Source organism: Fringilla coelebs (genome assembly GCF_963513975.1).
Source record: "Fringilla coelebs genome assembly, chromosome: 1".
Lineage (NCBI taxonomy): Eukaryota > Metazoa > Chordata > Aves > Passeriformes > Fringillidae > Fringilla > Fringilla coelebs.
Genome location: NC_140028.1, coordinates 105,701,128 through 105,989,485, shown reverse-complemented (window position 1 = coordinate 105,989,485; position 288,358 = coordinate 105,701,128). Strand labels below are relative to the sequence as shown.

The window sequence follows — 288,358 nt, the reverse complement described above, 5'->3', positions numbered from 1 at the left end:
AAGGGAAAGGAACGACTTCAGTTTACCATCAGCCTGTCAACTCCTTTAATGAAAACTTTACATGTTTAATGTGTGCAGCAGGTAATTTGAGACATTTTTTAGACTGTTCCAAAGGAGAAATTGTTACAACTAGATCAATGGTTATGTTTTCAGAGTACTCAGCAGAGTCATCCTGAGAGGCTTCAAGGTCCTTGGAAGATAATTTAATGGTAATTCCCCCCACCCCCCACCCCAAACTCCACATATTGCTGTCTGTGAATTCACTACACCAGTCTCTCAGTCACAGCCTGTACCAAACATTCATTCCACATTACTTTAGAATATTAATCTAAACATGCCCTCCTACACAAGCAAATTTAAACTCAGCGCTGGCACAATCTAACCATTGACAAGAGACTCCAAAATTCCAGACCATTACTTCTATTACAGTCTGTGTACTCTGGAATTACAAAAACCCCCCAGTTTTCAATCTTCTTAGCTATTCCAGAACACAAGGACAGTTTCTGTAGCCAGCGATAAAGAGGCAACTCTAAGCTGTCTGGATGTACGTAGCCACAGGAATAATTAAGTTGATTCATTTTCAGGAAGCAGGATGAGAAAGCAGCTGTCAGAGGATTTAGCAGATATAAGCTCTGATACATTTTATCTCTTCATTTTTCTGCTGAATTGAAACCCGTTGCAAAAAAAGTTTGCGTTGCTGCGGTTTTGGCTTGCTTTTCGTTCTTTCTTCCCTTCCTTCTTTCCTTTTTGCTTGTGATTGTAATTTCCAGTATGAACCAAGATATTTTTCAGTCTGCAGGAAAGAGACTTGAAACAATGCAATGGTTTTGATCGAGCTGAGCAGTCTGTTTCCACGCAGGATCAGTATCAGTATCCAGTTCAGCAGTGACTATCATTTAGCAGAACAAATGAGCACACCTAGCAGATGTGAGGAGGGTGCTGAGAGATAGGAGATATGACAGCAGTTCACACAAGGTGTTTAACAGGTCTGTAGCAGGAGTCAGAAAACCTGATGCTGGAGCAATACATCAAAGTGAAATCTTGTTCAGAGCCTCAGGACCCAAATAATTGCCTGCCCTCTGGTGAGGAAAAGAGGGAAGAGAACTTGAAGAGCCTGACCTTGCATTGGATTCCAAGATACAGAAGTGTCTTGAAAGTGGATTGGCAAGTAGTAAAGAAAGGAAAGGCTGAAGATTGAGTGGTCACAACTGTTTTACATTTCAGAGAACTTGATGTTTCTGATTTTTTATTTTCCCTTGACTAATGAATTCCAGGTGTGGGAAAACAGACTGAAACCACACAGTTCCTGGGAACTGATGGGCTGAGACTACTCTAATTCACGGCTATGGAAGAGGAGATAGAGGATTCTTTACATTCTCGTGAGAAAGATGGAATAAGAGCAACGGGGTCGTGAGCACAAGACTCATGAGCACCGTGAAACAGGGTGTGAAAGGGAGGCTGAGAAAAAACAAGGAAAGGGTCTGAGGAGTGCCTCCATCTGAAGAAGGTGATGTATAAAAGTTGAGTTCCCTGCAAGAGATTCCCAGCTTTTTTTGTGCTATTGCATGTGAGCACCTTGTAAATCATGTTCAGAGGAAATGGACCACTTATTGCTGAATTTCATCATATTACATCCCTGGGCCACTCCACCTCTACAGGAAGGGTCTGTGGCCACAGCTTGACTTGGCACTTTCCAAAAGCTCTCAGAGTTCTGTTAGCTGTACTGATGATTTTTCCCTTGGATACACAGATCCTGATGGAGAACCACTGGATACCCATGGAGGCCTCCAGTTCTCTTTTATTTTGTTTATTTTCTCAATTAAACCCAGTAACAGTGGCAGAAGCTTTCGCTGGGAGCAAGAACCATCTTGAACTTAACTGAGAAAAAGACAAAGAGCTGTCACAAAATTCCACTGAAGGGTAGTATGGCTAAAGGAATGGGCAAGAAGATGATTTTTACAAGGAATGGGAGCAGACTGGAGTATACAAAGGAAAATGAAAGCAAGCTAGTAGGATGGGTGTCATAAACATAGAAAACTGACCAGATCAGGAACAAAGCTTCCAGGAAGAAATATCAGCATGAGGAGGAAGGTATCTGGAGGATGGCTTGAAACAAAATAAATAAAAATGGGGTCAAGTCTGAAGAAGAAAAATAGAGGGCATGATAGATCTTGTATTTCAACAGAAAATGAAGGCTAAAGGAAAAGAAGAAATGAGATTTTATTAGAAGTTCAGTTAAATGGAAATAGGAAAACAGAGGGTAAAATATGGGGGAAATTGTATATTTCTAAAAATATGGCTCAGGAAGCAGCTGACTGAAAGGAAATCTTCCTTAAGGACTGGCTTGAGGAAATTGAGGATAAAATTAATAGCAACAGAAAGGGAAGCGAACAGCAGTCCTTTACGAACTGGAAATGCAAGTGGGTTTAGAATCACCATCAAAATACATGCAGTCTCCATAATTTCTTCATTTTGATAAAAGACAAAGTGGAACAAGTTCACTGTCTTCTTTCAGGACTAAAATCGGAGGACACACACAAATGCAAGAGTTCCATTCAAAGCAATCCTAATCCAAACGCACAGGTCAAATATCATTTGCTTGGGTAATACTGGGCTGAAACAGGAATGACTGATAGACAGGAAACCTCTTCCTCACATTAAGTATTTGCAGAAAACTATTTGCATCCGATAAAAGGATTAAAATTCTTTTCCTGTTTGTGCTTTGTGCCTTGAGGTAGACACAGCAAGAAATAAGTGCTGTGTGACAATGTTTCTGCCCCAGTAAAATGATACACAAAGTTAATATGACAGTTTTTGTAAACTTTCTTGTTAGTTAATTGAAGTCTTAGGTCAGACAATATTACATTATTTTCCCCAATGTCTGACAACCTCCTTTGGCAAAATAAAACATGCACAAAATCATTTGTGGGTGGCGTTTCATCCAGGGCTTTGCGCAGACAAAATGTACTGATCTTCTCAAACAAAATGTTAAATGAGTGGAGGGGGGAAATGTGGAGATATTTGTATCCTTAGTCATATACTAACATAATAAATAACATGTCAAATAATATGCTTGTAAATTCTAATGAAAAACAATATGAGAGTTACCCATGATTAGGAACATACATTTGGGTGCTGCTTCCCTTAATTACATTAAATGGCATATACTAAATGAAAATTAACTCAATATATTGGCAAACTGCTGGTTCTACAGGAGGAAAACAAGGACAGGATTCTATCAGACAGCTTTTTTCCCCTAGGAAAACATAAAAATCAAAGAACTCAAGTCCTACATATTAATGATGAATGAAAAAAGATTCTTTAAATGGGTAGAAAAACAGGAAAAGTGGCAGAGCAAATTTTTGAAAAAAGTCAAACAGAAGGGTCTGGAGTCATTGCTCAGTACATCTGATAAATGGATAAAACTGTGAAAACAACATTACAGCTTCATATCATATCATAGGAATCTCCTTTAGCTGGGACAAAGCCAAACAAAGGTGTGTGGCCAGGGGCAGTGGAAAGACCTGCGGGCTCCTTCACCAGCTGAAATCCCTGTGCTGAGGTCCCTCCTGTCCGAGGTGTGAGTGGCCACATGGGAAGCTTGCCACTGTCCCTGCTGGTGGTGTCCCTCTCCTTGCCTCTAGTCAACTCCAATGTCCGGGCTGGCTGTTGTCTGTCTCTGCCCAGACACGCGTGAGATGGGTTTGCTCTGATCGGGCTTCAAAGGACGAGGCTGGACTCTCAGGTTCGGTCTTCAAGGTTGTTTACTATTTCTTATCTACAAAGTTTTCTCTCTGCCCAGCTGGGGTCTGACCAGCAAGACAGCCAAAGGCACTCTGACTGCCTACAGAGCGGTCGCTTCCTTTTATGACAAAAACTACATAAATCTTATTTACCTTTTGTCCCCAATACTTATCATTTTTATTACCAAGTGTACCTTCACTAAGAACCTATCAAAAATATGTGAGTCACACAGAAAATGGAAGACATGAAGAAGGAAGAAGAACCACGAGGCAGGCCCAAATTTCTCCATCTTGTCTCCATAACCAAAATCTTGTCTCCTGTACCAAAATCTTAAAACCTGTGTTTTGCCCTGTAATTATACTATTTCCATACCATTTAAACTTCAGTGATTCTCATATCTTCATATACAGGTAGCACGTCTCTAGAAGGGTCAAAGTCAAGCCACCAGGCACTTTTGGCAACATTCCAAGACCTCCAAGCCCCCCAAGGGTTCTCTCGGTAGCTTTGGACATCCAGAGTGATGTTGCTGAGTTCCCACACTCCAAGGACCCTCCAGCCTAATTTCTAAAAGGAAGGGAAGCCAGTGTACCAGATTCATGTATTTTTAATACCAAAAGAAATGGAGTTCCTCAGTCACATAAGTGACCAACAAATAAACCAGCTAGCACAAAGCACCAGGCAATATGAGTACAGCTTCTCTACCTTTCAACTGCATACCTCTCCTCCTTGCTAACCTTGTCCCAAACCTGATAGACCTGGAAAATCCACCCAGTGTGTCCATGAATTCCACTTGTTTTTAGTAGCAGATTCAGCCAAATTTCCCCATGAACATTTTTCACAGAGAAGGAGATTTGTCTGTGAAAAATGTTCAATGAATAAACACTTTATATGCAAAAGCTCTGCAATTTTGCCAAGCTTTGCTAATACCTATGTAGTACTTATGTAATACTTGCTGTTCCTTCAGCAAGTCCAAAAGTTGGCTCACCACTCAAACAGTAAAATTTCTTGTTTAGTTAAAAGTATCCCCTCACATTTATAAGGAAAATAAAATATCAATAGGAGCTGGAAGTTTCAGCTTTTGTTTTCTGGACCTGACATATAAAAAACAGTGAGGTATTCTGGACCTCACTTTCCCATATTTATAACACCCTTCCTACTAGCTTGCTTTCTTTTTTTTTTGTGTACTGACATAAGTGACTTTCACCATTTCATTGCTACTTTCTTATTTTCTTTTTTGCTTGTTTGCTTTTGGGCATTGTATTTTATTAGAGAAGTGAAACTTCCAAAATTTCTACCTAACAAAACCATGAAAGACTGAAAATGTGGTTTTGGACTCAGTTCTTTGAATTAGAAAGCTAAATTGCATATTTAGATTTTTCTGATGAATGCATAAACCCAATGTTTGGTATGCTCATGTTAGACTGTTTCATTCAGTTCCATTATTTGCATGCCCTTACAGTTAAGGTAAATGATCAGGCTGAGCATCTAGGAATTATGAAAAAGCCAGTTGTTCAGATGTGCCATGCCTCTGAATGAGCCTACATGTTATTTTACTTCATAATTTATAACAAAAGTAAGCTGTAATCATTTTTAGTGAAGCCTTGTCTTCATATTCATGTCCCTGAAGGAAAGTGAGCTGACAAACGTGCCTAAAGAACACCAATTTTTTAGCACATCTCATATTAATAACTGTTTCTAGTGATAATTGCATCGTTATCAAAGATTCCAGTGTGTACCACAATAATAAAAATAGCTGCATGAAATAGCTGCGTGATTCACAGAAATACACAAAGCAATGAAGGGGTTAAACACATTGCAACTTGTGAGATGCTAGCTAGAGACACTATTCTGTAAATCTGCTGCTCACAAATTACTGACTTGACAGATCATAATAAGTGCTGTCAGGACTATTACAAACCAAGATTTGCTTGGAACTGCCAAACATGCACAAAATGTGTATGTCCAAGAGAAAGGAAAAAAAGTGTTTTCACTGCCATTTTAAAATGTTCTGAAATAACTGACTAGTACCTTCACTAAATTCTGAATTTTGCAGTCCAGTCCAATGAGATTTCTGCCTCAGGTAGTTATAGCATTACTGTGTTAGTCATATAAATAAGAACAACACATATTATTTTTCCTCCTGAGCTGTGGCAGGTAACCAAGAATATAAGGAATTCAACCAGACTATTCTTAGAAGAAGAAAATGCACAGATGACTTGTTTTGCCATACTTCATTTTAAGAACTGCAGTGGAATGGTTTATGGCTTCAGAAACCTGTATTTTTCATTGCTGCAAAGGAACAATCTTTTCTCCCCACAGATCAAAGGGAAGATTTTTTGGGATCTACATGCAGTACTAGAAAATAAACTACTCCCCAGGACAGAGAGCAGTGATTTATATGACACCTAATACTAACACCAACAATTCAAAAGCATTCAGTCACCTCCCTGTGATTACAAAACCAATCTGCTAGCCAGGGAAGTTGGGAATGGAACAAACTACTTAGGTTACCCAGTGCTTTGGGAATATGATAGACTTCCAAAAGCACAGGGAAAGGCATCCACAGTTACCTGAAATCTTAACTAAAGCCATATACCAGTAACCATCAGGACTGGTCCCATTGCTCCATCCCCTTCACTACATGCATAGGAAGCATCTGAAAAAAATCACACATTTTTCTCCTCCAGTGAATACTATGTCCTTAGTTTATACCACATCCTCAGTTTATTTTTTCCCTCTCTCCCTTTCACTTATATTAAATCAGAGCCAAGGGATTTTTTTCTCACAAAAGGATTAAAACAAGATTGGCTTCAAGTTTACTTCCCACTATTGATTTGAAACTACCAATGACATACAGAGAAACACATCGATCCTGCCTAGGAAGCTAAATAATGTCTTAAAATAGTGCTATTTCTAGTAACCAACTAGTGACTTATGGGTGAATAAAGGCTTACAATCTTCCAGTAATGAAAGATCCTTCCTCTGATAACTTGAATGCTATCCCTGCACTTTTTTCCACACTGTCACAAATCACTGCACCTCTTTCCATATTGTCATTAATCCACATTTCCAATCAGCCAGCAGACTCCTTCTTTCCTACAACTCTATAACTATTTACTTTATGTTTTTAGGCGGGAGATAAATTTAGAATTAAATGCAAGATATTTGTTTTCCCTTGAAAGGTTAGATTCAGATTCTGTGCACTCCAGACTGCAGCAGTCACCAACAAAAAAAAAACAAACAAAAAAACCATCACACTCATCCTGCAACCCTACTGCCTCATATGTGAATACACAAAGGATTTGCTTTGGTAAGTTTGCTCAGGTCCAGAAAGAAGACAAATGGGAGATGTCATGCTGGAGTGAACACGGTCCAGGGGCACAGACATGGTGTGTCCAGACATTGTTTCACGTGTTGGTGACAAGGAGACTAGAACTGAGGTTACAGATATAAGGAGGTTAATCCCCCTGCTGATTCTTTGCCTCTGTGGAGTAATTAGAGTGCAGAATGGCACTCCAATTACTCCACAGAGGCAAAAGTTTTTGTAAAACTTTGCTACTATTTTATCCCAGTGGAAGTCAGGCAAGAAGGGGGAGGAAACTCCTGTAAGGGAAAGATTGGTGGGAATGATGGACCCTGTGTTTCTGTTCTCTGTGAATGGTTCTCTCTCTCACATTGTCCCTGTGAATAGTTCACAGGGACAATATGCTAGAGGCAAGATGAAACCACTGTGTAGAGGTAAGGCACATGAGGTGGGAGAGGGCTGGTGTTATTGGGGCTGTAAAGTCAGAGGAAGGAAATATTCAGGGAGGGAAAGGTGAAGATGCCTAACTTGGAAACAACTAGTTGAAACACATCTGGAATAAAATTCTGCCTGATTTTTAGGATAAAGGATGTAAGCATGGATGAAGCTGGCATCAACACAAAATTTTTTGTTTTCTGTAAAACAAGATACACCCAATATTTAAACACCTGATTCTTTTGGAGACTCCCACACCCTCTGTCACAAGTCCAAAGCTGTTGAGAACAGTCAGCTGTCTCTGGCATTTTCTCTAAACAGACTACCCTTATCACTGACTTCCCACTGAAAAATTGGGATTGGCCATTATTTTCTGAGCAACCCCAAGTCTGCCCAGCAGAAGGCAAATGACTACAGTGTCATTGCCCCACACGGCCACACAGCCAGTTCAGCAAGAGCAATATTCCTGTACAAAACCACTTTGTGTTTTTATCTTCAACTGCCTGCTACAGGCTAGGATTTCCCTGACCTTCCTGGCTTTTTTCCTTGCTTTCTTTTTTTTTTTTTTCCTTTTTTGAGTTCAGAGGCACTCCCAGGAGCATACTAAAACAACCCAAATATCACCGCGCCAGCCGCACACAGAAACATGCAACCTCCTATTAGTGAGACGGGCTGGGGGAAACCTCATAAGGATGCTATTATAGTGGGAGAGAGGAAAACAGCAGCTCCCCACGGCAGCTGTGAAGCAGGCAGAGTGCCCAGGGGCCCCGTGGCAAGGGGCAGGGAGTGCAGGGTGGCTGGTTTCCATGGAGGAGTGAGCCAGCGAGGCAGGAGAGGCTGGCGAGAGGCGCTGCTGCTGCTGGCAGGAGCAGGAGCAGGAGCAATACCTGCTGGTATTTCACCTACCATCAGCGCCCACGGCTTCAGGGGGCTCGGTTCAGATCTGCTTACAGCTTCTGCTTCCTCGGTCTGGTCTCCTCTGGGGGAGGACCATGACTCAGAACACATCGTGCTGTGCCTGGTCTGGTGGGTTGCAGTGATTTAAAGGAACACCAACGGCCAGGCCTGAGCTTTAAATAAATAAATAACCTAGCAAAGCAACACAAGCCCAAAGCTGACTGACTGGTGGCTTTTGGTACCCTCTGTTCTGCATGAAGGCCCTGCAAGTGCCTTTTGCACATCATAACTCTGCCAAACTAAACATCATCTTAGCAAAGCTTGTGTTGCAACTCACAGGCCATTACCTACCAAGCAACAGATGTGATGGCTACTGGAGAGATAGTTCACAGCAGTTTTCTCCCAATTACCAGTATTTTTCTTGAAGATAAAAATAAGAATCTTGAATGCTGATCCAGTACTGATCAGCATCCCTGAATCCGAGCCCTGAATCAACATTTAACTGGGACACGTAGTTTCTACACATTGGAATATTACTGAATTAAAGTGATAGTAAAACTGACTCCTCACAATGTTCCCTTGCACCATATAAACCATTTGTTCTTGTGAAAGCAGCATGCACCTGCCTTGTGTCAGGTTTTCTCTGCTGTAGAATGGGTAGAAAAGAATTTATTGCATTTAGTTCATGATAAGACCACAAGATCCTTCCAACATCTATAACACACATCTAAGTTCATTAGATAGAAGAACTATGTATGTGAAAAGCCCTATTCCAGCTTTGTTCCCATTTTTGTCAGAAGAAAATAAGGGGGAAAATGCTTCCTCGCTTAGAGCTTTTTGGAAAGGCAGTAAACCATTCCAAAATGGAATCAGGAATCTCAGCTAAGTAGCATCCTCTTTAAGACAAAAGAGCTCTGAAGTGAAAGCACAGAAGTTTTAAGAACAGCAAATGTCTTGTTGCCACATACATAAACCCGACTCCTCAAAATTACTCTGTGACGCAGCCACCTCCACAACCAGCAGGACAGGATCCAAGACAGGTAAATATTTCATAGGGAACACAAAATTCTAGTTTTCTTATAGAGCGTTCCCAGCAAACACTGCTCTTGATATAAGTTCAGGCCTGCACTGCAACAAGGGCAATGGGTAGGGGATCCTTGAGCTGCGGAGTACAATGCCAAGGTCCTTCCCATGGCAGTGACAGCCTCCTGCCCTCCCTAAAGCCATGCCCTTCTGAAGAAGAGCTCATAAAACTCACCAATTCTCAGTCTATGATACCCTTGTAAAGAACACATGTGGCAACAGAGTGTCTCCCCCAACTATCTGCTGGCATTACTGCCAGAGATAACACAGCAAGTTTGGATGTGAGAGCTTCCTAATAGTCAAAAATGTTAAAAATGCAACCAATGCAGTGGAGCTACAGCATCTATAAACCAAGATACAGTGCTTTCTGTTGAGGAAGGTACCAAGGGAAAAACAAGCCAGCAAATTTCCTGATAGCCACTGCCCCCAGAGCTCCTGGGCACTTGGATGTTGGAGGGATCCTGGTCCTGGGTGCCCTGCACCTGAAGCAGAGTTGGTGGCCATGGGAGGCCAAAGCAGTAGAGAAAAGAGCTTGCCCAAATCAGTGCAGCCTTTTAAAACATGCATGATTGGCTCCAATGGCTGCAAAGAAGAAAGATTTAAGAGAGCTTGAGTGAAGACCAAGGAAGTGCTGCTACTCTAACAGATTTTGCTCAGGCAGCAATGCAAGCCTAACAACCAAGAGAGAGAAAAGTGCAGTTGTCTGTGGATGTGGAGTCCTCACCTGGGCACAAGTTCACAACAAAAAAAAAATCCCTGATTTACACTGGTTTCCAGGGCTTTCCACTGCCATGACTGCCTATCAAAATGAGATAACAAGAAGAGAAATCAGCAGGCGAGACTGACCCTTGGAGATACTTTAATCAACGTAATGACTGGGAAACCATTCAGGTTCCTTTAGATTTACGTTCTTTGTGCTTCCTCCATAAAGTAATATAAAAACTTGAGGAGAGAGAAACAAACCAAAAGACAGAAAAGAAATATTTATGTCTGACAGAAACATCTGAGAAGTCCCACTAACACTGGACTTAAGAACCTGGTGACTGCTCTGCTCAAAAGTCAACATATTTGAAGAGACAGCAGGCAGTGGCCAAAACCCCACCAATCAGCACTCTATTGTATACAACCCTTTCTATGTGTATGCATAACCCTAGCATACAACAGACTTCAATCTAGATGACTATTGCAATACCACAGTTAATTTGGATGGGTTTTTTCATTATCTCAAATTCTTGTCCACAAAAACAGTCTAGTAAATCTATTTTGAAGGGCTTTAGTTATCATAAGTTAGTTTTTAGGGCACTTCATCTAAAGAAGTAGGATACTTCACTGAAAAAATACAGATATAAAATGATAATCAACATCCTCCTCCAAACACTTTAAAAGAAACCTTATTAATTCTTGGGTTTTTGGAAGACTGAAGCCTACATATTATTTGTCATTTTAATCTCTTTGGCCGATTTGATAATTTTTATCTTTTTTCTTTTCCTGCTTGTGCCTCCAGAATGACTTAAAATAAGGGAAGCCACAAACCAGGAATCATCAGTAAAAGAAGGCATCAGGAATATTTCCTCATTTTAAGACTAGAGCCACTTAGAGAATCAGTAACAAATCAGTGAAAGAACATCAGATCTAGGATGGCTAGAAAAAATTAATAATTCAAATAATCACCTTCTAATAGGTTTTTATATGCCATTCAGGAGTGAGCTCCAGTGACAACACTTCCGTGCATATCAAATTTGATATTTATTACAGCAAGTAGTTAACTGAGAACAAAAGTCTGTGTGTGGGTAAGACACTTCCTTTGGTAGGAGATGTCTCCAGAATGGTGGGTGATACCAACCAAACACATCTGCGATATACAAACCTGTGAAGTTAAAATGCTTTCAGCTCCCAAAAGATTTTAGGGAACAGGAAGCATTCAGGTGCCTTTTCAGACTAGATGAGCATAGGATGACCAGCCAAGGACAATCTGTCAGGAAAATGGATGTGATTCCTGGGACAGGGGGCAGAAACCACTGAAAGGGCAAACTTCTGAACCCACTGAGAAGCTCCTGCCTTCAGCTTCCCTCTGTGTTTAGGTATCACTTGCTGCCCCAAACTAGGACTTGGGTGTTGAGCAGGCAGCACAAATCACAGACAAATACAACTAAGCGAAAGGAGGAAAAAAATCCTGTCTCAACAGAGAGCTTAAAACCAGCTCCCCAGGCCCAGCAACCAGAACAGGCTGCACATGGAAGCAGCACCAGCAGCTGAAACTCTGGCGAGGAGACTGGTGTAGGAGTTGTGCTCGCGCTCGCCGCAGGGCTGTGGGCAGGTGGGAGGAACCTCGCTCTGCTCGGGGAAAGGAAGGCGACGAGAAGGAACAGGAGCCCTATTGTGATGTGCCTGTGCTGGGGAACATAGAGGATGTAAATTAGCATACTTTTCCCTCTGCATCCTTCAGGACTGATTTAAGAAGCCTGACGATGGGTAGTAAGTATTACTGGGGCAGGCTCTGAGGACATGTTGCTGAGGAACAGTAATATCAGGACATGGTGTCTCTTCAGGTCAGGAAAACAGTCTGCAAGGGTTGGGTTGTCACAGCTGTAGCATCTCTAACCATGCCTTGCCAGCCCCTGGATCTTTTACATCCAAACAGAGCAGGCAGCAGCAGAGCCACCAGGAGCCCCCCATACATTTCTTCCCAGCACTGTGACTGTCAGCACGCCTAAGGGGCACCTGGCAAGCACTCCCCCTTAGAGATAAAACTTAGGATTGACTCCTCCTGCCTCAACTCTCAGCCTGACCAATCAAACTGCCACTACTCACTGCTTCTCTTGCAGTCCCAATTCCTCCTCCCACTCCAAGGATTTCAGGTATTACAGGAAGCACCTCCAGCACCTCTGACAACCCCACTCTTCCGAGACTGCTGCTGTTGTTACTGCAACTGCCTAATAAATTCCCCCAACACATTCCCCTGCCTGGGAAAAGAGGCAGAAGGATTCTCCACAAGGATGCTGAGGACTTGCAGGTTGGAAGAAATGAATGGCAGCTGGAGCAAAAAGACCGTGCATGTTCCCTATTGCAATGGAGGCTCTGGCTCCAAGGAATGGAAAAGCACCCATGCACTTGCAGACAGCACGTGCTTCTTGCAGAGCAGCAGATTTTTGGGTCAGCCTCTGCTACTGCGCCAAGGCAGAGCCTTTGAATTATGGGCTCCCACAAGCAGCCCTCCCTTACTAAGGCCAAACTAACAGGAGCTGTTATCTAAAGCTAGGTGTGTTCCTTGACCCTTTTACTTGCCTTGTTCACCTCTGGCACTATGCTTCTCAGAGATAGTTTGCTTATCTTTGAGCAAGAGCCACAGTTGGAACATGGCACACATGCATAATGGCACTCCTGTAATTCTCTTTCCTGGTGTTCTTTTCTCCTCTGATATCAGAAGAGGCTAGCTCTGTTTCTGAATAACTGTAGCATAAATCAGTGTAAGAAAGATGTGTATTTTTTTTCCCTTCTAAACCACCAGGAATCACATTTTCAAATGCAAGCCCCAGTGTTTAGTGCTGACATCAGTTAGACAGAACAAATGTGGCTTCAGCACTAAGACCTCTGATGAACACGCTCCCCTGCTGGGGAAGCCCTGTCTGAAAAGGAGGTCTTCCTTGGTATACAGCAAAAATTTAATTCTCAAGAACTGTCTAATGTCTTATCTTACCAAATGAGCTCAGCAGAGTGTACTGCAGAATTTTCCTCTTAATTTTACATTTTCTGCATGGAGTAAAGCAAGTTTTAGGCTCCACTGGACAGAAAATAGTGTGCTAGACAGGACAGACAGCTCTTTATTTCAAAGAGTTGATAAACCTGCATATCTAAAGGCACGTCCTTCAAACTTACTAGATTCACTCATTGAAAGGAGCAGATGTTAACTTTCCAGTTTCCATCTAATCAAAAGTGAGAAAGAGAGAAAGCTTTTCCATGCCTGAGATGCTAAAAAATTTGGCCAGCTGAGACAACTTCTTTAAACTTTAGAGTACAATGCAAATGTGTCTGAGTACAGTCGAGAGGGAAATCTGTTCTGAGGGAGCACATTTCTCTCTGTATTTGCAGCTGTGCCACACAGAAGCCAAGACGGCACCTATGCGAGAGGCACAAGGAGAACCAGCTTTGATGGGATCATTTGTCCCTACTCACTGATCTCTGTGACTTTATCCATCCCTTGCAATGCCACAGGCACTGTAGCAAGCAACTCCTTACAAGGAGCTTATCCTCCTTTATCTTACAAGGACAACTGATTAAGCAATATTCCCAGTATCTTTACTGAAACAATGAACAACAGGGTTTTACTTCATTTCCACTACAAAGGAGTGAAACCCACAAACAAACAAAACTGGACATCAAGCCATCTCAAGAGAGGCAAAGACTCAGTCTCAGGCTTGTAACAGGTTTCCCACACAACAGAAGATGAGAGCTTTAAGGTCCCCTCTCATCTCATAGCTCCACAGGCCTACAAACGAGGAGGTCAAGGACACTGCAAGAGTGAGATTCCTACCTTTAAGGGCTGACTACTTACTTCAAGTCATGCAGAGTCAAAAGGTGTTAAAACTACACAATTTTCACCAATGGGAATGTTAAATCATTCTTGTAGCTGTTTTACATCAGTTAGAATTAATCTATCTTTCCCTACGAGCCCTGGATTTTTTGACTAAAGGTTAATCAGGCAGACTGCATTTTAGTTGCAGGAATGTATTTTTATGCTTCCTAATTCACTGCAGAAATAAGATTTTTATAATACTACTGACCTTCACAGAGTGGTATTAAGATTTTATAATCACTCCCATGAGTGGCCTGCATAATTAAACTGTGCCTTCATCCCTCCTGGACAGTGGGGCCATTGCAAGCTCATGCAGCCACTTTTATACCCACAACACACAAAGAGTAGATGTAGGAGGTAGATCTACAATGAATATGTGAGACAAGAAGAGATGAAAGGACAAGGTTGAAGTGAATTGAGCTAACTTAGGCGCTGATGGCAAACATGTGAAACAGAGACTTCCTTACCTACATAAATTACTGGTTACCCAGTTCCCACCTTGCTCATGCCCACACACCGTGCACTATTCTTAAACCTATTCTTCTCTGCCTCTTGGGGCCTTCTGGTCCTGTTTATACATGGCAGCACCAGCAATGAAATAACTTCCCCACTCATTCCCCAGCCTAAGCTCTTCCAGCACCATTTAGTTCTGCAGGAAAGCAGTCCCAAGGGTCATCCACTCCTTTTTGCCTTCTCCCTTGTAGTTAGCAGGACTCCATAACAAATTTAACCATGGTGGTACATCGTTATTTGTGAGCATTGTTTAATCCACCCAGGTCCATCAACACTAAACTGCCATCCTTAGGGAAGCTGGTGGCATTACTTTGGGCACTTGGAAAATCTGGCTGCTCCCGGGAAACTGAGAAAAAAATTCTCCATCAAGAGTGTCACCAAGCCAGCTCTGATCATCGCAGCCGACAAATTGCCTCCTGATTTATTCTGTCCCAACAAATGTCTGCAAGGGCTGCCAGGAAGCAGAAACATTTGTTTAATCAGAGCCTCTGGAAAATTAAACACTTTTGATGCCTGTGATAGGTATCACCTTCCTCCCCCTCTCTTGCTCCCCAACCACGGTGCTAGAGATGCTCTCCTCCTCTGCAGCACAGTGAAGAACGGAATACAGATGAACAATTCAGAGCCGATAAATCCATCTTGTTTTACTTATTCTTGCTTCCTCCTCAGCTTTCCTCCCACTGCTGTCCCTTGCCACACAAATACACATACATATAAGTACTGTCTCAGCTAGGTCAGCAGGATTTTTTCCCCTCCTTTTGTCCCACAGTACATAACAAATTACCCTCATCAATATCAAGACTCCCACCATGCGTACTGCACCCAGGCTGTGGCTACATCATCTGGGCTCATGCTGGCCTCTTGTGAACTGCACTCCCACTGCAAGGATGCAAAGGACAGTTATGAATTCTAAAGCATATTCTTGCCCCTTTCTAAACAGTTTTTTCTTTCTAAAACATGATGTTCAGATAGGATTAATCAAGGAGGACCTACTCAGGGAAGAGCTAATTTAAAGGTTTTCCCCACACTCTTTGGCAAGAGACCTGGGGAGGGACAACTGGCTAATTTGGTTGCAGAATACTCCCTGCATGGTGCTGGTACACAAAACCATCACAGTCAGACTGGTTATGAATTCTGCTTGACTTCTAGCTGAAGACTAAGTAGTTACTTGCTGTTAAATACTCTTTTGATCTTCCCTGGGTGTTAAGAAAGTATTAGGAAAAAGAAGTATCCCTTTAAATCCTCCCAGAAAGGATCTGGGTCTGGGCAAAGAGGTTCACAGTACACACACAGATCAGAAAGGAAAGGTTTTTGCTGCTTTTTTGCTCTTTGAAGTGAGGAAGACGAGATTGATCAGGATTCACAACTTGCTACAGAGCTGCTCAGAGCTGCTGATGGGAATAGAGATGCTTTTTTCTGTCAACACAGAACCCATCCCGTGGGGTTTCACAATATTCATCTGCTGTTTTGCTGTGCCTCTGTCTTCTCTTTTTTAAAAAAGGGCATACTTAAATTGCTATTATCTTCCACACAATGATAATTTAAATGAAAATGAGGTCGTTTTCAGACATGTCCAGATCACTCTAATTCGAAAAGGATTTTACAGGCATTTTTTACTGTGAGAAAGCTGTTAAGAGTTCCTCAGAAAGGAAAGGAATGCATGGATCTGTTCTTTCTGTGCAACCTCAAATGTGTCAGAGCAGTGAAATAAATGATGCTATTTCAGGCATAACATGTTGTGTTATTTTTGGTAGTTCCCAGCAGTTTGGTAAAATGGGAAAAGAAAACAACCACCATGAAGGGTTCTGTTACGCTTTCTTTAACTAGTAGCACACATGGATTTTTGGCCAGTGATGACAGTATTTAACATCTCAGGTGTTTGGTAGCCATGCTGATTTTATTGTGGTCACCAGAAATACCTGCAGTAGCAAAATACTTCCATTCAAAGATGGCCCAATGTGGAACTTGTGAATGTGACTTTTAAAATATGACAGAGAGCACAGAAGTCTGTATATCTGTGGTTGTAAAAGTCAGATTAACAAACACATCAGTAGGCATGGTTAGGGCCCTTAACTCTGGTTGTTTCCTTTGCTTTCATGTTCTGGAGTCTCCAGAAGCTCCAAAACCTGATTCTCACTAGCAGTTATACACTTTATAAATGAATCAGAATTATGCAGTATTCCCAGCCATAAGCACAGAAGCAGGAGTAAAGAGTAAAGGAAAATCATATTAGTGAGAAGTACAAACAGCACAGACAGATATTCACAGGGTAATACAATGCAATCTTAATGGAAATTTTAGAGCAAGACTGCCCTATTTGCTAATGTTTTCTGCTGCAACTGCTATAGTTCATCTGACAAAACTCCCTTTTGGGGTAAATAACCTTAGTTCCATTGAGTACAAACAATAGCATAAATTTATTACAGCAAAGTTTCGTCCAGCTTATATTAGGATGAGCTGGAAGTTACATGTGATCCACTTTGTAGAGGCTTTGTTACATTATGAGCAACCATGCTGAAGGATAACTCTAGGGAACAGGCCTCAAAACGATGTTTGATCTTTATGCTTTTAACAGGAATGCTGCATCAAATATAGCTTGTCATAAGAGTTCTTTTTTTCCCTGTCCTTGTCTGAACTGAGACTGTTCCTGACAGATGAATGAGGTGAGCATCTCTTTCTGAAGATACTATTACTGTCCAGCTATGGCCAATATTGCAGACTGCTGTGGCCAAAAGGCCATATCTATTATAGGACAGTGTCCAAATTTTGCTCTCTAGATTGAGAAAAAACAGAATGCAGTGCCTAATAAACCTTTTTACTTCATTTTTTTTTATGTATTGTAGCAGCTGCAATGACCTCATTTCACTTTTCTTCAGTCTTGGTAATCTGACGTGCAAGGTTCAGAGCCTTTCCACTCAGACAGAACCATCAGACCACCTAGTCTGAACACCTCAGACTGCCATCCAGCTTCAACAGGAAGACACTCAGAGGTGTCAGGGAGACTATTTTATCAGTGTTTATATCTCCATTAATTTGATTTTAGAAATAACGTGTAACAACCTATAATGGGCCTTCTGCAGCTGTATTCAACAGACACGAAATTGGCAAAGATGCACAAAAATTGGGGAAATTACGACAGAATAGAACAAACTTCACGTTCTTCCTAATGGACTGGGAAGATAGCTAATGCTCTTAAAATTTCCCTCTTTCTCTCTTTGAGATCCATCTCTCATCCATATGTATCTATAAATGAATACATATATCTTCTACTGAACATGGTCAAGTCAACAGCTATTGTAGCTTACAGCTGGCTCCATGTCCTAAGCTGTACATGCATCATTTTGTGGTTACATTTTTGAAATAGACCATACTTATAATATGACCTTCCCATGTACAATACTATAACTAACCTGAAATCAACTTAAAAGTGATTATTGTGCTGACATTTTTGTTTTTTTTTTTTAAAGACAATTATATGCTAGGTTGTACTGTTGGTTACTGAAGGTCATTTTCATTGTAAATGCAGGAAATATGTCCAGATATTTACCCATAGTATAAATTATAGAAATTATAATCAGAAAGGAAGTAATGCATACCTAAACAAATGCACATATAATATACAGGGCCCAATTTAGATGCTTTTAAGTCTTAGCCATAGGTGGGAGTGCATTCATGCTGAAAGCGTGGTATTACTGTGGGAACATATTGAAGATGCAGATGCTGCCTTAGGCAGCCCTTCTTCCCACGCAAATCCTCCTTTGCCAACACTTGGATCAGTCTGCGTGGATGTAAGGTGCTGGGAGAGAGTAATGCAGGCTCACACATGCCTCTTATGTCTGCTTCAAGCCTGCCCTGCAACACTCTTCTCCCTGCTTTTTGCCGCCAAAGTGGGAAGGTATGTTTTCTCAGGTTGGCTAGTTACTGGGGTTTTGAAGGATTGCAAAATGAACTTCAAAATCCAAAACTGAGCCAGCTGCAATTTTTTTCTACCCATCTGCAAATGCATTAAGTAGTGGGGAAAGCCAAGACAGAGAATATTAATAACATGAGTGGCAGAGCACATTTGAAATTGCACATGGAAGAATTTAGGTCCTGAGCTTGGTGGCATAATGATGTGTTGCAACTGTGGTGCTGTGACAAGAGCAAGACAACAAAACAGCAAATGCTCTGGCAAATTCCCAGCCATAACTTGTCAAATGCTTAAAATGACCAGAAACAAGAAAAGTGCATACATATTTCCTGATGTAGGCATGATGTCCAATCTACCACATTAAAATAGGGTATCTCTGCATCTATCCTTGTCATTTTTTTTGGTGCTGCCTTTTTTTTGGTCTTTTCTTCTAATACTAGTTTTGCAATGTGAGTTTCACTCTTCAGATATCAAACCTACTGTTTATAATCTTACCCCTTCTTTCTCAACTGAGCTTTTCAAGACCATTTCTGCAGCTGATGGAATCCTAAAAAGAATGCTGTACTGCACTGCCAAGTAACTGACTCCCTGAATTTTTAACCCATGTATTGTATCTAACACGTCAAAGCCTATTCCATCAGTTTTCCAGAAACCTCTCTTCCTACCCCACCATCCCACAGTTCTGTTTCTGCCAACCACACAGAATTCTCCAAGGCATCATCTTGTTTTTTAATGCATGTGCTGATCACCCTGTAAGCAAGAAAGATACTTCCACACTGCAGGAACTTGTAGTTTAGATCAGGCAAATAATACAATGCAACACACTCATGAGGAAAGAGAAATCACAAGGCTGTGCAGCAGCTCTCTTTGCCCCCAAGACAGAGTTCTTGGTCCTCACTTATTAATTCATATGAATCTCCCTCTATGTATGGGGTATTCTAGAAGCTGCTGGGTTTTTGTAGAGAAAGTGGAGCCCAGCAAATGTTGAACCTCTCAGAAGGCTGAATTGCATGGAATTATCCTTGTTCTGACCATAAACTCATTACAAATATTAAAGAGAATAGGTCTCAGTTTATGAAAATATAGAAACTACAGAATACCAGCTATTAAAAAGTGTGCATTTGGGAAAACACATGAGGCGAACCCTTGAACCACTGTTCTTTCTTGCTCACATTCAGTGTAGCACACACTGTCACCACCAGCCACCACAGTACAGCTTTACCTCCATTGAATCACCTCTCAAAGCCAACAACTAGCCTTTCAAATGGTTAACTTCCCAAATGGCAATGAAGCCTTAAAGTTCAATATGAGCAGAAGATGAAATGCTAATAAATCTTTCTTATTTCTTTATCTTTAAGAATACTTGCTCACTAAACTTGCATTTCATTCAGTTTCACTAGGGAAGATACCTACTGACACATTCCAGAAGTCAACTAAACGTCACTATGGTTCTCACAACTCTTGAAAAGATTTTGTGGATTGAGTTTACAATTGACATGGATTGCATACAGTGGCTTTCTATTGTGTTCTAGGATCCCTGGGAATAATTGTTTGACTCCAGACAGCATGAATGGAAGGCACGTGCTGGTTCTGTAGCTGATAGCTGTTTTTTTCTTAGTGATTATAGAGTACAAGTGGCTTGAAAACTTTTACCTTTCCTCACAGACAGTGAATCTCTTATTGAGAGTCCTTTATGTAGCCTGATACCCACTGTAGTGCTCCACACTGCTCCATATGAAGCAGATTAGCAAACACTCCTTATTTGCCATTTTCGGGAGTTGTGTCCTGCAGCTCTCTGGTCCCTAAGTCCCATGTACTGACTTTGTGCAGCTTCCCACGGCTGCAGAGCCTGAAGTCAAACATGGGAGCACATTTTGAAGCTGTTAGCTAACAAAACCACATCAAGAGAACTTTGGGGAAACTAAACCTCTGCCTCTAAATGCATCATCATTACAATTCACACCGTTAGTACAGGAATTATATCCGAGATTGGCCTGCTGGGAAACTGAGTGTTTTTCATGTCCAGGTTAGTTGATGTATTTTAAATGTCAGTGACCACTAAGAACATCCTGCTGAAGGGCAGCTTTCCCCATGGTGAAGCATCTTCTGCTTTCTTTTTCTTCTCCCAGAGAGTGCTCTCATACCTGAAATAAGAGTAGGGGTTGCTGCCATAGAACACAGAACAGAAGGAGCTTATGACCTGGAACAAGCAACTATAGTCTGTAATGAGGAAAAGGGCAGATTTTGCAATCTAATTCACCCACATATTCTTGTTTTTAAGATGACCAAGAAAATTAAAGGAGTAAGACTATCCAGAAAATTAAAGGCGTTTTTTGGAATGGATTGGTGCCTAAATGCTTTTGGCACATAAACAGCCTGTGAGAAGAATAATTAGGAAGATATAAATGAACACAGGACCAAGTAACATTTTAGCTAAATATTAGAAAAATAGTGCCAGGCTGTGGAATTACCTTCCAATATAAATAGAAGAAATAGCCTAGGCTATTTAAAAGTTAGCTGGACAAATCACTTGCTAATAAGTTCCATGCTCACTGAGAACCCAAAAAGTCTTTTGTTATCCACAGTGGACCTAATTCTATCCCGATTACAGATGTAAAACATATTCAGATTAAGTAAAAATGTAATTTGTTATATTCTACTTTGGGCGCGTCACTTATCTAATGGAATGTCTCCTAGGAAAGCAATTTAATAGCGCAGCCAATAACAGTGTCTGCAGTTTAAATGGGACAGAATTAGCATAAATTCAACTTAATGGGGACACATTCAGCTAAGACCAATTGTGCTACATCACAGCAAAATTCTACAACCCTGAAGTTTTATAACCACTACACGACACTATAGGAAAAGCGCATATATGAAATACTTGGCTAACAGAATGGGTGGTTTTAAGGGCAGTGGCGCATTTTTTCATTGCTGTCACATTCTGTTGCTGTTTGAGGTCTTTTAAAATCTTTTTATAAATGGCCTCTTCATTTAGTTGGTATGGGCACTTATCAGAATGAGCAACTCTTCAAGTACTTGTACACACTGTTCTACTACAATACGGAAACCCATGCCTTGTTATCCTTGTTTCAGAAAATCTCCCAAAAGCATTTAGATTCTGAAACAATTGCTTCTAGTAATCCTCACTACATTGCAGAAAACGACCTTTTCACATATTCCAGATTTTCCTCCTCCTCAGCAAGATGAAAGAGTCAAGCAAAAATTAATCTGCCAGCCTGGAGATCCAGACAAATGCTATTGGTTTTTGTAGGTGAAAGAAGAGGTCCTGGTTTTGTTAAAAGGTATGAGCAATCTGTTAAGAATAGACGATCTAGAACCCATAGAAATATATTACTGCAAGAATGACTCAGGCAGTAATCATCACAACAAACTTATAAATAGCAGACAAAAGTACTAATTCAAAATGACTTCTCATCTCATAAAATCATGGTACAGAGCAAGCCATGTTACCAGGGAGTTTGTTTAGTCTGTTACCTGTCTCCTATGCTGATTCTTGATGGAAAACTCCTCCTGCTCTAGGTAATTATAGGAAATTTTTCTTCTAATGTTAGCTGTGGACAGCCTGCTGGTGGCAGATTCCCTACAGTTAACTTTCAGTTGTCAGACTGTCAGTTTAATTCTTGTTCCTGTTCCTCAAGAATATGACAGCCATCAGGTTACTCTATGAATACCTATAGGAGACAACAATCTATTATCTCTTGGGTTTACTACTGAATGAACCCATCTGTCCCCCAGATAAATACCTGATATCCACCAGACAGAATGACATTTGAAGCACCTTCTTGCTCTGAGGTGATAGGAAAGACATTTCATCATCTACCCTGGTTACCCATAGACTGGATGGCTGGCTGCCATATTCCCGAAGAAGAGGAGGTATAATAAGTAGGTTAAATGAGTGAGGGGGAAGGTATGCAGTTAAAAAAAGGGATCTGTGGCAGCAACTTAATACCTTCCCACATGGAACAAGAAATTGTAGCATCAGTGCATAACATTGAAAAGCTCAGAGTAGTAACCGGAACCATTTAACTGAATCACTAGAAAAATCACAGCAACTAAACAATCAGTTATTCAAAAGTGTGTACAGGCTCCACCCCAGCCAGTTTCCCCTGGTTGTAACGAGCTTTTGTAAAGTACTGTGCTTTGTATTCACCTGTTTCTTTCCATGAATGAAAATTATAACTCAAAGCACACAGGAATAGGTCAGAGGAAACAGGTGTCAAATGCCAAACACCCTGTTCCCCAATCAGGAATATACAGGAATATATAAACTACCCACCAAGTCTACATTTTTACCTCTAAAATTCTGATGGGTTTCTATCTGCTGAGTTTCTATTATCACTTCAGCATTTGGGTTTTCATAATTATTTTCCAAAGTAAGGTCATCAATCTTTAATAGCATATTTGTATAAAAATTTAATCAGCTCATGATACTTAGATTATGCAGTTTAGGACATAATATATGGTGGGGATTTAATTCTTTAAAATCTCTAAAACCTAATTAAATTTTAATTAAAACTTTTGTCTGAAAAATCAGGGGTTCAGCTAGATGTGATTAGAAATACCCTGAATGCAGCTGCTCTTAAAATTGTAATACTGAAGTGCTCTCACAATTACTTGGTAGGGAGGAAGAAAACAAAGTGTGTGCATGTGTACATCTGTATGTGTGGTCATACTTGTGTGAAATCAGAGAATATTTAAGCCCCCTGCCATGAGAATTCTGATCATATTATTTACTCATCCCTAAAAAAAAAAAAAAAAAAAAAAAAATCACATATCCTGGTAAATAGGAAGTTAGACAAAGAAACATGAAGTACCATACTGTGAACTGTATTTAAAATGAAATATTTTCAACTATTTCTATTATAAACCTCTTTCCATTATGGTCCTGTCAGTACCTTTGGTAAAAGTAATTTAACTAGGTGAAGCAGAACTGGAAACAGTACTTAGAATTATTGTTTGAAATACATTAATTTAACCTGCCTGCGGGCTTTATTCATGACTGCAACTGCAATCTGAACTTTGAGTAAAGCTGAAGATCTTTTTTTTCCCTCTCAAAAGTGTTATGAAGAGTTACCTCCACCCAGGTTTCTCTCAGGCATCAACCAATTACAGGGAGCACAGAAGTTATGTCCTTGTGAAAATTCCACACCCCTTTGCCTTGAAATTTCAGGCATGCCAAGTTCCACCATGAAAATTAAGAAGATTATTTTTCCATTTCCAATTAATTCTTCAAAAAGAAGTAGTGTGAAAAATAGAAGGGAAGGGGGATGATCTCTGTTCTCAAAGATGTAAGGTCTTGCTGACTGCTGCAGGGAGAACTGACTGCTAAAGCTGAGCTCCATTCATTTGGCTCCTCATAGAAGCTGGTACACAAGAATCAGCTGAATTGTCTCAGATCGTTATTTAAATAAAGCTTCACCTATCTGAAATCCTGGTCCTGGTAGTTAAAGCCCTCCAGAAGTTAGGACCTGGCTTCTGACAACAGACAAATCTAAAAGACCACCCCCATGCCTCAGAAAGAATACCATCAAGAGATGAAGTGAGACCAGAGGACACTGATTGCAGTCATCCATCTGGAGAGGTTATTGAAAACAGCAGGTTTTTCAGGATGTCCTAAAAATTCGTGCGCTAGCACCTCAATGCTTTGAAAAAAAAGCTGTACTCAAAACAAAGAGGAAAAGAAAAGCTGAAATAAATGCCTGGTCACCTGTTGACCTTTCCATGCAGTAGCACAGAAGAAAGCCTTTGTGACTTATGTACGGCTATATAATTTACTGTTTGAGGAGTTCTGCAATTATTATACTTGGAATGGAAAGAAAAAAAAACCTGAGTTGTACATTTTCCTGTGAACAAAGGGACAAAATTTTTCTTCACCTTGGTGATAGCTTACATTGGTTACCAGCCACACTAAAATTCCTATTAGATGCTTCTCACCTGAATTTTTTATTAATAACATTTCCTGAGGCCCCATATTGCTGTCCAAATAAATTTTTCCCACTGCCTTTCCTAATGTTTTCAGTCTTTAATTTAAGGCCTTCAAGTCACTGTCTTGTAGAAAAAAAAAGCTTCCCTGTAAACCTTCAAATGCTATACCCAGGATAAAAATAAGTAGAGCAGCTGAACATACCTATCAAATCCATGACATGCAAATTTAAACAAACCTAAACTTAAGCAGACAAACAAATGCATGCCAATCTGTGTGAAACACTCACTGGATTGTTCAGATGGTGCCTTTACACTGCAGAACATTGCCCCCCTGACTTCAGGCAGAAAAAGAAAAGCTATTAAAAATTCAAAGGAAAGCTAGGTTTGTTTTTCCCAGCTGATGAATTTGTTGAAAAAGTGACCTTTTAGCTCAGTTTCCCAGAGCTGTGAACATTTTTTTCATGCTGTTGATATATGTGCCAATTTAAAATAAGCTATACACAGTAGGTGTTTCTAGAAATATTAAAATCTCAGAGCTTGCTTGGACAGCCATTTGAAAACAAGCTGGTGAAGGAGAAGGAGAAGGAGATATTACTAGTTTCTCTCCTACAAAGGCACTCTCCTTAACTTTTTCCTTAATTATATATCACTATCAATATCAGACTTTCTAAGAGATAATGACATTAAACTCTCATATTGGTTTCAATATTAAATATCTTCAATAATTCCTCTCTTTCATGTTATGCTTCCAGTACAAGTGCCTAGACAAACTGTGTAACAAGCTACTTTGAAACAAGCAGAAGACATTTGTCTTAGTTTAGATAAGCTTTCTCAAAAACCTCTTTACCTTGGCAGTAATTTTCAGTGAGACAAACTATCACACTGAGTCCTACAGGCTTATATTCACCTATTGAACTGCAAAGAGTGTTAGTATTAATAGAGGCCACACATGTACATTTCCCTCAATATATCACAACTGCACTGCTATCAGGGACAGAAAGAAAGGCCATCATGAAGAAATCTTTTTTTGGAGACATTTCTTGCTGGTCAGAATCTTCAGAACACTAAGAAAGAGTCTGAAGATAGACACATAAAGACTTTGTTTGACTTTCTGGAGCATCCAGAGAAAGCCAGCTTCTGAGCATGATTTGTTAACTGCCCAAATTTGATAGGGAAAAAACCCATTTTGAAACAGAAAGAGACTGTAGGATGCAGGTTCTAGTTGCATAATCTTGTCCATGAGCATCTACATCGAATAACCAGAAGACTTAACAGCAGCCATCATATTTGCCCTTTGCTTTGGCACTGTATTTGTACTTTCTAAATAACTTGATGTAGGCATTGTGCCTAAATATTTTCTTTTTTTTTTTTTTTTTCTGTTGAAAGAAGTGTTTTTCTTCTTTGGGATTTTGCTAGGATTCAACTGAAGATCCGTATCTCAGTGTTTTCCTTATGTATATAAAAAAAGGCCAAAAAATATGAAAAAGAGGTCAACCCACATCATGTGGGGTTTCTGTCACTCATGATCCAGATTTAGGGCAAGAGCACACTACACACAAGAAATGTAGGTCAAAAGCTCATCACTGCTCATGCTAACAAAATAAACCATAATCATGTTCCATTTACATAGCTTAATCTTCTTTCTTTCAGAAAAAAAATGCCACAAATAGGGGACAAGAGTCAGTCTGGGATTTTAATCTGCACAACTAAATAACTTATTATGCAGCATTGTGGCAGCATGGAGTACTTTAGGGAAGGAATTAAGTTTTAAATAATGGGACTCAGCAATATCCAAAATGGGTGTTTTTTATGTTGGCATGAAAAAGGGAGAAGATTTCTCCTTGCTGATGATGTGTAGGATACTATGCTCTGTAAAACAATCTGGTGAATATGAAGCACAACAAAAAAAGAGCTTTGTTGAAGTAATCAAGATATAGTAAATATTACCTGCATATTGCAAAGTATATATGAAAAATGTTTCTGTAATTAAATTTTAAGAAGGCAGTGAAACATGCTTCTTTATTCTCTTATTCTCATTTGTGATTGAGCAAATGGATATAAAAAGTAAAAATAGCCATTTTTCATCTCCAACCAGGCGAAAGCTCATCTCTCTGCTCTGCTGTTGCTGTGCCCATGGCAACATTTACCAATACATAGGCAGATTAGCAATTAACCTAGGAAAAAATTAGTTTACTGTAATGCATGACATGTTTTGGCAGAGAGGTGAATACTTATTGGCCCAAGAAAATACTACAGAGGATGTACAGGTCTGTTGTTAATGTATATTCATGTACAATATTGTACATATATGTAGACTCAGTACACACTGCAATTAAAACATTAATTCATGCAATATGTTTGCTTCAATTAACAACGGATGATATTTGCATATTTTTCAATTGGCAATTTAGAAATTCCCTTTAATTGTGAGAGTTTGAGTGGAACTCATACACAATGAATATTATCCCTTCTTTTTTTCTCTTAGTTATTCTGGTCTCACAGCCATAAGCTAGGAGCAACTTTCGTGACTTGAAAAAGGAACATAATGCTGACTAAAAATGAAATTAATTTAAAATCTAATAACTTCTCTGCACTAGCATAGGCATATATATTGTGGACAGACTTTTAAAATTCTTTAGGTAACTACATTGAGCATAGAGGTTCATTTCTACCTTTTAATTTTATTCAGTGTTTTTATCCAGCTTTTGGGGGGCTCCTATCAACCTTAGTGTCGTAATTCCAAACAATCTCAATAACAATTACAATAACATTGCATCAAATACTGCTGGCTATGTATTGTCAACTAAGATCTATTAGAAAACACAAATTCATCTACTAAAAAAACAAAAACCACCAAAAAATAAAACAAAAAAAACCCCAACAACAAACCAAAAAACACCTCAGAGAAAGCTGCAAGTATCAGACAGGTGGTTACCCATGTAAACAGTCCACATCACCAGCAACAGAGTTATTAGAATTAGTACCAAATTAAGCTTTGACTGGCTGCTGGGAATACTTTGATGTTGCTTTCTTTGAACACATAACTCTTCCCTCTCTTCCCCCAGGTGAGGTTTAAGAAAAAAGACAGCAGTAACAGCACAGTGGAAATGTCACAAACTGTACTTCAAAAGAGAGAGCAAGGAAATGGTAGCTCACGGGTCACCAATGTACAAGGTCACAAGTGTAAGGCGGAGACAACTGGCATCACTTTGCATTATGCTCATAGAGGATGCCCTTCCTCCCCTCCCCCCATCCCTTCTCTAAGCAGACACATATAGGTATTTTGTTCCTCTGTCAAATCTCTGACATGAGAAATGGTATTTCAAAACAGAGAACGGACTCTGTTTTCAGAGACAGCTTGGAATTAGGTATTTATAGTAAAACAACATATTTATATAAGGAGAGAGAAAAATCTAACAAAAAGCCTGAAATGTATTCAGCACTGGAACCTTTAGCACATCATATTCAGCTCAGTTGGTAGTTTGCATACCTCATCACATGCAGAGAGCTGCCAAAGATAAAGAATTCAGCATCTAAACTCACAAAGCTCTGGAGAAGCTGGTGGCAGTGGGGGCAGGATGTGGGTACCTCGCCGTCAGTGTGAGTTGTGTGGGGCTCAGCTGTAACCACAATGGGCAGCAGCCACACACACACAGGCACAAAGCAAGCTTGTTGACCTGGAATCATAGAACCTCCTGAGTTGAAAAGGACCCTCAAAGGTCACTGAGTCCAGCTCCTGGCCTTGCACAGGACAGGCCTAAAGGTCACACCATATGCCTGAGAACGTTGTCCAAACACTTCTTGATCTCTGCTTGCATTTGTCAAATTATTGACCTACAAGTCAGAAAGCAAGATTCTTTCTGTCTGTTATTTCAGCATGTCAAGGCAGAATTTTAGTATGGGGAAATAACAGCTTTGGATGGAACAATGATACTTCTTCTGCAAGATACATGAGACACCTTACTCAATACTTAAACAAGCTTTACAAAAGGCAATAGATACACAGACTATCTAGAAAGGCTGGTATCTAGGGTCTTCAGCCCAGCAACACTGTAACTCTGACAGAAGAAACTTCTTGACAACTTGTGCCCTACTACTTATAAACTACCCAGTCTACATAGAATTTGCGTGTTTGTACTTTGTATAATAGTTAAAGTAATGCCAATTGTCTAACAAATTCTATGGTCTGTTGCACAGCCCTGCTTTTTCATGTTCTCCTATGAAAGATTCTTGATCTATCTTGGGAAAAAATCCCTTCTCATTTGGCAACTCTAATTTTTTTCCAAAATCAAGACATAATCATGTCAAGTGTGAAATTTATGTAAGCATATAACTCTTGATTTATAATTTTTGTTAACCAAATTTTCTTCTCCTGTAATAATTAAAAACTCAGGCAGAAGCAGGACTAATGAACAGACCTAGGCCTCCATCCAAGTAAGCACTCAAAGGCCCTGCAAGAAGGAACTCTGCTGAAAATCATGGGCCAGCTCTCTTGCTCTGGACCTCATAGCCAGTTCATGGGAACTGAAACACAGCCTCAAAGTCTACAAAATAAACAAAAAAAATTTAAAAAAACCCAGGATTATCCATCTATTTCAACTGGTCTGGATACCTGCTTATTAATTTTATTGCCATTTTAGTTATGTAGTTGTAATTAGAGGTCGCTTCCTAAAACTATTCTGTGATTCTGTGCAAATGTAAAAAAAACCCAAAACAAGAAAAACCCCAAACCCGAAAAAACCACAAAATTGAACAGATCAAACAAAAAACTCCAAAGCTACCAAATGGGACAAAATTACAACCAAAAGCTGCACCCAGTAATTCTGTACAAAATCCCTGATGCAGATGTAGGACAGAGGCACTTTCATTGTCTGAGTTGATTGTGTAACTACACAGAAATTACACAGAAAAGCAGCAGAAATTGCCCTCAAATGGCATACGCTGTATCTGCCCCAGGAGATGCACAGTTCTGTCACTGATGAGCCCTTGGAGCAAACCTGCACCACAGGCAAACATTTTTATGGAACTGAGGTTATGAAGTCTTTCTAAGCTGTTCCTTTAAAAAGCAATTCTAGATATTATGCCTGTAAATCAACATTTTTGTTAATGAGACAGTGGTTGCACTGGCTGACTCTATTGCCTGAAAATCATAATCCTGAGATTTAGACTGCACTCAAATGGGTCATACAAACCCAAAACCTAATCACAATAATTTTAAGTGTTTGCCTCTTTGGCTGGTATTTATTTATAAGTCACCTCCAGCTGCTGGGGATTTTTGGCAGAGCCACCATTTGCACATAAGGCCAGTTCTAGTCCTAGCACCAATTTCTGCTCCTCAGTTCTAATCTCAGCCTGCTACTACTCAGCATGTACAAAATCTATCTTGTCTCCTCATAAGCTTTTCCTGCCCTTCAAGCTCCCACTATGGTTTCTGGGATCACTCTCTATAAACCACTACCGTGAGTTCTCATAAGTTACCTGATACAGACTAAGACAGGTTCTTGCTGGTGTTTCAAATACATATACACAGCGTTCTTTATTGTCACTCTTGTTTGGTTATTTCTTGTTGTTTTGGCAGGTTTTTCTTTCAGATCGTTTCTTTTGGGCTCTTCATCTTCCTCTCCACTTGCCAAAGAAAAATGGTGAACAAGGCATGCAGCTCTCAGCAGGAGCAGCAGCAACACTCAGAAGGAGAAGAACAGCAAAACTGACAGCTGTGCTTTTCTGCACTGAGCACAGTGGGTAAATCAATACCCCGGCAGCCCTGCTGCCATCTGTGGAGTTTCTGGAGCAGACTGGTTATTTATAGAAACTTGTTTGCACAAAGCCAATATTTACCTGTCGGGGCTGTCAAAATTTGCAATCCATCTTTGCTGTTACCCTGCTGTTTTTCATGTCAATAGCAGAATTTTCCAAAAGAAAATACTGTAATGTTTCCCCCCTCATAAACGTTCCCTTCCTGCAAGGGTTGGTTACGTTAATTGTTGCAGCAGGAATGCATCTGGTTTCCATAGGGCCTTGGGGATCCTCCAGAATGCAGGAAAACTATAGGGATGTCAAACCTAAAGAGCCTGTTTTTCTGTCTTGTTCCAGCAGCAGCAGCATGGCATTTCCCTGCCAAGGCCAAGCGGAGATTTAATGTTACAAAAAAACCAATCATTCCCACTCTGCAAACTGAAAAGGTTTTCTTTTGGAATGCTTGGCTGCTGCTGTTGCTGTTGTAACCATAACCATTATTTTCAAGCAGACAAGAAGTTTTAACATGAAATTTCAGTGTATTTGCTTTTAAAAGTGAACTCAGATTCTAAGGCAAGAATGAAATGCATGGGTCATCTCAATCCTGACTCCTTGCAGATTGACGTTTGTATCACCAACCTACAGGCATGTCCGAAGGAGATGAGAAGGAGGAACAGACTTCTGGTTTCTGTACCAGTTTCTTCAGGTCAGAGACTGGACTGCAGTGCCAGGGCAGAGTGAAGTACTGGGGGTGGCTTCTGTCAGGACCTTTGGGTGGCTTTTAAAGGCTGTCACTAACTAGGTCTGTCCTCACAGAGCTTTCAGTTGTCAGTTTTCTGAAAATAAAGGGTTCTTCGTAATCAAAGACCTATTGAAAATGGCAGTCGAACCCAGCATCATAAATCTTTATCATTTACTGTTTCATTGAAAGAATGTATCTGCTGCTGTAAATCACAGAGAGGCTCAGGGTGCAAAGCCAGCTCTTGAGAGCACCGGGAGTTTAAGTGAGTTACCATCGCCCAATGGGTCAGCACTCAGCCACATCACTGGCCAGCAACGTGTGCATCCTTGCAGGACAGGGCTAGAGAAAGCAGGGCAGGACTTAAAGTAGAACAGGGCTTAAAGTAGGGCCAGTAGAGGCATTCTTCAATAAATGGTTTAAAGAATTAAGGATTAAATGATTCTGTCAGATGAGGAATGGATTCTGTGATCTGTACAGCAAATAGCAGTGGAGATAAAACAGTGCTTAAATACATGCCAGGCTGGAAGCCATCTGAAAGATACGGGGAACAGGTGAATTAGGACACTAAGGAGAAGCAGAAAATCTTTCTGGTTTGCTTCTGTTTGTTGTAATATTAATTACTGAGTCCTATGACAAACAGCTTCCTAGCCTTTGGGTAAGAAACGGCATAGAGCCAGAAAATGGAACGGGGAAATTTCTCATTCTTGTTTTCTCCACTGAGACTCACAAAAAGGTTCCTCTTTTATATAATACGCTTTCAGATGGTTTTTGAATATTATTTAAAGAGCATGTCAAAGCCACAACAAAGTGATTCTTCTTCTCAGATAAGGTCCACGAACTCCCCCCAGGACAAATATTAGAGAGCCTGCAGGAAAACTGCTTGTTAGACAAATGGAGCCACAGATGTTACTTTTATCTGGTGTACAAAGCAAGGATGTTACATACAAGGCACAGATACCCAATTATGAAAACTACTATTTTTAACACAGACTTTTCTCCAAAACAAGAGTCTCCTAGATTTTTGTATTTATTTTTGGGTGGGGGGAGGGTGAGAGTCTTTTAGTCTTGTCTCCTGCACTAGTAATTGGCATTAAAATTTTTGAGAGCTGATAATGCTCAGGACCTCACAAATTCAATCTGCTGGTGACAAATGCTCTTGTCATATGTTTACTATCTCCACAACTGCATAATTCTTTTCCTTAGAATAATCATTTGAAGCATAGTATGGAACCTCCAGGGCTCAGAGTTTTCCTGCACTCAGATTTATCCATAGCCAGAACATGGTACTTTTCATTGCACTTCATTATTAACCAAGTTTTATGTTTGAATTATCAATGCTTCTATTGTGCTTTGCCAGATGTAGTGTAGCGGCCACTGTGCTATTGCTCCATGTTGATTAGATAAATGTTTGTTCTATCTTGTCAGAAAGCAAACAGTGCCCCTATCCCAAGTCTTTGCTGGTGAAGCCATGCTTCCTTTGCTAAGTTTTGAGAAGATCTCACAGCAATAAGAGCACTCCATCAAAAGAAGAGCAGTCTCAAGGAAAGGGTAATGGGAAAACAGTGGATGAATCTAAGTACTAGACTGGAGCTCACAATGTCCATGAATACCCAGAAATTCTCATTAACTACAGATAGCACAACATTAGCAATTTGCACTACTTGACTGAATGTTAGTTAAAAACTTGACAAGCACCACAGTCTGAAGGTTCATTTCCCACTTTAAACACAAAAAAAAACCCCAAACTGAAAGACGGCCATCCCTCTAATTTATGCACTGTACTAACATTTAGGTAGCATATATCTAATTGCTGACTGCTGCAGATGCCTTTATATTACCTTGGACACATAATTTAATCCTTCCATGTGTTCATTCCCCTTTTGTCTTACTCCCCAGCACTGAAGACTGGCAACTACCACATCTAAGAGAATAAACAGAGGAAACAAATGCTACAGGTAGTATTAGCATCTCTCCTGCATATGGGTTTAAATTGCTGCCACTTTGGGCTACAAGACCCAGGAGGGGAACTAAAAATGTTGGGTGCTTTTGCTTTCTCCTGAATTACCTAAGAGCTTAATGTAAGGAATGCAATTTTCAGATACTATTTCATTTAAGAAATGAAATCCTGAGATAAGCAATTGCTTTGATTTATACACATAATACAGGCAACTCAGCTCTCCAAGAGGATCCACGTGGCTTAGAGGGCATTGGGAAATGTTGTGTCCTGAAGCATGCAGCAAGGCAGATGGCAGAGAAGTTTAATGGTGTCCTCTGCTCCAATGTCTATTACTGAATTCCAGAAATGGGACCAGGATGACCCAAGGGTCTTTTTAGTTCAGTGGTCATTAGTCTTTCCCTCCTGAGTCTGATTAAAAACAAAAAAAGGAAAAAAACCCATGATTTCAGCCCTCAGCATACTTGTGTGATTAGGGTAATGAGGAAGAGACCATTTTACAAAGCAGTTCATGGATTCTTTCTCTCTTTCAGATTTCAGAATGCAGCTGGTTTCAAACTCCCAGCTGGCAAAGAGGGGACTTCTCACCATAAGTAGTCTGCTTAATCTGGGGACTACTCAATCAGGCACAGATGAAGTAGTGACATGATTACAGGCCTTGATCAAGTGTTGCAATGCAAGATGATTTATACTAATCAGTATTCTCTAGAATCAGTGCAAAACAAATCCAACACAACTACAGACCTTGAAAGAAGCCTTAGCCACCACTCTTCTGTCTGAAAATACCATCTTGACAGATCTTAGCCAAGTAATCAAACACTTTCATTTAGCACCCAACACATCCTGGCCATCAGAAACATCAGTGGCATCTGTTAAACACCACCTGTAAATTCCCTTTTGGTGTTCACAGGTTGGTTATGACCATAAGGAAGACTTAACACTTCTCAGATTTCAGTGCAGTGGCGCTCCCTATACCTCTAGAGATTTCCAAGTTGTCAGAAGCTATCCACTGCTACCCATGACCAAAACACCCTTTTTGTCTCTGCTCTACTGAACACTGAACTGAAATGCTTATGCTAAGACAGATGTGCAAGTCTCCTGTATAGTGAAGGTATCAACTACTATTTTAAAACAAGCTTATACAGCAATTTACAGACAATTTAGAGGACTAAAGAAAAGAAAAAAAGATGGGAGAGGTGAAATTGGCTGGTCCCACTAAGCTTTTGGGGCACTGTGGCATGGAAATCATATACTTTCTTGCTGTCATCTCATGATGGCAACTTCTCTTTCTCCCTCAAGTCTATTTTGATGTCTCAGAGCAAAGCACCAGCCTTCCCTTTGCCACTATGTGTTATCTGCACATTGGCATGTAAGAATGAAGGATGAGAAGGGGAAGAGAAGGGGAAGAGAAGGGGAAGAGAAGGGGAAGAGAAGGGGAAGAGAAGGGGAAGAGAAGGGGAAGAGAAGGGGAAGAGAAGGGGAAGAGAAGGGGAAGAGAAGGGGAAGAGAAGGGGAAGAGAAGGGGAAGAGAAGGGGAAGAGAAGGGGAAGAGAAGGGGAAGAGAAGGGGAAGAGAAGGGGAAGAGAAGGGGAAGAGAAGGGGAAGAGAAGGGGAAGAGAAGGGGAAGAGAAGGGGAAGAGAAGGGGAAGAGAAGGGGAAGAGAAGGGGAAGAGAAGGGGAAGAGAAGGGAAAGAGAAGGGAAAGAGAAGGGAAAGAGAAGGGAAAGAGAAGGGAAAGAGAAGGGAAAGAGAAGGGAAAGAGAAGGGAAAGAGAAGGGAAAGAGAAGGGAAAGAGAAGGGAAAGAGAAGGGAAAGAGAAGGGAAAGAGAAGGGAAAGAGAAGGGAAAGAGAAGGGAAAGAGAAGGGAAAGAGAAGGGAAAGAGAAGGGAAAGAGAAGGGAAAGAGAAGGGAAAGAGAAGGGAAAGAGAAGGGAAAGAGAAGGGAAAGAGAAGGGAAAGAGAAGGGAAAGAGAAGGGAAAGAGAAGGGAAAGAGAAGGGAAAGAGAAGGGAAAGAGAAGGGAAAGAGAAGGGAAAGAGAAGGGAAAGAGAAGGGAAAGAGAAGGGAAAGAGAAGGGAAAGAGAAGGGAAAGAGAAGGGAAAGAGAAGGGAAAGAGAAGGGGAGGGAAAAGAGAGGAGGAAGAGAGAGAGGAAGAGAGAGAGGAAGAGAGAGAGGAAGAGAGAGAGGAAGAGAGAGATAGAGAGAGAGATAGAGAGAGAGATAGAGAGAGAGATAGAGAGAGAGATAGAGAGAGAGATAGAGAGAGAGATAGAGAGAGAGATAGAGAGAGAAAGAGAGAGAGAAAGAGAGAGAGAAAGAGAGAGAGAAAGAGAGAGAGAAAGAGAGAGAGAAAGAGAGAGAGAAAGAGAGAGAGAAAGAGAGAGAGAAAGAGAGAGAGAAAGAGAGAGAGAAAAGAGAGAGAGAGAAGAGAGAGAGAAAGAGAGAGAGAAAGAGAGAGAGATAGCAGTCAAAATTCTCAGAATAATGGGGTGACTTTGGACCAGATTTCAGTCTGTCTCTCTCACTGGATTACAAAGCCAGGTTTTAGACCCCAAACTGGTACTATTTGTGGACACTGATGTATTTAGAATATTAAAGATAAATAACTTGTTTTGAGACCTTAAAAATATGATACCTAGGAACTAGAACAGGCATTTATTTCAGTCTGCCTGCCCTGTATCAAATTCCAGATGACCATATGGTTTAATGCTTCACATTCACCTACAGCAAAAAAGGCTCTGCCTTTTTGGCCAAATGTGAGCCATGCCTATGTCTCCAAAAAGGAATCCAAAGTGTTCCTCACATCATAAACCATGCCCATGCCAGTTCTATCAGAACATGAGCCTTTTTGCTCACAAACTTGATCAGGGTCATTAAGATCCCCTCATTAGCAGTTTTCTGTCTCTGTATCAGCATGGATGGGCTGAGAGAGGCCAGACACTGGAACCTCCTTCATTCCGCACAGGAGAGCATATAAGCCTGGGGAATGTAGAGGGTGTTTTTAATTAATCCAACATAAATAAAACTGCCTGAAAACATAGTGAGGAACAGAGGCTCAGCCTTCTGTAGGTCAAACCCAAAGGCTACATTTGTACCCTAGGACAACTTCATTATCCTCATCTGAGCTGCACAAGGGATTAATTTAACCCTCAGAACAGGGTCAAGAGAAACTGGGAGAGAAACAGAACAACCCATTATAAGAGCTATAAGAATACACGTTCGTAGAGTTTAGTTCAAATTCCACCCTACAGCTGCTGTTTTTAGTGTAAGCAGGTACATATAGTAATATCACAATTTCTATTCTGCTCCATCTGCTGTTGTCAGAGCCCTTTCTTCTATTATAAATTCTCAATAGCTTTTAATTTAAATCATTTATATTCCCCAAACCCTAAGATTCTGAAAACCCTAAGAGAAACCTGAAGTACTGAGGCTTGTTCACCTGTCTACTTGAAATTTTTTCTTTTGCTTCCTTTTAACTAATGCTAAAAATGTATCTGTAAGCCAGAGAACATTTTTTTTTTCCTTAATGAAGCTAATTGTTTCAGCTGTGGGCTGCAAGCAGTGTTCCTATTCCAGAAGGAGAACACTGTCAGATTCTAAATGTGACTGTGTACCTTAGGTGTAAAATTGTGCAGAAGCTCATAATTGTATGGGCTGCCACTACCAAGCTAGAAAAAGAAAAAAAGGGTGGAAAGAGAAAGTGTTAACAGCAGAAACATCCTAGGACTCAGCATTTTTTAAGATCAGGGACATATTTTTGGTAGCTATTTATATTTCTGAACTTTTCTTCATTTAAGATGATTGGTTTTTGGTCAGCATGGCGAAGATGCCACATTGTATTTTTATCTGTTTTGATGAACTAAAGCATCCCAATGTAAATGGAAGCACTGGGAAATGTAAATGATACAGAAGTTACTCAAATGCTTTTTCCAATCCCAGTACTTGTAGAAACAAGGTGGAAAATGCCTTTTTAAAAGATTGAAGGCAACCTACCTACCTACCTACAGTCTCCAAAACAATATGGCCTGTTCTCTCTCCATCCCTTGCTCTCCTTTCCTGGAGGGTTCCCTCATTCCTACCTCACCAATAAGCCAACTTGCACTTCTTCCCATCACACAGCAGGCCTGCATCTTGCTCCAAGAAAGGAGGTGTGCACAGCGGGAGGAGACACTGGGGACACTCCAACCATGCAACAGGCAAGCAGCCCATGACCTGGAGCTTTTATTTGATCCAACACCTCTCAACAAACAACTGGATCACTGGGCTAGCTTAAACCTCGATGGTGCCAAGCTATGGACATTTATATTCACACACGTGATATAGTATGCTTACCCAAATTTGAGCCCTTTCAGACCCAAATTTGGCTCTAACAGTGGTAAAATTGAGTTTTGAAGAGAGACAGCCCCCATTTGGATGCAGTGAGCCAGAAATAAGTTGACAGAACACAAGAAACAATTTCAGGGTTAGCAGACAGTGTTTCAGGGTTAGCATATAGTGTTGGCTACTCCTGCTTCTCTACAAAACCACTTGTGTTAAAGGAAATTTCACATCTCCTGTAAGAAACTAGACTCGTGGTATTTTAACTACAAAAGCATCCGTGGCTAATAAAATAGGTTTACATCTATAAACTTTATTGCAGCTTGTTTGCAGGGAAATCTTAGCCCTAAGGGCTCAAGCCTATTTTTTTGCCTGCTCTGAAGAACAGCATTGAATCATCAGTATACTTTGTACCTGCAATATCCCACGAAGTAAGGACAGTGCTACTGCTCAAGGGTTCAAGGGGCAAGTTCCCTTGCTTGGTTCAAAGGGGTACACCAAATCTGTGGTGGATGGAAGGACTGAAGCAGATTGTGTCAGTTTGATGTAGTCATCAACCACACCATGAGACAGGGCTTTCTCCTTTCCTACTTCTCAGAGATAGGATGCCTGCCAAATACAAATAATAATTTCTTGCTCAAGGTTGGTCTTAGTGTTTCCACTCTGGATACGGCATCAATGTTCCCTCCTCCCTTCACAACACACACTGCCAACTTGAACAAATCTTGGCTTACTGCTCTGCCTTTCCCCAGTGTTCACTCTTTGCCCCCAAAGGCTGCAAGGACCTTCATCCTGCTTTCCTCCCTTGGATTTTGTTGAGTACTTTCTGGCTGTTATTCTGCTCTGGTAAAACTCAGAGCAACTTGACTTCACTTTTCCAGAGTTTTAGAGACAAGTGTTTTTACTAGCTTTCCTAGTTTTAAGTAAGGATACTAAAGATTTCCAGAAGAGATGTATCAAATTAGCGGGACGGAATAGGAAACTTGCCCTCTAGTGTCAGGTATGTCTGCAGATTGCTCCTGCTTGGAGTGTAGCTTCTAAGTGAGTTTGGCCAACAGAGGATTTATTGCCTCTCCAGCTGCAAGTTGAAGCAAATCTGAGTGTCTCCTGATGTCAATGGAAGGCTACTAGATGTCATCTATAAACATCTCCGCCTGAATCCTGATACTTGCACTTCTGAAAACAGGACCACAGGCTTTATAGCATCATCCTGGTACTTTAACTTCTAAAGTCCTTTATCTTAGGACTGATTTTCTAAAATAAACTAGGAATGAAAATAAGGTGCTATGATTTAGTGTTTTAAAAGACAGCCACCTAATTCTGAAGGCTCATTAGCAGCTTCTGGATGAGAAAGAGGCAGCAGAGACACATGCCTGAGAATTGGCTCCCCTTCTTGTTCTCCTAATAGCAATTTAGAACATTTGGTGTAGGATATCTGCACTGGAGGTGCTGTAGCCAGATCAAGCTGATATTTGCATGAAATTTTGGTGGTTACCATGAGATGTCCTCTCCTATTTACCCTGTGGCAAGACAAGCCATATTAAAGTAAAGCCCTGGGGGAGACAGTGGACTGCCAGATGAGTGAGAAAAAGTGAACAGCCTGTACAGGAAAGCTCTTTTTCATTATGCTAACTGAAACTTTGCCAGAGGTGAGGTTCCTAAGCAGGGATGATTTTCATCATCACTGAAGTAAGGCCACCCTCAAAAGACCCAAATAAAAGAATGACATCTAAGCATTACACAGAAACCAACTAATAGACTAGCCAAACTCTTTTAAAAGAAAATTCAACAAAATCTAACCACCTGCTAGGTTAAGCCAGTTTCTATTGAAAGACGAGTAACTCCAGCGTGGCTCTTGATGAGAGGAAAACAACTGACTGCAGGGGGTTGGATTATCATCTTTAGAATTTGGTGGTTAAAGATCCTGAAATACCACAGGATTAAAAGCAGAGCAGACAGAATCTCAGCTGATCAAATGCTGCTGTCAAACACACAAAGCTTAATATTCCATTCTATCAAACCCAAAAATATGCATAAAATAGTGGAAATCTGCTCTTTTTCTTTATTTTCAAATTCATACTTCTCTACGGTATTTTCAGAATTCTCAAGACTGATAACAGCAGGAAAATAACTTGATTAGTAGCTAATACCTTTATGTTGTTTTACAGCCTTGCTTGATTTAAACATTTGTCAGTATGGCATATGTATTAAACTACTCTATCTTGTGGTACCTTTTAAATCTGCCTAGAATCACATGAAAAATTAAAACTAACCTGGAAATACAGAGATCTTCATCTTCTGCAGAAATTTACATTTCCAGTGAAGGTCCTATGAGTTGTATTATTAAAAAGACTTGTAGGACTACAGGGCTAACTAAAAGGTGATGTATTCCCCAATTATTTACAACACCTATACACACAGAGACAACCATTTTTCTTTTTGCATCAGTAATGATAAGTATCCTCGTTATCTCCTCCTACTGCATAAATCTGTATTTCCCATTAATTTCTAATTGAATACATGCATTCCAATTTCTAATTGGAAACCTCAAACTTTTCAAAGTAGCTCAAATCACGCTTGGATAGCACTTGCATATTGGAGTAATACCACTGAAGTCCATATAATGGCTCCTGTGACTAATTCTGCTCAGCACAACAGAGAGCTGAAAAATTTCTTATTAAGCAACCCATTCTTAGACATAAATTAAATGTGCTTTGGTTAATTATGTCATCTCTTTCTCATGTACACGGGGGAAAATCAAAGAAACAGAGACCTGAATTGTAAAAACTGTAAATAAAACATTTCTTTTTAAATATGTAGAGTAACTAAGCAGTATCCTTTCTGGCCATAATATCAAGACTTGTGCCAATACACTGCAGAGTTAAAATAAATGTAAAACATTACAGCCAGAATTGAAGAGCTAAGCATTCACAGCAGGGCTTGATTGTCAACCTATCATGATCTAAAACACACACATCTACTTCTGCTGAGTCAATGTAGTTTTAAAAATAATGGATTCTTTTTCTAAAAAAAGGTTCCCTACATCTTCAAGACTGTTAAGGTTAGCATGGACTATTCATAGGCATCAATGAAAAGGAGGAAATCTTACTTTGCTCTCCTACTGTTTGCCTACTGCTTGGTAACAGTAGCTTGCAGGTTTTTTGCAAAATCTCTGTCATCTCTTGACAAAACTGGAATTATCAACAGGGGACAATTGCATGGCAGCAAGATAAATCAGTGACATTACAGAATGACTTGGAAGGAAGAAACAACTTGATTGACTGTGCTGCTGGACTGTAGCAGCCAACTTGGCTACAAGTATGCACTTTCTCTTCCTTTCTCCCTTGCATCCCAAGAGCAAAGCAAGTAACAAGCTGTTATCCCTGGTGGAACAGCCTTTTTTGTATATCAGCAATCAAAATTGTTACTCGTTTTGTGACTGACTCACACAGAGCTCTCTGACATCTTTCATTTTCTTTAGGAGGAGATGCCTTTTGACTGACTTCATGGTGCAATTTGACCACTTCAGCCCAGGAGGAATTCAACCCCCTAATTCTGGGGACCAGCCTAACAATGATACGAGTTCTAGCAGTTGTTTCAACATGACCAAGGTTTTGCTTTCTGGACTGGTGTGCTTTTTAAGCAGCTTCTGATTTTGCACCCTGACCGCGATCACGTAAGCGATGGAGAATGCTGAGGTGACCGGAATTGTGAAGCAGGACCCAAAAGTGACCCACAAGCTGCTGTGTTCACTTTTTACAGGTGCTCTGTGGCACTGGCAACAGGTAGGAGCTCCAAGTGGGCTGTAGCATCAGGGATGCACAATACCCTTGCTAGGTTAAATGGTTTGCCAGCAGCAATGATACAGAGGCAGTGATGAGAACACCAGATTGAGGGCATGATCTGAAAGGATCTAGATTCAGGCTCAGGTCCCTGTGCAGGAGATCATGATGAAATGTGCACATTTCTTCACAATCACAAGAACCACACACTGCGATTATCTGCTGCAAACTGCAATAACCTCTGGGATTTAGGTGCAATAAAATCTTTAAATCATAGTTCAGGCAAACTTCTGGGACAATCAGCAACTGAGCTCTGGTGTTTAAGCTGAAAGTCACAGAATTAGCTGGGGCGCTTTCCTATACTTTTTACATCATGAATCTGTCATTCATCTCTCCAGCTGAAAAAACCCTCACATTTCATTCAATTACTAGTACCCAATAACATCTAACAAAATGAGAAAGGTGTCTCTTTTAACCTTTGGTGAAGCCTGACAGAAAGTCCTTTAAAACAAACAAACATAAAAAAAGGAACACAATCCAGCAATTGTTTATCTTACCAGGTCAATGATAAATGTTTATGGTCAGAACCGTATGCCTGAAATGCTTGATATTTACTCCACCAGAGACATTTTTAGTCAAAGCTTCTTGCTTATACCTTAAATTTGTAATACAAATTCAAAGCCTTGAAAGTCACTGGGCTAGAACCTTTAGCAACAAAACTTGTTATAGGCATTGGTGCAAAGTTCATTCTGGAGTAGATGCCCATGACTGTACAATGATGGAAATCCTGCATGCAGAGGTGAATTGATACATAATTTCATGCATGAAAAACCAGAACTTATTTTAAGACTCACTTGTACCTTTTCCATACCAATGAAAATGAGCATAATTTCACTTTCCATTGAAAATGGAACTTATAACATTCAAAGCATAATGGCAAAACACTGATTTGCTGTTTGAGATACGGTGGTAATTTGAATAGGGGATTTTAAAAGGTAAGTTGGGAAGTGGGAACAAAGGAATTTACTTGTGAAACTGCTGTGAATAGACTTTCCACTCTTCTACTAAATATTTAACTGGGTTATAGTAGCATTTAAAGGCAGAAGAATTCAAGACCAACTATTAAAATATAAATATAAGCCAGCTCCTCAGTGCAGGTACAGAACATCAGAGGTGTTCCTAACTCAAGCCTTTGCTTATTTACTACTCTATGCACCAAAGCAACTGGTCCTGTAAAAGTGAGAGGCTTCACAGACATTCTCTATCTCTTTGCAGCTGTAGCTATTCCTAAGCATGACCCTGAGAGCTTGAACAGACAACAAGGAGTCTCACATCAGGGAGGCTCCCCTTTCTAAAAGCTGAGAGGAACTTCTGTTGGCCAACTGGCTTAGTTCCAGCATCCAAAGGTGAGTCTGGGGAGGGAGACAGCAGAAGGTCCCTTGTGAGGGCACAGTGGGGATCAGGAGAGAAGCCTGCTTGATCCACAGTCCTTCCCTCCCCAGTGGCTAGGGCCACAGATACATTCTAACCCCTTGTGCTGAACGCAGGAACTGCGAGGTACTTCCTCGTAGGACAAGCATCTTCCACACACAACATTCCTCAGCACCATGCTGAATTACCTGATGCGGAGGTGGTAACTTTGTGGTGCTGCCAAAAACTGGGACACACTTCCCTTGTAGGGCACTCAAAGCTTTTGCTCCAGCCCGTTCTGGCCCATCCCAGCTGGCTGAAAGCCAAGGGCTCTGCTAAGGCTGGTTGTGCTGAGGCGAGGCAGCAACGCAGCAAAAGGCACACCTTGACTCTGCTGCGCCTTTTGCCGATGATCCATCCACATGGAGGAAGGACAAGCTCTGCAAAGCCTTTCTGGGGCTTTCATGTAGGACAGCAGGAAATACAAGGAGACAAACAGAGCTGCATTTCTCAATCTGCAGATACCTTCTCACCAGTCCCTTCAGGAAGTCTACCGGAGCTGGGATAAATCGATGACAACTTACACCTTTGCCAGGAAAAGGGTGGAAACTGGGGAACACACCACACCTGGAAGAGGGGAGCTCTCTGGCCTCAGAGAGCAGCAGGCACAACTTTCCCAGGCGTTGTCCTGGGGAAGGCGGTGAGAAGACCAGCGAAAAGAATGATAAACAATTCTTTAACTTGCTGCACCTATTGTTGTGAACATGTGGAATGTGTTATGGAGATTTGTTTACCAAAGGGTGGTTCCTTAATCAGCCAGTGGTGATGGTGTTAGGATGGAAGGACCAGTTGGGTCCACCTGTATCGTGTCTGTAAGGGCGATGGGTTAATTAATAAGTATAGAATAATGAAGAGGTTGATCAGCCTTCTGAGAAGCATGGAGCCAATGCTAATTATTACCCAGCTGGGGGCCTGGGATGACAAGGGGCTACAAAGGGAGAATGGAATAACACCATCCTTTGCAGTGGCTTCTATTAGGCACCAGACAGAAACCCCGGTCTAAAGTTAATAAGGTTAACTTTCATGGCAAAGCACTTGCAGAGCTATATTTGTAGGGATCTAGAAAACCTATTTTTGTTTATGTTGTCAAATCTGTTTAATTAACTTGGTGAAGCTAACAAATAAAGAAACATTCTGCAGCTAACCTGAAAGTCTTCCTTTCACTTCCAAGATCCGTAGGTTCATGTCTTTCAAAAATGTGAACTCATTCAAATCTTTTCACAATTTCCCCCACTTTTTTTTTAATATTTCCATTTCTTTCTCACAGGTGTCGGAATACAATGACATCTTTGATCTTACTGGAGATAACTGTATGTGGGTAGATTCTTTTTCTTGAAATGCAGACTGGGAGTGGATCCAGAGGTCAAGCCAGAAGGTTACCTATATCTGAAAACCACACTTACAGAAAATCCCTTTGTGTGGCTTCTAATATGCCTCTGGATGTGAGTCTTGAAATACCTAGCTTTGAATGCTGCTCTCTGTATCATGACGTTCCAAGTCTTAAGAAAACTGAAGTTCAAAGAGAAGGGAAGACTTAGAGAGTTTGGTTTGTAACTATGGAACAAGCACTTTCTTTGCCACATCAAAAGCTCTGATAAAAGCAGTCCAGTGATTCAGGATAAGAGCATATTATTTGATGTATTAATTTGACAGTGGACTCTTCTTTTTCACCCCATTACAAGATTGCTTTTGTGCATTACAGAGGAGTTTAAAACACCCAAGATAGAGCTAATCAAAGTTCTAGTTTAAATGAAGGTCATGCATGTCCTCTGAGGTTTGATTTTCACATGCTTTTTTGAAACCACTTAATTCCTAGGTAGCAAAACCTGCTAGAATTTTGTGAAGTCCACAAAAACCAGATCTGTGCTCTGCAGACTTTGGAAAATGCTGACAGTTTATTGCAACATGTACGGATTCTGCAAGTTACCAAAACCAAGGATGCATAACCAAATGAATATTTTCATATTCAGAGCGAATGTCATGACCCTTACTGTACTGAAACTTTATTTAATTTGAGTGAGGTATGTATGCAAGTGATGCTACACTGGAAAGTGTAAGTATGGAAGACAAAACACTTTCAAGTTACATGGCCTCTGATAAAGAACTTGAAATTGAATCTCTCTGACACAAAGTCAATGTTTCTTCCCTTCATTTTGCTTCTCCTCACAGAGGCATGTGTCTAAGGGGGACTGTAGTTCTTAATGATGGGGAATGTGGGGTGTGTGAGCATTTTCTCAGCAGATCCTCCAAGAGAAGGAAGTACCAGCAATACGATCTCAAGAAAAAGGGAGTTAATAAAAACTTGTGCTTGTGGCCATCAGTGCTGCTCTCCCCACTTTTCGTTTCTGAAGAAGCAGCAGGTGGAGGGGAGGGATATGATTTCATTAAAGTATTCTAGTTTTCTGGAAGATATCAAGTCAAAATTTAGAGAGAATGTACAGTTCTTTTCTTTTACATTTCTGCATCTGAGAACAGTAATAAGCGGTGATTTTTAGTTGGTTTTTGAAGAGACAAAATAAGTGAGATCCATAATAGCAGCACACTCGGATGGGGAAAGACGTGCTTGCAGGAGCCTGTGCTGGGCTGAACTCTAGCTTCAAATGAGAATATCCTTGAGGTAGTGGCACACGATTCCTCTTTACGAGAGTAGTCCTGAACTCCTGCCAAAACTCCCTCTATATGCCACTTAGTGCTTCAAGACAAGGAGGATAATGACAGGTCTGTAAAATCTGCTGGAATTGACAGTTCTTATTGTTCTGAAAAGTTTTCGTGACGCACAGGAATTTTCAGATTAGCACTGTACAATGTTGAACAAAATGGGTGTCAAGCAAATCAATGGGCTTTTCACAATTCACAAGTCTATGTTTTACTGCTGTTCCATTTTTATTTTGTGCTTGGTCTTGCTTTGTTCTGTGCATGTGCCACTGGAGATGTGAGTGTGTATGCACTGAACAGGGAGCGAGAGTTTTCCATGGCATGATGTTCCGTGGTAAACCAAGGCTTAGCATGGAGAAGGTTTTTCTCCTAAAAAATGTTGAGTTTTTCAGACACAAAAATAAGGAACTGTTTATATTTGTGCGGTTAGTCTTACTTGGAGCTACAACTCTCTTCAATTAATTTGGAGGTGAACATATTGAGCCACCTTTTATACACCTGTGTGTAAAGATTTGTGCCAACTCACTTAAATAGTGGGATGAAAACCATATACAACTGAGGCAAAACTGAAGACTGGTGACTCTAGCATCTGTTTCCCTAGAACATGAATGACCACCTTCATTCATGATCTTAACCCTCCTTCAGTTTTTGTAACTGAAGGAGGGTTAAGATCCAGGGAAATAATGAAATATTCAAATTTAATATCTCTCAACACGTACAAAGCTCAGATCAGAATTTCTGTTCTACGCTTCCAGTATAGATTGACATATGGGTATAAAGCTCTACAAGCAGATAAAAGATAACCCATTAAGCTTAAAGCCCATAGAAACAAAACAAAACCTCTGGAATGCCTATTCCATTTCAGTTTTCAATTTACCATCATTGAGGCAAATAGAAAGAAAAAAAATAACCTGCTGCCTTTGTGAAAATCCCACTCTTCCAAGAAAAATATAAGCATAAGACTGAAGATCAGATCAATGCCTGGTGGCATCTCGTGTAAGTCAATGGACCTGTGCCAATTTGGTCTGGCACCAAGCATTTTAGAAGACATATGAGCCCATCAAACCAAGTGTTTTCCAATGCAACCAATTAAAGCTACCCCAAGATAGCATTTTTTTTCAGCTTCTGCATCCTCCCAACTGCTGCCAGCATGCCACAGCTCTCACTGAAGCCTACTCACTCCTCTGTTGCTGGAACTCTTATAGCCTGAGAATCTGAAATGCCTCTCCCACATAGATCATCCCCAAGCACTGACGACGAGCAACAGTTCTCTGCACCATCAGGTCAAAAATCCAAGGCAAGCACGGCTTCGACTGCAACACGAGTTTTTCCACCTCAGGCACCACTGGGGTTGGAACCCCTCAGACAGACTGATCCAGTGCTTAGCAGTTATAGGCTGTCTCTCTCCCTCCCTCCCTCCCTCCCTCCCCAGCCCCCTCCTTTTATCTGCTAATGCACAGGGATAGACAAGCAAAAAAATCCCTTCAAACAAGGTTATGGGAGAGAGAGGAACTCCATCACAGACAGTGTTTGCCTAACACTGGTGACTAAATTTGAGAGGTTTATGTTGTTTGAACTGTATCCCTGGGGTGCTAACAAGAATTGAAGTATCATCTTAAGAGTTAGAGTCACCTTAAAAGACAATGTTCTCCTATGCTTTCACATCAGCAATCATTAAATAAAGCAGAAGGCAGTAGGTATGGAATTAAAAACCCTCAAAGGTGCAATTAAGCCTCATTTTGATGCATCCCAAAGGTGTTCAAAATGACCAGCCTAGAGCCAGGAACAACCCATGCCCAGGTGTGCAAGGGTCCAAGCTTTCTCACAGATGTTTATGGAATATCTTAGCCTAGATCAAAGCATCCACCTTCAAGATGGGGAGTGGGCACATCTCTCTGCCTAGACTGCCATACGCAATGGGATTTTCAGCTACACCAGTGCTAAGTAAATACAAATGAATGATACAAGACCCTGGGGAAGGTGGCATAGCAACAAAATACCTTCCTCATTGAAGAAAAAATTATTCATTCTTGTCACTTTCATCACTGCTGAACAAAAATAAGAATTGCAATAATAGCTAACAGTTATCTCTTCTTTGCATACCTTAGAAAACTGCATTTTTTTTCTAAGCCCAGAGCCATAGAATGCCTGGGGCCATCATTTCAATAAAAGGTGACCCAAACACCCCTGGGAAATACAGGGAAGAGTGACTTATATCTGTGTCATCAGAAAAAGCAATAAGTCAAGCTTAATAAGGGGTCCCTCCTGCATTTGTTATACATCAGGTTAAACACTCAAAACTACACAGAGGAGTAGTATTACACACACCAATATACACTCTCCCTGTATTGATGCACTGAATTCTATATTCTGTATTTTTTTTATTTATATTGATCCAACAGCTCTTCAAAACACTGACTTTTTTTTTTTTTTGGCATCCACTCTGAGGCAATGCTGATTCCTTTAACTGGAGGGATAACCTCCATGTACACACCTTCCTGCCACAACTTGCAAGGCAAAAGCAAAGCTGACCAGTTAAACCAAATCTAAAGAAATTTACACCCTCAGCCTGAGATTCCCAGGCAGCAATGTGACATCTAAGCAGTTCCTAATGCTGGGAAATGAAGCTGTGTGTTAAGTTCTAAAACGAACACAAGATACCAAAAATGGATCCCTAAAATTCAGCCAGCTTTATACGATGTTTGTTCCGAGTTTGGTTACTATAAAATACCCGATACACTTGACAAGTTCAGGAACAGGGTGAAAAAAAAAAAAGTTTTTTTCTAAATCTTTTTTTTCCAATTTTCTGCCATTTCTCCTATGTATTTTCACAAACCAGATAAGATGACTACAGTCCCTGAGAGGGTTAAGCAGAGACAACCATGAGCTCCATGCAGCAAAGCTCCCTGTCACGATAAAACATGAACAACGCTGAGCCAAATCATGGCTGGTGTAAGTAACCCCAGAGGGTTGCAGAGGGACAGATTTGCACACACACTTCCCTCCTCTTTCTAAATATACTGCTTCTGCTTTACAGAATCAAAAGCAGAGTCCCAAGAGGCAAAGAAATCAACTTCTAACACATGCCCCACAATGGCGAAAAAGGAAACTCTTCACACTTTTCATGTACTCACAGCTTTCATAAACAAATAGGAAAGCTTTTGAATTGAATGTAGTTTCAACAAGCCTTCGAAGAAGAATAAACCAATTTGAGAAAAAGAGAAAAGGTACAGGAGGGGTAGGAAAAGCAATGACTTTTTTGTGCTGAACAGTGATGAATGATGAGCAACTCGTGTTTTCTCGGCTCAGGGTCTGAACTGGCATTTGACAAATCACTATAATAACACACCTGCTATTATTATACTGACACCAGAAATACTGGTGACTTCATACTGGGCACCTCAGACTTTTGCGCCTGCAACATTCTGCTCCATGTGGTTTGCTTTCCTTTTCAAACACAGGGGTGATCTGAAATACCCCGAAGAACACAGCATCCTTCCACAGACTGACCTCAATTAGGCTAAAAAAACCACGCAAGGCAATGCAAACAGCTAACTAGTTTTGTCCGATGCCCGAGACCATTCGGAAGAACACATCTCGCCGCACAAGACACGAATCCGAGGAATCCTTCGGGCTATCTACAGTCGCTACCAATTTGCTTTTCGCCGATCCTCGACACCACCACCAATCGCTCCATGCCCAGCCTGAAACAGCAGGACAAAGTACACGGCTTTACTTACAGAGATCTCGTAGCTCCATCGTTCCCGATGAAAAATTCACCTCCCACACGGCAGCGAGCGAATGACTTAATGCTGCCTTCGGCGGGCGGCACCGTGCGCACGGCGGGCAGCGGCGGATGCTCGGCGGCGGGGCTCTCGGCGGGGCCGCGCTGCCGGCGCGGCCATGGGAGGCGGAGGGAGAGGCGCTGCCCCCGGCCGCGCACCTTTGCCCGCCGCGCTGCCCGCGCCCAGCTCCGCTTATGTGCCGGGCGCCCGGCGGGCTCCCATTGGCACGGGCGGGCGGCGGCAGCCAATGGCAGCCCACTCCCGCGGCAGGGAAACTCCTGCCCGCTTATTTAGCATCTCGGGAGACCGTATTTCCGAGGAAGAGCGCCGCTTCCCTCGCATCCTGCCATCGCACGGCGGGGATGGGCAGAGCAGAGATCCCCGTCTCTGGGGCTCCCCCCGCGCCGCCCGCTCGTTTTGTCTCAGAGCCCGGCGCTCACCCGGAGAAAGCGCTGATGGGGACCCCGGCATCCGCGTCCACCTTGGCGGGGGCCGCGGGGGAGCGCGCCGGAGCTCCACAATTACTCGCTCCATCGCCATGGAAACAGCCTGGATGCAGCGGGCTGGATTTGTGTAGCACATCTGCTGCCAGGCTCATAATCAACTGCAATATCATCTTTTCTCCCTCTGCTCTCGCTGCTTATTTGATTGTGAGTTTGCTCTCTCTTTTCATACATGCTGGGAAAGTACACGCAGACAGAGCTGTGTACACAGTGACTTTCTCCCTGTGCAAACACGTCAGGACACACGTATGTGTGTGCACACACCCCAGGAGTACTCACTTGTATGCATGCTAAGGAGGTAGGTACACTCTCTGCGTTCCCAAATCACACAATCATAGTATAGTTAGAGATCCATTACCTAGTTCCAAGCCCTCTGCCATGGGCACGGGTAGCTTTTATGAGTGCTGGTTTCTTGAAGTTCCATCCAGCCTGGCCTTGAACACTGCCAGAGATGGGGCATCCATCTGTCCGTGTGTCCCAGAGCCTCACTACCCTCACAGTAAAGAATTTCTTCCTAATATCTAATCTAAATAAATCCCCTTACACTTTAAGGACATTATGCCACTCCATGCCCTTGTAAAAAGTCCCTCTCCAGCTAAAGAAAGTGCTCTAAGGTCTCCCTGGAGTCATCCCTTCTCCTGGCTGAACAACCACAACTCTCTCAAGCCTGTTGTCATAGGAGAGGTGCTCCAGCCTTCTGATACTCTTCCCTCTTTTGGACTTGCTCCAACACATAGTACACCTTAGTCACATTTCAAGTTTAAGTAACTGACCAACAGAAGACAGGACTACTGTAAAAATACTGTATTTTGCTTTCCAGTTCCATATATTGTATCTCTCCAAAACAAGGGGAAAATCTGAGACAGCTTTTAGGAAACCTCTAAAAATGCATCTGGCACCCACAGACAGTGACCTGAGTCTTCATGCAGCTAACTCTACCCTGGGTATTTCCTGTCCTGTTCAGGGCCTGATGAAACACACCACTAAGAAGTCTTTATGCCCAAAGGGTTGACAAAAACTCTGTCCTGACCTCTGACAATATAAGGAAGGAGAGATCATTGGAAGAAAGGAAGCAACACTGGAGAGAAAGAAAAGATTCCCAAGCTACCAATGCAGTAAGCAAAGGGACAGTTCGGCAGTTAGAGGAATTTTCTGGCTAATCCTCAGACTTTCTCTGGGACAACTGAAAAAAAATAAATTCATCCTTTCCATGTTTCTGTTTCTGAAACTGCAAAATTAGGAGAAAAAACAAGTTCACGCATTTATATTAAAAAGACAGCTTAAGACAAACCACGAGACACTGACATACTATTATTATGGTGTTAAGAATTTTAGATGGAAAAAAATGACAATCCATTCTTTTTTCAGGAACCCTTACCTACATTTGTTTGACCAAAAGAAGATTAAAATAATTAAAGCCCTTCTTTAAAAACCCTCAATATTTCTATATTGCACTAATAACAGCATTCCACTCCATTTCCCATGGCAAATAGAGGTAGATCCATCTCCTTGAACAATAAATGACACTTCCTGTTAAATGGCTTTTACCTGAGCTTTTATCCAGAGTCCAGGAAGGTCTTCCAAGCCTCAAGAGCAAGACCGTAAGAGAAAGCTACTCCAGAGATTTGGCTTTCCAGGGCATCTGTGACTCAGTCATAACTCTTGACATAGAAAAGGGCTTCTGAGAGAACTGTATTTGTACTGGCTGAGGATGCCATAAGGGTTCACTTCTGGCAATGCTGCACCTCCGGCTTTTCATTTGTCTTTGGAGCAACACCATCACCATAAGGATTACCCTGAGCTTGCCAGCTTTTGTGGTCATTCTTTCAGTTCTGAAATATTCAACTGTGGAAAGATATTCAGTGTGCATTTTAAGGGAATGAGGGCTAATTAAAAAGCCTAGATTGACTTACAGAACTTGCTGTGAAAAAAAGCAGTCTGTCCCATTCCATCCCTCTCCCACCCAAATCATACAGGGGAGAGGGTGGTCTGGGAGGGTGGAGCACTCTCTGTCATTTGTTCATGAAGGGTGAAACACTTCAGCAGTTTCAAGGTTAGTTTTGCTAGCTGTTATTGTCATGTCATGGACCGGAAACATTGTCAGCATGTAGAGCTTAAAATAGTCATGCAAACCAACAAGTTTAAATTCTTTTGGACAACAAAAACCAAATAGCACATTCCTAGGAGGTCTCTGCAATTAATATTTTTTTAAGCCAATATTAAATTGAAGAGGTTCCTAATGAAATAAATTGTTCCTTCCTGCCATGTGATACACAGAGTTCAAAACTCTTCAAGAGGCTGTCCTTTGTTAAACAAAGCCCCACTGCAATCAAAAAGAATGATTATCAGTGCAACTTTGATGTATCTGGAGAAATTTTCCCTTGGCCCAGTTTCCAAAACTCCCATCTGCATTTCACATGCTGACAGGGAGAAGACTGTGTCCCAGATTAGGGCAACCAGTCAAGAACTCAGAAGACCCATTTTTAAGGTCTTTTATTTCACAGGAAAGGAGTAAAGTGACAGAGATCTCTACTTCTGATGACAGCAAGCCACTAGATTTAAGGTTATGAAATCTCACCTTTGTCTCTTTATTTTCTTAGCAATCTCCCCTGCAAATTGCATTTCTTTTCCTCACAAGGTTGTGTTGTGAGAATAAACACACTAAGAATTTCATTGCAATCTAAAGCAGGACAGGACACAGATACCTAAGAAAGCTTTTAAGGGAGATCAAAAATTCAAGGCTAGAGAAATCCAGGCATTTCAAAGCAGCATAATAAATAAGATTTGTGAAAAAATCTTCTAAGATAGCAGGATAAAATGATGCTGTTCAACTAAAAGGATAAAAGATTTCCAGGAAGGCTTCACACCAAAGCTGCTACTTGTCAATCCGACAGCAGCTCCTGCCAGTATTCTGTCATGGGCTAAGACCTGTTTGTGTGTGGGAGCTGAGGAACAATCAGTGATGATATAATGCTTACTCATCCTTCCAGATCGTGGGTTTTTCTTTTTTTAGCCTAGATACCTAAAGGGGAAGATGGTTAACCTGCTAAGAGTTCCCCAGTCTTAGACTCGATGGTTGGCTGCCAGTGCCATTAATTACCTGTTAATTCTGAGTAAACTCTCAAGCCCTTTCAAAAGTCCATTTGTAGAAGCAGCTGATTTGCACCAGGAACAGCTAGTTCTATTGATTTATTCCAGGGAGACCTACACATTTCCCTTTCACAGCTGTATTCTTGAAGTGTCAATTAGGACCTATCTGTAGATAATACAATCACGTATTTCAGAGACTTCCAAGGCCATTTTTCACATTTAGTTTGGTTTTTCCCAAACCTTAGTATCAGAAAACCTCATAACTCTTATCAGGAGATCCCTACACTTTATTTCAAATGAACAGCTTTGAGGGTTTGGTTTGGTTTTTTTTTCCTACTACTACTGCATCAGAAAGAAATTTTTGCATAATAACAAATTAAAATAAAAATGCTGGGCCAGAGCATAAAGAGACATCTATCTTGTCTGCCATTTAAGACAGCTTGACTACAAACCGCAAAGCTTATCTGACTAGGTACACACAAGTGATATATAAGCTGCTGAAAACAGTCAGTAACACAGCTTTGTAAATCAGATTAGACATGACCTTCAGAGGTGATCTGCCACCATAGCACCCAGAAGGTCTCTGTGAATTACAGAACCACAGAACCTTTCATTCTGCAAAGCATTTCCACCATCCAAGCACCAAGGAGTGCGTTCAGTGTTCACTACCTTCCCCTCTGCTTTGACCACAGGGAGCATCCAAGTCTCCTCCTGCACCACCAGGAAGGTTGCCCTCATTCTGAGGATGCATTCACATGTTAAAAGACTTCAAAGACGTGCATTAAATAAAATCTCCACTTGTCTTATATAAATGAAATCAGAGCTTTGTAGAATTTCATACAACAGTCCTGGACATACACAACACTTGTCTGGATGATGACTGTCTAGGGGTGTTGAATTTGCAATTCTTCTTTATCTTCCCTGACAACTGAAGCTCTTCAGCTAAGCCAAAGACAGCCTACAAACAATCCTGAAATTGGCTACAGGAACTGACATGAATATTTCTCAGTTTTCCTATTGCTAAATGATTACATGTAGTCTGAGTAGTGAAAGGAGACTTCCTAGTCTAGACAACATGACTGTAGGCTCCATTTGCACCTCCAATGTTAACTCCAAGAAGATCTGAAATGCCTTGTATTTGATACAGGTCCAAAATATCCACATCTTAGAAAAACAAAACCCAAAGAACCAACTAAACAAAAAGAAGAAAAGCACCACAACTGCATATAAGAAACCTAGTCTGAAAAAGGAAGAAACAGAAACTGGGTTGCTTAGAGAAAGACTATTCTGTCACAGTGAACAAATTCGGAGTTGCATAGTTTTTGATACACGCACAAAGAAAAAAAAAGAAAATTATTTCTAACCTTGACAGTGGGTACAGCAGACAAACAGCCTCAAGTGATGTTTAGGTTTGGCGGCAGTGTCGTATACAATCATAGTTTGTCTTTGGATAGCTATCATATTAAAAAAGCCCTTAAAATACACAAGCCCCCGCAGCTGTCTGCAACCTTTAAGTCTTGCCATTTCAAACACACATTGCAATCATATAACATGAGAGGGCACTGAAAAATTTCAAATCAATTATAATAAATCCAGACAGTAGACAGCAGAAGGTTTCACAGTACATATCATCAGCTTCAGGATTCCTCACATTGCACTCTTAAATACAAAACTGCAAGAGGCTCAGAAATCACCTTGTGAGTTTTAAAATTTTCAGTACAGTCAGACCATATAAGCACTATCTGCCAAATCTATCACATATTCTTCATCCACTGTCAGGGTTAGGATTTTCCCTGCTCCCTCCTTTGCCCACATTGTTCAAATGCATATCAACATTTTGTATCAAAACCCGTTGGAACGTACTGAGAGCATTTTCGGTCATGTCATTGTAATCTCAGTTCTCTCATTCAATCACTCTGTCTGGAGCATGCATGGCCAGGACAGAACAATTTCACATCACTGCAGCATTTTGCCTTCCGTCTTTAGCTACTTCTCCAGCTCATGCTTTGCACAGGCTGCCAAACAAGCAACAGCAGCCAGGTTTATCTTCAATCCAAGCAGTCTGAGACTTCCATTTAATGCTTGGTTCTCCGTAGGAAGGGCACTGTGGAATGTACATCGTACTAACACTGTTGAAACAAATTATGCCCCTTAGGTGCTCAGTCTTGCCTCTCTTACAGGCATGCATGCTCCCCCTCCATCTTATTCATTAGTGCACTGTGGTTTTCTTCTTCTGGAAGATGGTAGTTAAATCTCTACTCAATCATGTCAAATGGCATCAGAACGATTTCTTTAGCTTTTCTTATTTTAACAAAACCAAAGTGCAATAGGATGGACAAAATAAAGGAAAAAGTCATCTGTCTCAGTTCTCTGAACTCAGTCTGACACTGTCATGGCTCACTGTTTAAATAATGATGCATGAGTTTTTAATATGTTAATTACACAAATAGGTACTTAGGAACTACTTAAACAGAAGATTATTTACCCCATTGACTAGAGAAACCCATGTGTCAGCACATCTGCTGCACAGGAAGATTAAATCTGTTCACACAAAACTCATGCTCTCCCTTGCTAATGGAGAAGAGATTAGTAGTGTGAGACCTGAAGCAGGGGCTTTGGGTTTTATCCAGCAGACCCTTAAGACTGTCACAATGGATGATGCCAGCAAACATCTCTGGATTTACTTGTCTAGGCATTCTGGAAAAAGAAATGAGAATTTTATTGAAAAGAGTTTTCCATGTGTGTGTTTTAATTTTAAAAGCTTCTGCTGTATGTTATTTAAGAGTAACAATCAGACACCCAGCAGATTTCAGAGAGAACTGTACTGCTGTGAGTGTGCACCTTTAAGGCCAGACTGACAATGCTAGTTGATGATGTTTAGAAAGAGTACACTGAAAACAACTCAATTACAGAGCTATCTTTGCCTTGGTTCACCTTCCCAGCTGCTGCTGAAGGATCTTCAGACTATTATTTTGATAGCTGCTGATGAGAGCCAATCCATGTTTTTCCCATCCCCTTAGCACTTCTTTTGCATTCCAGGCTTGCATGGAAGAGTAAGTGTCAGAAGGCTCTGGTGGTGCAGAAAGGGATTGCCAAGACTACGGCTAATGTGAAGAACAGAAAACACGAGTCCAGTTTCCAGGTCCAGCAAGCACACAACAAATTTTCCTGAGAAGAATGTGTTCTGTCTGCTTCCACCTCCTGCAGGAATGCTCACATAAGCTGAATGAACAGTTAGGGCTGTTTACCATGGAGCTATTGCAAGCGTGCACTTAGCTTCAGCTAGGAAGGGCAATGTCCTCCATCCACACCCTCATAAGGTAATTCGGAGCACACAAAATGAGCTACTGATGCTTCTATTCTGTGTCAGCCTCTGGCAGCAGGCATCTGTTCCTGAGGATTTCAACGTCTCCCTGAGCTGGGCTTTGCAAACATCCCCTTCTCAGAGACACTAGCAGCCACTTTTTCAATCCCTGTACATGGAAATGTGCAGCCAAATATACATACCCCAAACACGTGTCGCATGCACAACAGAAGCGTGCCCACACACGCCCATTCACAGCCAAATGCAGTATAAATAACCTCACTATATAAATAGCCTTGCTTAAATGAAGTCTCTTGCTTAAATAAAGCTAGCATAAATACTCTTTCTTTATGCTGCCTGTTTCATCTCATGTTTAAGTCTGGAAAGTGGCAACTCTGTTGGAATGACTGGAGAAACTCCACTCAAAGTCAATAGATAAAAAGGACAGGTGAGCTCAGCATCATGATATCACTGGTGAAGATTTCGTGAAAAGAATAAAAGGCAGGCAACTTCCTTTTTCACATGTCTCTGATGTCAAGATAGATAAATATTAGTAACACAGGCAGTAAGGTATTGCAAACAATCAGAGGAGATCCTCAAGCACGGAAGCAGCAGCCTCCACAAAACTAAAGTAATAAAAATTAACCTTTCATTCTCTGTTTAAAAAAAGTGAGAAAAAAAAATATTAGAAAACGAAAAGTAACTTTTTCCTCTTTCTCGGCATCTTTAGAAGGACACCAGATGACTGTCCATACTCCTCACTATGCTCATGTCTGTATTCATCAATATGGTTTTATGGACATTTTCTGTCTTATCCTTTTCAAAACATTTCAAGAAGCTGTTAAGACTGCTTTCTCTGAAGATGGGTGGGAAGGACCGGCTGTCAGAAAGGACTCTCTGAACCTCCCTGCAGCAACCCTGCTTCACATTCAGCCCACACACCAGGCCCAGCTCTATCAGCATTCTGGCTCACTTTGTCAGGGCTGTTGCATCTGCTCAGAACTTCCTTCCCGCTAATGAGCCTCCCTCTAATTGATCTTCAGAGTACACAGTTCTTCAGGCTCGGCCATCCCCGAGCTGGAGATGCTGACAATGCTGCCACATGGCAATTGCCATCGCAGAGACAAGCCCCACCTTGTACTGTCTTTGCTCAACCCTCTGCTCTTTGCACATGGTAGGTGGAATGATTACTTCACCTTCCATGTAAAGAGACAAATTCATAAAGGTCAAGCAACGCAGGGGCAGTTGCAACAGTGGGTACAAACTCCAAGTTTTCCTTGCTCTTCATTACCCAGCCTCTGAAACACAAACATTTCTACAGTGCAAAGCCAGTAGTATTTCTACCTGTTACATTACTGCTTTGTTCAGGGTTGGACCATTTTCATTCCATTAATGCTTTCCTTTAAAAACATTTCAGAATTGGTTTTAAAATAAATAAAAATAGACGTTTAAAAATATTTCAGTCTTCCTTAATCATGCAGGGATATATTTTCAAAGCCGTATGCCAGGAGTATTCCACGTGACTCCCATTCATGTTAAAATTAGAGTCACCAGAATAAACCCCATATGCTGCTTTGAAAAGGTACTGCAATGTGTCCAAGGAAAATTTTTGCAGCTTAATGCTGCTTGTACAATTTTTTGCCTGCTTTTCTTCTTTTGATTTATAAATAGATTTTTAACATCCTTTTTTTTTTTTAAATAACACTTTGTACTATCTGGAAAAACAGAGAGAAGGGATTTGCTGGTTTTCTTGGTTTCTCTGAAGCTGTTTTATTTTAAAATTATAAGTTTAATCAGAACAGCTTTGCTTTGTAGGTTGCAACTCTTTTGGAAGCTTTTTTATAACTCTTTTTTTAATACTGTCACTGTGGACAACCTTTCTACCCAAGCCACAGCCTGCAGTGAGGTCTGGCTGCATTCCACACCTGAGCTATGTTCCTTTCAAGTGGCACTCAACATTTCTGTGTTAGCCAGAAACTAATTTTCACATCTGGACAGCGGGGAACTTTTTTCCAGAAAGGCCAAGGCACAGTCTCTCCTTGGCAATAAGAGCACTGCTGCTTCGTGCTGGAGCCAGGCACCATGAACATACAGGTTTCTATATGCAAGGTCCTGTCTTACTTTCTGCCCAAACAGAGCATCTCTAACACCTGTGGCAGCCACAGAAGCCCACCCCCACAAAACCAGCTGCAGTGCTGGGCTAACTGTGGGCACAGTGTGCCCTGGTTTGCCTTGGCAAGCATTGCTAACTCTGGGCTCACGTGTGCTCATACTGGTAAACACTGGTGGATTATTAAATTTGTCATTTATGACTGCGTTCTTTCTGGTCATTTCAAGAGAGAGGGAAAGAAACTATTTCTGGCAGCTCTGGTTCTCTCATAACTGCTCTCAAATTTTGACTGCTTCTAACTGTTCATGAGAGATTGTGCATAAAAAGACTGTGAATGCCATCTCTTCAGTTTATCCTCATCCTTCTTGCTACTGTCTCAAATTGCCAAACACTTTCATTTCAGCCATTGACACCAAAGGTGCAGCAAACACTGCATCTAACCACTTAATTACTTTAACCTTTAAAAGATGTAAGCAAAGGGTAAATATTTTGCTTTAATGTGGAAGATGCTTTCACCAGAGAGGGGAAAAAAAAAGTAAAAGTCTCCTTGCTAACAAAATTGTGTATCATACAAGAAAAGAAATCATTATATAATTGTCCTGTCATCAAAGCACTGACAAATGACATGTGGGCTAAGTTCCCATCTCTACCACTAACTTTTCAGGCAACATGCAGAAAGATATCATTTATACATCCTTGTTATCCTGCTAAAAATCACCTAACATCACCTTTCTGCTCTCCTTTTTTACCCACTGTATATTCTGTCAATTTAAATGGTGTTATTCTTTTGGTCATAAACCTGTGCTTAAAAGAATTACCTGAAACTTCCTGGGATGGTGAAATGACAGCTTGCACCTGAAGCTAGAACCTGTAAACAATGGAGCTTTAGCAAAAGCAAGGTTTTGGTATAAGATAAGCACTTAAAAAAACCCCAAAGCCTAAACAGGCAGCCACAAACAGCAAGCATCCCCAAAACCAATCCACTAGCAGCCAAACATGGCTCTGCAACTTCTACACACATTGCCTGCTTTAAGTATTAGGGTTCAAATGAGCTTAGAAGTTACTGTGGTTAGAGAAGTTACCATGTCAGCTATGCTCTCATATAGCCAGTGGTAACCATTTAGTAAAACATACTTTTGTAAGTGTTGGCAAGAAAATTTTGAAGAAATGCTTTCAACATCACGTTTCTGAAGGGGCTTGAATGCCCCCGAGTAGTAGCAGCTCAGCTGTCAGAGCTAAGACAAGTGAAAACCGCTTTAAAGGGATCACTGCAGTTGATGGGGAAAGCCTGACTTCTTAAAGGGGCCACAGAATCCATCACAATTATCTTTTATGCTTTATTTAACATTAGGAAAAATTTATGAGCTTGGCTGATGCTCCATCTGAATTTGTTTCAATGATGATTAATGACATGAATTACCACTTCTTCCTATTTGGATAAGATATCCTACTGCATGAGAAAGTGTTTTTTACCCATAAAACTACAAAATAATTTAGGTTGCTAGACAGTTCTAGGCATTGAGTTCTGCAGACACAGCAAAGCTAATTTCATACCTAAGTCAGGTTCCTCAGGGCAGTTCTGGGCAAGTTTTGTTTTTCTCCAGGGATAAAGATTTTATAATCTCTCTATGCAACCGGTGTAAGAGCTGCACCAGTTTCGGTAGTCAGGAGTGTTTCATCCTTACAGACTAACGGTTTTCTTCATTGTGACTTCTATTCTCATCTATCTCTGTGTACTTCTCAGAAGGGTGTGCATCTTCTCCTCATCCTTCTTGTTCTAACAATGGCAGAAGGTACAACCGGATCCACCCTCGATCCAGCCTTTTCCAGGATCAACAAACCTGGTTCCTTCACATTCCCTTTGAACACCACATGCTCCATCCTCCTTAATCATCTTGGTAGACTTTCATCAGTTTCTCCCCATTTCTAGGGGAGAAAACTGGACAGTCTTCCAGTTGCAGCCTCATGAAGGCCAAGCTGGGGGAAATAATCCCTTCCTCTGCCATGCTGGCTGTGCTTTAGCTAATGCAACCCAGTGTGCAGTTAGTCCACACCACACAAGGGTGCACTGGTGATTCATGGTACTCATCAGCCCAGAGACCATCCTACAAGCAAGCACCTACAACGATATTTGTACAACATGAAATTAGCCTTTCTGAATCCTCAATTTCCTTTGCCAGTCACCCATCCTCAGCTTTTAGTATCAAAGAAAATATCCTCAGAAATTAATATCAAAACCCTGGCCATCATAAAAATCAATACAAGATACTGAAGTGTTACTCTAGTACTAAAATCAAGAAGCGTAGAGAAGGAAATTTGAATCATCAAACTCTTTCAAATTATAATAACTAAAGCAAATTGAGCAGCTATGAAACATCCTGTTCTCTGGAGCTTAAAAGCATCAAGCAATAAAACACCTTTAACCCATGCAAAGGTAAATTCGTTTTATGGAGATATTTTCTTTCTTTTCTCCTAAAGCAGAGCCACCAGTTTAAAGATTTTGCCTGGTACTTTAAAGATTTTACACAGCAAAGGGCCATTCAGGCCGTGTATATAACTGAATCCATTTTCAGGACGCACACATAAAATATCTTTTACCTGAAGTCCATCTCCCAGATTGGTGGAGACAGTTCTTTTCTCTAAGTAAATTAAACTTTGAAGCCCACTTAGGCTAGATAAAAGAGTATCTTGCTCTCTGCCATCATTATTAAAATGCTGTAATTTATACCACTGCTTCTGAGGTAAGACTTTTTTGTCCATATGGATCAATTTTTAGGAAGAAGAAATGCATGTGCGTATGTAATTCTGACTTTACAATTTTAACAGCAGCCTTCAGCTTTCTACCACTGCTGGAAATACATAGCTGCCAATAACACCCATCCTGGCTCCAAAAACCAGCTTCCAATATTCTGTGACCTGAAAGGGTCTTCTCTGATGTCTTGACAATCGTGGCTGCCCAAAGCAGTCATTGGGTGTCCCCAGCTAGGACGTGAGAAAAGCCATTAACACCCTCCTTAAGGCAGGTGGATGCACTATGAGGCATGCCATTGTTCCAAGGAAAGAGGACAGGTGGAAAGTAAGTCTGGGGGAATCAGTACTCCAACCTTCAACAGCATTGTTAAAGATTGGAGAACTGATCATGGAGAGAAGGTAAAGAAATAGAGACAGAAATTCAGTAAGATTGCTACATAAGGTAAAGGAACAGAGAGAAATTCAGTAAGATTGCTACCTCCAGTCCTAGCTTTCAAAAAAAAAAAAAATCACATACAGGCCTTAAAATGAAGAAGAAGTATCAGTTATATGACAATGAGATCAAAAGAGAAAATCACTGGAAAGAAAGCAGCCTTTAACAACTTCCAGATCCCCAGGGAAGGTAACAGTCCTTTAACAATTTCCAGAAACCTAGCTTACATAAAAATGAGTTTTTGGAAGGAATCTCAGAATCTTGACAGCTATGAGATCACATTCTTTATCTCACACATCTGATTTTACAAAAACAAAGATGCTTCATTTTTCCACTTGGTGACTTTAGAGATGTTATTTTCACTATGAAGGGCTGGTAAATTGCTTCTGAAGAGGCTGACAATGTAACAATGATATGGTGAGGTCTGTGGTTTCCTTTGGGCTCTTGGTTAAGTACAACAAAAGTTCTAGGCAGCATGTACTAGTCAAGCAAAATGGATAGAACTGCAATTTTTGAGCTCTTGCTGTTGAGATTCTGATCAGTCAGTTTCCCTGAGATGGAAAACTGATGCTTGAAATCTGAAGACAAGTCTTCAGAGAAAAAAATTGCCATAAAATTCAAAGCATGCATGAAAGCTATTTTTCCAGATACTTTCAAAGAAATCTTTTAGAAGCAGACTTGACATTCTTGATGCAAGGATTGGTTCTTGAGCATTTCCGTTTCATGGCCATGGCACGAACATCTTCAGCTGACACAGCAAGACCTTCAATCATCTACACAAATGTCTTTTTCAAGGATCCTGATACTTGTTCCCTCACCTCTCCTCATTGTTTGGGTTGATATACTTTCATGGGATCAAATCTGTCTCCATTCCTGTGCGCAGCTTTCAAGGTGATATTCCTCAGCTTTCATATGTGTTACTGAGGGCCTTGCTTCTCTGCTTACTATGACCAACATATAAAGGCAACTTGAGGAACTGGGATGGAACCTCCCAATAAATCGCATTTTAGTCATCAATAAATCCGCAAGATTTTTTGCATACAATTCAAATCCACAGTGAAGAGGGGAAAGGGCAAAGCAAAAAGAGCCTTACCACCTTCAGAGCGCACACAACACCTTCCATCCCCCAGTAAGCTATTTAGCTCTCAGTGGAAACGCGGCAGAGCCCAAGTTCACGTGTCTAAGCTTCACTGCCATCCCAAATAACAGCCGCCTCTCCTGTGGCCTCAAGGCCAAATACTCTGTGGGGCAAAACCTAACACTGCCTCCAGAAAGGAGGCGCTAAACCCCTCACCCCCTCCATTTTCCCTCTCATCCAGCATCTGGGAACTTGACAGCAGCTCCCATTAGCACACCAGGGCCAGTTTAACCGGTGACCACCTGATAAAGGTAACCCACAGAGGGCCAGCAGAGGCAGGTACCTGTGTTGGCCCAGTGTGCACGGTGTGGATGTGGACTGAGGTGGCTGATGTGGGTAAAGGAGAGGAGGGCAGAGCCCATCTGCACCTGCACACCATCCTCTCCTTCCCTCTCACGCTGCCTCCCAGCAGCCCTCCCTCCCATCTGCCTCTATCACAGCCAACCTCAATTTGCACTGGTGCATGGGTAGCAGGATCAGCTTGTCAGCTGCTGGCCAGTTACCTCATGTGCTAAAAATAGAGACAGGCAGCAGCACCACTGATGGGCAAACGCCTCTTTAATGGTGACTGACACATTCAATCAAGACAATACGTGCGATGTAAGGTGCAAACAATGAAGGGCATGAGTGTAAGGACAGATGAGACAAAAACAAATAAGCACCCTGGCTTTGCTTACGAGACATATATGAAAGATTTCTGCTGCTCTTTTCAACCACGGTGCTATTTACATTACAATTACTTAAAGCAAACCAACAATAATACAAGCTCTTCTGCTACTCCAAGAGAGGCTATAAAAATCTCATTGTCAGCTGCATCATTCATCACGATAACCTCATTTCAACTGAAACAAAATATCTGAGACATCACCTCTCCCCCCTTCCTTCCCTTTTTTATTTGCCTATAATAAGGTCTATAGTCTGGGGAGCTCTCGGGCTGAATTCCATGCATTGTGATTCACAAAATGAAAATCTGGTATTATATGCCCACTGACATTCACATCGGCAGCAATTCATGCAGCAAAAAGCCATATGCCATGCACCTCTGATTTAACTGTACTACAAAAACACATCCTAGAAAGAATAAATAAAAATACAGAGACAAGAGTGGTTCCTGGGATCTGATTATTATCCACACTTTTGGACAGGAATGACAGGGGCAATATCACAAAATATGCTGTTTTGGTGACAGTTCCAGTTAGGTTATATCATTTCCCTTCATGACTAACACACTCGACATGCAACTGAGGCATTTTTTTCCAGTGCAAAATGTTTCTGTGGAGTAGAAAAAGAGTGGTTAGCACAGATAACCTACACTCAGTGTTTCTCCTCTGGTTATCGGGCTTTCCTCTCAGTCATCTTTTTGAAGGCTGAGAAAGTTTATTGGTTTGATCAGCACCCACTGAGATGAAAATGAAGAGTGCTTTGAAAGTATGAAGTACCAGCAGCTTTAAAAATTATCATCTCCAGGGTGTTACTCAGACCTGCATGTATTTACAGAAACACACAGACTTCAATAGGAATCTGGGGGATAAAATCTCCTCTGCCAACAATGGCTAGGCTTTCCACAAGTAGGAGATTCCAGTGCTGAAACCAACACAGTCTTTCATCACTGGGGAAAGGACAAGACAAGCTGCTGGCCAAGGAATCAATTACATTAACATACTATTTTCTTGTTTTAAATAACAGATGTTTTGTTGAGATGTCGTTCCCTTTCCTTGATTTTTGGCTTGAAGAATCTGTCTCTTTGTTGGTGCACCCATCCAGGCATATAAATGGACCAAAATCAAGCTTGAAAATTATTTTCCTTTTAAGGCTATGCCCTTCATGAAATCATTGCACGTGTGACCACTGGAGAAGGACTGTTCATCTGTAACTGGATATGACCCTACTACTAAAGACTTCCAAAGCCTTGTGGCAAAGACAAAAAATAGTAAAGACACTGTTTCAAATGAAAAATGTCTTTGAACTAGAAAAATAGTTCATAAGCTACAAAGTGCAGAGAAAGGGCAAGTTAGACTGCTTCATTATGCAGTCTAAGTGCTTAATTTTCACAAATTAGTTTTTTAAATGTATTTGCATTCTTGACAATGCTAGTTCAGACTGAAAATTTTTCAGGAAGCAACCATCTAGATTTAAAAATGTGATACTGTTGTTCAATTCTTTTGAGCTTGACAGCCCTGTTTTTTTGGGGTATGAATACTTAAATCTGATTTTTACAGACTGATGCCTCAGTAAATGGAAAGATGCCTCTTCAGCATCTTAAACACCCCTTCTCAGGTTCCTGCAGCCAGGAGCAGCAGATGAGTGCTGTGGGACACATTTGGAGATCTGACAGGTGGAGATAAATGCACAGAGAGGGAGAAGACTAAGCAGAGCCATTCCTAAGTGAGCAGCTGATGAAGGCATACATTTGGAATATCTAGGCCACAAAAAGCATAGAGGGAACACTGACCAAACGCTAGGGAAAGGTCATAAACAGGCTCTCTCTGCACCACATTCAATTGCACTGTTTGAAAAAGACCATTCTGAAGGAAGAGGTTATTGATGGAATAGACCTGACTATTTTTCTGCACCCAAATTATGCTTTCTAAAAGACTTCTACTATATGCGAAGGGGATAATTTCTTCAATTAAAAAGTCTCATTTTCTCTGTAATCTATACAGCAGACTTGCAAAATATTAATTGCCACAAATTTTTTTATAAATTCATGCATTTCACAATTAATGATACAACATATTTATAGCAATTATCTGTTTCCAATAAAAGTTAATAAAGTGCTATTGGCCTCAGGTGTGAAAATGTGGGATTTAATTTGTGCTAATCTGCCCCAGCCTGGGGAATACTGAATTCATTCTATGTGAGAATAATTTATTTGCAATATCCCTGAGTGATATAAACAAAGCATTCTCAAGGGAAGGTGCAATAAAGCTAACAGAGAGGTGCAATCATTCCACTAGCCTGGTATTTCCCAACAGTAAAATCCAAACAGAACAGCCTTCCAAAGCTTCTCCCAAAAGAAGTTAAATTCATCTGCTTCAGATCCATAAGAAAACAATAACGCTTTGGAGACCATCTCTGAAGAGCTATTTACCATCCCTTTCCTTTCTTCTTTCATTGCATTGAAAAGGAGGTGACAAACATGTTTAAAGACTGACCAAGGGATTTTACTTTCAAGTTTGTCTGAATTACTTTTCCTCTTGTTTGAGGTAATGCTTCTTTCATTTTCTGAAGCCACCATTTGCAATCCTTCTCCAAGCCTCCCTGTGCAGCTGGGTGGGGGGAAGAGAGGCAGAGAGAGAGAGCACCCCTTTGGGCTGGAGCTGCTGCTGCATCTGTGGCAGGGTGATGGAGGAGGCTGGAGCAAGTGGCCAGACATCCTGGTTGTGATTTTGACCCTGCAGCTGCTTCACTGCCAAGGCACTTCAGCTGCGGGTACCTTTGCCTCCTTTCTGTGAAGTGTGGTTTATCAAGACTCGGCCAAGCTGGCAAGGAGCAGAGAAGTGCAGAATGTTAGTGCCCCTAGAGGAGATCACTTCAGCACGGTGGGGACCTGCTGCTCCCACAGAGTGAGGCAAAGCCCTATCACTTCCAGGCCAGGCACAGAGCTGCCATGGCAAGGACTAGCATTAGGACCACAAGGCTGCAGCCGAGGGGGCATTTTGGACAGGAGCTATGCAGAGTCTGCTCCTCCAGTCTCCCCAGTTTGCAGTGGACCCAGCAAAGCTGGTGACAACTCCTCTGCCACTGTTCCTCTGACCCTTTCAAAATGACCCCCTAGACCTTTGCTTCCTCATGGGTAACTCACATTACCTGATAGTGGGTTTGGCCCACCACGCATTTTCACACAAACCACAGCTCACACAAGTTTGCTCCTTAAGAGCTTGTCCTTGAACACTTAGTCATATTTTTAACCCAGCCTTCCCCAGTTATTCATCCCTACAGCTGCCAAAAACACAACAGCACCAGAGAAGCTGAGAAACCTGTGGCATAATTTCCAAACCTCCACTGAGGAAGGAAATGGCATTTTTCATTTTTATGTTACGCCTGGTTACCTTTTCTGTTATCTTGTCAGTGAGCAAGGAAAAATGTTCGTAGAGCCTGAGCATGAGCCATAAACATCTTTTGTGGTTATCAAATGCCTCTGTGTTTGCCTTGCTATTTAATTACAGGACTCACGTAGGGCATTTATTGTTTGCATCTGTTGCTGCTGTGAACAATGTCTACTCTTCTGATCACCACAAAGGCAGTTTGTTATGTGCATGCCTGTCAGTGACATGTTTTATCAGCTTGCTGAGCGGACCCCCCTGCTGCAGGGGGATCCAGTGCTGCAGCTTGGTGCGTCCCTGAAATAGCCAGATACCACAAGGGCAGTTCCTCAGCAGGTTGCCACTGTGAAATGGATACTAGCTGAATGCTGAAACCAGGGTTTTTTTGAGGTTTCTGAGAAGATTTTTCTTATTACAAAGTATTTTCTTCTTCTTCTATATTATGCAATATTATTACATATTCTCATTACAAAATACGTTTCCACAAAACATTTAAAAGCTCATGTTTTATACCATGATGATTTCAAACACATGTCCAGAGGGCAAATTAACTAAATCTCTAAGTAAGAAGAAAAATGCATTGGCAGCATCATTAGCCAACCTTATCCCACTTTCCTATTCCTCAAACCTGTAGTTTTAGTGAATGCAGTAGATTTTGTTTTCAAGCACCTTTTATCACAGTACTTACAATTTTTTCAGTTTCGGTTCCTCCAATTTAACTTTAGCCACATTGGAATGATAATCTGCATATTGGTATGAGTAGTCATTTTTAATCATCTAAAACCCAACAACTATGCAAATACTAATAAAAGTAGCCATATTGTGCCCATTCTCTATAATGCTGCTTCAACAACCTGCTAGCCAAGTCAAAAAAAATTTGTCTTTTTCCTTCCACACTGGGACTGGAAGCAGTTATTTTTACTCTTAATCTGTTTTTTTTAAGATGGTACAACACTAGGTACAGAATTAGCAAATTGCTCATTCTGTTCTGCAGGTTTAATAAGACAAGTTATGGCTGCAATTAAAATAATCCATTTGCTCACCCTTCCTCCTATTAGCATATGAACTTCAAACCTATGAAAAGCAGCTGACTGAAATCTCTGGAAAACAGAGTTAAGGGCATAATCTTGTCCCCTATAAAATGTCCTACTTGCTGTCTCCTTGTATCCCAAGAAACAATACGTGTACTTTACAAGATGACCGCTGAAGAGATAGCAATCACAGTGTAAATCCACATTAGAGCAATCCAGGTACATTTACTAAAGTACATCTAGTGGGAATCAACAAAAACTTTTCCTTCGGGAGTATGCTTTCATTTGGCCCCATGGGAGGAATTTTACTGTCCAGCAGGTACTTTGAATTCCACCTACTGTTTTGTTTAAAAAAACAATAAACCCCAAACCAATTTAAGTACTTCTCAGTCTGTGTGGCAGTAGAGTCTGAATTCTCTGAGCAGAGTGTAGGGTGGTCCCTGAGAGATGGAAATCTGACTTATGGGCATCTACTTAAATAGGCAGGCTGCTGATGAAGGTTTCTAGATGCTGGATGTGAGATAACTCAGGCCAGCTTTCTTACAGTCAGCATTGACTCCAAAAATCAATACACAACACTCTTCTGCTTTAATAAAACATGTAGAAGTATGCAAAGCTTGGAGATTATATTTTCAAAGCCATAAACCATGCTGCCTGCTCACAAATTACTTTGGAGAAACTTGTAAAGTGTCCTTTGATCATCTGTAGGCTCAAATAAAAACAAAAAGGTTTCAAATGGAATTGTTGCCACTTGCATGTCTATCTATACAACTGCGTCTTAATTTCTCTAGGAAACTCACAAAACATGAATTATGCATGTCTTAAAATGTTACAAAGGCATAATATAAGCTTAGCTGTCTGTCTGAATTATTCTATTCAGACATCTACTAGTAGATAGAGAGACTGAAAAAAAGGTTTTAGGTCTGACATTGTCATACTATCACCATAGACATCGAAGGACTTTTTCTCATGCAAGAGTTGACAAAACATGTGTCTTTTAATGAATAAAAATTGGGTAAAGCATGAGATCATAAATAGCTCACTAAAATACCATAAAATTCTTCCAACTGTGAGCAAAGTGTGGTTTAATTATTTTTGAAACTTTAAAAATGAACAAACCTATGTGGAATCTCCACACCATAAACTGAAGAAACATGATGGCACGGTATGCCATTTTGTCATCGAAAGGAAGTCTTAATATGTGCCTTAAAGAACCCTGGAGAGTAGGCACTAAAACCTAAGGGGAAATTCAATCACCTCTCCTCTTTTAGTGCCTGTCATTCCCCAATCCAAAGAAGAGGAAATAATTCTCTGTATGTTCACACAGACCTCCTACAGACCCTCAATGTACAAGTTAATGTGATTAATCAAAAGTTTGAAATTAAACTAAAAAGCTCCTTTTCTTCAATTATGATTAAATATCAAAGCTAGCAGTCTAGATGTTTTAGCAGAATGCCCAGGTCTCAAGAGTAACCAATCAATATACTGAGAGTGTCTAATTTTGTGTTGGAAGTTTTAAGGAACGAAGGGACAGAGAAATGAATAAAACAAATGATCCCATCAGGCAGGGGGATAGTAAACCATAACAAAGTGGTGTTTCATACACTACCATGACAATCAAGTTATTGAACTGAAAAATAGTAACACAAAGAGAAGATGGAAGTTTTGGTTTTTTTTTTTCACACAAGGAAATTACTGCATCTTGTGAGGTCTGGTCTCTTCCTGCTCACCTCTGAAAGGACAGGCTGCCAAGTTTTCAAAAGGGACTGCACAGAAATGGTACCCTAGCATGCAGGGAAGATGCACACAGAACACTAACATGCTGTGATCACCAAAGCCTCTTGCCAGGTAAGGATGACAAATGGAGGTGTTTAGTTTGGTAAAGCCACAGGCTGCACTGGCTGCTGTCTCCCACCAAGCAGATGGGTAAACCTTGGGTACCACCATGTAATGTGTCAGCCCCCACAAGCCCACACAAGAACACAGTTTGCTTCACTCACAGATCCCTTCAGATGTTTATCAGCTGAGTAATTCACATCATCACCACATGTCATTTGAAGTGGATAAGAGCACAAAAATTTCCTTATGACTCTAAGAAAGGATTTAGATAAGCAAAACATAATTAGAGAAGTGTTAGAAATGAGAGACTCGAGAGCTTAGCATTCCCTCCCCTTTCCAGAAATGCTTAAAAAATCAAGAGTGATTTTGCAGGCAGAGATCCTGGGTTCAGGATCATGCAGCACAGTGCCACCACCAGACACAAACCCTGGTAAGCACAATGGCAAATGTTTCAGATTTGCCCCACAGAGTTAAGAATTGCCCATGTCTTCGATGACACAATGCCAATGTTACTGACCCTGGCAAAACTGACAGGTGAAGTCACAGGACTATCAGCAAGAGAAAACACAAGTAGCAAACTAGTCATATCAGACAAAAAAATTCCCTGATCTCCTATGAACCTCCACAACAATGCCTAACACTGCAAAGTAAATTTCTTTGTTTTCCTTTTAGGGTGACCTGGGCTGGTGCCAGAAATGGAACCATTCTTTATCTGAATTCCCTAGGACTTCTAATAATTTTTCAACTCAAGTTGTGGGAAATTATGTAGACAAATCCTTCTTCTACTGAGATAGAAGGCCTGTAAGTAATAGGCAGCTGTTAATGCATTTATTTAAAAAACCCACATATTATGAATTACTCTTTATAAAGTTGCTTTTTAAGCTCTTGATTTTAGCAACTCTATATGGTTCAGTGAATTATCTTGCTACTGCTCCTTCTGTGTTCCTGGATCATTAGGGAGGAGAAAGCATGTCAGAAATTCCATGTAAGAACAAGGCTCTAGGTCATCTGGCTACAACAGCGTGGATATTGGACTTCTTTTCTCTCTTTAGCCAGGGTGCTGCCAACTAACTTGCCTGAAAGAGCTCAACAAAGGTTATTGCTCACTATGACCTAAAAATTCACCTTCACTCTGAAGTAGAAAATGGACATTGGGACCACTTCAATACTAGACAGTTCCAATTAAAAGTCAGGTATGATCATTCCTGCTGACTCTAACATAACATTTGAGTCTGGTGACTTCAGAGCACTCGTAAGGCACGTGCTGACAGAGCACGTCCTAGTCAACTTTTTCATTCCCAACCAACAGTTCTAAAACCAACAGCTCCCAGGGAGAGGCTCAAGATCCAGCCAGAGGATCCCCATAAAAATAAGGATGACAGCTGGCCATAAAAGCATGAGATTGCCATTCTTAGAAAATGCCAGAGATACTATTCAGCCTCATGGTAAATTGGGTAAAAATTGGATGTCTATGGACCACTAAGATATACCTGTTCTTTATTGCTTTTTTGAGTGTCAGAAGATTGACTGAAGCTTCCAGAATTCTTACTGAGGAGCTTTTTTGTTACATTTTTTTTTCACTGGTTTTGAAAGGGGTTTTTTGTTTGTTTGGTTTGGTTTGTTTTGGGTGGGTTTTTTTTGTGTGTGTGTTTTTTTGTGGTTTTGGGGTTTTTTTTGTGGGTTTGGTTTGTTTTGGGTGGTTTTTTTTTGTGTGTGTGTGTTTTTTTGTGGTTTTGGGGTTTTTTTGTGGGTTTTTTTGTGGTTTGTTTGTGGTTTTTTATTTTTTCTGTTTGTTGATCAGTTGGGTTGGGGTTTTTTGTGGTTTGATCGGTTGGTGTTTTTGTTTGTTTGTTTTTTTGTTTTTGTTTTATCAGCCTAAGCTGCACAGCACTCTGTCATGATTGTGTCCATTCTTGAATATTTTATCACTTTAGTGCTCACATGAAATGAAAGGGATGCACAGAATTATCACTGCAGTACTCTTTCTGCATTATTTACAACCTTGGAGGCTGCAGCACTTCAGCATAATATTGCTAACATAAAAAGGCAGAAATTTCCCCTCAAGCCAGGATTTTAGTCTCGTAGTCTGCAGTGCAACATGACTGAAAAAGGTCTATGAACCTCCTTACATCTCCCATCCTCTATCCATAACTTTCTAAATGCTGGCATCCCAAAGTGTAAAGCATCCAAAAAGATAAATCTCTAGGCTTTCACCAGAATGGGAATTAGTAAATCCCTGTGCCCCTAGGGAAGAATATATGGCATTGTTTCACCATTCTGCCCAGTTATTCCCACCCTGCCCTTTTTCTTGCCTTGTTAAAGTCCTCTGAAGTTGCCCTCATTTCCTTCCATGTCTTGTTCAAAAGCTGAATGCAGATACAGAAGAACTCCTCAAAGGATCTGTCATGGGTGAAGAACATGGGGTGGAAATCGTTGCAGGTCTCACTGGCTAAAAACAGAAAAACAAGGCGTGGTGGAATAAAACATGCACAGGCAGTAGCTTCAAAAAATAAATGTAAAATACAATCAACCATGAAATTTAGAAAGTAGTGTATTTGAGTGAAATCCCAGATCTTGGAGCTAAGGATGTCAAAACACTTGGTCTACAGTCTTAAAGACAACAAAACACAATACAGACCCTTGTCTTTAGGAGACTGGCAGCAAGAAGAGGGAGCAACTACCTGTTTGCCTGAATATCCTCTCAATGTTTCTTGTTTGTGCCAAGTTTTGTAGCTCAGTCTGGGACAGAGAGACAAAGGGAAGAAGCTCATCAAAAGAAGAGCCTTCCCCACTGCTATAACAGCATGGTCCATCTTGCCTGCTGAGAACCAGACACCAGGGCCCATCACTCACAAAACAAGATTAGATCAATGTACACACTGAAATGTGAAGCTCTGCTGACACAGCAGATGATCTACCATATTGCACAGAGGTAACAAGAAAAATGTTGACAGATATAGAGATGAGACTATAACTGATTAAATTTGTTCTTTGAAAATAACCAGAATCAAAAGCAATGGATTTTCTATAACCTATTCCTTACCTGAGACAAACATAATAAAAACCAACGAAACAAAATCAAAAACCAATCCCCAAACATCCTTATTTTTAATCAAATACTGTCTTTAAGGAAGAAAAAAAATCAAGGAGCACTGTAGGGATGATCCCAAAATGGAAAAGCAGGAGTGTGCTGTGATTCTCCTTGAGCAAAAAAAGATTATTCAAAAACTAAGGACTGAAGCAATGCTGACCTCTGGACACATCTGAGCAACCTGAATAGAGAAGGGCCTTTCTTTAGCCAAGGACTGAACAGAATCCCTAAACTCTGCCATGACTTGCAGGGCCCCTTCAGTAGGTTGCACATATGTTCTTAAAAAGGCAAAGAAAAAAGTCAAGCTGAATAAACTTTCTCCATATACCTAGTCCCCAAATCTCTCAGCTTCACCTTTCCCCCCTTCATGAGTGCTCCTTTGAACTTTTCCAGCAGGCACTCATATGCATAAACAGCATCATCTTTCCTTACTTCCGGATCAAACAGCCACTACTTAGGAAAACTTCCTCCTGTGCAAGAACAGCAGAATTATCAAGCGCTGGGATAAATCACATTTTCCCAGGGCTGAATCACTGACATCCGCTTTCTCTCACTGGAACTGGACAAATTAGAATTAAGACTCTGTCCAGCAGGATGTGAATGGCTCAGGCTGGCTGACTGACTGCACCAGCTGCAGACACTTGGTCATGGTACCTCTTCTAGCCACAGAAGTCCCCTTTCAGTGTGTTCAGTTACCTCTGCTGTAGGAACATGAATTGTGTGCAGAATCACCTGAACTCTCAAAATAAAAAAAAGTTTCTGATCTTTCCCAGCATGCAGTATTCCAATTAGAAAGCAAAACTGAAGCTTAATTTTAACATCAGATTTACTAAGATGTAATCAATTCTTCAGCTACATGGCAAAGACGGGAGTTAAATTTGGCGCACAGGTTTAATTCTAATCAAGTAAACTCCATTTACTTCAAAGGACTTGCAGCCAAGGGGAAATCAGTCAAAGCAGGGGCCTATATTTATGAGGAACAACTCAATCCCTTCAGAAGAACAAAATGCCTCAGGCGTGCTTTTCAGAGCACCTTCAGCTTCCATTCATTCCACTGGAGCTGCAAGGGCTCAGCACTTCCAATAATCAGACCTTCAGCCTGTAATAATGCCAGAGACACAACAGAACAGATTCTCAGAGGGCACTTGTCTTTAAGTCATGAAATACTATAATGATGAGTAGAAATAAAATAACACCAAGCAGAAGAATGCAGCCAGTACCTTCACTGTATAAATCACAGCACGAAACAAGGCAATAACCTCGACACGCACTGGCCTCTCTGATCCTCCTCAAAGCCTGAGCTTCTCACTGCTCCTGCTCATAAAAATCAATAAATCAAAATTAATGGAAAGGCTAGGGATTCTCACAAAATTGATCATCGGTTCTAACTCATGCTTCTTATGATAACCAGCCTCTAACTGTATCTACTATGCTGACTGTTCTGCATGCAGAATTAAAGATGTCACCTCTCCCCACCTTATTTTAGGCAATGGATGGTGTTTATGCCTTTCGGTTTCAAAATGAAAGAGTAAAAATCACTGTTACTGATATAAACTGAGAAAGCTGGGGCTTTCAGAAGGCAGGCTGAATATCTTAACCCACAAACAAACCCTAGGAATAATTCAAAACCAAATGATAAACAGCTTCTTCAAAATTCCAACCATCATCCAGATAGTAAAGAAAGGAATCCAGTCTGCTTCAGCAATAGCCTTTTGTGTGCCTTGAAAATTCTATCCACACTAATACAAAATCATGGAATTCAATGGAAAAATCTTCAGGCTGAAAGATAACCTTTGTCCCAATGCTTTCCTTCTCCTTTTGACAGGTGAGTTGAGGATGAAGGAAAAGGTGTTGCTAATGTGTAGAGACCAAAGTAAGACTAATTTACAAACTGCTGTCTTTGCCCACTCTCTCCAGCCCCAAGTCTGCATCTCCAATATCAGAGCACTGCCTCTCTCTGCAGAGTGAGCAAATTTAGAGGCTGCTCAGTTTTACTAATAAAAAACTTCTTGAATTTATTTTTTCACTGACTTGCAACTTGACTAGTTCTAAACTGAAACAAAGGTCTAGTCTTGGAAAAATTTGGAGACCTTCTGCACAAGAGCTGAGTGCAAAATTCTAGCCCTCAAGCCCAGTGCTTTCTAACCATCCTTTTCACAAGCAGGGACAAACCACATTTACAACCACATAAAAACAGCCACAGGGCTACAATGTGGGAACACAAATCATCATGATTATTCACCATCAAGTTTTAATTACGCCTCTGAGAGATCACCTTCGAAAGGCATGCCACAGATGTCTAGCCTACATAAATCAGGTGAAGATCTTGTTGATTTCCCATTCTTGGCACAATTCTTGGAGTTGTAGATCAATATGCCACCTCTCAGGAAAAAAGTAGTCCCTCAAGTTTCTAGCTGATCTATAGCTGGAGCTTTGTGAAAGAAGCTTAGTTCTTTTCTCATTAAAAATTGCGCTGGCAAAAAAGAGAGGAAAAAAAAAGAACTAACTTGTACCTGGGAGTTTATGTGGTTCCTACAGTGTGTATTTTTAGTGTCTACCCAACACAATTTTGTCTGTCAGTTGCTTCCTAAATTACAATAAAGACATTCAAGCATCCCAGATTGTTTGAGGAGTAAACAGGTTTGACATGTTATGTTGTTCCTCTGTGGATTAGTAGAAAACATCAGGGGAAAAAAAAGTGAGAAAGAAGAAAAGAGTTGTACCTGCATTTTGTACCCCACCTCTAAACACCTTTTCCCAGGATACAGAATATCATCAGGGTTGAATTTCTTTTAGCTGTGTCAAGAACATCTAGGTATTTGCATATTTTCATAAGCCTGTCTTGAAAGGCCACAGATTATGTGATGGTGTTTCAATAAGTGTTTTGCTTGAAGTACGGCAGAGATTTAAATTTCAAAGCTGCTGTGGAGAACTGAATATGGAGAACAGGGATTTCTCCATGCAAGACAGACTCCAGGAAAGGACCAGTGCACCAGACCAGACAGCAGGCTGCTGTGTCACCTCACTGTTCAAAACACTATGAATAGAAGGCCACTAGCTGAACAGACACTGGCTGATTGCTGTAAGGGCTCATTATATTTTCCCCCCATGTTAAAAATTTTACTACAGGTAAGTATCTTCTACATCTGGTTTCCACTTGGAAAGGAAGGAAAAGATTAATACAATTTCTTATCATAGACTGTTTTGTGGAACACCAGTGAGCAACACAGCGATAAGATCATCGTGACCCCAAAAATAGAACAGCAGGCAGAGATACAATGATCCACCTCTGTAGGCAAGGTACTGCCCTTGATCTTGAGAAAACTGCTTTCTCTCTGGCTCTGCTAAACTGCTGTGTTGATACTACTCATCCCCCACTGTGTCTTTAAAATGGCATGTGGTCATTCGGACCTCTCTTGTGAAGTTCTTGAACTCAAGAGATGAAAAAGAGATGATTGTACTGGCATGAAAGCCTTATCTATCATGAAGGGAATGTTTGAAATTAGGAACCACCCAATCCATTATTTACAAAATCCATTCACGATGCTATGGGGGATCAAGATGAGGTGAGCTAAACAGTCATTTTTCTGTAAATTTGAGGCTTGGATCCATGAAATTGGCAATGCGTGTGAAAGACAATCACAAATGAGACACTTCATTCAAGGATGTCAGCTATGTACAATCATTCTACAAAATAGAACTTCAACAGACCTGATTAAGTAGACAATAAATAAAAGTGATAAGGTTGCTGTGTATTCTCAAATATCTCAAAAGCAGGGAGTCAGCTTAAATCAATCATATTATTCAGTCAGCCTTCTAAACACAGTCACCTGGCAAAAATGCTGTCACGCAGAGAGGCAGGCAGGCAGCTGTGGTGAGGAGCCAGCCTCTGTGCCAGGGGTGGTACTAACAGATCCTGTGCACCCTGAAACTCATCATCAAGAAAAGCATCCTGAAGTTGCATCAGAACAATTTTGAGGTGAGGGAAGCAGTGATGCAGAATCCTGAGGGGCAGGTTTGTAAAGTCCCAGGGAGAGAGGGGTTCAAACACATCTCCCTGTGTTAAAGGTACCTGGGAGTCATGTGATTCAATCTTCAGAGAGAGCTGTGCTTTCTCTTCCCGAGCTGCTGCTTAATTCAGTGTGAGTCATTTATCCCTTCAGTTGTTTTCCCGAATTTCACAGAATGGAGATGATAACGTCTCATCAGAGAGGAGGCGGGTGGAAAGAACCATTGCACTTTCAGAAGTGCAGCAAGATCCACAAATGAAGGGTGCCATACGGACCTTGGAAATATCATCTCCACTTGGCATGGCCTCCTCTGGGATTATTATTTGCCAGTAAGAGGAGAATCAAAGAGCAACTAATTCTCACTAGCTCTCAGGAGGAGAAGCACTGTAATTTCTGCTTCTTCCTGAAGATGCAGTACAGTAAAAATAACTACTGCCATGACCATTTTTATATCCACAATCAAAAATTCTCTCAGTAATACAAGAACATATAAGAAGAAGAGCACCTAATACTGCAGAAATACAGAGATTGCCAGGTTTTCTATATGGCTGATCCCTGTGGTCTGCCAGCAGTAATTTGACTTTGGCTACCCTTCTGGCACATGATAAGGAAACAGTGTAATTTAAAGCAAGGAAGGCCACTGGCAGTGCCAGTGCAGTAATGAAGTAGTAATATTGCTGCCAATCGTGTAATTTTCTTTCCTAGGGAACAGTTCTTTTTAGAAGGCTCAACTGGTATTAGAACAAAAGCCACCAAAATTGCCTAGCAACACAGGGCTACAAGACAGCTTCAACATTTTACCTTACCTGATCACATATTTAGTCAGAATGGAAACTATATAAGAAATTGCTAAGCATGCAGCAAAACCCATCAACTCAAGCTCCTGAGAACATACCATGTCTCTGAACCTGTGAGATCCATAATGGTGCTATGGAGGGAAACTGGAAATAAAAGGACACATAAAAGGCATCCTACTTCTGCAAGTTTCTCAAGGCTGAGAATAAATTTTTATATGCAGTGGAAAACAACGATTCCATGAAACTTCAGGACTAGAATGTTCCTAGCATATGCAGCCCCAAGCTCTTCAGTAACTTCCCCAGATTTGCTTTAAAGGTGACTGCAGCTTTGACAGAAAAGCATATCCTCTCCCCAATATATCATTAAACAAAGGAGCCACTCTAAAAATCCACGTCTTCCACTGTCCCAAAAAAAGTGGTGAAAGAAGAACCCTGACTACTGCAGCACAACTCATTAAAGCCCTGCACTCATCACTGCCAACAGGTCCAGCAGCCCAGAGGTGGCAATAAGTAGGCATCAGATTCACTCTGCCACATCCAGTGGTGATGCTGAACTGAAAGAAACCAGTAGAGACAGTGGTGTCCACACAGGCAGGCTGACTTGGTAAAGACAACTCCCTTTGCAGCTCTCAGTAAATAGAGATTTCACTGCACCGCTCCTGCTTAGACCAGACCTGAAGGCTGAATACTGTAGTTTGGAAATGCAAACAGAAAGCCAAAATACAAAGAGAGTTAAAAAGAAAGGGCTCTTATATGCAACTAGGAAATGAGAACTATTACAAAGATCTGATAAGAGTTCCCCATGCTGATAAGAGCTCCCCATCTCGTTCAAGAGTAGCCTATTTTTGTTTGGGACAAAACAGGTGCCAATTATAACTAGATCTGAACTGCCTCTGCAATCTGTCACAGTACACTGCTGGGCAACAGGAAAGTTCTCTGCTTCCCTCTTGATTTCTCCTGTACTTCCAGTACTAAAAAAAGCAGTAATCAATAACAATAAGAAAATGTAGTTTTAAAGCCTGATGGATAAATTGGAATATCATTTTCACAAGTGAGGGAGCACTTCATAGGAATTAGTCATGCACTTCAAGGAGAAAACTCCTTGAGAGTGGAAATTGCATGAAAAAAACAAGGGCTTAAATTCATCATACCAAAAAAACCGAAATGATTCCTTCAGGAAGAAAAGGACATAGGTCCACAAGCACATATCTCTAATTATGCTCTGGCATATTTATAGTATCCCTGAACAACAATATAGAATCATAGAATTATATACATTGGAAAAGACCTTCAAGAATATCAGAATGCTAGTTTATTAATGCGAGAAATTTGCTTGGGGCCTATGAAGTCTTTATGGTCACTTCCAGCAAACATATAGAAAAAAGAGGGAAGTAGACATATTAAGAAAAATCTGTAGAAGTTTGGTTACCAAATAAACATATTACAGAAAATTTTCTTACTGCTTCTCTGTCGGGTTCCTGACATCCTGCAAAGCACAGAGGGTAATGATGGCCACATGAAAGCTTAAAAAATACCAATCAAACCACCATATAAAAAAGCATTTCTCACAATTTCTACTTGAAGTCCAGCAGACACAGGTAGTGGCACTGACAGAAGGCCAGCTAAGCTCAGACCTATGAAGGCAAGCACCTTCTCACATCTGTTCCATGTTGATACCCTTCTCCTTTACCTGTTGCACCCTTTCTCATTTAAGCCCTTAAAGAGACTAGACTTAATCTCATCTCCAGACAAATCAGGAAGAATGCCAGTGGCAATGGGGGAGGTAGATAGGCAGCATTTATAAAGAGCAGTGTAAAAACAATCACTCTGTGCAACCACCCTTTTTAGGCCTAAAGTACCCATCGGCAAGGTTTATTGCTAAATGCTACATTTTGGCACATTTTCTAATAACTGTTGCAGTACCTCAGGCACCAAACTCTGAGGGCTGGGGTCAGAAGCTCCCGGGTGCAGAAGAAGCAGACATTTGCTCTGCCCCTGCTTGTGCGTCTCCTTGATGTCACCTCCCACAAGCACTGCAATGAGAAACTGCCTTTCATGGCAGAATTGCTGACTTTTCATGTCTTACTCTGACTGGTTTAGAGAGCACCAGCCTATTGCTTCTCCTCCTGAAGGGATTCTTGCTAAAAAGCAAACGCTTACCTCTAATTACTCATTGTCTTTATTAGGAAGCTACACAGACTGTTTTACAGGTTATAACTCCTGCCTCTTCAAAGACCTCCTGTGAGATACTTCATCCAGAATATACTCTAGTTACCATTTGAAATACAGACCATGCTGTTTTGATTCACAAGAGAGGAGGAACTGTCAGTGAAAATTAATTCTGCTTTAAGTAGGCTGGCTAAGGCTCCATCTGTAAGCAAAACTTAAAGGAAAACCTGCATGAAAACCACAAACCATAACCTGGGAAGTCTTGGATATTTAAGGTTACTCCTTACTACCTAAGCAGCTCCCATTCCCTACTCCTGGATATGGACCTCCTCATTAAAATCAGATCTTTAAAACCATACTGCAAAGAATCTATAGTCCTTGTGCAAGACCACTAGAGTAAAGAACATATTTTGGGGAGGTATTTGGTCTCCCAAGTGTGCAAAAGCAGGACAATTACAAAGAGAAAAAAACAAATGAAAAAATGGAGAAGCCAACAAACTGACAGTCAAGCCAGGAAGGAAAATAATCCTTTTTCCTGGTACCAAGGCATTCCTCTATTAGGAAAAAAGGTTACAACTGAATTACTCATGCAGACCTGGCACAAACCATCTGTATTTACCATCAGAGGTGTCTGTGTGTGAGATGCCTGCTCTGCTGCATTTTTATGACAGGCTGCCTCCAGTGCCCCCATGGTGGGGTATCAGTTGGCTGCCTGACACCTCTGCCTAGTTAGTCAGGCCAGCTTTGAAAATGTAAAAGCTGGGAGGACAAAAGTCCAGTTACCTATAAAGGGAACTAAACTCATCCAGCTCCTCTGCCATGACAGAAAATGGAACAGGACAAAAGCACTCTAAGTTCAACCACTTGCTTTGAATCAATCCCAGATACACTCAAAATAGCAAACAAGATAGCAGACTGAGACAAAGAAGGAAATTACATCAATATCAACAATAAAATAAAATATATGTGATTAGGGTGAAGGAGTTCACTATATCACACATCCTAGAGCAATGGCACTTCATCTTTCATGCCAGATCTGTTCTGAGCCATGCTGAAACTACATTGCTTGCTCAAGAATCAAGAGATGTACACCTAGTATCTTGAAAATATGAGTGGTGCCACCACTACTACAGCCCCAAAAAGGACAATCCACCTTAGCAGTAACACCTCTCCTCCCTCCCCTTCTGCATCTCTACAAACTGTACCTCCTTTACTCAATTACTAAAACTCCTTTAAAACATGCATATTTATCCATGCATGCACTAAATTGCCAAATAATGTCTTTCCCCTGCCTCTTTGGGAAAATAAAAGGTGAAGAAGAAGAAACTGGCCACTGGATTCAACTCTGCACAGACAAAATCCTATGCAGTAAGCCCCAGGCTGGGAACACTCCTTGGCATGTCTACAGCCCACTCTCTGTTCCATTCTTGGTCTGCCATGGGCAATCAGCAGCTCTAAGCTTGGCAGTGACAACACGGTGATCTGTGGGGAAATCTGTGGGCAAATCTTCCCACTCCCAATCCCTCCTGGAGCCCAGATGGACTTGTTGAGGCAAAGGTCTTTAACTCATGGTGAAAACTGCACCTTACTTATCTAACTGCAACCACCTACATTATTTTCTTCCCCTACAAATAGTCTTAATCTGTAAATTATGTTTTTAACTCTCTGGGCTAGAGTCCCAAAGTCAGACTGATAGAACAAAAATAAAACTGCTGAAGCATACTCTTTTTAACACAGACCAAACTGAGTAATTGCTACTCACAAAATGGGAAAACAGTGATGTGGCAGGGTGCAAGCTGCTCAGGAGACACAGAACCTCAGTGCTTGCTAATGTTTTTATCCAAGATCATCACCATAACACACCAACTGCCACGCATCTTCAAATGGCTTTGTGAGCATTAATCAGCCTCTAGAAGGACAGTAGTTAACACTCACTCCTCAAATGTCAAGCTTGACCTCATGAAAGGCAAAGGGAAAAATCAAGTTAATTAGGCCACAGTCTTAACAAGAGAGGCTATTTAAATAATACATTTCCAAGTGGCACATTCAGCTCATAAGTTACTCCACTGGAGTTTTTCACTTCATGGACCAATACGAACCAAGCTGTACAACCCTACAGAGCAGTTTTGGATAGGTAGAACTACTACCATCAAAAGTTATGTTTTAGAAATGTTTAATGAGGCTGTAATATTGCCCTACTTTATGTTATTGCTCTTCTTTATAGGCTAAAAGATTAAACCAGCATTTCAGTGATATCACTTTAAAAAAAATAGTACGTTCAAACATTGTATCTGGAAAAACACGTCTCCTGCTTAAACGTATTCTAAAGAATCCAAATATTTTCAAATTAATTCCTACCCTATGTCCTATGGCATTTGCATTGTATACTAAACAGATATAATTCATTATAACTCCAAATTTTATCATTTCTGAAGAAGCTTAGAGAATCACCTATTCAGGTTAAGTGAAGTAGTGCAGGTTGTCTCCTCATGATGCTGGGAGATAAGAAGTCCTTGAGTATAAATCAAGTGAATACATGGAGAAGGAAAGAGGCCCAGACAACACATTGCTGATGTCACATCTTTGTAAAATATCAGAATAAGGACAACAAGAAATCTAATTGACAATATAATGTCTCAGGTATTAATTTTAGCACAGTTTTCCCTGGGAGCTTGTTCCATTACTTGTATAGTCTCTAGTTTTACTGTTGTCCTTGTTATTTGAGCTATATTTTCTCTTTTGTATAGTAAATCCATTATTTGTTTTGCCCTTGTTGACTACAAGAATTGAATAAAATAATTTTTTCATCATGCCTTGAGGTTCCTGAATACATTTACATCTTTTCAATCACTTATTCCACCCTGACCATGAGTAATTGCCTAATTTTTCCTTGAGGATCTTATTTGATCAAGTGTACTATCACTCACTCCAGAAATAAGTCTGCATGCATGAGAATCACAGAACAGAGACATAGAAAGATTAAAATAATAATTTCTCAGAACAAACAACCTAACAAAAAAGAGGTAAGCAAAACCCTTCACCTGAAATTTCTCTGTTGGACTATGGCTGAACTTGAAAAAGGATCTAAGTTAACATTCTTAGAAATTCTATCCTATTACTCCCACTGTAGACACTTAGCAGTTTCAGACAGGAACATGAAAGTAATCTTGTATATATAGGACCACTCAGTTTCTGCATTTCAATTTAAAATTAGTTCTCAGAATTTAGGATTATTGCTCGGCTGTTTCTTTACAAAGCATTATCCCACTCATGTCTCAAGAAATATTGCATGTGAGGCAAGTGAACTATCCTCACTTTTATTAAAATAAACTCATTCATAACAGAAGCTAAACAATATACATTCATCTGGAAAAAATACCATCATGCCCAAAGAAAGCATTTTCCAAATTTTCTTGGCTGAATCTGACCATCCGTGACATCATACACAGGTTATTAGCATCAATTCAAAAGCTGTGAAGGAATACATCTAGAAAAGAAAAGTGTTTCCCAGCCTTCTGTGAGAAGGTAGAGAAATAACATTTCCAAACCAACCAACAAGAAATAATTGAGATTTCAAATGGTTTTTTGAAGAAATATCTAAATTTCTCCATTGCCAATAGGACATGTTGGATATGTTGCTCTCAAAACTACTAAGGCAAAAGAAGGACCAGCCTGATGCTTTTAGAAAATAAGTGTCAACTCCTTCCCATTTAAACTTGTAAAAAGTACTGGAAACTTTTCCTATGTTAGATTAAAATTCAGCAGCCAGGAGTTTTTCCAGCAAGGAATTACAGAGAGTATGAACTGAATTGAATTCTAAGGTTCTGTGGTTGTGGTTTAGGGATTGCATTTGGATTATTTTTAAACTGAAACCCAACCTGGTTCAATATCTGGAAGTGTCTCCTGAGCAGGAACTGGCACAAACTTAGGAAGTTCATTGCTCTTGGCAGCTCAGCAAATTGGCTCAATTGAAAGTAGAAACCCTCTATCCCCAGTTGCAAGTTGTTGAGCCTGGGCAACTATAAGCTGCTCATTGCAAATATTTCTGCTCCTGCTGGAGAAAACTTGCAGTCAAACTGCTCCTCGTATCTGTGTGTGTTTGGCTGTCACAGGGTCAGAGACCTTCCCTTCCCTTCCCAACATAGCATTAGTGCCAATCCCACTCCCACAGCAAAGCAGATGAGCTCCACCTTAAACTGGAACAATTACAGAGTAAACTCAGCTGATTTCTTCTTGTTACCCATTTATATTTCAGAGGTCAACACCTCCTCAAACAATGAGATGCAAGACGTTCCACTTTTCCCTAGAAGATTTAACAGGAAGCTTAAACTTACAGCCTTCTTTTTCTTCTCATTTCTGAATGACATGAGGGAAAGTAAAACCAGCACAGTTAAGGTTTTTAAGATATGAGCCCAAGCTATCAGTTGGTTTTGACAGCACAAGTGTCATTCCAGCTGAAGCTGTGCTCCAGTGGACACCCACACCAGCAGAGGAGGGATTTCTGCCACCTCCCAAAAGGAGCAACTTGGACACACAGTTAGGAACATAAAGCCACTCGGGGGTGCCACATTTCTGTGCCACAGCCCTGATGTGGTGCCTGGCCTGGTCTCCCCTGTGCCCAGAGAATGGGCAGCACAGAACCTCGCTCCTGTCACACTGAGACTCAGTTCCCCAGTTTGGTGATCACACTGGTAAATAGCCACAGTTCCCTGATGACCTCATGAAGGCTTCAGGTCTCACAGAAACTCCACTTTTCACAGCTACCAGCATGAAGGTACCCCAATTATGTGCCAAACTTACTGTTATGTAATTTGCAAGACAATCTGATTAACATCAAACATCTTCTTTCTTAAAATTATGCCACTTCCTTCACCATAAACCACCCTTTCTCTCTTGAAGTCCATTCTCTCTGACCTACAGGAGGCCTTGCAAGCAAGGCAGATTTTTAATAACTTTGTCATGCAAGAGGAATACAAAAGCAAACACAAGGCTTATACTTAACAAAGAGAGGAGGGAAAGGTGAAATTTGTTATTGTCATGGCTGATCTCAATAGCAGGCACAGCTTCAGAACAAATTGTGAAAGTAAGTAAGAATATATTGAGGTGAATAGAGACTGGAATAAGTATTGCACAGGCTTACCAGGAAGGGATCAAGTCTGATTCATCTAATCTTTGACAAAATAACTCTTGTTTCTCATGGGTGAAATGTGGTAGGCTTTATCAGCGCAGCAGACAATTTAGTTCTCCTGCATCTGACTTAAGAAAAGTATTTTGATATAACTCTGTGTGCCAGGCAGAAAATCAGTAATTCATCTGGACAAAATAGGATTTGAGACAAGAATCAGTGTGGTGGGTGAGGTGCAGACCACGTACAAAAATGACAGAAAGGAAAGGAGAGGTATCAAACCAAGGGCAGTGCTTCTAGAATGTCTCAGAAGTCAGTCTCAGACTCCAGATTTTTGTTAATCACTTTGGCACAAAAATCTAATAGTTACTCTACAAAATTTGCTGGAGACCAAAACTGGTGGCATTGCTGGTGGTATCATAAGAAAAGACCAGACTGCCATAAAGGAAGGACTTTGAGGCCTGGAGATATCAGAATGGTATGGCACTGAAAAGATTTTGAGTAAAAAAAAGGATTTCTGCTCTAATCTGAGACTCATCAGTTGTAAAAATAAAGAGTAGAAAAAAGGACAATTTGTAGACAGAGCCATCATTATGACAAAAGCAACTGCAATCCTAAAACACAATCAGTGAGAAATTTCTAGCATGGTAGTGAAGTATAAAACTAATGTGATACAGGCCACTGGTAATACACAAACTGAAATAACCTGCAATTCTGGGCACCCATACACAAGACATGGGGACTTTAATGAGAACACAGAAGGAAGGGCTCCTAAAATGGTCAGCAGGTGGAGAATGTTATTGAAATGATCCGAAATGTCTATGTTGGTTTAGTTTGGCACAGTGAAGGTTGAAATGAAATAATACAAATACAAGGGGGAGAAGAGAGAAATAGAAAGAGAATACCTGTTAAATAAAGAACAAATCTGGCACAAAGATTTACAGATTTAAACTATTTTTGAATATATTTAGACTGGAAATGAAAAGGTTTTGAGCACTCTCCTGCATGAAAAGAACAGTGATTAGTATTGGAAGGAAGTAGTTCAATAAATCTGTGAATGGGAATATATGCTGTGTCTACCTGCAGTGATCCAGTTCTAACCCCTCATTTTCACTTCTGTGCTAGTGCTATTTTCTGCATGTATCATTAAATTCAGACCAGCTACCCTTTACTGCCTGGCTACCGTGGAACTGCTGTCTTCATTTGCTCTACCTTAATTTGACTAATGTTGATTTACTGAATCTACAGTAAGAAAATGTACTGACCATAAAAGGCATACACAAAAAACCCTTCTGTTTTAATAAAAAGAAGTTACTCATCCTGCACAGTGCCATATTTAAACCTTTGTGATGCTTTAGTGGAAACTAAAGTGCACTAGGGAGGGTGTTACATCACCAGTCACAGCAAGCATTAGGGAACTCAGGGACAATTCAGAACATTTAAACAATCATTATGACATTGCTGTCTTAACCAACAGTAATTGTGTGCACTATTAAATGTACAAAAATGGAAAGTAAAGTAAGGAATCTGCCCTGCACTCACACACTGTTTCTGACAGTTTTATAACTATTACAAATATTGCATTGTTTCTTTTTCTCCTTTCCCAGTTTCAACTGCTTTTCTCACGTGACCACCTTTGAAAGTGCCAGTATGTTAAGACTTTCTAACTTTGTGCTTTCAGTTGAAGTGGCTGGAATTTCAGTCAAACATTATCATACCCTCTAAGCTTTAGCAACAAAGCTCACTCCTCCTCTGCAGTGTAGAAGTGGACCAAAACCAGCATCATCTACAGTAGGTTTTGCTTATCAGCTGCAGACCAGAATATACCAACTGAGACTGAAATGATTTGACTTTTTCTCTCTAAGATAAGAATCAAACACCACAACTCCATTTCTCTTAGTATAGAATAGGGTTAATGTTTCCTTTCTTCCTCTGAGAGTGATTGTTCAGATGGTCTAATCCATATCACTTGCCATGGTATCTCTACCAGTATCTACCAGAAAAAAAAACTGTCCTGGGCACTAATCATTCAATTCAGTCTTGGCTTGATGGGAGGCAGAACACTCAGCTATTCTAACAAATCAGCTCTCCAACACTCCAGAAAGATGGTGTAAAAGTCAACTCCAACCTAGACTCCCACTGATAGAAAAAAGAACAGGAAGAAAGAAATGAGGCCCAATTGTTCTTATTAAATAGATTACGTACTGAATAGTTTACTGATATTTTCCTGTTAAAGAGTTTATCTGCCTGATAAATCATCACAGAGAGTCTTAATACTCACCTCTCATTTAAACACCAGTATTTGAAAGCTGGCGCATTATTTTTTAGTAAATCTCTAAATTACATAAATGCAGGGAAATGTTAACCCCAGCCATGCACCCCACAATGATGGTGCTGCCACATCTAGTACTGAATCTGACACACAAAAAAAAGATTCTTTAATTGTGCTCTGAATATATTGTTCACTGCCTACAAACCTTCACTTTTCCCATGCTGAGCAACATTGCTACTGAGGGTCACTACAGGTCTCCAGCTGCCTTAAAACTCTTGCTAAACTAAGCTAGAAGTTACTCCAAATTTCATATTTGGGGAAAAAAAAGCTGGAAATAGAGAAATTATTCTTTACAGAGTGCAAAAGAACACCTGCTTAATATGAACATGTCCTAGAAGAGCCATGAGGTAAGCAAACTAACTCTGATCCAATGACAGAACTAAGCAGAGTAGTCCAATGCACGTTTATGTCATAAATCTCCTTATTTTATGTCATAATTCTCCTTATTTTATTATATACCTCAATGTCTTAATGAGAAGTAGTTTAGCTGTGATAGGTATAGCAGTGAAAAAAAAGGGACTATTTATATCATAAGAGAAGTTTATTTTTTGAAGCACCTTCTAAGTCTTTTTTTTTTTTTAACGAATGGTTTTGATTCCCATTTTGCTTGACTCATGGCAGAGAAGTTGCCTGCAATTTGGTAGACTTTGCTGATAATAATGAGTTGGACATTAAAGATTCAAGATTCATCAAAATAATCCTAGCATATAATGGTTTGGTTTGGAAGGGACCTTAGAGGTCATCTAGTTCCAGCCTCCTGATATGGGCAGGGATATATTTCACTAGACCAGGCTGCTTTGAGCCCCAACAAACTTGGTCTTGAACACTTTCAGGGATGAGGCATCCACAACTTCTCTGGGCAACCTGTGCCAGTGCCTCATCACCTTCACAGTAAAGAATTTCTTCCTAATATCTAATCTAAACCTTCCCTCTTTCAGTTTGAATCCATTCCCACTTGTAAATATTTCTTCTTCATTTTTCTTGTAGGTTCCCTTCAGGTGCTGGAAGGCTACAATTAGGTCATCCTGAAGCCTTCTCTTTTCCAGGATGAACAATCCAAATTCCCTCAGCCTTTCCTCACAGAAGAGCTGCTCCATTCCTCAAATTGTCTTGGTGGCCTCCTCTGGACTCGCTCCCACAGGTCCATGTCCTTCCTGTGCTGGGACCCCAGAGCTGATGCAGCCCTGCAAGTGGGTGTGTGTATGTGCTTGTGCCTTTCTCTCTCATTATTGATCTCTCCAAGTGGTATCTTCCAACCTGCACTGACAGAGCTGTCAGATGTCTGACATGCAAACAGAGGAAGAGCAGTGGGACAATTGTACTAGACCAGCTGGTGTTTGTCAAAGATAAACAACCAACTTCCAGGCTTAAGGAAGAGCTTGCACACTTGGGAGCATTTCTTTTGTTTCTGACAAAAGTCAGAGAAATGCAGCAAGCTTTTTGCAAAAAGCTTGTCATATTATTTTGTAAAAAACTTTTTTTTATCCATTAGCCTAAAAAAATTTACTTCTCTTAACAAATTTTGCTTGTTTCAGAATAACACAAAAAATAGCATTTTACCTGTGCATAATACTATAAAAGCAAATGGCTGGCACTGTCTTGGAGCCCTTCCTTAGCTTGACTGGGAAGACCTAGAATTCCTTCAGAGAGAGATGGAAATATAGCTGTGCGTGATCTTTCTTCCATTTTTCCTATTTTCAAATAAAGCCACATTACTAAATATTGTTCAAATAGATGATAAATATTCAAATGTTCAAAGATAAATATTTACTTTAGTAATCCTATCAGGATGTCTAGAAATGGACACTAAGCTCTCAAAGGACTTACAAAGTTCACAGGTGGAAAGAAATCTCCCAAAAAAAAGATATGCAGGTAACACAATTTAAAAGAAACTGCAAAGACTCCACAGAACACAAACTTCCTGCCAGATAATGACAGCTTCCTTTCAACGAGATGTAATGAAATTGAAGAAGGAATGCAAAATGTCATGATAATATCTACTCCTCTAGAACTGCAGTATTAATCTATTCACAATACCAAAGACATAGGTAAAACCACGAAAATTTGTAGTGACTTATTTTCACAACAGATCAGGCCTCACCATCAGTACCTTGAGACATTGGATCTCCACTGCACTGCGCCTATTTCCACAGCAGGAACCTCCTGACACTAATCCCAAGCCTCAGGGCTTGGGCTGGAATCTCTTCCTCTCCCAAGAGATTAAAACAATTATATTTCAGCATGAGTATCATCCAAAGCCAAGTGCAGAAGGACCCACAGGCTCCTGAATCACATGAGCACTGGTAGCAGCATTTTGCTAGTTCCCTGAAGGCAGCAATGGGGAGCAGGTAATGTTTGTAACAGTCAGCTGCTATCACACCCAAAAGAGAAAGTCTCAGTTATCTGCAGGTCAAACTCCATTTGATCCTCCACACACAGAGGAGGTGTAGGGCTGGTTCAGAAGTGCAGCAGCACTGGCACAGAGGAGGGGTGGTTTTTTAATAAAGTAGCCCAAGCACTGTCTAAGTCATGTGAAAGAGTACTTGGCTTAGCCCACTACAAATAAACACAAGACTAAACAGGAACAAAAAGAAACCCAGAGAATCCTGAGCACAGATTTTGTGGTGGGAATTCAGCAGGGGCGGATAAAGGAAGCAGTCAGAGGGAGGTGGTATGTGTGTGTGAGTGTGTGTTTGGTTGCTTTTTCTTCTTAAACTTTCTTCCTCCACTTTAGAAAATAATTATTTGTATATTTGCTGGATACAAGCCATTCTTATGACTCAAACACTCCTGCCTAAGAGATTGAAAAATAATTAAAAAAATGATAGTGCTCTACTAGCAGGCACAACAGAATTATTCACAGAAAAAGGTAGAGCATTGCTTGACACAGATAAATAGGAGAAACACCACATGGCACTTGTGATCAGGGACCTGAAACATCAAAACAAACGATTTTAAAGATAGAAGAAGGAAAAGAGAATGTGAGAAATCCTTCTGTTCTACTAGCATTAATCTATCTCAAGACAGAGTATATCCTGCAAACATTTCCATAGGAATGTCTTCTAATTAATTTGAAGAGCAAGTATCTAAAGTCAAAGAGACTATTCACAAAAAAACTTTGTTACTTTACATATATTGAAACAGACAAGTGTCAGGAAGTCTTTGGCAACACTGTTTGAAGAACAGCATTAATACATTTCTTTATGGGTTGGATTTTTTCCCTCTGCATATTCAGTTTTGATTAAGTCTGTTATAAAGTCAAAAGAAGATGAAGCACTCTTGCACAGACAACAGCTGAATATATTTTGAGCCCTGCATTTATTATAGTACTTTTGGAGGTCTTTCTTAAGTGTGTAGGACTAATTGGTAGCAATCCAAGCGAAATTATACAGGCTTGTATTCAGTTATTCTTATGCAGGAAAAACTTTTGCTAAAACTGATATATGGGAAGTTCTATGATCTGGTCTGCAGGAAAAGGATGAAATTACATACAGACTCAGTAAGTAGTATCTTAGTTAGCACATGAAAGAAGGTTAAAGAATAACTTCTGAGAACATCCCAGGCTGTGATCTCAGTAAAACTGGTAATTTACTTTTTAATTTTCTGTGATTTTTTTCTATTTTATATAAAAGAATATTGATCTAATTTTTCTTTTCTCAAACCTTCTCATGACTTTTTGGGACATTTTGGGGGTGGAAGTGAAGCAGGTTTCCCTGAGCATAAATCACTTCACACTTTTTATTGATCCATGTAACATAGATATTATATGCTTTAGACTACTCATGTTAGTGTTGCTAAACTGGGGCTTTTGCTTGTTGACTGTTTTTCTCCAGGTTTTTCTTTTTAGTAGTGTCGGGGTTTTTAACAACCCAGGAGGGAGGAGCATTAGATAGAGCCCAACAGGCTCAGTGATGGAAGAAAGGATGGGAGAGTCTCTGACCTCTGTGAGTGACTGGCCCAGCCTGTGTCTGAGAAAAAGATAACAATACAAAAGCTGATGAAGGCAATCTGCCAATAGGGAGCCATATGATTGAGTTGTGTGATCTTCTTTATCACAGGTTGACTTGGCCTATAAGCCTTCCCAAAGTATCCCTACCATATAATAAACAAACAAACAACCCCTGCATACTAAGCAAACAAACAAACAAAAGAAACCCCACAATGCACCCCCTGCCCCAAATCTCTGTATATTCAGAATCTGTCATAAATATCTAAGTTGGAGACCTGCTCTCTAGATGTCATTTCCAGAAGGTGTTCTTCTCACAGAAAAAGGACTGTTGAACTTCACATCTCCTAAAAAGCCCATCAATCTCCTGGTGAACTCAGGAGGGCACGTCTTTGAAATCTAAATAGTGTCCAACTTGTACCTCACCTTCCAAGGAGAGTGGCGGACAGGTCAGTTCTTCCAGACTTTATCCAATGTTGCTCAGGCTTACTGTTGTATTTGCAAGAGTTCTCATCAATCATTCTGGCAGTTCAGATTTACTATGGTGCTGGACTCCCATGACCCTATGTCAAAAATTTTCTATGGATTCAACTTAGGCTGGACTCTGCTGTTCCTAAGGGAATCCACACTTTCCTCTGTGCTGCACCAAACACAAGGGTAAAATTTCATCTTTTATGTCCCTCTGTGCAGAAAAAGAAGCAAATATGAGGAAGTTCTAAAGGCACAAGTGTTTCCTGTCATAAAGTGTTCAGATAGGTATTTTTTCCCTATAATTATTAATATTAATAAAATAAAAATTGCATATTTTGTAAGGGTTGTCTATGACCTAGAGGAAGTATTAACCAACTGAAGTGATCAGTGTTATATCAAGCAACTCAATAATGTTATAGCAACCAACCATCCCTCTACTGCATCAACATCCATCAGATAAAATAATTGATAGTGCTCCAATCAATTGGTGTAAGGGAAATAGAGTCATTATATGCTGGTACTGTGCCAGGGGATCAATATCCCCTTCAAACACAAACATCTCTGCCTGGCTTTGACATTAACTACCCACAAATATCTCCACATTGATATGCCAGTGGGAGACCATTACCCTATGTCAGCATTTAATAACTTTGGTATTCCCCTTTAATCGTCACTGTGCTGACCTTACCTCTCTTGACAGCCACCACTTCAGGATATCTCAACTCCTTCACTTCCCCCACAAAGGATTTGTAGTCACATTTGTGTCTCATGCAATTTCCTATTCATCTTCTCTTTTGCTGAAAACTTGCACCCATCAGACCTGGAGGTTCATGAAATTGACCTCATAGACATGGTGCATGGTAGATGCCAGGAATTCCACTGGGACATCAATGGAATTTCCAGCCTTCATGTGCACTTTCTATCTACTGTGGAGTCATTTGTGTCACCTACTATCAATATTTACATTATAAATGTCAGCAGTGATTTTTGGTCTGTGATGGCAGCCACATTAAACTGTCACCTGAAGCCCAAAATAAAAAAAAAAGAAATCAATAACATAATGGAAATAAACATTATGGAAAATTTTATTTTGGTTTTCAGAAGGATCAATGACAATTGTCTTTTTGTGGATTTAGACCTCCATTTAAATCCCCAAGATCCCGTCCCGCAAGAATCTGTTAGTGTTGAAGTAAGAGTCACATCACTACAAAGATGTTCCTCACACTGAAGGAAAAAAACCTGCTCTTTTCAGACAGCTATTTTCTCTATATTTTTATAACTTCATACTTTGTTATTTTGGGTTGAAATTGACTAATGCACCCAAATTATTAGGAAGGACAGGCACAGATAGACAATAGGTGACATCTGGCTCATTTTCTTAATAAAACAAGATAAAAAAGCTTTGCCTTTTAAAGTGTGGAATTAAAATGAAGTCAAAAAACTGAAATATGCAGAGGCAAAAAACCTAAAGAAAAAGCAGGCCCTAATGACAAGATAAAGAATTATTTTCAAGAGTCATGGTGTTCAAATAACCTCACATCTTAAAGCAAACACAACAAGTAGCATGAGACTTGAGTTTGTGTTGTGTCAAATATCTGAAGCAGCACCACATGGAGGGAAGTTCATTATGGTATGCCAATGAAGCAGACTCAGATGATGAAAATCATCAATCTTGGAGCTGTTTCTGTGGGTTGTCAAAGAGAAGCTGGTAAATGCAACAACACCAGCAAATTCTCACAATGAGAAACAGTAGAAGTGTGTTTTCACTGAAGAAAACAACTGCCCCATATGGCGGTTGCTTTTTTTATCTACAAGAGACCTACTCTTCTGCATGCTATACTCCCACACTTCTTGCCACCTCCTATCCTATATCTTTAGTAAAGCTGTGTCTCTTTCTTCTGAAAAGGTTGTTTGTTTTTTTTTTTAATTTGGAGATGGCAGAGAAAGCTACCAGTCTGACAGGTAAAACCAGAGATGATTTGAAAGACATCCTCAATGAGCCATTAAAATACACCCCGAGTATTAGGGATGCCCAGACTACCCAAATTATTTTGAAGTTTCATTAGCAAACCCAAGGTATAATAACATGAGATAAAAACTGTTTTAAACCTCATATTGGTTTGTAAGTAAATTCTTAAGAGACTAGTGGAAGAAAGCAACTCAGTGTATTGCAGGCTCTTCCTTGATTTTTTTTATCAGCTGGCCATAGTTTAGATAAACAAGAAAGAAGAGTAATTCTTGTTTCTCCTTCTGACATCAGGCACATCCAGAAACATAAGCACAATCAGATTGCAGGCTCCATTGAGACAACAGAAGAACTTTATGAAGAGATTTAAATGGGGAAAGTGCGTTTTACAGTATTAAATCGGGCTGTCTTATGCATAATTCATATACTCTATCCTAGACATCTCAGAGACAAACACTAAATGAAACCCTAAACCATAAAGAAAGTCCTTGAGTTTTCCAGGACTGCAAGAGCTGAAATTCAGCATAGTACCTCTTGTCCCAGTCCTGCAAAATAAACCCCAGCAGTTTCTACAACATTTGTTTTCCTCCTGCAATGTAAGGAGCAACACAAAACAGACCCCAAGGCATATTTCATATACAATTGTTTTAAAAGACAGCTCATATGCTGTAATCTTCAGCCAAGTTTCTTTTAAAGTATTCATTTTATTTTTCCAAAATCTTGGGATGTAGCTTGAATCTCATTTTATTGCTATCTGCTGCAAAATCGTTACTCACACATTTGGTCTTTGATTTTTTCAGACCCTTATATCAAAAAAGAAAAGGTTAAATTCATTAAAACACACAGAAATTGCACACAAATTAAAATAAATTACTAACACCCCACTCAAGACTTCTATATTTGTATCCCCTAAAAATTTAAGCAATTAAATTTCTGGCTTACTTTTACCTACTCATAAGCGGACAATTGAAATTATGTGGGAGCAGATATAAAATGCCTGAGCTGACTTATTTGAACAAGCCTGAAAAAGACATGATGTACTTTTAAATAAATATTTTAAAATAGTAGTAGTTATTTGACAAAAATTAATACACAAAAACACTTAGCAAAAGTAGGCTGCATACATCCACACCTCCTTGTCAGAAGTGTAAGTAATGAAATAAAAATTTAATGAAGATAGAAGTTCAGTGAACTAATATGCCTGTCTAGTACAGTGATTATGTTAATGTCTGTTGCTATTTCAAATCTTCCTTACGTACAGTATTCAGAGCCTGGCACCCAGGTTCTGCATTACTCACCCAACGCAAATCCCTCAGCAACTGTAGGAAACACAGGTTGTGCCTTCACACTGTGTCTGCATTCAAACACCTCTCCCTTCCCTTCTGTTTGTGTGCAAATGATGATAGCCTCTGACACAGGACATATTATGCATTTTATAGAGAATGTACTCATTCTGTGGGGAAGATGCTGAATTTTGATAGCTCCAAGGTATATGGGGGAGTAACAAAGGCTGATATTCCAACGCCATATGTGTAAAAATAAAGTATGTTCCTTTGAACCCCAGTTTTCTTCTAAGTCTGCCTTTGGGGCACCCCAGTGCCATTCTGACTGCTGGAGAGGCACTGACTCCCAGAGCTGATCTGTTGCTGCTCCACAGAGAAGTATTGCAGACCCAACACGTGTTTCCCTGCGGTGGGCAGAGAGCAGTGCTCCTGACTTTGCATTTGGGAAGAGGCTGTACAGGGCAGCCTTAAGCTCTGTATCACCTTTCCTGCACATGATGTGCATGCTTCATTGATTCCTTTGCCATTAAGTGTAATAATGAGCATCCTTTTCTGTCCATGTCACTAGTAAATGTAGGCCATGATGGAGATAGCACCCATTGGGTCTGCTGTGCATCAGTTGTCAGGTAACAAGTGAAAGAACTTGCCCTGTATGGATTTATGCTGGCTTTTAGTTTAAGACAGTTTCTTTTTGTTCACTTCCTTTTGTCCCCTTGAAATATAAGATTTAACACAAGACAATGGAAGGGCATTTATTGCTGCTAATAGTGAGCTCTAAAGATCAAAGCAAACCAGCCAGCTTCACTTGAGGTATCTTGATGCTTGTACTAAATGAATATTAGCAAAACAGGTGATTAAATACTATGTGTAATATATGAACCTGATACAAAGTACACTGAGGAGTAATAGGCAGACACAAGACTAAAATAATAAATTATTATTTTTCTTATTATTATGTTTTGTCAAGCTCTCCTACAAAACATAAGATGAAGTTAAATAATAACCGAAGTCAAATTTAAAAATGCGGCCCATGGGACTATCTTACAAGTGTTCTGAGTACAGAATACTCACGAGTTCACGGTCTGTTGTTGCAGCTTAGCCTTTTCTGAACAATGACAAGCAATTATCACTGATGTAATGCTCCCTCTTAAAAGTACTCCTCATAAGAAGATGTGAGAGCAATCTCAAGTGGACTGTGATTTCACTGAACTGAGAGTTAGATTTGTCTATATTTTACAAATCATCTGGAGAACCACTAGATTTGTAACCATTTCCCCTCTGATTATGAATTCATGGACAATTTTGCCCATGCCAAACTATCAGCATTGCTCAACTTCACAACAGTTAATCAGATTCATATTCTCCTAAAATAATTGTGTATATTTCTGCTATATTTAAAATAAAGGGAACTGATGTTTTTGTCTCCTGAAGGTGTGTGTGTGTGCTCAGCTAAGAGCCTGAGTTAAAAGTTCTCCCAGGAGGCTTTTCAAAGCCTCTAAGAGCCTGTGTGAACTATTTAGGTTATAAATGCTTCATTCAGGTTAATGAAGCAATTGAAGAGGTATAAGGTTTCAGTGTGAAGCCAGTACCTAACTTTGGCATGCTACAGGTAACTGTGTTACAACCCCTACAGCTTTCACAATGTAAGTTAGCATTACACTCAGACTTTTCAGGCAGCTTTTAGTCAGGTAAAATGGACTCCAGTCCTGCTTTTGCTTTAGATACAGTTAGACAGTGAGGTAAACTGCCTTTGCTGAATAAGTACTCTCAACTTTTTTATTGGCATAGCAAATTAAAAGAGATGTTTTTCACATTCGTACTGGAAAGGAAACAGAGCAGCTTCAGGGAATTTTCCTTCTCTGTCTAGTTAGGATAGTTGTTGCATCAGAAAAAACAACCCCTATAAAAAAAGAGGATGAAATTAAGCATGAACCAGATAATTTTTGTAAATATATAGGATTTAAAAATGCAGCGCATTTGCAATTGTTTCTCCTCATTTTAGCTGCAGACTCAAGCGAATATTCAGGGTAGTATCACCAGACAAAAAGTGTAAGTCAGTACTCAGATCTTTTCCTTGCAAGATGTCTCCAAAAAAAAAAATATTTCAAACATAATTGCAGAGTGCAGCCAAACAAATAATTTCCATAACAATTCATGGATTTATTTCCAAATCCTCCTTTTATTTTACCTCTAAATTGATTAGCCCAAGGGAAAGGAAAAAAAACCAAAAACAGCCACAAGCAAAATATGCCCCTTTATGCTTCACCAGCCCTTCCTCACAGCTGTGAATTGTGCTGGGCCCTAAAAAGAAACCGAGCTTCAAAATCTAGCTTAAGATTCTTATGATCTTTCAACAACCTGTGCCATAGCTCATTCACACAATTATTTAGTCTCAATAAATGACCCTATCTTAAAATAATTACTGATTAGACTCCATCTTGTAGGTTTTTGCTTAGTGTTTTCCCCAAATTGTTTACTTGCATGCTTTTTTTCATTTTTGTCTTTTGTTACTGAAGGAAGAGGGAGGGAAGGGAAAGAAGCCACATGTAATTCAAGGCAAAAATCCAACACAAGATCCCCAAGAGATCCCTGTAATCTTTTGCACAGAGCCTCCATTCTCAGAGGAGAATGCCTTGGCTCCCCAGGCAGCTGCATGTACTGAGACCTAACTCTAGCTATCAAAGAGACATCTCCTCTGCTCAACACCACCTCCACTCTCTACACGAGTGTTCTTCTACTTCCCCAGCCCTGCTGTGCCATTAAACCCTGATCCAACGGTGGCAGAGCCTGACAAAAGTTGCCTGGAACAATCGAGGCACTTCCACAGACACCCCACTCAGCACCCCACTCCAGGGGCTGCTAAGCTTGGTTAAAGTGATTCTGGCCAGCTTTGTACCCATACCTGGCCTCATCTCCCCTGGCACTAACAATCCACAAAATACTGGGAGAATTACTGCCCTGGCCCTGAGTTACTCTGGAGTAGCTGGGTTATGGTATTCAGGTATGCCTTACTAAAAGCCCTAAGAAAAAAAGACAAACCCCCACTGAAATAACCTGAAATGTTTCATATCAAACATTAAAGGTTTCCAAGAAGGCAGAAATGTTAGCAGTCATTACAAGAATATTTAGGCAACCATAACCTTCATTGCACCTCACATAAATGTGCCTCAATTCAGTGAAAGCTGGACTAGAAACAGGTCCCTAACTACCAGGATTTGATTTAGAGAATCTTTTGTGACACCTGCCTCAGCAACATCTGGCTCCTGCCCTGAGTGCCAATACCATGCAGGCCATAAACCTGCCAATTAGAAGTCATACTCTGAGAAATGAAATTTCATTAGTGGAAGTGAAGTTGTGAGCTCAAGCTGGCAAATCTACATCATTTAATAAATCAGCATGAGCCTACGAGCATTCAACATTATGAAGACTCAACACAGTTTTACACAAAATAGCTCTTCCCCTTTGCCATTTTAGCCACATTTGTATCAGTTACTGGTCCAGCTGTGCCACTGTCACACCTGCTCCTCTCTGTTCTTCTGAGAGGCACAGATCAATTTGATTTCTGCTCCTACCATCACAAAATCCATAATTTCTTCCCTTTTCTAGCCATATGCATGTATCTACTGGAATTTATTTTCATTCAACAGAAAAGTTAAACTGGTTTGCCAGAAATCAGTTATCTCAAAGCCAAATGATCAATGCACACCATGAAACAGAATTACTTTAAAAGTAGGAGGCGGGAAGGAAACACCAAAAAACCCTTAAAATTTATGGAAAACTAACTTCTTTTTATTGTTACGTGCAGTCAACATCCATTTGCATCATATACTTAACACCCCCTTCTGTTTCTGCTCTCCTGTAATCTTTCTTCCTCATAACACTGCACTCCTGCAGTTCCTTGGGATTTTCCCATCTCTCCCATCTGTGGAGGTTGTACTTCCCCCCAGACAAGGTGAAATGAGATACTGATAGGCTCGTGCATTTTCCTTGAAGGGGATCTCTTAGCACAAAGATTTCAATTTGGTACAACAGTGAAATTTCATTTCCATTAGTAATGACTTAATCATATGTAATACTGCCACTGTTACATATTTCCTAGAGGAAAAAATTGCACTCAAATCTAATGGGTTTCAAAGAGACTGTCAGTCTCTCCAGAGCAGAAAAATATCTCCACCAAATCTCTACTGAGTGCATGAATTTTGCTTTTTAAGAGTTAATTTCTGGTGCTCTACCTGGGTGGTAAAAAGCAGCAAAGGCCCTGCTTTCTGACAAGGTGATTCAACACTCTGAAAAGTGAGCTCCTGGACTTAGGGCCCAAAGTCCTCCAGAACTGAAGCATTCAAAGCCACTAGTCACTGCTGGACAAAGCTTCAGCCACTGCCTAATTCCTAGCTATTTTTACTGTGATGTATCCATGTCTACTGCACTTAAAAGACATCCCCTAAACATAAATTTTACAGCTTCTATTTAAAAAAAAATAATTATAGCTTCCAGCACATGCGACTGCAGATAAAATCTTCTCAAGAAAGTTGACTGTAACCCACTGCAGAGCTGCTGGAAACAGGATTACACAATATGAACATGTATTAGGTAGAACAGAACTGACAGCCTTCATTTTCATTTCAGACATAAAGGAGACACAGAAGAGATCTTCATTTTTTATAGAAGTAGGTCCCATGTATCTCCTACTTTTTTCTTCCTCTTCCAAGCAGAGTAATATCAATGAACATCCTTTATCTGACCTTAGAAATTCAAAGTTTAATGTATGAGAGAGCAAAGGGGTTTTAATAAAAAAGATAACACATCTGTGAGAAATGGGAGTAGGCTGTTTATCATTATTAAAGGTTTCTCATTAAATAGATTCATTTGCATCTTAATTACATGATCAGCTTTTTATAATATGCACCAAAATGAGACCGGTTATACTTTCTTAAGGCCAGAGGATTGAAAACACCATCAATCTGTTCTGGGTGAATGGCACTCCTGAGATTTCCAATAGGGCTGTAATAAAAGTCTGTGGGACTTTGAGAAATGCAGGTGGTAAAGGGGAAAAAGCTGCAGTCGTGCTCCTGGGAATTCTCAAATCATAGCTCACATCAACTCTGAAATGTCTAAGTAATAAAACAGAAGTCAGAAAACAGAAGTCCTATTGCTGTATCATTCTTTCTGTTTCTCAGAAAGAAGTGGGAAGAATGAGAAATGAACACATTCTCCGTCAGATCTCAGAAGGATCTTTCCACTGCAATAAAAGAGACACTGCTGCAACAGGTCCTGTAATAAGACTTTTCTGGATGGAAATACTGCAAGACTCAAGACAGCAGAACAAATAGCACTCTGAAACACTCTATGGAGGGTGTCACTCCATACTAAACAGGGCACAGTCTGAAAATAGGATGAAAACCTGTGATATATAAGCACATGACAAACAAATCTTGCTTTGCTTCGCATCAGGGCTCAGGTACAATCAATAAGAACCATCATTACTGCAACTTAAATGAGCAAAGTTCTCATTATTCATTGATAGCTGGTATGTGAGGGGAAGAAGTTAGACCAGAAAAGTTTTTGAGTGCATGCAACTTACTTTTCTCTTCCTGAAGCATTACTTTTTTTCCTCCTGCCTAAGTCTAATGGGAATTAACACAAGACTGAAACTGAAATCCTTTGTGCATATACACAACACACACAAATCAGACTACCTTGCAAGAAATGGGAGCAGATGGGCTCCCACTAATGAGATGACTTACCCTTCAAAATGAATGCTTGATAAAAAGGAAATAAACCAAGCTTGCTCTCTCTACACATTATTTTTTCCTGCAGTACAACTATACCAGGAGGAATTTTTATTTTAAATTTTTTAAAAAAAGATTAACTGTCTTAGACATGATAAGTCATAGGGTTCCCTCAAACTGTCAGTGGGATGCAGTTTTGGCCTCCTCTTCTGCCTTCTGAGGCATTTTGGGGCTCTTGAAAGGCACATAATGCTCACAGAATTCCATGAATCAGACCTAGAGGGTGATATAGGGAACACAGACTCATACTGGAAGCTTGGAAATGACCTCAGATCATGTTTTAGCTCAGTTAAGGACAATGACAAATCCTCATAAGTGTATTGGGAACACACCTCTTCTCAGGTAGCATCTGTGTTTTAAACCTCACTGCTTATGTTGCCTTTGCTTAATCTTTAAGCAAAGATTAAAGACTAAAGATTAATGACTTAATCTTTAGTTCAGCTGGAAGAAAAGCAGTTTCATCACCTCATTTTTAACCTGTTTGCTGACCCAAAGGGTCAGCAAACCCCAGGGTCTTTCCTGTGGAACTGATACTGCAAAGGCATTCAGGACAGCAAATCTTCACAGTTGGTTACTATCTACTGCAAATTATTAAAATTGATAGAATTAAGGTACAAACTTTTCGTTTAACTACAAAACCTTACAACATCATAGCAACACCTGTAAAAAGCTTTCTGTGCTGTGTGAGGTCAAGAAAATTTGGACACAAAGGGTGTAGAAACAGACTCTAACCCACATTCTCTTGTATCCTGGCACAATAATGGTATATAAATTCATCATACAAAATGTAAATGTTTCCTCCACTGGGGCAGCTTAGCCTAATGAGAATGAGCTGGAATGGTAATTTCTTTTCCCCTGCCTTCTCATGGGAACAAGATGCCCTTTATTTTTGCTTAGATTTTCTCTTTCGTCAAAAATAATACATAGGTTTTGCTTAACTATTTTGGGTTCAGAAATTCTTCAAGAAATGCACACTGCAATTCAATTCAATTCCTTGTGAAACTCATACAGCACTGCATCTCCCTTGTGAATGAATAAACATTAGCTCAATAAATCAGGAAAAAATCCTGGGGAAGTTTACTGCAACTTTGAATTTTATAGGGAAGTGACAATTAGTATCCCAGTAAATTGGTTGTTAGGTGTGTGTGTGCTCTGAGGGGTGACATCTGATCCTTTCTCCAGCCTCTACAGCTGCTTCCCTGCCAATGCTCTGGCAAGGCTCTTTGTGGATATTGTCCCCTGCTGTACTAAGTGAAATCCAATCTCCAATAAAACCCACCACTTGCGGTGTGGCTGTCCATGCATGGGAAGATTTGTTTTCCATTGATACTTGTACAGTAATCCTGCAGAAGTTCATTTAATGAGGAAACAAAAGGAACACACACACTCGCTGCAGAGGAAGTTTTAAACTGGAGTGAATAATATAAGTAAATAACTGTGGCAGCTTTACCAAAGCATCTACAGAAACACTTAAAAAATTCATAATTTAGTAGTGGCACGGAAAAAAAACCCTTTTTTTTTTTTATAATTCTAAATGAATAGATATCTGAAAATATATCTAATCACTTCAAGCTGTCACCACCCACCCCTGGAATCTGAGGGTGGAAAAGAGAAGGAAGGGAACTGTTGATGATGGAAATGCTGTTATTTGTTCATTGTCAGTGAGCAGGGACAGAAATAGCCATTCCAGTGCAATTTTTTCTGTCTGAGGGTCAACTTATCTTTTTCAAAACTAAGTAGTGCAAGATGCTGCTGCTACCACAGCTAACTGGGAAGTTTAAAGGATATAAAATCCATGAGATTTTAAATTCTGTCATGAAGATCCCTGAAAATTCCAGCCTAACACATCCATAATTACCTAAGGCTCCACCTACCTAATGCAGAAGTTCCAACAATGGAATTTTTCTAATGTTGCACCACATTTAGCATCATCTTGAAACTCCAGGTACTGTGATCAGAAAAATTGCACTTTTATGGCTTTTTTCCTCAGCTCACTTTGATAAATGCAGAGAAAACAATCTCAGATTTTGACCCTCAAAAAGGGTCAAATGAGAGAGATCTTAAGATTTTTAAATCAGTCGTGGGATGTCCATTCCTAATTTAAAAATGGAAAGACAACACCTCTTCTCCTTGCTCTCAACTGCCTGGTAAAGAGAACCCTTTCTACATAACACAAAACGTTGATATAGGGGCAGCTTTATGTCCTCACTTGAGCAAACAAAACAGACCATCAAGGTGTCAATTATTCTCTGTGCTACCCCACGTGCCTCTCTATGAATGACCACCACAGGAGCCTGCTGCAGACCAGCACACCTGGCATGCCAGCGACTTGCAGCTTCAATAACACCAAAGGAGGTGGCTCCAGAACATTCACAGGGAACATTCCTTAGCCAGAGCTGTCCTCAGGGAATTTTTTAGTTTTATTTCTAATCCCATAATTCCAAACCAGAGAGCTAATCCAGCAGAAATACCAAACCAACAGAAACTCCTCCCACCAAAGACCAGAAATACCAGACAACACCAAACAAAGGAACCCCAGCGCTAAAACAAAAAAGAACAAACAAGCAAACAAACCACCAAACAAAATAAACAACCCAACCAAAGCAACTCCTCCAAAAGCCCAAGAAGGTATGCCTCCTCTCCACCACTTCAGTGGCATTTCTGAAATTCCTATATGGAAAATGGAAAAGTTAACTGTAAGCAAATTTCATCTCCCTAGCTGGTGGTAGCTTTCTACAGTTACCCTTAAAGGCCATTTCATTAGATAATAAATTCATCATGATATCAAATTTACATAATGTTTTTCAATGACTTATTAATATGCAAATATTAAAAAAAAATTGAAAACCCAAATGTTCCTAAAACATAAAGATATGCTATTTAACAGTGGGGGTGGGGGTGAATCAAATGGAACCTCACCATTGCACAAACAAAGCACAGTCAGAGAACACAAGAGACTGAGCTCTAGACCACCTGCATTGAAAATCCTGTAGCTGTCCTAGGTATTCATGAAACCAAAAATGTATAATTTTGAAACACAAGGAAACAATTATTAGAAAATATTACCACTGCCTGTCACTATTTAGAAGAGGTAGAAAAACAAAGGGGTGGATGATGGCCCCACTGTTGGAAGCTGAAGGAAGAGAAGAATTCCAGGACAGGTTTCCAAGCACCTGCCTGTAAAGCTCAAGAATACTTCGCAAATAATCCTCAAGAGTTTTAATGCCTTTAAATATAGCACATGATCAAAATACTCTTGTAGATCAGTGGTCCTCTGGACTTTCCAGATTACATCCTTATAACAAGCCAGATAATTAATTACTGTATGAAAATGCAGCAAACTTTCCCAACTGGAAATACATTGGACTCTGGGACATGAATTTAGGCAAAGACTACAACATCTAAGCCTTTAGCTGCTATCAGGGCCATGAGTTCCAACAGAACCTTGCAGCTGGTCATGGTAGGAATTGCACAAGTCTTACCACAAGTCCCTCACATAACATATCTGGGAAAAAGTGATATAAGAAAAGCTGGCAATAAAAGTAAAAAAGAGGGGGCTGCACTGTCCTTACAGTCTGAAAACTTTTTATAATAGATGATTCACTGTTTTTCATGGCAATGGTCAGCTTGCACTGTGGCTCCACACAGAGTGTCTTTGATACCTGCAAAACTGTTACTTCTGAAATCACAAGGCTTAATGCTTAAAAAAAAAGGGAAAGAGATTGGACATTTTCCATTTTTACCTATTAGGTCTCACCAAAGATTTATTAAGAATCCAAAAGGAGACATTTCTTGTTTGTTGGTTGATTTTTTTTTCCAAGCTAAGAATCTTATTTTTGTACTGCAAAGCATAAAAATTAAAGCCTAATTTAAAAGTAATTGCATCCAGATGAACTAATAAATATGGAACCTAGAGAGACATACTCAAAAAACTGTTTCCTGTGGAAAACCATTCACTTCCTCATAGTCTCTTTTCATTTGCACTGGCTCTGATAACTTTTTCCTCTAAAAAAATGTTTCCATTTGTTTTGATAACAGCATCTGCCTTAAGCAAAACTAGCAATGACGCTCCTGTGTTATGGCTCAATCCGTTTTTTGCCTATTTAAGACTTCGGGAGACTTTTCCTGCTTAGGTATATCTCCTGAAGTGTCTTTAATCTCTCAGGTAAGCCTTGCTAGCACTCTAAAAACCTCAAATGACTAACAACTGAGCTATTCACTGAGATACTGTGCAGTCTACCTGGAAAATGAGAATTTGGGTTCTACAAGCTCTGCTGTACCCTGTGACAAACCTGAATTCCATAGTGTTCAGTCCAATTTTGTACAGCTAAACAATGTCCTGTTACTGATTGGGATGAACATATTGTATTCCATGCCAGATGCCAAAAACTATGGAGGCCGAAACACATGAAGGAGAAAATATATTATCAATATCATGATGAACACAAGTGAAATTTGTGGTTATAAAGCCATTGGCTGTGCTTTCTGTTTTGGTAAGTTTGGTGCTTAATCGTCATTCAGAGCTTGGAAAGGCCCAAGGAATTAACTGTCAGAGATTTTCCCTCAGATTTTTACTATGCAAATATTTGTGCTAAAAAGCAACAAACATAAAAAATGAAGCACAGCCGGTCAAAGCACAATCAAACAGGACTTCATATCCACCAGAAGAAAATTTATTGCAAAAAGCTTGAGAGACTCAGCTTTACACCAACAACCTCTTTCCCACTCAAGTGTACACAAACAAGCAATGATTTTCTGTGTCTCGAGAACTTACTTCAGATGAACAAAGAGTCCAACACTTTTCCTTAGCTCCTTATCAATCACTTCATACATGCCTGTAGCTAACATCATTATGCTGTGGTTTTTCAAGTGTCTGTCAGCAAGTGGGTCTTTGATGTGAAGAGACAACAAATCTGGATAGAGCTGATGGATGTTTTAAGTCCTTTCTTAAAGGCTTGATAGAATAATTAAACTGATGCTCTGTAGTGGTAATTAGGGGAGAAAATAGAGCCACCAGCTAGTTTGGGGAATTATTAGCAAGTAACTTAGCAAGCTGTGCACATATAAAACCCAAGTGCTCAGGAAAAATAAGCAGAGTGCTTAGTACTGTAGAGTGGGAACCTGGAAGTGCTGGAGGCCTTAAGTCTGTTAAAGCACAGCATTTGAAACTGCAAGAGAAAGAATAAATTGTATGTACACACTTCAGTAACAAATAAAGCATAAGGGAAAAACAAGATATATCTAACTGGAGCCACATTTTTTTCCTTTATAAAATACTTGGAAAGATCCAGAAAAGAGTCTCAGCACTCCGTGCCACCAGGACATACACGGTACATTAAAAGGTGTTCAGTGGCAGCTAGCAGCTCTTCTGTCAGAAAGCATTTACCTATCTAATATTTCTTCAAAGAGAGCTCAATTTTGGTACAATGTCCTCAACAGAGGAAATACAAATCACAGGAGCCTAGATTAGTATGACAACCTAGCTTCAAAGACAAAGACCAAGCATCTGCATGGGTGCTTGCACTTGTATCTCCCTATTAACAAAGCACACAGTGTAATAAGATCCTGGAGTAAGCATGCAATCATATTCCTCTAATGACTTATCAGTGTGTACAAAGAATGCAGCTCCAAGTTGTCTCAAAACTTGTGGAATTACAGGAGATTGCTGTTTCTGAGAGGTGTCCTGAGAGCCTGTGTGGTCCTCCTGACAAACTAAGGAAAGAAAATGTGAGAGGAATTGTAAGCCCTTGAGAAGAACTAGGGCCATCATTTTTCAAAACTCTCAGGAAATAACAAACCAGAAAGTGCAGCTAGGTTAGCTGAAAACGTGCCAGTTGTGCCATTACTTACATTTCCAGTGCCCTACAGGAGTGATGGGATCCTTATCAAAGTTTTCCTGCAGGTCATGGCTTCACCTCCTGTCTCTACCCAACAACACTACATCACAATTACAGTTGTTATAATACCATAAACCAGGTGGTTTTTTTTGGCTACATGGAATTCCTCTTCCAAAATCAAAAGCACTCTTCCCTCTCCACTTCTTTCAGGTTGATATTTAAAAATTACATGGAAGCTATTTTTCATTTTACAAAAGATAGCCATGACAGAATTTCAGCACAAAGAGACCAGAAATGTTGTGAAACAAGAAATTAAATTCCTTCCCACACATAAAGAAAAATGCCATGAAAATTCATTCATGACATTTAAACATTTATACAAAGTTTCTGCCAATCAAGGAATATGGACTAGAACTTGTGAAGTAAAGAAGCAGAGCTGAAAGGGCAGTTTCAAGAGTGGATGTACTCTCTTTTAAAATCTCCCCTCATGGAACTGAACAAAATACAACCCCACAGACTCCTGTTTTCATTTGACTTAGCCAGTGCTATTTAAAGCTGTTGCTGAATGTGAACATCTCTAAGGCCTGTGAGAGGTCTGAGGGTCTGTAGCTTTCTCCTGCCCCAGTTCCACCAATCTATGCTTCTTCAAGAAAGGCAAGTTTAATTGTAAGAAGCTAATTTTCTTAAGCTTTTCATTAGGAAGTATTTCAACAGAAACGAAGGTGGCAGATGGTATTTCAACACATACATAACATCAGTAACTCAATGTTAAAAACCTGTGTCACCTTCACAGCATTGCTCCAGCCATTCAGGTTACTCACCATTACTGTTATTTTTACTTTCAAAGAAGAGTTTGACTGTAGGAGATTTGCAACAAAATACATTAAGGGCAGTTTGACAGAATTAAATATTTATAGTGTATGGTAAATCATTTACAGAAAACATATCATACTTTACAGAGAATAGATATAATTTACAGAAAATATATAAAGAGCTTAGGCCCTAATTACTTTGTTTTCATTGTTTTGATTACCTGTGAGAAAACACTCTTGCAAAGAAAAAAAACCAAGCACGTGCCCTTTTAAAGAGATTAGGAATGATTGATGGCTAAGAATAACCTTTCCATGAAAACAATTCTCTCGCCACTTTCAAGTGGGTATATGTTCAATAAGTTTAAAATAGCATTCCACAGTAGTGTGTGGTATCAAAACATTATCACAATTATATGATAAACCCTAACTAGTCTCTAGTTTAGTGTTTGGTTGGTTTTTTTTCCCCTGAGAACACTTGCATTCACCAGAACCAAGGTTTGTATACATTGCTCTATTCTGTATAAAATTCATTAAGCAACTTCACTCTTCAAAAAGGAGCAGCTGCAAAATTTCCAGTCTTATGCACAGCAGTGCTGTGAAACCATAAAGGCTAACTTTAGATTTGAAGCATAGCTTGCTACAAAATACAAGAGATTATGGCTACTCTTAGTAAATCTATATTTAAAAAATATTACCTTAAAAAGAAATTAGGAGGTAGAAAAATGGATTCAAAGATTATTTTTCTCTTAACTTCAACCTGCTCAGAATTAAAACACCTGTGAACAATGAGTAGCCCTTAAAATGTACAGAAATTGCTCCAGAAAAGTAGCAAACATCTCAGTTCTCTTTCCTCTGCATTTCAAGTGAACTTTAAACCCCTGAATTTTATTACAAGGTTTTGTCTAACTCTTCCTTCTTCAAAGCATGATTAGAATCACAGAATCCTTTAGGCCAGAAACACCTCTCAGGTAATCAAGTCCAACTGTTAATCTAACTACTAAGTCCATACTTAAACCATGTCCCAAAGTGCCACACCTACCCATTTTTTAAATACCTCCAGAAATGGTGACTCAACCACTTCCTGGACAGCCAAGGTTTGGCATTGCAGGAAAGAAGTTTGCTGTATTTTTATGTTCTTGGGAAACCAAGAAGTGCTGTGAAGCACACCAAATGAACGGCTAACAAAGCTCTACAGGCCCAGAAGAGATGCAGAGTTTTTGAAATGGGAGAAATTTTGGAGATTTTATTTTTATATTTTTTCCTATGGAAATAAAAATATTTTAACCTATGGAAACTTATTCCTATGCCGATAATGCAAATTACTTTAACATTTCTCGTTTATTGTTACATCTGCCCAGACTTTTAAGCTGCTACTTTAAGCACTATAGGCTATTTTAAAAAATTTAAAAATCCTGGAATTGGGTTACAATAATCACATTGAAAGAAATTACAGCTGTTATTCTATCATGCTATCAAATTTGCCCAAGCTACAACTTCCAGTAACTGCAACATCATGACTTCTTTTTTCTCCTCTCATAATTCTTCAGCTTTCTGTTCCACTAGCTCCCTAGTTCAGCACCCTTACAGCTAATGCCTACATGTTACTCCCAGTTTGAATTTATTAGTTTTTTACTCTCAGGTCTTGATTCCTGCTACCCATTTCAATACCAGATGGAAGAGTTCTTCAGTCTTAAACTACCATTGTTGTCTTATGGATACATTAATCAGTAAAAAAAAAAAAAAACAAACAAAAAAACCCCAAAAAACAAACACACCCACACCTCTTTCTTGCCCAAGTGTATTTTGAGTTGCTTTCCCTGCACCATGTTCTTTAGTATTAATAAGAATATTTAAAACTGAGTAAATGCAGTTTAAAAGAAGCTAAAGAATCATGCACCAAAACCTCAATAAGATGAACCACCTCACACCTACAAAACAAGTTATGATCCCTGCTCCAAAGAGATCAAAGACTAGCCAGGGGGCAGACAGTAGGTAAAAACACTAGAGGATCACTAGAGGATAGTGGGCAGGCCAGCATTTCCAGCTAAGTGACCCAGCAGTCAATGCTGTACCAGCTTTGAAGCCATCATTACCGTGTGTAGAAAATAATATTCCTAAATCTTTCTCACTGTCACTCAGATGTAAAAGTCAAACATCTAGCTTAGAAGGTGTCTGCAGCTCCATTGCTCATATTCTCACAGATTACAGTAGAAATTTTCTAGAGACTTTACAGTTTGCTATAACCATGAAGAGACAGTCTTTTTAGAGTAAGAAGAGGTTAATTGCATAGAAATTATTATCTCCCTAGAAAAAGCTTCATTTTGTCTTGCCTGTAGGATTGTGCTAGCAAACAGAGAGGACTGTTCAATAAAATAAGAGTCTGCTTTCATACAAAAGAAAAGTGCAGTTTAGACTACTCAGCAAGTTACTAGTTTGCACCAAGAAGGACAAGCATATTTAATATCCATAAAGTCAGGAATGGCTAATTTGCAAGCAACACTTCCAAAGGAAATATTCCCCCAACCCCCTTCCCTGCTATGAACCATTTTTCCAGTGTTGCTTATCTTCTAGCCTTCAGTCACAATCTGTTTAATTTTTGCTGTGAGCAGGAGTTATATCTGTTGTGGTGATGGTTTGGGCAAAATGACAAAAAGGTGGATAGGTAAGAATGAATGCAGCAAAAAGCTACAACAAAGGAAGTTAGAATATCTTTTTAATTCTTTTTTTTTTTTTTTGCATTCATAATGAAAGCTCATGATGAAATAAAAAAATTGCTACCTTTCACTAAATAACTCTTTGACCAAAAAAGTTTTTCAACTTCCTAACAAACATTTCTTGACTCATAAAATTCTTTGTTCTCCAGAAAATGAAATTAGAAGAAGAAACGCCAGAACAATGCCAGTAAAAGAAAATCTCTTATTTACTATTTTTAGGGCTTTATTCTATTCAAGCTTAAGGAGATGGAAGAAGAGCATAAAAAGGCAATTAGCTTTCAAGCAAGGGGAAAATAATTTCAAATATGACATTCAGTCATAAAAATATTGCATTTGCTGTAGCAAAAGGAAAATCAAACCACATGAGCCCTCAGGTCTGGAATGCTGATCCTGAAATGACCAATGTGCTTCCAGGGAAAGGCCAATAGAAACAAACTACACTGCACACTATGGATTGTGCAATGCAAAGGAAAAATTGTGCAAAGAGAAAAAGTGCTTCCTGACCCTTGCAGCAATCAGCCTATTCCTCGAAGCATGAGATTTGATTACCTTCATCTCAGTGGGCACAACCATGAATATCACTGAATACCTTCTAATGCCCAGTGCATTCTAGCTGAGAAAGGGACACCAATGTAAGAATTTCTAGAGCATTTTGATTGTGGAACTTGGGCAATAACTGCAGCAAGAAAGCTCTAGCAAAAGCATGCACAAAGCATCAAGCACAATACAATTGCATTTAGATCTTCTCTTTTGAGGAAAAAAATACTGTAAGTTAATTTCACTCTAACAAATCCCATGATAATTAAATTCCCCATGCCAGAAAAGCAAAAAATCTCAAACCCAAAACCAAAAGCCCCAGCGAAGATGTTTGTCTGACAGAAGCTTTAGGATAATCCATACATAGATATCTGACATGTGGCATAGACCCCCCTGTCTAAACTAGAGTGCAGATTTTTGCAAAAGCCCCAAAAAGCACTGTCCCCCATTGTCGTCTTAGCACGACTTCTAGCGTCCTTATAGCGCAAGGGATTTTATATCTCCAGGGCCTCATACCTCCTTGAAGTTCTTTCACAACGCAGCTCCTCTATGCACTGCCTGTCCCTGGTCCTTGCAGCAGTCATCTGACTCCTCTTCCTCACAGCCAACACATCCACACTCTTCACAGTGTGGCCAACAAATGCCATCTCTCTTCTCAGCACAGCCAACAAACTGCAGCTCTCCTCACAGCTAGCTAGCAAACTGCAGCTCTCTCCTCATCCGGCTAGTAAACTCACAGCTAGCCAACCTGCTCTTTTGTAGCACTTGCTCTTATTGGATACAGGTATGGCTCGTTAAGAGCTGTGCCTGTTTCTAATCTTTACTAATTGGTTCTGCAGCAACTCCTCAGCTGTGAGATTACCTGCTGCACTATTGTCTTACATCCCGTCTCCCCACACCCCATCAAAACAATCAAATAGGAACACTCGCAGTTGAACATTTGTGTCCTGCTCAAAAATGCACTGAAAAATACATGAAATCTGACATGCCTTAACTACAGAAGAACTTGAGGCATGCAGTGATAATGGATATATATAATCATAATAATGTTAAGATGATATATGTTAAGCAACATCATAATTTTATGAACATCTTTAGACTACTGCTCTGTTGGTAGTACTGTCTTTCCTCAATGCACATAGTATTAATTTAGCATTTCTCTGCCAGCTACAAGCCTCTTCACCTGCTTCAATACTAAACAATGTCATTGGAACCTATATGGAAAGAAGGTAACAAGTCCAAGAAGTTTTACTAGTTCTGTGTAAATCAGGTACATGTTCCACTACCATTTCCCACCAGGAATGAGAGTTTCAAGGGATGCTCAGGGTAGAAAGAGTGTCACATGCTGAGCAGAGGTGCAGGGAGCTGGACACTGCAGGCTCAGATCAGAGAACATTGGGGTTACTTAAGCAAAATGGTGAGCTTCTCACTCATGACAAACACTAGGTTTAATGAACTCCTAATCTCCCACTGAATATACTAACTCCAGTTCTGGAATGTCAAGGGTTTTCTGGATCTCATTTTTAATCCCACATTTATCTGCAGTGTTACTCTTTCACTGCAAAGCTAAGTTTGTTCATAGGTATTCCTTCTCCTCTGAGCATATATGACTTGTACTGAAACTTGAATAAGAGGGAAGGTGGAGGTTACCTCAGTTTTCATAGCTACTTAGGAAGAGCTACAAATGACCTCCCCTTTTCTCCTCTTTGTAAACCTGTCAGTGTACTAGGAACAAGGAGTGGCTAAGTACCTAACTGAAGGAAGAGGAAGACTGACCACTGGGTCACAGTGTTCCTGTCTGATGTCATCTCCAAATCACAGAGGACAAAAAGAAAATCCTCTTGCTCAACAAGATATACAAAGGAAGCTATTAGTGCAGAAATCGGAATTACTACAGTGTTTGCTAAGATGAGTGCCTGGCCAAGTACTCATTGAAGACATTCTGTTCAATGCCTTTTTAACAGCAACAGTAGCACAAGATTAAAAGATTTATGGTTAAATATCCCACTCTTTCCTGAATCAGAAGTTTTAGTGAAGAGGCTTATGGATATGTTGCATTCTAGCTCCCATGTTACCAAAACACTACACCAACCTTCCTCTTAAGTTTTACCTCCTCTACTCTGCAAGTCCACCTCTGTAAAGCAGTTACCATATGCTCAACTCACAGCTTGCACTTGAGCTTTCTCTATTTACACAGGATCTAAACATACACTTAAATGCTTTGCTGAAAAAGAGATGAACATGGACATTTTGGAATCAAAGAATTAAGAAGTCCAGAACCTGGATTTGTGGATATACAAAAGTAGAGTAGCATGCCTTTAACACAGTCTTGTGAGTCCTTTCTGGGATGAATGCGTGCTTGAGAGGACCAAAAAGAAATAGCAAAATATCTTCTTGTTGCCCAAAGGTATTTAATATGGTAGAGCAAGGGGAATATAATCAGCATTAAAGTGCTCTTCATAAATAATGGACAATCTAGCAGCTTTTATCTACTCTGCACTTTAAAATAAAGTTTCTACTGCTGAATATTTCACAAGCAAAAGGTCATTTATTGTGGCTTTTAAATTATACAATTCAGAAACTGTTAGGAAAGGAGGTTCTAAGTTGCAATGCAACTTAGAGTTTTGAGTATCTGGAGAAACATGAGCCACCTTAAATACATATTTTGAAATCTACCACATACAAACTCATGGGGACATCTTTGCCCTGAACTATAACTACTGGTTTTGAAGATGTCCAATCCTATTCAGCAATACAGTATTTAATATCACACGAAGCATAAACCTTAATGAACATACTCCTGAGCTGTCAGTTCTAGTTTGCATTTCTTATCAAAATATACTGCTGATCACAGGTCATTTAGATGTGCAGCCATGACAGCCATTTTCAGGAAATCTATTTTCTGCACATTATTTTAAAGGTGTATTTTATTACAGCCTTTTCAAATAACAATTATAGTTTCACATAAACAAAACCATTAAGGAGGCACACTGGTGAGCAGGTGAATTGTCAAGATGAGTTAGAAGTAACCTTAGCTCTGTCCTCTGTGAATATAAGGCCATGACACAGACCTACTGCTGCATCCAGAGACAGATGTTCTGTGGCTGTAGATCAGCACGACTTTACAGAAGCCAGTCGTGCTACACCTGGTTTCCATCAACAGAAGCACCAGAATGCTTCTCCTTAGCACCATAATGTTTACAGCATCCCACACCTATAGATGACCGCCACGGGAGCCTGCTGCACTTCAGCACAGGTAACATCCCTCAGCCAGAGCTATTCTCAGGGAACCTTTTAGTTTTCTTTTTAAGCCCACAGTTCCAAACCACAGAACTACTCTAACAAAAAAAAAACCAAAAAAAAAAAACCAAACAAAAACAACCAAAACCCACAAAAACCCCTTGTCCAAAACAACAAAAAAACCAAACAAGCAACCCACAATCTAAACAAATAAACATTAAAAAATATCACATTTCCTTTTGTTTTTAAAACAAAAGTATTTTCTAAATATGGTAACTGAGCTCCTACCCCAATTTCTCTTAGTTTATTCGCAGTCCCCACTTAAAAAAAAAAAAGATAAGGAAAAAATTAAAACATGAAAGGATCTATCTGCAGAAGTTAGAAGCAACCACGGCAAACAGTACCATACAAAGCAAATCATCAACATACAGCCCCCTGCATATATAGATGACAATGAAAAACCTGTCTATGGCAAAAAATAAGTTTTTTGAATGATTTATCACACTGCAAGGAGGAAATCTGAGACACCTGGCTAACCTCAAGATCAATCATCTTTTTTAGCAACAAATTCCAGTGAAAGTCCCATGTAGTGGTGGGACATGCATTAAAACACCATGTACAAAGCTATTCTTTAGATTTTAGATATTCTTCTGTGCATTTGTAAAAATAAAATTGATCTTTAGCACTTATTTCAAGTAGGCTTACAGCTTTATTGAGATCATATGTCCCTCCTACATTTACCAGCAGAAAAAAATCAGACAGAACTGTCATGCGTGATTTGGCATTAGACACCTCAACTGCAGCAGTAAGGTTATTTTAAAGAGTCGTGTCTGCTTCAGTCTGAACCTTATACAACATACTGTCATTGCCAAACATCTAAAATAGTTGCTAAACTCTTTATTTATAGACATAGTGAATGTGGTCCTTAATAACTCCTTAGGATGAAATTCAAAAGCCAATATTGCCTCATTTGTCTGGGTCTGTCAAACACAAATATCAATTTGGAAGCTGCAAGAAATGCACAGGTTTAATCCTGGCCCATTGCACAGAGGCAGTTGTGGGGTTTTTTTGGTCAATAAATTCTCTCAAGACATTACATTTAAAAGCTGCAAGTGTATCAGCCAAATCATACTTTTAAAACAACTTTTGATGCCTGTTGGCAACAGGGCTAGTAAGAACGACGATACCTATGGGCTCTCTTGCTGCCTTTTACATTGCTCTTCTCTCATTACATTTCATGTACATGGGTGTAAAGATAAAAACAAAAGATCTTTAGTAGGGAAAAAAATTTGAAAGGAAGATGCCTCTGAGGGAAGCAAAGCGCCTCAGTTTTGCCCCCTGCTTCTGCAACGTGAAAATGAAACTTGTTGGTAGAGCTTTCCAAAACTGACTGCAGCTGGATCCAAAATATTATTGATGGGCAACTGAAATTTATACATAGCAATAAGCACCAACACTCTAGACTAATGAAGATAGAGACACGCTCTTCTCTTTGATAGTATCAAACAACTTGGCAAGGGACTGTAATTGAAGCCAAAGACAGCTTGTTTACTCTGCCTTAAAGTACAGTATTTCATATCACACTTTCAGAGTAAATTTTAAGCCTATCATCTGATATTTAGATAGACCTTCAGATATCTAAGAGAAAATGAGATATGTCAGTTTAGGTTAGAAATCCCACAAAGAATGATCATACTTATATGAAACCAACCTATGGACAAGGTTGGTACTTATATGAAACCAACCTATGGACAAGGAATGTAACAACCACGAAGTCTCCTACACCAAATCACCCAATGGGAAATTAACTGACTCCTCTAGAAATTATGCAACTGTCCTGCTTCTTACAGAAGAGAAACAAAGAATAGGTGCCCATTTCCCCTATTCTGCCTCATACCTGTGATGCCACAAACTAGTAAGAGAGAGAAAACAGATGTAGTCCTTCCAAGTGCCAGTGTTCTATGCGTAACTATACCAAGAAACACTTCCTGGAAGAAAATCCTTGCATTGAAGAAACTCAGGTATCACTGAACTCACTCCAGAGTTCTTAGAGGTCAAACAGATCAACTTACGTAGCTCTCCTACTTTCAGAATTTCACACAGCATCTTTGTCAGCTCAATGCTGCTTCGGCCAAATGGGCACTCATGCTTGTCTTCTCGACTGCTGTTCTCCAGGACAATCTGAAGGTGGAATCAAAATGGAAAACAATCAGTTTGAAGAACCCATGAGCTGCAACACTGTTCTCCACATCCAACATTTACAGGACATATCAGGCTTAGTCTAGGAAACTGTATGGGGAATTCAGGAAAACGTATTTTCATAAACCTTAGTCTTCCCCACAGCCAAATCACGTATGCCATTTATGTCATGGCTTCAAACTGAAAGACAGGTTTAGATGAGATATTAGGAAGAATTTTTTTACTGTGAGGGCGTTGAGGCACTGGAACAAGTTGCTTGGAAAAGTTGTGGATGCTCCATATCTAGAAGTGTGCAAGGCCGGGCTGGATGGGGCTTTGTGTAACCTTGTCAGGTGGGAGGTTTCCCTGCTCTGAGGTTGGAACTAGGTGATTTCTGAGGTCCCTTCCAAACCATTCTATGATCTGTCTGAGGCAGTAAGCAACATATAAACAGTGCTTCTCCATGTCCAACTGGGAAGTTTTGCCATTGCTATGCAATGTTGCTGTTCTGCACCACCCTGACTTGGAGAAACTGAAGTAGAAGCCAAAGAGAAAGAAGTTTCATTTTAAATGTGCTGGTTAAAGTAAATTAGGTAAATTATTGATAGGCATGAACACACCTAGAAGGATCTATAAAACCAAATTGGGACAGAATTTCATCATTGTATTCAGTCTTCAAAGTAGTCTCAAGTGATAAAATCAAACAGCACACAAAGGAAGAAAATGTCTGCATTCTCTTTATTATGAAAAGAATTTTTTGCTTATGTGCAAAACATTTCAGAGAACAATCACTCTTGTATCAAGCCCATGAATGGTGCAAAAATGACTGATGGAGAGTCTTTGCATTCTCTATTAAGCGACACTGTAAAATAAATGGAAGAAAATAACTCCTTCTACATTTATATACCCATTAAGTTCTGCCATATCTGATACAGTGGAGATAAAGTTTTCCTTGGCACTACAACTAAATAAGAAATGAAAAGTTATAAAAATACTATAGATTTCACTGAAGCAGTGAGCCTGAAAAAAAAGAGCACAATAGGGTCTGGGAAAAAAAATGAAATTGTCAAAACAAATTTGAAGTAAAAATGTCTTTGCAGAACAAACTTTGGCACTTTACAAAAAGAAAAACCTCATCCTAAACAGCTGCTGCATAGCTTAGGGATGAGGGACAGAAGAAGAAAATTAATTTCAAAGGTAAGATATTTTGCCAAGCAGCAGAGAATCCCAGAAGATCTCACCATTTTTCTCACAAACAGGTGTTTAGACATTGCTCTCTGCCTTGCATTCCTCCTGTCTTGTTAGCCCCCATCTCCATCATGGTTTTTTGTTTGTTTGACTTTTTGTTCTGTTTGTGGTTTTTTACTTGTTTGTTTTAAACCTTTCCATTTTTACAGCAAAGAAAGGTTTTCAAAGGGCTTCAAGGCTGGAATTCCACCCAAAACCAGGAGGGAAGGTGGAGGGGAGAAGCAGTTCAATGCTGGATGGCACTAAAACCTTTCCCTCACTCCTCAGATCTTGGTTTTGACTGTTTAGGTCTAGATGGAGACCTGCTTTTAGTCCTTCCTTCCTGTGAAGCAGTTACATGTGGGAAAAAAGTGAACACCCTAAAGCAAGTAGGAAAGCTATGTGCTTCACAGAGTATGCCAAGGTCTCTTCAAAAAGCATCTATTTTAGTCCTACAGTATAAAGGGCAGCCTCTAGCTGCTCCCAACCCATCACCCAGGGGTGTAAAAAGATGGATGCTCTCTGTGTTATGAGAAAACGTGATCTCTCAGGTTTGTTTTTCAGTGCTGCTGGTATTTCCTTTGATTGCTTACACTTCCCACAGAAGCTTAAAGTCATTAGGGATATGATATATACTTTATCACCACAAATTTTTATTGGCCTTTTCCAATAGTACTGTGTCATGTTCCAGGGTCTGCCAAGAGGAATTTTCCTTCTAGAAGTTTTGGTTTAAATGCCATGTAATTGCTCCATATCATCTCTGGGTAACAGTAAATCAGAGAAACACCCTTGCTATTTTTGTTTTACGTTGCTGCAGCCACTGTTCAAGAAACATGTGAATATGACTTTATATTCTGGATGAGTCATCCTGCTTCACTCTCTCTCATGGAGGATAGAGCTACAGTTGTACATCCAAAAGAAGAAGCAAGGATAGAGTAGCACCAGCACAATGGAAAGCTGTGTGTCTCAATACCTCCCTAAGATCACTTCCCTCATTTTTTTTATTACCTTGTTTTATCTCTCACATAATAAAACATAAAATCTGCATACTGGAGCAGGGGGTTGCTTCGACACAGATTTAGATACAGCAGAGAAACACTGGTAACAAAATCAATGGAGAGGCAAATTGAAAGGGCAAGGGGGAGGGAGAGGGAAGCATGGGGCTGTATTTCTGCTCGCTTCTGGCAAATGCGCTTTGTTGAGTCTCACATTAACCCGACATATTAACATTTCATGAGCACATAAATATTTAATGGAGACACCATATATGCATATAATGCAAGACAGAATTACAGCAATCAATAAGAATGCCAGAGAAATAGTTAAGGCACTGTGTATTGCTATACAGCAAATTAAATGGCAATTTGAGTAATCAATATGTAAAGCAGTCTTAAAATGATCCTCAGACACACTCTCTGCAAGCATAAGTTTTTTTAGCATTTGCTGTACAAAATAAAGCAGCACTGCCATGCCACATTTAAGAAAGTAAGATGGACGGCCCTTTACTGCATCTAAATATCTGTAGGCAAATTTGACAGATATGGATCTTCTGCAGGAAACAGCAACAGTAAAAAGGGAAAGAAAAAAAATAGGTTCTTATAAATATCCAAAGAGAAATCATTCCTAGTCTTGGCAACAGATTTACAACATTCATTATTATATTTGTAATACTCTTTTCACGACTTCACGACTCATATCCTGTTCCAAAGTAAAGTGCTATAAATAGAGCTGATAAGGACATGGTTTTAATGTTATTTCCTTTATCACTGTGGTTACGGAGGAGAAATAAGCAGGGAATGGACATGTTTCCTTCATAAACTGGTGAAAACAATACCAGGGAAAGAAATATAACACACAGCTCAAGACAGAAAATACTTTGTTCTATCTATAGAGCATAGTCCTGGCTTGAGTCACGTTTTTATCACAGCAGTTATTTTACCACTGGAAGGAAAGTAGTGAGGAAGCTGCAAGCCCACACAACCTTCCTTTAAACGGAGGTCTATCATTAATGCTCATTAAGTGCTCCACCCGGTTATCTTCCTCTGCCTTCCCATCAAAAATCCACAGTGAGTTGCAGATCCACCAGACATTGACAATTAGCAGCTACAGTGGTTAAATTTTGCTTGGAGAAAACAAATATTCAAAAGCAGAGACATTCTACTGTGGACATTGCAGTAGAATTCCTGGCACCGCAGAACTGCAGAATCATTTAGGTTGGAAAAGATATTTAAGATCATCCAGTCCAACCATTAACCCAACATTGCTGAGTCCAGCACTAACTAAGCCATGTCTCCAAGTGCCTACATCTTCATGTCCTTTAAATACCACCAGGGATGGTGACTCAATCACTCCCCACTCCCCAGAGCAGGCTGTTCCAGTCATTGACAACCTTTCCCATGAAGAAATTTTTCCTGGTATCCAACCTAAACCTCCACTAGCACAACTTAAGGCCCTTTCCTCTTGTTTTTTCCTTGGGAGAGAACAATTCCTACCTTGCTACAACCTCCGTTCAGGGAGTTGTAGAGAGCGATAAGGTCCCTCCTGAGCCTCCTTTTCTCCAGGTTGAACACCCCCAGCTCCCTCAGCTGCTCCTTATTGTGCTCCAAACCCTTCCCCAGGTCCATGGCCCCTTCTTGACAAACTCCAGCACCTCAATGTCCTTCTTGCAGTGAAGGGCTCAAAACTGAACAAAGGATTCAGGGTGTGGCCTCAGCAGGGCTCAGTGCAGGGGGACAATCACTGTCCTGGCCACAGTATTGCTGATCCAAGCCAGGATTTTATGGGCCTTTTTGGCCACCTGGGCACACTGCTGGCTCACATCCCATCTTACTTCAGTACTATCTTGACACTGGTTTGCCCTTTACTGCAATACTACAAATCTATTTGGCTACCCTTTATTCTGATACTACAAATCTACTTCTGCCAGTTCTTCCTGTCTTCAGTCCTTGTGAAGTTACAGGATTGGGTAGGTCAAACGTGGAAATGCATCTTATAATACACTAGAGGTTATACAGTTAAAAACCAAAATGAGCTCACAGTACAGGAGTATTAAATTCTGCAGATCCTCTTCTCTTCCTCTTGTGTCTTTGATCAATACTGCCCATTACCATGAGGCAGAAAAAAATCCACCATAATGTGCAGTATTCAACAACAATGTATATTTTTTCTTTAGGGAAAAGCAAAAAAGTCCAGACAAAAATCTCTATAGAAAAACAAAATAAAATTACCAAGAGATGGCAGACAGGAAATGCCTTAGTGGTGTTCTTTGTCAAAACAAACAAAACAATAAACAAAACAATAGCAGCTCAGAAAATGGAAGGGAAAAAAAATAAACTGAGAGAATCATAAAATGAGAAGAAAATGAATGAGATTAATTGACTAGCAGAGAGGGGAGAGGAAGAGGTTGAAAAATGTTTTTTAAAATTGCAAGGAGGTGAAATCTTTAGGAAATCAGTGTTATCCATATTCTCGAGAGTTCCACAGATGCAAGTCTGTAGGCTGTTAAGGCATGAGAATTTGACAGTATTAGCAGTAGAATATAGTTCAGTACAGTTATTATTATTATTTTAAATTATCTACTATATAGTTCCATCTATCTATGGAACTAAATCCAGCTGGTGTCCGGTCACAAGTGGTGTAACCCCAGGGATCAGTATTGAGCCTAGTCCTGTTTAACACCTCTGTCAATGACTTGGGTGAGGGGACCAAGTGCCCCTTCAGCCAGTTCACAGATGATGCCAAGGTGGATTGGAGTGCTGATCTACTGGAGGGTAAGAAGAATGACATGACATGATATGACCATGACAGACTGGATGGACCAGATGAGGAGAACTGTCTGACATTTAACAAGATGCCTACCAGGGGCCTGGCCATAAAATAAATATTTGGTTTTAAATCTGATTAAAAACCCCCAAATTTATAATAAAGGAAATTTTTATATAAAATGTAAATATGCAAAATTAGTAAATAAAAATATTGAAAGTAACTTTTTATTTTAAAATAAAATAAATGTAAGTATCATGCCAAGATCACAGGGAAATAATGCAAATTTCCCAGTAGCAAAAACCTCCTTATAAGACACCAACCTCAAAATCAAAAAGATTTTCTAAATTTATGGCTGTGTGCCTTTATGATTTTCCATTGAATTATTCATTGAGTCTGTCACTACCTCAGGATCCCAAAATAGACCCTCAGAAGGCAGTGGACTACGTGAAGGATTTTCCACACTTGGCTACTATGGGTTTTAAGTCTGCATCAGCTTCAATAGTGAAGCTTATACCTGCATCTAAGAGTTAATGACTGACAAAAGGCAAAATTTTGAAGACAGGTATCTTCAAAAGCTTCCTCATCAAAATCCAGGAGGCTGAAACCACCAGACAGAAACATTGCTCCTTCACTGGGAAGAAATATCGACTTAGCCAGTCCCTTAATCCTTCACATTAAAGATGAAATTGTCTCAAAGCATATTGCCCATGGCAACTGCAGATGTAATTCTCAGATTCCCGAGCCAAAATCAGAGCTTGGCAATGAAATAGAGATTCATTGTGATTAGGAAATAAATACAGAACTGAAAGAAAGGCAAGATCCACTGTAGCTGCATTAATACTTCTAATAAGTCCCAGAGCAGGCAATTCAATGAATATTGCTGCACTATTAAAAAGGAGCATTTCTACAGACCAATTTTGTAAAATGATCCTGTCTCAATAGAGAACAAGCTTTTTAGCAGTCTGCTGCAGGTTAATATCAAGAGGTTCAGAGAGCTATTTAGTAGAGATCATAAAAACCTCCTTAGACCCAAAATGAAAGGTCAAGCAGCGCTTAAATATCCAGAAATTGCAGGGATTCTCTTCCTTTTCTTGACACTGCTTTTTTTTCCCTAAGCCTCCTTATCATATATGGTAGGCTTCACCATTCCCTCTTCATTTAGGTGCTTTAGGTAAGTCTAAGAAGCAAATCTTTAGGATATGCTTCCTGAGAAGGGTAAGAGAATACTGCAGACAGACTCAGTTTCCATTCATCCTCATCACCAACTTTGCTTTCTTCCTAAGGTAGCTTGTCATTTGCTTCAGCATCAGTCTTCTTCCAACATCCTTCACCCTGCATTGTCCCCTCTGACACTGTATTTTCAATTCCCAATGCTTCCTCTCTCTCTTATCTCTCTCTTCCTTGACATTCCTGAATCATTATAGAAATTTCTCATGGAAAAGCTAAAATAAACAGTTATTTCTGTCTGTCTCTGGAAGACACTAGAATTGCAATTTCAACAAAGATCTGGAAGAAAAGTTGAGACCTTCTACAAATATTGAAAAATAAGAAAGAAGCCACTGATATGAGATGGTTTAACATTTCCAAAAGTTGGGTTTTTTTTCTGGAAAATTATGATGAAGTTATACTTTTCATATAACAAATGTAGCGCCAAACTATCTCAAGCTAAATATGCATGGTTCTGCAGGTGCTGACCTAGCAATAAATTTTTGTTCTCATACAAACACCTTAGCTTATGAACCATGACTGCAATTTTTATTTTCCATCTAAAGATAAATATGCGGTGGTTTGTCTCATATCTTCCTCCCTTCTTTGCAGAAGAACCCTCTTCTCTCCTTGAAGAACTAACCAAATAATCATAAAGCCTGGTGGTAAGGCCCAAGATGAGCAGCCTCCATTGCCCTGTCATCCTCAGAAGCAGCACCAGAATGTGCTCTTCACTTGGCAAGTCACAGGTATGCGAGAGGGCACTGAACTGGTCCAGTTTGGAAACTACCAGTCAGGTGTTCCTCTCCCTCCATGTCCCCCACAAATGTAAGAAGGCAATTTTCCTGAAGGCTTTTCCTGAAGTTCTCTCCTGGCTCACCAATGGCAGAGATGGAAGGCAGAAGCCTGCAGTATCTGCAGAATATAGCAAGTTTTTGAAATTTTTTTTTCTTTCATAATGTAAAACAGGCCCTATGCATGCCATAATGTTATTGTGGTAGGGCTATATCTGAGAAAAACATCAATGAGCCTGGCAGCCAGAGTTACATCACAAATGCTCTGGACATGGAGTAAATGAGAAAACCCATGACAATCAAGAGTCAGTTTTCCCTCCTCATGCATGCACAGCTCAGCTTTGCAGGTGGAGGGACTGTGGCTGCACAAAAACCAGCCCAATCTTTGTATGCTACTGCTGCAACCTTGGTGTGATTCACAACCTTTTGAGGACAGTTGCTAGGCTTGCAACAATTTCTGGGCCCTTTGGGTCAGGACATCATTTAGACGACAGCTGCCATAAACCTGGGAAAGTTTAGGAGTGCTATGAATGGTGGAAAGTAATCTGAATTCATGCCATAGTTATCCCACTGCACATTCCACGCAGGGCTGTGCAGAGAGTGCCACGACTCCTGCATGATCCCCTTCCTCAGTGCTAATTTTGTGTCTATGCTGCAATCAGCCACTCCAGGATTTTGCATCTTTAACTGCAGAGGGACCCATCTCAATGCCCCTCAGCGATGGAGGCCCTCAGAGCTGTCATGTAAAGGGGAAACATTGTCTGATGTTTGGGAAGAAACAAAACACAGGCAGAAAGACACTTAGTGGAATGGAAAGCTTGGCTGAGAAAAGACAAGAACACATTAATAATCTGGGAACCTGGCTTCGGCAATTAGGTCTCTTTGCATTCATTCACGAGACTCACCAGGAAGACTCATGTGAAAAACCTCACTTTTCTCTCTACCTTCTACAGAAAAAAAAAAAAAGTTCCATCTCTTTTCCGACCATTTCTGGGAGGGGAGAAAAGCATGGTAGAAATCAAGCTCAATTTTATTTCAGAAAAGCGCTGAAATTATATGTTGGACTCCTCATATCTGATCAGGAGAGAGTGAGTAGGCACGAGGAGACTTTGTGAATTGACGGAAGGATGTGTAGGCAGCCTCCTATACAACAACTGCATGGGCTAGAGAGTATACGGCAGACAGTCTGACTGTGACTCAACCCATTTGGGCTCTGAAAGGTCCCTCCTGCAGGATGCCAGCAATCTTCCTGCCTGCATCACTGGCACTTGCAAACAGCACCTGCTCCTCCTTTCTGACTTCTGAAAGCTTCAAATGCAAAAGAGCTCCCTCCTCAGCCTCCCCAAATGTAGCTGCTGGGGAAGAAGTGTCCCTGCATTACAACTGTGTGAGTAACCAAGCTACCAGCTCAGCAAACTCAGGGGAAGGGGGATTTTCTAGTGCTGACCATAAACCGAGTCAGCTTCTAATTTTCAGGTAATCAAAGTAATCCTTGGCGCAACCAAAGTCCACGTGTTGGGGTTTTTTACCTGGAAAATTGTAATAACTTTTAAAACTTGTTTTTAATGCAAGAACAGAAAATCTAAGAGCATACCACTAAATATCTTACACACCACTCTCAAAAATTTAGAAGTGCTGGATCCATTAGAAAATGGATCCAATTTTCAGCATGGATTTCAACATTGCCTGCCCACCCCAGCAATGATTTTTTATATGCAAAATCTTAGATGCAATATCAAATAAATATTTGAACAAAATAGATAAAATCAGTAGGAAAAGGGATAAACTTTTTCTTCTGCAGATGAGACTTGAATTTCAGGCTAGAGTAAAATGATATTTTTCTGACAGATGAGGAGCCTACTAATCTAATAAAGGGCAAAGAACTGGGCATAAACTTAGGCAGCCACCTGGACACAACCCAAAATAGGTGGGCAGCCAGCGTTCAGACCCAAAACTGCTAATTTTATTTGTATTTTCTGCCTGAAGCACCAATCCCTTGTGCTTAAACAAAATGATGAGACACAGTGTGAGTCCTCTCAAGGCAGAATCTGACCCCAAAGCAGCAGTGAGTCCTGCTAGAATACAGCTGTCAGAAACACAGAAGAAAAATACAGACAAGTCACCAATTTGTCAGTCATCAAATTCATTAGAATGAGAAAGGTTTTTTTCACAGACTCTTTACACTCAGAAAAATTAAAAGGCACAATGCTAAAAGTTACCAGTAAGAAAAATTTCAATATGTCTGTATTGAATAAAGTCTGCCTTCAATGGTAACTTATAATTTTATTTTTAAAATTAGTAGAATGTGAAGCTGAAGTGGTTTTGGAAAGGAATAAATTGAAAGTGGGGGAACACATGACTTGTCTGCTACAAAAGAACAAAAAAATTATCTGTCACAAAGCTTTATTCCAATCATTTTCTTCTCTGTTAAATTTAATTATACACTCTAGCCATCCTATAATTATGGATCTTGGGAAGCTGCCAATTATTTCCTGTGGAAAATTTTAAAATTTCTTGCAGAAATTCAACATTACTTCCATCAATGCATTCCATATACTATGTCATCACCTTTTAAAAGCCAAACCTCTATAGTGATTGATTATTTAAGTGCAACATGAAGAAAATCCAGAGTATATCAGTCACTGATAGCACCAGACAATTATTTAAAGAGAAAGAAAAGATATCTCAACACGAAACTAATTCAATAGGACACTTTTTAAAAAAAACAAATGATAGCTAATGATACCACACATTTAAAGAGAATGTGTTTGGTTTTTTCCCATTCACTAAACAATCTTTCTACTGGAGGCTACAGTCATCTTGTAGGGCAAACTAAGCCCTGAGGTTCAAAATCTGTTAACTCAAAGTTTGTATAAACACTGTGTTTATCTGAAAGATAACAGCAAGTGAAGAAAACATATTACTGCAATAGCAGGAAAAAGTATACAACAGGGAAAAGGTGAATGAAAAAAGTGGATTGTGGGGAAGTAGTTAAAAAAGAATAAAACAGGGGGGAAAGTGTGGTTATTTTTGTTTCCTCCTTCACTGTGTGACACCCATATTTTCACCCTCAAATGCCTTTTGCTTTTAAGATGCAGAGTTACCCATCTGCTGCAGTGCCTTCACACCCATGTTCTTTAAAGAATTGCAATTGTATTTATTCTTCCTACTTTAGTGTGCTAAAGTACATTAGTTTTCTACTGGTTTTTAAAGCCCCACTGCCAGAACCCAAGAGGGCACCTCAGTTTCAGACATCCTTCCCACCTAACTAATCTATTTATTATGCAAAATACTCCTAAGCAGAATCTCTTATGAGAGGCAGAACAAGGACTGAAAAGGGAAGAGATTACTTATTGACTGTATTCTCTTCTAACTTCTGCTTATCTATTGTTTTCATTAATACAAGAACTAAGGGTCATGGAGCAGGAGCATCCTAAGAGTCACAGGTCAGACTGCAGGGAATTATGCTGCCCATTAAAATGCAACACTGTCAATACACTCACTGAAACCATTATGACTTCCTGATAGCATCTCTGCTTAATACATCACATTCTATCAGGGAAAACTTCAGCTATTCCCAGTTTGTTTCAAACCAGCTCTGATTTTCAGCCTCAATTTCTAATTACTGCATAGCAGAGATAGTATCTGGGGCTTAGGAATTAACCCATGGCACAGGAATCGATTGAATTGCTAAGAGGCAAGTTGAAAATAATCTCTCCTCCTAGGAACCAAACTATTTCCTAGTGTCAGCAATGAAAAGAGAAGAGTTCCTGTCAAACAAGTTTTTCAGGATGCAAGTATATAGTTGACTGTATAGCTAACAATTTCTTGTGGAAAATTCAGCTTGACCACAGGAGGAATTTTATTAGGGTACAGGAGTAGAAATACTGAAAAAATAAGCAGGAGTAGAAAATCTGAAAAAATAAGCAAGGTCAACAGGCTGTACAAGTAGAGCAAACTGGCATTTTGGGAGGTTTGGGAGCCAAAGGCCATGAAGGAAAGGTAATGTTAGGTGTGAAATAAGGAAAGTGAAAAAGGAACAGGCATGTCAGAGCCCACAGAAACTACTGTACACCAGCTAGCCAGTCAAGGAGATGAAGAGAGAGAAAGTAGGTATCTTTTGCAATCAAAGACTATCAACGCTGTAGGAGTTGCACAACACCATCATCTCAGAGGTGCTCCTACTGCGCCAGCAATGCTGTATAAACACTAAGTAGAACTCCTCAGAGTGGTGGATAGACTAACATACTCCCAAAGCACATTTTACAGTCCCCAAAGCAGCTTTAGGCAAGCAATTGAATCTGAGAGTGCCTCTGCAAGGCACTTCTAGTGGATGTGTACTCTTTCTCAGGAGGGAAATACATGAGGCAGTCAGGCACTCTCCTAACAGGAACCATGCAGGAATAAAAACAGGCAGCTCAAAACAACAAAAATTCTCAGTAATGCAGCAGCAAAAATACTGCATTATAGAAACAGGGCTGAGCCGGCAGCAAAATCCTTTCCAAAAAGTGGCTAATTACATGCTTCACTGAATCCAATTTTTAAGACAGCATTTGCAACATGAACATGAAAAAATAAGAAAAACTTGAGAGATGTCAATGAAAGCTCTATTTCAACAGAATTTTTGTCCTCTTTCAAACATTTCAGACTTCTTTAAAACATGACTGACCCATTTGGAAGCACTGGCTACCTCTAATTCTCTAAACAGAATTTTCATAAGTATGAAGTAGCACAGTCCAGATCTTATCAAATTTTAATGAGAAACAGTAAGCAATTTTCTTTTTATAAGCATAGTTTTTCCAGAAAACATGCTCTTTGTTCATTACCTGAGATAGTCCTTGATTTCAGGGATTTATAGGGGTTGATAAATACTATTGTATTGCATACTACCACAGTGTCTTTTTAAAGAGTTATTGCTAGATTCAGACAGAAGAGAAAGATCCATTTAAAGAGCAAATCCTACAATCTCATCATCTGGTATTATGTCCATAATATACATCAGGCCCTTTGTAAACCTATTGGAGCTTTGACACCAATTTACTTCAAACAGAAAACAGATGATAACATATATTAAAAGATCACTCTTGACTTTTAGTGGAAATTATTGGTGTGTCTATTGTTTTCTTGCTATACACAAACTTCTTTCACCAGATTTGCATGAGCATTTTTGTTGGGGAATTAAACCATCCCTATGAACTCCAGACACTGACTTGCATGACTATCCTCCCTATCTGTGCTTGCTTGGTTTATGCTTGGCAAGCACTTGATTTCAATAAAGTTCAGGAAAAGTTGTTCTCTTCAAAGGCAGGAATTATTCAGCTGTATGCCTCTTCTTGTAGGGATGCAACACATAACCTCCTCTAGCTACCTTTGAAATAACCTTGAAATAATGTAGGAAGTGGAGTGGGCAGGGGGCAGGAATGGGTTACACAAGAAAATCATGATGCTTTGTACAGGTTTTACTCCCAGCATGACCTCTCCTACAGCAGTAGTTTTAGTGGAAGCATCTTAACTCTCGGTACCCTGCCAACTTGGTCACCTCTCAAAGCACTTGATCTTCAAATCCTCCTTTCCAGAAAAAAATACTGTCAGTTTTTGGTAGACTTGGAGCAGGTCAGAGATTTCTGCATAATTACTCCTTTCTGAGTTTATGGTCATCCATTATGCATCTGACAAAAGCACAGGCTCATTTCTCTTCTCTTTGCAGGCCTAAGCAAAAAGGAGTACTTGCAAAAAGTAATATCTGAATATATGACTCAGCAATGACAGACAAGACACTGTACAGCTTTCTCCCAGAGCTTTTACAGACTTACATCATGTTTTAGTGTCACATGGTTTGTCTTCCTAGCATTTGCTATTAATGATAACAGGATTTTGAACCTGCCCTCCAAAGTCAACTACAAACAGGACATAATTATTGTGAACAGGCAACTGCAAAGATCTCCATGACAAGAGGAAGCCTTACCCGAATATAAGCATCCTGGTGATGTTTAGCAAAGTACAGCATGTTGTCGAGGGCCAGCATTCCAGGAGGGGTCTGAGTGAAATCCATTGCTGGGTTTACATGATTCTGCAAAAAAAGAGCAAGATCACTCAATGAGCACCTGTACAAAAGCTATCAGTTTCCCAGTGTTGGTGAGCACCATGTTTGTGTGCTGCGTCAAAAAATGTCCAGCAACAGAGCTCTTTTTGCTGAGCAGAAAACTCTTGGTAAGGAAATGGCCCTTGCCTGGAAAAACTCTACAACCAAATGCAGCCACTATGAGGTTGGCATGTCAGTAGTTCACTTCTGCAGCTGTGGAATGGAATTTCCCAAAGGCTGAACTCTTTAGAAGCACAGACACTCATGTCTCTCATGGAGATGGACTCCTTGGTGGTACTACAGACTACTACAGATTTTCTGCATGAAAATCCAGATAATTGAGCCAACAGACACCAACACACCTATTTATACAACTGTTATGGAACTATTTCAAATAAACCACAAAAAAAGAGAAAAAAACCCCTACCCGGCTAAATAGCTGTATTAAGTCTATTGGATCTTGTGGATTCCTTAACACAAAGGGACTCAGATAAAATTTTATATGAAAATAAACAGATTCATCTTGTGGAATTCAGGTGCATTTTTTGTTACATTCTGAACCTATTAGTTCCATCTATGGAATTAATGAATAAACATGCCATATATAACTAGAACTCATTAGCTTCCACCTGCACATACATATTGCAGATGTTCAGTTTCACACACTACATGTGTGAAAAACTACGGGTGCCCAAAATATTCATTAACTCAGCTGATTTTTTGACTAGATGGAATCAAATGTACATTTGAATAAGTTTCTTGTAGTTCATGGTTTAGACATGAAAATTTGCCTGGCTGCACTAAAGAAGCTGCTCAGAAGTCCCAAGAATATGTCAATACGTCTCCATCGAAAAATGCCTCCCTTCTGCTAAGTTCTTTTTATCACCTTTGCGATGTCTCCTTCTCTACTCACCATTCTGACACAGAAAGATATCCCTAGCTCCTTTGCAATAGCATTTCTATTCTGTAAGACCCAGCTGACAGGGACTTTAAAAGTGCATTTACTACCAGAAAACTGGCAAAGCTCAGCACAGGTTTCTTCCATTACTCCGTTTCTGCAGTGTGCTCAGGGTCTGATCCACTCCCTTCACTGATAAAAGCATGGGTTTTACTACTTTTCCTTCTGTTGAGTCTGTCAGGCCATAAGGTGGTAGAAGAGAGTGATTCTACTTTTTTGCCAATTTTAGCTTCTGATGTATTATACGTTGGTTTTAGCCAGTCAATTATTCACAGTCACATAAAAGATTAAAAATACTAGAAAGCAAAATTTATACATTAAGATGCCTGCTGCCACTTCAAAAGTAGACAAATATATTATTCTGAAGATGGCATGCAGAACCTGTTGGTTGTACATTTCTAGATTAGGGCTACCGGTGTACAACCAAAACAATCACAGGCTAATTAGGGAATTAAGAGGATGCCTGGAACCCCGGATTTTATACAGCAAGATCAATGTAATAAATATTTAAGAAGGGCAGTTTTAGTTTAGGAAGGGAACACAATGTCTTACTGAGTTTAAGTTTCAAAAACTCTCCTTTAAACTTTTTTTTTTCCACTTTCATCTGCTCATCTAAATGACAGGCAATAGCCTTTCATGACTATTTCCCCAACTCACCCTTTCATTTTCCACATTGATGCATTTATCATTCAGAACATTTAAAATCACTACAAAACTGCTTCACACACATCACAAGCCCTACAGACTTCAGCTTCTGGAAGGAAAAAACTTCACTTCCTACAATTTTCAAGCATTTCAAAAAGGGCATTTTTAGAGAAGCTGAGTCTCACAGACACACAAGTGGCCCCCTCAACTCAGCATGAATATCTTACAGATCCTTCTCTGCATTTGAAACTACCTCCATTTTGGCCACAAAGTACAAGTCCTTAGGAGCACCTCTTGATACTTTACTGCATCATGAGGTCCATGAGGTCCATTATCTTGGGAAAGCCACTGGGAACCACAGGAAGCACCAGTCAGCAGGGAATCCTACAGCACCAGTTTCACAAAAACTTATGGAAGTAGAACTACAGCATAGGGCTGAGTGTGCACTCTTGGCTCCCATGCTACAGCACAGGTAGGGTACACTTGGATAAACACCTGACAAGCACAGAGAGTTTCAAGACCCAGCTACATTTCTCTAGCTATTAAAATACTACTACTTATTTCACTGGCATTTACAGTGGTAAAATAAATGCAGGACACAAAAAGCCTGACCTACTGTTGCTTGAATAGTTTTTTGCTTCATCCCATTCTAAATCCACAAACAAACAGCAAGGACATGAGGAATCTCATGACATTTAGTAATGATGACTCATTTTGTCTCTTACCATCCCTACCAGTTCTATGTTCAAACCATCTCTCCATCATTTTTACTTTATCTCCAAGTCAAGCCTGTAAGCCCAGCTATTTTTAGCTATTTTCAGTTTGTTTCTGTTTTTCAAAAGTTTCTGTCTTGTGGGATCCCAGTATAACTAGAGCTTGATCTTCAGCTCTGTTGATTTAAATAACTAGAAATACAGAAGCAGATAATAGCTGAGGATCCACAAGACAGTTCTGGCATGTGTGAGACAATACATTACCTTCAATTATTCCTCAAATTCAAAAGGAATGTCAGACACTTTGTTCCCTTCCTTCTTTCTCCCGCCCCCTAAAATCATCCTTTTCTTAACATGATGAATATTTGTGGTTGAAATATTAAGTTATTGAGAGTGGGTTCAGAAACGAGATACAAAGCTACAGTATCTAAAATGCTGTAGTGAATAATTCAGAAGTAGGCAAACACCCCACCTACAATACAATTTATTAAATATATGGAATGCAGCACTTCAGGCGTATTTATTGCATCCATTTAGTACAAAATCTATGGCGTTTTTTTGCTTTATGAAAAGCTAGGAATAAGAAATACAAATGAAACAGACTTGTTATTTCCAATTTTTCAGATAATTTTTGATTTTTTTTCCACTAGGCTGAGTAATATCTTTGCATTTTTCAGCTTCAGCATCTATATGGTATTTAACAGCTTATGCTCTTAAGCCATACATGTTAACATGCCAGAACATTTAAGAATTTGTTAGCCCACTCAATAGGATACTGGGGGAAAAAAAAAGTTCATTGCTTTTGATAAAATGAAAACTCAAAATCACATCTGCTTATGCTATTAAAAAAAATAAATAGAAAAATATCACGTGGCATGTTTCACAATATGAGAGCTATTTTGGCTAAATCCCAGTGCAGTAATTACAGACAACCTAGCATTCTAATGCAGTTCTGGCTGTGTAAAGCTTTCTTCTGGACCCTGAATGGCTTCACTGTCTTACTACTGGCAGCAGTCTCTGAGGGATGTATGGATTTCACTGCTAGGTACGTGTCCTCACACCGAGGTGCCTATTCACAGCAAGGGTGTACTGTCTGTAACTGCTAATGGAATAAGGACCACTTATTCCTGGCATTATTCCTAACAACGGTAGCTTCCACGTGAACACGCTGAAGTACAGAAACTATTTATTTCCCTGCATTTCTAGGTGATTGACACACAAATTTATTTCTGTCTTGACAGGTATTGACAGCTTATCACAGATTTTGCACCGGTGCTCTGTGCAGCAGCCATGTAAATCAGTTGCCAAATGATGCTAGTCTGTCCTGAAAGCAGTATGGAGCAGGTGTTAGACACAGTAATAGTTTTCCCAATCCCAAAGCAGCTCATATGAATCCCTGTTCTGCATGCCTCACTTCTGTAAGTGGCATGACAAAAATCAGAAGTTTCCAGGGTAGAGTCAGGACTGTAAAAGAACTGATGATAGAACACCTTCCAAATGTCACAAGAGTCCAATTTTAATGGTGTCTTTCTAAAATGAACCCTCTCAAAACTGGTCTTTTTTTTTTTTTTTACAGAAAAAGGAACAATCTGTCTACCAAGGTAACACCGGGGACACCAATTTCTTTCTTTCATCTTCAATTACTCACTTACTCATTTTCTTTGTCCTTTTAAATCTAACCCACTGTTCTGTGGGCTGGGAAGGAAAGCAATTACCTACCTGATTCTACAGCTCCTCTTCAAAACCTTCCCCAGATCAAATTGGGAAATCATAGTAGTAAATACGTGGATGTTTGTTCCTCAGAACTCAGGACAAGAAGAGCGGGAACTTTTTAAGTGAGATTTAATGTGAATTATGAATTGACAAACTTATGCTAAAAGTATCAACGAGCACAGAGACTAACCATTTACCCCTTCCCTAAATAAACCTGAAGTTTTACAGACAAAATGTTCCCATCTGTTCATTTACACGAGAATTACAAATAAGGAAAAATACTACATTAAACCAACATTTGTGAAGAGGTAGTCAGCTAAAATTCTTCATGAGGAAATATTTTTGTCTTTTTATTCTACACCACTGTATCCAAAGAGATGATGATGTTGTACACCACTTCCATCGTCACACTTAATGAGATATAACAGTGACTTGGGAATTTTCAGCCTCTGTGTAATCAATGAAAGCAACAACTAGCAGATTTGTTTTTCTCTTGATAACTACTTAAATATGCAAATGTGATTTTTTTTTTTCTTCCAAAGCCTATTTTTTAAATTTACAACAGAACTAAGTGCTAGAATGAAAATGTATCAGGAGGATTCCTGAATTAAAAAAAAAAAATCTACAAACAAAACCACAAAAACCCACACTTACTTAATATAAGTAAGAAGTATCCAAAGCTCAGTAACTGCGATATATTTGAAAGAATATGAAGAAAATAATTTAAGATACTCTCAGCGCAAGTCATTTAAATCACATTCCCATTATTTCACCGCATATAAAGAACTCCAATATATTTCTACTGGATATAATATTCATGAAGATTTAAAAATTATATCTGCATACAATGATGGTGGTTTTCCTTAAACTAATTTCTAGGCCTTTTTAGCTTTGTGTTTTGGCAAATATTTGTCCATTTCTACTAGCAGGTAGAAATTTTGAGGTTTGGTTTTCTTTTTTGTTGTTATCGGTGTGACAGCTTTGGGATACGTATTAGTAGACTACAAATGTTATTCTCCAAAAATGAAACACGTTCCTATCTAGTAACATCTTAAGCAACAGACATGCTGGGTCAAGTTTGACCTCAGCAATGTAAATCCAATCCTTTCAGTAGCAAAGAAATTTCAAATACAATCTGCACTACAAAAAATAAAAAAAGAAGTAATTTGAGTACTGCATATACTTAACTCATTGAGCTACTATGTAATCTAATGCAAAGAACAACAGAGTTCTATGCAAGTCACCACCAGAAATCTGTCCCAGTCATGTAAAGATGCTATACTGGTAAAACTTATAAAAATCTGAATGTTAAGGAGGTGCAATTAAATCACCTAAAAATCACTAAATAGACCATAACAGGTATGTCTAAAGCACTACATATTTTCAATCATGAATAAATTATGCATTATAAAGCAAGACAAAAGTTTTTGCATAATTCTTTGAATTTTACACATGCCTATATTACAAGGAGCAAATGGTTTGGATTCCAAAATCTTAAACCCTACAGGCTGCCAATAATTTGAAAGCCTAGAAGAATCCAAAATGACTGCTTTAACTCAGATGGTCACATTTTGTCCAATGCATAAAAACGGTGACCCACCTTTCAGGTTTCATTTCAGTTACTAAGGACAGATTTTAAAGTTAGATGCGTGTTTAGCACTTCACAGATTATCGACTTCTTACTACTGAAGTAATGTTTACTGGGCAAATGTGGTTATCAAGCAGTAACACATCATGTGCTCTTTCAGGGATATATAGAATAAATCAATGGGATGTGGTCATTTCAATTAAATCTTTTCAGCATGGAAAATTACTTTCAGATATCTCATCATATCCACTAAGCTTACAGAAAAATGGAATAAGCAGTCAAACATCCAGTTGCAGATATAGTTGGGACTGGGTCAAAAAACTAAAAGCCATACTAGTTTATTTACTGAGATTACCAGACCATTTTACAGCCAGGCCCTGCCAGATTCCCTGTCTACTCTGACTTTTTGGGCAAAGTTAGTCCACTTTAGATTAAACGGCTGCCAGGTGAGATGTGAGCTAATCCAGATGGCTTTCACTGCAGGGAATTAGGGACCCTTCCCATGAGACCTTCTAGAGGCTCAGCTGCAAGAGTGTGAAGCAGGTGTCCCTCCAGCCAGGACTGCTGGAGAGCAACCAAGAGCTACAGCTTTTCAGAAAGCTCCAGCTCTTACAAAATCACAATGGAACATATTACCCACGTTCTGGCCAGCAAGCCACTTTTGTATTGTTTAAACTACAACACTCAGGAAGTACACTGGGAAGAGCTGGCACACAGTACCCCCAACCTCAAAAGAATTACTGTTATAAATACGGGCTTTTTTATGACTTTGGAATGTGTTGGGAGATGATTGCTTTAATTTTACCAATGTCATTCAAGCAGTTTGCCCTCCCCATACAGATAGACACTAAGGCATGAATTCTCATCCTGCCCAGCAGGAGAAATAGCAAGCTAGCAAGAAGATGGTTATGTGAGAAAACAGTGTGAACAGGCTAGCAGGAACAGCAAGCCAAAGAAATTAATCCATCTACACTTGAATACTGCAAATAAACACGGATTAAATGTTTGTGATGAGACAGAAGTCATACCCACAAGACCCAAAACCTACCTCAGCAATTTCATCTCTGTGCCTCCTATCAAATGTGTCAATTAGTTAGACTCAGTGTTCCTAAGTCAGATTTTGTCAAGAAAAGCTTTTTTTGAGTTTGGGAAAATTTAATGTCTGTTCAGTAAGGTAGATTGTGACTTCCACTCATTATTTAAGCATAATAGCTCCATAATTCAGGAGAAATTCAGAGCTCTTCAACAGACGTTTTTTACAAAACTTAAGGAAAAGATACAAAATAATTAATGAGTGTACATATATATTTTAGCATAAGCTCCAAACAAATGTGTTACATTGCCTATCAGTAAGGAAAAAAGAAGAATCTCTATACCTTTTTATTAAGTAAAATGATATGTTCAAAACCAAATTGTGCCAAATCTTGGGCTACTTGAATTGGAGTTTTAGACTACTAGGAGAGCATATATTTGATTGTTTTAGTTACACTCCGGGCAGTTTTATCTAAACTTTTTGACATAACATTTGCTTCTGAAATTTAAGGTGCATTAATTGAAACAACTTTCAGGTGCATTTGCTTTTAAAGAAAAATTGCTTAAATTATAAGCAATAAAGTAAAATCAAAGTCACCCAAGTAAAAATAATCATTAGAGGAAGATTATTTCCTGAGGATGTGCATCTACAGTGGGGCCACTTTTGTGAAGCAGCCACTTCTGTGCTGCAGTGGCTTCTTTCCTATGTCATCACTGAAGAGTGAAATTCTGAATTCCTTCCTGCTGCAGCACCTATCATCTCCAGGAAAGGATATGATGCTTGTGTACTATGGTAGGCACAACCACAGAACAAGAAGATTGCCACTCCATTTGAGCAGTGAATTATGGTTGCCTAGGAATTTCATGACTAGCAATGGCAGCGGTGGCTGGGGACATCCCTGCATCTCTACAATCTGTGCTGCTTTGAGCCCACTGAGCTTGGAAAGGAGTCTGCACTCAATGCCAAGCATCAAGAGGTAAGCTGGGATAGATCCTGCTCCCCCTTTAGATATTTCTGTAGAAAGGTTTTGTGATTTTCCTTTTTCAAGCAAGCTGGCTCAAACCTCTGTCATGTGCAAAAGGAAAGGCCCAGGCTGTGTTGAGTTCAAATACAGTGGAGAGAAGTTAGCCCTATGTCTGAGAAAACCCCAGTTCAAAATGAATCATCCCTGTGAATCTACTGGCTGCTTGGCAGCCAGATACAACAGCTGTCCAAATTTAAAATGGAAAATTCTGTCCCAGAGCTCTGGAAAACATAATGGGAATGGCATTTGCAGTCAGACCTGCAGAGCTGGGTGAAAAAGCAATGGGAATGGCATTTGCAGTCAGACCTGCAGAGCTGGGTGAAAAAGCCAGCTACCATTTAGGAGCTCTGTGGTTCACCCACTGATGCTTCTTTTATTACCTGTGACCAAGTCAAGCTTCTAATAATTGCAGAGGATAAGATGAAAATTAATCTACAGCCAAAGAGCTGTCAACATACGTGATATTTTAGCTATTTTATCCATTGGATGGATATTCCCAAGTACAAAATTACCAGCTCTACAGTCAAATCTTTCCCCAGCTGGAGGAAAGCAGCCAGGCTCTGTAGACGTCAGGGACAGGTTTGGAATACAAGACCAATCCTTCCTAAAACCTTTGAGTCCATATTCTGCCTTAGATCAGCAATAGCCTATGCCCATCCTATAGGATACCCTCATCAGTCCTCAATGGCAAGGTAATAAAAAAAAATTATACAACCAAAAAAAAATCCCCAAAACAAATCACAAAGGTTAAAAAATGACTGGATCCATTAAGTGGAGAATTTCAGTTCCCTTGAACTTCAGTTCCATTTTTCTTTGCCTCCCTCTCCAGGAATGTGAAGCTCTTCTGACTAAGCTGGGCTCTGCAAAACACTGATATGTGTTGCATGCCTGGGTACTGTTCTGCACTGCCTTCATTCTCCTCCAGACAAATGTCAAAGAGGATGCAGCTGCACCAAAATGTAGGGAGATTTCTCTTTAAAAATAAGTAATTTTTAAAAGAAGACATATCTCTACTAGTCTATGATTTTATGTGGGGGCTGTGTAACAAGTGGACTACATTTAACTACCAAAATATTCAGACTTCAGATATGAAAGTGTTTTTAATTTGGGGAAATAGATTGGTTATTTCAAAATAACCTATTTATTTATTTACTTTAAAATAAGGTGCATTTCTCCCTTGTCTTTGAATTTATTCTCAGGCCTCAGTTAATGATATCTCATATTGAAAAAAAATGTTTGTAACTCTTTGTAACTGAAGAAAATCAAAATATTTTGTGCGCTATGCTATTTACCATCATTTAAATATTACAACATGCAAAAACTCCATGAGGAATGAGACAAGGAGGAAAAAAGCAATATGCACATGTAAGTAACACACATATGTGTTTGCATGCATACATACAGTGAAAAACTTCATAAACCTAAATAAATTATTTGCTGTAATTAACATTAAATTGAATTTACAGTTTCACAAAACTACCATAATTTAATACTGAGCAAGGATTTGTCTAGAATCATCTTTCTAAGCCAAGTCTTGTGAAACAGATGAAGCCCACACAACAAAAGGATTGAGATGTCATTAATGTCTGACTGGTTTTGTGGGGGATGGTTCTCTGTGGGTTTTTGGTGCGCAAATTCTGAGACATGTGGTACATAATATCCAGAGAAAGACATGCAAGGTCCATCCACCTCCCAGCGAAGGAGTCAGAAAATAATTCTTCTGTTAAGAAACAAACTATTCAGCCCAACTACATTCAAATGCATGGAGCTTGCCTGCCCCCACGAGTTCACAACTGGGATGCACATGGCAAAGAAAACTATTCATAAAACTATTCAACTATAAATAGTATATATTTAAAAGAAAAAAAACAAAAAAATAACAACAATCAGAAATTTAGTACTCCATACCTTTAAATTAGCACATTTGCATTTGTTAGTGGGTTTTCTTCAAGCAAAGCATGCTTTTTCAAATCACAAAGATTTCAGTAATTTTATTTTACAAGTTTGCAATTGAAAATACTGGAAAAGGTATAAATACTAAAATATTAACCTTTTATCTCCCCTTCTCAAAACAACTATCTTAATTAAGAAACTGATTTAAAGGATAATTCCTTCAACTAATACTTATAATAAGCACAAAATCATGAAATCTGTTCTCCTCTGGAAGGAATAAAGCTAAGAGGAATTCAGTTGCATGTGGTAAAAGGCTGGTTTATTTATTTTACCAAGATCAAGTTGCTAGATGCCCATAGCTCCAGACAAGCAGTCCTGGGAAATCACAGGCAGCTGCATGACAAACAACAACAGCAGCTTTAACATTTGGATTTTGTGGTCTCTCTTATTGGTTGCTAGAAAGATGCATCTGACCCAGGGACCTCATCCTGTGCCCATCAGCGTAGATGAACAGCACCAAGTTTATACAAAATTAGTAGCTTCTCTACTACACAGATGTCATCAGGTCTGGCTTTCCTGGTTACAACATAACCCATTTTCCTTAATAAGAAAAAAGTTCCTCTAAGAACTTCCTTAATAAGAAAATAATAAGAAAAAGGTTTATCTAAGCCATTTAAAATCTTATGTCTCCAAACAGCAGTAATTCTCTTGCATTCTTCTGTTAGCACCCAGGATCCACAGACAGCAGTCTGACAGTGAAGAAAAATTGCACTGTCTTTGGGATTTACAGATAATTCTCAGGCTTTTTTGTCATTCGTGCATATTTATTCCACACTGCAATCACACTTGGCTGAGAAGATGCGATGTCCCCCAACAGCATCTGCCCCTGTGGCCAGAGGAGATTTCCGCTCTCTCTTGGTGGGGGTTGTACCCTCACTCACACATAGGACAACTGTGGAATCCTTTAAACCCTTCAGGGAAATCCCCAGGGCCTTGCCTTGGAAGAATACGCCACAGAGTCTCCACCTAGGCTGAAAGAGAAGACTTCCCCCATGGAGCCTTGCATCTCTCCCAGTTCCTTTCCCTCTGTGTCCCAAATTCTCCTTTCCCTCTTTCCTCATTGGTTGTGGTATCCCTGGTGGCCAGCCCTGTCTTCCCTGCAGGACAGTGCCCTTTGCACCATCCCTGTGCCCTCAGACCACTGGCACTGACCCCTACTTCACCCTGTGCACAGCACATGGCTTGATGTTTCATCCCTGATTTCCCTTCCGCGTGCTAGAATAAACATTCACTGGAATTTATAAGACCCTTCTGCCTCTCTTTGCTGAGCTGGCCATGGCAAGTGTGGTGTGAGGACTTGAGTGCTTTGCCTGAATGCTTGGACCCAAGTGGCTTTTCCACAGGAGATACTTATTGGGAAATAGGCAGCAGCATCCACCATCCAAACCCCACGCTGCTACAGGCAACCAGGCTGCTCCCCTGCCTGTGCCCAGCAGGCATCCAGCCACACATCCTTGCACTGCTCAGAGTGGTCCAGGGGCTCAGTGAAGAGATTTGTGGCCCAAACACTAACCCTGGGTCCTTCCCTGCTCCAAGTTATACCAGAGGAGATGTCTCCCACCACCACACACTGACTGGAACATCTCAGCACATCAAAGTGTCAGTGTGAAGAGTGCAACTTTGCTGAGTTGCAAACCTCGGTGGGGAGTGCTCCATCCTACCTTCAGGAATCCTCTTTTCAGCACAGCCCTGCGTTTCCACAGCCTAGCACCCCCAACACATGCCATGGCATGGAAATATGGAATGCCTTCTTTATGGCAAACAGTAGCTTAGAACTATGAAAGCCTGCCTATGGGAAAGATCCGATAGGTCACGCCCCAGTGAGTTCCTAACAGCCCCAGCATGAGAGAAAACTCGAGGGATTTCTGGATTTTTGTCTCTGAGGTTTGAAAAGAGATTTGCTGCTAATGCTCACATTTGCAGAGCACAGTCTGAGTTGGCATCAAATGTAAGTTTTTCTGATTAAATCTAGAACTACATTTACAAAATCTTGTCTTTCACAGATTTGTAAAAACTCCTGGCAGATTAAAAACCAACAAACAAACAAAAAAACACAACAAACAAACAAAACCAAAACAAAAGCAAAAAAAACCTTCCAAAACTAAAAGTCCCAGACTGCAAGAAAGCATCCCTGCTAGACAAGGCTGAAAACCACTCAGAACACAGGAACAAAGTGTTATTTTGGGGAGGATAAAATATCTCACCAGTAAGAGCCAGAAAGGGAAATATTTACAGTGCACTGTATAACAAACCATAACATGCGAGGCAAATTAAGTAACCCACAGAGGTACCATTTAGGCTAAACATCAAACATCTGCTGGCATTCAACTGAGAAATGGGAATTTACAGCCAGAGCAGTTATTTCTACTGTTTCTAAGGCTGAAAAAATTGTGTCCATGAAAGCAAGTTGTTGAAAAACTTTGGTGAGCAACTGACATCTGGTGTGATACGGGTGCCCTCTGCTGCCAAATATAACATTTCAGTTACCAGCTTTCTTTTAAAATGAGATCCCAATGTACTCCAAATAATATCAAGACATATACAGGGGGGAAACCAAGTATTTCTTTCTGCAGATGAATTATAAAGAAAAGCAATCCTGACAGACATTCAGTATTACTGTAAAGAGAAGGTCTAAGTACTCTGTTAGAAACCCTTATGTGGGATTTCCACATTGAGCTTCATACTGTAAAACAATTTAAAAGATTCATCTAATAAATTAAAACAATCCTTTGTTTATCAACAAGCAAAGTGAAGACTTCGACTAGTAAAATGGAGCCTTTGTGGGTTTGGTTTTGGTTTTTTTAAGTTTATTCTTAAAAAATAAACTAAAAAAACCTCAATTTTCAGATTTAATTATCTCCATATAGATTCAGAAAAATTAACTGTAGAATTAACAACTGGCTTGCAGATTGCAACTCCTCCAAATGCCAGTATAGACAAATAAAATAATTAGTTACATCTTAAATATCCTCATGAGTTCATTTATATATCCTTCACTTCCATTCTCTTTTTCTTTACTTTTACTTAATGTATTTTGCTCACCTTTCTCACACAGCCTTCAGCACCTTTCTTGTGGTTGCTCTGCCTGAGATCTATCAAGCAGCAATGTCCACAGTAACATCAGGAAAGCAAGATGTCAAAAGCAAAGGGAAGCTTGAGAAAAATATCTAAATTACTGGTAAATCTGGTTGTGCCACCTGCAGTTCAACTTGTCTGTCACTTTCCATTTTTAAACTTTAATTTCAGATACTTTAAAATTAAGTGATAGAACAGAATACCTAGCATTTTCTTTCCGTTCAAAAGCCTTAGCAAGTTTTAGCAATTATTTAACCATTTTTAGGAATGCTTTATTAAGCACTACATTGCTCTAACTAAATCAATTTTTACATAATTGTTTGTCAAAATCCTAGCCCACTCATTCCATACAAGGAAAACTTCTAAGACTTGCTCTTGTGTAAGTCTTGAAATTCCTTTTGAACATGGGCTGCACTTGGCTGCATTATAAATACTTAGGATTAACTGAATTTAACAAACCTCTTTGGAACACGCTTTTTCTGAAGATGTTGCCTCTCCTGAACATTCCCTGGCCCACCTTCCAGGGTTAGAGAAAAAAAGCAAACCAGGAGTGGAGTGGAAAGAGAGGGTAAGTAGAAGGGCCCAGAGAATAGTGAGAGTGTCAAAGTCAGGAATTTGTGAGTGAAAAGGTTTAGAAGAAGTGCAGGAATGCTAGGGCAGAAAGCAAGACAGTGCACACAATATTAATAAAATTCACAAGCATTTCAAACATTCACATCAACTGAGATGTTTTCACTGTTTTAAGGTCAATATTACTTGAGGTCCTGGGCTGTTATTCCCAGTGATTACATCATGTTCTTGTGATACTCCTGTACACAGCAAGAGGATTACACAGGTAAAAGTTACTCTGTGAAAATAGAAATTCCAGAACTGTGTTTTGTCTCAAATACTTCCAAATAAGTGTTTATGAATGTAAATACAGTCATATGAAACTTCAACTCTGTCTCTTTACTTAAAAGATTATCAAATACTGACAGTGACAGTCACTATTACAACGATATTCTTTCTTAACACCAAGAAATAAATATGCACGATTAGTCTTTATCTTCCAAAAGTTACCTGGAAGGATAAATCAGAAATGGCTTATTTATAAGATAGCTATCGAAAGATTTTCCTTTCAAAACTAAATGACAGGAGAATGAAGCTCGCAAAGAGCGGAGAAGAGCAACCTCTGGTGGCCGTAAAGGTAAAACCAAGAGGAGAAATCCAATGTACAGTCCTGTCTTATCCCACTGGTCCAACATTAGGGGAATTTCAGTGGGAAAGGGCAGAACTTGGGGTTTTTTTTAACCTGGATGTACCATCTGTGAATTTAACTCTGCTAAATAAAAGGATACTCAAATCTTATTAAAGCTATGTATTACAATGAAAGGAGAGGAGAAGAAGAATCTCCTTTCTGGCAGAAAGACATGGATTTTGCTGTGCTGAAAGGTGCTTAATTATTAGTTGACACTACTAAATAACAAAGGGTTTTACTTTAGAAAGAGCTATATTTACATAAAGAAATATGGCAACTGACCTGAAGGTCTGGCAAAACAAAAGCTCAGCAAAACAAAATCTGTTCAGAGTTGGTTTTTTTCCACAGCAACAAGTGATTTCACAAGTTTTGAAATAGTAGATGGAGAAAGAGAGGGTTGTAGGAGTAGGAAGAGTGGAGGTGGATGCAAAACTACTAATAGCTTTCAGTAGTACAGACAATCTGTCATCTATGCTATTCTACCATTAAGCCAGTGATTAAATCTTATCAATCTAAAATTTAAAAAGGATCAGATCTAAATTTTAAAAAGATCAGATCTAGTTTGGCATATATGCAGCATTGTTCTAAAAATGTTCCTCTGCCACTGCCAAAGCCAACAGGAAAATCTAAACATAAGGATTCATTGTTCTTATTATAGTTGAAAAGCTTTCCCAAATGATAAAAACCAACAATCGCCACAGAGTATCATCTACCAAAGGAAATAACAGGGAGATGAGAACTAAATAGCTGCAGACAACAGCTCACAATCTTTGCGATGAGTTTTTCAGCATTTTAGACCAGTTCCAGATTTCAGTCTCAAATCACAAAATCTCAGCTTCCTCTTCAGGGCTTTCATGCTCCTACAACTCGTAACATTGTAAGATTTCAAATATTCAGGCCTTCCTTTTTTTTAGGAAGAAAAAGGATGAACATCCTCAGGTCTTCAATAAGAATAGCTAAGTAAATGCATCACATGGTGTTTCCTTCTGTCCATCTCCCTCTCACCCACTCTCCTAGAAAAGTTTTATCCTCCCTAGCCAGACAAACTGGTACCATTAATCCAGATGACTAGCTGGAACAAGGGGGCTTCAGAGATCCAGCTGACATTAGTATTTCATAGAATTTAAGGACTGGTCATACTCCTGCAGGGTTTGGCATCCCAACTGCATCCCAGTCTTGCCCTGTGTTAACTTTTTAGAGCCCAACTCAATCTACTGCTTAATTGACTACCACTCATCCATACCATGCAAATGACCTAGAATTGTGCCCTGCCATTTCACTTCATGACTTCACTTTGACTCTTTATTTTCTACCTGTCAATAATAAAGGGTGAATGATCATCACACAACAACCTAATTCTTTATCTACTTACTTTCTATCACTGCAAATCTGAACGTTTTTTGAATACGCACACATCATCTCCAGTAAACCTGTGACTCAAATCTTCAGTCAAATAATTTGTCATGAATGGTAGGTTGCAATATATCAACAGTTGAAGTTAAATTGTCCAAAACTAGGTTGGGACTATTTCACAGCCTAGAATTACAAGCAAAAGGTAGCACCCTATCTTTAGGAAAAAAAAAAAAAAGAACAGTGGTTAAACTATTTGAATCAGAACCCCACACAACAACAACAACAACAACAACAACAACAACAACAACAAATCATTTTCCTATAGATCAGTTAAGAGGTGGGGCTCATTGTGCTGACTATTACTACAATTGCAACACTTCCAGCATTTCTAGATGCTGTTCCCAGTTTTTAATGTCTTGGACAGCATTTATTAGGCAAGTGAAATTTTCACACTGAGACAAATATTAATATCTGGTCCATGTGCCTAAACGTAGTCCATCCATTTCTGAAAATAAAACACAGGAGAAATGCAATTTGTGTCTGTCTTTAGAAAGTCCTGACAACTTTCAGTGCAAAAGTTAGAAATGGCTGAGCAGGCTTCATACTGATGGAGGAACAAACAGGGTTAGGGGAAGAGGTGGAGAGAGGGATGCTAGGGAAAATCCAGAGGAGAGCCACCTCACAAGGAGAGAGTGAGGGTGTAAATTCAGGGAGAATGAATGAATGAATGAATGAATGAATGAATGAATGAATGAATGAATGAATGAATGAATGAATCAATCAATCAATCAATCAATCAATCAATGATGAGTGATCACACATGCTGGAAGGAGATAGATCCAGCTGATATCGAAATGGAACAAAGAGCCCAAGGGGAGTGGGAACTCAAAACCAAAGACTAGGGAAAGAAATTGAGATAGAAAGGCCAGAGAAGCTAAGTTGGAAAGCAAAGCATGATAGCACAGCACAGGGAGCCTCCAAACTACCAAAGCTCAGTGAATAAACCCAGAAACAGCCTAAAGAGGGAGTTAGCAGAACACAGAAAGGGGGTGTGGTGTGTCAGCCTTGGCCAGTAGCTATGCACACACCCAACTGCTCACATACTCCCCTCTTCAACAGAGCAAGGGTAGGAAAAGGATGGAAAAGCTCACTGGCCAAGATTAGGATGGAGACTGTTCCATCATGGGCAAAATAGACTTGACTTCTTTAAAGTCAATTCAATTTGCTGCCAATTAAAGCAGATTTGAAAAGTGAAAACAAACACTAAAACAACACCCTTTCCCCATGTTTTCCCAAAACTTAAACTTAATCCTTCACTCTCAAATCCTGGGGCAGGGGTGGGACACAGAGAATGCCATGAAAATGAGAGAGGGGGAAAAGAAGCTCTCAAGTGAGCACAAGGAAATGACACACAGCAGAGCTCTACTAGGTAGGTTGAAGAGGACAGAAATTAAAGGCTGGGGTAATTTCAGTTTGTGCCTCTTGCAGGTAATGATTACAAGGTATTAATTACATTATTGCAAATTATTTTCCCAATAACCTCCTTTCAGCAGAGTCAAGGACTCCATCTGGAGAATATATCAGGATGTCAAGGAGGTTACTGTGGACAGTCAGCTCATGAACTATTCTGAGACAATGAGAGGCACCACAGAAGAACCTATGAGAAAACTCTTAGTTCTTATCTTCAAAGTGCTACTCGGATACTGTGCTGTACAACAAGGGATTTTTGGAAAAGATAAAGATAAAAGACCTAAGATAAAGTAGATTAAAGATAAGTAGCTTAAGATAAAACTAAGTAGCTGCTCATCTGAGACATAAAGAAGATAAAAATACAAGTCTGAAAGAAATCTTAGGACCTCCTCAGGCCTATATTTTGCCTAAGGCATGGTTTAGCTAACTCTCAACTGTTTTTGAAGCTTCTTTCCAAAACTTTCTGGACAAATCCTCCAAATTAGCAGTCCTGGTGCTGCTTCTCCTCATATTAGAAAGTTTTTCAATGTCTAACAAATCAACTATGCAGCCATTTAAGTCATCCATCTAATTATTCATGCCTTACTTCAGACTGCTCCAAGCAACCTTGGTTGTTGGTGTTTGGTTTTTTTTATTTTCACACAGTCCTCACGTGCTTTGCCTCCTGGCCCCACCATTGTGAAATATATAAATGCTTTCATAATGAATTGATCTCACATCTAAAGTTGTGGCAAATTTTGTCCCCAGCATTCCAATTAAAAATCTCTCCTATAAAGGAATTGCCATCACTGCCTTTTACCTTACACATGGTCTCCTCCCTCTCAGCATTGGCACACACACTTGAGATTTCCACAGCATTTAGGCTGATTGGCTAAAAAGGCAATCTTTTTAAGTCTACTCTTGTAAGACATCTCATCACTGCAGGAGCTTCACCCTCTGCACACAACCTGGATTCAGTCACTCCACAAGCCACTCCAGAGTTTACTGACATAATATAATGCTCTATATGATGCCTAAGAAATGCAGAAAATGGTCCCAACAGTTCATATTTTCTGAAAATATCTTTCCAGATAAATCCTAGCTAAACATTCAACTTTTTTTGTGCCTACATTACACAGTCTCTCTTATCCTTTCCCACAGACAACATACTTGCCTGCAGATGAAATTCTTTCCAGGTGTCCTAAATGAACACCATTGCTCTCTGTATGATTGCATAAAATGACATTATTTCTGTTTCTGTAATCCAAAAGGTCATCTAATTTGTGAATGACATGGTGATTCTTCCATCAAATTTCTTCAGCATATGTTAACTTTCTTAGGCCACCACCACAAATATCCTGAAAGTCAAGCCCACGCCTGACTTATAAAGAATATCCCATCATTCTCAATTTCCCTTTAACTTGTCACCTTCAATCAGAGAGTTCCTTACTGATTCCATATCTCCTTCATTAATCCACATTTAGTTTTCCTACACTAGCAAATTCCAGTATAGCACAGCAAAATTACGGAATCCCTCACTTTCCATGTTGGGTTTTTTCATTTATACAAACCATTTATATTTAATTGAAGAAAATCAAAACAAAACAAACAAACAAACGAAAAGTCCTCAGAAGCTCTACACAGTGAAAACTTGAGAAAAACCATTCCAGGATGAGATTATTGGAGTTGCTTTTTCCAATATGTTAAGTTTCTTATTATTTGTTCACAGCTGCCTATAAACAAACACATTCATAACAACATCTCTATAACAGTAGTGCTGTTTAAAGAATTATGATGAAAATATACAGGTTTATGAGGTTTCTTGTAACTATTTTCCACCCCAATTATAGGAATTAAGCTTACTCAAAGACAAGGGGGAGTATTCAGGCTATTTAATTTGCAATTGACTCAGAAAATAATAAATAATTCAATGGGGTAGAATGTATCCCAGATCTCCTAATTGGGTCATTTTTGTTGCATTCATCAGCATTTCAATAAATCTCACAACTGTCTCATCTAAAAATCTCTTTACTTGGTCATCACAACCATCTGTGGTGGCTTTAGCTGAATGTAGGTTTTTAACTATGCAGTTTTACAAATTACATTGTAAGCTTCTGAAACCATGTCTCGACTTTGTCTCTTTTTCATATTACCTTTGTAGTGGGGCAAGGCTTTTTGATGTGGCTGAGGAAAATAAACAGAATTCTTGCATTTCCCATACAGAAGGAGAACAAGCAGTCCAGGAACAATTTAATAGCCAGACATGGTTTTACTCTCTCCCTTGAAATGAATATTTAATCAGCTCAAGAAATTGGCTTCCTGACCACCAACACCAGTGGAATGATGACAGCATTCCAAGTCAGACTCTTGTTTGGCAGGTTTCTTGTGCCTCACAGCTGAAGCAGAGGGGAGACAAACCTCACACTGCTCAGATCATGATCAGTTTGCTAATGTAACTCTCTACCTGCAGCCGATGGAAGCACTGAAGACATTTTATTGAAAAGAAGCAGATGGGGCGAAGGCAGCTGGGAGTCAGAACACTGCCCATGTATGAGGCTCAGGATGAGCAGCCAGATTTCACAAGGGATCCTGCTCCCTTTCCCAGCCCTGTGGGGAAGGTCATACTCCTCTTCAGCTGTTAAAAAAAGTTGTACCTGCAGTATCACCTAGACTCTTAGCTCAAAGTAAAGCTTCTGTACAAAAGTAGAATAACTCTCCTCACAGTTCACTGCTGACAGTTTTATTATTTGTACTTTGCCTCACCATACTGCTAATAGAATAACCTGTCTCCCATTAGGGCTCTTGCTATGGTGCTTCTTTCACAGCTTACTTTCACATATTGCTTCTTATCTCCCACTATGCTTCCCTACATTTTCTTCACCGCTTTAATCCCAGTTCCCATTCCCTCCTAAACTTTGCTCCCAATCCCCTTTTGAAAGGGTATCATAATCAAATTGTAAACAGTGCTGCAGTTACCCTTGACAACTGCCAGAGTGTTTTCAGTAGGCTTTCCAATGAACAGCTCAAATGGGAGTAATGAAGCTGAGGGATGAGTCAACAAAAAAAACCCCTCACACTGAGCTTCAAAGGCTCCTTCAAAGCACTGGTTTTGCTATCATGCTTGCAACCTCAAAATGCCAAGTTCCTCCCTTCCCATCTATTTACTTGATTACTCCTTACAGATACAACTACAGCACTGTGGTAGTTTTTTCCTCATTCATCAGTAATGAAAACAGCTATCAGAACACAGAAAGCTCTACCCAGTTCCTTTGAGGTTTTGGGAGAATTGAGCCCTGTGCCACAGAGCTGTGCAGAGCACTCAAACTGCACAGCAAGCTGCAGTTTGCACCAAGAGTGCTGAAAACCTCTTTGTCTGTAACTGTGGCTACTGCACAATATTCAGTGTATATCTGCTAGGCCCACAGTAATGGATCACAGGAGATATGAAGCATACCATTTTACCTAAGGAGAAAGAAAACTGCAAACTAACTTAGAGTAAGCAATAAATCAAGATATTAATTCACTGTACATGTGCATGCTCTGTTTCCAGAGGGGGAAAATACACATTAGAAGTTACTATAAATGCGTGCAACAGTTCAGCCAGATCATGCTCTGCTACCCAACTGGGTTTTGTTGGCAAGCCCAGAACTCCAATTCATCTCAGCCAGGGTAGAAGAGATTCTGCATCCCCTTCTCACAGACTGAAGGACTTTAAGCAAACAAAACGTCCTATGAGTCCATAGAGTCATACCTCAGATTGATTGTGCTCATAAGTCCATATTACTGCTAACAAACTACAGTGACATTACAGGGCTGTCACAGATCCATTTGGCAATGCCTGTTCATCCCAGATATCATTAAAAGTTAGATTCTAATGGTGGCATGTCATGCAAAACTACATGATTAAACTTCAGGTAGTTATTTCTTCCAGCTAGAATCATGGAACTGTTTAGGTTGGAAAAGACCTCTGAGATAATTGATTCCAACTGTGCTATGATCACCACTAATCTATGTCCCTAAGAGCCACATCTACACAACTTTTAAACACCTCCAGGGTCCATGACTAAACCACTTCCTTGGGCAGACTGCTCCAATGCTTGACAACCCTTTCCATGAAGAAATTTTATGAAAAATCCAATCTAAATCTATCTTGTCCTGTAACTTGTTACCTGGGAGAAGAGACTGACCCCCACAGGGGGTACAACCCCTTCCATGGAGTTGTAGGGAGCAATGATGTCTCTCTTGAGCCTGCTTTTCTCCAGGTTAAACACCCCCAGCTACCTCAGCTGCTCCACATCAGCCTTGTGCTCCAGACCCTTCACCTGCTTTGTTACCTTTCTCTGGACAAATCCCAGCACCTCAGTCTCTTTCTTACTGAACACTGGATTTGAGGTGTGGCCTCACCAGTGCTGTGTACAGGTGACAATCACTGCCCTGGTCCTGCTGGCCACACTATTGCTGATCCAGGCCATTGGCCTTCTTGGCCATCTGGGTACAAGCTGGCTCATGTTCAGCTGCTGTTGACCAACAACCCCAGGTCCTTTTCCATGTGGCAGCAGCTTTCCAGACACACTTCCTAAGGTATGGATCATGGCACAGGGTTGCAGGACACAGCACTCTGCCTTACTTAACCTTATACAGTTGGCCTCAATTATCCTCCACAGACTCCAGGGATCTCCTAGAATGTTTCCTCTCTACTATATCATATTTCTAGCTGACAGCCGGTAAATTCAAAGTGCCCTGTGAGAACAAGGGTTAGAAATCTTGAGACTTCTCCCAGTTGCTTAGGGAATATTTTGCCTGCTTCTTCATCCTGGTTGGATGGCCTATAACAGACTCCCACCATGAAATCTGCCTCACTGACCTTCTTCCTGGTCCTTACCCATAAACACTCAATCCTACTGTCACCATTACCAAGCTCAGGGCAGTCAAAACACTCCCTAACATACAAGGCTACTCCACTACCTCTACTTCCTTCCTATGCCGTGTAAAGAATTTATAGCCTCCATTCCAGCAGCCTGGCTTCTGCTAAAGCTGTCACTTGGAGTTAGCAGGGTTTCTGGGGAAGGGGAGGAAAGTTATTTCCTTTTAGGAAATAGACAGAAGAGCAAGTAAGAGAAGAAAGTAATGAAAAGATGTACTATAATGGATGCATGCACCCACATTCAGTGGATTATCACACAAAAATACTCACAATAAATCCAAGCTTTTTATAGTCTCGAGTGTACATAGATTTCCGTTTCTCCATGCTGCCGCTGCTGTTGTTAGGTTCAGATTCGGCATCAAATGCAATTCTTCTGAGTTCAAATATGATATCCCGCTGAGCCTATGTTTAAACAAAGTTAAAAAAATGATAAAGTGATCAGTTAAAATAACTGATCTCTCACTTAATTGAACAATACCACAAAAGGTGTTTCAAAACACGGTATTCCTGCCCACTGCCCAAAGTTTTTTTTGTCTAAATTCCCTACTTCATACTTGGAGAGACAGTCAGCAGGAATGACCTTGTGGTTCCCACTTTCACAAGTCCTCACATTTATGAGATTCACACATGGGGTACTTAAGTGTTGACTTCCAGAAGCAGTTAGCAAAGCCTCTGCCTATACAATTTTAACCACAGAAGCCAAGAGATCACACACATTTCAAATTAAGCTGGTGATTAAGCTGGTACTTAAGCACCTTGCTGGATGAACACAAAATGACTCAGCACTCTGCATTCATTTTGTTAACTATCCATTTTTGCTACTGCAGAAATAGTCAGGAGAGGAATTACTGGAGCTGGAAATGTCCCAAGACAGTGATAACCACACTACCAGCAGTATTAACAACACTGTGTTAGTCACTCTCTATGGAGATATGCACTAATTTACTGCATGTGCATTCCCAAGAGTCAAACTTTTCCATGTCAAACTTAGGAAGCATAAAATCCCACGGCATGATGCTCCTTATGTTTACAACTGTCTCACTCTCCCACCTTCTCCAAACTATTACCAAATCTTAAGATAACTTCAGCTTAAAAATGAAATCAGGTGCTTCCTTGTACAGGGCCTAAATGAGGGCCACAAAAATTAAAGAAACAAAACACATCATCCCTACAGCTCATTGACCCTGTGTTTAAATCTCTTGAATATCTTAGGGGAGCGTCACTTTTTGCACAATGATCAATATCAAAGTCAATGTCTGCCCACAGTGAGCAATAAACAAATGAAGTACTTTATGGGATCCCAGTAACAAAACCAGGGTTTATTGTTACACAATTTAACTTCAACTCTAGCACGCCAGATAGTTTCCATGTAAACATTTAATTTAGCTCTACAGAAGGACTTTTAGGAAGGACCATACACCCCTAGTGCTTCAGAGAAGGGCACAAAGGAAACAAATGCTGGACAGCTGCTCAGAGTTTCTGCTCAGGAAGACAGAAAATTCAGTTCATGGAACTACATGAAAATTCAGTTCATGGAACTACATGATAAGGAGAACTGCCTGGCCATTTTGTACTTTTGCACAAGCAATGAAATACCTAATGCATCTTACAACCAAAAATCACAACCCAACTTCACAGACAGAGAAAATAAATGAGTAATGTAAATGTTCCAAGCAAGTGGTTTTTTCCTCCTTGAAGAGCTTTTGGTACATCAGTGAGGAGTTGTTGTCTTCCTGCTAAGACCAGATCATGCCAGATGCTTACTTGGTCTTGTGGATCCATTTTTGTCATCATTCTGTCTTCCAGAAGGTTAAAGGTAAGTACTTGGAGAACATATAGCTGGTGTGCCATTTCATTATTGATGGCCCTCTGTGCCCTGATAACATGCTGCAAAGAAAGAGAGACAGGCTTTGGTGAATCAGAAAATTACAGTGTGTGCAGTCAGGGGTTTCCATTCCTAAGTAAGTGCTTGCTATGCAATAGTGTATCTATACTTCAGAAATGGAAAAAAAACAAACCCAAACAGACAAAAAAACCTCAAACACAAACCCACCCCCACCCCTGAAAATCAAACCAGGACTAGGACGACTGATTCAGATACTGTTTAAATAACTTGAAGAGACAGGACTTTTCATTACATAGGGTCTGTACCCATTCTGAGAAGTAGAATTAAAAAAAAAAAAAAACAGTGTTGAGAAGTCACTTCAAAGAAAAGATAATTCCATCCCAAGAGCTTTAGAGCTCTGTATTTTATTTATTTATTTTTTTAAGAGATTATATTAAGAAAATATGTAAGAGAGTAGCTGTCTGAGCAGAAAAGTATGCAGGCTGCAAACACAGCCAGAGAATACAGTGAATAGAATAGCAGGGCTCAACAGGGAGTCAGCATCACACCACAATCCTGCCTCTCCGGACAACTCCAATCTGTATGAGGAATACTGCTTAGAAATACACATTAGTAAATGATGTCCTGTACATGCAGAATTATCCCATTCAAAAAGCAAACACAAAACTGATGGACAATTTAAAAATCCCTGGTGTGCCAAAAACACCAAGTAGTTTTATATGGGAAACAGACCCAGGCCTCTAAACACAGCAAAGGACATAAGGAAAGAGTCGTCAAATAGGAGCTAGATATGTTAACAGATGTTGTACAGTTCCAGAGAATAAAAGAATCTGTCTGCCAAAAGGCATTGGAGCATTTTATGAAAATAAATAAATAATTATCCTTATGATGGTTCCAAACTTTTAAAGAACTCAAACAGTGTAAAAAGAGTATAAAAACGGGCCTTCTGAAATAAATTCTGGAGGTTTCATATGCAGTGAAATTATGATAGCAAATGAGAAAGTGTGAGGGGTTGTTTGTTGTTTGGTACGTTTACACTCACTACAGAGAAAGATTTTCCCTCATTCCATTGAAGATGCAATCTACTCAAACCTCAAAGGCAAAATCCCTGATTTTTCATGATAGCAGATGCAGTTCTTCAATATTATATTCATTAACTATTTCATTAGCTTTAATTCATGCTTCTTGTGTGCAAGTCATGATGAATTGTGTCAATCAAGACAGAATAATCAAAAGAACCAAAAAACACAGCGGGTATTTAATGCTGTATTTTCATGAAGAAATCACAATTTCTGACTGGGAAAACAACCCTTCCAAAAAGCAGTTTTGAACCCATTCAACCACCATTTAAACCTTATCTTCTATATTACAAGGCTTAAAAACACATCAAAATACAAAGGCAATTAAAATTTATCAAGACTTATGAACACCAAAAATGGAGTTACCTTTTCTCTCTCCTACTCAACAGTAACTTTCAGAACCATATACTTACAGTTAAGATGATGGAACGAAGCTGCTTTTGTGCCAAAATGTTTGCCATTTCCTGATTAAGTAAAAAAAAATAAAAAATTAGCCAGAAGCAGGTATTTTCATGTCATAGTTAGAAAAACATACTGGCTTAAAAGGTCTTACTTTTCAGCATTATTACCTATAATTGAAAGGAAGCAGCTTTAAGATTGTATGCATTATTTGAGGTTCACAAAGTCAAAATACCATGAGAAGAGAGACCAAAATAGTTAAAAATACATCACATGCTGAGGGCTTTGATGATCCAAAACCCATGGTGAAAGACTTCAGAAGAGACTTCTGTGGGTTCAACAGAGTATTTACATGCTGGTTCAAGTACAACCTTCCTCCACAAACAATACAGAAGAAAGCATGGACTGGAAGCCAGCCAGGACTTTAAAACAAGATGTCAAATAAAATGCTTATTTACTTTGATATTTCAGCTGTTTTAAAGTCAAGTGCTCTAATTTCCATTCAATAAGTCAGCCTACAACTCAGTACTGTTTCACTACAACAAATGATCATTCTCCCCTGTATTTTAGTAGCAATGTTGACGTTGCTCCACTCTTTTGTTTTAAATTAACTTGTCTTTCTAGACCTGTCTGAAATCACTGTCGAGGTGAATATGATTTTCCTTTAACTCTTAAGCAGCCGATCCCAACTGCATGCTGCAAACTCTCCTACAATGCATAGGAGGGAATATTTTACACACTTGGTAAGCATAAGAGTATAATCTTAACCATACCTACAAGAGCATGCCCTATTTTTAAGTTCCATGAGCTTTTCCATCAGTATAGAAATGTGTGTATGTGCTTTTGTGTGTGTGTGCGAATGAGAGATATGCTTGCACATGCAGGGCATTCCTGCTGAACTTTGTGAGAGCTGAAGACTAATGTAGAATAAATGCTAGTCACTTTTATTTATAAAAAGAAATCCCCATAAGACATAACAACTGAGACTGTAACATTAAACATATGAAGGATGGATGACTAAGACACACCTGCAGAAAGAGCGTACATAAAGCAAGTGTTAGGTGAGAACTTGCTCAGAAAAAGAAAATAATTCCTATTGTGAGATGGGAGGCAGTTAGAGATGTTGAACTCTTTCCCTCGTACCAGGTAAAGGGTGCTGCAACAGAACATGGCAGTGATAAAGAAGGAACAGGGACCAAAGACAAGAGAAACTCATCTTCAGGTTTTAAGCCTTTCTGGTTGCACAGGTTTCAATTGCACATAACAGCAAAGGAATGGATGCTATAGATGGTTCCATCTCTTCCAGAAATGTGTGGCTGAGCTGTAGGGGGAGTGCCAGGCACATGATACACTTCAATATTGCTTGGAACAGACTGGCTGGATTTTTTTCAAACTATGTACCCACTGCCAAAAGATTAACAGGTACAGAATATAGGATGGTATTTCTGCATTCAATGCAAAGAAAATAATAAAAAGGAAACTCTTCTAATTACTTTTTAGAAGATTTTCAAATTGTTACTTCTTTCTTATAGCAATCATTTTAAAAGCTGTTATCAATATACTGGGTTTTTGTCACTGGACTAAAATTGATTGAAGCATTCAAGAAACCAATTATTGCATCAAAATTAACTTTGTCTCCAAAAAGGCTATATTAGCAGCTAATAAGCTGCCTCTTCTAATATAAGTGCTGTCCTAGCTGATGAGAACAAGAATTATCTGACCAAATTTGCCATCTCATTTCCCATAGCAACGTCTCTGCAAAACATGCTGACAAAATTCCAAAGTGTTTCAAACATTCATAGTATCCTTTCAATGCTCAAACTCTCAGCTCTTTCCCAATAGACTTTTTCATTTTCTTTTTTTATTAATAACCTAGGTTTCTGTAGATGATTTGGTCCTTGACAGGGACAGAAGAAGACAAGCAAGCAAAGCAACCAGGGAGACCTCATTAAAAAGAAAAATCTTGGACTTAGGTTTTGCATTACAGAAACAGAAAGGGAAAAAAAGTGAGGGGAAAGAATTCAGACAGCAGTGCCAATTTAAATCCCTTCCTTAACTGCAGAGCAGCCATCCTCATCATGCCTGTAAGTCAGCAGCAGAGAGGGTGCCAAAGTTCCCAGAGTCATATGAGTTTTGGTGCAGCTTCTCACTTCTAACAATACTAAGTAGTGAGTGCTGAACATTAACTTTTGAGTGCCCATCACCACATAATTGCATGAGACTTCATCACCTCGGTTCATTGTCTTGGAAAGACAGAGTTCAGTAAGTGCCATCTGTTAATGCTATTTGGAAGGCAATGGACACCTACCTTCTCTATTGTATGGTTTACTAATTAACCACAAGACAGACATAAAGAGAAACTGAACACATTCTGACTGCACATTCTGGGTTATTAAAGGCTGAGGAAAAATTTCTGCAAGTGTCAGAGCTATTATCCTTCAAAGCCAAAGCAGATCATTATCTCCTGATGATCATAAACTCCATGACTAACAGTTTTGTGTCACAGCAGCAGGTACTACAGGTGAAGTCTGTCTGGCTCACTGCCAGCCTCACTAGGTGGTTCCACTGTCAGCGAGATACAGTTTTGCTTGCTGGCAATACACTGTGTTACTGTCATTCAAGGAACACATGCCCACTGATTAATGCTAAAGTCTTATCTACGTCTGACACTGTTCCTCCAGTTCGAATATGACCAGGCATACTTCTCACAGAAACACAGTGGCAACTATTCACAAATTCAAAAAAGCAAAATATTTTGGTTTCTTATAAGGATCTATTATAAATTTATGCCAAAATTGAAAGAAAAGTTTTTAATGCTAATTTTTAGTTATTAGGTGCCTTCTTGCCTGTATTGGAGGGAGAAGGAAAAAAGAGGGGGGTGACGGGTGGAAGAGCCTTTTTTTCCTAATTAAACCATGGGTTTACTTTTTCCTGTTTGCAATGTTAAAAATATTTTTAAGAACAAGAAACAAAACCCAAAAAGACCAACCAAACCCCCTTGAAAAACCCTCATTAGGGCTTTGATGTTTGTTTAAACAGTCACCAGCATTTAAAAATGTAAATAAATCTAAGGAAAGTCCTTATCAGAACTCATCAGCAACTCTCAGTGAACTTGTTCTAGACAGTAACAGTATGTCACCACAAGAATTATCATCACTGTTCCTGGTGACAGAAATGTTAAATAAATAAATGCCTAAATCTGTTTTGACACAGGCTAGTAACTTTCTAAACATGGATAAAACTTCGCTGTTTCATAACACTTCACATTCCATCCCCATTTAACATCAAGTAGCAATCCTGAAATATTTCCTGATATCTGGCAGTAAAATAGCACACTATAAAAGTCCTGAAATGCTTACATGGCAAGATATTTTTGTTTTCAAAAGAAACACACTTCTTAATAAAAAATCTGGGGGGAAAACATTCTACCAAAAAACAGCCTGGGTTTACAAGCTGTGCTGGCACATAGTTCAGTACAATAAATACTACAGTCAGCCACAGTCAATATGGTTCATATGAGGTCACAGGGAACTACAAAAGCATGGAAGAATGCTTAATCCCTCCTAATACTGGCGCAAGACGGAGGTAGTTCCATTAAAATGAATTATATCTCAGCATGAAAAAACAGAACTAGGTTCAGTTTGAATTAAGTGCAGGAAAAGTGTGATAGGACAACTGCAGGTATGAATATATGAAACACTTTTTCTCCTACAGATGCACAGGTACACAACCCCCATCAACTCACCTGCCTCTTGTCATCTGGTGCTTTAAGGAAGAGTGCATTTATTACCGCAATGGTGTACGTCTGGATTTCTTGGTCTGTCCTGTTTGGAACAATGTTGTAGACGTGAGAGGAGAGCACAAATGCACATGAGCTGTAGAAATTGATCTTCCAGCTGCATTTCTGCAGGTAGAAGTGGAGGAGCTGTTTGCACTTCACGTTAACCATGTAAGTTAGGTGACCAAGGCTGGTCATGACCTGGCTTTCTCCATTATTGAGAGAGAGGAGATGTCCCGAAGGGAGACTCAGAATTCAAAAAAGGTGGAATGAGCAACTCCTTGAACTGCCATTGACCCTGCACTGATCATAGCAAGAGTCTCATAACTGGTTTCTGTCAGGTGCAGAACAGCTGGAGATAGGAAGCGGAATCTTCCCTAAAGGCTTCTGGAAATGAACTTGCTGGTATTAAAGCTTTTCAGGTGCATCAAAAATGTCCCAGGTGGGAGGCAAGCATAACTATGCACAGTACCTTACTCTATGCTACAAGAGGCAGCTCCCATCCATTTAAGCACTTCACATTTAAGAAAAAGCCCTTCCCTTTTCAAGTATACATTCAGAAAAAGTTGAGCAATTTTTTGTCTTACACACTTCCCAGCGTCTGGCAAACAAAACAACCCCATCTGTATGCTAATTAAGCATTTCATTACCACAGGGTGCTCTTCTCTTCATTCCCCACTTCCAACTACATAGGTAGCTTGTAGAAAAACAAAACAAAAAAACAAAATCAAAAAAGCCCTAAAGCCTAATGACCAGGCAACTCCAGAAATATTGTTACCAGATCTGCAGTCACTTGCAGTGGAGGCAGGAATCATAAAGGAGGTTGCTGGTCTTTATAGTACTGTTTTTTCTCCAAATGTTGTGCTGTTTTCAGGGGAAAAAATATCCACCATATCAGGTGGTAGTCAAAGCCACTCACCCCTGCAGATGTGGGATTAACTGCCCAATTGTGATCTCCTGTGCTACCTTCTGGTACAGGTCATGGCTATTGAGCACCATTGATTCCAGGATTGCCAGCGACCGTTGCAAGATAGAGATGTCCGAGGCAAATTTGTTCACGTAGCTTGCTATCTGCAAACACAATCATTCAGAGAATTTGCATCTTGTCATGAAAACAGGGACAGGTAAGAAAGAGAACTGTCAGCATGGTTCAGAAAGGCATTAGGATGAAAGGTAGTCTTGTCCACGTACCAGTAATCAGTGAATACCTGAAAATGATCAACCAGGCACAGCGTATACTACCAAAGAACACAGCAGCACAGGGTCTACAGCTGGCACAAGTCACCAAAGGTTATTGTCAATATTCACATGACAAATGTATGCTTCGTCATTACATTACAAACATGATAAATCAGCATTAAAAAATTCAACAATTCTATTTTTTGTGTAGAAAACTTTGGAAAAAACAAGGAAACTAGTTCTCATATTCTCCAGAAAAAATTTGTACAGGCTAAAAATATCTAGGCTTAAGGCAAATGTTTCAAAAGAGAAACTTTTAATCTAGCCTTCTGGAAAAACACAATCTAGAAAAACACACCTTTTTCTTCTGCTTGGTGTTACCAATAATGCTGAAAACTCTTTCCAGGTTACCAATTCAAATTCTGGTGATGATCATGACAACTGGTTCCATAACTCTGTCTAGAGTCCAGCTTTCCATTAATAACCTTCCCTTTTACTGCAAGCTGCCACAAGGAAATGGCACAATAATTAAAACCAAGTTTGACCTCTGCTACTTTGCAGTGTGGCAATGACAAGCTGCACACTCATGTGCAGAGTCAACACAGCTGTGCAGTAAGATTTGGCAACACGTTTGGTGTTCTCCAGCATGCTGCCCAGCCCATGTACCCAGCTTCCTGGGAAGAAACCTGCCTTCTGCTGATGCAGAAAGCGAGAACTGCAGGGGTTTTCTTCAAATACACCAACACCAGCACAGTCAAAATGAAAGGCACCCAAGAAAGTACAGACTGAAGTGTACTGTGACCGCAGTTACTTGCTCTCTACAGCCAAGTAACAGACTACAGTGGCCCTGTCTCAAGTCCGATATGCTCCTTCCAGAAAATTTCACACATCTCTTCAGTATTCCTGCTACAAGTCACTGCTGTAATCATAACTACTGTTTCCAATTCTGGATGCTTGCTGAGACCTAAGAATTGTTTCCCTTTAGGAGGAAGAAAGGCCAGCCCTATGCTTGGAAAAGCTGTCCTGCTGCCTGTAAAGCTCACATTAAAATGTTGACACATGGACAATGGCATTGTTTTGCACTTGTGACATCTTAAGTAGTGGGAGCAAAACACCCAACTTTGGCTGGAGACAAGAAAGAGGGACAGATTTTTCTTTTTCTAATCCATTACAGCACTTTTGCTTTTTGGTCTTTGCTCTGCTACTTGGTTTGCATTACCACAGCAGGAACATCCTACACCAAATGAAACTCAGTTCTGAGAATATACATTTACTTTACTTTCTGTAAATAACCAAGCCATGAATGCATGGAAAACAGGAGGAGAGAGGCAACTCGATTAGCCTTTTTCTATTTTGGACTCTCAGTATCTTCTCCCAGCAAGTCCTGAGCCAAATAATATTTACAATACTATACAAAGAGCAGTGTGCTCTTTAGAGCAACAATCTGTGTCCAAAGCACTGTCCTACCCCACCTCTGTTAGTGGCAATCCAGATGTGTTTTGATGCATTGCAGCCAGAGCTGCCAGGTCTCCACAGGGCCCACAACAGGGACAGTGGATGCACACAGCAACTCTGCACTGCTCACACATTAAACCAAGTGCCCCTGGATGCCTCAGTTTTCAGGCATCCATGGATTGCTTGTGCAGGATGAAAACCATGTGTCCAGACTGTGTTTAAAATTGCTAGATTTCTGTCACCTCTTTAGGAGCCCTGACATTTATGAATTATTCTTGGTGCAGCAGCTCCTTCAGGTGGCAGTGAATGCTTCACTGGGATATAACATTTTCATACCAGGGACCTGCAGAAATGTAACAGTATAGATGACTGGAACCTTCGTCTAGGAGAGGCTGCCTTAGCCTCATTTATTCTCCTGACCTTGGACCATAACATCTTTTAATCATTAACACAAACACAAGGTATGAAACTGTCTTGTGTGTTTAAAAAGACATATCACACTGAACATAGATGCAAAACATCTGCTGGGTAACTTGCATGTCAAGCTGTGTGTATTCATAACCACCTTGCTGAAGCATGAAGTCTGGCCAGAAATAATAGGCTTGTCTGCCTTGAAAAATAAGTCATGCAAGTTCCAGGGAGAACAAAACTGCATTAAAAAGAAATTTTATTCCCACACTTGAAGTTCTGGATGTGGGAAAAAAAAGAGAGCCTTCTTGAGAAGAAACAGGAATCAACAGGAGTTCAAATCTGTGTTATTTGCTGTTTCCTGTTTATTAAGCACCACACAGAGAGAGGGCTTCAAAATCGAAAAATAATCCTGCACTCATTTATCAAAAATTCTGATTATTAAAATAATGCAAGCTCAGGAAAATACTATATCTTTTTCAGAAAGAAGCAACTTGATGGCTTTGCACTTCCACGTGAAAACCTGTTACATGGGTGTGTGTCATTAAGGATAAAATTATTTTTTCAACAAAATACCTGTGACCTTAAAATCTGCATATATAGCCACATACAAATGAAGAGTCTAGGTGCTTAACTTCCTTTCAATTTCAAGGGAAATTGGAAATCTGACCATGAATTTACACATTCATGCTCCCTTGAAATAGGAGCTAAGTATGTAAACTGAGAGTAGATGAGACACCTATAGCAAACTGAACTACATCATCTGAGTTCTCCTCCTGGTTCAGCATCATTTAAGGCAAAAGAGAGAATTCAGAAGTTAAAGAAAAAGTTGTTATATATACTACTACTGCTACTACTTTTATTATTATTATTACTATTTAAAATCTGCTCTAGAAAAAGAACACATGGTGGAAAAAAAGTGAAAGAAACAGATATGATGTCATTATGCATGTTCATTAGTTATCTGCCTGCACTATCCTCTTGTCAGAAATGTACAGAAAAATCTGTCCAAGTTGTGGTCTCTGTTAAGATTTAGTGCATAGTAAAATTTTAAAGGGTGTATATAATTTTGAAGTAAGGAACTAGAGCTGCACTTGACTACAGAAAAAACAATTGACAGTTGTGACATACAGAAATACTTCCCTGGCTGCCACCCTGTTTTCTGCACAATATATTTTAGAAGGTAGAGTAAACAATTTGTCAACACTTAGGCTCTGCATCATACACTTATGAATCAGCAATTATATAAGTAATTTTTAAGGATTTTATAAAAATACCTTAAACAATACTACAAGCATTATTACTCCTTTAGTAGGAACTAAAGATGGAAGCACCAAATTTGTGTAGTGCATTTTTGTCATGGTTTAGGAGTGTTATTTCCCTGTTTAGTGCTCCCATTGAACACCCCAAACAATGCATCACTCACTCACTCACTCACTCACTCACTCACTCACACCCCTGTACTTCCCGTGGCAGACCTGAGGAGAATTGGAGGCACTGAAGGTAAACATCATGGGTTGAGATAAGAACAGTTTACTGGAAACAGCAATGAAGCAAGAAAAATACAGTGACAGCAATACTATCAATAACAGAGGGCACGAGAGAGATGAGCGCTTCACCCGCCAATGCTCCCAACGTGGAAACCGGGAATACCTGAACCACTGCCATGCTATCCTGACCCAGAAGGAACCCCTTCCCCTGTCCCCAGAAAATGATTTGAGGTGGTATAGAATAACTTCTGGGTCCTAGCCATGCCCACTCCTGTATGTTGCAAAAATTAACCTTGTCCTGGCCAGAAGCAGGACAATTTTGATAACCAATCATCGCGACTTTTTCTAAGAACTTGGAATCCAAATCCTTTAGGCAGCTATGGAATCTGGAAATGAGCTATTTATCATCATAAACAAGAAAAAGGCCTTGAGAGAACGTTGCATATCATAAGGAAGCTTTTCCAAATGATGTATTTTCCCTCAAAATAAGGAAAAAAGTACTCCTTGAAAGCAACAATCTTACTTGCTACTCTTGGAATAGCAGTCTATAGATACCCAAAGGATGGGAGAGAGTCTGCATCCAACACCAAGCGCCTATTCATTAGAAACAGTCAGGGGCTCCCCTTGGGGTCTCCTTCAGCTTCTGTATTTGCAAGTTTAAAAAGTACTCCAGAAGAAAGTCAGACTAATTCAACCCCATTCAAGTTTATCTTTCATCTAACATGAAGCTTCAAAAGGCAGAAGCACTTGATTGCAAGTTTCCCCTCAGCAGAAACTTATCAACTCCCTTATCCATCCCGTCAGTCACTTGAGCAAGCCCATCAAGGACCTCAAGTGGCCTGTCAAAAGCCAACTTCAGAGAAGCTAGCGAGGATGAAGTTGTAGATTGCTGCCACAGGGATGAGACATGGTCCAAAGGTGCTCTGCTAGCTTTGTCCCATGCCCACACTGCAGCACCGAGTGCTCTGCCTTTCTGGCTTCCAACTGCATGCAGATCAGAACAGTCCTGAGCCTCTTTCCTCCACCTCTGCCATTCTCTGTCCCTCTGTTTCTCTTCTAACTCTCTGTGATCTCATGAGAAGTTTGAACAGAGAGAAATGAAGAGATGAGTACCCTTGCCCCTGGAAGAGAAGAAGCAAACCTGTTTCCCAGAGATGGTTTAAGAGAACTTTTGCGTTCATGCTAGAGCAGCTCATCCTTAAAACAGCACCTCATAAGTTGCCATGGCCCATGAAAGCAGCTGTAAAAGCAGCTGGGAAAGCTGTAAAGCATGGGAGGGACTTTCACACTGCAAACAGATTTCCCTTTCCCAGGTGGCTGATTCACTGTGACACTGAAGCCGCAAGAGAACTGTTCCTTGTGGAGAAGTCTCCACAGCACAGCAAGAGAGACTCCTCTCCCTAAGAGAACTGAAGGAAGAATATTCTAGGGGTGGTAAACTGACTGAAAGTCTCAGATTTTGTCTCTTTACATTGTCAGTGGGAGAGAAAAGAGGGTACAAGGGGAGAAGAAATGTTCTGAAGGCTTTATTCTGATTCTTATTATTCTTTCTTTTAGTTCTGTTAATAAAGTTTTCTTTATGCCCTTTAAAGCTTTGAGCCTGCTTTGCTCTCCTCCTAATTCTTATCTCACAGCAGAAAATGAGTAAATAATTCTAGTAGGTGCACTGGCATTTCATTAGACCCATCACATTCCCCTATCATTCTCCTTGGTCCCTTTCTTGCTCCATAGTTTCATTTCTGGTTTTACCTGCCAGTTTTGGTTTATATAGGTACTTTGTGAAAATGCTTTGGTTTGTGTCTTTTGGTTGGGTTTTTTTGTTTGTTTTTTTTCTTTAATTGGGTCATCCAGGGAAACCTATAGAAGTGCTTGGCAGAAGAGATGAGCCATTAACAAGGGGAACACAACAATTTCTCCTATTGTTGCAATACAGTCCACAGGGCAAAAGTTGGACAAAGACATTTGTTTTGAGCCAATAACAAAGTAAACTGCTCTAAACTAACTTTAGCAAGTTTCTTCATATGCTCCACAGTAGGCTCCCCTAGAAAGTAAGGCATTCTGACTTTGTGTCTCCTACAGTCAGTTAAAAGCAGTTGTAGAATTTTCTTTGCCATTAGAAGGTAACAACAATTGTCATCACAACCTACCTGTACTGTGAAATTGGAAAAGAAATTTTAAAACCAGACCAAAACTCATATCAGTTACGCTATTTTTTTCCTTATGACCAAACATGAGGTTTAGTATCTAAAGTATCTAATGCTTTTTTCCATAGTTGATCCTTCTTTCACTTTTGGCAACAAAAGTCAATTTCTGCTTTCCTTTGATGGTAGCAATTTTCTAACAAAATTTAAAGCCCTTGCTCTGACACACGCTGCTAAAATGAAGGTTTCTTTGCCACAGGTTATATTCATTTAATTACTGCTTCTGATATTATTTTAGTGAAGTAACTGATATCTTTTGAACCTGTTCAAATACACCTTAAGTTATGATAAATTCAATCAGGTTTGAAAATTCTTTGTAAAGAAGAATTATATGGTTTTGGGGTTTTTCTTCCCCAGTAAATGAAAAGTGTTGAATCAGTAACAAAATCTTTTCCTCAAGTCTTGTAAATGTCTGTACCTAAAGAGTTCTACCATGTTTCTGCTGCTTTTGTGCATCTCTGACATGTAAGTAAAGAAGAATATGTTGCAAATTGTGAACAAACCTGTTTCAAAACCACACACCTCAACTGCGAGATTCAGAGGGGCAAAGTTCAGCCTAATTAACTCAGATATCATCCTAATTTCAAATTGTCAACTAACTCATTTCTCTTCTTCCAATACCCCAGAAGAAACATTTCAGTGCTGGGATTTTTTCCTAGAAATATGTCATTACTCATTTTAGTTTACATTACCTCAAAATACTAATTTTTTGCTTTAACTGTATTTTATCTGCACAGGGAGGTCACAATGTAATTGAATAAGCAATTTATCATATAAAAAGCCTATTACTGCGTTGATTCCAATTCACTCCAACTGATTTCCACAGAAGTTGAACCAGATTCTGCAGTACAAGCATTTATAGTTTGAAACAGCACTTTAATCCCATTTTCATGTACCTTTTTTCACCAATGACTTAATAATGTACCCAGGAAAAAAACAAAGAAGGAAAAAAAGAAACAAACCCAAATTACAACTCACCTCAAATATTTAAACTGATATAGAACAGATAGCATAGATTCCAAATTTACCTTTTTAATGAATGCCACAGAGAATGTATCCCACGATACAATCCCATGATCCATCAGCTCAACAAATGCAGTCAGTGTAAAGGACAACATGTCTCCAAAGCTGCAAGAGACAGGAGTCATGACAACATTTACCAGTAATGCAGCAGGGCAGCAACTGAGGGAATAAAGCAGCAGGAAGCTTTCAGAAAGGCAGGAAAATGAAGCCAATTATGGACTAAGAGGTAGCAGAAGAGCAAGAGAGGCCGTGCTATAGGTAGTCTCCAAAACAATTTAGCATGGATAACAAGAATAGTCTACTGGAGGAAAGCAGTTGTAAGAGAAGAAGTAATCCCTAGGAGAACACTGCATGCAATGCTCAAAAAATAAAAATAAAAAATCAGTCAGTGCAAATTAAACTTCTCTCATAAATTCAGAGATTTAGATCTAACAGAGGAAAGAAGTGAACTTTTTCCTTGGCACTTATGAAATCCTCCTAATTGAAGGCCATGTAGGGGTGTCACATTTTGGTACCTCTGCATCAAACAAATTGGTGGGAAGTTAGAGCATTGTTTATTCCTTCTCTTACAATGAAGCAAATATATTTTAAAAATGCACCAGAAGAGATTATGTATCTTGAACAGCAGCTTTCTAACAGTTAATGCCTTGATTTCTTTCTTTAAACCTGGAGATGCATCTCTTTTACTCTATCTATGAGCAACCAAATTGCAAAGCATGCAATTCAAATTATTTAGGTTTTGCAGGCCACTACCCTGCATTTTACGCCTGTAAATTTGAAATTCAACACATCTTTGTACGAACTGAAGAAAATTCAAAATTAGTTTAAATTCATCAGGGACAATATGATAATCTGCACAGGAATTCTTCATGTTAAACCACAACTTTTAAAGATTAGCTTCATTTCTATACATAGTCAGGGCATCAAACAGTCAGCAGCCACAAGGATTTCAGTGAAGCCCTTCCATGAAGTAACTACTCAGTACAAACAGCAGTGCAGAGATCCTGAAAGGGGATTGCATTCCAGGCTGCCTGCAAGGTACTCTGCCAGTAAACCATTAAAAAGCAAAATTATGCAATCAAACAGCATGGAAAGTCCCAGTGATTTTAATACAGCAGCTTACACCTAATAAAAAGATAGAATAATTTAAAAAAAACCAACCCTCTGTCAGATTGGAAGTTCAAAACTTAGCATGTGTAAAACCTGAGTCCAATAGTACAGCCATAGTTAATCACTGTAATTAATTGGTGTTCTTGGAGCTGTGGTTTACCTACTGTCCTGCATGAGCCCAACACAAAAAAAGTGAACATCCACTCGGATGGAAGACATTTACAGCAGTGCAGAGGAATAAGGCAGACAAATCAGCTTCAGTGCAGCAACTCCAGTGGCTGGATTTGGTTTAATCTGCCTTTTAGGGATATCTGATGGCAAGATGCAACCCTTAATGGCCTCTTCATTTAAGAAACGGCATTTTGCCAGAACTCCTGAGATACTCTCCACCAAAAATACTCCTGCCATTCCTGACATTTTGTGAGTGAAACCCAAAAAACACCAAAACACTTTTCCCTTCAGTAAATACAGGCATGTACAGTGGCTCTGTACATACCTGTATGTACTGTTCATTATGACAAAATGAAAAACCTACACTAAAGAGCAAACAAGAAAAATTATGTCTCTAAAAATCCACTGTAACTTGGCAGGGAATACTTTCTTCAGCAAACAAATGGTCTAGAAGTTCTGGATTTTGTTTTGAGAGGCAGAGGATGCTCTATTGCCTTTTTTTCTTGTTGTAGCTGGTTTGTTTGTTTGGGGTTTCTTTAATATTGAAAATCATTTAAGAACCACATTAGATTTAAAATGTCATCATTAGCATTCCAAATGACCAAGGATTTCATATTAAGATGACAATAGGACTCTGAAGGAAATTTAATCAGCTCTGGTCCTGTCACATTCCCCAATTAATTCCTTTTGCATAATATAGTTATTTATGAACCCACAAATAAAACAGCAAGCCCAGGAAAGGCTTTCTTCTACAAGCTTGCAGCAAATCCTAATGCATGACAGAATACTTCTACAAATACAAGGAATACTAATATTATAAATATTAATATTATTATTATTAATTAAAACTAAAGAAGTTCCAAATATTTAATTTAAAAGGTAGGCCATATAGGTTGATAAGTGGATAAAAATCTCTCCAAGTGTTAAATTAAGCACACAATCTGGCAGAGATAAATTTTCTCATCCCTTGTTTTAAAATTTTGTCAGTTAACCTGTATTTAGTATATGAATGCTCTTCAATAAACAAATTGTACATGAAAACTAATCCCCATCAAGAAAAGGTAAAGTTTAGAGGGCTTACTTAAACTGCATTAAACTGGTGCATGGATATTCATCTTCAGAACAGCAGTGGCTGGAATGTAAAGGGATCAAACTAACCTGGATTCACCAGTCTCATTAAGTCTTTTCATCAAAACTATTGATCAATCCTACCAGATTAATACTGATTAATCCATGCTCTTCCACAGCTCTGGGGAATAAACTGGGCTAATGGAGCTGACAGTTCTAGTTTGAATGTATAAACCAAGTTTTAGCAGGTCTGACAGTGATACAACCATTTGGGATCCAGAAGGTGAAAGCACTTTTCAACTTAAAATGTTCAGACACCTCCTCAGATGTCACTCCGGTGACTCTGCCTCAAATAATTAATGACTGAAGAAGTGCAACACTGGGACTAATCAAGCATCAAGAAATGCCTCAGCTCTCTTATTATGCAGCACCACACATACACACTATCTCCTTCTAAAACGCGTGGCTGTACACATGCACCTGCCCACGCACGGATACACCAAGTGCCATTGCAAAAGTCAAAAGCCAGGCTTAAGGGATAAGCATTAGGAGCAGCACAGCTGAAGATGAAAGCAATCTGCAGGGTAACTAGGGCAAGATAAGGATTAAAGCATCTGCGGGGGGAGGGGAAGGGTGTTGATTCATTGTTAAGTGGTTAAACACAAGCGGATAGGTAGAAATAGAGTTTCAAGTAATTTGCTTAAAAACACACACACAGACACACTCACACTATTAAGAGCAGAGACAGAGGCTGGAAATTTAAAGCTAATCAAAGCTGGTTTATAAAATTAGCAATCTTTAAAAAAAATGGTAGGAGCTGTTTAACTCAAGGCCTCTGTAAGGGTTTTGATCATACAAAAAGTCAAAAAAATAATGGGGCCTCTTTCTTCATAAAATAATTTTAGAATAATCCATAGCACAAGGCACAACAGTTCTGTAACTATCAAACCCTTACTGCTGTGGCTAAATTACTTAATAGTTTGAGGACAATTCCTAATGAAGATGCTTTTTAATGCAGCAAGAGGGGAAAAATGATCAGAAAGATGCACTGTGTAATTGCAATTTCATATCTCATTAATGCTGACATCTTAATAACCTTTGGTTTCAGGCAAGCTCCTTCTACAAGCCCTCCTGAATGCTGCTCTGGCTCTGGCTCTTGGATGCCTTACATTGGGACAAGGGATGAAATTTCACTGTTCTTTGCTGACTCCCCTCTTCTAACCCCCATTGTGAGAGCTGGACATGAAGCATCTCCTCACTCACAGCAGGTCCTGGCAAAAGCAGAAAGCTGAGGTTTGCAATGCCATCAGCTGTCCCAGCATGAGCCATTCCAGTGGGTGGCCATGTTCTAATACAGCCTGTGGGTCCTCAACCTCTCTGACAAACCTGCCTGAAGATTAGGGCAATGGCTGCTCTCTACCTCTCTAGGTCAAACCTGTTAATTTAAATTCCTAAGAATTCTCTGTATTCTTACCTTAAGAAATTGTGAAGGAAAAAAGCCAAACCCAAACCATTCCACACATTTTGATACTAGGGTTTTTTTCCTGAAAATAAAAATGATAGGAATGTGCCTGTGATCCTGATTACACACCTGTCTCTCACATGCCTTCCTAGTATCATTTCTACAGGCTAAACCAGCTTTTTATCCTCTGTGCTTATTTTAAAATATGCCTAGAGCAGCTTGGATTTTTGAAATAAATTAATGGCAGTTTAGCACCCAAATCCCCTAGATGTTTTAAAAAAAGAAATTTAAAAAATCTCAATCTATGTTTCACACACATAACAAAATGGACATTTTGTCACTGCTATGGAGGGCAAAATACTTGACTGCTCAAATGATTATGTAAATCAAAATAATTAGTCAGGGTCAACTGTCATGAGGTAACAAACAATGAAATACAAGCTTTTACCAAGCTCATGTTTTATATGAAAAATACCTTTGTGTAGTGGAATCTAGAAATTAATTGTTGCTTCTCTGTTGCAACCAGCAACAGAGCCCCCAGCCCACTGGGACTAGAAGCCAAAGAATGCACATCTTTACACAAACCCCTTTCATGGGCAAAAGAGAACCAAAGCTGAGTTCTAATTTTGCAAGGGAAAGCAGCAAAGAAACAATTTAATTGGGCAGGAGGTAACAGGAGAGTGGCAGCCTACTACTAAATGCAGGAGTGGTTAACTAAGTCCCTTATCTGGGCTCACAGCCTAATACTGGGCAGCTGAAAGGCCTGACATCTCTGAGGTCAACATCAAAGGGTAAGAACAGCTTTTTAAATTGGAGCTGTCAAGGATAAATGGCCATGAATAAATTTAAACAGGCGAACAGAATATATCTAATCATCAGAAGACAAGAGCTCTGGAAAAGCCATGGGGGCCAGAATCTAAGTCTAAAACGAAGACTGATGATGTAGCAGGATGCTTTGCCAGCACAGTGTGAACTTTATATTGCTATGGCTCCTCTTCACTGCTTCTACACTGCCCTGCTTCTTCAAACAACCTTTCCAAGGGTAAAACTAAGCCCCTGCAAAAATCAAAGCAGGAGCAAATCACACCTACTTGGTACTTATTAGAGATGAAAATGATGGAGCAATCTGTGTAGTAGCTGCCCCTATTTTTCTAGATGATTATAGAAAATATACTTAACTGCTACACAGCAATTGACACAGATTTTTTCTTTTTCCTTGTGCTGGCTAAGCACTACCGAAATATTTCTTTCTGATACAGTTTCACTGCATCATTAAGAGGGGTCAGCCTTACTGATTTCAAATCCCTTGCATTCCAAGAACAAGAAATAGCTTTGTAACCCTAGTATCAGGGTTTCACTATATCTGAAAAATAATTTTCATTAAAGAAAAACAAGGTGTGAATTTTAAACAGAATAATCCAAGTGTAGATACTCTTACTATGGAGTATGACTAAATCCACTTAAAGGTACATTAAGCATGGGAAACTAGCCCAGAGGAACTATTACACACTGAAGATGTGATTAGAATTACCTTTTTTTCCTTATTCCCCATTTTTTAAATTCCTGGTTTTGTTAATTTCATGGCAATTTCCTCAAATGGACTACTTTTCCTAAAAGCTCAGGCATCACTGTGCTGGAAAAACACCCCTCTCCAATCAGTTTGGTTTGACTACAATTCAGCACTGCAATGCAGAAGTCAATTAATAGAGCTGTTACATGGGATTTTAAAAAATTTATTATGTCATCCTGTACATCCAAAGTAACTTGCTTTTTTAAATTAGCATTTGGTTCCTTTATGTATCTTTAGTCAAGAAGACAGGAAGTGGATGCTGAGAAGTGTTTTAGTTTAGTTCATGATATCAAGCTCTGTGGGGTATCTTATCATTCTTATTTCACTAGATCTTTTCCCACTAATACATGGGGGGGAAATAGTCAGGATGTTGGGTAACTACACTCACAAAACACTACTGTAAACACTTTACCTTCAAAACATATGAGCAAACCAGCTTCCAGAACTATTGGTTTCACATCCTCAACAATTCTGGTACCTTTTTGAGTACAAGTCCCAAATTCAATAATATGTGTTACTTAATTGTATTATCTTACATACTACTGCTAGAAATCAAGATATGAATCTTGAGGAAATCAAAATATTAATATCTGAGTACCTCCATGCAAACTGAAGTTTCTATTGGCAGGATTTAAGTCCCAAAGTTAGAATAAACTTTAGTCACAGGCATGTTCTTTACTACTGTATTCACTGATGTGATACATCTACATTGGCCAATAAGGACCCTCTTAATAAGTATCTTAATAAGGATCAAGTGGGAAAAAACTTGTTCTCATGAGTAAACAAAGCTAAACTGTGCAAAAAAATTAATTCAGGTCATCAGTCAGATCAGGCCCTAAAACAAGGGTGCAATGCAACTGTAAGTCAGTATTTCAGTACTGTCCTGAGGACAAACTTGATCCACAGAAGTTCTACAGTGTAATAGAGTTTGGAAACAGAGAGCTGCTGAAAGACTATAAATAATTTTCCACAAAGAACTATTTTCACAGCAGTGAGGAAATGCCATCTCAAAGGACAGGAGATACCTTGTCTCAGCAGGGGTGATCATAGATTCACAGAATTTTTATGGTTGGAAGGTATTTATGAAAATCATCAGGTCCAACCTGCCAAGGCAGGGCCACCTGGAGCAGGTGACACAGGAATGCATCCAGGTGGGGTTGGAATGTCTCCAGAGAGGGACACTCCATGAACTCCCTGGGCAGCTGTTCAGTGCTTTGCTGCCCTCAGTGTAAAGGAGCTCTTCATCATGTTGAGGTGAATTTGTGTTTCAGCTCACAGCCATTGCTTCTTGTCCTGTTGCTGGGAACCATGGGAAGGAGTCTGGCACCATCCTCTTGGCACCTGCCTTTGAGATATTTATCTGCATTAATGAGATCCCCTCTCAGCCTTCTCCACACTAAACAGACCCAGCTCCTGCAGTCTCTCCTTTTAAGAGAGATGCTCCAGAGCCCTAATTATCTTTGCAGCCTTCCAGTGGCCCTGTCCCAGGAGCTCCATGCCTTTCTGGCACTGAGGAGTGCAGACCTGGACACAGCACTGCAGATGTGGCTTTACTGGAACAGAGTAGAGGGGGAGGACCACCTCCTTTGACCTGCTGGCCTCAGTCTTAGGATGTCATTGGCCCTCCTGGCCCCAAGGGCACTGCCAGCTCATGGTCAAGTTGTCATCCTCCAGGACACCCAGATCCTTCTCTCCAGAGCTGCTCTCTACTTGGTCACTCCCCAACATGTAGGGGTGCTTGGGGTTATTCCTCCCCAGGTGCAGGACCATACACTTCACTTACTTGAACCTCATTAGATTTCTCTCTACCTAGCTGTCCAGCCCTTCACAGTCCTGCTGGACGGCAGCAGAGCCTTCAGGTTATGCTGCCAAGGTGATGCTTCCGAGAACTCCATAAGCTTCATGGCACTTGAACAATTTTCTTCAAAATCTAAACTTTTCTATTATGAAACAAGTTACTTTGTATTGGGTTAAGAAATTGAACTAAGCAGAAGGATTTAAAATTCCTGCCAAATTTATTCTTACTGTATAATTTATTTATTAGACAATGATTTAAAAATAAATGTTTCAGAACTTGGTTTACAGCAGATGTGTGAAAGTATGATTTAGCACAGGTTTGGATGGGGAGCTGCATTCCCTGCATGATAAATCACATCAAGCTCTCAGAATGACAGACATATACTTAATTGATTATTCTCTTGCTTCCTTGGGTTTTAGCTATACTTGACATGTCAAATTTGCAAGGCAGTCAAGATATTACAACATCTCTTGGGATTCAAATTTATCAAAGCCTGTGCTTAACTCTGAACAAACAGAAGCATTCTGTTCAAAATCATCAGGGAAACAGGCTGGGAAATTCTAATATGAGCCCATTTACTATTTTACAGTTTTCCTTTATACAGCTATCTGCAGCAACTAGCATTACCTGGGACCAGCAAATAATAGGAATTCAAACTGGGACAATAACCTTACTTTTCATCTCACTAAAACTGACCATTAAAATTGCCAACTATCAATCACATAAGCCAATGAAATTGAAGAGGGGAGTTGGGAAAGGCGGGGAATTTTTTTTTTTTTGCTGAAATTAGAGAAGAAAACCAAACAAAAGCTTTACTTCAGAAATAGTAAAAGCCCCTGCTGAAGTTACAGAAATAAAACACTCATTCCATAGGCAAAGCAAAAAAAAGGCCTCATCAAAAAATTGTAGCAGGCATCAAAGAGCAGAAAACAGAGAAGATTGAAGATTTGCTGATGCATATGCACAGTTGTATTTACATATAAAGACTAGCACAAGGGCCTGAACTCAGTCATGCAAAAGAAGAGGTAGTATGCAAGGTGATGATCTAATCAAGTTCTTACCAGGGCTTCATTATCTTCTGCAATTTCTGATATCGTCTGCAAAATTAAAACTTGCAGGTGAGGAAAAACACTTTAAAACATCTGTACTCTATCTACTGCATACAAACCCCCCCATACTTGAGCCATAAAATTCACAGACATGCATACAATAACAGGCAGTAAATTGCTAACCATTTGCTGTGAACAGAAGCACTTCAGTAACTGGTAATAAACGCTCCAAATAAATTTTAAATATGTGTTCAGAATACTTGTGTTAACTTCTGTTAGGAAAAAAACAGATCTAGACATTCTAATTTAGTAAAATTCTAATTTGTGTAAAAAACCTTTGATACAAAACAATAAAGGTTTACACCTTAAGCATCTTCTGTACTGTTTCAATGACATGTAACCCATTACTTCTAGTCTCCACCACTAATACTGATGTCAGAGTCATCAGCACTGTTGAAATTGGTGTAGCTAGGATGGTAAATGGTAAAAATGGCACCAAAGGTAGATACCCTCCTTTTAAAACACCACTTAAACACATAAAAATAACAGAGCTAGAAAGAGATTAAAAAAACCCAATCCATTTCTTACTTAAAAATTTCTTGTGCCTCCTAAATCTATTTCACAGTTTTATTTCTTGTGCCTCCTAAATCTATTTCACAGTTTTATTTCAGAGGCTTGACTGCAGTCCCATACTGGGCAGACTAGTGTTAAAAAGGAGAGGTCCCAAAAAAGAGGTCCCTCTTTCCTTTCTGCACCTTCTCCCCAAGTCTTCCCTTCTGCACTTTGCCTCACAGCAAGCTGCACAGCAGTGTCATTCAGCTCAGAAGAGCTCTAGGACTGCAAGCTCTCCAATCACTGTTCAATTCTCTAATTCTCTCCCTGAATGCAGCTACAGTTTTGGGGCTTTTTTCAATTTTGGTAAAGCAGTAATTCCTCACAGCTTTTCAAGAGGAACCAGTCTCAAGGAGGGCAGCTTTTGGGCTGGCTTGTGTGAATGTCAGTGGAGAAACAACAGGAACCAGGTGTGAGCTGCAATACTCATGCCTGAAGATAGTGCTGCCCTGTATCCAAACACAGACTGGGCTACAGCCTAACTCAAATCAGAAAAGTGACAAGATTTTCTCCTTGGATTTTTTGCCCTTGGTTCTTTTATGCTACAACATCTATCTGGGTAATGAGTAATAGTGACTAAACAAAAAACATCCTGATGATCAGACAGCCTTAACAAGTGGGGGAAAATACCCTCAACGCACTTTTATGAGCAGGAAAAGTCAAAACATTTTCCATAGTAGGAGATCCAAGCTTCAGCAGAATGTCACTCCTGTGCTTCTGCAAACTAAGTGCTTCCAGGCTGTGGCAGATTCTGCTAAAGCACCGAGAGCAATTGCCACAACAAATGGGTTTTGTCATCTCCCAAATGTGCGTGGATCCTTGCAACTCTCTGCAGCACATCAGCCAAACTTCATAGCACTCTTCCCAGGCCAGTTTTTAAAATAGTTACTTTCTTCCAGGTGCTGACTTCAGCTAAGCAGCAAACAAACTTGAAATTAGGGCTGTGTTTTTCTGATAGAGAAACAAGAGTGGGGTTTGCAAACTGGTAGCACTTCAAAGGACAGATTCTGTTTGGCCAGAGATTTCTCACAACAGGCTCTAATCAGGACATTTTCTCCATGACTGAGACAGGGATTACAGAACAAACATCTGAGTCCTAAAACAAAACATTTATACAGGAACTCCCTTAGCATTTACAGAACTCTTATCCATCCTGAGTTAATCAGCAATCAGTTAACCTGAGGTCAAAAAGTGTCCAAAGTAAAAGAAAATAGAAATTTAGAATAATGTGCAGAAAAAATTGAATTATATAAGACATTTCTAGTGAAGCAATACAAAGACAAAATTTTGACTTCAGAGGAAAGATAGCCATTGTATTAAACCAAACAATTTCCACTGATTTTTCTTGCTTTGGTGTGACTAGAGCAGCAATCAATCTAGGACATCAAATGTTGCAGCAACACATGATTATAGACTGACTTTTACCACTGAAGATGTGGATGGAGGCTGCTCTCTAAAGCAACACATGCTGTTTTCATCCATCATCAAACCAAAACATAACAGAGAAGGAACTGGCATGAGCAGGAGCTCCTCTCATATTTACCCACAGACCATGCAAAAGACACCAAGGAGGAGCCAAGCTGATTCTTCCAGCAAGTCAGCCTGGAAAGAAACTGTACAGTCTGCCACCTCCACCAGCTTTCCTCTTTCTATATATACATAACTTTTTTTCTCCAGAGGGCTGACTCTGTGGTAGCACCCAAACAGCTCTGTAGAGCCCTTCTTGGTGAGTTACGGTCACAAATGCTGAAAGCCTTACTGATCTAGACACTGTAATTAGCTCAATACTTATATTTATATTTTTTCTTTGTTGCTTTTTTTTTTTTGTTTCCTAAAGAAAGCATCCCTCAATTGCACTTGCACAGATGGGAAGAAAACCACAGCCATAAAGCAAATGATATAAGGTCAAATTAAATAGCAATTGCGAAAGGCTGAGATTCTCTAGTGGTGAAAGACAAACCCAGTGATTTTTACACAGGCAGGAAACTCAAAATAGATGCCAACCTAATGCAAAATAACATGAATGACAAGTTACCAGGTTAGGCATTTTTCTACCATAATATATTTCCTGTCTGGCCTCAAAGGAACTTTTTGATACAATTCCAAATGAATCCCAAGGAGTAGCAGTGAGTTCTCTTTGGACTTTCCCAGGCACACAGACTTACTACTTGCTCAAATACTGCAGGTTACACCTTGAACAGCTTCCAGCAGAGACCAGCTTAGCAGGCACCTGACTAGATCAACTCCTATACGTTCATGTGCCAAAACTGCTGTACAAAGACTAAAGATGCCCCAAATCTAAACCCCAGCTGGAGTAACACACAGTGCACAGGAAGGGCTTGTCTGAATTGGGGGGAAAAACTAAAATGTCCCATTATGGAAGCCAGTGTGGAGCCACTGTAGCTAATGATGCCAAGACCTAAAGCAGTCACACCACTTCAGCACAACAATTGTTTCAGAGCCTGCACTGTTTGAACATGAGCAGAATTGTGTAAGAGTACCACTGAGGATAAAAGCTTTTAATGCAGTATCACCCCAGAGAGGGCCACTGTTACCAAAGGTGGAAGATGCTCACAAAAACTTCCGCCTTCACAGAAACACTGATGGGATGATGGATGAATGACCTGCCAAGCACATTAAAGCACCATTTGGCTGTTGCTTTTCAGGCAAAGACAAGGATAATGCACATTCTAGATAATAGGTAGTGTAAAGAAAAATCCAAGAGTACAAATTTCTGGCTTCTCTTTGTAACAGGTGTGGCTATCATAAGCATATGACATCTGGGAAACATTTTGACCTGGAATAATCTACAAAATTATTATTAATATTAAGTTACACAGCAGCCCTCAGACTCATCATAGCCACAACATCCCACAGCTATACACAGTCCAACAGACAAAAGCATCCTGAAAAGTTGCAGAAGTGGAGATTTTAAGCTTTCCCCCTTATTTTTCTTAGTTTTTCAAATACAGTTTTGTCTGGAGTTAAAAAATAAAAAAATAATTTTGCCCACCTTCATACTCTGGAGAATATTTGGAAATATAAATCCACTGCTGATGTTACTCTTTTTATAACATCTTACAAAAGTGGTTACCAAACAAGACCCAGTAAAACTGTCTCTTCTCATCCCTCTTCCTGCCAACAGGGTGCTGATATCACCATTTGAAAGGGGTCATTTAAATGCTAATATTTCCAAACACAGACAAAGTAAAAAAATCAAGCCTGGAGAAATAGCATTTAGGAGGGGGGGACCAGCAACTCTCCCTCTCTTCCCTCCAAAATGTGATCTTTGACAGTTCCACCTTCAGATGACCTTGAGATTGGCTCAGTTGGTAAAAGCAGGGTGTTAGTAACACAGAGGCTTGTGGCTTCAATCCCTGTAGGGGCCATTCACTCAAGAATTGGACTCAATGATCCTTCTGGGCCCCTTCCAAGTGAGACGATTCCATGATTTTATCTAAAGCCCACAGTGTGTACTTTGCATATGTAAAAGATGTAAGAAAAATTGTACTTGTGTGTGCTGAGAGGGAGGGTGTAATCCAAGCCTGAAGACTGATGGGGAAACAAACCCAAAATAGAACAAGCTGGAGAAAAGTAAACCAACAAAAAAGCCACTCCAGAAAAAAATCCTACTCCACCTTCTTTCTTTATGGAAACTGCACTGAAAAATAGAGCTGCACCCCTTTCTCCTTCTCCTGCCCTTACCACCTCCAAAGTGGTACAGTAGGATTACCTGATTTTATACACCCTTTTGGATTTCTGCCTTATAGACAATAGTCACCCTCTCCCGACATTACAGAAGCACTAAGAAATGAAGATTACGTAAAACCCCTGTTGGACAAAAATTGATTTTGGCAGCAATGTCAGATTAAGTAATCTATGCTTCCAGGTGAAGCTTCACAGGAATAGTTGAGCCTGTTTAAAATCTTGTGCTGTCAAAAATACAAATTACTTTCCTCCCTCTATTGGCTGACTGAGTTTCTGACAGTTTAGCAAATTGAACTGCATCACTGAGGAGTCAAATAAGCATTGAAGTTGAACAAGAGAGGGAGCAGGTACTATGCAGCCAGGAAGGGTGGAAATGGACTACTTTATAGAGTGGCAAAAACCTACTAGCTTAGTATTGTTCCTATCTTCTGAAAATTCATTTTCCACTTATCTAGCAATTTGGGCTTTCACAACTGTTTTCTGGGGCAATGCTTTGAGCTCAACCAGGGAGCTAAACTGGGTTAAGGAATATTGTATAAAAGTAGCCTCTACTGTCACTTTTCATAACCTATACCACTTTTCCAGTCCAGCTTGGTAGAAACAGTACTGGTATAACTCTCCAGATGAAGCAGGACAGGAACAAGTTACTGTGAGCAAGGGCAGCTTAAACGTTTCGACAGCACTGCTGAAATACTCATCAGACTGGGATGGAAAAAACCACCAGCAGGTATTTGAGCAACTGTCCCAAAAAGTGTGCTAAAGTCGGAATAACTCCAACCCAATCTGTCTTCAGTTTTCCACTGGGCTGGCATACAGTATTATCTCTGTAAGACAAGCCAAGAGCTAGAATTTCACAGAACAATGCAATTTGTCCTTAAAGCATGCACAATTGATCTCCCAGAGACTTCCAGCTGTACAGCAGCCAACCCTGCAAATGCCTGTGCTCAATAGAAGGCTCCTCTTAGTCAACACACAAAACCCATACAAATATACATTTATTTAGAAGCTTGCATGCACTTAATCTAGCTGCATTTATTATTTCCAATAGGAAGATGGCAAAATTTAACAACTAAAATTAAAAGCAAGGTGCTTTTTTCTCCAATCTGCATATGAAGCCATTACAGCACTCTAATAATTAAAACTATCTGCTAATCAGGCTATCTGCTACCTTGTCTTAGCAGCATCAACTAGCATGTTCCTGTGCCATAGCTATATAACAATAAAGGTGCTCAGCACAGCCTCATTGATGAAGCAGATGTCTGGAGAATAATCTTCTCAACAGTAGCATAAACAATTCTGTTCTGGTTACTGTCAAGACAGCTAGGCTTAGCATAATGTCTCCTTTTTTTTTTTTTTTTTTTCTTTTTTTTTTTTTTGGCAGAAACCGTGTGTTGTTTCAGCCAAATGGCAAGTCATAGAGATCAGGATAATGCCAATTTTAAAAATGCTGAAAATTCTGGGTAGACCTTCCTCCTTTCCCTCCCATGAGATCAACATTATTATTATTATTACTAGCAATAACAAAAATAAATATAGATTCCTTTTATAAACTCTTTGGTCTTTCAATATTTGCAGCATGTGAATTGCGTTTTCTTTTTCTTGCTTTATAAGGCATTATGAGGACTTTTTTTCCTTCTAAGGAAGGCTGAGAGTCTGTTCCAGTCACACAACTATTCTGATACATCAAGTAAAAAAACCCAGGACTTTAACAGTCTTCTGCTACATCAGAAGGGCTGTCTGTACAGACATGATTTCCTGAAACACAAGTTCTAGGCTCAACTATAGAATACAGCTCTGAATGAGAGAACTACGTTATCACAGCTGGGGTAGCAAGAAGACATGACTCCTTCTTCCACCTTGGTTCCTGAACATATTTTTTATCAGTCATTAGGATACCTAGGACTCAGCAGCATTGCTCATTTTCTGCCCCATTTTAGGGCATTGCATTCTGAGGGGGAGTGGAAGCAGCACACCTGTACACTCCCCCTTTAGACAGTCTGTACACCCAAGCAGGTGGACTGCACAGGCAGCTCCTCTTAACTAGGCATGGACTGGCTTCTGAACAAAAACTAGCATTAGGAGTGCTGTGGAAATCACTTTCTGAAAAGTCTCAGGAAAGAAAAATAGCTGCCTGCACACATCCACCCCACTCTTGGGTGATACAAACACCCAGTCTGAGAAATGTTTGGACATCGTGGATAATTATAGAATGGAATCAGCATTTTCTTGTTCTTCATGACTTGTCTTGCAGTCTTTTCTATAATTTATAGGTCACCCAAACCATAAAAACAAACATGAAACTATCTTTTTTTTCCCTTTTCCCTAAGACTTGTAGCAGTGCTGTGGAAGCAAGAATGAGCCTGAAGGAAAAACAAGATAAGCCATCTCAATCAACAATATCAAAACACATGTGGACAGTTTCTGAGACGTTACATCTCTGCTGATAGAAATATATTCATATTGACAAGATGCACTCTCAGCTTCACTAGGGCCCATGCATGCTACCACCAATCCCTACAGCTTTGTGCTCACACACACCATGCCCACAGCTCTCTATTCTCTAACACACTCTAATTTTCTTCAATATTCAGGAATATAACATATGGAAAACTAACTAGGAAATGCTGTTATTTCTTGTCAACTTTTTATAGTACCACTTCTTTTCATCACCTGCAAAATGAAACAGAAGTAAGTAGAAATCCAGGGGTTTGCATTCTCTTACACTGGTCACTGTACTTTAATAGTCATCAGCTTCACTGAAATAATGACTAAGTAGCACAATAAACAAAAGTAACTATAAATAAAATATAGGCCTCTTCCTCAGTGAAAGTTATATAAGAAGATAGGGTCTTGTTTTCCAGAGGCAACCCAGTAAAACTTAATTACACACTCAACTTAGAACTTAAGAGCCGCCTCTAACATGAAATCCATGTGCAAAGAAAACCTCAGAGCAACTTTGCACTGAGCACGATGGCACTTCTAATGAGCACTGCCTGGCCCCTTGGGGAAAATAGAGAATAAGGCTTGAATTAACAAAATCCATCGATTTCTAGCGCAGCTGCAGCACACCGTGAGCAGAGGCGCCACTCAGCCTGGCCTTACAGATGTAGGGCTGTTCCCAGCTGCATCAGCCCAGGGCAGCTGGCACAGCCCACAGAGGGGATCCCTGCAGAACACCAGCAGCCACCACCCCGTAGGATGTGTCCCATTCCTGCTCTCCCAGGCTCTCAGTGCCAGTCCCCAGACCGTGCAATACAGGAGCAGAGAACAGGAGCACAGACGGACACCCTCCTCACACTGCTTCACAGCACATCTGCTCTCAGGTCGTGGCTCAGTGACACACCTAGGGTCTGTTGCCATAGAAAAGGGCATTTTCTGCATCCACTCATGACCAGTTCCTATCTTGTTTCTTCAAGTCCCTAACTGAGCAGAAAACTAATTTTAGAGAGTTAGTTTTCTAACAGAATCATGTACTTTGCCAAAGGTTAACAGGCTGGTTTGGCTGTGTGAGGCACACAGACACTGGAACCAACTCCTGGGAAAAAGCTGGACTGGGCTGAAGAACAGGGGTTAAAACACAGGAAATGGGGGAAGAAGGCAGGGAGCTGGACCATCTCTCAGCAGCACCAAGACATTGGGTTTGTCTCAGCTGTATGGGTGACTCAGAGCCCCTTTCAAACAAGGATGGCTGTACAGGAGCAGCACCAAAGTGGCTAACTCCATAGTGAAGATATACCTTAAATGCATCTTTATAAAATACATTGTCTTCTAAAACTGGGCCATGAAAGAAGTTTCTGCCCCACCCCAAAATTTCTGGCTCCTCATTCCTCCTCTAATACCTGCCCCCTTCCCTTTATAATGCTAGTGCAATTGTAATTTTTGACACTATGGACACTGAGAGAGCAGTGTAGGTTCACCTATGGACACAGAGAGAAGCTTTATGTTCTGAAGCATTTTGGTGACCTTGTCAGCTGCACAGCCCACAAGGCAATGCTGCTGTGCCCAGGCTGGGAGCAATGGCAAGGAGGCCTTCAATTTGATTTATTCAGTGAGCATCTTGTGTGAGACCTCTTACTAACAGTAGTGCAGAGAGTCCAAGCAAAAACAAGAACAGACCGTAAGAGGACAACTGACTGATTCCAGCTGCCTTTCTTTGACAGCCTAGGGCGCTGAATGAAAAAAAAAAAAGTTTCTTTTCTTTCTTTTGAGGAAGCAGTTTGTCTGTTTGCTTAGTGTGCTGACAGACCCTGATGAGAGGGAGCAGATTCAGTACCTTGAAGAGAGATGAGAAAGGAAAGCAGAAGCACCATGGTAGGCTTAGGCTGCTGTGCCTCTGTATGTTTGCTCCTTTCATCAAATCCCCAGTTCTGTTAAATATGCACTCATCAGCCAGTGATGCACAGTATAAAAGCAGAAGGGAATGCACAGCATAGCACAGATGTCCCTGCTTTACAACTCCCTTTGCAAAACCAGACTTGGAAAAACCTGACCTGCTCACACCCTCAGGAGCTGAAGAATGCCTAGGCTGCTGAACATGAAAGACTGCAGTGAGTACTAAGAGCTCATCCACACGTGAAACTGCTGGAAGCTCTTCACTCTGAGTCTTTGTGCAATGCCAAAACTCAAGAGTATTTCTCCCCACAGACAGAAATACTGATAAATACATTAGACAGGTACATCGATCAACGCATGTTTGATGACACATTACATCAGCTAAAAGAAAAAAAAATATTAAATCCCTCAAAATGCAAACACAAAAATAAAATTAAATAATAAAAAAGAAAAAGGCAGTAAACTCTGCTCATATGTCCAGTTTACAAGCTTGTTGTGTGGTTTGAAAACTTATGCCATTCGGTCAGGACCTATTACAGGGTATAGACAGTTCTTTCAACAGCAGTGTTGCCTTTATAGTTTCCCTCCCAAACAGTTATTTTTAATCCAGACCAGTCTGCTACAGCTTGGGTCATCCCACAGCTACAAAAAAAGCATCTGAAGGGTGAGGAGGGCACTTGCTTTAGTCTTAGTGCAGCTAAAAGAAAATATTATAAAAAATGTGAATGTTCCCTGTCTGTTTCAACAGAAAATAAAATGCTTTCATTTAAATAGCTTTTGCAGTGGAGTAAGTTAAACCATTAGACCTAAATAACGTCACAGCAAAATAAACCACAAGGGTAGTGACTGTTAATTTTCCTGTGTTCTGATCTTCACAGGCATATGTGAGCCTGTCCATTTAGAATACCTTTCATTAGTACAGCAACTGCATACATGTGTTTATATTAACTTAAACTTGTCTTTGCTTTTAAACTTAATTTGTTCCATAAACAACAAATACCTCATGAATAAAAGACAAGTTGAAAAAATTGATAACTAGAAGCATTTAATTTTCAAGTGGCATAACACAAAACACTGTGATGTGTGCCACAGATCAAATCACTGCAAGAAATAGACTATAACCACAAAATGCTGAAGATTAAACCACGAGCTTTTGGAAATCTAGTATATAGCTGTAGTTAGACAATAAGGATTCAGAGTTCCATAAGCCATTAACCACACAATGGGCAGGAATCCAGGAGAGATTGTTTTTACGCTGCCCAATCTATGGACTACTAGATTCTATAAAGTAGTTAATTCTTCTGTGGAAAATACACAGTGTATCTTGTACAAGACCCTCAGAGACCATGTGTGCTCCACTTCAAGGACCACTTACTACTTTTGGTTTATGCCCTAATACTATTTACCTCCTTGAAGCCAAGGGAACACTAGCACATTTGTGAGGGGATTTGAACTGGTTTCAGTTTTCTTTCTCTCAGGAGATGGTGTAGGTATTGTTGACTTCTTCCTGTGTAGTAGAGCTTGACACTGAGCGCAGACCTCTTACTTGAAATCAAATGCTTGCTGTTAGAGCATCATTTAATAGAGCAACAATACAGCTGATACTTTTCTGCTGCACATTCCACATTAAGCCAATGGACACTTACTCAGGACTTTGGTCCTGAATTGCACCAATGATGAAATTTGGTAAGGCATTCTGGTAAAGAATGAGTGTATTTTTAGCGGTCAACTTTCATTTTTATGTCAAAAAAAAAAACATTATTGTATTAGAAAAATCCCATTCAAAATCAAAACAATAAAAAATGGAAATAAAGCATTTTTTCCATTTGGGTTTTACCACACATGTTCTCAGTGACATGAAATTTAAAACACAGTTTTTAGGTGATATCACTTAAATATCAGCCTTTAAATATACTTTCAATGGCTTATTGAAATTCCAGTGAATAGAGAAGAAACCAGGACCCCAGTCTCCTCAAAATTTATGGCATAGGCAACACTTGTGCTCATCCTACTTTGTTCATCTCCAGTCCTGACCAGCCCATTGTTAGGAGAAATTAAAAAACAGTATCTCACTGATAGTTAATAGACTATCCTAGAAGTCTAGACCTCTTGAGATATTTAATTTATCAACTCAGAGAGCATGAAACCACCCCACATGGAAGGAATGCCAGATTTTAAGCAGAATACTCACTCTGTGCCACTTTCAACCATTTGCGTTAGGAGGGAAATGCCATCCAGGTTTATAAATTCTTGGGCAAACGTAACATCCCGTGAGTAGTTGGCTAAGTCTTTCAGTGCTTCTAACTTTGCATCCATACTAGAAGACTGGATCCTCTCATGAAGCTGCTGTGCATTTTGAGCCTATGAGACAAACAAAACACACAAAACAAAAGCAACAAAACAGCTTTCGTTACAATGAAAATAATGAGTAAAATGTCAGTGTAAGCAGAACGATAGCCATGTTTAATATTAATGATAATTATCTTCCATCCTCAGAAAAGATTAAGTAGTTCAAATACAAATTACTTTTGTAAACATATATTACTCGTGTATTACTCCATTATTACCTATAATTATTCGGACTCCTGCAGAATCATTAGCTGAGCAATGGGTAGATGTCCCATTGTCCCAGGTAAAATGTGAACATTACCAATAACATCCTTCGGCTTGCGAAAGTTATGTGTCACATCAATAAAGAAGAAATGAAGATAAAACAAAATTGCATCAGGCAATCTCAGTAAAATAATAGTGGCACTTTTCCTGTCAATGCTTACTCAGGTAACACACTTCTCATCACCTTTAGCAGCAAAGACCACATACTGTCCTAACCATGTTACATCAAGAGAGACCAACTTTAGACCTTCTGCTCCTTCCTCCCCCTCTTCTTTTGCTCACAGTCAGTTCCAACACTCATATACCCTTTTAACAAGGAGTGCAGAATAATTACTTCCCACATAACACTATGATACTATCTGTCATACATCTTTTTGCGTGTTCAATGTCCTCATGTTATGCTATTCTGGCCATTCATGTTTCAAAAAGAGGATGAGTTTAGTGAAATTCAAAATGGACACTGATGATAAAAAGCTAAAGAAATACTTAAATAATGCATATTAAATTTCCTCTCTCTCTTTAGCCATACAAATACTTTAAAATACATCTCACGTTTTCAATTTGATGCTTTCACTTATCTAAACAGAATACCCAAAAGCTTCAGTTAATAGCTAGCTAGGTCATACTTTTCTTAGAAAAATAATCCTCCTCCCTACATATAGAGATATTTGCAAATTCTGTTTCCTAAGATTCATTTCTTACCTGCACCCAAGGAAAGGTGAATGAGAGGCTATGTGTCATTAGGGAAAAAAATAAAATGTAAATTCTGTTGAGAGTTATTTTCTCTGAGATGATGTTTATTCTTTCTCAGCTGGAGAAGAAATAGAGAAGAAAGGGCTCTGCTGACAGACAATTCCTTTTCTGTTCAAGTAATGAATGTACTCTTCACAGAGATGGTCATCTCAGAAGATAAAGATTCTGAGAAAGCAGTCATTTTGAGTGCAAGTGACCATTTAAACAAGGAGCCAGAAAAATAACCAGCACAGTGTTGTTACAGATTCAGCTGCCTAGCTACACAACTTTGATTGCTACAAAAATATGAATAAATTAAATGTCCCAATCTCCTCCAATATCAGCACGATTGGCTACTTCTTGTTTTTACAATGGTGGTGGTAAATGCATAGTCTCCAGTCAGCATTTGACCAGAAAAAATGCAGTAAAAAGCATGCATGTGGAAGAAATGACTTCTAGTTAGTGTGGCTGTGGTTAACGTAGCATTGAAAAGAAATGGAATCTCTTTAGTCCTGAGCTTTTTTTATGCTTTAAGTATAGGGTGATGCAGCCATAGCAGTTCCATTGCCTATAAAAAGGCAGAATCCTGTCATCAAAAAGATCTTTCTGCCACTGAAGGTTTCCTACTCTATCAATGGATTTGAGTTGTAATGGAGAAACAATGGTTTATACAGTCTCTCTGTAATGGCAATGGCTGTCCAAATGGAAACTAAAAGACTATTCTCTCAAGCTTAAGCAGGTGATAAGGTAAATAATTTGCTGAAGCCCATGGAAAAAATATAAATAGATACCACGTACTTTCAACTTCTAGGATAACTACCAATACTTCCCCCGTCCCTTTTCTTTCATCAGAGGGAGTGAAAAAAGCTTTGCTAAAGTACTCTTCTAAAATCAGCCACAAAAATCTACCACTAATATTACCTGAACCAGAAGTTCAACAGCCAACTCCTACCTTATCCAAGTATGTCCCTCATGGAGCCATTCCTAATGCTAAACTCCCCACCGTAAGGAAGGCTCAGAGACGCAAAATACCTTCAGAACATTGCTGTTTCACTGAATGCATGCAATGTCTGAATTCTTGCCCACCTCAGTAAAGAAACACTCTGGAAAAACTTCAATACTGCCATGGCAGCTGCATTCCCCAAACTTTAGAAATGATTGCTCAGATTTAACCTTAAACCTATTAAATCCGTGCACATGGCTTTTTCCAACCCGCCATACCTCTTGAAAGTTACCACTCCCACCATCTGCCCACTGAAGGAAGTTCTACTGAACTGGAAGTTCTTCCAGCTTTCCACAGGAACCCAGTCCTCTAAAAGCTCCTGGATTCAGTGAAAATAGAACAAATAGGAAAGGTGAACAAAACAACTGGTTCACAGTGACCCAGCAGCTCTCCCGAGCTGCTCTACAATAAGTCTGAGTGAGCAAACCTTGGGCAGCAGAGCTGTGGCCAAACAGATGGAGACTGTAATTGCCTGAGTATCGCAATAGCAAGCAAGGAAAACATGTGAGCAGAGCCAGGAGAACATCCTCCTCCAAATCCCTTCACAACACACTGCCCTGCGTAAACCAAGCTTAGTCTTCATGCTTATTCACAACAGATTATTTATGGTGAGGTTCACCCTTCCTCTTGAGGAGAGAGTCCTGCCCCCAGCAGGAACACCTGGGGCTGGTGAAATGCTGCTGTCAGCCAGTCAGACTTCCATTAGACATGTATCCACACCAAGCATGGAAAGAGCTAGCCCTCTCTCTCACCAGACCCGAGAACACCAGGACACAGATGTACCTTGGCAGCTCACCAACACTGCACAACACCGGCATGAGCAGGACCAACCTATCAACTGAGATATGGTAATCCTCTTTCCTCTGCAGTCAGTGAGAGCTTTGAAATTCACCAGACTAAAACCAAAATATTATCTTAGATAAGAGACAGCTTGGAACCCTCTACAGAGCACAAAAATCCTTGCTACAGAAGTGGTTCAGACACACTTTAAGCGCATAAAAGAGTGCTTACTAATATCATAGGCTTTATCTGACTATGCCAAGGTTCCATCAGCCAAGTTTACACACAGTTGCAGTTTTCTTACATTAAACAAGTTTTTCAAGACACTGCATCCAATAAACCTTGCTCCTTCTACTCTCAGATGAGAAAAGAACAGACAAATGGCAGAGGAGGTCTTGATTGAGGGGGTAAACATATATTTGTCTCAGCAAGAGCGCTGGCACATGCCTCACTGGCACCAGGGACAAAAGTCATATTGTCTGTTGTCATCCCAAATGCCTGATGTGTGAAAATATTGCCTTGGTTAACACCATGCAGTTCTCACAAGCCTTCTAATTCTTGTTGCCATAGCACTCATACATGCTTATGCAATGTACAGCTCATTTATGACTGCATTAAAAAATGAAACCCGGATGAAATATGCTCCGAGTGCTTACCAGGGAGCTATTTTAATGATTTGCAAGCCATCAGTGGATGGACAGAAAGCACAGCTCATTAAAGCAATAGCAGAGCTGGCTGCCATGCCTGCATTCTTACTGAAATATCATTCAGGTAGGAGTAAATACCTCTGCAACTGAGAATCATTAGAGGGAATTAACAGAAATATGGCTGCTCAAGGAAATGAAAGGCAGAATTAACTTCTCTCCTCTTTAGAAAGGAAGGAAGGAAGATGGGAAGCTTGTAAAACGTGTGCTGTTGAAGTCCCAGCATTTCAAAAGGCTGTCAAGTGGCATAAGCCACATGTCTAGTCTTAAATGACTTGCTCCAAGGACATCCAGAAAGGTTGCCCTTAGGGAGTAGCACTGCTTAAAAGGAGCAGCTTGATGAGATTGTCAGCTTAAAGAGAGAACTAATGACCTAAATCCAGGATGTGACTTTCTTAGAGACTCAAATAGCCATTTGGAGGTTAAGAATCCCAAGATCATCCTAACAAGGGATTCTACTGATCAAACTATCATTTCTTTGCCACAGAATACTTTGTGCAAAAACTTTGAAAGCAACTTATTAACCAGACATACTCAGGGCTTCTGTACAGAATACAAAATACAGCCAGTAAGGACAAGAGGGAGGACACAGATCCAAATGTAACTACTATCAAACAGGAATGTGCCACGGAAGAAAGTTGGACCATTGATTTAAATTGCTGGCTTTCCATTATGTAATCAGTTGTCTTCTTTGTCCTTTACAAAAAGCAAATAAAATAAAGGTATTGTTATCTATCCTGTAGATTAAGTCACATCAGTCAATATGTTGCTAGAAAAAGAGCATAGAGACTACCCAATCCAGCTTTGTCCTTACCAAACACATGCATTTCTGTAGTTTAATTTAAATCATTCAGTGTTAAAACACCATGGTGGTTTAAAGAGCTGTCTTTTCCTGGATTGTTACTGTCATTTCACCTACAACTGCATATATGTCAGAGAGCAATGGAGGAGTGGATGTATTGCAGAACCATCATTTTACACATACACATTCAGCAGACCCACCAAGGCTGACTAGCACCTGATGCCAGGTAAGCAATGAGAATCTATTTTAATCAATACATGCATTAATGGTTAACATTTTTTGCATAAACTCTGAAGCACAGTTGTACATCTGAAGCCCTGTATAGATGTGATACACAGAGAGATCCTGTGGAATCATTACAGGCAATTAAGGAGGCAGAAACAGGGAAGTGGTTATCTCTAGAGTCTTGCACTAAATCAATGACAAAAGCATTACAGATACATAGCGAAATGCATTACATACATATGCCTTAAAATAAGGCACATGCAATCACTAGCCACTTCTCAATGCTTTATAAGCATTTTTTCTTCTATCTGCATTTTAAACAATCTCTTCCACTTACTCTACAAAACACGCCTTTCAAAACCTGAAAACATCAGATTAAACCTTTCTCTATGAAAAGACAAACCTCAACTCCACTTCTCAAATCTACTGTGCGCAGAAAAACATAAAAGTGGCTAATTGACCCCCATGGTCGGTGCTTCTGGTATATGGTTGATTTAGCAACTAATTTACCATTACACGATAAACATAATCACAATTACAGGTTAGAACTGCAAAAAGTTATGCATTTACAGAACTTCAAATAACATGTTCAAGCAATTGTAGATCAAAAATTCTAAACTAGAACCTCAAAATTTTACTTTGAGGATTCAGATGTATAAGCAGAAATAGATTTAAAAAATTCTTTATACTTCCTAGCCTGTTTAGATCACATATAAAGAACATGTTCCTCATATCTGTAGAAACATTCAGAGAAAATACCATTATGACTATCATTGAACACCTTTATTTACATGACTGCTTGTTGTACACATGCCAATACTCTGCCTACAAACAAATGACAGATTTGAGAACTCAACTGATCTCCGACCTAGGGATCAAAAAAAAAAAAAAAACATGACAAAAGCAAATTATCAGGCCCCACAAATACCAGATCAGAAAACCCCCCTTACCCAGGTTTCAGGTATATACCTCATAAGCAAGGCATTTTTTGTAAGTGCCCAAGAAGCTGCTCTTAATAAACAGTAAGTGCTCAAGTAATCAGTTCTGTTTGAAAACCATTAAATTAAATAAACTACACTAGTTCCTTCAATTTAATTTTCCCAGTATTTTAGCATCTTTTTAAAATGATTAGTCATTTGAAAAAGGATTTGCAGGATCTGATTGCAGGAATCCTGCAGTTCCACACACTAAAAGGCTGGACTTTGCTTGCTGCATTGCAGGACACAAAAGTCCTTTCGCATCAGCCTCACACTCGGGAGCAATTACAGCTCATTTATACACCTACCCACCCTGCACTGGAATATGGTTATCACAAAAGAGACAGCAGCAATACAGCATTTCAATTGTCACAAACGTTCAAATACAAAGAAATGTTGCATAAGAAACTTTTCATGCATCCCTTCAGAAATGCAAATGGACAAAGGGGGAAAACAGGTCACAGAAAACTGCAAAAACACACAATAGCCCAAAGAATTGGTAAGAAAGATGATAGGAGAGGTTAAAATAAATAAGAAAGATGATATAGGAACAGAGATAATATGAGAGAAATTCAATCTGCACTCAAGTTACCTAGGAAACAGAGTGTCTGTGTGGTGAGCAGTTTATAGAGGAAAAAAATAGCATTGTTTAGGAAAAAAACAGTCTTTCAGAGAATCTCACAAACTTACCAAACAGACCTATGGAAACAAAGAAGCAGTTCAAATTCCCACCAGGCCTAATGACTAGCGTTTGCAAACTTTTAACTCAAAGAAATTTAAAATAGGCACATTGTAAATCTCTCAAGGCAAGCATTTATAATGGATTTAGCAGCACACCATAACTGCAGTTCTGCCCTTGCAGTATTAACAATGGTTTTCAGATAAAGGTCCCTGTATAGGCACACAAAATAATCTAAATTCAAGATTAAGAAAGAGAAAGTATTTAACATTTATATTCATGGAGTTAGATTTCAAACCCTCATTTTTAAAAAGTCAGCCAAAAAATTCTGGTTTACTATTTCTAGATAAAACTACCTTTCTTTCCTCTCTCCTTTTAATCTTTAATAGTACCGACTCTGAGTACATGAGCAATAAATAATTTGAGGCTAATGACAACAAAACTCAAGAAGATTGCATCTCATCCTTCTCACCCAATTTTCTATGACTTGGGCCATGAAACCCTAAAGGGTACAGCCAGAGTACTGGCTGTCATGGTTATAAGCTGCATAAAAATTAAGTACTAGAAAAGCATTTCAAGCTCATGCAGCCTTCAGAACTGGTCAACACAACTCCTCTCAACTCTTCAAGGTAAAAAGTTTCCTCAAAAGGCTTGTAAAGCTCAGGACAATTTTTTTCCCCCACCCCACGACAGCCAGGAAATAGGCAGCTCAGACCTCTCTGAAACTACAGGGACACATCCCAGAAACTGCACAATCCATATGTGGCTTATCTTCATTTCTCTCAATCTTTCTCTCCTTTCCTAAATCATCTACCTTCCATAAAGTTTTTTTTGGAGTATGATTTTGATTTTTTGGGGCAAGAAGAAAGATAGTTTCAGCTTTATCCTGTTGCAGGATAGAAAAAACAGAGGGGGTGGGGGGAATTCTGAATCTTGATGTTTTCACATGATGAGAAAAACACTTCTCACCCAGCACTAACAGCTAGGGAAGCATCTCTCCCGTTTTGTAGGAGTGTATCATGCTGCCTGTTCTTCACATTAACTCTTCCAACTAGTGTTGCTCTCACACAGAATTTCAGAGGAAATATGGAAACAGATTGCCTGTTAACTTTTCAGGGTAAATGACAACTGTTGTGTGGGTCACCAGTTTAAGAACCACAGCTTGGAGGCCTTTATCTATTTAAGATACTGCTATTATGAGCACTTTGACAGTACCTTAAAAAGCAAAAAGACTATTGTAGTGAGGACATGCAGAACTTCGATTTTTACCATTTAAAGAATACAAATATTTGCTAAAAATGACAAAAAACCAATCTGACAAAAAACCAATCTGCTCCTCCTTCCAAGATACCTCTCTGATTCTGGGAAAAGTTGATGCAAAATTTTTAAACACCAGGAAGTATGAAAATAAGCACTGGTTCAGACATAAATATCACTGCTGGAGAACACAGAGTAGACCAGCCTTCTATCTTAAAGTCACTCATAACTGCAGACCAGTGCCAAAGCAGTCCATAATTTGTTAGGTAACAGGAACTATCTCAATATCCTAAGGACTTCTGACTTGATTAACTGACCCTAAGGCAAATCCCCAAAGAAACAGAACAAACAGATGCAGTCCTAGAATGACAAGTGGGTGCAAAGCCCCACCTTCCTGACCACTGGTAGCAGCAGAAAGTGTTGTCCATCCAAGATTTGTCTTCTGTGTTTGTAGGTCCCATTTCCAATAGCACAAGTGACCATAAAGCCAGCCAGCCAGCCATCTCCACAGATCAGTCACAGCACAGCCTCTCTTCAGTGAGGTTTCACAGTGCAACTGGTTGTGGTTTTTGAGATGGGGAATTCCATGAGTTGTCCTATGTGGTTATTCCATGTTGTGGCTACACCAAAACATGACACACTGCATTTGGACTACATTGGTTCTTGATGAACCACAGATCCAGTTTTGATTTCAAGAGATCCCAAGTCTGGGCAGTACTGGAGGGGATATTTGCTAAGAAGTCACAAAGGTTCGAAGGAGCTGGTGCTGGGGCTGACTGTTTCTGAGGAATTTCCATCAAAAGGGGTTTATTCTACCAGAAATGGTTTTCCCATGCACAAGGCTGTTTTGGCGATATATGCCAAGAGACTCTGGAATCACACAGATCCTGACAGAGCTATGGTCTTAAACTGCTGGAGTTTTTTGGGTTTTTTTAATGTCTATAAAGTTTTGAATATAATGACCATTGAAGAACATGATGAAGGCTAATGGAAACCTCTTGTCTTTGCCCTGTTGGCTGCTGAGAAGTGCTTTCTATTGAGAAGCTACTGGATGGCAGAGTTTGGGCATAAGAATGCTTCAAATCTGCAGAGGCTAGAACACCATCATGAAGAGGTAAACCATTTTAATGGCACACTAACTACATTTGTCAGCAAGGAAATTGGATTGCTGCTGCCTTAGACATACATCTTCCAGGACTAATAGTGGCTTTCAGCATGTGGCAGCAGCACTGCTCAACTCAGCAGGAAAACAAGCCATTACGGGGCAACCAGCAACTCTGCTGTGCTTTTTAGGAGCTGGCAAAGAAACGGTGTAGGGGGAAAAAAGCCAACAACAAAGAAACCCAGTAAAATCTCAACATTACAGTTGCTACTCACTCAACACAAAATCAGAGCTCAGGAAAGCTCTGACCTGTGCCACCCAGCAGAGGTCTCCATGATTCAAATCCCTGACCTTCCTCCTGGCTCTCTGGTTTTGAGTTCTGAGGCAGGAAAAGAGCAGCTTGAGGGAGGCTGCAATGTCAGCAGGGAAGCAGGGGCATCTTTTATGTAAAAACTGTTCCCAGTGGAAGTGCGACACAAAAACCCACCCACTTCTGCCAACGGTATCACCAAATGTCACTCAGAGTTATTATTCCTGCCTCCATAACTCATAACCTTTGCTCTTGGAGGATTGTGGGATACATTGTGGATAAAGCTTAAAAGCACACACATTAGTTCACAAGTATTTACTAATGAAATTTCACTTTGAAAAAAGAGAAGAAAAGAACACTGACTCACCGGAGATGTTGTTAATCGAAGGATGGCTCCATTTTTTATTTCATTACGATTCTGAAAGATAAAAAAACAAAGGTTTTACATAAAACTTACTCACATAAAAAGATGAAACATGCATTGAGCAGACTATCATGCTAAACCTGCAACAGTGCTTTTCCCTATCTGCATGCAAAAGCTTCTCTCTTTCAGATGTAAGCTAGCATCTATTTTCCTCATTGAGGCGTATAACATTAGTTTCAACAAATAGGTTGAATTCACATGACTCTTAACCAGCCTGAACTCTTTCAAGAATGACTTCATGTTTTTCAAAGTTTAGCTTCCACTGGCAACTTCTAAATATTTTTTTGAAATATGCTGTCCATGGTGTCTGGCTCTGGTATTGTACATACTTGAGCAGTTTGTAAGTTTGCTGAAACCTGTCATTAAGCATCTGCAGGATTTAGAATTCATCCCACTGGCTCTTTATTTTCTATAACAAGAACATGCTGACTTAAACCACTGGAACCTACCCACTGAGCTTTGCCACCACGACTTTGCATTCTCCCTCAAAGTGAAAAAGGCATCACTGTTAGCAGAATAAAGTTCAAACATGCCATGAGTCCTTCTCCTTGCCCAGCTGTCAGAAAGAGAGGGCATTTAACGTTCTCTTTTGGTTAAGCTCACACAGCCATGGCGTAAGCTATGGTGTACGCTTCCAGCATCCTTACAACCTTGTGGTCAAAGCCCATGTGCAAAGCTTCCCCTCTTTCAACAGCTACCTCCTATTCACCACAGGGTAGGAGAATAAAGTACCTACAGCAATGAACATGCTGACAGGCACTGACTGTGTGCAGCACAACGCACAGCCACAATGCCAGTCATGGTTCAGTGGTTGTTCATGAGCTGACATTCTAATCTGTCAGAGGAATTGGAGGAATCCCTAACTGTTTGAGAGAGAAGAGCTAATTTTGTACTGAAGACCAAGTTGCAGGCTTTCTGAAGACTGGTGTTTAGCCAAGAAAAAATATGAAGGTGTATTTCTCCTCTGTCAGTTTTTCCCAAATTTATTTCCTCTTTCTTGTTCCCATTCTGATACATCTCAAATCCAAAATGCTAAAAAACAGATAAATCTTGCCTGAAACCAGGTCAAGTAGTCCCAAAATAAAACTCCAGTACATTGTCTCATTCTTGGTATCCAAGTCATCTGTGGGATTGGTTCTAGCTACCTCAAAGATCACTCTCCACCCACAAAGACTTCTTCACTCTAACTGAAATAAATGAAGTGCCAGACAACACAGGGGCTACAAGAGAGAAGCTTTCTTACAGCTTCTTTGCCTGAATATGCAGTGACTCTACTCAGCCCTCAGCAGTCTCCTCCTGCCAGCACAGCCTCAGGGAGACCAGCCAGGCTACACTCAAAATAGGGGCAAAGAAGGGTGAGCAGCTAAACAGTGGGTGACTTCCCACAGCACTAAAAAAGTGCCAGATTTTCTCCACTTGTAGTGGAGCAGCACCAGACCCAGCCACATTTCATCATGTCTAAGGAATCTGTGTGAAGTGGCCGTAGTGCATTTGTGTGGTTTAATCTCAAACAAACTCAGCTTCACAAACACTTGTGGTTGCTAAAACTGTTACCACCTCCTGGATTTGTGGAGCTGAATAAAAGTAATTGCTTTGGGACAGACAATTAGCAGAGGCTATATCTACCTCCATTAGCAGCCTAGACTAAGCTACTGGACTTCAGCTGCATTAGGCCAGAGCTTTTGCATGTACACACACAACTTGGAAGGCAGCAAATCCCAGCATGCAACAATATGAAAACCAGGAAATCAATAAGACTTAAACAACTTGAATTGTACTAATCACATTCAGAAGTTAAAGTTCACTGACATATTTATAAAAACATTGGAGCTTATAAGTAGACTGTTCTTAAACATAAGTAAGAGCACACAGAGAGGCTTATTTTTTTAGGCAGCAAAAATTTAGGCTTAGTTTCTCATGTTTCCTGCTGCAATTAACATGAACTACCAAGTCAGATATACAAATGAGTTTGTGGTTTGTTTGTGACAAGTTACTTATCTGGGCCTCAATAAGCATCTCTACAAACACTCTTAGTCCACTGAAAACAAGAGGTAGCGGGCATAGCACGAGCATGGTGATCTCCAGAGACATGAGGAGAAGCAGAGGAAACACAGAGGAACACACAGAATCATTAAAAGCATCACTGGACATTTTCTTTGGAGTCTTTCTGTTTAATCATGAAGATGAGCCTAAAGCACCAAAGATTTCAGACTCAAAGGTGTAATGCTTGTCAGAGCCCACAACACACAGGCCCATGGACCTTTCATCACATCTGGCTCAGAGCAAGGTGTCTACATCTGCCCTATACTGTAATTCAATCATTGTATCCCAACAGAGAGAGGGAGACCATCTTCAACTCCTGGTTTAGAAAAAGGCTTAAGGAAAACTGCTCATGCCTTATCTCGGAAAGTATTCAAAGCATAAAGTCTCTAGCACAGCAAGCTAACCAAAATTTGAAAAAGGTTAGCAGTTACCCAATTTAAAAAAATATAATTTTGTTTATCCGTTCTAAATATTAGCTTAATCACATACCAGGAAACAGCATGTAAGAGTACAATTAAACCAAGAGGCTTTCCTACATTAACTGCGTGATGCAGTAGTCAGCATGCCAGTTAATTTTAATTGCAACATTTACACACAGTTAATCCTCTTAGTATTAAGGATAGCATCCTGTGGATTTCTTTTCCAGGATAACAGAACATCATTACAGCAGCCCAGCTTTGGCAGTCATACTTAAAGCCATCATTGCTATTCAGGACAGAACTCACCCCCACCTATGGTAGACAAATTAAAAACAAAATAAAAATACAAGAACAGGGAAAAACAAAAAAAACCATCTTCCAAGATATTCCTGACCTGTTTCTCAAGTGTACGTGAAGTTGGTAGATGTTGTTTATGGTGTTGATCTGTATTAGAAAAGCTTAATCCTGAGCAGTGAAGGAACTAGTGAAATGTTACTATCCAAAAAGTCCCTAAAAAACTCCATAACAGGAAAATAGATCTGTTATAAATGTTATCCAGTTATATCAAGGACAAATAAGCCCCCTCTGCAATATTTTATCTAGCAAGATATAATATATCACAGGATGATTTTTTTTTCCAGTGGAATAGGTAATATTTCCAAGATGAGATTTCAATCAGACTTTCATGAAGACACACAAAGAACATGACACAGCAGGAAGTAGGGGACACCTGGAAAGTTCATCTTGCATTCAGATTTTAGGACCCTCTGCCTTCTAACTTTACCAGCTGGAGCAACATGAACCTAAATGACCATAAATGCTTCAGAAGGCGGGAGAAGCAAGGAAGGAGAGGTAGTGGGGTAGCCCTGCATGTCAGAGAGCTTTCCATTCTCTGAGAACTAAGGAGGGGTCTCAGCAGAACTGCTATCCAGGAATTCTGGAGGGGAGATTTGTGCCTGTTTAGGAGCCTGGTTGACAGAATCCATAATCCATTGGGAGGCAGTCCTGAGGGTCAAAGGAATCGAGGAAGGCTGGACATCCTGCATGAAGGAAATCTTAAAAGCACAGAAGCAGGCCAATGCAAGAGAAGAAGTGGGAAACACCAGCCTGGCTGAGAACAAACCTTTGACTGGAACTACGGAAAAAGAAGAGAGATTACAAGCTTTGGAAGAAGGGGCAGCACACTCAGGAGGGCTACTGGGGTGCTGTGAGGTTATGCAGGGAGAAAATTAGTTCTAGTTCAACTAGAACTTAATCTGGGGAACTACAGACCTGTCAGTCTGACCTCAGTGCCAGGGAAAGTCACAGAACAGGTCACCTTGAGTGACATCATGAGGCACATACAGGACAACCAGATGACCAGGCTCAGCCAGAAGGGGTTTATGAAAGGCAAGTCCTGCTTGACCAACCAGGTCTCCTATGCAAAAGTGATCTGCTCAGCAGATGAGGGAAAGGCTGTGGGTGTTGCTCACCTGGACTTTAGCAAGCCCTTTGACATTCTCCCACAGCATTCTCGTGGAGAAATAGGCTGCTCATGGCTTGGACAGCTGCATAAAAAACTAGCTTGACTGTCAGTCCCAAAGGGTGGTGATGAGTGGAGCTACATCCAGCTGGTTATATCTGGTCACCACTGGTGGTCCCCAGAGCTCAGCAAGGTGGAGGTCAGTCTCTTGTAAGTAACAATCAATAGGATAAGAAGAAATAGCCTCAGGTTGCACCAGGGGTGTTTTGGATTTAGTAGCAAGAAAAGATTCTTCACAGAAAGGGTTGCCAAGCACTGGAAGGCTGCTCAGGGAAGTGGTTGAGTCACCGTCCCTGGAAGCATTTAAAAGATGTGGTGCTTGGGGACACAGTTTAGTGGTGGACTTGGCAGTGCTAGGTTAATGGTTGGACTTGATTATCTTAGAAAGTCTTTTCCAACCTAAACAATTCTATGTTTCTATGACTATATGCCAGCAGATTCTGCAGATTCTCTAAGCTCTGCTTTTCTGCGCACCTACTTTGCCCAAAACATATGCAGGAGACTTGCATCTCAAAAGCAGGCATCAAGTATTACCAGAGTCCACCAAACCATGCAGATGGATGGAGGCAAGCAAATTCACTTTAAAAAAAATCCTGTCAAAACAGTGAAGCTGTTTATTCAGAGCTTCACTGCATTAACACTGGAAAATTTATCAGGTAAAATAGGTTATTTTGCTACACATTTGTCTTATCATTTTAATGATCTGTTATGCCCAGCAAAATGCCTCAAGATTCAGCTCACTCTAACTGGTTGGAATGGAATGTTTTCTTAACATATTAGAGGAAGATCTAGAAGCATCGGTTCCCATGGTTATAGCTCACTCAGCCTGTTCTTTAACCTTGACCAAACAGCTTTCTTCAGACTTCTCTAATCACCCCAGAACATAACAGCCAAGAAATCTAAAATTCTTCCTGTGTTTATTATCTTTTGTAATAGATTTATCCGTATCTCCTTACTGCTGTTATTTTGTTGCACCTTCCTCCAAATGGACACAACAACAGAAAATTAGAGCTGTGAAATACACTTTATGACTCCATTACATTTCCACAAGGATGAGTTGGTGCAAGTTGTAAATGAGGACAAAATGACACAGAACGTTAGAGTTAGAGAGTTCATTACTGAGTTAACAGCTCAGGAAAGAGAGGCAAAGTTCTTGCTGGCAGATCTCCCTTTAAAGCACGGATTCAGCGTGCTACAGGATCCAGCAAACACTGGATGTCACCAGAGGTGGCACCAGGAACAGGACAGAGGGCGTCACTCTGCCACAGCACAGGAACTCCATGTACCCACATAGAGGGCACCGAGTGCAGCTTTGATCTCACAGCTTAGGAAGGGCACAGCAGTTTCTGAGAAAATGCAGAGAAAGGGAAGTGTCCAATGGGCTTCAGCAGCTGCCTCAAAAGGCAGGGTCTCCTCAGTTTGGAGGGACAAAGGACAAATGTCCACTACAAAATGTAGTGGACAACCAGAATGCAGAACTGTTTCTATGAAACCCTGCAGGATGAGAATTTAGGGGCACGTGATGTAATCAGTAGGGGGTCAGTTTAAAGATAGAAAATACACCTCTCCATTCAGAAGGCAGTAAACTCTTCAAGCTTGCTGTCAGAGGTTATGAAAGCAGGTATCATCAGGTATCAGAAGGTATCAGCAGGTTCAAGAAGAGATGAAAGAGTGGCATCACCTTTATGCAGGATATTAAATAGATTAAGTGTAGGTATAGCCTCCAACACCGGTAGTACAACAAATGTGAATACTGAGGAGGCATAAAGAGACTGAAAGTCATCAGATCACTACCCTGAACAGCATTTGCTGCTGCTAGAACTGGAGACAGACTATGAGATGGGATTTCATTTGGCTGACTTGGTAGGGGATTTCTTAAGTTTATTTTTAGTCACCAAAATATTTAATAAGATGTAGGCTAAGTGATACCTACACTGTACTATTGGCATGACAGAACTGTACTGTTTTAGAAGAAAAACTGATACAATTAAGCTTGTGATAAAATTTCTTTTCTGGGAAACTATTGAAAAGAAGGGACAATGTCTTCTGGATTTTCGTGTTATGATTTGATGATAACATTTTCCTTAAAAAAATAAGTAGTTTGTCTGAAGTTTCTAAAAAGAGAATGTTTTCTGCATGCTGTTTATCTGTCTCTATTCAAGGATTGCAGAAGCTAGTAAATAAGCCAAGTTAGACCAAGTGGCACAGTTTCAGGCTGTACATTAGCCAGTGCAACTCTCCAACCTACAAGAGGCACAATTCTGCACATTCTCCAGTGCCTGGGCCCCTAACACTTCTCTTACATCAGATCTACCACCACACAGCAGCACAGTCAACCACCTGACCTTAAAAATTTAACACTTCCTCTCCCCTTCATTCACAAAAAGAAGGAATATAAAAAGTATTCCAGAGTCCAGAGTTTTCTTTTGTCAGATCCATGACTTGACAAACTCACCCCCCAGCAGCAGTCACTAGGATGTTAGTGAAGCGAGGAGAAAGAAGAAACAGAGTAGAAAAAGAATGCTCAACTACCTATTTCTCCAGCAACCCACGGAAATACCAGCTTGACTGCCACTTAAACACACCCTAAGAAAAAGGCCAAACTTTGCATGATTTAACCATCTGCAAGTGGAGTGATCTACAATGACAGCATTACCAGGCACCACTTGTTCTGCAGAGCAGCAGTGGTATTACATTTTGGGCAGACATTCTTCTGACACATTGAAAGAAGTTACACACAAGTTATTTTTAACCTGGATCAGTTCCCCAATTCAAGCAACCACACAGACACACAGCCCAGTTGTACCAGCCACAGGGAAGGGGTGGGCCCAAGACAAGCAGCCCTATCGTCCTCTGATAAGTCCCAACAGAAGAGCTGCACCCGGAAAAGTAAACATCAGGAAATGACTGACTTAGCTGTGCTTGTACTATTATTAGTACGATGATGTAGACGAATCAGAACAGGGCTGGTATGCAAAAAAAAACCCCAAGAACAAAAAAACCCACCAAGGGTGATTAAGGATTATCAAACTGAAGTCAGCTCTTCAGCACAGGTTAGCCACCACATTCACTCATAGCGCCACTGACGGCCAGCACAGCGCAGGGGCTCCTTTGGGAGATGCTTGGAGAATAAGTGAGTACTGGAGCCCAGACTGTAGCTCACAGTGTGGCTCACTTCTGCCAAATCAAAGCACAGTTGCCCAGTTTGCTACCAGAGAGTCTTGCTTTTCAACATCTTGCTTATCCCTACTACTGTTACATGTGGCACAGACAATTGTACCAGTCAACAAGGGAACTAAATCAGATGAAAATTTTATCATTTGGGGGTTTGCCTGGTTTGCACAGTAGAAGACAGGAATAAGCAGTACAGTATAAGCAGGAAAAGTGGGCCAGCCCATTTTGCAAGCACCAGATTTGGAGCAACAACACTTGTTTAAGGGAGAGCCTGAAGGTGTCTGTGCTTCTCTAGGACATACACCCCACTCCTACACCCTTCCTGTGCCCTTCCTCTCACCCACAGGAGGACTGCAGGTAAAACATCCCTTTTCCATTTTTGACTACAGTTGGAGTTTGACAAAATTTTGTTCCATGTCAGCTTAAGCCAGTTCCAGAAACAATTGAGGGACAGCTCACAGCTGTTAAAAAAAGCAAAATTCCATCCTTCTTCCTACCTTTCCTTTATTTCTTTCTTGTGTACAGGCTATTCCTAGACATGATTCGAAAGTCCTGCATCAGATCAAGCAGCCTTTTTACTAAGCAAATTTAATGAATTAAAGTGGCACAAAATGATCCCCTCCTTGCCACCACCTTCAAAAATTGTCAACCCCCTCCCCCCCAAAAAAAACAAACCAAAAAGCAAAACCAAACCGAACCAAACAAAAATTGTCAGGATCTTCTGAGGAAGGGGAGAAGAAATCAGAACCACAGAACCATCCTCTTTCAGTCTGACCTGTTATGTCTGTTCTTTACACTTTGGAAAACTACCCATCCAAATAGGTTGTTCTCTAAGCATAAAGATGATTTAAAGAATATTTTTCTGTAGGCCAAATCTTACACAGAACTGTTTGCCATCAGCTGAACCCAAACAGTTGTACCATGTCCCTGGTGTGCAATACCTATCTTCAATTGCTCTAACTGAAAGCTGAAGGTTTTTGGAGTCTTTTCTCTCTTGTGATTAATTGTGAGGCAATATTACAAACTTAATTCAGGAAAATATATATACAAATTTTTTTTATATATACAATTTTTTTTGATCCATCTCATCAGCCTTGATATGAACTAAGGAGCTAAACAGAAGACTGCCATAACAATTATTTTAATAAGAAGCAGAAGAATTAAGCTGTTTAAGCTGGGGCCAGAAAGCATAATAGAGGGACAGGACATAATTCTTTTCTTTAAAAAATTTAGTATAGACCAAAAGTTCTACAAAAAGAGTCCTAAGAGAACTAAAAGAAGGATAACCATTACGACTGTTCTTGAAATCAGCCTGAATGAAGGAGGACTGAAAGTGATTTAGTATATGGATACTGAAGTTTTACTTCTGCTCACTTGAAAAATATACTAGTGTTCTCTAAGATTTTACTGGAGCCTACAGGGCAGTGTTACCAGCATCCATCAAGCAGGCAGGAGCATGGCCACTCAGATGCCATATGTTGCCCTTACTTTAGAGAATTTCTGCAGGGTTGTGCAGATGGCCCAAAACAATAAGAAATTTGTGAATATGTGGGAAATACCACATCTTATAAGTGGCAGAGAAAAGGGAAAGCCAGGCACGGTTTGATCCAGACAAACCTACAATCTACCATTTATGTAGCACTATTAATAAAAGTATCATCAGGAGTGATGCAAAATGGAAAATGAAACAGCTCTCTTAATACATTTCTCCAGTTCCCATTCCTCATGCTACTTTTCATTCTCAGTTGCTTAAGAAGCACCAGGTCCTGCAGTGAATCAGAAACCTTCATTATTAAGAATGTTTTCTTACGACTCACTGAAATTCAATTAATCAGTGAAAACAGACAAACATAAAAACGTAAAAACTCAAAAAGTCCCAACTGTACAAATGGCTCATTTCTTGTCCTGTTATTTGCATACACTCCCACGCAGGGAGACTCTAAAGGCATGGAGGAATTTCACATGAATATACAATTACAGGTTGTGTTCAGCTAAAAAAAAGGTCATGAGCAAAATCACCTTTGAAAAAGAACAAACACCAGAAACTTCACTTAGGTTCCCAGCACTGGGAAGATGGGGGTTAGAAAGATGTCCCATCTTCAAACACAGCACAGAGTTGAATAACTACAGCAAAAGGAAGGCGAGGCAGCTCTTCTTGCAAAACAGAATTAAAAGTCTCCCAAAACTAATGGAGTAAACTCAGCGTCTGCTCCCCTCCATTTCAAGTAATAAGAATTAAAGGGAAATGTAGTAGATAGGAAAGAAGGGGGAAAACCCACAGGAAGTCTTCTGATGCGTCAGATGGAAAAAAGAACAAACACAACAAAGTTGTGACAATAAAAACGGGTTGCATTCAATATCAAGATGAACAAAACGTCCTTGTATTTAAAGATAACAAAAAAAAAAAAAATCACTCTTGTCACCTCTGCGTGCTCAGTGCTGGCTCACAAACCCCTCAGCACCAGCAGCCAACCCTTCATTTCCGAGATTTGCTCAGGTGAAGTGTTAGGAGTGACCATATTCTGCCTCCAGCAGTGAAACCAGCTTGAACACCATCCTTGCTCAGGCAAACATAGGATCTACAAATGGACCTAAAGCTGGCCAAGGTCTGCCAGGCCAAGGGTGAGCAGTGACGTGGGACCAGCCATCCCCACCAAGGTGCAGTATCAGCCACTCAAATGTCTGTCCCTGCACTGCTTATACTGCCAGCAGAGGAACACAGCTAACAATTATCTGAGCTGTGGTTTTCAGCCAGGGAACACACATAGCACACAAAATTATACAGCCATTTTCTACTCTTCATATAGCATTTTCTTTTCTAAACCTGAGCTCCCTCAGGCTATAGTGTTCCTGAGTCATTGCACCTGAATATGTACACAAGCATCTAATTCAGGTACAGCCTAGATAGACTGAAGCAAAGGTGACTTATTTATTCTAATCTTGTAGTATCTAGCATGATAAGATCCCAGCTCAGAAGTCAGGCTTTTACACATTTGACCTACCAGAGAAATGCTCCTTCATGATAAGCAAAGCCTTTAAAAAAAAAACCACACACCTATTAACATAAACATTGATTAAAAATCAAACACTTTGAGATGAGTACATCAGACAGATTTTAACTCAGGCACTATGAGTCCTTGGTTTTCCTGTCTACATACCCTCTTATTTTATTTCTCTCATTTTTAGAAAAAAAGGCTAAAATAAATAATTAATAATTTTCACTGCAGTTTCAGGGGAACAGATATAGCCATACCATGACCCCAGAGGCAGCAGCCAAAACTGGATCTGCTGTGATAAGCCTATCTCTAGTAGGAACCCTGGCTGAATCAAAATTTGTTAAAAGACCTCACTTATGCTGCCTGAAGGAGTTATTGCTATATCTGTAGAGGCATTTTTCCAAATAATACAGCCAAAACATAAATAATTTAAGAGACAGAACTGCTTGGGTGTTGTTTTTATTTATGCATTACCATAATTGGGAGATATAGGTCCAGCTACAAAAGATAAAGAGTTCTGTATATGACAGCCAAAACACAGATGGGCTGTTTGCCACCAAAAACAGAACCACAGTTGTAAGCCATGTAACATTTGGACATTTTCACTTCAAAGCTTCTTGCTACTGTATACAAGAATTCCCTAATTGCTTTTCTTTCTGGTAACTTTAGACATAGCGATATTTTAAAGAGGCATCTCTACCTGGAAGGCAGTCTCTGCAGAAACATGACCTATAGATAATGTTATCTTCATACATGCAGTCACACAATTCACCTTTAAGAGCTGTGAAAAATATTTCCTATGAGCAGCTGTCACTGTCACAAAAAAAGCTCTGCTCACGTCCATTAGTAAAACTAAGATTAAAGCAATGTGGATTTTAACAGTTAAGTGTTGTAGCTTCCTTGAAGTGCATGTGTTTTTCCTTATGCCTGGTGATTTTCATGTTTTAATTCAGACAGCAACAATATCCTACTGAACACAAATGAGGGAAAGTATGTGGAAGGGGTGATGGCCTATATAAGCCTCTCTTCACAGCCACTATCCAACAACCAGCTATAAACAGTGAACAATATCTAATGAAAGTCACAGACATCTGAGTAATTCTAGTGGCATTTAGAGCTCTTCTCTCTTATTTATGTGACTCAGAGTCAGACACTCTGCATATTTCCAGTAGGGAATAAACAAACTCAAAGTCCTCTCTGCAGTACAATCCAAAATGTCCTAGAAGACCATAATTTTCCATCCTTATTGCAAGTTACAGGCAGCCAAAAACCATCAGGCTCTCTTTTATGTGGAACAGAAAAGATTTCTCCAAAGCTGCAGAGCCTATCCACCAAAGGTGGAGATAAAGCCTGAAATATCCCTCCAATTGCATCAGGACAAAGACCTTGAAAAAACTGAAGTATTCACTCAATCCTTACTTCTTGGAAATACTCACTGCACAGAGTTTAAATGCCAACAGGCAAATTCAATTGTGTCTGCTTTACTGGTAAACATTGTGTCACCATTGAGGGCAATTAGCAGAACAATCACTGAAGTCAGTAATTACTTCAACAGGTTTCCTTGTAGTGGCCTTTGAAGTGTCTGTCAACTGAAACTTGAAAAGAAAGGAGAGGAAAAAAACCCCAAAACATACAAGCGAAATAAGTAGAAGATCCCCCCCCCAAAAAGGGACATATTGAAAAGGGGTTCCAGGGTGGCAAGCACTTAAGTTAACAACTGAAACTGGTCTGTTAAAAAGCAAGGAAAACTAACAAACAAAAATAAAACTAAACAAAACAGCCCAGGAAAAAAAAAAACCAAAACAAAACCAGCACTATCTTATGAGCAACTGTTCTTGCTGTCTTGTTAAATTTAGTCTTCCCAAATGCTTAACTAAGTGCATAAGTTTCCTTTATTTCTTGGGTGTGGGTATGAATTACAGCAAGAGAAAACTTAGTTCATGTCTCAGTCATATCAGCTAACCCTAAAGAACTGTAAAATGCAAAACAGAACCAAGACATGCCTCCACTTCAGAGCAAGCCAAATTAAACTGATAACAAGGTGAGCAAGAGGCATCTATGTCTTGTGCTGTTAAGCTCAGGTCTTTTTAGTTCAGAATCCACTGAGATTAGGGAATTTGCATGTGGACTTCAGCAGGTTTTAAACAGTGCCCTTGTGCCATTGCTTAGAAATTGTACCTCTGCAGTACTACACGTGCACTCTTCCAAATAATCTTTATTTTGTAATTTGAGCAATTTTACCAGTAATGCTAGGAATGAATGTTCTATTTGGTCCCATTCACATGAGCATGTCCCATATATTTATACTAGACATTCCATTTTTATTACAGCTATAGCCTTTTCATTACTCTGTGCTGAAATCCTTGCGTCACTTGATGAATCACCTATTGCCACACTATATGGGGACAGATAAAAGTAAGCCAACAGAACTTACAGGACTGGGTAGGGACCAGACAGCAGGCAGGAGCAAGTAGCAAATATTACACAGCCACTGAAACTGATTTCTACCTGCTCAGCCAAAAAGGAAAGTGACAAGCACTGAAGGTCTCCTCACACTTCAAAGAGCCCTTCATGTTTTAAATATTTCCATTTTCTGTCCACCACTTTTTAGCAGAATACTAAACACACGAGAATACCAAAGTTGAAAGGCTCAGTGCTCAAGTCTCAAACTCAACTGACATGAAGAACTTTACACATTTGGACTTTTATTTTCTTTTCCTAACAGAAGAAATCAGTTAAAAAGCCATTAAATCAGGGCTCGCAGTACCTACCCTCTCAGTGGCATTGCATTATGGAAAGTATATTTTCATATATTTTAATTTAAAATAAATGACTGTGGCAAATATTTTTATAGGCTATGCAAGAATTGCATTGAACAATTTACCCACCTTCTCGGTGATGTAGAAATTAGAACTATCAGCATGCTGCAGTGCAAATTGGTCATGATTTGCAAGAGACCACCTTAGAAATATGAAAATAAATTAATCACAAAATGAAACCTTAATAATTCAAAAAGTACCCTTTACATAATTTTAGCATGACCAAACAAGTGTCTGTCATTCCCATGTATTTCTCATACTTCTCAAAGTTTTCCATAGCTTTCAATTATGAGTTCCAAAGTTTAAGCTAAAAGCATGCTTACAAAAGGAAAACCTCAGTACAAATACATCCTAGTGATCTTATTTTGCAGTAAGCAAGACCACTAAGCCACTAAAATTGACAAAAAAAAAAAAAAGTACAGTACCAGAAGTTTATGCTAGCTTATACAATACACAGTGGATATAGTATTAAGTTGATATATTACATTAGGCATAAAATATCACCTTCTTAGCTCAGCAGAATATAGCTAGTTTCTCCTGTGTGGTAGCACTTGCTTGAAACAGTTTTTTGATTCATCCATTAAATTTAAATCAAGGTATTTGTCTTAGCCAATTATTAGTCTATAATACCGAATTTGCAATTAACATTTCAGTTTCATGTAAACAGTCACATCAACTGGACCAGCTTGCAGCACCCACTGGACTCAGTGCTCAAAATTCAGATCCAGAGGCAGTGCTTTAGTCCCTTAACCCGTGAACAGCAGGGACCACAAGCCAAACTGCAAAAATGTAAAATGCATCTCTGTGCAGAAAGGAAGGAAGTAGTCAAAATGAGAGTCACCCCCACGATGGAGCTGCTTTGTTAGGAGCCTCATCTTGCAAGCAATTGATCCAAAATGCACTGCAAATTCAAAATTTGAAACTAACACAGAAATATTTAAGAAACTAATGACTAGTCATACAGGATATCTAGATTTTCTTTGGAAAAAATTATCTCCTAGTTGGTTTAGTACTTCAAAAAGCACTGTATCTAGTATGTACTATATAGCAGAACTCACCCATCACAGACTTCTTTTATTATCGAGGACAGAGGCTTTTTCTGGTAAATGAAAAAAGAAAGAAAAAGCAAAATCACCAAATTTAGAATAACTCAGAGTTCTTAGAATATGATTCCAAAGCCAATAAATGCAAGAAACAAAGCTAGTAGCATTTCATTATTTATTTAGCGTCAAGTGTGAAAGGATCCCAAAATTTTCTGCTGTTTTGGTCTCATAAAGGTATAAAGATAGCAATTCTAGACATTTGCATTATGACATTATCAATTTTTTTTTTGCCAACCTTAGCCCATAAAACATAGACTCAGTTTTTCAACTGAGAAATCAAAAGGGTCTTTTGTGTACACTGTATCTCATTACCCAACGAAACATAAGATTAGATATCAACACCAGCATTTTCCAGGAATGACATCTGAAACCAGAAGTCATTCAATAATTTTAAACCTTCTTTTGTTCCTTTCAGAGATGGCCATATGATGACACTAATCCTCTCTCTTAAGTGCACACATGCAGTCATGATAAAACGCCACCTGGAAGGTGCTAGAATCCCAGATGTCTCAGTTCTGCTTTATTCTCTACATCTGTGAGCACAGGAGCATTTGGACTGACTCAAAACAGCTCTCCTGCTTTGGGTCCCAAAATAGAAAAGAAGAAAACAGCCTAGCCTGTTGATGTTGCAATGCTTTGAACATTGTTATAAACACAGGGTGCGCACAAAAGTGTTTTTAGAAGACTTCTGGCTAAGAGCAAATGCCCTCTTATGTCCTAAACCATAGATGAAATTGCATGGCAGAAAGAAACATGCCAAATTTCACCAGCTGAGTGACTACTGAGCCTTTTACCCCCAATACTGGGTGACCACACAATGTCACATATATCTGTTGCTTCACAAAAACTTCCCAAATCATCTTAACATCATAGGATCTCCCTCTCTAGTTACTTCCACTAACAACAGTTCACTGAATTACTAAAAAGGAAACAAATACAGAAAACTCACCATAAACCAAATTAATTCAACACTATTGTCAAAATAAGCTTTTTACCTTTAATTTTTGTAAAAACGATTAGTAGAAAAATTAACTCCGTATGTTATGTGAAGGAAAAAATATTTTTCCCTAGAATTTGTTTTCTGTGATTCACCACTGACAGGACTCCTTGGCCAGGTCAGGATCAGAGTAGGATTTATTATTTCAACAGTCCAGGCAACTAAGCCAGTTAATAAACAGGCAGAAACATTACACAAGACCATTTTAATCAGACAGGAATGAAAGCACCTGCTGAAAGGATTCTGTTCCTGCTTACCATATTGTCTCAGTCCTTGGTTTCCTTCCTTCTTCTTTCACTGCCATTTCTGTTTTCACATGACCACCCAAGATGGTCCACACCAGGGAAGTTAATCAAACTAAAAGCTGGCCCAGGAGAAGGGGAGGAAGGGGGGAAATAGTTTTCCCCAGGACTGATTTCCTCATCTGCCTGGCTATGTACCTAAATGAGTAGCAAATACCAGCACATGGGAGAAAAGGCAGAAGAGGGAAACTGCTCCATTCTGCAGCAGGAACAGGTTCCTTCTCCACAGCAGCCTCCCTGTTGCATTGGCTCAGTTTTTTGCATAGCTGCAGCTAGGCTGTGAATAAGAACAGGCAGATCACACCAGACAGAAAAAGTGGGTTTTTCTCCCAGTTTTTTTTGGGCTGCTCAGTTCCTCAGTCTGGATAACTGTGTCACTTGTGTTCAGCTACTTTGACCTGCTGTCCTCCTCTCTGAGTGTTTTTTCATCTTCTGCAATCCTGTAAGGGCAATCCTGGCTTCCAACTTCTTTCTTTCCTCTACCTTTTAAGACACAACAACCACCAAACAAAACAACAACAAAAGACCACGTTTTTTGTGGAAGGACAGAGGGAAAAACACAACTTTGTCTGGACCTAGATAACTTCAGTCTGCCTTTTAGCACTCAGCCTTTCAGCCTTTGCCAGCCTGTAGGCAAACTGCTGCCCAGCAGAGTGCACAGCTCTGCATGCTGCATCCCCTTCACCCCTCAGGATGCTGCTGTAGGTTCTGTTCTGATATTTCCATATTTTGACGAAATTTTATCTGGGTTATTAATTCCTTTTACAAAGTAAACAGAAACCAGCTCGCAGAGTCAATATAATGGAGGACAAAAAGAATAACTGCTTTTTCTTCTCATTATTTCCCATAGGATCTATAGTTTCCCATTAGAAACTATGATAAAAAAACAATTTAACAACCTAAAATAGAAATAATATAAATACTCTGAAGGCTGGATTAAATTACTTTTAAAATCATTATTTTAGTACTTCTAAGTTCTCTACACCATTATGTCCTTTGTCAATCCCATTAGCCTCCTACCCCTCTTTGCCTATTCTACACCACCTTTGCATTACTATACAACAAAATCTGAAACTAAAAACTTGGACCAAAAAAAAAAAAAAAAAAACCTACAACAAATCAATTAGAACCTGTAAAGTACAGCTAAAAGAAAAAGCAAATGGATCCTCAATAATAAGAAATTATTTATACAGCCAGCCTCTCATGGTACAGCTTGGTCCTCCTGTGGCACTACTGCTACAGCACTGATTCTGAAGAAGCACAGCCCATGATGAAAGAAGCAACAAGATGAAAAAAGCTGGAACTCTTCTGGGACACAGAGTATGCAATTAGCAGTTTGATAGCAATTTACAAATTGATAAATGTTAAATAAATACCACCACAGCAATAAGTAATAATAAGTACTGGCAATAAGCTGCTGCTCTTAATAATCCCTTGAGCTGCACTCCCCCTACATGTAAGTCTCTGGAAAAAATTCTTTCCCCTTCCCTAGCTGGGAGATAAATTGCCAGCAGCACACTGTTCACAAGAGGGGTGTCCCTGCAAGCAGGCAAGGGCTGCCTTGACTCCCTGTGTGCACTCTCCCAGGTGGAGGCTGGATGGCAGGAGTGCTGCAGGGACACCCTGGCATGCAGCACACAGAGCTGGCAGCAGCAGCAGCAGCAGCCCTGTCACCCTGCCTGCACAGCCAGGCCCCCTTGCCAGCAGACCCCTGCCTTGCTCTGGGAGCGACAGGCAGGTGGGTGAGTGCCCAGCTCCTGCTGCACTTCCCAGCTGGCTTACAGCCACCCCCAGAATCCTGCTGCAGCCTGCGAGACACGGAAATATGTTTGGGTACCAGTGTCAGGACATGACTGTCTACTGCATGGATAGTACCACAGCACTACTAGGAGACAAAGAAGAGGGAGTTATTATATTTTTTTCATTTTTTAAGCATGGAAAATGAGATAAAAGTCTATTTCCATTCTCTGCAGAGTAATTCCACTTGGCAGGCCATTCAAAGTCTCTTTTTTTTGCCCCTGGCTCTAAATATCTGCCAAATGTCAAAGAGCATAGAATTTAAGTTTTTGTTACCTTAATGTTAATAAAATGCTGTTAATGGAAATTTACTTACTTTTGCTGCATTTACAGTTCCAAAAAGTCAAATTTACTTTATTAGTCAGTGTACTTCAAAGAATTTCTTACAATCAGTCCAAAAATATTTTGAAGTTTTTCCTTCATAGAAATTAGTGTTTTGTGCTAGTGCTTTTTTTTTTTTTTGTCTCTATGTCTCCTCCTAGACTTGTAAAAATGAAGTGAGCTTTTACACATGCTGAGATGCTCATTTAAAGCTCTAAGAAGATGAGGCTGCTGCTTTAATGTACAAAATAACAGAGATCAAAGTAAACTTTGTGCTCCCTACAGGAGATAACACCTTCAGCTGACTTATCACAGTATCTGCACTGAACACATTGGTTAGAATAAAAGTATTTTCCTAGGGCAGGTATTAAATTGACAGCTGAAGTTAAGTGACACTGGGGCATTACAGCCTCATGACTTACAGATCTGCACACAAGGGGAGAATCCTGACAATGACACAGAGCATGGGCAGCCCTACAGCCAGTGTGAATTTGCACACCAAGTAAAGCTCTATCTGCACTGACTGGTTAGCACAGATGTCCAAGATTCAGGCACAGCCCTAATGACATCCACTCTGCAGGTCACCAGTTCTGAGCTCACCTGCACATATCTCAGCCGTGTCTCGGGGTTCTGTGTGCTGGGATGCACACAGATCCCAAACTCAGTCTTCTGGAGTACCTGCCCTTGCTACTTGTGCAGTACTTGGTAGCACTTCCAAAGTAACTTGCAGAGCACAGATTGAGATTTCCCGCCCCAATTTCCTCACCAGTTTCATCCTTTCATGCCTACCCCTATAGAGACCTCACAGGGAAGCAGTCACCAGGAAGAACTAAGCACACGTGCAAGACTGTGAGCTAGGTTAGTCCAGACCACTGCTTTGTTCCAGAGAAATCATGGCATGAGCAAAAGCAAGCAAAGAATGTCCTATATATCAATGCTGACCAAGTTCTAGGTCCTATTCAAACCACCAGTAGTACTCCAATTTGGGTTTAAAGCATTTTCAAATCAAACAGCAGGGGTGTGTGTATGTGTGTGTGCGTGCACACACGTGTGTGAACTGTAAAGAGGACAGAAGCCTAAATCCAGGTAGAAACGTGTGTTACATGTGCAGTTCTGATATACTTTGTGCAATACCAGGAAATTGTAGACAGGTTTTTTTGGGCCAAGTCTAAATATCTTTCCTTTCCACATGACTGACAGAGATTCGTTGTTTTTTCTTTTTGCTAAGGTTCTGTTTGTTGAGGTTTTTTCTGGGACAATGACTGGGATATCCCTCTCGCTGTCTGACACCTTTTAACTGCAGAAGTAACAAGAAAACCCTTAACTCTGCTGTCTTTAAGCCTGTCACAGATAAAATAGCAGTGCAGAACATCTGTTAGTACGAAACAGCATTAAGGAAAAAAATTCAGTTGCTGACCTGTGCATCTGTCAAAAAACCAGAACTTCTAGTCAGTAAATACAACATTCTGTCTTACAATTAATGTTATCATGACACTAATAAATCTTCCAGTGCTAAAGTATGGCTATATAAAAGCAGAGAAACACCTCTTTTCACAATCAGTGGAGGCTCTACCTGTTACTGTCACGCACCAGGGTCCACAGTGGGCTGGTGGCAAACACCAGATGCGAGGACTCATGGGTCCATGACTCACTAATTCAACACTGGTTTCCTGTGGTGTAAGAGACAAGGTCTTTTGAAAGGAGGAGTAGCTGGAGTCCTTTGGACTTCAGCCTTCTCAGCCTGCTCTGAACCAGTCTGGGAATCAACACCATTCCATGCAATGGAACCCTGGTGAGGCCAGACTTGTTAACTTATTATCGGGCATCTGTACAAGATGAAAGGGAGGATTTCTCTAACCCAGGGCAGCACCCCAGAGAGTGAGTCCTGAAGAACAGGGACACCACAGTGCTACAGTAAAAGAGACCATAAAACCCAGCCAAGGCCAGGCCAACACCACACAGTTGTGCCATGCAGCAACACAGCCCAGGGCTGGAAGCATTCGCATCTCAGAGCCTACAGGCAAAACCTTCAACAAGTGCAGCTGCTGCTGATGGGAGAGAGCTTTTATCAGCTCAGTTCGCAGCTCTTAAGGTGGTAGTTTTAACATGTCAGCGGCAACACCTTGGTATAAATTTAGCACTAGGAGTTCCACAGGGTGCACAAGACTTAGGGAAACCCAGGTATTTGTGTCCTCTCTCCCTTCACTCTCAGCTGCAGCTTCCTCCCTTCCCACCCCCAAAGAGATCCTTACTCCTAAGTCTGCTTTTCACCTGATCTAACCATTGACCCACAGATCATGTGTTTAGGATGTTACAGTGACTGTACAACAAGGGAAGCAGCAAAATATAATGTTAAAAAAAGCCTCAATCAAAAAAAGAAAACCATAAACAGAATTTTGCAGATACTTCCTACTCCATCTCTAGTGTCCCTAACAAGACATAACACTCCCTGTTTTCTCAAGTGTAAGTACGAACACTAAAAACTCTCAATCAAGACTACTGAAAAGTTAAAACACACCTAGGGACCCATAGTTGTGGATTTCACCACATTTGCATGCAGCATTCTTGCCACATATATTTAAAATACAGCCAAAACACAGTTTTAAATACAAAGCGGGGTTTAAGATGTGGTTCTTCACACAACCTATTAAGAGAGCATGCCTTTCAAGATAGAGTGAAGAAATCCCAAACCCCCAGCTCATGACTGACACATTTCTGGCCTATAAAGGCAGAAGTTTCTCCATGAAAGCAAAAAAAATTTATACTGTGAGATTTTTGGTATTACTCTCTTTTGTATTACAAAATTTAATGTCTGTATGTCTATAACTAGAATATAATTGAGTCATAAAGTGTGCCTGGATACTCCAGCTGGCCAGAATGTGAATTCATTCATCAGTCCGTAACTTCAGAAGTCTCATTGTTACACATTTCCCTTTAATAAGAGCAGAATTAACTTAAGAGATGGGACTCCTGCTGATAGTTAAAAAATTTTATGGATGCAACAACGTTAAAGTCCTGTTTAGCCTTCATCTTGAAAATGCCATCACCTGCAGGCAGCAAAATTCAGGCTCCAACAGGGAGGCTCTGGCAAGAATTATTGAGCTAGTAAAATCAGACATGAAAAAAGTCAAACCAAATCCACCAAAGAAAAAAACCCCACAAACCCACAAAAATCAAGGGGAGAATAAAAAATAGTGCTTTATCTCTTTGTTAAAATATTATTTTCTGAACATCCTTTCTACTGGAGATCAGGAACACTAGAATATTAGTTCTGTAGAGACCCCAAGTGTATCCTGGCTCTACTTGCACTTCTATTTAACAAAAAAACAACCAGCCAACAGAAGCATTGAACTTATGGTTCTTCACCTAGAAAATAGCACCAAGTAGAAAGCATAAATAGCATCCATTAGACTGCAGTTCACAAAACATTTCTATTTATTCTCCCCCGTCCTTTTCTTTTACAATGTCTAAACCTTCTGCACAGCTATTACCTCTTCCATCTACTAGGCCTTGCAGCTGCCTCTGTATTAAGCAGAAGCAGTAAGACAGAGTTTTTATGGACTTTTCAGTGATGAGGTCCCAGCCACACACACCACAGGACACAAGTTTGCAGCTTGGAAAGAATCCAGCCAACCAAAGGGAACGTGGCTTTGGACAAGCCAGACTAATAAAATGTAACATGTGACAATAACATTGCCTGGTTTATCCCTGCTGGCGGGCTGCCACCACATCAAAGAAATGAGGCTCTAATGATGACTACTCCAGTGCTGCAGTTCTGTAAGAAAAAGAATCATATTTTTCAAACTCTATTGTAGCTAACAATTGGTTCATTATGTTAACGAAACATTGTCTATGTATACAAGTGTGTCAGTGCATTGAATTATATCCAGTGCACTAAAAAATTTGCACTATTGTTTCCAAGGTTATTCTTGCGGCTGAATAGCTTTTAAAATAAATAAAAGTAAAAATTTGAGACCTGTCGTTAGTCCAACAAAGGAAATGGAAAAAAAATCACAAAAAAATAACAGATAGTATTTACCAGCTATATTAATATTTTCACTATGTTTATATGCCAGTCAGCACCTGCTTTATGAACAGCTTCATATACAATTTTGTGAAGCTGAAATATGACAGGTACAACAAGGAGCAATAAAACTCTCAAAGCATCTCTTTGGCACCTAAACAATCCCTACCTTTAACAAAATAAGACAACAAAATGTTTTTCAATTCTTTTTGAAAAGGTAGCCCCCTTTTGGTTCATCCATCTCTGGGCAAGTCTTCCATCAGCAGCAAGTGATTTCCTCCTTCAGAATGGGTGAGATATACCTGCAGTGGCCAGCCCTGAGCACTGGCTCCTTCTCCTATCTGACAGAGAGGAGCTGCTGCTCCTTTCCTGCTGCAAATCCAGGCAGGGAATGTTTTTGTAAGTCAGTGGGGGTTTTTTTGGTTATTTTTCCTCTCCCCATGATCTGCTTCATAGCCCTCTATCTTCAAGAAACTGCAATCTTGTCAGCTGTTAAAGGCACTGACATTTCCCTTTACTGTAAACTCAGGATGTGCAATAACATTGGAAATCTTAGCAATATTCATACCAAAAATCTTCACTAGTTCTAGCTACTGCAGTACCATTATATTTTCTGGGTGAGAGTTCATATAAATTTGCAGGTTGGTGGGAAGGAGGCAAGAGCCTCTCTTTTCCTTCATTCCCTTAGGAACTAAACGCCTCAAGTCAGAGTCTGGAGCCAGAATGAAGCACAGAGAGTGACACTTCACAGTACAGTGAGACATCAATATCCCTTTCTTGATCACTGCTTGAACAATGCTGGTGCTCACTAATATTGCATACATTTAGACTTGTGATGCCAGGATTGTCTCGGTATACTGCTATTACTAGTGACAGTACTTGCAGAAACCAAATCTATTCTTAGTCTACACACATGGCAGAAGCGATGTGCACCTTTTTTTTCTCTAATTAAGCGTTTCACAATCCCTTTTGAACTTCATTTTTCACCACAGTTTCAGAAACACTGCACTGAATCAATTAAAAAATCCCCAAGGGTCCATATTTAGGTCTGAAGCCAGATTTAGGTTTGAAAGCTCCTTTAAAAAAAAACACAAAATCTTACTGGTGACCTTTTAATATGCAGTGAAGTACAATGACTTCTATGAAAAAGACAAAAAAACAACCACAATTAAAATGACACTGGCAGAAGAGAAGAGGCAACTTGAAAGAGACTCTTAAAAGATAAACTTGCTGAGTAAATCTAAACTTCAGAGAAAACATAAATGTAAAGCAGCCCATGGCTCTATCCATGGCAGCACTTCTATTAACATGAAATTGTCATATGAAAATGCTCCTGTAAATTTTGCTTACCAGATGAGATTTGTTCTTTGAAAACACAGCTCTCCTTCTCCCTCCCCCCCATCTATTTCTCTTTGCTAATGTAAAGGTTCACATCTGCTAATTTAATCCATGTTTAATGATCTCATAGGTAAAAGCAAACCTGGAGGAAGAGACTGTATGGCCAAGTTTAATTATAAACTGTTCCTTTCTATAGGAAAGCCTTGTTTACCTCCAAGGCTGAGGAAGTTCATCTGGTTTTAGTACAACTTGTGTTAAGAAATTTGGTTTTAGTACAACTTGTGTTAAGACACACAAGTGGATTTGAATGGGATAAGCCAAAATAGATGTTGTCCCCAAATCTCCATCTTGTGCCTCTCATAGAAATTGCTTCTCCTGCAGCAGGAACAGTGTGACTGTAAATCCACAAAGTATCCAGGTAACCTAAAATGAGCATTGGCTTACCTAAAATAATTTGTGCTGTAAAAAAACCCCAACAGCTGAGAATTATACATAATGGGCACAAATTAAAGCATGCAGGCTTTCACTGAACACAAGAAATAACACCCTCTTATGAAATAGCTATTTCTGGGACAATCAAAGAGAAGACAGGATAGACTAGCCAGCATCCTGGTTCACCTCTACAGACCCTGTGCAGTCCTATTATTAACATCTTCTAGAATAATCAGCCAGAAGAGTGAAGAAAAAGATAACAGACAGTCAGCATCTACCATTCATTTCTTCCCCAGACTGCATTGCTAAAAAGCCCACAAAAAGATCCCAATGCAAATTCAGACACCAGCTCATTTCCATTCCTCCCCTTACATGACAGAAAGACTAAAGCATGAAAGATCCACGCTATACACAGTTCTGAAGCCACAATCAAATCTTCATATTAAAAATTAATTTTGGGCAGAGTTCTAATATTGCTAGTACAGATTTATGGAGGAGGGAAAAGTCTGGATGCTATTTTTCTAATTTATGATTGAGGAAAATTATGGAATTGGGGGGGAAACCCAAATAAACCCCAAGTATTCTGGAAGAGAGTAACTGAATTCAGTGATGTCCATCTCTCAGGAAGAACATGATTTAAAATCTGTTCTAATCCATACAGGCATCAGCTACCTGTGAGGTTTACTGCAACTTAATTAGTTCCCACCTGATAAGAGAGAGAGGGCAGTAAATAAGAGACAGCTTTGCCCTCCTTGTTTAAAGCAACTTTCCAAGAAAACAGCACTTGTGAAACCCTGATATCAAATAGCACATGTCAATGAATGAGCAGAAACCCTTCTTTACATTCATTGGAAGCAGGCACAGAGGCTAATTCCAAAAGGCACTTAATTATATATCAATTTTTCTGGCACAGAATCTCTCCGAGTGAGACTAATTTTGCATGATTAAATTTAAAACCACCATCGGTGAACCCAGGTTAACAGACCTATAGAAAAGCAGTGGGAAGCCTCAGCTTGAAAAGTCTCTGTGCCTCCTAAAGTCCAAGCTGTCAGAAGTCATGCAGGGGAGTATAAAGTTTAATAAGATTTGGTGGAAAAAATACTCATGAGCTCTTTTAAGGCCAAGACCCGCCAGTACCCCACCGCCAATGGTTCTAGTTTCACAGTAACATTTCTTCACTTTGAAAATATTTTACTCTCTCCATTGCTAAGCAAAACATGCATACACACAGCAAGTAAATTAGGATCATGTGCAACTGAATATAAATAAGTGCTTCCAAGTATATGCAATGAACAACCTTAAAAAACCTCTCAGATTTTCCTTTGATTTCTTATATGGTATTTGTACTTCAGTTTTTGGAACAGTACCCTGAAAGATAAAACACTTGTGTCACACTAGGGTTTCTGTTGTTTGGTTTTTTGTTTGGTTTTTTTTAAGTACTATTATAGCGCTGTTCATCTAAGTACAGTTTTTCTTGATGGTAAGAAAGAGAGAGAAGAAACCAGAACGGGAAAGATTTTAGGATATTCTGAATATATGTCAAATGGTGACTGAATGAGCAGATGCCACCTGGGACACAGGCACTGGCTGCAGTGTCTGGTCAGTGGGTAAGTCATTTCTCTTTTCTGTCTTCCTCCCCTTTATCATCTCCGACAGCTAGCCATCTGAGGGATGAATCATCTCCTCCACTACAGCTCTTCTGCTGAATAGCTGCTCTAAGGGAAACAGATTGAGGAAAAGTTAGCACTAAGTGAATCAAAGGCAGAGCTCTGTGTTCTGAAGTATGTATCACCCTATATTTTTTCAAGCTTCATTCCCACATTGCTCCCAACCTTGAGAAAGGTAAATATGCCTGTTTGTGTGCATGAGTAGAAAGAAGGGATGTTTCTTTCCCATCTTTCCATGTCAGAAAGGGGAGGGGTGAGACTCTCAAACTTCATTCCCTCATTTCCATCTCTCTCTGCATCAGGAGCAGGCTGCTGTTAAAGTCTTCTCCATTTTGGCCTTACTTTCCCCCTCCTTCCTCCTCCTACCCATAAAGTGTCTTGAGAAAACTTGCAGATAGCTTAGTAGGCTGTGTTTGAGGAATTTTACCCAATATAATTCAGCATTGATCTATCTTGTCTCTTTCAAATCTTACATTATAAATTAAAAACAAAGTACTAGGAAAGTAAGCTAATAGTATAGATAAGGGATAAGGGTTTTTTGATAGTTACTTTAAGCTTTTTGTAAATAAAACCAAATAATTTTCATATTATTTTGCTGTTGTTTGTAAGAAGACTTCATAGTATTTTTTCAATTTTGTCACCACTGTACTTAGTTCACCATGACTAACAAGCATCTTTCCCTGAACACAGTGTGCGGTGTCTACCATTTGTTATATAAGAAGAAAAAAGTAAAACATTCCTCACTCCAGAAGGCAAAAGACTTCTGTGCTTACTGAAAAATTTCAGCAAATGAAAATGGAAAAGCGTGGTAGGTCAAAAAAATCAACCCACGAAGTTTGGTTTCACTTGGGAACTCCCTTTTCCTCTAAGGGGGCTTTCAGAATGCTTAAAAATCATACTGCTGTGATTCCAGCCGCCCTCTAGAACCACATTTCTTTAAATTTCCCACAGGAATTTCCCAGGCATGTGCCACAAAAGGGTTAACTACAAGTGAAACTCATTGCACTGCATGAAGAAATTACTAACCCATTTCAGTAATACATTTTCAGTGTGAATTCAAATGCTCTCCTCTCCAATAGACCTTTATAATGTACTGAGTCCCCAGACATACCAGGGTCTAAAGCACATTATAAAATGCTTTTCTTCACTCTGAATACTATTTACAGAAATAATAATAATTCTAACCAGGTAACATGCTGCAGGATTTCAAAATGTTAAGGGTAAGCTGTTAAATATTAAAGAGGTTGCTTTTAATATTAATACATGGGCCACAAAAACAATCTCAGAGAAGTCCAGAATATAAAACACGGCCCTTGTATAACTTGTTTTTGTTTGTTTCCCCCACCACAATTCCCTAAAAAGAATTTTTAATTCATAATTTTGAATTTGTTAACTTCTGTACGCTGCCTCCAATCTGTCATAGCTTCAGAACTAGCCAGATAAACAGAACAACCCCTGAGATTCCTGAGCAGAACAACAAAGGTCCTCCTGCTCACAGTGCACCACTACCTAAGTTCCAAAATCTGCACTTGCTGCAGCCATTCAGTATGATTCTACTCCAAATGCAAAGCACTGACTAGAAATTTGAAGACTTTCCACCCAGAGGTAAAACACTACCACTATTTAACAGTTGAAGAAACTAAGACACAAAAGTGTTAAGTGGGTCACACAAGCATTAAATGCCTTATTCAAGCAGCTGTTCAGAAAGAAAAAGCAAATGAAGAAACCAGTTGAACACATAAAAATCTTAAGCAGTAAGAGAGGAAGAGGGTCACACCCCTTATAAAAAACACTTTCTACCCCACATACATTCACAGAAAAATGCACATGCATTGAAGTAAATATAAATGCAGAGGAAAACATGCAGAGAATAACTTATTCAGGAACAGGGCCAGCTGAGCACAGGTACACAGGCACTTACTTGATCTATTTCCATTAACTTGGGGAAGGCACCTGGCCATTCAATCGCCACCTTCACTATATCAGCAGGAGGGGGCATTGCGACGCTGCTGTTCTTCGGAGCCAGCACAACTGGACACTAAACACTGCAGAGAGCCTCTCTCATTCACACCTGCAGGGAGAGAAAAAAAAAAGAAAGAAGAATATTACAGCAGTTCAGGCAGAACTCCAGCACTGCCGCTTCAGTCTCCTACATTTCCCCTAGTTGGGCAGGTGGATGAAAATGTATGTGCAGGGGCAGGAGAATGGCACACGTTACAGGAGCAAGCACAGGACACAACGCCACGGCACGCTGCACAGCTCGACAGCCTGTTAGAAAGATGGCTGAAGCACTGAAATGTACGGTGAATAATAGGCATGCATTAGATTTAAATAGAAAAACTATTTTTAAATATTATTAAATATGCTGGTGGGGAAAAAGTGACAAACTAAAGAAAGCTCCTGTTACAGTGTCACTCCTGGAGTCCCAGGGAACGTGACCAGTTCGGTTAATGCTGGCGCTTCAGGAGAAGAGATTGCCCAGGAAGTTATGGCCAGGAAACACGGTTTCTTTTAACTATAGCAATGATCTTCTGGGTGTTCACAAATAGATCACTGCACTATAGCAACCAGTATGTCAGGAAGAAGGCAGAACACACAGCAGTTTCCACATATACACACACACACGCGCACACACATCCTCACCTCACGGATCCAGAGATACCCACATATAAATACTTCTTCATGGTACATCTCAGACACGTGAACACACAAGGATGTAGTATATATTCACAGTGACATAATCAGCTACATAACACATCATAATTCTGCAAGAATATGAATATCAACAGGATCTCGTGTCAAATAGTGAGAGCTGTGAATTTCTGGGAAAGAGGAAAGGGGAAGAACCAATTCCTCGGGTTTTGCAGAATTGAAGTTCTGTCTCTTCTGACTCATCAAACTTTATAACCTTCCAACAACAACAACAAATGTTTATCAAGAGTGTGTAGTGCCTCTCCAGGCTTGCAAACAAAGCTTCTGCATGCCTCTCTCAGCTTGGTGGTGGCAGGACACCCTCTCTAGTAGCAAAGCTCCGCAGTTTTCAGACACAGCAGCCTGTGCACCCTTCTGCAGACGGGGAGGTTCCTGCTGGCTTTGCCAAGCCCTCCACAACAGCCATGGTGTTTCCTGCATGCTCTGCTGAGACCCAGCAAGGCGCCACCATGCACCACAGAACAAGAGAAGCTGTAGAAATCCCCAGCGGTGCAGTCCCACTTCTTCTTACAGAAAAAGAGAAGGAAGTGGTGAAAGCATGGAGACATGTTTGCACATACATCATCTCAAAGAGCTGGGGCAAGACAGGAGCTGGCTGAGTATACCAGACATCCAAAGACACAAACAGGTACAGTTTAAAACAGGCTTTGACCACATTGAATTGCTGCTTCAACTAAGCTGGTCTCATGACCTTTCTTCAACTGCAGCAGAAGCTGGAGCTCAAGTTGGTCTGAACAAAATTGTGAAATCATCCCTTTATTTGGAAATGTTGTACCTTAGTCACAGATACTGTTATAAGTGGGAGCTCACCCAGCCTTGTGGATGTCTCCGTTTTTCCTTCTTTCTGGTGTGCCTCTGGACTGCTCTGAAAAGGCTCAGTCCTCTGATTCTGCAAGCCCTGCTACATTCTACATAAGGCTCTCAACACATAATAAAAAAGCAATTTATGAACTTTAACACTCCTGCAATTTATTTCCAACAATGGCAGTTCTGACGCCGACAGGATCGCACATCACCACAAAGCAAAGCGCAAGGCAGTAAATGAGACAATGGACGGTCTATAAATAAAACTGGATTGCAGGAAGTGCCTTGAAAGACTAAACAATGTGATTAAGAAACACTGTGATATTGTCTACATTTGGTAGATGTTACAGGAACAGGGAATAAACCCAATTAAAGCATGCAGCTGGCTTGCTGGTCATTGAGAAAATCAGACATTTACTTTTGGCAGTCTTCTACCCTGTAGAGCCTTACCAAATGCAAAGTTCCCACAATTTCTCCCCAAAACATCAAATGCCCATCATTTGCATCTCCATCCAGCGGTCCCCTTGCTGCGCAGTGCACTGGCTCAATCAACCAGCAAAAAAACCCCAAAAGATGAAAAATTATATTTGGTCATCTGTTTTTTACCATGTTTGAGTCAAACAGCTACTCAGAGGTGATACAACTCGGGAGAGGGGGGGAGAAGCGAGGTTTCTTGGCAGCAATGAGCTGTTAATCCACCTTGACAGTCAATTGAAACTGAGACCTTGGCACCTTCTGCTCCCACACTCACAGTGACGGTGTTTCCCACCTCCTCAGCAGCGCAGTCCTTGGTACTCTCAGCCTGCCGGTGTTTTGGTATTAAGCTGTCTGCAGTGCTTAAGTGGGACTGACTCACCCAGTGCCGGACCGACAGGCTACTCCCTGCACTCCCTGCCTTGGCACCCCATCCCTGGCAGGAGAGATGCTGGAAGCCTCAGCCAGAGCCTGAATTTGGGGGCCACAACACAAAAAGAGCATCAGCTCCTGCCAGACAGACTTGACTGAGGATAGCTTCAGCTGAGTAAGCCTTTGTTTTCAACAGTTTTATTTTCCCCCATCACATTTCTCCTATAATTTTAATGAAAAAAATCATCTGTATACCACATATCTAAAGAGATAGAAGGGAGACCTATAAAAACCATAGAATCTACCTATTGCATGGGCAAATACATTTTCTTTTGACTGAGAAGAAGTAACTTGTGGCTCAATACCTTTCCTCCAAAGCTCACAATAAATGCTGGAGAAAAAACACTGATTCATGACCACTGGCTGTAAGCACAAAAGTAAAACAACATTACACAGCAATAAATGTGCAGAAAACTTCCATTTTCCCATGCATATGAGGGCATTAACCCCAATTTTGCTATAGCAAGTTGTGGGCTATCTTGACTCACACAGGAAAAAGGTTTAAGAAAGCAGAGTCAAAGAAAGCTGATGGTAAGTTAATCAAATTCAGCTATGCAAAACAAGCACTTACATTGCAAAGCAAGGTGCAAGAGAAGTCTGCCACAGCATTCAGCAGACAATTTCATTGTGACTAGTTTTAATGCAGGCTAGCACAGATCTCCTACATAATTATAATTATTACTATACGTATGCTTATACAGTCATAAAACACAAAGCAAAGTGACAGATCTTTAACTAATACAAATGGATGTAGTCCCACTTCTCCCACCAGAAGACCAACTCAAAGATAACAATGTAGTCTGAATGCTGAAAAGCATATAAAATCATCACTTTGTTTCTGTTTCTCAGTGGCCATCCTAGTCAAATGTGCTGACTTCTTCTTTCCTAATTTATATTCTTATGAATCCAGTGCAACATGATAATTTAGTTTCATTCTACCTATGTGACAATGTCAGACATAAATATTCTTCTTGGGGTTTTTTTAAAGGCCAAAATTGATGCTCAGTTGTCATCCCAAAAGTAGGATTGTAAAGAAAATGCTACAACTTACAGTGCTGACAGTTCAAAATTACCTACTATTTATTCCCATGGTACACAGTGTGTTAGACACTGCCCAGCAAAATAAGGAAGGCACAAATCCTGGTTTGAAATTGTTCTAATTTAGTAAGCAATTTTCATTATGTGCATGAAGAACAAGAACTGTTTTCAGCTGCTTTTTGTTATGCCAGCAGCAGTCAAACAGTGAAAAGGATAGGGATGTCGCTGAAGGGTCTAGTTATGGAGTTTTCTCAAGTACAATTCCTTTTTCTCTCCCAGTGGGATCTGAGAAGCACTGACATGTAAGAGCAACTTTCCAACTCATTTTTGCAACCTTTATTTTCAGGGCAGAAGCTGAAGGCAAGCAGGACGCATGTGCAGGCATGAGTGTATGAAGGGAAGGAGGGAGTCAGAGGAAAAGGAAGGCAAATTCCCATTGTTTTTCCTAATGCATGCAAAGAAATATAACCTGGAGAATGTTTAAGCAACTTACATGCGCAGCAGCACACTATTTTATAATTTGAGGGGGGAAAAAGCCACAACCAAAGCATGTCTACCACTTGAACATGCTTTCTTCCACCAACATGATTTTGCAGAACTATGTCAGATTATCCTGTTAAAGTGTCAACTTTGCAATTTATTGCTATTACCACATGCAGTACATTTATGCATTCCTTCATACTATGAAGGAATTCCTGTGGTGTACTAAGTCAGAGTAATAAACATCCAAGTTGGAAATCAAAATATGTTAAATTTAATGTAAAAATACACAGATATGCAAGCTCTCGATTTACCTGCCTGCTCTGAAGGACGCATTCAGCACAAATGTCAGTAAAATATATTGAATTTTCCCCTTCTACCTATGCAGTGCATGTGGAAAACATGATTTTATTTGTGTATGAAATTAGTTCCTAGTGGAACTCTTTTTTTCAAACTTGTTTTGCAATTTCATTGGCACTTTCCATACAAAGACCTTGAAGTACTTTAAATAACTTGAAGTTATCAGAGCACATCTCTCAAGAAATAAATTCTATTCTTACTCCACAGACAGAAGAAAAATGCAAGGCTAATAGGAGCTATATGACCTGCAGCTCTACTCACAAATGCAAACAGCAGCCTAGCACAGCTTATTTCTTCTTTTACAGAAGAGAGGGAATACTCAAAGAGCAGGTCAGCTCATTTCACGAGAAGCTCGAGTAAGAAAATTAATGATTAGGAAGTGATTGAAGGAATGCCATGTGCATTTGAGAATTTAATTGAACAAAGCACTTGTTTCTCTAGCCTAGACCAAAGGCAGCACACATCACCTGGAGCTGGCACAGAGCCTGCCACCCTCGGACACAGGCAGGTTTTTGCATGGCATTTCCTGAAGGTGATGGGAAAGCAGGGCAGTGAGGGCAGCAGGATGTGGTGGGTGCTGGCAGGGAGCTGAGCCCTGGCCGGGCCCACAGCAGGAGGAGAGGCACAGCTCCCTCTGCTCGGCACCTTCTGTAAAGAACCACTTCTTGTCAAAGCTCATCAGCTTCCTCCGCTTCGCTCCTGCCGCCCCAGCAAACAGAAACCAAGTGGCAAGTTCAGCTGGAAGGTCCCTCGGGGACCAAGTCTGATTAACGATTTTAGAAAGATAATCCAACGCTGGATTAATATCCCCCAAGAGAGTTATTTTTGGAGTTAAACTGCATGACTGAACAGCTGAGTCTAAGGAGCTGTAAACATGCTCTACCATCTCGACAAGAAAGGAAAACAGGGCAGAGAAGCCAGGGGCTGGATGTACACTTTGTGTACATAAAAAGGCTTTCATGTTGCCTTTTTCCTTCTTAGGCATTCAGTGCTATTCACCCCTGAACCAGACAGGAGTCAAAGGCCCAGCAGACCCATGTCCATAAAATCTGCGGATGTTTTGACACAAATGGAAGATAAAGCTGTAGAGAAGCTATGAGTTATACTCTAGTAAGGGATGGGAAAATTGCAGTGGTCTCAAAAAGCAGGCAACCTGGGTGGGGGTGCTACCCGTCTCCAGCAGCCACCAACACTGCAGGAACACCTCAGCTGGCTCCCGTGGTGGAGAGCAGTCCATCAGCTGCCAAACAGGAACATTTCTTTGATGCTGAGCCCTAAGTCTGCTGATTTGTAAAGCATCATTCGACTAGGAGTGAAATATTTAATATTATTTTTAAATGAGCTTTGGACCCTTCAGGTTTAAATACACCACCCTTCCTCTCCAGAATATGTGAAACCTAGAATTTGAGGAGATTTTAGGATTATAGGCATCAAACATAGAGAACAGGACAGTTTTAGCCACCGGTAAAGCTGTCCAGGAAAGACAACTAATAGCTGTGTGGTTGTCACCTATCTCATTCCCAGCATACCCATAACCTTTCTTCACAATTTCATTCCAAGTATTTTCTCTATCCACAGTCATCTTGTTCCTCTTCCTGGGAAGCATTTTATATGGTTGAGGTTTCACTATGTTTGACAGGCCAGACCAGTTTCAAATAGAGCACTCTTCAAAACTGGAGAGCAAAAAAGGCTTTAAAGAGTGCTTCAAAAGAAAAGGTGGAAGAAAATAAAATAGACTGGGTGTACTCAGAATACAAGCATGAAAGCTCTCTGGTCATGCTTTTAAAGCACTTTGCTTTTAATATCAGAAAAATTTAGGTACTTTAACATGAACTCCCCCACTTCTTGGAAGATCATTCTCCTTTTACTAAGGAACTCCTAGTTAGATGTCTAAAAGTCATAAGAGGACAAAAAAACTTACTTTTGAATACTCAAGTTTCTATTTCAAACTTTGTGGCAATTTAATTAACCCACGTATAACATCCAGTCAGATAAGGATGTTTATTTACTAAAGACATTAATATCTGAACTCTTCAAACTAGAGACCAGGAAAGGATCAAACTCAAGTACTCAAAAGACCAATAAATAAATAAATTTAATTTCAATAAATAAATAAATTAAATACTAATTTTAAAAAAATCATAAAAAACCTAGATGAAACCAAAATGCACCACCACAACCCCCCACCAATAGCAATCCAGTAGTCAAAGATCTATGGCTTCAGAAAAAAAGCATGATTTTTCAACCATGCTGAGTACCTGCCTAACACATGAAATTTAAAGACCATGGCAGAAAAAAACCAAAATGCTACTCTGAACACAATCTATAACTTAATCTACTTAAACTTTTCACAGTTTGTCAGATCTTGCCCACTTCATTTGGGGTTGTTTCTCAACATTTGGCTTGACTCCAGATGTTTCTAAACTGAAGCAAGTAGCAAAAAAATATTCCTTAAAATCCAGTTAAATATAGTTTTTTTTTTTCTCATCTTTCAGGGTAGTCTCATATAAATAACCTGTGAGATAGAAAGAAAGTAATGGGGAAAACATAAAACCTCAATTTCAGCCAGTGGTCCTACTGTTCTTTAAGAGTTGTAAGTTAAAAATCAAAGTTCTCAGCACAAGAAATTTGGAGGGCAGAAGAAAGGAAAAAAGAACATTGACACTGTGAAACAACAAAATAAAGCAATGCAAAACATTGCATCTCAAAAGGATGGATGCTTTTTTCTGTTGTTGTTTGGGAGGGGGAGAAGGTAAAGGGGTGGTGCTTTTCAATGTTTAAGCTAAGCACACTCCAAAGGAGTCCCATGAAACTGAGAACTGAATAACTTTATTACATGCTGGTTGAAAACAAGCTGAAAAGAAACAGAGAAAGTTTATCAAAAGTGCTGTGAATGTTGAATAAAACTCAGTTAAGGGTAAAAAATAAGAAAATATCACAGTCCTCTTTTCAACTACTAGCATGATCTGGCTATGGTACCTCATACTTTCCTGGCATTTGGATAAATCTGAGGGCCAGAAAGGACACAAAAAAGAACACCTTGAGTCAAGACGATAATACAGCAGAAACTGAATCAAAACAAGGATGACTGACTGTATCCCAGTCTTATAAAGGAGATAACAGATCCAAGAAGATAAGCTCAAAGTTGGGGAAAACCCTAAACTTCCTGCTGGAAGGAAGATGAAGCAGCAGTATAAAAAACAAAGAGAACTTGCTACCCTATCAATGTTTATTATACATCCAGAGGAATTAATGGAACTGCTAGGAAGTTAGCAGTCAAATGGAGGAAGAGAGGGCAACAGAGATGTGTGAATGCTAAAGGAAACAACCAAGTTAACTGACAGCACAGACAGGATGTTGAAGGTTGAAACAAACAGCATTATTTTCTGATGTAATCATTCTGCATAGAAAAATCCTACAGAAAAGAGCAATATTGATATTCTACAGTGCATAAGCATAATGCTCATCATAAGTAAGGAAAACAGGAAAAGAAAGGGTGGATACCTTTTGTGAGTCTGGGGAGGGCACAAAAATTTTGAAGACACCAGCCTTTTATCTTTAGCCACTGCTCTTCAGAGATGTGCAATTTTGAGTGCCACAACATAAGAATCATAAATCTACTAGAAGCCATCCAAAGGAGGGCTGTGAAGAAGGATCTAGAGGGGAATTCATATGAGGAGCAGCTGAGGTCACTTGGCTTGCTCAGCCTGGAGGATACCTCACTGCAGTCAGCAGCTTCCTTAAGAAGGAACGTGGAAGGGCAGGCACTGATTTCTTCCCTCTGGAGACCAGTGAGGAGACCCAAGAGAATGGCATGAAGCTGAGTCAGGGGAGGGTTAGGCTGGATATTAGGAAAAAGTTTTTCACCCAGAGGATGATTGGGCACTGGAACGTGCTCCCAAGAGAAAAGGTCACAGCACAAAACTCTGTCTGAGTTCAAGAAGTCTTTGAGCAGCGCTCTTGGGCACATGGTGTGGCTCTTGGGGTGTCCTGTGCAGGCTAGGAGTAGGACTCAGTGATCCCCATGGATCCCTTCCAACTCAGGACCTTCTATGATACCGTAAAAGATAACAAAAAACAAGAGAAGGAAAGAAACCACCTGTCAGTAATCTTGCAGCAGAAATACTGCAATCCATGCATCAAAACATCTAACAGTCAAAATGCCCCATGTTTTTCTGACTTTCTGGCACTATACATTCTCTGAATCCATCCCTGCAGGGTTCTAGCTCTCTGTCAGTTCACTGTTATAGTCACAAAAAAAAAATTTGTCCTTAACACTTGTCCTTAACAGAGCACTTCCCAGTGCTGGCTCTCTGAAGGACATTCAGCAAAATTAGACAGCATATGGAAAAAACAGTGATGGCCATTCAGGAAAAAAAAGCCTGGCACAGTTAATATTAGAGACTTTGCCTATAGCTAACATTTGTGGAACAACTTGAGCTATTCTGCATTAAATAGACTGTCAAGACTAAGTCAGAGTTTTAATGGACATCATGAAACTCACTTTGGAAACAGAAATACTAAAGAACAAACACAGACACAGTTGCATCCCCAAACAACTACTGTGCATATGCCCATCCTGAACACTGGTGCCACCCTGCTTTGCTGAGTACTGCTCAGTGGGTTGACCTGCAGGCCTGGAATCCTGTTCTGGGAACATCCCAAGGAGATAATCACCCTCCTTTTCAATACTGGCACGTACCCTGGGGCCATTGTTTATAATTCTAGATCAAGAGGAGCTTGCATACCTGAACAATCATTTCAGTTATAAAGTAAGGCTAACCATAAGATCACTGTAAGGTAAGATACAAGCAAAAAGATAGCAAAGAACACAAGAACAGGGCAAACTCCAGGTTCACACATCCAGAACACACACTATGTTTTGAAGGGGTCCAAGAAACCTTTTGGGACAAATCTGACTGCAAGATATTAGCAGTGTCAGCACTGCTCACCCAGCCCATTTCCAAGGGAGATATGTTCTGCATAAAGCTTGGTAAACTGCATTAAATGTGACACTTACTAACAGGAGATCCAGGTATTTTAGCATGAGACTTTCCCTTACTCATCTCTCTATTGCAAAACTGTAGAGAGCAGCAGATGACCCTGTTTGAGCAGGGCAGTTGGCCAGATGACTTCCAGGAGTCCCTTCAAGCCTCAACCATTCTGTGATTCTCTAAGTACACTGAGGTGTTGTCTCTAAACACTCTTGAAGTCGTAGCCTGCCCATCTGTGTTCTAATACTGTGCCTTTTCTGCACTTAAGCGGGCACACCATGAGCAAAAAGACCTTTTGTAGCAGGTTGCCTTCTATGCTAAAATAAGATTCTTACAACACATTAAAACCAGCTGTTACAACTTAGGAACAACAATCTCCATAACTCTTCCCATCTTGCATCCAAGGGCAGTCATTCAAAGAATAACCCAGACTTTCATAACTTGAACTAAAATTTTAAAAATAAAGGTGGAACTTTACTTCTGACAAGAAAACAGCCATAAAATGTGTTTGTGTTACAGACCAATACATGTCATGCAAGCACTGGGTACAATTTGTGGTCACCCCATAATTTTTCTGCACACTTTGTTCAACATTAAAATCTGCATGGCCCAGGGAAAGAGGAAAGAATGATGCAAACATCATCCTTTATTGGTTTGAGTCATAAGCTCTAGGGAGCCATGCAGTTTAAGCAGCAGACAACAGTTGAAAAGTTTACTGTCTCTCCCTTTTAGCAGGGACAGCAAGACAGGTAATGAGTTCACTCAGAAATTACAACCCACATGTGAACTTAAACCCCCATTGAATTTAACTTATGCTATCATGCTGGGCTATTAAAAAAAAGGGGGAGATGGAAGGGGGAGATAATTGCCATCACTTCAGCCACTGCAGTTGAAGCTATTCACAGGTGTTATTAATATCTATTGTCTTACTATTAGTAAAAAAGTGGGAATACTTTCATGAAGAAACTTGACTCAGGAAAAATACCAGCTTGTCTAGTAAATATGTTCACTTCACTGTTCAGGTAAAAAGCCACTATCAATTAAAAAGTTGCCTTCTTAGTAGTACATTTGATCTGTTTCTCCAAGTCTCTTCTATTTCATAAGGAACTATAATTTCAAAGGTTCTCTAAGACTCCTGAGATGACTAGAGCTAATACTCTGTCAAAAGCTGATGACAGCACAGCTGTGTTTCCCCATTGCCACGCTCCGGTTGAAGCTCCTGCTCCAGCCTCGCTGGGAACATGCGAAGTTATGCCAAGAATGAGCAAAACACTCACTGTTTCCAAATTGGCTAATCAACAGACTGAGAGCTTAACCTCCCCACAATACATGCAGACAAGCAACAAGCACTGAGGACTGAACCCTGCCAGCCACATTATTCAGCAGAACGACTCGTGGCAGTTTTCTTCCCAGGAGCCAGAACATCAATTGTCACCGACGATGCTGCAACTCAATCAAACTTCTATCAAAACACCCATTCAAGATGAACCAGCACTTGCTGTGTGATGCTTTACTCTATTATCCTAAAAACAAATGAGAGTGCCTCAAATAACTCCTGCATGGAACCAACCAACTTGGTTCCATGGAGGAGTTATTGCCCAGCATTTTACCTGCTAAGAACTTAAAAATGCTAACTGCAGAACAGGGAGATGCTGGCAGCAAAAAGCCAAAGGACACTATGCTTTTGCTGAATAATAACATGCATACCTCTAACTTCTAGTGTAGCCAAAAAAATGGATCCTCATAACTCTTTCGTGTTAAAAATATTATAATACATATACACCATCCTGAGCCACCATCCTTAAAATTTTTCTGCTCCAAAAAGTTCTCTGAATGGCAAAGTCCAGTTCCACAGCAGATCTGATGTCTGCTTCCCCAGTGTCACAGCTTTGCCTCCCTCTCCCCAGTGCCAGCACTGGCACTTTTCCAGGATACCAGTTCAGAGAGAAGTGCCTAAAAAGTAACCCACAAAACAGAAACAAAGACAGATTTTTAGACAGATTAGCCCCTTGAATGCATTCAGCACTCACTCACCCAAGCTTCAGGACCACAACAAGCAATGTGTAAGGCCAAAGAGGAAGACAGGAATATATCCTCCTCATTTTAAACTTTTTCACCTGTGCAACGTTCATGGCAGACAGCTGAGATTCAAGTCCATAGAGAAGAATGATGTAAAAGTATGCCATGAGTAAGTTCATTACAGTATGTCTCATTAATTCAATGAGGTGCTTTATAATTGTAACAGACATTAAAAGATTAAAGTATTTGGATTAAATCCAAGTACATTTTCAGCGCTCTGATGATTGCCAGAGTCTGTATCTTCAGAAATACAGAGTAATACCCCATTACCAAGTACCCTGTGAGAGAAACCATTGTTTATCCTTCTTGCTTTCAGATTTCAGTGCTCCCAAATTAAATTTTCCCACTGCACTTGTGAGTGAGGGGTGGCAAATCTGTTCAGGTAACTGTCTACTTCAGTTTGACATGTTAGAACTGTTTCCAAATAAAGCTGTCAACTGAAGTTGACCATTTTGAACTTCCTGGAGGGCTAACACCTGGCTGGAAAGTCCTTTGTGTGCAAACAGCAAGGCAGAAACAAAGCCAAACACATAACTCCATGGCACCTTTAGTCTGTAATTCAGCAGTAATTTAACATCATTAGATCTCTGCTGTTCAAGCAGTAAGGGTGATTTAGGTATCAATCACTTTAAAAGAGAATGAAGTCCTCTTTCTGCTCTTCAGTCAAGCATTTCTACTCTGCTGTGAAGACTAAAGCACATCTTTACAGGTTTGGCAGCATGGCGACAACGGCAAGCACAGAGCCTTACCCACTCTCAATTTTACGCAAAATTAAGCAGTATTCACAGGTTGTACTGAAAGTACAAGATTTCCAAAAAGCTACAGTTCACATCTCTACTGAAAGAATACTTCATTTTCTTCTCATTGATGCAGTCCTCAAGCTGCATCCTCAGAATCACAGACAGAGCCCATCAGAAGATGTTAATCTGGAGTAAATGTGATCAGGAAGAGATGTCCCATTTCCAAAGCTGACAGACAGACCTGCCCTGTAACAAGTAAGTGGACTCCCCAACTCTTCCATTTTCCCCTTCTTCTAACAAGGGATTTGGCTGTTCTGTCAGAGCCGGATCTGACTGCCTTCTGTCTTGTCTGGAAGATACATGTGGGGCTCACAATGACATGTTCTCCACAATATGCAGCTCCCAACTGCTTCTGCTTGATCTGGGCATACAAAACCTCTTAACACAAGGAATGAAGGAAAATATTCTTTTGAAGTTTCCTTTTGCCTGTCTCATTCTCCAGACTCTGGAGCAGATTCCCACAGGCCACACTACCTTCACAAGCTCTTTTGTCAGTGTGTTAAAGAATTTTATTTTTTTCAGCCACATCTTACCTTGCTGGTCTCACCCACTGTTCCAACAATTTTGACTAAGACTGGGGGAGGAGGCTGGAAAGATTGCACTAACTCTAATTAAGGCACTTGAGGAAAATTCTGTAGCAGAAGTGTCCATAGGTAAATGTGCTGCATCAGTCCAGGACACAGTCTAATTCTCCCACATAAAAAAGTCAGAAAAATGTATTCTAGCATTTGCAAAACAAACCTCTTGAGACACAAGAGCCCCATATTCTCATTTGACTTTGGTGTCCTTCAGAAAATGTAATCATTAGCAGCTAGGATAAGAGAAAGGCCACAAAAAACAAAATTAAAAAAACCACCTGCAAATAGACGCTATATCTTCCAAGTTTGTTCCCCAAAGCACTAATTAAAGAGGACTCTCTACCACATGTAGCAATCACACTGTTTAAATGAACAGAGAGTTCTGCTTCAAAGACAAAGATGCTAAACTTGGAAGCAAGAACACTTGTGTTTAATTTTCTTTTATTCAAAGGCTTGGTGTGTGGTCACATACTTGCCCTTTGGTTCTCTGTGCCTCCAACCACCAAGTGTAAAATGGAGCACCACACTTCCTCAGAGCACACTTCCTGAGAGACTTTTAGAGGCTGCAGAAGATTGTATCTAAATCACAATGACAGACAACCCAGAACGGGCAGCTGCCTTATTTATTCATGTGATTGGACAGACTACTCCCCCAGATCTTCCTGTACTTCACCCTTCCCAGCCCCCAAGGTCCTGAAAGTAGAGACTGGCTTACCTATTCTTGCTACTGTCCTTGAGTCTATACTCAACACAACACCTTCCATTAAAACCAGATGTATAAGTGAAGATGCAGCTTTGAGGTCTGCAGGAAATGGTCTGTGCTCTTTTTGAGCATTTCAGAGCAACTATCTATCAGACAGGGCTTCTCAGAAGGATGCCAGCTATGCACTCTTGGATGGAACAGAAGAGAGCAAATCCTTTTTTGGCTATGTTTATTTTCCAATGTGTTTTAATTATCTTACTTTGCCAAATTAAAAGATTCATTTCCAAGACAAAATGACAAATACACTTCTAGGTGACTACGTGCTTTAAACCAAGTCAGCAAGGGAAACTGTTTTCCCAGGCAAAACAAAAGCTTCACCATTATTGTCATTTAAGCCAAGACTGAAAGAGCACACAGAACATGCTGTAAGGACCAAGCTCAAAACCTCATTGCCATTCTCTTTACCTATAGAGCTGTTTTTCCTTACCTTAAGCACCCCCAAGGCACACACAAATGTCTGTAGGGCCAATCAAAATGCAAATACTGTGAAACAGCCAAGCAAGCAACTACTGCTTGTCTATCACATTCTTCCTTTTACTCAGGCTTTCATCCTTTAATACAAGTGACTTTGCCAAACATCATGTACTTTGGTTTTAGAGCACCGAAAGTTTAAGCTGTTCTCTACTCAAAAATAATCTGTCATCAGTTTCATTGGTTCAGCCATTCCTGGCAACTGCCTTACTTTCAGCACACCCATGACAGGAAGACACCCCTGTCCTGTTACAGTTACCTCTTTCTGGACCCAAATAATCTCTGTAGTTTTACACAATGGGATTAATACATGGCTGCTGGCTATCCTTCTCTCCTGCCTTTGCTTTTAATAATTTCATTGCTGAAGTGGAAATGCAGATGTTAAAAGAGACAGGCACATGACAGAAAACGCTCGCCTCTTGCTTTGAAGATGCATTACGTGACAGAAAGATGAAAATTCCCGCAGCTACGAAGGATGCCAATTTTCTCAGGAACTGTTTCATCTCTAACAAGATCAAACTGAACTATTGCCAGTAAATTGAGGAGGTGCCTGTTTTAACAGTTCCTTTCCTAAATGTGTTACTATTTCCCCTGGTTCATTATCCAACCTGAATTAAGAAATAAGAATCCTATCTTAAAAGGAAGAAGGCAGCAAGGTAGCTTTGCATGACACCAGCCAAGTCATCTCTATGCTATTTCTTGCTGCTTTCTGTTAGGAGAAACTTTACCATGCCAAAGGTTGGCAGTTTCCTCTAGGAGCTAAGAAGTAAAAAGCCTTGTTGAGCACGCTTTCCTTTCAAGCTGCCACAACACATGTCATGATGTATTCAGCACAGCTATTAGGCTGTGTGTGAGAAGGAAAGGCTACAGGTCTCTGTGGCAAACTGTGGCCCTCTAAATTTTCAAATTTCCAAGAATGTATTACATTTCTATATAGATGACTAAGATAGTAATGATAACCCTAAAAGGTGTTTTCAAGCACTTTTAGATTAAATGTTATCTAAGGCATGATTTGACCTTGACCTGCTTTAAGATTTTTTTTGATTATTGACTTATGTGCATTAAAAGTCACTGGAGGAAAAAGCATTTGTATTTAAGATCCTATTTTTGCTTTTGCATGACTTTAAAGTGATGACAGTTTTAAGACCCACTAAAGTAAGCATGGATTAGACTTTAATGCGCTTTCCTTGCTTTTAGTACATAAAATTTTCAAATTATCAACTCTTAGAAAGAATTGCGACTGTCAGGAGTTTTACCATGTCCTTTTTAACAAGGATGAAGAGGGGAAATATTTGTTTATTTATTTTTAAACAGGACATTCATTCATAGAAGAAATCTAAGCATAATACATTTAGTCTAGGCTGTAAAATTCATCTCGCCCACCTTTGACCTTTTTTTCTCCTTTTCTTTTCCGACGGTGTTTTATTTCCCTTTGCACGACCCATTCTTTAAGCCATCCTCCACTTCCTCAAAGAGATTACAATTCACACACATGCCAACCATTTTTTTCCAGGTGGAGATTTTGTACCAACTGCTGAACTTTCATCTCAGCCGAAGTACATCCCAACTGAGATGCAACAGACACATTTCAACCCTCACCAATATCTCTCTGCACTTTTCAGGCTTTTAAAACACGGGGAAGCAAGACCTTCAACTGCCAATTTGGGAAATCCAGAAGTGCACGTTGATATTTCATTCTTCCTATATTTTTTTTTAAATGTCAGATCAAAACAACCTATGCTCTGCAGACGCCAATTGCAGTAGCTTTTGTGAAGGTTAAGAGTTCAAAAAAGAAAGCTGGTTTCTTCATTTAGCATCTTCTTTCAACAATACTGATAAAGAGACACTGAAGGGAAAATGGTTGTGTAGGTATGGCAGCAAGGGGGATGAGAGGATGAGTCTAAAGTTCTTTAATTCTCTTATTTATGACTCTCTCTCTTTGACCTTACCCTCTTCAGGGGACACTGCCCCAAATACTAACAACCAGCAATGAGAAAAAGCTACAAGAAACACACATTTCCTGCTGTCGTCCTCAACACTCACAGAGTAAATAGTCCCCAAAGCACACTTCACCCTGCAGCCTTTGGGAAGACATGTTCCAGACACACAAGATGTAGCCATGCAAATTATAGCTCTTTCAGAAGTTTGTAGGCTCACTATGCCTTCTTTCAAAATCCCCTTCCTGCTCACAGATATAAATCAAGCAAGCCAACTCACTCCATGAAATCAAAACTTCACATGGCCACAAAAGGCTCTCTTTTCTTTCTTTTTTTTTTTTTTTTTTAATATTAACTTTGCACATGAGCAGAAGTAACAAAAGGAATGCACCGAGCATTATCTTGCATTGGTTTTTCTAATCAAAATACATGGCAACCTCAAAAGGAAATGCTTCCAGACCAGTAATGAAGGACTGATTCATATGCCCCAGAGAACAAGTGCTGAACAATGTCCACTCAGTAAGGTTTCAGCTTTATCCCTTATTAAACTAAAACCACGTGTCTGATCTTTTACCCATTTTTGATTTATAAATGTTTCTGCTTTTCAAGATCATGAAAGTAAGTATGAACAGAGGAGTTAGAAGAAAACAATCCATCACAAAACCCTTATACACCAAATGTTAGAATTGCCATCTATCTTACTTCCTTTTTTCAAAAATGTGGATTTATAGATTTGAAGGACTCGATGGGAATTCCAGTTTGAAAGTCACAAAAGTAGACCAAAGCAAACAATAAAATACTATATCCCAAACAAAATATAGCTTCAGCTACTGTACATAAACATCAGTTGGTCATCTGTCAACCAACTAAAATGCCACATGCATTTGAGAAATAGCAAAATATCAGCAAGAAAAAACTGAGAATCCTTTGAAAAGGCCAGAGATTTATCAATTCCAAGTTGCGCATAAATAAATACTCAAATCAAAATTGTGCGGCTTTACATCTCAATATCTTAGGTTCCAGACACTTTACAGACAAGAGTTCTTCACTAGAATGCAAATCTGGACTAAAATCACAATGCAGAATGAGGTTTTTTTCCTTTTGGTAGTGCCCCATTGCAGAAGATATTTGTTCTAAATTTTAAAGTGTGTCACATTTTCCATGGGGCATTCAGGAAGCTCCTAGCACAAAAACAATGAACAGGATGTTGCAGGTCAGGCTAGAGCTACACTCACTGAATGAGAACATTTGAGGAAGGGGAGGGGGAGACACTTTGCACAGTCTTTTGTTACTCAGCATCTTCTTGGTTCCAGCCCTATGCAGGATTTGGTTTTGTGGGATAAGCAAAGTTTGCATGCAGACCTACCCTGGCCAGAGCTATCTCTTGGCTTTATAAGAATTCAATGCCACAGACAATGTTATAGGACACACAACTACAAAACAGCTGTGGCAGCTTCAGCCAGTCCACCCCAGTTCATGCTCTTGGACCATCTGTGAGGCTATCATGAGCAGGTCTGACAGCCAACCTGAACACAGGACAGGCCTGTAAATTTGGGGTTGTTTTAAACATTCCTGCTAATAAAACTATCACTGCTCAGTATTATTCTTGTAAGTTAGATCTGATCTGTTACTACATTGCAACTACCCTGTGTCTGGAAATACCTGGAGCATTAATATTCCCACAGCAACAGGGTAGCTACATGGACTGCAAGAGCAATACCTGCATGCTGAAGTTTCCACAGGAGCTCATAGCTGATGCTCTACCTCCTCTCTGGATCTTTCCTATATATGAAGGCCTCTGCAGAATACTTCAGTTGGATCAAAGTTTATGCAACTTCCAGAAAAACCTCCAGATAAACCCCGTGCTCCCAGCTCTGCTGGAATCTGTGTAAAAACAGATGCTGTGAGCCCGTGGGACAGATCATAGCTCTCATCCTCCCCCCAGCCATGCTGGCTGTAAGATGAAGGAATCACTGAGAGCTCTGGTTCTTTAAACAATTGCTAAGATTCAAAAACCAGTGGCATTTCTTGAAAACCAGTAGGCTCCTGAGCACTGCTCTTGCTTTAGTGAAGTTGTCAACTCTGTTTACAACAATGAAGCCCCAAAAAGCTTTTTGCAGCAGCAGCAGAAGCAGCGTGGATGTTTAGCTTCCGTATTTCAGATCTGCTTTTATTCATCAGACTTTCCACATGGTAATCCTAGAAAAGCAATTCTAATGCAATACTTTCAGCATCAAATTGAGAGGGCTAATTTGTGGCTACAGCTGTGGCCTGTTATCCGTACTTCATCACTCCAATTCAGCACAACACAAACTCCATAATTCGTCAAACTTCGACATGCCTCTACACCACAACAGCAATTAATTTGCCTCTTCCAGCCTCTGCCATTAAAATAAAACTGCAACATACCACAATCTGAAAATAAAACTAATTCAGTCCCAGCCCTACCCAACCTCTCTATCATTTAAACAAAACCCATGCAACTTCAGCATTCAAGAAGTTGGACTTTTGTCAGAAATTTTTTTGATCATATGCTTACTTTTAAAGGTTACTTATAAATCTGACATAGTAACGTCACATTAGGACCTAAACTACAACATTAGCTAAACTTTTTACAGGGACTTGGCAAAAAAAAAAAAAAATCTTGCCTCATCAAAACAAAAATAAAACTTACTGAAATGTTTCCATATTGACCTGAAAAACAAAGGAAAATAAATAAATAAAAATTCCAAGCAAATCTCCACCCAACAACTATGGTACTACAAATAATTTTATATTAAATGACAGTTTCAAAGACAATTCTGAATAAAAAAAATCATCCTATAAATCTTTGAATGGGGGTTTATTTTGATAATGCTATCATTAGGTAAGCTAGGGTCATTAAAGCCCTTTCCACATAACACTGTAATTGGCTTTTCATATCAAGAAAAAAGGTTTTCTTCCTTACATTTGCAAAGAAAACTCAAACAGCAAAATAATATGCATCAGATGAAATAATTCCTTGTTATACCATAAACACAAACCTCACTTCAAAGTAAAGATGATTTTAGACTTGAAATGGGTAAGTTTTTAATAAAAAAGGGAAATTAGAATTAAAGCCACTGTGATTTTATTTGAACTTTTATTTACTAAGTTTACACAGCTCCATTGTACCCTTTTGGAAGGAAGTATAGCTCATATTAGTTCTCTTATGTTGCCTGCTGGAGCATAGGGTAAAATCACTTTGATATTCATCTTAGCAATAAGACTAGCAAATCAGTTAGGAGTCTAAGAAAAAACACACCACTTCCAAAATAAAACTGCATTTCATAAAGTAATTAAACATCCTGTACATGTGGCACAGCTATACCTCTCAAGAAGCTCCATGATTTGAGAGTGACCTCGGAATACAAGCTGTGCAATAGGAAAGAGCCCAAATATGGCACACAACCCCTCATAACAGACACACTGCACTGCAAAGCATTAAGGCATGCCCTTCCAATTAGCTGGACCTTTATGAGTTTTTCTGAGGCTCAACCAAACAGTAAATGTAGCTGCAGCAACCTTCAAAATTATAATTTTAAGTTTTCCTAAAGGCCTGTTTCAAATCAACTATTGCCTTCTGTAACAGGTGTATTCTAAAGGTGCTCAGCCCTAAAGTTTGCTACCCCAGTATCTAAATATAAATCAAGAACTACTTTTCTCAGCTGATATTTGTTGTCTTTGCTACTAAGGTGACTACTAATTCTTGCTGTTTAAAAAAAAAAAAAAGATAGGTGTTGTTTCATTAATTAGTTTTACATGGTAACTTTAAACAAACTATTGCTAAATGCACACAGTTGCACCAGCAGAAACTCACATGGGTACCAAGAAAAAAACATTTATCACTGGAGATATAAAGGAAAGGAAATAAAAACAAACACACAGAAAAATCCCTCACAAAAAAACCCCACCACCAGCCTTCCAGAAACAAGTCTTAGATCGTAGATTTAATACATAACAAAAGATGAGATTGAGAGACAATAATTTTATTGCACATTATAAAATGTCTTCATGTTTTACAAGCCACATGTTATTGACTCACTCCTTCCAATATACAGCAGCCTTCTTCTTCCTTTTACTTTTCCATCATGCTCTTTACTCCCCAGCTATCAGCTAGGCTTTTCTGTCAGACTGATACAGACCTAAGCAAGTTCAAAGCATGTGTTCTCTAACTTCAATTTAGCTTTCAAGTCTGCTGCTTGCTCTTCATGACAGAAAACACTTTTTTGCAACTTAAATTGTTTACCTTCTTCAGCTACAGCAATTAGACTAATGAGAGTTGCTGCCCTCCCAAACAAATTTTTTTAATGCAGTCATTTAGCCTGACAGGCTTGCCAAGCTGGCGAGGAGGGCTTTAAAGCTGCTGGGGAAGAAGAAATTCAATCCATCTCCCACAAAATACTTCTGGAAAAGCTGTCAGCCCATGGCTTGGACAAGTGTACTCTTTGGCAGGTTAAGAACTGTCTGGATGGACAGGCCAGGGAATGGTGCTGCATCCAGCTGGTGACCAGTGGTGTCCTCCAGGGATCTATGTTGGGCCCAGTCCAGTTTAATTTCATCACTGATGACCTAGATGAGGGGATCGAGTCTACCATTAGCAAATTTGCAGATGACACCAAGCTGGGGGTGGGGAAGAGTGTTGATCCGCTGGAGGGTAGGAGTGCTCTGCAGAGAAACCTGGAGAGGCTGGATAGATGGGCCAAATCCAACAATAGGAGATTTAACAACACCAAGACCAACAGATGTATCTGGCAACTTGTCCACATCCTTCTGGATGCCATCCCTTCCGTCCAGCCCACCAAGCTCACTACACAGCTTGGTGTCATCAGCAACCTTGCTGTATGCACCTGATCTCATGGTCCATGTCACTGACAAAGGTGCCCAACAATGCTGATCTCATTAAAGACCCCTGAGGAATGCCACTCATCACTGCTCTCCACTTGGGCATTGAGCTGTTCACCACAGCTTTCTGACTGTGACTCTGCACACAATTCTTTATCCACAAGTTGGTCCATCCATCAAATCCATGTCTTTCCAGTTAGAGACAAGGATACTGTGCTGAACAGTGTCAAGTGTCTGCACAAGTCCAGATAGACTTGATGACATTTGCTCTTCCCTTACCCAACAATGCTGTAATGCCTTTGTATAGGGTCACCAAATTTGTCAGGCACAAATTGCCCTTAGTGAAGCCATGTATGCTCTCATCAATCAGCTCCTGACTTTCCATGTGCCTTAGCACAGTTTCCGGGAGGATCTGCCCCATGGTCTTGCCAGGCACAAAGGTAAGACTTATTGGCTGGTACTTCCCAAGGTCTTCCTTATTTCCCTTTTTTCCCAAAGGGCAGGTCCAGAGGAGGGCCACAAAGATGATCAGAGGGAGGAAGTACGTCTCCTGTGAAAACAGGCTTAGAGAGTTGGGTATGATCAACTGGAAAAGAGAAGGCTCTGTGAAAACTTAGAGCAGCCTTCCAGTACCTAAAGGAGGCCAACAAGAGAGTTGGGGAAGGCATATTGTGATAAGACAAAGAGTAATGACTTTAAACTGAAAGAGGGTAGGTCTAGGTTAGACATTAGGAAAAATATCTTTGAGTGGTGAGGCACTGGAACAGAGGTCTGAGAGATGCTGTGGGTGCCCCATCCCTAGCAGTGATCATGGCCAGCTTGGGTAGTGCCTTGAGCAGCCTGGTCTAGTCTAAGGTGTACCTGCCCATGGCAGGGGGACTGGCACTTAATGGGCTTTAAGGTCCTTTCCAACCCCAGCTATTCTATGATTCATGAGCTCAGGCTTTTAGAATAGCATCAAGAGTGGGTATTTGCGATAAAGCCACAGGAGCTGTTTCAACTTACAACTTTTAGTGACCCCAAAATCCTTCACAAGGACATCCTGAAACATTCCTGTTTGCGTGTTATTGGAATATACTATATCCAAATATATGCATCATTACATATATGTTTCATTACCCAGGTACAAAAAACTATTGTGATATGTCTGTGGGCTTCTGTTCACTGCAGCAAGGGCCAATTTGCACAGGCTTCTAGTACTCTACTCCCCTCCACAAAATTACTCATCCAAGATCATACACAATGTAAAATGTGCAGCTGTGGGGCAGAGGCTCAAGACAAGACTGCAGTCATTGTGAAGATGCATCCTGCTTTGATAGGCTATCAATACTTTGACAAAACTTGAAGGACCTCACACATCTTCAAGAGTTCTGCCCCACAGGAGGAGTAAAACATGAACTACCAAACGTATCATTTGCTTGTATGCGACTTTACCTCACGTCAGCCCATGATAGATTCGTATTCTGCAGAACAAGGTGAAGATTATCTGCTTAAATTCTGCTGGTAAGGCCTTCACACCAAGGTCACACAGAAAGTCAATGTCAGGGCTTAAAGTAGAAAATGAATGCAAATTTCTTTGTTGTTGGTTTCCATGAGGAAAGGATTTCCCCACTTAACTTACAGCTTCAAGGCTAGTGCTACAGCCAGAAAAACAGCTTCTTACATACAAAGCAACAAGGCAAGATAGGTGCAAAAGGAGACCAATGAACTATGGAAATGTGCAAAATCTTATTTCTTTAAGATATTGCATAGATTCTGGATATGACTAAGAATTTTATTCATGAAAAAATCAACCTCAAATAACTCAAAAGAACATTCAGCGTGGGAGGTTCTTTTGCAAAAATTAAATAGCAATTGTAATGAAATAGTATCTTCTACCAAGTTACCAAAGAATTTACATTTTGCTCATACTCTTACCTAACTGTAGAACAAGGAACCATACACAAGGGATAATAGCCAAATTGTTATCTCAAGATGTAGCATTATTTCAAAAACGTGGGTGGGAGAGCAGGAAGCAAAAGCAAGGTTGATTTTAAAAACAATCTTAGGGCAAGATTTTTATTTAGACCTATCCAACAAAGCTAACCTCCACTTCACATCAGCTGCAGACATCTACAGAGCTAATTTTAGCAATATTTCAAAAATGCTGGCGAAGTATAGAGCATATTTGATCTACTTATATTCAAACCTGCCATCATTTGACTTACCTATACCCACAGATGATGCTGCCTGGCTTAAAACGTGGTACTTCAAAAATGCTGCCAGAAGGTGACAAGAAAGGGTATTAGCACAAACCAGTATTTGCTAACTATGCTTTTTGTATTCCTTCCTTCTCACTCACCTGTGCTATATTCACAGGAATGTGACTTTAGTAAGCAAAGCTATAAGCTTCTGCCTTTAAGGTGCACCATCTAGAAGTTTTGTGAACATCAGCAGGTAAACAAAGTTCCAACTCCTCCAATTCTATCACTAGAATGTGTGTATTTTAAGAATCTTAATTTCCAAAGCTGTTGATAACTTTTGGACTCAGTGATCCTTGTGGGTCCCTTTCAACTTATAATATTCTGTGATTAAATCTGTGATTACTTTCCTGAAGCCCTAAAGAAAAAGAAGACTCAGCTATGTCCCAGTTTCCCTTTAAAAATGTACAAAATCAATTCTCCTGTTTAAAAGGTCATTAAAAAGCATTAAAACAATCCCTTTGTTCAGCTGAAGAGATCAAACACTGACTAACTCCATCAGTTTAGGACAATGTGCTATTATGCTTCAAAGTCACATGTAGCACATATCAAATGAAACGTCAGAGAAGCAAGGCATTTAAATGCATATTTGACATACTTTTTGCATCTCAGAACATTTCACTTCTCAATGGGGCTGTGGGTGGGAGAGGAAAAGGTTGGTTTCTTATAGATTTGAATGTAAAGGCATCATTTGGCAATTTAAATCATCAGATGTTACAACTGCCCACTGCTAGATGCTGCCACATACCGGACAAACACAAACCAGAGATCACCATTCTGCATATTCAGAAGGAACATTTACAATCACCATCTGTCTCCTCAGACAGCAGCATTATACAGCCCTCACACTGCAATGCCAACATGAGTAATCAGTCATTAAACTTTTGAGCTACTCATTCATATTTGTGCATAACAATATTTACTATTCTCAAGTACCCCATGTCACTGGACTTATATCCAGCCTCAAACAATGAAAAAAAAAAAAGGCAATGTATTTTAAAAGGTCCAAAGCTGCTTCTGCCATTTTGCAAATCAGCTTCTAGAACGTTAGCCACTGGTCAGCCAGAGCAACATTTCTCTCACATTTTGTCTCCACACCCTCACATCTAACATCTGTGTGTATACACCCCTCATCTTAGGCTCTACAAAAGACAGAGGATCATTTTATCTCACATAAAGATACTCAGGCAGGTGCACCAAAAGCAGATGTAGATGCCTGAACTCTGTGTCACATTAAAACAACAGTTTGTGTCTGACATAATTTCACAGGAAAAAATAATGATACTCATCAGTAAAGTTCCTGTCAGTCATTCATTTTCTCCAACTGAGCCCTCACCTTTATAGCAATGAACAAAGGAAAACTTCAGATTTCCATCTGGATGTTAATCAAATACCACCACAGCCATTGCTCAACATTTCTCATTTGGAGAGCTGTTTGAGGATATAAAAATCATTACTGACAATTTGCAAATGAGGCATGTGAGAATTAGAAGAAGGGTAGAATCAGTAAGTGGAGAGACAGGGTTGGTCAGCCTCTGTGTTAGTACACAAGATATAAAAACTATGAATGTACACTGAACTGGCTAATATTGACTTCTGCTTGTTTGAACATTCCTTCAATTTGCTTAAAAGAAAAAAAATGAAAGTAAATACAGATAAACATTACTAAAAGAAGCGTAATAAGATTGGATTAAACTTCAACAGGCATTTGAGTAAAATCTAAATGCCTTTAATTTGATTTAATGTACTTAACTAGGGAAGTAAAATTAAAACTAAAGCCACTAAATTCTGTTTAATGTCCTTGTATAGGAGTACTGTGTAATTTAATCCACTTTCAAAGCATATCTTAGTCTGGATTAATTCTTCCAAGTGCTCCTATGTAGACAAGCCCTCAACATATGCTAAATGATTTCTCAAAGAAGATAAACTATCATATACTTAGCATAAAAGACTAAGATTACTGATGAGTTGCTGATGACCTATGAATTCCCTTATAACACACCAATACCCCACTTACATACACTAAAGTAACAGAATTCAGATAAACTGGATATCAGTGTTTCCTATCTACTGGAAATCAATTTTTTTTTTTAGCTTGTAGCAAAAAACAGATTCAAAGTCTTAACCAGATCTCTCAGTTTACTGTCTCTTAAATCCAAAGGAAAGATTTAAAATTGACATCTGATTTTTTTATTTACTACTGTCAAGATTGATATTTGCATACAGATGAGATAATATATCTTGTTAAATTTAATTTCATGTAGATTTCTTAATTTCCGACAAATAAAATGTGCCTCCCTCACCAAATTTGAGGTTCAATGCATTCAACCTTACAGAAGGATTTTGGAGGGCATAAGAAGTGGGCTAACTCCTCTGTGGGCAAAGCTTCCCCATGTATATATGATCATATCTACAACCCTTCACCAAGACAACTTGCCCTATCCAAGGGGGAAAACAGGTCAGTGGCCAAAGGTGGAGGTGAAGGCAAGAAGGCTCAGCTATTAAATGTGGCAGGCTCTAATGCACAGCAAGCTGCTACCTGAGGTATTGGTGCTGTTGTGAGAAACCTACATTCCCAATATGGTCAACTAATGAAAGTAAAGCACTTATTTTAATAAGTTGTGGAAGCTTGTTCAGAAGACAAATAAAGCATATTTCCACTAAGATTTTCGCTTAAGCTAGTTAAATTAAGAACCCACCCCTTTTCATAGTTAATTCAAGGATACAGATGAAACTAGAAATGCATCTCCTCCCACTCCTATCACCAACCCCCAGAGAAAAATATTTAAATAGCACATATTTGTAATCTAGAACAGAGAGCAGTATTCTCTGAAGTATCATCTAATTTAAATAAGTCTCTCTCATTAACTTAAAGGCATTCTAAACACTTCATCAATGCTTTGTTGTTTATGTGCTATTTCACACTACATTTCCCCAACATTAGTATACGCGTTTCTATAGACACAAATGTGTAATCCTAGATTTACAGTATTCAGTCAAATCATGTATTAGAAATTGCAAATTTATTCTTAATACCAGTAAAATATTCTGTAGCTATGTAGTTGCCTTTTTTTGCTGCAGCTCCATTAACTGAGTACGCTATACTGTTTGCAAAGTCACAGAATTGCTGAATAATTTTAACTGCATACATGCAAATAATCTCTCTGCTTCTAAATTCTTATGTGGGTCACTATTACAGAACTAAATGCTTGACTACTTCTCATGCATTTGTTGTCACAGTGCCTCTCTCAGACAGCAGTACTAGACAGCATTACCTACTAAATCAATAAAGAACTGGTAGATAATCACTAGCTTTAGAAGCATACAAAAAGAAGAGAATACAGGAGCAAAATCAGCATTTAAATTGATCCATGATAGTTTAAAATTACTCAACTTTGGGCGCAAGAAACAAACTCAGGATCTTCTCCTGTGATATGATCCCAAACCTAAGTTGATTTTGTGAGAATTACTTTGGGTTGGAAAGGTCAAAAATATACAACTTCTCACCAAATGTGCAAGCAATATAAATGTGACATGAAAAGCATTCATACTGTGCCTATTAAATGTACCTGGGACAAAATCTGGCATGAAACAAGGATAAGCATATGCAACTTAACTGAATTTGTGCAAGATAATAACCCAGAGAAATGGATTCTTTTATTCCATCATATGCCTGGAACAACTACTACAACTGTGGTGAAACACAGATGGATAACTCACAGAGCTCATGGGGTGTATACAGCATAACACGGAGCAGATGCAACTAGGATTGTTCACTGCACAAAATACAAAGTATTTGCAAATACTTGTGTCACACCAAGAGATACAAGACGAATTACATTGCCTCTGCAACAGCAAACTAGTCTCTCTTTCCTGATGTGACTTCTTTGATTAAGATTAAGCTTGGAGAATATTCACTCCCTGACCAAAAGAGATGGCATTTGAAACAGACTCCTCCAGAGTTAAAATGGTCTATGTGGTGAGGAAATACAGAAAGTTCACATGGAATGAAGTAGCCATTAGCACAGGTGGCCTGAGAAGGCGCAGATGTCTCTGAAAGCCTTTGGCTGGATCTTCACCTAAAGACAGTTCTAAGCCCAAGTCACTCTGTGATTTTACCTTTAATCTGTGAGATAATGCCATCACCTCCAGAGGCTACACCAGTAGAAGAAACCTCCTGGGCATCAGGAGGACAGATGGGGTCAGCCCTCCACAGGCCAGCCAAGATGACCATGCTGCACACCTGCCACACAGCTTGGGTGTAGGTTTAGTGCCCTGGTAAATTCCCAGTTCAGTGTGGGTTAATGCTCTGCCACACAGTCTTTTTACAGTAATTTTGCAAACCCAGGCTCCAGCAGAAGCAAAAACATAGCCAGCAAGAGCAAATTAAGTAGAAAGCATCAGAAATGCTTAGTAATGCCTAGATTCAGGGCTATATAGAAGATAAGGATAAGGAGATCAATCAGTTCCCCAACAGCTATCTTGAAGGGGCAAGGTTTATCCTCCCTGACCCAGCTGGCTTCACAGCTATAATGAACTATGTAATATAAAGTGCCATCCAGGCACCGTTGTAATGGTAACATATCTTGAACCTCAGTGGCATAAGCAATCAGGAAAAAAAAGAAAACCAACAAAATTTTAAAAAACCAAAACCAAAAAAACCCCCAACCAAAAGACCCTTCCCAAAACTAGCATGACCAAAAAAAAACCCCATAGAAACATAAAAAAATCTACTTGCAATATATCTAATTCAAAGCATTGTTTTCCAGTGCTAGACTGCACTGTGCAGTCTATTTTTTATCCACCCTGCTGCTTTGTAAGATGGATAAAAAATAGGGACAGGAAATATAAAAGACATGTCTATGAGATTTTTATAAAAACAGGCTATTATGTGGATATAAATTATTTGGTTTGGTATTTATTAAGTACCTGTAAAGTGCTCAGTGCTAGTCAAATCATAAAGAAAATTATCTTTTGCTTTAAGAAACTGACAATCTAAATGACAAAAGGGAATAGATAAGATGCAGCAAGAAGCCAGTGATGAATGAAGAATATTTTGCTTGTGTTTTGGATTTGATTGCTTCCTGTCAGCACCTCTGAGCTAGAGTTCTTGCTATAGATTTGCTGACAAGTAGGCAAGTGTGGTGGAAGAGAATTTGGTAAGGCAGCACAGAGAAGCAGAAGTAGAACAGAGAAAGGTAAAAGTCAAGATGAAACAAAACCCAACAAGCTTGGAATCACTATTAGTACAGTGACAAGAAGCATGAAGGATGCCTTAAGTAGTCTGAAAAAAGTGTATGATGAGGATGGAAAACTGAAGGAACCTGAAACTTAGAATATAAACTTCAGACAGAGCTGCTGTAAGAAATCACAGCCGAAGCTGCTGTAATGGCAGAAAGATAGACCAGAACAACCCTGCTTTACAAACCTTTTAGAACAACCAACATGGCTATTCAGGAGACTCATCTGATGATGAAGAAATTTGGTATCAGCTGCTTAGTGTAATGCAAATAGTTATGCAGTTAGGAAAACAAAAATCCATCATTTTTATGGCAAACCTCTCAGCCTTGGGAGTCTGTTCATTACTAGAGGTCCAACATGTCACACTTCTTTATGAAGTTTGTGAGAGAAGTAGCCAAGACTTCCTTTGGCAGTGTAAAAACAGTGCTGTCACAGATGGACTTCATACAAATTGGGTTTTGTTTTATTAATAAATGTCTTTTTCCCCCCTACTCTGAAATCCTCCACCTAAACCAGCTTTTCCCCTTTCTCATCTTACTTACAAAGGTAAGAAAGAATAAGACATTGTTTGTTTGTTTTCTTTTCTTGATAGGAGACTAGTTTTTCTCCAGTTTGGTGGTACTCCAAGTGAAAAGGACAGCAGATACACTCTTGGCAACTGCACAGGGTGGCTTTTATTTTTTTGTTTGTTTGTTTTTCCATAAAACACTTCACTGTGCCAGCTTTCTGAGTAACCTCCGAAATAATATGCTTTTTCTGACAGATGACAGCAGAGCGGAGTAAATAAACAAATTAGACCCATATGAAAGTGTGATTCATACGCAATGTTACAACTCCAAACAATAAGGACAAACATGACTACCAAAGAGGCCATCACTGCACAGATTCACAGAACACCATGTTGCAAGGGACCCACCAGGATCACCAGTCCAACTCAATAATGTATCATTATACATGAGCCTTGAAATGATAATTGCTTCCCAGACTTTCACAAAGATTGTTCCAGCTCTTCAGCACTTAACAGTTGCTGTAAAACTCATCTAGCCACAGAAGGAACCCTCTTATAATGAAGCATAAAGGCCCAGAATGAAGCTAGAGCTGAACAGAACCATCCCCTCACAGCACCTCATACACAAAGAGGTATCGCAACGTTCCACTGAAACCACATGAAAAACAGAGTTTGAAAAGTTTCAGAAAAGTTCAGTTTTCAGGCTTTTGGTTTTGCCCTAAAAAAACCCAAATAATGCAGAAAGAGGCAAGCAAGCACAAAACTCTGTCACGGTAGCAACACTGTTACTAGAGAATGTACAAACCACTGTTTCCTCCCAAGTCGGGCTGCGGCACAAAGGGTGGGCAGCACGCACTCCTGCGGAACAGTCTGCACCAAGGACAGAAGGATTTGATAGCTGCCCTGCTTCAGGCACCAGTGCAGCAAGGATTCAAGGCAGGCAGCAGAAGGGCTCTCAGCCAGCACGTGTAACAGATCACCCTGCTGAAGGATTTTCATCCCCAGACCTCGTGCACTCGAAGCCAGGAGCTGCTGCCGGCACCACCAGCCCGAACAAATGTGGGTGACAAACGGGTGTCACAGCCGGGACAAGCACACGTCAAAACGCCACACACTGCACAGAAAAGCTTATAAACAAACCCCTGGTTGCTTCCCCCTTCTCTGTCCTGTGTTGGTGGTTTCAGGTCCAGCTCTGGGGGGATGAAGGGGGTTCCTGCAGAAAGCCAGGGACTGGCAGCGTGACAGGGCTGGGAATAGGAAATCTAACGGATACGGGAGACCGGCCTTGGTGACTGACTCAGCTTCTGACCCACTCACAGAACTTGGCCAAACTGCTTTTTGGTGCCACTGCTCCTCTCCCAGACTCTGCATGACCTTATTCTGTGTGATCTTGTCCAATTAGGTCAATATCTTCAAGGCAATATCTTCAAGGCTTGTTAATTTTACTGAAAAACAGCCTATAGGCTTGAATAATATGTTAGTTTAAAAAAAAATTTAAAAAAGAAAGGGGGCTGATTTGCTGGTTTTACTAGGATCTGCCATGACAAGAATAAAATCATCTTTTCACTTAAATAATGAAGAATACCCACACAGTTAAACCTGTTAATATTATTTAAAAATATGTACAGCTGGAAGAGTGGCATGTTGCTCTCATTCACAAGTTTGCTACATCTTTACTGACGCCTACGATCTCCCCTATAGGTCTATTTACAGAGGCATTTCTCCCAGGGGCCAAGTTTTCCATTCATGTCCTTTCTTCCCCCTTCTCTCCTGCTTTATCCCCTCCCTCTAGCAGAGCCTTTCAGTCACATTAGGGAAAGCATTTGTGGTGTGACATGGGGAACAGATCCAAGCCTCCAGCAAGCAAAAAAATAAGCTGAATAAAACGAAAAGATTTATTTTTAACCTGGATGGGTTCCCAGACTGAGCTTATTCCCCACCACAACAGGTGTGTCAACACACCTGCGGAAGAAACTGAGCAAACCAAGCTTCAACTCTTGCTGACATAACTACTGCTGACAAAGTCAAATGGATATATTAGTAGGATAAGGACATTTTTAAAATATTAATACTGGAGTGGGGGTTCTTACACCGGGGAAATCTTTAAACATCATAAAATGGACTTAATACATATTCCTTATGTTGTTCACAGTTTCCTTTGCCAGTTTGGCTAATTATACGATATTTAAGTTTAAACATATGTTGCCTCCCTTGCAGTGAATCCTCTCCTCCTACATGATACAGCAGTGAAGTCATCTTGCTGACTTCAAGTTGAATCCTGCACCTCTTCAAGTAGGTGGGCATTTTTAGCTTATCTAGAAAGCAGTCCAGCCCTGGGAGCATGGCAATTCTCACTGCAATGAGCTACCAAGAGCTTGACCACAACAAATATCCTGAAATACGTACTCCAGACGCTCTGTGCATAAGAACCAGCATAACTTCTGCCATCCTGAACATATGGCTCTTAAAAGATGTAAGAGATGCTCAGGATGCATCTGCACTGGAGTGAAAGGTGAACCAGCATACCAGAGACTTTTAATCTCCTTCCTTCCATACCATCACCAACTGACTTTAGGCTTTGGGGGTTTTTTCATTAAAACCAAGACACATAAGATATAAGGAGATTCCAAATGTAAGGAAGTGGCAAATGACTGAGTGAAAAAAAATGTATTTAGAAGGGCAAAAATGTCTTGCAGCCCTTTACGAACTTCCATGTGCTGCAGACAGGAAAATCTCCATCAGTTAGTGCATTACACATTACAACAGCAAGCAAAGAAGCAGAGTACACCACAATAGCTGTGCTTCATTAGCTTAGCACAGCAGAGTTTAGAATTTAAAGGGAATAGACAGCAGCTGAAAATAATTGCATTAAATTAACATTAACCCACAAACCCAGAAGAGGCATATAATATTCAGGACTGCAACAGAAGCAGTAACCCAGAATTAATGTCTGTAAAAGATGAACGATCCTGCTCTAACTGGGATTCAAAATCCTAAAGGAAGAAAGTTCACCTCAAATAATGTTCCCTTAGGTGGGGGGATAGAAATAAAGGAAAGTATGGCCTAGTTAAAAATATCAGTAGGTAGAAACACAAACTGTAAAATGATGTGGTTCCCAAAGGACTGACATTTTTTATGGTTAATACACATATTCCCACACATTCCTTCTCAAAAACAACTTTGAAATTAAATCTAATTTTAAGATCTCTAAGTGAGACAGACACGTGAGAATTTAAACATCTAGGGCAGAAAAGACAAAACCTCAGAGACTAAAGCAAGAAAGGCAGCTGGGACTGGAGTGGACTAAAACACAGCCAAGAGTGACAGCTATAATTCAATTGGTGAATGTACATTACGACAGTCCACGAGTCTTGATTCTAGAAGGGCTTGGAGTAGAAGAGCATCACCAAAAATAAGGTCCTTAATTAATCTAAAGTGTTAGGATGGGGAGACACAAACTCAAGGGAGCATGGTGTGCTCAAAATGAAGAGGAAATTTATGCTAAACATGGGGAAGGGAAGTAAGTATTTAAAACATTTGAGAGATACTGACTTACAGCACCTACTCATTTCATCTGTGAGCAGGTACCAGGAGAAAGCCATGGCACTGTTGGCCAGGAGGAAAAACAATACACCCAAGCTCTTTCTCCCAGCATCAGCTAGAAAAGTCAGCTTGGTCAGGCCCTTGGGAAGCTGCAGGTCAAAAAGCAGAACTGAGCCACCAACTGAGGCCTGAGGAAAGTTATAGCAGATGCTACTATCAGACCAGCTCTAAGACCCCATCTGGTGCCTTGATAGCCCCTAACCATCTGAATTTACATGGTTCCTCCAATTGGAGATAAATTCTACCTCATGAGTAAGCCAGCATTTGGAAACAATTAACATCCTATTTCCATTAACCACCATGTTCTTCCCTTCTGCATCCCTGCAGAATTTAAAATGTTTATAAAAAGACAAACACCAACCTGCGGACTTTACTGTTACAGTAAAACTTAGCAACATGAGTTTGTGCTTTAGGATGTTTTAAAGCTCCAAACAACTGCCTGTCAAACACAAAATTAATTTGCAATCCATCCTTACTGGGCAGTAAAAATTTCTTTTTAGTTGAGCTCTTCATTACAGCAGGATTTTATCACTGTTCCTCTGTACTTGTCTACCATCTGCACAGCACTCTTCCATATGGACGCACAGTACCTTTTTTTTGGTTTTGTTAGGTCTCCTTCATTAGCAATATTCTTTCATGAGCAGAACAGGACTGCCTAAAAGTGTCTAAAGTATAGTGCTTCATTGGAATTTTGAAGTTTTTGATGTTCAAAGTGAATGCTTGCCAGTATTTTTACCTAAACACTTTGATGAAATTGCTAGAGCAGCCTGAATCTCACCTCTAGAAATCTCTCAAGAGGTTTCTAGAACTACTCTGACAATGAGGCTTTGTGTAAAGTCACACCCTGCAAGTTTCAGAGTAGAAGTCAGGTAAGTTAAGAGATGACAATCTAATTTTAGTACAAGTTTTGGCTTTCAGGACTTTAATTTCATTTTTCCTTAAAAAAGCAAAATATATTTGTCTAACCAAAGAGAGAAAAGAGCTTCCATGTCAGCAGCAGGGTTAAGGCAAACCCATCTGAATTCCTGGTGCAGGTTTCTAGCTGTTCACCTCAGAACTTTTCCCTTAGAATTTCTGCTCTACCCAGTTTTCTGCTTTCAAAAACTAGTCTGAACTTTGCCTCTTCAGGACCTCTATTGCTCTATGGACTTGGTTTGATTGAGCTGACAATTTAGAAGTAGAGTACAAAAGGAGGAAAGAGACACAGATTCCATACAAAGAAGCAACAAAATCTGTTGCTGTTTCTTGGGGTACCAAGCTAAAACTTCAGAGGGTGGCAGGAATGTCCCAACCCTTTCAAGCAGCAGATCTGCTTGCCCTCCATACCTAATACAACCTCTTGCCAGAAGAAATCCATCCTGGAGTTTTGGCTTAGCATGCTGGAAATACCAGTTATACCAAAGGTTTTATTTTATATGTGATCTCAGCTAATACTTCCATTTCATGGCACAAGATCTCCTTTCAGCCCTAGCAAAACACAGCATTTTTGATCAATCTTTTCTTTAAATAACTTTTCAAATAAATAACTGAAGCTAAAAATCTCTATAGCTGTTGCTATTCACTCTTACACTTCCATCAGTTATTTGCATAGTCATTCCCACTCCGATTTAATCATTCCTTTCATGACTGTCTAAGTCTACATTGAAAATGAGAACAGTAAATCAAACTAAGCACTTGGCAGGCATGTACTGGTGAGATCACGGCAAGATCCTGGAATAGCACAGGCACTCTCATATGGAAAAGGCTTGTGGAGTTCCCATGCAGTTCAAGTAACCATCATCTGACTCAATGAGCAACACTGAGACGGACACAGCCCTCGGTGGAAACCAGCTGTTAACGGGGTGAACACCCAGGGAAGTGGCAGAGCTGGCATCCAAAGCTTCAGGACTAATGTGTCACGATATGTGATCTAGCCATTTTACTGCATTAATAAAAGCAGCACAGATCAGAGCTTTTTTATCTAGCCACACCATGAAGCTCAGAGGTAAAATGTCAGAAGCAAGAATATGAAGTCCCCATTAAAAGGTAAAGCTGAATGCACAGAGAGGGTTTCATTTCTCTGACTTTCAGTTAAATGAAATATAATGTTTCATGAGGTAGAAAAACAAGGTCTTGTTTAGAAAAGGTGTACTTGGCCCAAGGAGAATCACAAAAGAATGACTTAAAATGTGTTTGTGATTCATCATGGTTCAGTAACTTCTCATGAATGCTAATGTGTTTCAGAGAGATAGAAAGGCTTGTGCAGGTGTGACAGAAACAATTAGTCAGTTATTAGTAAGTGCTGGCTTCACTGGCAGCCACGCTGCTGGAGCTCCACATTACCTGTAAGCCTGCCAGTAACTCCCCACATGCTCCTGATATTTAGAACTGCCAAAGAGGCAGAACAACAAGTTAAATCTGCAAACACTCATTCCTTCCCCTCATTTTGCCTGCCTCCATGACAAAATTTGCAGTTAAAGTAAAATGCTACATGCTTAAGACAGTATGGCTCCTCTTCAGGAGTAAGTGTAAGGAGAGAATCTAAGCTTATCCACAATAAACTAATCTAAACATTAACTCACTGCATTTCCTCTCCAAGACCTTCTAAAAAGGTGCTTATTTCGGAAGAAATATACCTACATGGATCTACCTATATAGAGTAGAGCAGACAGCTTTGTTTAAATTTAAACTTCACCTTGCTTTAGTGTAACTACTCCCTCCACCAGGAGCTTTACAGCAAGCAATAAAACTTTATTCTCTTTTAGCACTCTGGAGATCCACTCATTTCCACAGGCCTTGCAACAACATTTAGAGAAAATTTTCAAAATGTGCTGCCTATTACCCTGATATCTGGCATCCTTTCCTAAAGCAGAAGTCAGAACAGCATGGAGGACTGTTTAATTTAATTTCCTTTCAGCTTTCAAGAAAATACGCTAAGATCCCTTAATTACAAATGATGTTCAACACTTAAAAGGCAACTCTCCAACAGATACTTAGAAAAAAAACCCCAGCATTTTCTGAGAGCAACAGTATAATCCAAGCAATCATGCTCCAACAGCAAGCCAGAGATGTGTTTACAGCAGCAAAGAACAGCCTGGCTTTGACTCTGTGCCTCACTACACACCCGAGACACTCAGCTGCTCCAGCATAATGTTCATACTCACTATGAGACAGACATCACCATTTTTGTAGCATAGTGAATCTCTGAAATGAATAGCAAATAATTCACTAGTGGCTGAATTTATTAGCTATACAAAATTCTCAGAGTCAAAGGCCAGTGAAATGAGATGAAAACCATTAAGCCAGCAGACTTCAGATTCTTTTGATCAAGAACACAGTCATATGCCTATGTCCTTTATCCAACCACAGTTCCAATTAAATTTGCAGGAACTCAGTTTTTCATTGTATTTAGTGGCTAATTTCTCAATATTCACTACCACTAAAATAATAAGCATAGACCCCACTGTGCTGTTATACTGCAGGTTTGCACACACGCATGTGTGTGCATGGATATAAAAGCCAAATATTTTGACTAAAAGAATGCTTCCTGAGTGCAGATTACAATCTCTTGTTGTTTAAATAGCAAAAATCTTCATAGGGAGGCATTCCAAGATGTTCAGAAAGTAGCAATGGTCAGAGGAATAGCTGCAGCTGCACAAGATGGGTGCTCTCCACCCCACTGATCTGACCTGTGCGTTTATTTTCTCCATTGTTATCTCTACCTGTAGTGCAAAAAAGAATATGAGCCATATCTGTCTTGGTTTGTGCTGAACTAACAGGAGCAAAAGTTAAGTTCATATTTAATTGTAATTTAATAAGAATCTTTCCTGTCTTCACGCCCACCCACCCACCTTAAAAGACCCAGAATAATCTAGGATTGGCCTTAAAAGCTCAGGAGCTTCCTTACTCCCACTGCAGCCTTATGGTAGACAATCCATAATGCTGTCTGCCAAGGACTCAAACAGCCTCTGCAACAGCAGACAGAAAGGACGGAGAGAAAAGAAGTAAAAAGAAGAGGAATGAGAAAGGCCAGTGACCATTCTAAAGCAGCAGACAGTTTGAATGCCCCTGACCTGCGGGACAATCCAAGGTGCCACTTGGGCTTCACTATTCCCCCCAGAGGATGCAAAGGTTGTTTGCAAACTTGCGACAGTCCTGCCTTGCCGCCAGCTAGTGATCCTGCATCCAGCTGGGCAATATATTATACAAAAATGGGCACGTTTTGGAGCTGTGGAGGACTGAGGAACACTTACCTAACGAATGTGCCATTGTGTGCTCTGCTCTTCCACTCTTCATTCAGTTAGAAGTTATACAGCAGCTCAGATGTTCAACCTCAGTTTCCATATGCCTGACAGACTAAGCTCACGTGACTTTGTGAGGGGGAGCCCCCTAAAGTTATATATAAGATGGATTTAAATTACTAAACTGAAACACTGGAGATCACAAGTTCCCTTTTCAGGCTTATCTTGCAAGAAAGACAGGACCTAAATAAACTCAACAATACCTTCCCCTCCCTTTGGGGGCCCGCTAATGCTTTGCCCTTCTACTTGTTTTATTTCTCTTTTCTCTTCCTTCATTCAACCCTATTCTACCATCATCAAAAGCTTCAAGGAGCCTGAATATTTTTTCTGCCATTTCTTTGCAATGCCAAGTTCTGCCTTTCACTGCCAGTCTTGGTATCCTCTCCCCCCTCCAGTAGCCCTTCCAAAACTATAATCCATTCTTTTAAGAGCTGCATTTTCTGTTGATAGTGCCAGAGGCCAGGAAGGCTCCTGGCAGTACAGTTCCAACAAAGAGTCTGAAACTGAACAATCTCTAGGGATAAGGAAGTCCAAGACATGGTTTTTAAAATAAGAATAATAATAATAAAAAAAAAAAAATGCCTCTGGCATTGGCAGCTTTTAAATATAAACACTTAAAATTTCCCTTCCAAAGGGGCAGGTAACGTACAACGCTTTTCACCAGCAATGAATACCTGCTCCTCCTACTGACATAAAATGCTCTGCAGAATAGAAGTAAAACACATTACACTGGGGATTCGTATACCCACAGATGTAAATAACATTCTACTATTTGTAGTCCATTTCTGCAGAAGCAAACGGTGACACCAGATGCTACAAATTTCTGCTTCCTTATACAGCCTTGCTCTTCTTCTAACAAACGTGCAAGGCGAGCCATTGGCAACTGCAGAATGACACTATTTTTTGACAGAAATACTTTAAAGTAACTACCACAGAAAGACACACTATTTTATGTCAATGTCTCAGCAACCCAATCTTTTTGTCTGCAAGGGTAACAACAGGGAAACTGCTGCTCCTCAGACAAAGTTGCTCTACTAACACAAAATGAGAGAAGCTCCTTCTCTTCCTAAATACTTACTCTGCTTTAGCAGCACACCAGTGGGAAAGAAGCAGATAACTTCTTCCCTTGAGGTATCCAGATTGTTCCGCAAATAGCAAAAGTCTCTGCAATTATCACATGTATCACACTCGGCTTTCACTGATTTCCTGAGTTCCTCAGTGGGACCAGAAGTAGCTGAAGACCAGTTTTAGACCTTAGAAAGGAAAAAGTAACTCTGCATATTTTAAGTCTGTATCAATTTCTTACACAATTCAAGGAAGGTGCCTTCTTTTCTTTGACCTCAATTTTTCATTCAAGACTTTAAGCACTGAACTGTGACTATGGGGATGAATTCCCTGGACAATGTTACACGCTGCTCACAACTGAAGAAGCAATATTTACAGCACTGTGTAACTGAGATAATTGTCATTCTTCTACTTCTAAAGGCCAAACTCCAGAGGTTTAACACCTCTCTACTGAGTGACTTTATTTTAGCAAGTGAAACTTTGCAAGACTTAACTTTAGCAAGAGTTATGCCAGCCTTTCAGGATTATTTGGTTAACATTTTAGTGAAAGTATTATGGCAAGTTATTACCAGATTTTATTGTACAAGATGCACAGCTTTCTCCATTAAGACAGCAAAAAGCTATAGATTAAGTTTTTCTTTTGAAATAAACAAAACAAACAAACAAACCCCAATCCAAACACACACATAAAAACCCAAACATTCAGACTTTTTTTTCAGTTTCAAGTGTAGATATCCCAACATGAAATCAGTATGAATACAAAACAAAAAATTATGGAGAATGTCAAGGGTTAGTATTTTTCATGAAACCATATTGCTACTTCATGGTCTTTTACCTATGGACAACCTTTATTATGGAACAATCTGCTCTAATTCAGAGAGGAAAGAGAGATGGTCCTTCACTCATGAAATCACTCATGAAATCTAGATATGTCCAGAGTGTCTTTATGTACACTCCTTTAAGAGCTCATGCCAGTGTCCAGTAATATTTTAAAACCATGTATGTTTATTTCCATTGACAAAGTGCCTTCTAAACCATTCCTTTTTCTTGACTTTATCTTCACTAGGATTTGTACCACCATCAGAGTAAAAAAAGAAAACAAAAGCAGATTTCTCAAACTGAATTTAACACTTTTTAAACACTTTTTTTTTTTGCCCATAGCATATACTAAGGGTTTGAGACTTTCCACCTACAGTTGATATGTAGGTTTATTCAATAAAAATACTGGACAGTTGAACCTAAATGGAACTGCCCTGAGCTTTTCCCAGTGTCTGGTGGAAATTCCACTATATAATTCAATAGATAGAGCAGTTCAGTTCTGCCTGTATCTGAAAAAAATTGATTGCAGATCTTTTCTGCCCTGTTTGGCTAAATCATCTCACCAAAGCACTACAATTACAGCAGGAACTTCATATTACAGTGTGGTGCGTATTGTCCATGCTGTCCCTTGGGAAGGCAATTCCCAGCTTTTATTCAGAAAATAGCTTGCAAATATATCTCTATGTGTCTACATTCAGCCTACTGTCCACCCTTGTATTTTTAAATTAAGAAAATGCTCAAAACAACCTCCATGTTTCCTAATTCACTTCAGGTTATCTTTATCAATACAGAACACAACCTTTCCTTGCTCCCACGTGTAACTTCTCCCATAGAACAAGTAAAGATGAAGTGACCACACTGACCAGATTCACCTTTCTCTTTTGGTAAATACAGTAAATTAAGAAATCTTGCTGCAGCTCTCACAAGCCAGCATTTGACTGATTAACTCTTTTTTCCAGCGGTACTGCTTTTGAAAAAAAAAAAAAAACAACTTCCTGGAGTTCAGACTAGATGATCTTTAAAGGTCCCTTTCAACCCAAAGTGTTCTGTGACCCAGATTAATTTTTAACAAAGATATTTTTCTCCCAACGCTTTTTTAAGTCACATCTCTTGTCTCATGTAGTGTGCACATGAAATGACAACACACATGGACCACCATAATGAAAACCCCCAACTCTCTTTCCACTTGGCTATTGCTGATAACACAGTTAATTACGTGCGTAGCTGTAATTATACATCCATAACTAACATTTGTCTATCTTGACACAGAGGAGGCTGCTGGAAACAGACTGGGATGATGAAGCTGGAAGACGTAGAAGACATTTTGTGAGCCCTGTCAACTGGTGTTAAGCACTTCTTACCAGAAGCTGTACTGCAGGGCACACCTGAATTCCCCTCTCCGTCTTTTCTGTTGGAACACTGGAACATTGGAGGGCAGCCATCCTGAGGATGCACTCACTCAGAGCACCAGGCTTTACCCGAGGCAAAGACCAAAACTACACTCTTCCAATTTCAAACCAGTGATTTACAGTTCCATCATGTTAAAACCACATAGTTGCACAATCCATTCCACTACAGTTAGATATGTCATAAACAACCTGTAGCAGAAAACACTGGACCTCCCAGCTACTGTCTGAATTCAAAAGCAAGACATCTGCAGTATGAAAACTGTGCTGACTCAGGCTTACCTTCCCCAAATTAAATTAAAACTACTGGTTCTCCTAAATGACTCCAAATTGCTAGGCTGAGAGGCTACCTCTCCGTTCAATCCACATCCACAGCCCCACAGCCGGAGCTTCTTTGTTACAGAGGAGACAGCTACCCACAGGACATTCTCTAAAGGGGGCCCTCAGCTCTGAATTTCAATAGATCAAGAGAAAAAAAGCCTCAAGACAGGAAAGCAAGGCTTATCCCCTTAGCCAAGCTTATGAAGACCAATGAACACAGCAAGAACAATTAGCTAGAAACAAAGGACCTATAGGTTGACTTAAGTTTGATTTTCTAGTCTAGCTTGGTGGAGTATGTACTGATTTAGGGGAGGGAAGTCCAACTGCTTTTTCCTTTATGCCATCATTCCTTTAATTAGAACACTAGCCTATAGGCTACAGTTGGTTTTTTCAACCTTTGTATATTAATTATACAGAATTAATTCAAAGCTAAAAGCCTTTCCATCTCTAGAGTGAAATTATTAATTTTACAAAATTTAAGTAATTTGGAGCATATAGGAAAAAAAATCTTAAAACCTACTGATTTTAATTTCAATCTACACATCACTGAATTGTGGGTGTTTTGATTCCTCTGGCCTGTGAGCTAGGAGACCAATGTGAAATCCCAGTGTAAACAGCCCAAGACCATTTTATTTATACATTTGTATCAAAATAGAACTCGAATTCCAACTTGGATTTAAATTTATGCAGATTATTTTTTTCCCTTCTCCCTCAGCAGACATTTCTCCTTTATCATAATGTGTCTTCTGAGTCACTCGCAGCTGCAGGGGATGAAGTCTTTGCAACCTCTACCTTCCAGAAAATCATCCCAACACAGCATCACACAACCAACTCTTGTTACCCCAACACACACCCAGACACTCTTCCAACAAGCTAAATTCCTAAGGTAGCTGAAGGAAAAAATGGGCTATTTTAAGCAGGTCAAGAAATAAAAGCCCAGACTATTGGATATTTAAAAAGTTTATGGAAAGATGCTGTACATGGTTACATCTTAAGGCTAATCCAAGTAACACAGACTGAAATCACCATTTCACACAGAGGACAGAACAGATGCCCAAGTTTCCACAGTTTGTTCAAATATGTCAGAGAAAAAAAGCCAGGACAGAGAAAGGCTCAGAGCAACACCGGGCAGTGAGATTATTTTTCGCTTTCAAAATTGCTTTCCACGTTTGCACTTTTAGAAAAGTTTCAAACTTAGCTCCAAAACATGAAAATCGGTCCTTTCAAAAGAGATCACAATCTACCTACTTCTAACATTAGTTACAATTAAAGAAAAAAAAAAAAAGAAAAACAACAAAAAATAGCCACATAACTTTTTTATTTTTTCAAGATCTGATTTTTTTTTTTTTAATGCCCTTTTCCTCCTTTTCTGGAACTGGCACTAGCTGTCAAATCTTTATTTGCCAAAAATATGGTCAAAATTGTATTAAGTGGTCCAGAATGAAAAAGACCTTAAGACCTTCTCATTTTGTTTAGTAGACTTTTTGGTTGACTGGCTCCTTTTTCTCCCCCTTTCTCCCTTTTCCTGAGTAGTTACAACCACCACACTAAACGTGTCTTTTGGTCTCCAATGGAACTTCTAACTTGTTCAGAATTTCTGCCCCCCCCCCCCATTTTTTTTTTAGAAAAAGAAGATTAGGCACAAGAAGAGAAGTTATGCATATCTATAGAAGAGATTTTAGACCTACTTAAAGTAGAGCTCAGAATTAGACCCCGCATCTAGGCCTGAATTTTGCGAGTTTGATGACCAGAAGAGATTTCGGGCGCATGTGTGAAGAGGGACAGTGGGAGGTGGGGTGAAAAGGTTGATAGGAGGAATGTACTTGAACCACAGGGGGTAGAGCTTCAACAGATGAGTCTGCTGGTGCTTGAAGGGAGGAGAAAAAAAAGAAAACTTGGGAGGGCAGAAAAAAAAAAGACAAACATCAATACTCTAACATTTTAACAGCCTAGCGACCAAAGGGTATACCAGATATCTTTTCCAGAATCCAAGGACAAGTACTTACGTTTAGGAATTTATTTTTTTTCATTTGGTTTGGCTCAGTGCTACTGAAAAAGTTTGTCCAAAAGTCCATGTGCCAAGCCAACATTTGTTAGGTTTCAATTTTCAGCTGAAGCCACAACTGCTGCTATGAAAATTAATGTGGCAATTGTACCAGAAAGCGAAGCAATGGAAAAGACTGCACTGGTATGTAACAAGTACACTCACTGGCACCAAGAGAAAAAATTGTATAATATCAACCTGTGTCATAGACATTTTTCTCTTCTCATTATTAGAAAAAAAATGTGCAAATCAAATTTATTGTTTGGCCAGAGGATATTATATGAATAGTTATAAATTCCTCATCACCCAACCTCAATAGATTACTGCCTGTCCTAAAATATGAAGCAGCAATTTAAAGAGTAACCCCTGCTATGTTGCCATCAACAAGATTCAAGGAAGAATACTGCAAATTGCCAGTCTAGCCAGTCAGAAAGCCTGAACTGCTCACATGAGATATCTTTGCCAAAACCCACGTATCCCTCAAACTTCTGCTGGACTATGTGATAAATGTATGTTGGCTGAAGAGAATGAAAAATGGGCAAGCAATAGTTTTGCTTGAGCTACAGATTCAAGCAGCAGAACATATGCATGTACTGAGAGTATATGAATGGTATATCAAAAAAGATCAAGTCACCATCAGAAGGATTACAGATGGGTTTCATGTCCCCAAATAAATGCACAAAGTACTTACGGCATGGTCACAGGAAAGGACAACTGCACACTGAATTTTATGGAAGTTTCCAACAGACTACATCAGGAGACCTGACTCTTCCCATTTTTACTATGAGACTGACATTGAGCTAGAAGTAAACCACCCCTGAATAGCACCAGTCATCTAATCTCAGACAACACACATAAAAATCTCATCTGAAGGAGGTAGGTTGGAGTGCTGACAGAATTATTTGAGCCTGTTGTCAAACCCTGCATATCCCTCCTCTCGCATAACTTCAAAATGTTGGATGTATTTGATATGGGTTGTCAACTTCATGCATTTTCATTAAGGAAAATAAGGTCCGCGTGGAGCGTTTTGTCCACATTCATGCACACTCTATGATTTCCAAAAAAGCTCTGGCAAATTAGATAATCTTCAGGCAAGCTTCTTCTGCTGTATTAAAGAATGGGAGTTTAATGCCATCACATCTTCAGAATCTGAAGTTCTCTTAGAAGCAGTAACCCATCATCCCTTTCAGCTGAAGCAACCTCAACAAGAAAAAGAGCCGGGTTATTATGTGTGTATCCATGTAGTTGATAAAGAAATTACACCATCCCTAATGACATCAGAGAAAGATTTACACATCATATGCCAACCATAAATTAGGAATGTACAATAAACCCTTTGAGCTAGAGATTTTAAGAATATAGGAGACGATACAAACTTCAGGCCGCAGCTTTTCTTGGAAATCTTAAACAGAATTATTTATGTGAATAATAACCTAAGGGTTCCCAGGATAAAGAATTTAAGTACTGGGCAAAGACCTTGAAGTCATGAGAATTGGGATAGATAAATACCAAAGAATAAGGTGCCAAAATAGAAGTGGCAAACATGGAGGAAGAAGTTACAAGGAAAGTTTAACTCAAAGAAATAAAAATCAGAAGGAAAGCAGAAGCAAAAGAGAAAACGCACACAGCCAGGACACAGATATAGTTTTGTAAAAACCCTATTTGGGAATAATTTGTTTTCTTATTTTCCACCTTCTCACACCTCGCCGCCCCATCCCCAGCCTCTTTTCTGAAGATGATGTTTCATAAATATTTTAAATGAACTTAATTCCATCTGAAAAAGGAAGTCTTTCCCCTAAGCATTGAGTTGTAGCTCCCACTGCCTCCCTTCTGCTAGTGCTAGCTTCTGTGGAGTTTTGCAGTGCTATTTGGTTGTAAATGGAACAGAGCAGAAACAGCAGTAAGAAGACTTAGGTCCCCAAAGGTGGTAAGAACAGGTCCTTCATCATATTTGTACAACACCTCCAGGTAGTATACTCAGCTTTCTAAAGAACTCCATAGCCTACTCCCTAGAAATGCACCAAAGTGAGTTCATTTATACATAAACTAAAGCACTTTTCTATAGGGGATCCCTACCAGCAGTACCTACAAGTCTTCACTGCAGTGTGATTTATTGCAGAACAAAAAAACACCTTGTCCACTAGCTTCTCACAATTAACTTTCCTCTCCTAGCAGCCATTGACAGCAAGCCTGCTGCAGACCAATCAAATACTCACACTGGAAACCTGCGGTCAGGGAAAATAAATCAATGCACTTCCAAGGGTTTGCAAACAAGCACCATGTGAATCCCTGTTCACCTTGCTCTTGAGAGCAGGCATGTGCTTTACAAAGCCATCTGCTCAGCAGCCTGAGAAATGAGCACCTTACTTACTGATGGGCACCACACATGTAGCACCAGCCACTAAGTGCCTGCCCAGAACACAGAAGCTTTCCTCTGTCAGATTTGAAATGGAGAGAAGAGGAAGCATGCTAGCTATCCCCTGGAGCATAGACTTCTCATTAATATTCCTCTTCAATGCTAACAGTGATCAGGAAACAGAGAAAGCTAGCAGGAAGGTTATGACATTATCTTCAATCTCTCTTTTGTGTCTCACACTTGTAATAAAGAAAGATCACACCACAGAACCAAATTCTTGCAAACAGCTTGATGCAATAATGCTGAGAAACAGACAGCTCTGCAAGTTTGTGACTCTTCTTCCATTAGTCTCTCTAAAACCATATTAATGAACTTTATCAAAATGTCACATATACATTATCACCTCTTAGATCAGTATTATCAAATGCTTGACAACATTCTGACTTCTGCCAATTGCTTTTAGTTTCTCTTTCCTTTTCCAGTGCTATATTTGAAGAGAGAGGAGAAAAAAGAAAAGGAAAAAAAAGGGTGACTGACCTGAGTAGAAGAAAAATTATTCTAAATCCCTTAAACAGTTGCTCTGTTAAATTGACACAAGTTTAACAATGTGTACTTGGCACATTCCTCTTGCCACGAATACAAGAAATTTAAAAAAAAAACTCACTCAAAACAGGGAAATCTTTTAAAGCACATGCCTTGCTGAACAGTGGTCTGATAGCTGTTACAAAGCCATTTGTAGATTCAAGTGTTCAAACAACAACAAAGACAACATAACTGTAAAGGCTTTTTCTTTTTTTGAAATCTTTTGAATAGAATGATGATTGAATGGGGAGTCAAATCTGACCAACCCATTCTCACTCAAATTGTACATTCCAGACAGTGCAGAGACACAGCAGAGGAGAAAGTCTGCTTGACCCAGGTATAACTGTGCAGAAAAACAGACCAGAAGAGATAACAGTACTTTTGCTTGATTCGAGGGTACATGATGTTTCCTAGCACCCAGGGTTCCCAAAATCCCATCACCTTCTACAAATGTGGAGAGTTCTTTTAATCCAAGGACATGCTGCACATTCACAGCACAGCATGGCAGAGAGCTCGTAAATTTTAGAGGTTGTTTATTTCAAGGAAACTGACTATCAAGTGACAGCAAAATCTCAGCTCGAGAGGAAAACCGTACTTCATGGCCTCATCTAAGTTCCAAGCAAATCCTTATTTGACAATCACAGAATTAGAAACACTGTGGCTGGCAATATATCAAAATAAAACAACAACAAAAGCTTGTTATTGGAATAGGAGAACACTGCATGTTAGTGTACAGGTGCACTGGCAGAGATCTGGGGAAACCTTTTCCTAGTAACACTTAAATCTATAGGCATTGCCACTCACTCCATCACATACTGAAGCCATCTAGATTATCAAAGGAAGAAAGCAACAAGTCTTATATATGAGCATGGGAGCTCTGCTCCCTGTGTATCAACATGGAAAACATGAGATCATATTCCAACACCACTTTGTAGGCTGGACATTGTGAGTAACCCATGTCTGTGAGCCCAAACCTTAAAATCAAAGAGACTTCTACTAGGTAGACAAAAACAAAGAGCGGAAGGAAGGGTGGAGCGCCACGTTACTCTTGATCTGTAATTTGCTACCTCGCAGCATTGCTGTCAGGAAGCTCAATGCGCACAGCAGTGTTTCAGCAACAGCTACACTTTTACATACCATAATAAGCTGTGTTTCATGAGAACCAGGGTAAAAGTGCATTAAAAAATAACTTTGTAGGATAACACAATATGTTGCACCCAAATAGCAAGAATACAGAAGTACTTGCTTTTAGGAGCACCGATGGTCAGGTTATATAATGACAACTGCAGAACTGCAGATACTTTTATTTACCAAGACTGCTACAAAGTAAGCAGGTAAGAGTTTTTCCTCTTCCCTCAGCAAAATCCGTCTGAACTCTTCACCTAGTAAGTTTTTCCTGGCATATGGAGAATGTGAGGAAAAATATCAAAATGGTAACTATATAAACCAGTTTTCTTTCCTCTACCCCACCCCCGCCCATCAGCAAATCGTTCATTAGAACAAATCCTCAGACAATGATACTCACAGCAAAGTTGCAAACTACAGAGAAGGCAGGTGTATTGCAGTGCACAGCGAGTCTCAAAGAGATTAAAGAGAGAGAAAAGAAAGTCATCTACCCCTGTGCTCCCTTTCCAGTATGAATAAATTTTGATTCAGGTTTGCCTCTAGACGAGTCAATTCACACGCCCAGATCAACAGACTGCACTGACAGTATCTTTTACTAATACTCATTTCACATCATGTTCCTGTTTTAACCATACTAATCTTTCTTTTCTCTCACTAGTGAGTTTTAAAAGCTGCTGCAGTACTTTTAACAGCTTTATGACGTGTGTTAATGGATATTTTGCTAACAGTACACAAGAGGGACTTTTACCAGCAAGCTGTCACTGCTGCTGTTCCTCCTCCTTATCTAGTTACTGGTCATCAGATTAGATCCCTACCACCTACTTAGACAGCTAAAAAAAGAAAAAGGAAAAAAAAAAGAAAGAGACAAAAAAAAAGTGGGAATCAGGGAAAGAAAGCCTTCAAAGAAAGCAAACTTGCAGTTCAAACTGAAAGAACTTTATGTAAATTTCAATGTATTTTCTTTCTTCTGTAATATTCTGCCTAAGCCACTCAATCAAGCAAGAATGACATGGAAAGAATGGGACTAATGCGAACAATGAATGATCCATAAATGTCTACAAGATTATATAACTGAAGATGAGATGGCATGCATGTGTGCGTGCATTTGGGGGAAAGGAGGAGAAACAGACAAGGAGAAAGAGGAGGAAACAACATCCCCAGTCACAGATACAGGACTCAGTACAGTTCTTACTCAGTTTCCCTCTCTTCCCAAAAGACAAATATTTTAACCAAGGGCAATCAGGCAGCTAAAGGATAAAAGCAAAAGAAAACCTATTTGCTGATGGATACACTTCAAAATATCCCTGGCTGAAATTGCACCATAACTGCAGTATCACGAAACACAGCTCATAGACAACCATGTTTATACTAAAGCAATTAACACACGGTACATTTCCTGCACTGTTATTATCATTGGCGTTCTCTCTGTGTTTGTAACACATTTTGAGCCTTGGCAGGTTAAGAGATATTCTTATAAAGTTAACAACAAAACGTTGCTGATTTGAAATGTACTCACTGTTATTTTTCAGGAACTCCTATATTTACTTTACACCATTCCCAAGGGAGAGCTGAACAGTTGCATTAGTTCTGCAAGGAAAAGATATTCAAAATAAACTTTGCAAAGGCTTTGAGCCAAAAAAACTTTACAAATGTAACTTTTTAGACGCAGTACCCACTTGCTCTACAAGGCTGCACACAGTGGCTTTGCATAATCACCACCCACATTTCAGAACAATCATTCCTTCTGAAATTCATCAGCGGTTTGGTCACTTGTGTGAGAATAAACTTAGGAAAAGGAGCACACGCACCCCCTCCCACCCCCTAAGAAGTTCTGGGGTCGAGGGGGAGGCATGCCCTCGGAGGCGGCGTCTGGATACCAACGCCGAGCTCGGGGCTGGCTGCCTGCGGGGATGCACTTGCTTCAAAGTTGAGGCTTCTCCTCCCGAGCGGCGCCCGCGGCGGTGCGGACACTTGCTGCGGCCGCAGTCTCCGCCCGGGCCTGACCCCGCGCATTAACCCCCGCGGCTCCGGCCGCGGCCGCTGCCCCGCACGCCGCCCCCCGCCCCTCGGCCCCCGGCCCCGCCGGTCCCGCCGGCTCGGGCGAGGCCCCGCCACCACTCACCCCCCGCGCCCGGAGGTGCGCGGCTCCCGTTCGCTCCCCTCGCCAGCGGCCTCCGGCCACCAGGAGCAGCCGGTGGCGGGCAGGGCTGCCCGGGGCACGGGAGAGGCTGAGGAAGGGACTGAGCGGGAGGAGGCGGTGGCGGAGGAGGCGGAGGCGCCGGCGAAGTCGCGGCGGGGGAACCGGGAGGCTGTGGCGGCAGCGGCCGGGGGCCGGCGGAGAGGGCAGGGCGGCGGGAGGAGCCGCTGTGCGAGGCGGGTCGGGTCGGGCCGGGCAGCCCCCCCGCCGGCAGCCGCCGTCCGAGGCCCCGCCGCACTGACAAGCACGGAGCTGCGCTTCCTCTTTCTAACAGCGACGGCGGCCGCCCCCCGCCTCGCACATCCCGCCGAGGAGACCGGCCGCGGAGCTCGCCCGGGCAGGTGCGGGGCTCGCCAGCCTCCGGCCCCGTCCCGTTCCCCCTCCCCGGCTGCCCTGCCTGCCTCTCCGCGCTCCCCCGCACCGCCCGGCCAGCGCCGCTGCCGCGTCCCCGCTCCGGACCGAGGCTCTCCTACCTCCGGCGTGGGCAGCGTCCCCCGCCAGGAGCCCAGCGGGGCCGCTCGGCCGCCCCCGCCGCGGGAGCCGCGCTCCGCTCCGCGCCGCCGCCTCGGTGCGGTGCGCTGGGCTGCCCCCGACACTATCCCATCCCGGGGCTCGCACAGGCACCCGCCGCTCTCACTTCCTCTTCCTTCCTCCTGCTGGCCGGGCCGCGATGTGCAGCCCCGGGCCGGCTGCCGCCGAGGGGTCCCGCGGATCGGCAGCACCTGCGGGCGGTGGGCGACACCCGCTCCCGCCTCCGCCCGCTGCCGCTCCGCTTCCCCCGCGCGGGGGTGCGGCTGGCGTCCCTCCTCCTGCAGCTGCTAAACGAGGGATCCGGGGCTACCTCCTTGCCTTTGGAATAGCTGTTTGTGTTTTGATGCCGCTTCTCTTCCCGGAGAGCCGCCGCCGCTGAGCAGCCCTGCAGCGGGCACGCTGCGGCGCACGTCTGTTCGCCCCCGAAGCGAGCGAGCCGCCGCGGGAGCCCAGCCCAGCCCATCCCAGCCGGGCCGCTCCGGGCCGGGACCCGCCGGGAGGGGGCGACCGCAGCCCCGCTCCGCACCCCGGCCCCGCTCCGCCGCTGGGTACCGGCGGCTGCCCAGGCCCCGGCGCTTCAGCATCCCCGCGGCCCGCCAGCGCCCGGGAGTGACGAGTGCCCAGCTAGTGGCTTTTGCTCGCTGGAAAAGTCAAACATCAGAGCTCTGATTTTGCTTTCCGTCTTCCTGAAAGAAAAGTGATCGATAAGCCTTGGTTTATTTTTCTTTAATCCTTAACCCACAGTTGCTGTGTGAACTACACAGGGTATGTGACCCTGCAAACGATCAAATTATATCTTCTAATACCAGATAGTTAGGGTGGTATTTTCCTTATTAATTTTTTTTTCTGAAGTCCTGTACATTTCATTTTGATAAGAACTGATAGCCGCAAAGGCTGGTTGTGGTACAGCAACTTTTATTGTGTGGTGTAACAAAATTTATTGTGAACTATCCCATCATACATGAAGACCAAAACCTGCAGAATTACTGATTCTAATCTTGCATATAATTATGTACAAGAGGATCTTTATGCAGGGTAATAATTCCCAGTGATTTCCCATAAAACCACTCTTCTGCAACACCCAAGTCCTCAAACCACAATAACACTGTTATGCATCAGCTGATATTTAAGAGGCTCATTGCTCTGAAAGTCCCACAGCCGCTTACTAGGATTTTATACCCAGCAGAATTGCTGTGTGCTTTCCAGAAGAGGAGGAGACTTCTTTCATTCCTTAGACTGTAATGCACCATGGCAGCAATACACCAGATCTAAGCAAACATTTTGTGTTGGATCTGAGCAAATACGCCGGTGTGAGGCAATAACTGGCATGACTCACCTGAGTCACAGATTACTGTTTTTATAGGACTAGAGCAGAGATTCCACTAGGTGACAGGGGCTAAGAGTAGACCCCAAAACCATGGAAGCTCCTTTCCATGCATATAGAAACTGCCTGCCTGGTCCCCCCTCCTCTGGCAGCTTACAGGCAGGTGTGTGGCACGGGTGACAGCAACAAACACGGGGAGAGCTGAGCGGGAAACATCACCATTCTGCATCCTAAAACTTCACCATGGCAGCAATTCCCTTCAATCAAGGCACTCTTCTCCAAAGCCATTGAGTTTTAGGACCTCCTTGAGCACTGAAATTCATGGAGAAGTTGGACTTCGCATACTGAAATGAATATGCTGGTTCCTGTGTTAAATATACATTTTAAATCACATTTTCATGTTGTTTTATTAAGGTAGAACTCCAACACTGAAAATGTGAGGTCCATATGTAATATATTTCATAATAAACACGCTGAAAACACTTATCAAACCATCTCAAGAGTTTCTCATAGATGCAAAAGTTTTATTGAAAGAGGGATAATATCCACAGCAAGTAAATGGTGATTAAGTTTGCATTTGAACAGTTTCCATGATCCTGAGATATTTCTCCTACATTTGCTACATGCATTTTGGTGCTTCACATAGAAACCAGAGTGTTTACAACTTAGAAAAGGGCATAGTAAATATAATACAAGTTGTGCAAGAGGATGATGTCTATTTCATTTTCCAATATTGGCTCAGGTCAGTTTTCCAGTATGATCACAAGGGAGGTAAATATACAGATATACAGTGTTTATAAAGATGTTTGGAGCAATATTAAGAGTGAACACTATTTAAAATGCAAAATTTCCTTCTTCATGTTTCAATTTTCTCTCACACTCAACAACGAAAATAATTTAAATTGATTTCAGCTGTATATTACCATAATAGTTGGATTTTGAACAGTGCAGGAGAATGGTAATTTACCAGTGCTATTGTAACACAGTTTAAAAGAAAACTTGTAAAAAAAAAACTACTAGTTTCTGAGAAAAAAATTCAATACAAAATTCTACTGCACAGTTCAAGAGAACAAGCTAGAAAACTGGAGAGTGCACTACAATGAAACCTTCTCTTTATTCCTATTCCAATCTAATATCCATAGTATGGCAGCCATTGCACCAGGATTGGGATTACTTTTGGTCTCCAAAAGTCCAGGGAACCCCTACTCAGGATAGATATGTACAGAAGCACTTGGCTGCTATGGTAATTTCCTGATTTATTTAGTAGTAGTCCCTTTTCTGATGTCTGCTACGAAAGTGCACCTTAACTTTACAGCTGATCTGTTTACAGCCAAAATCAGAGTAGATCATAAGACATGGGCATGAGATGTTTGCCAGTTAATTCTAGAATGCCAGAAGAGGGAGTGCAGGAACAGAAAACACCAAGAATTAAGCATTTTAATTTGTGTGCCTATTTCAGCTACAACCTTAAAGAGATGTAAATGGATAGATAGATAGATAGATAGATAGATAGATAGATAGATAGATAGATAGATAGATAGATAGATAAAAGAATTTAAAGAATTTCCAGGAAGAACTACTGCTGCATGGCTCTGCTGACAACAAAGGTATTTCAGGATAGCCCAGTAGGTGCTAATCACCTGTAGAAACCCGGCCTGTTGAAATCTCCCCTTGACTGACCCCAAAACTGTAGAAATCATCAAAGCCATTAGTCACTTCTGAGAGTGAACACCTTAGATCCTGAGATAAAAGGGTTCCCGACAATTTTTGAAGTTTTGTTACAGTACTTCTGGCCAAAACTTTCCTGATGCAAAAATTATCCAAAATTGCCTTTGTTATACCCAATAGGAAAGATGGTTGGATTTTAGTGTGCTTATAGGCTTTATGAATACCAGTATTTTAATGGTACATAAGTAATTACCTACAGAACCTTGTTCATGGCCATTAAATCATACCACAATGCTATCTGTGATATAGAAACAAGATAAATAATCATTATTACATTTTTACTTTTTAGAATCCACCGACAAATTTCCCTTTTTTAACAATACAATCTATTGTGTTTGAATGAGAATATTTTGTCTACGTATATTTTCATTTCTGTGAGGGGCGAATTAAGCCCTGGGAACAAAATATTAAAAGCATGCTTATTGAGCCATTTCTTTCTACTGGTGATAATGCTGTGATAAACCTTCCTCTCTGGTAAATTATTCTGCAACAGATTAAAGAGTGAACATGAAAAAACCAGAATATCTGAACTGTGCGTGTATAGACTAGTAGATATTTTTAATAGGTCATGAAGATCTGACCAAAATTCATAAAAATTAATATAAATAAAAATGGTCTGTTATCAGAAGCTTCAAGCTTCTGCATTTTTCTAAAATGCAGTATTCTTGCAGATGTCCATGCTTGAGTCCTTAAATTATAGTTACTGGTTTGCTTTTTATATGTATGAATTTATCTTCATATGTACATACATACATACATACATGCACTTGGTGCAGGACAATTACACAAGGTCAGGATGATGAAAGGGTTATTGGGACTCAGTTTTAGTGTACCTATTCAGACTTTCAAAATCTGCTTTTGTATATTCATTTGTATTTAACATATGTTGAGAAAGTGATGGCTTTTGCAGTATGACCAGCCTAATGAAGAAAGAAATAAATCTCACGTAAGAATGTTTTTAATTAACCTAGGAAGTCTCATTCTAAAAAGTAGCTTGGGTTTGTTTATGGACTTATTTCCATCGCATCTGTTTAAATAGCTACAATAAGATAATTGTTAGAAGTTAAGACTGTGTAATTATAATACTTATGATCATCACACTAATTGTGAAATCCAAGCATTGCCAAGCAGGAAAATGAAGAGGTCAAGAATGGCCATTAACCTAATGTACTTCTATGAAGAAAAGCACGCCTCTGCAAACTGTTTTTGCTGCCACTTACTGGGCTTCTGCATTTTAGTTTGCCTTTAAGAACCTCTTCAGGAGTTAGAATCGTAGATTGGTAGAAATTTTTGGTTGGAAGGGACTTCAAAGACACCTAGTTCCACCTCCCCTGCCATAGGCAGGGATACCTTCCACCAGACCCAGTTGCTCAGACCTTCATCCAGCCTGGCCTTGAGTAGGGATGGGACATCCATAGCTTCTCTGAGCAGCCTGTCCCAGTGCCTCACCACCCTCGCAGCAAAGAATTTCCTCCTCATATATAATCTGAACCTACTCTCTTTCAGTTTGAAGCCGCTTGTCCTATTTTTACATGCCCTTATAAAAAGTTCTTCTCTGTCATTTTTATAAGCCCCCTTTAAGTATTGAAGAGTCACAATTATGTCACCATGAAACCCTCTCTTTTCCAGGCTGAACAAATCCAATTCTCTCAGCCTTTCCTTGTACAAGAGCTGCTCCATCCATCTGACCACCTTGGTGGCCTCTGGTCAGTGTCCTTCCTGTGCTGGGACGCCAGAGCTGGATGCAGCTCTCCACATGGGGTCTCACCAGATCAGGGGGGCAGAATTCCCGGCCTGGCCCTGTTGCCCACACTGCTTTGGATGGCATCCTGTCCTTCAGATGTGTCAAACTTTCCATAGCATAATCAGCTTTTGTGAAGAGACATAGAATAACCACTTTGTGGGACAACACGTTCAGTAGGTAGTACCTGTTCAGCAGGAATAGAGAAGTAATTGCTTTTAACACTCATGTTCATGAGCACCAAGATCTAGAAGTGATTTAATCACTATCTGCTTCTATGTGAAAAATAAAAAATTAGAAAAAGCTATAAACATTTGAGAAAAACAAAAAACCAATTTAATGTTGAAGTTCAGCAAGTTCTGAACTTCAGGGGAGCTTCTCTTCTGTTGCAGTGGAAACAATTAACCATTGGAGCTTCCCAATGGTTATCATATGTTGGTCCTCACCAGAAAAGTTTAAAACAGACCAGGCATTTTACTGTGACACTGGTGCAAGCTAAATGTTATTTTTATAATTTCATAGAAGAAAACTTAATAGAAGGGAGAGCCCAGTGAGTGTGGCTTTCACCCTCCATTCCCAGGGCTTAATTCATCCATCACAGATGTGAGGAGAAGGGGCTCTTTAGATAGAAACAGCTTCTGATCATCCTCAAATGATGAAAAAAAGTGCTTCGTGCTTGGCCTAGGGAATGGGATGCTGATTATCAGTCATCTTAGGGACCAGACCATGACATCCAGTTGTGCACTTTAATAAAAGAAAACAAGCAGGCAGGCTCCCAGCCCTGGCCAGCTTCTGGTTGTGTGGCTGCTGGCAATCTTGCCCCCTTGCTCTGTGTAACACTAGCTGTTTATCAAAAGTCCTCAGAGAAGGCACTGGAGGAATTTTGATCACCTTTCCAAGTAATAACAGAGTTGTTTGCTGCATGCCATGTTTTCTTCTTTCCACACAGAGACTTTCCTAATGTCTGAAACATTTTGTGATAAAGCCTCCTACGTGTTTCAATGACATTTAAGTACCAATATTTTTTCCTACTTATTTTAATCTTCCTTTTATTCTCTCATCTGGAAAGGATAGAGCTGGGCAGCCAGGGAATGGGTACTCCTGGGTTTTGACTCAAGTGTAAGCCTTTAATCCATCACAGAATTGTGGGTAAACTGTATAAGTTCTAAGAATTTATTTTCTCCCATCTCTTTCTTTTTTTTATTTTGTTCTGTTGTTGAGGGTTTATTTGTTTATTTTTTAACTTTGTCAGTTTAAGCTCTAAGTTCTCCAAGACAGATTTTTTTCTCAGTGTAGATAACCAATATATTCCAACTCCAATTTCATTTGGGGTCTCCTGTTGCAAAGGAGTTATTATTAACTAACCTAGCTTTGTGAAGACGCTCACTGCATTTTAATTGAGATTTCTACTTCTTTACCCCTCTGCTATCCTTGTACATAATAGCATTTTGTACTGGCCAGTACAAAACCTAAATAAAACTTAGACAAGAAAAGCTCCAAAACTTATGGACTGCTCAGTCTTTCAATAGGCTGAAAACCTTCTTTAATATTCACCCATTTTCTAGTCACCTTGTCTTCTATACAGATTAATATTTGATAAAAGTGGCCTATTTTTATCAATGTAGCAGCTGTGTTGTATGTGCAGTCGAGGTTTGAAGAGTACTAAGCCATGCCATGGTCTACTACAGATCTTTAATATTAAGGACAAGTTCATAGAATCATAAACCCATAGAACAGTTTGGGTCGTAGGAGGCCTCAAAGATCACGTGCCCTTGGGTGCCCCATGGGCAGGGACATCTTCCACCAGTGCTCAAAGCCCTGTCCAACTTGCATTGAGCACTTCCAGGAATGGGGCAACCACAGCTGCTCTAGAGACCTGCTCCAGTACTTCACCACTCTCACAGGACAGCATCTCTTCCTAATATCTGATCTAAACCTACCAAACCCCTTTGTTCTGTCGCTACATGCCCTTATAAAATATTCCATTCTTTCTGTGGAGCGGCTGTGCTCAATAGGCAAAATGGATGTCAACAAGCAAGAAAGATAAGCTCTACCCAAACTCATGATAAATGCCACCCGTCCCTCAAAATGCAGAGTTCAACCTGTAGGGAAAACAAGCAGGTACCGACAAAATCAGAGAAATAGTGCAACATCTGTCTCCAGCAATGACACAGCACAAGTCATTCCTAATCAAGCTCAGGTTCTCCTGTCCCAGGTCACAGCATGACAAATAGGGCTGCACAAGCAAACCCTCCCTAGGACTTGCTCACAGGCCTTTTGACAGATTTTTCACTTTCTTGCTGGAAATAACAGACTGTTCTGTCTATCATCCATTCTAATTCCTTCATAACATTAATCGATCAACAGCAGCTGCTGGCGGCAGAGCAGCAATAGATGGAGAGCACAAACTCACTGCTCGAAGGTGTGCTGGATGCCCACTTCTCTAATGAGGTGATTAACTCCAGCTGCTTCACTGAATGAACCCACACAAACAAGTGGCACTCCAGCAGCAGCAGAAGCAGCACAAATGCACTTGTGAATGCCTTTCAGCATTTGCACTTGGCCTTTCTCCCTCCTGCATTTATTATTCCATTATTACGGAAAGTCACTTTGCCTATAAAATATTTTGCCCTGCTGTCACATTTTATTTTGCATATTTCTTGAGGAGTGTAATGCTCATGGCTGAAAATGCCTGTCCCTGCCAAAAAAATTCACGGCGCTTCAGAGCTGGGTAAAAAGAACTTTTTAAAGCGTCCTAACCTTTGAGCACACATTCCTTAGATAGCACAGTATCCTACATAATGTCCATTTAGAATAAACATATACAAAAACTGGGCGGCAATTTTCCAAGTGACTCACTTCAATGCACGCAGTTCTTCAGAGAAGTGGCGAGGCTCTAAGTGTTATGTATTATTCACATCATTGTTGGACTACACTGACTTAGAGCAACCCTGAAAAGCCCAGGCAAAGGTCTTGTAGGTAACACTGTGTCCTGTTATGAACTGATGAAGGTGATTCACTAGTCTTACTCCCTCACGTTTTAATATGGTTCTCCTAAGTACTTACATCTTTCATGCCTCCTGTTGTTTTTTTTCCCTTTTTTGTCCTACTTTTATTCAATAGCTCAAAGCACTGTCTGCTTTTATTGTCAAGGCCTTGAAGTTAGAGCCTTCAATATTTTTCATTGCTAATACCTTGTGGTCACTGCATTACATCTTTTCTATTTAACCTTTTCCTGTACCTCTCAGCATTTTTCCATGTTGCTTTCCTGCCTGCTTTACCTGATATGAGCAAGGCCATCCTTTAGCAAGGCTTTGGGGCAGGTTTCCTTCCCAGATGACAGTGATAAAGGTGGCGAGGAGGACAAGAGTTGAGTAAGGATGGTATGTAAAGATGAACTGCAAAGGGGTATTTACAATTATTTATGAGCTGCTGTAGCTATGTGGCAAATTTTCTTTGCTGTGGAGCTCACAATCCCTGGCAAAGGGCAAGGCAGGTGACTGGAGGCTGCAGTTCCTCAAATGCCCTGGCCTGAACGAGCAGAGTTTGAGTCCAAGGTTTTAATCTGGAGAGTTACCATCACCGTGGCAATGTCACAAGTTCAGCTTCCAAGCCTGAGGTCAGAGACAGGAGAATTATCTATTTGCTGAAGTGTAGTTTTAAGTCAACAACAACTCTTCATGTATTCCTATCAAACTTGATGGATACTTTGGGTTAAAACACAATTTTTTTAAAAAGAGAAAATTTTTAGTCTGGCAATTCTAAATATAAAAACATGGCAAAGCTTGTGAACTTTCAAGACACAAGCTATCTAAAATTCCTATTCTTTAAAACAATGCAGAAAATTAAATATTTTATTCAGAATAAAATAAAATAAAATAAAATAAAATAAAATAAAATAAAATAAAATAAAATAAAATAAAATAAAATAAAATACCAGAAAGTCATTCTGGTACCACAACAAAGTGTTAAAAAATTAAAATACTTATATAAATATATTTATAAAAATAAATATATTTAAATTTAATTTAAGATGTTTTTCAAATCAACTCAAAAAAACCCAGAGCATGGGAAATATTTTCCAGTTCAACTAACAAATCGATGTACACCTTACTGTGAATGTCTAACTCACACCCTTCTTAATTGCTTAACAGAAAAAGGACTGAACATCTGCAGCTCCTACTCAAGTTGAACATTTAGTATTCAGAAGCCAATAGAATCATCTGATTGTGCAGCAGTTGTGGGGGGCGAAAAAAATCAAGTCCTTAATTTGTCACAAGTGCTTAAGTGGTGGTAGAAGTGCTTAAATTTACACCCCCCTGCTTGAAAGCTTTGACTACTACAAAAGGATTGCAATTCTCCTGCCTTGCAGGGAGCCTAAATTCCTGCCCCAGGATACAAGATGCCCCTGCTGTCTTCTCAATCTAAATTGGGGGAAAAAATGTGTCCTTTTAGGTCCAAGGACTAATTAGTCAATGCTTGACTAAAGATCTCTGAAGGTGAAAAGTGTATCTAAGCTTTACCATGACAGATGGCTGCGCTTTAATTTTGAAGGTTTTCTTTAAAAAAGCTGTTTTGTGGAAGCCCTTTCTCTCTTCACTGTCCACTAGTGCAGATGATTCATTTTGAACTGGTGTACAGATGGGGGAACAGGATGGCCAAAACCTCTGTTCTGGCTGTGAGCATTCAGAGAGAAGAACCTTAAATATTGATTTACTTTATGAACCGGAGTTCCCTACTGTCTTGTAGTAGTGTAAAATATCATAAAATGCTGCCAATTCTGCTTGTCTCTTCTCTTTCCCATCTGTGATAGTTTTACAGAATATCTTCCCAAAAATAAATGAAGTGCAAGACCTCTGGAGAATGGAATGGTCTGTGTGTCACTGAAAGCAGTGTACTACACCATGTTCCTACACCTGTCCTCATGCCCTGTTGCAATTAGCATCTTGCACAGATCCTTGAGCATATGTTTGCTTTGTCATCCTGTGGAATATTCCACTACACTACACTACAGCAAGCTGTCAAAGTCTTTGCTGAAAAAATAATGACTAATGATTTATGCTAAAATCCGCACTGCAATCCTCTGCTGCAAAAACTGCTGTGGTGTAAAAACAGCAAGCAGACAGCTCACAAGGTTTTGCTGATTGTTTCCTAAGGAATGGCACAGAATTGATAAGCCATAGTCTCATGCTTATATACAGCACATGTTTTGTGGAAGATTCCAGAGGGAGAGAATACAAAAAATGCAGGAAGGATTTTGCAGGCTGACCTTGCTAACCATATCAAGCCTGCCCACTAGAACTGCTCAGAACACCAGCCCTTTCTAAGGGACAATATTGTAGAGCACAGGTTACTCTTACAGATATCAGTACAGTACACTCATTGATGAAGAGCAATAGAAACCTTCTAAAGGTAATTATGTAGACTAATAAATAACTGATCCTTTTTCCACAATTATATTTTCAATGGGGCTGTTTCCTGTGAAATTTTCTCCCTCCCAGATTTTTTAGCCAGCAAAATTCTAAAAAGCTTGATCAGGCTAGAGATGACTTAGGCTTTGGTTTGGCTTTCTTCCCTTCTTCCCCACACTTTTTGTCTTAATATATGTGCATTTTAGGTACATCCATGTTGATAACAGCTCCCAGTCATTGCTATATCGAGTTAGACACATTCCCTGGCATTTGGAGGGTGGAAGCTGATCTAATGTGTGAACTTGACTCCGTTTTTATTTCTTTTCCAGGGGAAAATGGGGCCTACAGGACTGGTGAAGAGTTCAGCAGAGGAAGGATAAGAAGCTTTCTGCAAGAATCATGAAGTCAGCAACTCTGCAATGTTGGGCCAGCAAGTTGGAAAGGCATTGCGTCTCAGTGCTGCTGTGGAGATTCCCTGCTTTTTTTTCAGCAGGAAGCTGGACTCTTCCAACCTCTGTTTCTTTCTGATGAATGTTCAAGCTGCTTCCTCTGTATCTTGCAGGATCTGCCGTGCTTCAAAAAGGAGCTTCTCGGATGGCAGCTCCCACACTTCCATATCAGGGCACACTAGAGGCATGGGGCGCTCAAGCCTTAACCTGAAATGCTACTTAGAATTACTACTACTGAAATGGACTTAGAATTTTGATGTGTCTGGAGTTTTGTCTGCACCTACCTGCTTCCCTATTGCTCCAAGTGAGGAGACAGGCAAATATTTGTTTGGAAAAAGTACTGCTGATCAAAAGAAAAATAACTTGCTTTGCTGTGATGACAACCAGAATTGAGCTATCACATAAGGTCTCTGTCCATATCCTATTTGTCCCAATGGTGGTTGAATCATCTACATCTTACTCATATCTGTGACTTCATGTTGTGTCCTGTACCATTAGTCAAATATTTCAGTAATTGCAAGGGGTTTTTTCATTTGAAAGAGAAACTAAAGCAAAATTTGTTATCTTTGATGCAGACTTGCCAGTTTAAAGAGGATGTGAATAAACTGCATTTCTTTTAGTACAACAGAAATCAAACAGCAGAAGACAAGTTGATGGACTACATGACTTTGTTCATCTGTGCTCAGTCTAAAAGTTTTCTTTGTGTGTTTTGCTCAGTGCTCCAGCTATGTTGCTTGGGCTTTTCTATCACTACTTCTTTGATGTTTCCTGCTTTTCATACATTTAACTGTCTTCTAGTGAACACTTCTATGCCATTCCCTCCACTTCTGCCTGGAAATCTCAGATGGAAGAGATGAATGGAGCGAAGTCAGCCTGTTTAATGCTGGTCTTTTGAACAGTATTTAGTGCTCACTAATTATTTCTTAACTGTCCTGTAGCTGGTTCTTGGTATTTTTAAGATCTGTTTCATCATGGAGATGATTTTAAAACTTTTTTTTTTCTCCCATATCTCCTCTGCTGTGGGTTTCTCTCTCAGCACTGCCCAAGAAGAAGGGCAAAGAACAATTTCCAAAGAAACATTACAGTCTCATTGAAATTAAATTCACTTTGGGACCCCCCCAAAAACGTTGAACCTCATTCTTGTGCAGTAGATCAGCCCACTGTCTTGATAGAATTATTCTTAATTTTCTCACAGCAGTTTTCCCTTTTGCTCATGTACACATCTCTAAATATTGTTCCTCTCACTATGCTGTTCTTTACATTCATTTGAATCATTTATCTTGTGGCTTTAGCAGCCATCAGGTCATTGTATTCTCTTCCTTGGGAACCACATTTGTTCAAGAGTTTGCATTTTAGAATTATAGGGCGAGGGGGCTTATTTTAACTCAGAAAGGCAGCAGCTCTGTCGCCCCCTTCCTTCCCATTTTTTGTCACTCATCATCAAAGGGTTGTTTTGACAAGAGCCAGGCAGTTTTACATCTTTGGTTTTTTCCTCCCAGGCTCTTCCTTTCCATGACTTGACACCATCCCACTACATAGACTCACGGATTCTGACACTGACAGCCATCAATAAAACAACAAGATGTGGGCATCACAACACAAAATCCATCCGAGTCCTTTTTACACAGCAGATAAAATGTGTCTTTGTCTTCATCCTACACATTGGTAGGAGCTTTGTGCTCAGTGTTGATGAGTTCTCCAGGCTGCCATTTGACCACAGCAGAGAAAATTCTCTCTTGTATGGGAATACCCTGGCAGTTGTCTGTTTATTTGGTGCTCTGGACAGTTCTTCCACTGGAGATCAAACCAATCATGCCAGTCAGGCACCTGGTGCTTTACGAAAGATCACTGTTTATTTGCTCTTCTGGGCAGCCTGTGCACTCACAGGACTGCAGTGCCTACATGAAGCAGATATTGGCTTTTAGAGGGCTTGTTTGGCACCATCAGGCACTGCAAACTCTGCTTCCTGGCAGTGAGGGAGCATGTGTGCAGCACAGGTACCGTCCTCTCCCTCTGCTGCACCTTGGCATCTTGCCCATGGCAGACCTGGGGGAATCAGATGCTCTAACCAAAACAGCTTACTCTGGAGTGTATGTGTCACACAGACAGCTTCATCCCCTCATTCCCTGTCATTCTCAGCTGGGAATAAACAAAAAATTCATGATTTTGTTTCCAGAAAAACCAAACAGTCCCCTGATTGGCATCAACCCCACATACAGGTTAGAATAAGGCCCTAGACACACAAGCAGGAGAAACCAAATAAACTTTTGTACAACAGAACAAGAATTGTAACCCCTCACTCCCGAGTATGTCTTTTAAGCTTAGACAAAAAAAGATTATGTCTAGGCTTCCCAGCACCAGCAGACAATTCTAAACACCATCCCTCAGTTCAGTGCCTTCAAAATTGTCCTTTTTTACCTTTTTAAGCTGTTAATATGGCCTATTACAAGCTGGAAACAAGTAAGTCCCTAAAGCATTTAAAAAATATTTTTCCAGGGAATGGCTGGCTCTTCTTGCTTTCTATAATCACAATATCAAAACAATGTCTGCTAAAAATACAGGCAGCTAAAAAAAGGTGGGAAGAATGTGCTCACTTTGGTTTGTATCACACAGTTTGATGCAGTTTTTGCTGCAGAATGAGAGCAGCTGTGCTGTAATTAACAGAGTCTGATACATAGAAGGTGGTCATTTGTTCTTGGAAATTGCTGGGGTTTTGTTGTTTGATTTTTTTCCCTAGAGATGGACTAAGAAAGCACTTGCTAGACATTTGGTTTTTTGTGATGTACCATTATTAGCATGTGTTGTTACAGGTTTTCCACTCATTTCAAGATAGACTTCATAAATAAAAAGAGGGACTCTGAAGGCTGTCTGTGAAATATGAAGGTGTTCAAAGATCTGCTTTCACCCCCTCAGAAGAGTTTACAAATAAGCCAAATAGCTGCCCTTTTTTTTTTTGACAAATGGTGAGCATGAAAATAAAAATAACTACTGCTTGTTAGGATCACTAGGAGGAAAGGGCTTCTGAACAATTTCTGAGGGTGCAGACAACCTATTGTGGAAGGAGTACTAAAACAGATCACTGAATGGAACTGCTGAGGATGAGGAAACCTAATTATTTGCTGTAATTAGTTGCCTCCCAAGATGAGGAGGCCAGATGCTGGAGTGGCATGGCTCAGCAGCCACCCATTAAAATCAAGAGGCCTCAAGTGGTTTTCTCCAGCTGGGGGTCTGGTCCTTGGCTGCCTGTTGCAATCATGGATCTGAAACAGACCTGTTTGATGTGGATGTCACAGAATTCACAGAATGACTAGGCTGGAAGAGACCTTCAAGATCATCAAGTCCAAGCCATGCCCCAGCACCTCAACCAAACCATGTCACCAAGTCCTACACGCTGCTGTGGTTTAGCACAGTTCAGTTACACACACTCACACGAGAAACAGAACACCAGTACAGCTCCAAAGGGTCAGAGAAACTTGATTGTTCCCAACCAACATTGAACAATGTCTGGGGTCTTTTTCTAAGGATCAAAGTGTTGAGTTACGCGTGGGTCTTGGATCTTCAAAGAGACAGGAGCAGTTGTTGGTTGTTGTAAAATTGTTTATTGCATGAAAACGTCAGCCTCGAAGGCAAAGAGTTCAGAGTATCACAGTCCATGCTAAAAGCTTTCTGGCACAGAGTCTTCGTGTTCTGAGCAGAAGCAGTAGCAGCTACCAGAAGCTACTGCCACTTTTTTTTTTTTGCACCCCAGTGCAGGGGGATTTTATTCATAAACCATCCAATCCGCCAAAAACACTATCCTAAAACATTCTTCCTACATCTATCTGAGCTTAAGTCTAATGTGCAGAAGTAGTGTCAGTTTTCACACAAAATCTACACATATAGTTCTATCTGTTCTACCTGGAAATGCAAGAAATGTTCTGCTGAGTTTTCTCTATGTCTGGAGCTAAGTTAATTTTGTGAAAGATATCACTACTGAACTTTGAACTAGGCTTTAGGGCTTTTTACTAGTTAACACAGTCTCTTAAGGCACTTAAGATCTATTTCTACTTACTTAAAACTAAAACTTACACTCCTACTTCATGTCTGTGTGGCTTAATATATTTCAGTTTCTGTAAACGTTCCAATTCAATCCCTGCATTCCTTTCTCTCTCTGAGGGACTCAGAGAGGCCTCTATTTCATGCACTCTGACATCAAAGAAATGACAAAGTGGGCTTTGGACCTAAACCATACAATATGTAATCGAAAGCATCACATTTTTTGCTGCACTTCATTTCTGGAATTTCTGAAAGCAGTATATTTTTCCAAACCCAGTGTCCTCACAGCACGGAGCTATATTAGCTCTACAGAGCACCAATTTCTCTCTACAGTTTGCTCTCAAGAACCTTTTAGAATGTTTTCCCTAGGTGATGAGCAGTTCAGAACAAATTTCTTTTGAGGTGTTACATTTAGTCATCTCTTTTTGTGAGATAAAAGGAGACCTTAAATGAAATACCCTTGAGAAGAGTTCTGGAAAAGGCAGGAGAAAAAAAAAATCAGGATCTGAAAGCAAGATGATATATAGGCCAGAATTGGCTATATAGTTTTAGCAAGGTTACTGGGGACAAAAGAACCTAAGCAAGCCTCATTTATTCTGCAAAGCAAACCACAAAAAAACAATTGTTAGGAACAATGTGATTCATAATACAAGGATCCAGGTTGCATGTCTGCTTACCTGGGGACATGAAGTAGCTTCAAAACCTTTTCACCACTCATTTTAGGCAGCTGCTCCCTCACTCCTGTTGCATTTGGTATCAGTTTGGGGTGATCTCATAATTGACTCAGTCTCCTAATCATGCTTGTCACAGATGGGTGCTGCTGAAAACAGTAATTAATTTACAGAAGATCAGGAATAGTGGAAAAACATTACTCATTCAATTAAAACTACTGGCTTTGCTGGATCTGAAATCAAAACTGCTTATTAAGCAATAGGAAGGGATTTCTGCTCTGTTCTTTTTAACATTTACTTCCCTAGGTAAGATTATAAGTGGGATCTGCATTCAGATTTTCTGCTAGCTGAAGGGGGCAAGAATCACTCAGAAAGGCAAAATTTAAGGAAAATATAATCTTTCCCTGAAGGTTCATTTTTTCCCCCTGGAGAATGAGCTGTGATGCCACTAAAATATGGATGAAGGAACCCAGTCTCCCACCAACCCAGGAGAAATCTTGTCATTGACTTGAGCAGGGCCAGGATTTCCATCTTAATGAAAATGCCTTTTCATTTAATAGCCTCAACAAGAATTCAGTAATGTACTTTAGAGGTCTGCGTTTTTAAAAGTTGCTTGTAATTTTTTAGCTAAGTGCCAATCAAATGTCCTGAGAGCTGAGCAGCCTTTTTTAGAATAGTTGGGTTTGGGGGCTGCAGTTCAGACAGAACTTAGTGTTCTGTTCTGTTAGTTGTCTTTTGTGCCTTAAAAACAAGAAAAAGATACAATAGGCTGAATTTGGTGCTGATTTGATCTAATGCAAATCCAGAGTTCCTCCACTGGAAGAGAAAGGTATTTTTCTGGGTGTCTCATCTTCACACAGGAGCAGATTTTGGTCTGGTGTCACTGCACATCTCATATGAGCTGTGACAAATTTATGACTACTGGAATTTTTTCCTTTATTTTGCTTGGATAAGTGCACAGTGCTGGATTGCACAACAAGAAGCCCCCTTGAGAATGTTCTTGCTTTGTTCCAGCAAAACACAATGTCCCTGGGCGACTCTTGTCTTCATACCATCTTTCTCTGTAGAACAAACATGATAATAAACCTGTAGGAATAATAAGTTCCTGGCTGCTGACCAGGAGGTTTTTCCTCAACATGAGTTAGAGGTTTGCTCTGGGCACCAAACCAGAGGGCTATCTGCTTTTCCATTCTTCCCCTTTTAACTTATTTTACGTTAAAATATTAAGTCTTGTTTTCTTTAAATGAACAAACAGACATATGCACTAACAAAACACCAACTGGCATTACTCATCCATCATCTTAGGGAGTGAAACAGAAAGAAATGCACCTTCCTAAGATTTATTTTCAGGTTTGTCTTGGGGAAATTGTCTGAAATTCTCTATTGCTTATTTGATCCTGAAGGATTAACATGATATCTCTTCTCTAAACAAAAATTCATGGAGAAATAGCAGATTTCATATCACACAGAGTTGAGAAGCTAAGGGAGACTAATCCACAGTTCTGCCTTAAAGATCATCTGTATCTTTCGCTCTGCAGTGTTTTTAGGGTTTCCCTGATATCAAGCCCTAATGGTCCACAAAAAGCAACGATTCTTTGCCTGTGTCCCAACTAAAGAAGTACTGTTATAAATTTCTACTTCAGCTGCTTGTCCAAGTCTCATATTATGCCAGTTATGATCTCCAGGATGGCTCATGAGGATCCGAGAAACCTTGAAAAATGCAGCTCGCTGGAATATGAATAAAATGCATCAGTCTATTTTGTCTCTGTTTACTTTCTTCCCAGGGAGAATGAACTGCAAAGCAGCAACACATCAGTGCGGTTTCCTCCAGCCGTGCTAGTTTACCAAATGTGTACTGTTTGCCAACTTGTGGTCACATTTCAATAATTAGCATAGCTGGAGCACCAGAGAGATACTTTCAGTTTTGATATTTCATAAAAAGAGATGCTACAACAGATGATATCACTCCCTTATCCAGCATCTTCCCCTTACCACCCTCTAGTACAGATGCTTTAGTAGAAAATGAGAAAACTGCAGAGTGCTTTGGAGGAAGGAGCAGTGCTTTTCCACAGCGAGTAACTCCCTTGTTATACCTGCTACTGATCCCCTACCTCCAAAAATCCAGCTCTTGGTCACCTTAGTTTGGTAATAACTTTCTACAATCCTGGAGTTTGTCATCCATGAAGCACTGCTGCCTTAGCTCAGCAGCATACCGTGGCAGTCGCTGGGGTATGGAGCATACTTAGAGGGAATTATTGAACTGAAGCAGAAAGGGCAAGAAATACCAAGTGGCATGTACCAGTGCTAGCATGAAATTCAGCACTTCTCCTTCTGTTTATTTGAGAACTTGCTGTTCCTTTTGCAGGGCAGCTGAAATGGTAATGACTATTCAATACTGAAATAATCTTTGAGGAATAACCAAGCTGATAATCTGTATCCATCCCTGCATGTTAATACAGAAATGACAAAATATGTGCAGACTGTGGTGTTGTCTAGAACGGCTTATTTCCACAGGAGTCCAAGGAGGGAAGGAAAGGAGAGTAAGAGTGAGAATATAATTGGGAAAAATGCTCATTGCATCCTAAAGTGGATGCAGTTCAGCTCACAGAGAGGTAAAGCGCACAATATTTAAGCTATTCAAAAATTACCCCACAGCTATACACTTTTATTTCTTAATTAAAGAAAAATAATATCTTTAAAAAAAAGGATAAATTTCCCAAAAATTTCAAGCTGTGCTTCATGTATATTCTGATATAATCAGAGTAACTATGCTTTAAATACCATTTTAAGTCGTTCAGTCTCTTGGCTGAGGATCTACTGAGCTCTCAGAAAAATGAATGCAAATGTATCCCATTGATTTCTTGTGAGAATGAATCAGCTCTGAATACTGATCCTTTCAGTGGGAAACAGCAATAACTTAATCATAATGTAATTAGTTGTTTGCAATGGCACAGTGTCTTTCCCTCACACATCTCCAAGTGCTGGCCAGTCACTGCAGACCTCACTGCTGCCCTTATGCACAGGAACCTCTATCACAATGAACAACTTCACCAAAATTAATGCTGAAGGCACAAAGGAGACAGGCAGAGTTAGCGGCTGGCTTTAAGTGTAACAGAAAACTAGTGTGAGTGGGGGGATGTTTATTGTACGTGTTTCAGGCCTGGGAAACAGAGTCCCAGTGTAATTACAGAACTTGCCCAAGGCCACAAAATAAGGCAGAGAGTGCATGGCAGCTCCCACAGCTCGAGTCTGATGCTCGCGCTTCATTTTCCTAACGAATACTTTTAGAAACACAAACAATGATACTCACATCCCAGGGCACGCTTACATTGCAAGGTATTCAGCCTGTTTGAATGTAAAGATGTCCTACTATAAGCTCCAATCCAGGACAGTACCAAAGGACACATATTGCCCACAAGGTGCTGCTTTTAAATTCCTTCTGCTACAGGTACTCTGTGAAGACACATCT

At 40.0% G+C, this 288,358-nt stretch overlaps 1 protein-coding gene across 6 annotated transcripts; it reads right to left on the bottom strand.

Annotated features, from left to right (window-relative positions):
- Positions 1-70,493: 70,493 nt before the first annotated feature.
- On the bottom strand, positions 70,494-269,863 carry LOC311161455 (engulfment and cell motility protein 1). Of its 6 annotated transcripts, XM_084219036.1 has the most exons (18): positions 269,473-269,863; positions 268,319-268,389; positions 239,024-239,043; positions 220,349-220,498; positions 207,505-207,545; positions 206,516-206,588; positions 193,417-193,467; positions 184,057-184,226; positions 173,226-173,261; positions 164,991-165,090; positions 158,149-158,300; positions 157,197-157,275; positions 153,466-153,516; positions 151,892-152,014; positions 150,398-150,529; positions 128,346-128,450; positions 115,283-115,391; positions 70,494-71,540 (listed from the first exon to the last, which is right to left on the bottom strand). In XM_084219036.1, exons 4-18 carry the CDS (start codon positions 220,424-220,426, stop codon positions 71,377-71,379), a joined length of 1,464 nt encoding a protein of 487 aa, XP_084075162.1. In that variant the 5' UTR covers positions 220,427-220,498; positions 239,024-239,043; positions 268,319-268,389; positions 269,473-269,863; the 3' UTR covers positions 70,494-71,376. The 6 variants fall into 6 exon arrangements, with proteins under 6 accessions (XP_084075162.1, XP_084075159.1, XP_084075160.1 ...); XM_084219033.1 differs by lacking the exon at positions 239,024-239,043 and having other exon boundaries at positions 269,473-269,862; XM_084219034.1 differs by lacking the exons at positions 239,024-239,043; positions 269,473-269,863 and adding an exon at positions 268,925-269,051.
- Positions 269,864-288,358: the final 18,495 nt, after the last annotated feature.

What these genes read in the sequence shown, in the direction of transcription:
- LOC311161455 (XM_084219036.1), bottom strand. Translation starts at nt 220,426, where the DNA reads ATGCCCCCTCCTGCTGATATAGTGAAGGTGGCGATTGAATGGCCAGGT. An exon ending in CTGTGGCATTCATTAAAAAG is followed by an intron (nt 158,301 to 164,990) that starts GTAAATTTGGAA and finishes TTGTGTTTGCAG; the next exon opens with ATAGCAAGCTACGTGAACAA. An exon ending in CACCAGATGACAAGAGGCAG is followed by an intron (nt 153,517 to 157,196) that starts GTGAGTTGATGG and finishes TTACTTAATCAG; the next exon opens with GAAATGGCAAACATTTTGGC.